The 219,643-nt window shown below is 43.0% G+C and overlaps 11 protein-coding genes across 16 annotated transcripts; 5 read left to right on the forward strand and 6 right to left on the reverse strand.

The window, feature by feature from the left end:
- Positions 1-46,283: 46,283 nt before the first annotated feature.
- On the forward strand, positions 46,284-55,789 carry brd7 (bromodomain containing 7). Of its 2 annotated transcripts, none has more exons than XM_030415443.1 (17): positions 46,284-46,425; positions 46,816-47,009; positions 47,102-47,195; positions 47,289-47,349; positions 47,509-47,653; positions 48,922-49,032; positions 49,526-49,695; positions 50,554-50,668; positions 51,047-51,122; positions 51,436-51,543; positions 51,650-51,785; positions 52,941-53,052; positions 53,163-53,210; positions 53,968-54,055; positions 54,690-54,833; positions 55,313-55,453; positions 55,602-55,789. In XM_030415443.1, exons 1-17 carry the CDS (start codon positions 46,377-46,379, stop codon positions 55,670-55,672), a joined length of 1,863 nt encoding a protein of 620 aa, XP_030271303.1. In that variant the 5' UTR covers positions 46,284-46,376; the 3' UTR covers positions 55,673-55,789. The 2 variants fall into 2 exon arrangements, with proteins under 2 accessions (XP_030271303.1, XP_030271304.1); XM_030415444.1 differs by having other exon boundaries at positions 53,166-53,210; positions 55,602-55,785.
- A 36-nt stretch (positions 55,790-55,825) lies between these two features.
- Positions 55,826-110,965, reverse strand: adcy7 (adenylate cyclase 7). 2 transcript variants are annotated; one of them, XM_030415439.1, is made up of 27 exons: positions 110,840-110,965; positions 84,031-84,770; positions 77,716-77,913; positions 77,341-77,505; positions 76,707-76,856; positions 73,405-73,565; positions 70,334-70,445; positions 69,884-70,011; positions 69,171-69,329; positions 68,924-69,056; positions 68,234-68,422; positions 67,748-67,791; positions 66,319-66,378; positions 65,298-65,375; positions 64,272-64,341; positions 64,043-64,140; positions 63,798-63,882; positions 62,340-62,477; positions 62,080-62,184; positions 61,704-61,900; positions 61,414-61,525; positions 61,013-61,171; positions 59,973-60,119; positions 59,591-59,698; positions 59,340-59,454; positions 57,645-57,769; positions 55,826-57,134 (listed from the first exon to the last, which is right to left on the reverse strand). In XM_030415439.1, the coding sequence occupies exons 2-27, from the start codon at positions 84,193-84,195 to the stop codon at positions 56,988-56,990; spliced, it is 3,348 nt and encodes a 1,115-aa protein (XP_030271299.1). In that variant the 5' UTR covers positions 84,196-84,770; positions 110,840-110,965; the 3' UTR covers positions 55,826-56,987. The 2 variants fall into 2 exon arrangements, with proteins under 2 accessions (XP_030271299.1, XP_030271300.1); XM_030415440.1 differs by lacking the exons at positions 66,319-66,378; positions 110,840-110,965 and having other exon boundaries at positions 84,031-84,195.
- A 187-nt stretch (positions 110,966-111,152) lies between these two features.
- On the reverse strand, positions 111,153-134,414 carry tent4b (terminal nucleotidyltransferase 4B). Its single transcript, XM_030415441.1, has 12 exons — positions 133,465-134,414; positions 120,384-120,507; positions 118,992-119,038; positions 117,782-117,902; positions 116,649-116,756; positions 115,952-116,080; positions 115,121-115,334; positions 114,842-114,968; positions 114,522-114,625; positions 114,205-114,425; positions 113,931-114,077; positions 111,153-113,635 (listed from the first exon to the last, which is right to left on the reverse strand). Exons 1-12 carry the CDS (start codon positions 134,028-134,030, stop codon positions 113,477-113,479), a joined length of 2,067 nt encoding a protein of 688 aa, XP_030271301.1. The 5' UTR covers positions 134,031-134,414; the 3' UTR covers positions 111,153-113,476.
- A 726-nt stretch (positions 134,415-135,140) lies between these two features.
- heatr3 (HEAT repeat containing 3) lies at positions 135,141-148,962 on the reverse strand. Of its 2 annotated transcripts, XR_003983903.1 has the most exons (16): positions 148,671-148,962; positions 148,150-148,322; positions 145,104-145,191; positions 144,734-144,834; positions 144,296-144,405; positions 142,207-142,347; positions 141,721-142,007; positions 139,590-139,680; positions 139,229-139,383; positions 138,821-138,903; positions 138,514-138,650; positions 138,198-138,286; positions 136,929-137,072; positions 136,684-136,860; positions 136,117-136,479; positions 135,141-136,086 (listed from the first exon to the last, which is right to left on the reverse strand). XR_003983903.1 is itself a non-coding variant. In XM_030415294.1 (15 exons), the coding sequence occupies exons 1-15, from the start codon at positions 148,809-148,811 to the stop codon at positions 136,366-136,368; spliced, it is 2,031 nt and encodes a 676-aa protein (XP_030271154.1). In that variant the 5' UTR covers positions 148,812-148,962; the 3' UTR covers positions 135,141-136,365. The 2 variants fall into 2 exon arrangements, 1 of the variants encoding a protein (XP_030271154.1); XM_030415294.1 differs by having other exon boundaries at positions 135,141-136,479.
- Positions 148,963-149,615: 653 nt separating this feature from the next.
- cnep1r1 (CTD nuclear envelope phosphatase 1 regulatory subunit 1) lies at positions 149,616-152,586 on the reverse strand. The gene is made up of 6 exons (XM_030413449.1): positions 152,378-152,586; positions 151,705-151,776; positions 151,252-151,325; positions 151,048-151,157; positions 150,127-150,181; positions 149,616-150,028 (listed from the first exon to the last, which is right to left on the reverse strand). The coding sequence occupies exons 1-6, from the start codon at positions 152,400-152,402 to the stop codon at positions 149,987-149,989; spliced, it is 378 nt and encodes a 125-aa protein (XP_030269309.1). The 5' UTR covers positions 152,403-152,586; the 3' UTR covers positions 149,616-149,986.
- Positions 152,587-154,314: 1,728 nt separating this feature from the next.
- LOC115580798 (arylamine N-acetyltransferase, pineal gland isozyme NAT-10) lies at positions 154,315-157,119 on the reverse strand. The gene is made up of 2 exons (XM_030415454.1): positions 156,973-157,119; positions 154,315-156,138 (listed from the first exon to the last, which is right to left on the reverse strand). Exon 2 carries the CDS (start codon positions 156,131-156,133, stop codon positions 155,261-155,263), a length of 873 nt encoding a protein of 290 aa, XP_030271314.1. The 5' UTR covers positions 156,134-156,138; positions 156,973-157,119; the 3' UTR covers positions 154,315-155,260.
- A 2,974-nt stretch (positions 157,120-160,093) lies between these two features.
- Positions 160,094-170,515, forward strand: LOC115580800 (protein C19orf12 homolog). Of its 3 annotated transcripts, XM_030415456.1 has the most exons (4): positions 160,094-160,151; positions 161,968-162,057; positions 169,758-169,932; positions 170,058-170,515. In XM_030415456.1, exons 3-4 carry the CDS (start codon positions 169,773-169,775, stop codon positions 170,297-170,299), a joined length of 402 nt encoding a protein of 133 aa, XP_030271316.1. In that variant the 5' UTR covers positions 160,094-160,151; positions 161,968-162,057; positions 169,758-169,772; the 3' UTR covers positions 170,300-170,515. The 3 variants fall into 3 exon arrangements, 2 of the variants coding, with proteins under 2 accessions (XP_030271316.1, XP_030271317.1); XR_003983930.1 differs by lacking the exons at positions 169,758-169,932; positions 170,058-170,515 and adding an exon at positions 162,147-162,350; XM_030415457.1 differs by lacking the exons at positions 160,094-160,151; positions 161,968-162,057 and having other exon boundaries at positions 169,373-169,932.
- LOC115580799 (protein C19orf12 homolog) lies at positions 164,138-166,175 on the forward strand. Its single transcript, XM_030415455.1, has 3 exons — positions 164,138-164,258; positions 165,021-165,195; positions 165,317-166,175. Exons 2-3 carry the CDS (start codon positions 165,036-165,038, stop codon positions 165,556-165,558), a joined length of 402 nt encoding a protein of 133 aa, XP_030271315.1. The 5' UTR covers positions 164,138-164,258; positions 165,021-165,035; the 3' UTR covers positions 165,559-166,175.
- A 1,010-nt stretch (positions 170,516-171,525) lies between the features above and the next one.
- sdr42e1 (short chain dehydrogenase/reductase family 42E, member 1) lies at positions 171,526-174,606 on the forward strand. Its single transcript, XM_030415453.1, has 3 exons — positions 171,526-171,726; positions 172,038-172,114; positions 172,845-174,606. The coding sequence occupies exons 2-3, from the start codon at positions 172,053-172,055 to the stop codon at positions 173,941-173,943; spliced, it is 1,161 nt and encodes a 386-aa protein (XP_030271313.1). The 5' UTR covers positions 171,526-171,726; positions 172,038-172,052; the 3' UTR covers positions 173,944-174,606.
- A 428-nt stretch (positions 174,607-175,034) lies between these two features.
- wtip (WT1 interacting protein) lies at positions 175,035-202,147 on the forward strand. Its single transcript, XM_030415655.1, has 8 exons — positions 175,035-177,226; positions 183,493-183,594; positions 192,737-192,804; positions 193,941-194,003; positions 194,215-194,345; positions 194,831-194,882; positions 195,943-196,011; positions 198,387-202,147. The coding sequence occupies exons 1-8, from the start codon at positions 175,726-175,728 to the stop codon at positions 198,537-198,539; spliced, it is 2,139 nt and encodes a 712-aa protein (XP_030271515.1). The 5' UTR covers positions 175,035-175,725; the 3' UTR covers positions 198,540-202,147.
- Positions 202,148-211,253: 9,106 nt separating this feature from the next.
- Positions 211,254-218,554, reverse strand: gpib (glucose-6-phosphate isomerase b). The gene is made up of 18 exons (XM_030415536.1): positions 218,357-218,554; positions 218,111-218,201; positions 217,840-217,908; positions 217,376-217,495; positions 217,194-217,277; positions 216,932-217,078; positions 216,341-216,412; positions 216,194-216,238; positions 216,045-216,098; positions 215,383-215,443; positions 214,848-214,891; positions 214,574-214,726; positions 214,308-214,437; positions 214,133-214,209; positions 213,518-213,646; positions 213,142-213,217; positions 212,406-212,472; positions 211,254-211,663 (listed from the first exon to the last, which is right to left on the reverse strand). Exons 1-18 carry the CDS (start codon positions 218,473-218,475, stop codon positions 211,540-211,542), a joined length of 1,662 nt encoding a protein of 553 aa, XP_030271396.1. The 5' UTR covers positions 218,476-218,554; the 3' UTR covers positions 211,254-211,539.
- Positions 218,555-219,643: the final 1,089 nt, after the last annotated feature.

Genomic DNA, 219,643 nt, shown 5'->3' on the forward strand with positions numbered 1-219,643 from the left:
TTTTCAGTAGAAATCCAGCTAAGCTAGCGGAGGTTAGATGCCCCGGACTATGTGCTGAGACCCTATTTGTACTGTTGCTGAAGTCTGGTGCTGTTCTGAGCATTATTTGTGGCTTTTTGGTGGCGGTTTATATTTGGATCCATTTACTGCAGTGTATTGTTGTCGTGCGGTCGTTTCTGAGGTTGATAAAACTCCGTAAATTAGCGGTCTGCTAACTTGATCTCTCGAGAGGGAGTCTAACACATTTTCGCGGTGTGTTAGACCATGGATTAAACTTACACCGGAATATCCCTTTAAGACAAAAGAAGTCTGATCCGCTGATTAATACTATGTTGAACAGCATTACCAAGCTCATTCATTAAGTAAGTAACAACAATAATAGTCACACATGGCCAAAAAGCATCTTTTGCCACGTCTGACCGAGCTACAGATAAATGTTTATTCTTGAAAAACACTAGAATCGTCACCGAAACATTTGTAAACTTCCAGTGGACGCTGAAACTGTGACAGAGCCGAATGCTGTGTACATTCTGTAATGCTCCACTACTCGCAGCATTTTGTGTTCCGCCTTTTCTCTCAGCAGGCGGTTGGATCTTGGCAGGCTGGATCTGTGCTGACTGTTGTGTTCATTTGTGGTGACACTGCTGCCTCGGTTGAAAGACAAGACAACGTCACGAGGCAGCGGCATTTTCACAAAGTCAGCAAACAGACAGAAAGTGCTTTTAACGAAGGCCGTCAATTTGAATTCAAAGAGGCGATTGCAGCATCAACTTTTTGATTCTTTACCATGTTCAAATGGTTGTTCGGTTTTCAAATGAAAGCAAGGATCCAAAAAGTAAATCTGCAGAACGGAGAGTCTCTGGCAAAGTCATGCGCCGTCTGTGTTCTTTGTAGTTTTCAGATGTGTCGTGTTGGAGCGGGGTCAGGTCTGTCTCCCTTTGCATGTTGGGAAACATCTGGCGAGCGTATGGGTCGCAGCACCAGCTCTCACTGCGAGAACTCTGAATGTCAGCGACCTCCGCAATCACCTGTTAAAACATCGCGCGCGCCTGCTACTTGATACACACTCGCATTGCCTCAGCGACTCTTATCAGCGCTGAGACATCACGCTCTCGTTGGCGCCGGTTTACACGTTTTCAACACTTGGGTGGTTCCACTCGCTCACTAAAAGCAGCGATTCCCTGCAGTGTTCAGCTTGTTTAGCAAGAAGCTTCATGCACGGTGATTTACAGAAACAAAGTGTAGTCAAAGTCACACATTTTTCGAATTCTTTGTGGAAACCTTTCTTCCATATTTGGCTGGAGAGGTAGATGCAGTCCGAGCTGAAGTGAAAAACATCAGCGCCTTTTTTAGAATGCAACAACAATAGTTTCCACTGCAAAACACTGTAATTCTTTACTAAATGGAGATTTAGCTGCAGAAACGTGTTACTGAATATTCACACCACGTAGTCGCCAAGTGTAGCTGTCGTGTAGCTAACGGAACCAGCTGCTAAAGCTAACGTTTAGAGCGATGAGAGTGGTGTGAATTACATTTCACAAACCGACCAAAATATAAAAATATACAGTTTATTATAGCATCACTGAACAGATGTAATACGATCTGACTGCTCCATCCTAATAAACAACTATACCATTAGTTGCTTAGTGAAAAATAAGAGAAAATCCGATGCAACAGAGACTTTCTCTTCTGCAGCACCGACGTTGCTAACTGTGGCAGCGAGTTAGCACATTTAGCGGCGCAGCTAACCGAGGGAGTAAAGGTTCTTTTCGAACTGCAATGAGGATAAAGTTTCGAGAAATGAAAACCAGAACTGGAGTCAGGCGAGCGAGCAACAAACCAATCAGCCTTCCAATGAACACGGCCGATGAACATACATATTTACGGAGGTGTTTTAACCCTACGGTGGCTCCAACAAGGATGTCGACTCCTGGGATGAAGAAGACGGGCTCAGATGGGGAAGGAAGAGGCGTCAAGCACTAGAAGAGCCTTCTGAATCTTTAGCCAGGTAGCCAGAGTAATAACACAATGTAGGTTATTAAATTATAGTCACATTCGAACGCAGTTCTTGTTTATATAAGATATAAAATCAGCTCCGTAAATTATTTGACAGCTCCTTAATGAATTGACTGTGGCAAATATTGTTTTGCAACTACATGAAACAGTTTCAATTCGCCAACAGCGAAGACATTTCTTCATTTGGTGAGTTGTGCAACATGATGTTTAATCAAGGGATCCTCAAGGGAGGACTTACATTAGTGATTAATTTAAAAATACCTACAGCGAACCAGTCCAGGGAATTAGTGTCTGCTTATTTTTCCTAGTATGAAAACGGCTTCATCTCAGTCCAGCTGACCACTACAGACTCCGAGGAGGACTTCCATGGTATCTGTTTTGCTTCTACTCCACTGTATTTGACTTTGATGCATGATGACTGCGAGCGGACCTCTAACCTTAAAATGGTAGTGCAGCTTAATCCAAGATTAGGCATGTTTTCTCAGTACGGAGTACAAATCTCCCTCCATCTATCAAAGCAGAAATGCTTTTGAAAAACTGAGAAATGGCTCGGGATAAATCTGCGAGGATGAAAAGATGTTGACGCTGAACCAAAAACAGCAACAAAATATGGAAAGGCCATCGGCGCCCGTTTTTATTTTTGACCTTACTGGAGTTTATGGCCTCCTATGTATTTGGCACGGGGGGGGGGGGGACGATCCTGAAGTTCAAACAGAAGTCAGTCAGACTGTCCGGTTCATTCTCACACAGATTTACTTGGACTGGGAATCATAATCGCACTCCCATTATCTCTGATGGAGCTACAGAGTCAGGGGGAAAAGTCAGTGGTCACAGATTTGGGGGAGCTTTTAGCAGATTTTGCAATTTTGGATTTAGAGTGTCTGCTTGAATAACAACTCTGTGTCATCTGGTGGCGTTTTCACAGAAGAGCTGCTTCCCCAAAGAAAGTAAAAAAAAGGGACGAGGGATGAAACTACTTCAAATTGTTTACACAAGGCACAAATTTGATTAACATCTCAACGTCTAAATTTGTCAAACATTCTCACAAGAGGATCCTACGTCAGGACATCTTACATTTCCACACCACAGCGCTGCTCTGATTTTATCCTCTAAGCCCCGCTGATGCCTCAAATTGAAGCAGAGCGTCATCAGATGATCGCACGCGCGATCCACACCTCGCCAGACCCAGCCGGTGGCGAGCCTCATCACCCGGTATGTTTTCTCGAGGTCTCAGGTTGTTCCTCTTCGGGTTTCATAACAGCTTGAAGTCTTTTCCGCGGAGGAGTTTGCGAGGCTGTAATTGGGAGCAGATGAGGAGGCCCCTGCGTGCCTCCGTGGTGATGTCAGCCCTGGTTGAGGGAGAGGCATGGCGGGATGGGGTGGGAGGCGGAAGGGAGGGGGTGGTGGTGGTGGTGGTGGTGCGTTGAGTGTCTGAAAGGCGGGTCGACTCCCTGCAGGTCTACAGGTGGGAAGACGTGGCTTGCAACACAGAGCTCACGTGTATCAAATGTGGGGAAATAATTTATTATAAAAAAATCCCCTTTAAAACATCTGAAGGGAAACGTTAATGGGATGGGTATTTATCTCACAAACACACGAAGGTGAACATTATAGCCTCATTATCTGGTCCTGGAGATTGAAGAAAAAGGCGTCTTTGTAATACAAGACATATTAATATGATGCACAGTGTTTTCATTATCTAATCAAAGAGACTTGTGAGGCCATTTTTCGTTTTTAAGCGTTAGTCTGGCTGCTTGTTGTTGCGCTCGGCTCGTTGAGATTCTGTGATCTAAAATGTAAATTCGTTAAGCACTTTGCTCTTATCCCGGTACACACAAACTGCGCCCACCTAGTGCTGCCCTGACCCATTTCGCTGCATGCAGGACATTTGCATGAAAGGAATGAAACTCGATGCCAAAATAAACATCAATTAAAGCTGTCAAACACCACCAAAAACAGCTGCAGCTTTGAACAGCTCGACCAGCAGGCTTCAAAAGCGAGCCGCCTTTAAAGGACCGCCTCACATGTACGAAAGGCCAGGCTGGAATTAGCACGGTCGAGGTTAAAACAGAAATTACCTCCGCTAATGAACTGAGGCGAGATGATTTCAGTAATGTTAGAGCAATTCCCTCTGTCATGTACCATTTATTAAAAAGTATATTTAAAGACTGGTGCGAGGAAACAAATGGAATTGAAAATGCGCGCGCGGGTTTTGGATGATTTCAGACGGCTAAAAGAGATTTGCGCATAATTTTAAAGTGATGAAATCAAGAGATAATGTTTGTTTGTTTGCTTGCTTTTTTAAACTGGTGTACAGCAGCTACAGTAAAGCTTAAGGTGGTATGAACGGAGCAGACAGATCCTCAGGAAGAGCGGAACGCAAACAGGTATTTGTTCCCTCCTGGTGATTTTGCCCGAAAGCGAAGGAAGAGCTGCTGCGATTTGTCAATACAGGTTTTTGTCTTGATTTTAATCTATTATGGCTCCTCTCCTCTTGTCCATTTGCTCATACAGAGCTCCCATTGAGTAACTGCCACGGCTCATTACTGCTTCAAACAATCTTCGCCCGGACTGGCTGGATTAGGTTATTTCTGAGATCTCGTTCGCTTCCACTGAGCTCACACTGGCGGTGAGAGAGGCAAAGGCTGCTGTTGACCTTTATGAAAAGCAAGGTGAGATGGAGAAAATTACAAACCTTTTAAATCAGTTTTAAACCGTAACATCAAAAGCCTTGAAAGAGCAATGAAAGCAACAAGACAAAGTGCCATGTATCTTTAAAAGTTAGAGTATGAGTGGATAGCGGCTAGAGGCTCTGAAGCACAGCACTGTGTTAAATGAGATAAATGCTAACGTCAGCATGCTTACACGCTCACAATGACAATGCAAACATGCTGAGTAGGAAGGGGCAGTGAGTAATGTAGGCTTGAGAAGGATAAGCCTCCCCCTAAATGTACTGCTTTAGTCTATCATTCATATGTAGTGATGTGCAGATCGCAGTTATTTCTAAAGCATAATCCACGGATGAGGTGGCATCATAAAAATAACACAATGATTAATTATGGATGGGATGCAGGGGTGTAAGTAGGAAACACATCATCCACACATACTCAAAAGGGTCTCACACTCAGTCACGATTCATACAGCGATATTGTTTATGTCGAGTAAAGTCGCTGTCTTCCAAATAAATCCCGAGCTCCATCAGAGCTCTCCAAAAAATATCTGTTTCAGAAACTAAAACTTTGATTCTGTTTCTTCGGGAGAGTTTTTCTCTGTCCTGTCAAGTTTATAACAACATCTCTTAGTTTTGCTGCTCAAAGTGTGCCATGATATTTGCTGCTGTGACATTACTGTGCACTGGAAACAATTGAAAATACTAAAAGCATCCTCTCTAGTAAATAAAACGCTGTACGAAAGGGCTTGATTTTTGCCTGATCCTGCCTTTCTTAAAAACAAGAACAGCTTTTTATTTCTTGTGCCTTCCCTGTTGAGTTTGAGTTGTTATTGTGAATGCAAGTATGATCATTGATCGTATATAAGCCTTCCCTATCCTCAGCCTCACCAACATCTATGTTAGCCTGTACAACGTTCACCATTTTTACCGTTTTTAGAACAACAGCATGTTGACTTGCTATTTGTCAAAGTCTTACCCAAAGGGCGGCTGATGGTGCAAAATTTCATGGCAATCCATTCAGAAGTTGTCATAAAAAACAAACGCAAAATGACGACCGTACCGTGGTGCTGGAGGAAAAGTCGGGAGATCATCGAAGTCATTCAATCCTCTTGGCAGCGTGAATATATGAAAAGGTTTATTGGCAATTCATCCAAAACAGAATGACCAAACAACCATCATCGTAAATCGTAAAACCTCGCAGTTAATAGACAAATTAAACAAAGGATAAACATATAAATTGCATTTGTTTTGAAAACTCTGAGTGCATAGACTGGAACACGTCTGTCTTTTGTCCAATCTTTGAAATAATGTCCGTGTACTGTTTGTAATTTCGTCCGACAGTATCTCTTCCAAATGCAAACAGGCTGTCTGCACTCAGCAGTAGTTCCCCCTCAGAAGTGTACAATAAAACACGTCTCACTCTGGAAAGTTTACACCATCTCATACTAGAGGTGATATTTAGCACATTAATATTCCTAAAGACCAAAATAAACGCTGGAGTCTTTGTTGTATTTCATATGAAGAGCAAAGCAGAGGAGGCCCCCAGACATTTCTCCAAACACCAAAAAGGTAAACACGCTTTCGCCTCGCTACGAGCAGAATGAAGCACGAGCCAAATTACCAAATTAACACTGAGTCAGTGGAACGTCGGATGAGAAGAAATAAAAGCTTCGCTCCGCTTTGATCTGACGTCTTTGGGAGGAATCTTCTCGGCAAAATGTTAATCTACCCTCTACATTGCAGATTACCCCCACCCCCCTTCAAAATGTGACTGTTCTCAGATGGTCAAGGTAATTTTGACCCACTTAGGCTGCTTTGATCCGAAACCCCTTTTAACAGATCCTCCGCACAAGAGCTCAAACTGATTTTGTCACTGCCGACCACAGCCTCTCTGCAGAGATTCGGAGTCGAAGCTAAAGCTCTTCCAAGCTGCCAGAGTTGCTGACAGCCAGCGGAGTTGAAAGCACTTTCTAATGCTGACGATCAGTGCGAGTGACTTGCTGCTAATGGGTTGCACTCCCACTCTTTGAGCAGCGGGGGGTGGGCCCTGTCTCATACGTTGGGACAGGAACGGTTCTTTATTTCCTTTCAAGGAAATGATGAAGTTTGCAAATTATCTTATTTGCTCTTGTATTCCTCTGGCGTTCGCAGAGTCTTTATGCGGCTCCCCTTTTCAAGTCTATCTCGCTGTGATTCTGGCTGCTCTTGTTCTGAGGCGGTGAATCGGCTCGGATTCGCGACGGTACCCCCCCTTAGTAGCTGTGAGGTGACAGCAGTAAAGCACTGTCACGGCGGCGTCACAGAGGAACAGAAATGTGATTAAAGAATCAGATAACGAGACAGAAACACAGGAGAGCGTTGAGAGACGTGTTCGCGGACTCCTCAGAAGTGATCTCAAAGCCTCTTTACTTGTTCCCTGTCAGCACTGCTCTCTTCTCCAACTTTTTTCAGCAACGTGTGAGCAGCACTCTATCTGAGTTTGCTTAACTCGGGGAAAGAAAAAAAAACAGCTTTTGCACCACAAGAGCAAAAGCTTTACACTTGAGGTTCTCACTGCAGATGCTGTTTGCTGTCATCCCTCGTTGTAAATGGATTGGTCACTTTTTTCCCACCAAGGTGATATCATTCAAGAAACCTGTTGCAACACAAGAATAATTGCTGGTTTAATTTTCTTTGTGTTGCAACTTTAAGGGTAAATTTTCTATTTTCCTCTCGTGACAACACTGTGCTTATGTTCTAGTTAGGTTTGGGTACCAAAAACACTTGGTTAGGGTTAGGAAAACATCACATTTAGGCTTAAAAATTCCTTTTTCCTGTCGAAAATATCCAGCTTTTGTCACCAGATCTCCTTTTTAACCACTTAATGAACGCCCCCATTTTAAAGTTCTTTTTCCAAAACGACATACCGAAATTAAAAGCATGACAGCTCCCACATAGTTTGAGACTCAGGGATGTGCTTGGTACCATTGGAAAGGTAACACCCTCAAGTTTTTTTCTAGAAGTGTAAGTGTGATTCTATGACATACTGACACAGAGTTACAGAGGTTGGAACACAGGTTTTGGTTTCCGTCCAATTCAAATGTCAATAAACTGACTAAGATATAAGGGCTCAGGTATGTCTATGGACACAGCAGACACAATTAGGCCATAGCCACAGGTCTCAGCTTGCTACACTCAAAATTAGAAAAATTTGTCAAAAGACTAAAAGATTTATTTGTCACAATTCTTTTTCTAAAGGCATGTCTGTGCGTTTTGCTTGGGTCCTTTTTTTCCAAGAGCGCCTACTGAGATTCAAAGGCTTATAACTTGAGAACCCCTTTACCTAGAAACATAATCTTGGTCTCAAATGAAAGCTAAGACCCTGGGGTTTCTTGCTTGTTCGACGCTTGTAGCTAGCCTTGGATAAAATGACATGGATATTCCCATTTTATGGACTCTTGGCGAACTATGAAAAAAAAATTGTGGCATGACGTTGTAGCTGTGGAAAAAGGGAACACTCCAAAGGTATGTAGGCATTTTCCTTTGTGTTTGGGCTTAAAATAATCACGACAGTCTCAGCTTTCCAACAGTGAGTATATACTGTTAAGATCTGATGCTTAAAACTATTAGCAAAAAAAAACTATTCGTTTTTACGAAGGGTGTTTGTTTAGTGAAGGGTGTTCCTATGTTGGAACGGTGTTCCTTAAGGGGTTAAAAGATATCCAGTTGTGTGGCACTTACAAATGCCGAAACGCGGACTTGAAACACACTCACCGGCCTGGTCAAGTAATAAACATGTACAGTAAACATAATAAGACGTGTTTTCTACAAATGCCTATATGGTTGTAGACTATACAAATGACTTCCAACCTTTTATCCTGGGCTGATAATTCATTTGCAACAGCTCTGGCAGTAAAATGCAGCTTTAGCTTCCTCCTGTATAGTCGGTCAGCTCCTAAGAACAGGACTCTGCTCAACCAGTCTAAAATACGTAGGTTACAGTGACGTTGCATCATCGTCTTTGTGTAAATCCTCATGCAAACATATCATATCAAACCCCCCGAAAATGACTTTTGAGGCTCGGCGTGCCGGGCTTGTTCCACCGTATCAATACTTCACAATCAAACTGTCAGTCTGGCAGCAGGTATCACAACAGGCTACAGGGGAAAACATGCTGCGGGTAGAGTTGAAAGGCGGTTTACATGTCAAGATCAGGTGTACGATGGTCAGTGAGAGGCAGGCAGAGAGGATCAGAAACATCTCAGAAAATCGACAGGTACACATCTCCGACATGTAGTCAGAGCAGACGGGGTTTACACAGGCTGAGAGGTTCAGAGTGGTGGAGGAGCACCAGCAAAACAACGTGATAGAGACTCAAGGCTCACTTTCAGATTTCTATTAATTTGTATATCATTTATAGTTTATTTTGTGCTTTGAACTGAATTTCTTTGTTGCTCTAATACAGTACGAGAAACTGTTTGCAGGTAGGCTAACAGCTGGACTGACTATGAGGAAACACAGACTATCTATCTATCACACACCCTTTAAAAACATCTGCTAAGTACCGCGAGGAAAGATGACTATGTTTGCAAGTTTTTGTGAAAGTGCATTCAACTGAAAAGAACTTGACCGGCTTTATTTATGACTCAAATGCTCCCCAATAATTGCACGGAAACATTTCAGCAAGGGAACAGTCGGTCTTTGCCCAGGCGAAAACTAGAGAGTATCAGACTGGAGCGACGCTGGATGAAGGCATCTTACGCTCACATGGAAACAGGCGAGGTGACGTAGTGCACAAGTACGAAAATATGCATCCATACTGTATTTACAGACACAGACACACACAATTTGTCACAAAAGTGTCAGAAACTGGATCGGTTGCATCCAGATCATGATCAGGCAGACCCAAAGTGAACACACCATCAGAAGATAAATACATAGAGCTCAGTTCTCTGAGAGACAGAGAAGCAGCTTCATCACAGATACAAAACTCAAAATACTTAAATATTCTGAAAATTCATGTACATTTTTGAAAGATTCAACTTTTCACCCTGTTGAGCTGCTTTTCCCACTTGTAATGCAAAGTGAAACATACGTATCTGAGTCCACCGTAGTTCCAAATACATGTAGTCGCTTTTTGTCCGGCTTTATCTGTTCCACAGCACGCATGTTAGATGTGAGATGAACTATAACTTTTTGAGATACGACACGATGAAGAGTAAGATGTTTGCAGGGGACGGGACGTTACTGAGCAGGACTTGAAGATATTGAAGATTGTGTAGTTCTTCTGAGGTTTACGATTGCGTGCAGTTCTTTCACAATGCTTTAAACTACAGTATGACTGGACATAACTAAATATAAGAGAAGTTTCAACACTATGAAATCATAACAGAGGTATAAAGTGCACAGATACACAGCACCTTGTTCAATCGATTGTTCTCGTTGTCGCTCACTTCCACTTACCTCGTCTATAAATGAACCGCAGATGAACTTTCAGCTTGTAGCAGTTGTGCGTTGCAGCGTTAGATATCTGCTGCTCTTAACATTCGACTCTCTTACTTCGAGTTTCACTTCAAAGGATTTGGTTTAATGAAGCTGTTTATCATAATATAAATAATCCCACGACACAAAGTAACAGAATTTACACTGCAGATTTATTTGCTCCCAAATACTCTCAGCTCTGACAAACGAGGACCCAGTACGACGACGACAGCTTGAGGTTTTTTTTTCTTTTTTTTCCCCACACAGCGATCCCCCTGAGCGGGACCTTGCACTTTTTCCTTGGGAGTGGAATGTGTCCCAGCTCTCCGTGTGGAGAGCGAAACAAGGCTTTTAACTTCCTCTCAGAAATGCGAGAAAATCTGCAAAGAATTTTGGGTTTCTCCCGTGGGTCACATTTGCACATTTGTGGCTAATGAAAAACCATTTGCTGTGTGTTTCGCCGTGCTCTGGAATAAAGCCCTAATGGTAATTAATTGATTCCTAGTGCACTGTGGCAATTACTACAGTTCTTGGGAGAAATGAAAGAGACTGCCAAACATGTTCTGCATTAATAGCATAACCTTCATTTGGACACAGAGCAGAATGTGTGATGTTGTACCACAGGGACTGCTAATTTGCAAAAACACGAATGTGTTGAGTTGTTATTAAGGGAATTTTTGTTGGCCTCCATATTCCCATCTGCTCCCGTCCGGACAATAGACACAAAGGCCGGGGTCCTTTATGTTTACTGAGGTTGCTCAATGTTGAAACTCCAAAGACAGACGATTGGAGTGTAAATAAGTGTCCATTTAACATCAGTCTTTCATTCAAAAAGAGAAAAAAAAAACTTTGAAAGCTGTTTTATGCTAATGTCAAGCTTAATTGGCATTAGAAAAATTGCTCTGGCATACGGAGGGGCTCCAAGATTAGCCAGAAGAGAAAGAACAAGATAAAGCCTTCAAAAGGCCTATTTCAGAGGAATTATAGCGTCCTTTGAACATCATCCAAGTTTTAAATACATTAAAAGCCTGTTGGCATACATGTAAATTAAGCGGTACCGAAGTGTTCCAAAGAATTCATGGTGAATCAGACCAAGGGTGTGAGGATAAAATGCAGGGGGAAACGTGTCCCAGAGGGAGAAGGCGAGGAATCCTGCCATCTCCCACAAGCCTTTCTGCCCGTCCTTTCTTCTCCATGTCCATTCTGCCTCGGGCCAAGTGGCTTAACTTAGATGAAAAGAACAACAGCTAGGAGCTCCCTTGGCAGCGGAGCCCTCACGCTGTCCAAAGTGCCAGTGATGGAGCATTGTGTGTAGCACATACAAAAGCCTGTTTAGCAGCACTAAGCACAGAGCACCAGGGATTTCTCTTATGCCGTCTGACCGGCTGGCCAAACACTGGCTCGGTTTGGTCAGGATGGGCTCTGGGTGCAGGAATGTCTATTTTTCTCACTGTTCTGTACATCGTGCACGGCGAAAGTGCCCTGTGTTGACCACCACGAGCACAGGTAGGCTGCTCGTACCCGACGTCAGTACCACGCGTCTGCAAAATACGAAGGGAGGCCAGATTCAGCGCCGAGAATAAACAATCCATACATCGAGAGAAGAAGAACATCGTGGTTTACCGGTGTCCAAATGCATGTTGATGTGAGAGCACATCAAATTAAATCAGTTTCATTATCACAACTAAAAAAAAACAGACGGATATGTAGATAGAAACAGGGATGCGATTGACAACATAATAAATGAGTTTCAGCGAGTTGTGTTCAGAGTTTTATGAAAATCAAACACAGGGTCGCCTTGTTGGGTAGCACAGCGGGCGCCGAAAGATTAATAGCTCTATTTTCTGGTTAGTGTAGTTTACTGCATTTGGCTTCTTCTCACAGGAGCCCGTCTGAGTCAGGCAACGTCATCGCGTTTGTCCTTGGCCCCCTTGATTTTGGACCAGCCTATATGGGGATATCTACTTTTTGTTGCAGTCTAGAAATGTTCTTATTGTTTATATAATGCCTTGGTGGATTACTAACCTGTAAAGTAAACTTGGCTTGGCTTTGAGAAGGACATATAAAACACAGAACAGATGAGATATCCAGACGCGAGCTCCTGAAGTGTAAATCCAGTTTTATATGAAAACACGACTGGGAGAAAAGCTCTGCTGACCATCTGTAATGACCTTTTTATGGGTGTCTTGACACGGGGCCGTGTTCAATCTCGCTCCCCCCTTGATCTCCATTGGATACGGCTGCTCGCGAATACATCACGGAACATTTTCAGACTGTTTGCAGCGAGCGCAGAGGCCTCTCTTCAAGTGTTTGCATCCTATCGTACAGACACAGAATCGTCTGTAAAGCACAGGAAGATTCAATTTATTCTAAGCCTTTTTCTTTTCCTTGGTGTTCCCCGAGGCTCCACCACGGGTCCTCGATGATTTACTATGACACTTTTCACCCCTAACAGTCTCTGCAGTCAAATAAACCAATAATAATCCAGCCAGATCATCAAAAAAACATGGTATTTGCTTAAGTTAATGGATCTACACAATCCACCAAAGCACAATAGCTGAAACGGGACAGAAAGAACACCAGGCTATGTTTTCATTTTTGCACAATTTGAGCAATATATCCACGTGTGCAACTTGCAGGTTGTGGTTCAAAAACACACATATCTTGGCGAAGAAAACATGTCATAATCAACCAGATGTTCCTTCGACAGCGTGAAGTTTGAGACCAGAAACCGTCGAAGGGAAGACAAATAGTGTTAAATTCTGTTGCCCATCAGAAATGGAATTGCCCAGATAGATAGATAGATAGATAGATAGATACCACTAGCACGGCGCCATCTTGGTCTTTTTCACCTACGTGACGGAGGTTTAGTGGCGCTCCAGCTTGAACTTGTCTTCTGTATATTTGTTATTTTTCATTACGTTTGTTATAATTAAACCCAAGTAAGTGGATTTATTCAAAAACATGTATAGAAAATTAAAAATGTTTTGATGTTTTTGCCATCTGAGTTCAACCATCCCAAGACTCTCACCACTAATACAGTACAAGACGCCTGGTTTTTAATTTACATTTTAATTGAGCCTATTGAGAGGGAATTAGCTCCCCAGCTTGCACGGCGTAATATGGAGCCGCACCATTAGAAATCTATTACTGAGAAGGCTTCATTGGCAGTGTTTTGAGACCAATCTAGTGTACGCAACTCAAGCGGTATTGAGTATTATGGTCGGCGTAACAGGATTACGGAGAAATTCTCCCAGAATGTACAGTAACTAAAAGATCAAACACATGCCAGATCCGGAAAGGTCTGATCTCCAGCCCAAAAGTGAAGTTGAATTCTCTTTTTGTCGGACAGGTTATTTTTTCGACTGAATGGAACAACGACAGACGGGACTGAATGTCCATACTTAAGTTCCGACCGTACTTGATCAACAGGATCAAGTCATCACGTCGCCGAGAGGATTTACATCTCAAGACAAACAGTGACATGAAAGCTTCTGAATCTTCAAGAGGCTGAAGCACTTCATTTAAAGTTAAGAAGCTTTAGATCAAAAGGTTAGAGAGGGAGAAAAAAAAATACACTCAAAGGACGACCCTCGGAAAAAAAAAAAAAGAAAAAGAAATCGTGGCCTTCACAGTGCTAAGCTGTACAAGTTCACAGCCATGGCAGGACACAGTCCGTTCCTTCACAGCCTCGGAGAGATGAAAGGGAAGATTGTCTGCTCGCTTTGATTCAGACTTGGCCAAAACGAAGTCTAAAGAATGCCTGGCAAAGTTTGTTTTCTGAAACCTCAAAAGTTCTTCAGCACCCTTCCCTCCCTCCCTCGTCCTCCTCTGCCTATTTAAAGCAAGCGAGCGGGGAGAATCTGTACAATGTTGATTGTTAATTACTTTGGCTTGCCGTGTGATGCTTAGGTGTGCGCCGGGATTGCTTTTGTGCGATGCCGAGCCTTTTTTCTTTTCTTTTTTTTTTTTTTTTGAAGGCTTTCGGACTTGGTTTTTCTTGGAACACGCGGTCGGCGAGTTTCTCTGAAAACCAAACACTCGTCTCTCGGAGCAGACAGAGTGTGCTCCGTATCCAAATGTGATGGAGAATAAGAAATAACGAGCTTAAAGCGGCAGAGAGCTCCTGCGTTTGATCTGTTGGTAGAGTTTCTGGATTTTTTGGCAAGCTAGAGCTACATCTTGTTATTAAAGTATGGCATCTGTAAGAATTGTTATATTCTGATTGATTATCTGAATGAAGGACGTCATTTAAACCATGTGGTGACATGTGAGCTGTATGTCAAGATCTTATCTCGATAAAGAAGAAAAAATACAAATGAATTACTTAAATGTACAATATTAGGGCCCTGTGATGGCCTGGAATCTATATTTTAACATGGAATATCGCGGAATTTGACGTAATTTAACTGAAATGCTGTTTTCGTGTGGAAGAGGAACGTAAAAACTGCACAGAGGGAAGCAAATCTGGGTGGCACAACAAGCCCCCTCCACAGACTGAGCTCCCCCGTCAAAACAATGTAATCACGGCGAAGCGGCTGCACGGCTCCGTCTTCATCGGGGAAAAAACTGAGAAACTCGACATTAACCCCTCAGTACAGAGCCGAGCAGAAGCAGACCTGAGAAATCATAATTAAAGGTGTAATGCGCCAGAGTGACTGCTAACTGCTGCTAACAGTAGCTGCTGTTAGCTAGTTAGCCCCGTTAGCCCTCTTAGCTGACTCTGCCTGTGCTGGCAGCTCAGAGGACAGGGGGAGGGGCGGTGTTTTCACTGCTAGCTGGTTAGTATGCTAACTTGACATAACACAAGTATAATTTCGCATTTTGTTGGTCATCTTTGCCAATTTTTTTAATATTTACAACTTACATTTTCAGAACAATTTTGGTCTGCAAACATTTACTGGATCTGCCTGAGAGCTGACCATGTTTTTATTCAATTAAAACCAAATGAAACTCATAAAAACACAAAATATACTACTGTATGAAGACATGATGAAGTCAGAATGTTTTTGATGCACTTTAATGTGCTGTACGGTACAGTATTGAGGAAATGTGTTTGTCACCTCAGTAAATTTAAGGTAATTTCTATTTAGTTTGTGTACATTTTAGTCATTTACATCAAAAACACTCTGGTTTTGGTAGTATAATAAGAGTAAAAGGTTAAAAAAAAAAAATGGGATTCCCAAAAATTAAAATGGAAAAAAATAAAACAATATGCAACTTCTGCCACTAGAGTGCTCTCTATTAAAACAAAGCAAAAGTTGTTTGTGGAGTGTTGTGTGAAGGGCCAGACGACGCGATAGTCATGATTAGAGCCACATCCTCGGGAGAATAAACACCTGGAGTCACTTCGGATTCTGCTCTGTTACAGAAGTGTTTTACGACGGGAGGAGAGCTTGAAGATGAAACTTTTGGGATTAAAAAAGTGGTTTTATCTTCACTCCCGTTTATCAACCTGACTGCAGCAGTGAATCTCGGAGCTCGCCTCCACTTTCAGGTGTTTACGTTATGTAACGTTGACTGCTGACTGGAGCTGGAGGGGAAATGTTCTTTAGAGAGTTGTCCTGAATTTAACCACAGAGACACTCATATCCTATCTTACGCTAGGGTATTGTAACGTAAACAGGCTGTTTGGGGCAGATAAATGCTGTGTGACTAACACAAATAAACACAAATGTTCCTGACATCAAACTCGCCTCACTGTTGATGTAAACACCGCTGCACAACCAACACTGCTGAAAATCTATCTGCTGTGACTCAGATGAGTTATGTTTTAAGTAGTGACAGGTTAACACATGAAAACGCATCGCTGCCTTCAGTAAACATGTGGATTTCTCTCAGTTGCTGGAAATATTTGGGAAAAACTCAACAAAATATATAACACAGGTCGAGTTGTTTCATGTAGAATTCCTGCATATTACTGAATAACTTTAAACATGACAAAAACATCCTCAGTGGTTTCGTTTGCGGTGCAATCAGCTGAAATTTTTAAGAAATAAGCTCAAAGTGAAACTCTCACCAAAATGCAACCTAGGCTTTTTTTGTGAATGTAGATGAGTCAAACCTTCGTGTAAAAGCATAATTACGATGAAAGAGGCACTTTTAAGATTTACTGTATTGTCGTTTTCAGGTGCTACGGGCAAATTAGCGATAGCATCAAAATCTCTATTTTTAAAACACTAAGAAGGCTCTACACAACATGAAACTTTGCTCGTAGTATCACCAGGGTCTCTACACATGAACACGAGCATTGAGAACATTGTTTGTGTACACAGAGTTTACTAAAAAGAGAGTTTTTGAACAACTCACGTTAGCAGATGTTTCCTCCGCTCGCCGCCGTCCTGCCAGTCGAGAGGTATCGATCTCAGAATGTGACGTAACCTGGAGGACAGTTTAGTTCTTAGTTCAAGCTTAGTTCCATATAAATGCACGGATAATTCGCTGGTTTGTCGTTAGTGAAAACAATATTGAGCTTTAAGTTGAAAAAGAAGCCTCATATAAGAAACAATACTAAAATAAAAAGCCAGAAAAGTCACGTGAGATATCGCATCGCGTTGTAGCCGGACGACAGTAGCGTTCCACCTTAACTGTCCTCCAGGTTACATCGCATTCTGAGATCGACACTTCTCGGCTGCCATGACGGCAGCGAGCAGAACAAGCTACTGCTAACGTGAGTTGTTATTTTTTGTTTGACACAAAAATACGGTAAATCTTTAAAGTGCCTCTTTCGTCGTAATTGTGCTTTTACACGAATGTTTGACTCATACATTCACAAAAAAGCCTAGGTTGCATTTTGGAGAGAGTTTTACTTTAACTGTTCTGTTAAGATGAAAAGATAGAGACGACTCTCGTTTGTGTAGCGCCAGGAGGTGATTATCTTAGACAAACATAAAGACTGTGAACAGCTAACCTGCTAGCATGTTGTGTGTTTAATTCATACAGAACGATTCATGTAAATAAAGTTGCGTTTTTAAAGGTAGTGTCACTCGATAACTATTTCTGAGGAGACACTGTCACTTCCTGGAGTCGCTCACAGCGATGTCGAGACTTAAAGTCACTTTACCCGACTCGTTTCACCAAGAAACTCCCTTTATAATCACAAATTGTATTTTTTTTAAGGACAGCAATTTCCCTTCTGCCTCCGGTCTCACTGCTAAACTACCTCCAGGCTTAAATTCCACGATAAATATGCAGATATGAGAGCAGTAAAGATCTTCTCAAGTGTATTTCAGGTTCCTGGAGAGTTTTCAATAATGCTGAACTATTCCTGCAATAAAAAAAACTGCCAAACAAGTCGAGAGATCATTTAATTCCACCTCTACCTGCAAATTTTGATGAAAGCCTCTGCAAAGCAAAGATAAGTAGAGCCCAGCACCTCTTCCCTTGATCTAGTCAGAACCATGTTTGTTGACTCGTCCCACAAGTTCTGCCGGCTTAATTTGCATAGTAACATCAAATCTTGATTTTCGCATTGAAATCCAAACGCCTCAAACTCGGAGGAACCCCAGCAAGTCGTGAGATAGAACATTAATTCAAAAGGTGTACTGTGATGTGAAATAAAATAAAGAAATCAGTCACAGTACAACAACAACAACAACAGTCCTTGATGCACATGTCCACTCTGGAGAGGAGTTCTGAGAAGCCAACATGTGTTTGACTGAACACATGTTGTGGAAAGTTTGAGTTCAGTCTGGTTTGATGATGGCTCTGGAGAGAATCACACATTTCTGAAATTCCAAAGCTTTAGATCAGCTTGACAAGAGTAACTGTTTGAAATAAATCTCTCAAATAACTTTCCGCGAGAAAAAGAGCCGAAAAAAAAAAAAATCCAAAAAGCATTTTGATTTCAGCTTCTCCCTCTGATGTGCGGCTCAAAGCGATTCAATGCGAAAGACTTACGGAATTAACTTCAGAAGGAAAATCTCCAAGTAAACAATAATAGGAAACAATATTTAATCACATGCATTTGCTTGTATTCATGCCTGCACATCAGAGGGGCTGCTCCCTCTGTAGTGGTGGATGATGCAAACTTCAAATGCGGATCACTTTAATTGACACAGTGCTTCATCTTCAAACTACTGTTGACAATCCGCAATTCATGAGCTTAATAATTACATAAATAACACATATGAAAGGCCCGTGTGAGCCCGCAGAGGGTCTGAAACAGCATTATCAGAGCGTACACAGCTCGCTGTGATCACAGTCGCTCCAGACTCACGCCGTTTGATGGCGAAGCGAGGGTGAGATTACAGCACAATGGCCTCGCGCCGCCTGCAGCACTCGAATACACATTCCTGTGAATTTCCGTGTCGCTAATTAACTGGGCGATCACTTTCACGTAAAGCTACCGAGGCTTTGTAAGCAAGGGGTGGCATTACCACTCCGCCACTCCCGAGAGACTTCAGCGCCGCCATCAAACCACCCAGATGAGCCGCAGTGATAGTGTTTGTCTCTTTTCGGTGCTCTGATCCCACATGTGTGTTTTTTTTTTTTTCCTGCAAAAATAAAAATCAAAAAACCTCAAGAAGAACTGAGAGGACCCAGAAGTGGAGTTGTTGGGTGTGTGTGTGTTCCCCACTCATCGCCCAGTTTTCTGCCAAAAAGGACGCGTTAAAAATGTTTTTTGAAAAGGAGCGTAACACTCGGGTGTGTCCTGTGGTATTCATGATAGTAGAAAACAACCAAACTCCAACTTTGGATCGAGCCCACGCCGCTCTCTCTTATATCTCTGTAAGCAGACAGGCGGGAACCAAAAAAGGCAAGCAAGATCAACACGCCGGCTAGGAACGACGATGCTTTAGATTACCTGCCAACTAATACACTTTACTCCCTTAATTCCCTGAAATATGGTCTCAGAACCGATGAGCTCTACTCCGCTGACATGTCGGAGCTGCTAAGCTGTAAACTAAGGTGTCCGTGGATTCATGTTCTGAAGAGGCGGCGGCGGAAAGCAGCAGCCGGGCCTGCGGACTGAAAGAGACGTCGGACCTCGATGAAGTGATGACATGCGGCGTCGCTGGTGAATAAAACAATTTGGATGAACTCTCAAAGTAGTGCAGTGCATCATAGTTACTGGTCAGCCCATCAAACTGAAAGCCTCGTGAGAGATCTGGTATTTTTGGGGGGGATTCTTGAAGATAATAATGTTATAAATGAAGCTCTAATGAATAAATGAAGTTCAGTTCGGCGAGATTATTCTTTGCACGCTCAGGAGGGCCCGGACTTTTATTTCTCATACTCTCCTGTCATTCACTTCTCTCAAACACATGCTCGCTCATTATTTCCTCGTCTCATCCAGACGTCCACCCAACAGCGCAGCGACACGCCTAAATCGTTAGCCTATCGTCCTGCTGCCGTCTTCTGAATTAATTTTCTCTGTGCCTTATGTGAGAGAGAATAATGCCACTGTTATGTGCCTCCCCCTCCCATTCACCGCCCAGTTTGCACAGATTCACCAGCTTCATTATTTAATCAGCCTCCTCATCCGATGAGTCTCGGAAGAGTCATCAGCCGCCGTCACTGCCGCCGCTGCCAGTGTCTGGTCTCCACGGGGGGATTTATCATGCTCAGGGCGGACGCTCCCTCGATCAGCTCCGACGTTTGACAACACTTAAAGGAGACCTGTTGTGCTTTTTCAACGTTCTTATGCTTGTAAAAGATCTTGAAAGTTACAAAGAGTCTGCCCTAACAGAAGCTCCTCTCTCCCAGAGAAAACACTGCTCCTGAACGCCTCATCAGTAGTCCCGACTTTCACACTACGTTACCGTGTCACACATTTGCATACAGTAATTGGTTTAGCACAGCGGCTCTGTTGCTGTTAGCGGTGCTGTTTCAGGCGTGTTCGAGCTGACCAATCAGAGCAGACTGGGTGTTCAGAAAGGGGGGCGGGGCCTTAAAGAGACAGGAGCTGAAACAGAAGAGTGATGAGCGCGCAAACCCACAACCACCAATGCTGCTCGCTCATCAGCCACGCTGCTGTAGTCAGGCTCCGGTCTTTTATTTTGACAGGACTGTCTTGAGTCACTGATGTGTGTTCAAGGCCCAGCAGGTTCACAGCGTTTGTCAGAGATCTGCGCTCTTTTCCCTTCTGCTTCTGCCGTCACGTTCTGCTCTGATGACTCCAAGAGTTTAACTGGTTAAATGTCTTGTTAACGGAGTCGGCTCGTCTGCAGCTTGGCATTTTAATTCTTGCGGAGAGGAGCAGAAAAAGCGAGGCGAGAGAGGAGATTTCCTGAAATGCAGAAGAAGAAAAAAACATATTTGAAAGGCAATATTTTTAGTGACCTACAATTAAATACTCAAACTCGGATAAAAACGGATCCTCCTTTTTTTAGGATATCAGTTCATTTAAAAATCCTTTTATTTGCATCCCTGACACACATTTCCTTAATCTTTTAGGAAATTAAACCCAGTTAAAACACTGTCGACATGGTAAGAGTCATATTTGACTTTCTTCACAGCGTGTTACTGACTTTTTTTTCCACATGGCATGCTGAGTACGTCTCTCTCTATGAGGTCCAGAAAAAACCTGACACACGATGGTGAGAGATCCTATTGTTCTATCTAATAAAGGTCTTTTCATCTTTTCTCTGTGCTGCCTTGGTTTAAGTCTGTAGGAATACCATCAATGTTTCATCCTGTACTCTCACCAAACAGCACCATCCTCGCTTGTTTGATTACCCACCACTGTACTGCTCTCTGTTCTGATGGTGCTGTAAGTTTCACCTTGAGCTCGCCGTCTTAAGTTTCTTAAATCACTAATCATTGTGGCACACGTGCATTTTGCATTTTAGGGCAATTGACAGACATTCAAGGTGCCGACCAGCACATCAGGAGCAGTTTGGGGTTCGGTATCTTGCCCAAGGACACGTCGACATGCCACCGATACCACTTACTTACATACTCGACCAGGGGATTCGAACCAACTACCTTCAGATAACAGCACGCTGGTTCTACCCCTGAGCCACAGCCGCCCCCATACAACTGTAGACGCCAAATAAAACGTAATAAAACAGCAGAAAATATAAAAAATGGGGAACATCGAGGCTCGTCTACCTCGAGAAACTCCTGAGAAACGTGCAGGATTTACACAGCCTGTATTATAACATCTGCCAGATGTGCATAAATGACACAGAAGCTGCATTTTCCTTGAAATGTTTATTGTAAATACTAGAAACAAATCTGTTAAAGGGATATTCCGGTGTAAATTTAATCCATGGTCTAACACACCATGAAACTGTGTTAGACTCCCTCTCGAGAGATCAAGTTAGCAGACCGCTAATTTACGGAGTTTTATCAACCTCAGAAACGACCGCACGACAACAATACACTGCAGTAAATGGATCCAAATATAAACCGCCACCAAAAAGCCACAAATAATGCTCAGAACAGCACCAAACTTCAGCAACAGTACAAATAGGGTCTCAGCACATAGTCCGGGGCATCTAACCTCCGCTAGCTTGGCTGGATTTCTACTGAAAAGCTGACTAAATTTACCACTCTTCTGCAGCAGCTTCCTGTTGACGGTAAGTCCCGACGAGTCGATTACCGAGTGCAGTAGAGTTCCAGCGGCTCATGGATGAAAATGTATGATTATGACTCCATGGAAAAGCAATCAAAGTTCATATGTGTCTTACCTGCCAGTTTATAACAGTTATTATCGAGAGCGGACAGGGAAAAGAACGGAATTGAGCATTTCTAACCGCACTCGGTAATCGTCAATTCGGGACTTCCCTGACCCGGAAGCTGATGGAGGAGAGTTGAAATCTGTTTTTAGCTTCACAATAGAAATCCAGCTAAGCTAGCGGAGGTTAGATGCCCCGGACTATGTGCTGAGACCCTATTTGTACTGTTGCTGAAGTTTGGTGCTGTTCTGAGCATTATTTTTTGGCTTTTTGGTGGCGGTTTATATTTGGATCCATTTACTGCAGTGTATTGTTGTCGTGCGGTCGTTTCTGAGGTTGATAAAACTCCGTAAATTAGCGGTCTGCTAACTTGATCTCTCGAGAGGAAGTCTAACACAGTTTTACAGTGATTTAGACCATGGATTAAACTTACACCGGAATATCCCTTTAAGGGATAGAAAATAAAGTAGAGCAGGTCATCGCTACACAACGCTGGCCGAGGCGCCCCTGGTAGATTCATAGCCACAGAGTCTTATTTCCCATCACTAAAGGAAACTCTTATGTGTTAGTGACGCTGTGATTTCAGTGTTAAACGATAAAATTATCCTTTAATCACATTAAAAACAGTGACATTTGGTACCTGTACTGCTTTGTTCACGTCAAAACATGTCACGATTCAAACATCTTCCCTCTTTTGACGCTCGCTTCAAAATCGGGACACGACGCTTCAACATACATTAATGTGTAATTCATTCTATCTGACGGAGGTTTTTAAGGCAATCACAAAAAAAGAGTCAAAAAGACATCTTGACTCGAGACGCGCTTCCACAAACAGACTCGTAGAAGACGCTCCATGTTGGATATCGCAGTGTTGTATAATGAATCAAACGCCTCCTTGGCGCGTCCCAGTGGGGAGGCATCCGTGGCACATGGCTTCCCCGTTCCCTGGGACACACGTTTCTCGTGCTGCGACTGCTCCCATATTGAACACATCTGTAAAGCGAAGTGACGGCAAAAGTCTGAAGAGTTATTAGCGTCTGCATTCATATCATTGTTTGAAGCCGGTGATAGAGGGAGCGAAAAGGAAAAAGAGGGTTTAAGCTCATCTGATAAAACTAATTAATGACAGAGATGAGTTTATTTTTTGCTCCAAACACAATTTGTCTCCCTCTCTATAGCTGCTGGCACACGTCCCCTCGTTGCCAAAGAGCTGACATGGTAATGACTGTGTGTTTCTGCGGCTGTACAGGTCGCCGAAAGCTTTCTAAACGTTCCTCCTCTGTAGGGGCCACTCTGGTATTCCCGGGCGCTGCCGCATCGCACCCCGCGGCTGTAAGCGATATTCCAGCGAGCGCGACACTAACATGCCACGTTTAGCAGTGGACACAATTAATGGGCTTGCCTCTTTTGCATGGGTAAAGTGATTTAAGCCATGGCAGGTGCCTCAGAGCGCAAAAAAAACCAAAAACGAGTCGCTTGCACAAAGAGCGCTGCTGTCCGGGCTTTGTAGGCAGGATATCCACAGATGTGGAGCCAGACCAGATGGCATGTACATCTGAGACAGAGGGGAGAAGCTGGAGACAGAGGGATAAAGACACACAGAGTCGGAGGGGGGACAAGGACAAGGGCCAGACACAGGCCTGCATTAAGCCGTGCGAGCGTGGCCATGTGCGCCTGACATTTAGCCGGCCCCCCGACTCTCCACTGACTCAGTGTGCGTAGCTCGAAACATGCCTGCGGGCCACGGAGGACAATGACCGCCTTCTCCTTTAACCAGCATCAAAAGGAGAGAGATGAAAACGGCCACACGATGGAGCGCCCGTCAGAAGTGTAAAAAACGCAAATGTAATATATGAATATAGCTCTGTGGCGTGGCCTCGGCCTCAAGACCAGCCTTTAAAAAACAAATTGGCCTTGTTCAGCCTCGCCCACACCACCACCACCACCCCTCCTACCACCACCACTTCATATCTGGAGTGTAATTTGTCTGGAGAGAATGCGAGATATGTGAAGAGAAGTAATGCATAAAAATCAGAAAAAGATTCCTCCCTTTGTAGCCTCTGTGTCTTTTTTAACATCTGAGTCGATGTGGTTGCATAACAATGGGACAAAGAGAATATGAGATGAAAGTATTAGAGCGATTTAAATAACTTTGTCTGCTTGTGAAACAGAGATGCAGACGGAGTGAGAGAGAGAGAGAGAGAGAGAGAGCAACAGGAATGTGTGTCACCCAATTAAAGGTTCAGCGCAGCCTGTGGGAGAGCCAGAGAGAAACTATTACCCCGGCTGCAGTTACAAAGCCGACGCACACACACGGCTCTAATCTTTAAAAAGTGATTAGATGCCCCGCGCCGGCTAATGCTACCATTATTTGTGTGTTTTAAAGGTCAGAGATCAGAATTACAATTTAGATTTCGTGTCACAAACTGATCGCGCTCGAACGACTCAGACGGGGGGATTGTAAAAGTTTGGAGATCTGATTCAGTTTTGTTTCTGTTTCAAGTTGAAGGTTTTGGTAGTTTTGTTGAACATAAAGAAAATACTGATGTGGAAATAAAACAGATGACATCGCACATCGACGTGTAGCACAAAAAGCAGATACAGCTTAATTCAGGCGCTTGTTTAATCGCAAACATGCTAGCACGGGCGAGCCGACAAGCCACTGCTGCAGATGAAAGCCGAGCCTGAGCGTGAAACGGCGGACCCCCTTTTTAATTTTAAATTAAATTAACAGTTGAGTAATACGCTTTATGATATAATACGCTTTCTTGGCAGGAGCTGGAAGAGGAAGGAGATGGATTCCACTTTCATGTCTGCGTGTTGGTGTGAAACCGGAGCCAGGAGGTGTTTATTAGCTCGGGATTAGCGTATAGACTGTTCAAAAAAATACGCCCACCGACGAACACGTGTTGTGTCTCATTTTGTTTCATCTGTACATAGAAAACACTTCATGGTTTCGGGGAGTCATGTGTGTTTTTTAACCACTGAGCTGAAAAAACCACCACCTGGTGATCTGACGGTCACCTGCTGCAGGTAACACACTGACGAGGGACGCTGACCTCGTACGAACCCCCCCACGCAAAAACACACAAACTAACCCTTTAATGTGAGCTGAAAGCACTTAAGTTTGCGTCAACCCTGGTCACACATCTGTTACCATGGTTACAGCTGGCCTGTTTACCCTGATTACAGACACGCACGGCGTGGAAAGTAACAAAACAGCCCTCTGTGTTGCATTCAAGTGTTGTCACGTAAAAATAACAAACCCCCGGGGCCTTAAAGGGACAGTTTGTGTCCTTTTTGATGTGAGGCTGTTTGAGTAAGTCAGCGTGTCGCCTGCAGAAGACGACCGTCAGCTCGCTAACCATGTGGAGAAGCAGGAATATGCACGGTAATGTAGCGGAGGAAATTACTGTTTGACAGCAAAGTAAAGCAGCAAAAATGCTCCAAATATAGCATTCACAACACAGACAGTAGATCCATCACTTGTTATGAGTTCTCACTTAAAGCAACATTATGTAGAAAGTGGCATTTCGTGTGATTTGGCGGCTCCACCACAGTTTTGTAAATATAAATCCTACATCTCTATCAATTTGTCAGACGTACTGTAGCTGCTAACTGCAAACAAAACTCGTTCTGTCATTAAACAATGTTGGAAACTTGTCTCTCGATGTCAACATGTACATAACGCTACTAATTCACCCTATGACATGAGACCGTACTGTAAAAATGATTATGAAACTTATATTTTAAGGTAGAAAGCAACCCGTCCTTCATCCCTGAGCGTCAGTTTTTGATAATTCGGGAAACCCAGAGCACTTTTAGTATCACTTCCCACTAATTTTACTAATTTTCACTAAAATAACTTGACAGCAGTTGACCCGGCCTCACCTGTCGGGTTCACGTTGGGTATCCGCGCTCTAGATCCTGTACCACCTCCCTTGTTCTAGGTCAAGTTAACCCACAGTCCTGTCTTTTACTTTTACTGTCTGCATGTGTGTATTTTAGCTAAGCTTAATTAGCGGGATGTAGAAGTAGCTCGTGGGCACACTTTATAACTTTGGACAGAACCAGAGAGGCCGTTTCCTCCGTTTTTCCAAGTATTTATTCAGAGCACAGGCTGATGTCTTAAATCACGTCCTCAGCGTTAGAAAAAATAGAATCTCCTCATTTAAGTTCATTTAAAAAATCTTTGAATCCTTCTTTCAAATAGCAGTCTTGTGTGTAATGACTCACTACGGCTGCAAACCTTAACGTGTTGCATTCAAATACTTTCTGAAAAATTCTGTAGAACTCAAAATTTTCACACGTGTGGCTATAATTTTGGTTTGAGTCGAGTCCAGCCGTCTCAGATAGGTGGACGCAGATTCATGTGTGCGATTACGAGCATTTAGATTAAAAACCCCCGCAAGTCCGTCTAAGAGACAACGTTGGCTAAATACAGTAAACGACGAGGGATGATACCGCAAAGACGGCAGCAAGCAGACGGCTCAGACAGACATCTGAGGGGGGACGGGAGGAAAAACAAGGCCAGGCACCCACACTGTGTTTAACAGCACCGTTAACTGTGACTGTCCATCTCTCCCTGGACTTTAAACAGAATTATACTGAAAAGGAAGATCCATTAAATATGGAATTTCAGTCCAATTTGTCTTCAAAAGGAGTAAAAGAGCTCATTATGTGGGTGCTGCTCTTTCTTGACTATTAGAAAGAGACGTTAGTCATGCCTGCTTATCTCACAACCTTATGAGCACTGGATTAAAAGATCAAAGGCTGACTTAGGTTTTAATATTATAGAAAATGTAAGCTCCTTTTTTTTCAGATGCACTTTGGACTGCGCCTTTTATCCGCTCTCAATGCTCAGATCAAAAAAAAAAAAAAAAGACGAAGAAGATGTTGGAGACTCATGATCATTTTATTCACTGTCCGATGCGAAATTTATGTCCACACCTCTCACATCCAGGGGTGAGGGGCGGATGTAAAGCGGGCACTGATCTATTTCAAAGTGGACCTTTTAAGACCTTCAAGCCAATCCCCCCGTTGATTACACGGGCTTCAAGACTGACAGAAATAAACACTGAGCTAAGTTTCGAGAAGAACTTTGAAGTACACTAAGCTGAGAGCAGAGACGTTTCTGCTTGCCAGGGCTGGACGAGCCACTTCTGACTTAATGAAAATATTCTGTAACCACTCAATTATACACTTGAAGGTTTTCGGGGGTTAGAGAGTGATGCAAACACAATGGCTCACAAAAGCCAAAGTCGGGGAACTTTCTGTTCCCAGTAGCTGTGGACCGGTCTAACGAGGATGTGCATTTCTGGCACCGACTTCAGAGAGCAAGACCAGCTTTGCTGTCTGATCGCCTCATGCTCATTATTCCCCGAGGAGAATGTACTCGGCAACAAAGGAGGACACTGACACGTAGCAGACAGCGCGCCGCAGAAAGTGGCCCTCGCAAGTCGGCCATTTGCGTCGTTCCAATCCGCGAAACGGACAATGTTCTCGAAACGAGCGAAACATCTGACAACTGTTTCAAAGTGTGCGTGACTACAAAGCACAAAAAAAGAACAAGGACATTACTGCGCTCGCATAAATCATAATAATCTAATTATCTCGCTCTTGTGTCAGAAAAATGTGGTTTCAAATGTGGCGTCTGACTACACACACACACACACACACACACACACACTGGAAGCAGTCCCGCCACCGAGACTAAAATCTAAACTCATGAGCAGCGTCGACGCGATGTGCTGCTAACGCACTCGCTTTCTTTTTGTTTTGTTTTTTAAGCATTTGAACTGGCTCGCACGCCGGCATCCATGTGAAACCTCAGTTGTTTATTCTGGACTGGATTCTGTCTCGTCGGTGAGGGAAAGTGTTTCCTGTCCCTTTTTAAAACCCGAACAGCACCGTAAACAAACGGGCGCAGTGGTTATTTAGGTTGTTGATCCAATTCAGTCTGAAGAGAGAGTGTTGATCTCTCGGCCGTAATCAAGACGGTCATAATCTCCGTGTTCATAAGTTCTCACTTTTACAGTCTGGAGATTATAAATTCATGATGTTCAGTTGAATCCAAAAGCAGCTTGATCTGATTTATATTGTTGCTCTCTACTTTTTATCATCTTCTCCACAGTTTTTCCCACAACTGGTCCAAGACAAACGCTTTGAGGCTCGTGAGACGCCGGAGTACTTCAAGTATTTTACAGATGTGTGATCATCGCACATCTCTGCACAAATTCTCTTTTCGAGCTGTTAATTAACTGTTTTAATTTACTCTCAGCAGCCAGAGCCGGTTGCTTTTATCAGCCTAAAAAAACGTATATTATGCGACTAAACAGACAAATATTTAGCTCAAAAGATGAGTCCTGATGTTTTCACATCTACCTGGGTGAATTAAATGTTTATTTCAACCAGACAAGTGTTGGTGGGACAGTGGAAAGACGGACTCATACAGTTTTGATGAGTTTTATTTTGTTTAAATGATGTGTGTTTCTTTGAATTTGCGAGGATCCTTTTCATAATGTTGTATGAAAGACTTGTAAGTGTGTTGTAAGCTGAGGCGCTGGACTGATTTTTCCATTTTTATATTTGCAACTTCCATTAGAATGACATTAACAGGCTTCCTTTGCTCACTTACAGCAGAGAGCAAACACAGGAAATTGTCTGATATTGTAGGAGATGTATGCTAATATCTTCAACACACTGCCCGCTACTTATTTAAATGTCTACATCTTGTCATGTATTTACATTTTAATGATATTTGTTGCCGACCTGGCTGATAATAAAGACAAAGGTGGGATTTTTCTTTCCACACGTCGGACTGCATCAGCGTATTTCACTGTGTGTTCGTCTCGGCCGGCGCAAAGAGAAAGACCTTTTCTTCCCGGCTCTGTGGGACTGAGACAAAAATCTGACATTTGGTGTCGATGGTTTAGATAACTGAAAAATTATGTGCCATTAAGCCCTTCTGTAGCTGCGCTGAAAATATCTCAGCTTAATGTCATGGGATCGAGACAAAATGAACCCAAAAATGCAGCGTCCCCTGCCAACGACTGCGTTTTTAAAACACTGTAAAACTGTTTTTTCGGGGTGGACCGTGTTGTTTATGGCCAGCGGTCTGAGATCTGTGCAGTCACGAGCTGCCCTCGTAGCTCCCGGGGCCCTTTTGGGGTCGTCGTGTGACGTGGGAGAGCCGCCTCCTCTCGTCTTCTTTGGTCTGAGACAGAAACATTAAGATAAGAAGCAGACCAAAACACGTTTGCAATTATCTCCAGTGTCTCACATCTGGTCTCGCCTTGCAGAGCAGACATGCCAACAACAAGAAAATAAAAACCTGCAGACCAGAAGTGCAGAAAAGAAAAAGGGGGTCACTGAGTTGTTTTTTTTTATATATATATCATACCAAACATTTACCCTCATCCATATCACATTTATCAGCTCGCATTCTTGTAGAGAAACGTGCATCCAGAGGGGTTGTCGCATGTTGATCCTAAACTGAAAGTAGCTGGATAGGAGACGGTGCCGAGCAGCGCCGGTGGGAGTGGGTTCAGTCGGGCTGTCTGTGGACTCGGAGGCCCGTTCTGCACAGGTTGTGGTGTGAGTGAGCGGAGGAAGAGCAGAGAGACAGGCCTGGCTGGAGATCATTAGGGCTTGTTAGTGTCCCCGCTGCCTGGGGCCCGGCGAGGGGCCTCCGTTTGGGGAACCTCTCCCTCTCTGATCCCACTGAGAGAGCGAGGCAGCGTGTAAAAGAGGGGGGGACGAGGGAGGTTAAAGGGGAGGGCGATGGCGGTCTTTGCCACTTACAGTACGACAAAACCCCTGCAGACGTCCCGGCAGATCTGCAGGTCTGACTTTCATCCGCCTCGTCCCCGAGGCCATTAGGCAGTTTAGCTGGGAAACGGCTGCTGAAATATACATCTGTCTGGGTGTCAGCACACACCAGCCTCCCTCTGTCTGCGTGCCGCCGCTAGTCGATTCAATATTTAAATCATCAGCCTCCATAAGCGTTTGATGTCAGCCCCTTAACGAGCTCTGTCTCTTACGCTGACAGGCCCGTGGACGGAGCGGCTGCTTCCTGTCAGGCGATGGAAAACGCTTGCCTTCCATTGTTTCGTCATGTGTCGATAACATCCAATGAGACTACTTTGTTTGAATAAGTGCATAAAGAGCTCCCAGCACTGTGCACCTCAGCAGGTCTAATTCATTCTTTCAGCAATTCTGATGACACTTTTGCCAATACCGGATTTCTGTCAGAATCAAAGAGTCGGCGTCGCGTATGTATCGGTTTGATGCAAATCAGTGGGAAGCTCTCAGATTATATCACAGTGCAAATATTCGGTTTATTCGAGGCGAGAGATCTGGAGGCAGGGAGCGTTTTACTTTGCATATTTTGGATTTCAGATTAATTTAAATGCATGCGTGATGTGTTGCAGGTGTAGGAATTATTGAACAGCTTATTTCTTCTTTTTTTTATGAATTCTTTTTCAGGCCCCGTCTGATCTGAGTTCAGTCAAACGCTCAGCTCCTGCAGAGCTCCTTTACTGAGGAATAAAGTTCGATTTGAGTGCAAATTTAAACAAATTTGATTCTGTAATCTGACTCGAACGCAGTTAAACGTTTGAAAGGAGGAATATAAAATATTCCGCAGCTCAGCTCTCTGCCTCTGATGTCACGCGTCACCTCGCATCGTGTTGCCATCGTGCGAGCGCGGCATTCGTGAGGCCCGAGGCTGCAAGCGTGTGCGTGCAAACTCTAAACTCTGACATTCAACATGCAAACCGCCCCCCCGACCGCTCTGCTGTCTTACACTCTATGACCTCTGACCCGTGTCAACATGAACCTTTAAAATCTGACATTTTCCACAGAAGGCTGTCGGCGCCGCACGGCATTTTCGCCGTGAGCTCCCGCGTAGGTCGCGAAGAGACACGCGAGCAGAGAAGGTGAGCGTCGCTGAACAAACAGTATCATCTGCTATTTGATGATCACTTTTATCTGTCAGTTAACATATCGTATGTCACGTGGTGATCGCTTTAATCTGAACAGCTGTAAACAGCATGACCACATGCATTTTTTATACAACTGGAACGTCTGTCTGATTGTTCCTGTTGTGTTAGCGCAATATAGCCGATACATTTATCTACTTTACAGGGTTTTTAGAGATTAAAACCTTTTTCTGCTCATATTTCAAGGGGTGGCGTTGAACTTGTGAAAGATTGAACAAAGAAATAAGATCACAAAGGCTGAAATTAAGGCCAGGAGGGCTTTAAAAACTGCTCTGATCAATATAATTTGTTTTGCCACTCCAGCAGTGTTATTCAGTTCGTCAGCAGCCACAAATATTTAACGACTGAATGGATTTAAACCTTTTGTACCACGAGGGACAGACGTTCGTGTTTCCACCAGGATGGACTGTAATCCCTTCTTCCGTCTCTCCGTGCGATTGGGACATTATTTTGAATTGTCAGATTCTTTGGATTACAGCTGAATACTTGCAAAACAAATGTAATTCCTGTCGGCAAACAAACAAAAGATGTGATGGAGGATGAAGGATGGAAGAGGCAGAGAAAAAAGAGGCATACATCTAGATTTACTGCTAATAAGCAATATTAGCATGTAGAGATGCTAAGCTAAGAGGGTAAATATGATGAAAATTAAACTTGCTAAGCATAATAATGTTAATATTGTCAATAGTTTATCTCAAAGCAGCGCTGCGTCGTAATTCAGCACATGGACGTCCTACAGGAAGAGGATGCCGGACTCAAAGATGGCGCCTCACCTTAATGCAAATTGTTCGCGCAGCTAAATCCGGAAAGTTTCATCTCGCTTCCGAGTGACAGGCTCCTGTCAGCCCCGTTAACGTTACAACGTGACGGCATCAAACACTTTAAAACTGTAAAGTTCAAAGGCTTCCAGGCTGCGAGATACATCTGAAAACGTCATGGATTAAAACTCACAATACAAAGAGAAACATTTGACCTCGTTTCCCCACCGGGATAAATTAGCAGCGCGGCTGACTAGTGGCACCGTCTCCGGCTCTGTAAATACATAAGTGCCGGCACTGATGTCGACTCTTAGTTTGGTCATAAGAAGAATTTATCAAGCGTATAACGTGAAGAGGAGGCTCGTCGAGACAAGCTTCACTTCGTCAGCTCCACAGAGCATTTCACCGTCTTTCACCAATTCCACTGTTTTGCTTCAGCGATCGTATGCTCGTCAGCGTTGTTTCGAGCTTCATCCGGCAGCTTTTGAGCCCGCCGTGCGCTCTTTGTAACAGACAGACAACAGTATCTGAGTTAGCTGGTGAGCATAATCAAGGATATCAGCTAAAGAGCAAGATGTTTCCCTCTGGTGTTGAAGGAGTAAACTTAAAGTGATATTCCGGTGTAAGTTTAATCCATGGTCTAACACACCGTGAAACTGTGTTAGACTCCCTCTCGAGAGATCAAGTTAGCAGACCGCTAATTTACGGAGTTTTATCAACCTCAGAAACGACCGCACGACAACAATACACTGCAGTAAATGGATCCAAATATAAACCGCCACCAAAAAGCCACAAATAATGCTCAGAACAGCACCAAACTTCAGCAACAGTACAAACAGGGTCTCAGCACATAGTCCGGGGCATCTAACCTCCGCTAGCTTAGCTGGATTTCTATTGGGAAGCTGACTAAATTTACCACTCTTCTGCAGCAGCTTCCTGTTGACGGGAAGTCCCGACGGGTCGATTACCGAGTGCAGTAGAGTTCCGCGGCTCATGGATGAAAATGTGTGATTATGACTCCATGGAAAAGCAATCAAAGTTCATATGTGTCTTACCTGCCAGTTTATAACAGTTATTATCGAGAGCGGACAGGGAAAAGAACGGAATTGAGCATTTCTAACCGCACTCTGTAATCGTCGCGTCGGGACTTCCCCGACCCGGAAGCTGATGGAGGAGAGTTGAAATCTGTTTTTAGCTTCCCAATAGAAATCCAGCTAAGCTAGCGGAGGTTAGATGCCCCGGACTATGTGCTGAGACCCTATTTGTACTGTTGCTGAAGTTTGGTGCTGTTCTGAGCATTATTTGTGGCTTTTTGGTGGCGGTTTATATTTGGATCCATTTACTGCAGTGTATTGTTGTCGTGCGGTCGTTTCTGAGGTTGATAAAACTCTGTAAATTAGCGGTCTGCTAACTTGATCTCTCCAGAGGGAGTCTAACACAGTTCCACGATGATTTAGACCATGGATTAAACTTACACCGGAATATCACTTTAAGTTAACGCGGTTGCCAGACACGACTCCAAATGAAGTCCATTGTTGCTCCTCGTCTGCTGGGTGTGCACATAAATAACACTTTTGCAATCACACACAGCTACACAATGAGGTGGGTATCTTTTTTAATTGAACCTAATTAGTGTAATTGGAGGCAGGACGTGCTGCAGCATGGAGAGGTTGTCATAAACCAGCAGCGGTGTCGGAGAACAGAAGGGGGAGGGCTGGAGAGGAACGTCAGACAAACGCTCCTGAACTACCCTCTGAAAACTCATCCAGTTTTGAGGCAAACTGAGCTGCTGGTTTAAATCGCTGAATAAATGATCATCACGATAATCTGCAGATTCCCTTTGACCCCTTCAGCCCCTAATCGCGAACCCTCGTCCGACCGCTACACCGTCCTGATGCTCCACACGTTGCCTTTCCTTTTCAGAACCGCTTCCCGGAGGAAGGGGGGGGGGAGCATCGTCCCGCCCCCCCGCCCCCCAGCAGGATCTCTCCCCTCTCTGTGGGCCTCCCCTGGGGCAAAAGAGAAGATTAAAACAAACAGGACTTTAATCAGTGGGCCCCGCTTCTCTCTAGTCAGCTGCCGACAGAAGGAGCCCTCTCCAGGAAGGCTGCCTCAAATCAAAGCTTCCTGCTCGCCACTTGCTGCTTCGCCGATCCGTATCACAACAACAAAACCAGCAGAAACAATTATTTATTCCTTTTGATGTGGGTTTTGAAGTTACCCCACCTCTTCCACTATGCTTCCCCCCCACCTCCTCCGCCTCCTCCTCCTCCACCACCACCCCCCTTCCTCCACCCTCCTCCCCTTCCTCGCCCAGCCCCTCCAGCTTTCTGTATCTTTTACTCCCAAGGAAACAAGGTCATGCCAAAAGGAGGCGGCTTTGAAGGAGCTGCAGTTCCACAATCAACGGCTTTTTTTCGTATTTTACACCACGGGAAAGTGTGTGTGTGTGTGTGTCGTCTGAGAAAAGGCTCGATGGGCTTCTTCTTTCAGCTCGGTGCCGACCCCCCCGCCGAGTATGTCAGGTCGAAAATGTCACTTTCACAGAGTGAACGTGCTGAGCATCGCTGGAAACTTCATTGAATTTGTTCAATTCTTTTGACGTAATGTGATTATTCAGAGTTACTGCCTCCCCCCCCTCCCAAAAAAAAAACAACTAAAACTAAAAAAGAGGAAGTTGTGGCTGACTTTGATTGAAATGCTCACATGCAATTATTTTTGTATTTGTCATTTTTGAAGATGCCAAAAAAACTGCAAACTGCTTATAAACACGGAGAAACTGTCGCTGGAATTAGGCAAAAAAAAAAAAAAGGTTACTGTAATCCTGCCGCATGTAATCCCTTCCTCCTCTTCAGTGTGTGTGTGTGTGTGTGTGTGTGTGTGTTGGATGAGTGTGGTCCTCACAGATGCTACGCCAATGTGTTTTTCAGAGACCCTGAGATCGTAACAGCTCCTGTCACCGCCGCACATCCAAGTTAACCTTTTTTTTTTTTCTTTTTTTTTTGGTTTTTCCTGCGATTCAAAGCGCACCGGTTAGAAAACAATCTCTTCGAACGGGGACCCAGAAAATGTCTGAGAGCTGCTTTTCAGCTCAGCGTTACCACAAACATCTGCTAAAGCTGTCGGATGAAAAAAAAAAAAACTCTTTGCAAGCCTCATCAAAAGGCTTGGCAGAGAAAGAGCTCCTCAAACGCGCAGATGGTGATCATGTTTTTATCATTTGCTGAAAGTTGTGATCCTCTAAATTCATTTAATTGGTGGGGAGGGGGGGCGGTCGTACAATTCCACCTTAAATGTCTGCCAAGCTGATTTTTACAGGTCACGTATTATGTGCTCCGAAAAAACACCAGGCGAATTATGAGGTTTTGTTTTTTTTTTTCTTTTTCAATATTGTCATTTTGGACGCTTGTCCCCGTGGCACATGTTTTCATGGTTGGGTGGTTCTGTCTCACATTTTCACCGCTTTTTAATGGGTTGAGAGATTCTTGGTCGAAAAACTGCTCGGAGATTGCCAAGGTCTCCACGCAGGGACTGAATTATACGAAACATATTTCTTCATTTAACCTTCGAATTACAGGGTTCAACACATTCTTTCTGTTCTGCTTCTTCTTCTTTCTTTTTTTATACCCCCACATGTCAGCTACATCTTTTTAGATTACGCTTTAAATCACGGCAGCGATCTGATACTCGTTAGAGACTTTACAATCGTTTCCAAAAGTCGGCATCGTCTTCATTGTGATGTGAGTGATTGTGAAAGTTTTCAGCCAAACACTCGTTACTTATTAAAGAAAACAAACACGTTCTCTTAAAGGAGACACGTTATGCTCATTTGTATGTTCATCATTTTATTCAAGGTTACTACTAGAACAGGTTTACTGCTCAAAAAACACATCAGTACCTGCAGCTGTGTCTGAAATGCTGTTTTAGCTCCTGTCTCTTTAAGACCACCAAGTCTGCTCTGATTGGTCAGCTCACACATGTCTGAGCCAGCAACTCCTCACCATGTCTCCAGCCGGCGCTAGCTTGTTATTAGCTTCTAGTTAGCTTCACCTCTACCAAGAACAAAAGCATAAATAATGCAAAAGTGTGACATGAAGCCGTCTCCGGCTTTTTCTACGAGCGCTTTTGCGGCGCTGATTTGCTTTTCAGTTTTCAGTTTTACCGTGTTGAGACGACACACGTCGGTGATGGACCTGCTCGGGAGACGGGTCAAGCAGAAACCAACTCGCCTCTTAGCGGGTCACAGTGACGACTAAATTCTGCAGTCTTGAAATCAATATTCAACTCGTGTCTGTGCAGGAAACTTGAGACAAAGATGTTTCTAAAAGTCTGTGTGTTCAGCTCTCAGTACTTTTGTAGCTTCTCACTGAATCTCTTTAATTTCTCTGTTGTTGCAGGAGTCATGTTTAGCTACGCTTCCTGTAATGCTGCTTCACAATAAAAGCTTTTAAATGACTGAAGAGCAGGGGGCTTTTATTTTGAAGAAATTATAGTAAATGAAGGCACTTTGTTAGCGGTGATTTGTGGATTGTACTGCAGGGATTGGGACAAGATTGCATTGGTTTAAGACACACCTTCAAGCAGGTAGCTCAGATTTTCAAGAAAAAGAAAAACCAAGCAGGGCACGATGTAATGGGAAATTAGCAGTAGTGATGTCACAAAGTCACAGATTTAAAGGTGCAGGTTTCAGGCTGTTTAGGAGCGGTGCTTCCTGTGGGAGGGAGGAGCTCTTTAACTTCTGCCTTTTTAACTTTCAAGACCTTTTTACATACACAAGAAGCTGCATAACACTCTGAACTGAAGGAAGGGGGGAAACAAAAATAGGTCTCCTTTAAATAAAGGCAAAGGAACATTAACAGCTTCAATAAAATGAATAAACTGATGTTTTACTTTCATTTTTTTTGTCAGAGAAGAGTTTTTTATCTTCTCTTTTCTTTAGAAAGCTTCAACAACACAACAGTAGAGTTGTTGTTCAACGCTAACTGAAGAATGTGCAGGAATAAACAACTCGCAGGCTGTCCGACGACGACAAGCAGCAGAACAGCTTGTGGCTTTTCCCTCGACTCCCTCCGGAGCAATTAGGCCTGGACTCCCGTTTCTTTACACATATTAATTATCGCTGTGTGTTGGAGTTAAGAGCATGAGAACTTCTCTCTGTTCGGACAACCATCACATCAACCACCACGTTCTGTAATTATTATTTCATTTGTACCGTGAAGATCATGAAACATAATTTAAATCCCTTGTGTTGGAATAAATCTCACAATAGAACAGAGACGCGATAAAAAAAAGAGACATATATAAAGTTTAATGTGCGACACCAAGCCTGCAGAGCGCGATGCAGTTAGATTTTGTGACGCTGTAAAAGGTTTTCTGTGTTATTTTTTCGATCATAGAACAACAACGTTATAGTAACAGTAACACTGAACCCACTCAGCTGTAAACACGCTCACTGTAAAGATTCGCTGTGTAAATTAGGGCCTCTGAACGCGGCTTCTTAGCTTGTTAAGCGTTTCATTTTCTGTTTTACAAGTCTCTTTAATTTGCCCCCCTTTTTTTTTGTCTGCCTTCTTTTTTCTTTTATTTCCAAATGGTCCTTTAATTAAACTCCAGCTAATTACACAACTCTTGAATGACTTTTCGTATCGTCGGCTGGGCGTGGGGAGGAGAGGAATTCTGTCGGAGCTAAAAGCGAAACAGCAGCTGACACCCAGACGTTTTTAATGCCGCCCTCAACTCACAACCAGAGCTTTATGGACACATCGCTCATTCTGCAGAGAGCTCCGGCTGCTGCTGGCTGACTGTTAATGCTGGTGATTTTAGTTTGATCGTTTACTTTGTACCATTTTTTATTTTTATCACATCATTTTTAGGTCGAGTTCAGGCAGTGAATTCAAATAATTGTCCTGAAAGTTAAAGTAAAACTCTCACCAAAATGCAACCTAGGCTTTTTTTCGAGTCAAACCTTTCGTGTAAAAGCTTTTTTAAAACACTAAGAAGGCTCGACACAACATGAAACTTTGCTCGTAGTATCACCAACAGTGATGTGCACAAGGGGGGGGCATGGCGTGGCCCAATTGTTGAAAAACGCGCGCTAAAGTGCCCTCTTGGTTGGCAAAACACACTAATCTGCCCCTTTGTCTGGTTAAAACATGATAAAGTGCCCTCTTGGGAGCAAAAACACGCGCTAAAGTGCCCTCTTGGTAGCCAAAACGTGTGCTAAAGTGCCCTCTTGGGAGCCAAAACGCGTGCTAAAGTGCCCTCTTGGGAGCCAAAACGCGCGCTAAAGTGCCCTCTTGGGAGCCAAAATGCGCGCTAAAGTGCCCTTCTTTTCGCCCCTGCCCTTCAAAAAGTCTGTGCACGCCACTGATCACCAATGTTGTAACTTGTAACTCTCGTCCATGTTGAGTCGCATACGGAGATCGATACTTCTCAGCTGCCCTGACAGCAGCTAGCGGAACAAGCTAATGCTAATGTGAGTTGTTCAAAAACTCTCTTGTTAGTAAACTCTGTGTACACAAACAATGTTCTCAATGCTCGTGTTCATGTGTAGAGACCCTGGTGATACTACTAGCAAAGTTTCATGTTGTGTCGAGACTTCTTAGTGTTTTAAAAATAGAGATTTTGATGCTATCGTAAAAATTTCCCATTGAAAATGAGTTTGACCCGAAAACGTAAATACGGTAAATCTTAAAAGTGCCTCTTTCATCGTAATTTTGCTTTTACATGAAGGTTTGACTCGGGTACATTCACAAAAAAAGCCTAGGTGGCATTTTGGCGAGAGTTTTGCTTTACTTAGCAACTCCATGAGGTTGTTGTTAGAAATAATTTGAGCTAAATGCTAAAGTCAGCATGCTAACATGCTCACAATAAAATGCTCAGCAAGTAGCCTATAACATCAAGTCCCAGGTTCACCATCTTTGTTTGACAAGTTAGCATGCTAACGTTTGATATTTTGCACATATTAAAAGATAGAAGCGGTTTGTCACGACGACTGGCGATGATCAGCCATCCTGCGAACAAACAATTAGCGGCCTTTGGCGTGCAGTAATGGCACCACCATCTTTTCCACCTCCCAATGTGAAAGTCAGCTACTAAGCATATAAAATCTGAACATGATATGCCACGTTTGGTACAAATTTCCAAATGTGTTTCTGTGATGAACCTTTTGTTAAAACCTTCTCAATCGTTTCATCAACTTTCCATCGTCACACTCTTTTAGATGTCGAAAGTTTCCGGGTTGCCTTTTGTTGATCAGCATGAAATAAACATTAGCGATTCCTACAGTCGCTCTGAACATCAAGAATAACACTGACTGATGGAAGACTCTCTCCAAAATAGATGACACACAAACATGACGTCTGCTGCCAATCAAATGTAAGAAAAAGTAGCAGCTCTTCACTTTAAGAGGATTCGGCACCGGCGGGTTCGGTTAATCCATATCAGAGTCAGAATCCCATTAATTGCAACGGATATGTCACTGAGAAAAGCACAATCCTGTACGGGTGCAGAGACGGTCAGTGAGACTAGTTATCTATCGGACAGAATAGGAACCATATAGTATTTGACTTGATTTTAATGGCATTGCCAAGTAAAGTGATTTTAGCCGAGCCCTCCTGGTTGTTAACTCTTCCAGACGCCTCTGTGATTTGGTGCTACACGCTGAAGTGGACCGAGAACATACGTCTGTGTGTATTCCCTGAAAACACCAGCCATTACCGGCTTTGACAGGCCGGCACAGTCCAGTGGCCTGTCAGAAAGAAACGGGCAAATGTGCTGAAATGTAGAGCGGCCTGGTTACCCTGAGAGCAGCTAACAAATCCCCCCCGGCTCTGGAGCTCAGCGAGGGGTCTGCGGACTATGACTGATCCGTGCTCGCTCCACTGAACCCGTCCACACCGTGTGCCGCTCCGAGAGAACTTGCGAAGGCCTTCAGGGACCTGCTAGCTAGCTGTCCGGGTTCCCCCATCACACCGCGCCAGGCTGGTGGAGAAAATTGATCCTGTAACCAATACTTGTTAGACGTTTATACAATAAAAACTACAGTGTTTTTCAGCTGAACGCTCCGTACAGTCTAGGGGGGGGGGGTTGTACAGCTCGACGTCACCCCACCGTTTCTTAGAAAGTAAAAGGACATATTGTGCTGCAGATATTGGTGCTGTCAGGCATCAGTGTTACCTAGAAGGAGATGCGAACCCGCTGTGCGCTGAGATGTCACTAAAAAGCACGAATTGATTAGTCCAAATGAAGGGATGCGGCCTCCATCCCGAGCCGTAAATGACTGCGGCAAAGTGTGACAAAGAACTGAGTTCCTCTGATTAACGCTGTGGCTGTCAGCGAGCGCCGGGCCTGACTGGCACATCAAAGCCGCCGCAAAAAAAAAACAAAAAAAAAACACAAGGAGCCGGTGGCATTTCCAACAAAAAAGCACAATCTTCATCCTTCCTCCATCATCACTAACTTTACCCCATACTCAGCGCTGACCATTTAGTCTGGATTGAGTCACACTCGATGGGGGAGGAAGAGCTTTGAAAACAACTCTTTATCTGCGCGTTGCTGTTTTTTTCCGGGGCACACAAAAGGGACCGACGAGACCATTTATCTGTAGATTCTTTAAAAGAGAAAAGAAAGGCGAAAGAAAAAAGGCGAGCCTACCTGATGTTTTCTCTCACTCGCTCTCTCTCTTTTTTCATGAGGCGCTGTCTGTGCCTGCAATCCCTTTATCTGCCTTTCATTAGCGCCTCGCTCGCCCTCTTAGTAGGGCGGGTGTCTGGGAGACAGTCACTTTCTCCCAGCCTGTGATGTTTCTGCAGATTACAGAGGGGCCTTTGAAGCCACTGCACTCCTCATTGCCAGGGCCTCAGACGGGCCCATGCCATCTGTCAGATTGACGGCAAAGTAGCGGAATGGGGGCTGAGACACCCTCTGTTGATCCACACTTTTGTCTTTTATGTGTCACGTTTGGATGTCGTGTGAAAGCCACACCTTTGTAATCTGCTGCTGGCAACCCGTCTGAAGCGCTGGCCTCCGCAGCACACAAACACACAGACGGGAGAGAATAATGGTCCTCCGTAATTACTCTTACCTGTGGGCATCGGTCTCTAAATGAGACAATTACCGTCGTCCCCTCACAGTGATCTGGTGGTTTCCACCCACTTTTCCAAGGCCCTGGAAGTCGCTGTCATGTGGGTCTTTTTTATGCCTAACCAGTGGGAAGGATTTGATTGTTCCGCGAGCGTAGGAGACTGTAAGTTTGTCTGTGGCGGGATAAACTAGACTGCCCGAACAAACCAGCCACCAGCAGCTCCACGTTTACTTTGCAAGAAACTTTTCAAATCATAGAGAAGAAAAACACTGGGCCGGATTTTTCCTCCCACTGTTGATAAACGCTGGGAAACATTTCTATGGTTGGTAACACGGAATCAGTTCATTTGGACGGCATCTGCCAAGGGCTGTAGCATTCACTAATTCATGGAGAGAAGAAAAAGTACACATCAAGGCCATATTTTACTAAATCAAGTGCTTGAAAGACACAAATCGTCACCACCGTTTGGTTAATTCGTGCACACAAGACACACCAACAGCTGTCCCCTGAATAAAAGACTTGTGCCAGCTGTTTTTATATGTTATCAAAAGATATCTTCATCATTAAATGACCTGCAAAACCATTATCTATGTGTTTGCTCTATACATGGAAGTTTTTTAATGCAGTAACCTAAAAAATATGTGATTTTTAAGTGTGCGTTCACAAATTTCCGATATTTGCAGTGCGTTAATTGTACACTCAACTAGTTGTGTTGTGGTTGATTGATTGATTTCAGATCTGATGATGAAAGCAGCTCATTACGATCTATATTGAGCTTTCTTCTAAAAACAGCAACCTCTAGTGGTCGTTGTGAATTACTACAGCAGTAAAGGAGGAAGTCACGTGCTCCGAAAGTTATTTTATCTTAAAAACGTAGAGAAGTTATGTCACGTACATAACATACCTGCAGTTACATAGGTAATAAATGTAAGTTTAAACCCTAACCAAGATGTTTTTCTTAACCTAAGTGCATTAAGAGCCTTGAACCAACCAAGTAGTTCCGTTAACTAAACCTAAAACAGGCGGCTGTTTCTCTGCAATGTCATTTTGTGAGTGACTGGCAATTCCAGTCGTTTAGGTTTGAATATGTGCTGTCCCAGAAATGAATCAAAATGTATGATGTATGATTTGCCGTATCTAGCTAGCGAATTAAGCTAAATAGCTCAAATAGTTGGTTGAAGCCAACGTCTCCACAATGAGTTTTTGATGTTACCGGCTGTTTGAAAACTGGAATCATGGGAGACACTTGATGGCAACTTCGTGCTAAAACACCGAGGCTAAAGCTAACTAGCATTGCATCCATGCCTGGAGAGGTGCACACAAAGAAATGCCATTTATTAGATTATTAGGCTACCGTAGTAAACATCGTGACAGCTAACATTAGAGCAGATAAACACATTGTTTAATCCATTCCTTAAACTTTTGCTCTTGTGTTTTTGGAGAGAAATGCCGTCATCCAAACTCAAATCGGGCCGTCCATGTCTCCAACCATGTCAGAGGAGCTTTTTACCAAACAATTACCCTTTTTCCAGTTGCGTGGCTTTTTCCTCAGTTAGTTTGCTAAAATAACCTGAAAAGAAAAGTTGACAGAAGTTCAAAACCGGCGCTGTGTTGTATTTAAGGGGTGACAGTCTGAGGAGGATGGCGGCTGAGATACCTTGTTTATAGCGGCCGAGCTTTACCCATTTTTTGAGGGAGGGAGGCGTCGCTGATAAGAACCTTCTGAACGAGAGCGAGATTAGAGGCGGCGCGTCTCCACCTCAAACGGTGCCTCTCTCTGTGTTGAGATGATAAATTCTCATTGAGTTTGTCCCAGTGGCTGCCTTTCAGTTTATATGAACTTTTTCAAACGGCTAAGGATCTGACGGGAGGATCGTCACCGAGCTCCGCAGGCTTTTAACACACCTCCCCTGTGTATTTTCTCCCACCCCAGGACCACTGTCTTCAGAGGCTCGGGGAGAATAAAGGCTCGGATCGACAGAAATCGGCGGTCGTCCCCTCCCTTTTTCCTTCCCTTCCCTTCCCTTCCCCCTGCCTCGCTTGTCCCATCACACATGCTCACGCTCGCACACACACACACTTGCAAATTTATGATGCGTGTAAGCATTTTGATGTGTGTGTGTGTGTGCTGCATGAAAACGCACACAGACTACTGCCAACAAGCATCCCCTGTAGAGTCGTACATCAGACCAGCCTCCTTAAAAAAAAAAATAATAAAATCTCCCCCCCCCGTTATAATGGAGTTTTCAAAAACAGAATAATACATTAGGTACCTTAAAGCGGCGGAGGGTGGCGTTACACTACAAAAACGTTAAGCAAGCCCGATGAAATATACATTAGAGTAATTGGATCAGAGAGGACTGTGGCTAACAATTGGGGGGGAGGAAGGCAGATGCTAAAGATGAACGCAGTCGCTGAGGTCCTGGTTCTGGATCCCCATTGGTGGTACTTTCTGGCAAGGCTTGTAAAAGTTTTGGGTCACTGCAGTGCCAGACCTGGGTGGGATGTCGGAGGGACGCTGGTGATCTGAAGGTCGATGATCAAATCGACGCACGAGAGCTGTTGTTTTGGTTGCAGATATAAAAATAGAGTCGCCGTACACATAATTCTTTGACAGGCGTGAGTGACTGATGCTCAAAGATGCTGCCGTGACAGACTGGCAGGCGGGAGAGAGAGAAACACTGAGGCAGAATGATTGGCTTCTCCTCTTTGATGTTTCCGTCTGACTTACTTCGTGATGGCTGGTTACATCTTCAAAAACCCGCTCCGCGTCGACAGTTGTAATGACCCCAAACATTTCATCTGTCATATCTGAACGGCGCTCTGACAACTTCGAGTGAAAAGAGAAAAAAAATAAATAAATACTTCTGTGACCAAACTACACGCCGTATTCTTACATCGGCCCCATAAAGGGAGAGAGGTTATTAATTTGCATTCGTCACGGGCTCCAAGTGTGGCGTAATTACCCAGAGGGGACTTTGAAATCCACGTTTTTCGATCGTCAAAGCTCAAAACCTAAACAAATAATGTCACAGACGTTCATGCGGAAGGACACGACATAGATTTACAACAGTCGGGCAAAAAGTCATCGTGGCATGGAGACAGATTTACAACACAACTGTTATTTCAGAGCAGCTCAGGCCGCATCGTTCCAGCACCTTCAGAATTTGTAAAACGACCGTCGTGCTCCGGCTCAGCGGCACCCAAACAGCACATTTTATCTCCAGCGCCGGTTCAGCCGAACCATGTGCGGGGCAGATAAACCGTTCAAAGCCTGCCTTTGTGTGCCTGTTTGTATTTTTGTTGTGTGTATGCGGAGAGAGACCAAACATCCCAGTTCCATCCAGTCCGCAGAGCGGGAAGCGGTTTCCCATGGTTCTGCTGGGATGCCGCTTTCATGTGGAAACAGTCTCCGGGTCCCTTTAGCCCCTCTGTTGTGACGGAGGATAATGAAATTCACAACATCTGCCATTTGTTAGCCCTGTTTGGTGTAACTGATCTCCTTTTAATCCGTGGACTTCTAACGCGTGTGCAGCTCCGCAGCTGGAATGAAGCAGATGGATCCCACGGCCTCTCTGGGGCTGCAGCGGGCCGGCCCTTGGGCTGGCACGTATCCTGGCCTTCCCCTCCTCAGGCTCGACACACTGAGGCACGCTGCCTTTCGACCACTGCAGTCATTACAAAGTGCTGTCTTGTAATGAAGGCTTTAAGCTTGTTCGACAAGTTATACTCATCCTCGCTCGCTCCCTAGACGAGGATTGCTAAATGCTGGTAATTCGAGTGTTAAACTTGACCTTAAGGGATTTGGTCTGCCACAGAGACAAAAGAAACTCTATTTAAAGGACACATATTGTGCTTTTTATGGCTTTTTCAGTGTTTTATTTAGATGTTCGTGCATGTAAAAGCTCTTGAGAGTTAAAAATCCTGAAGTCCGCACCAACAGAAGCTCCTCTCTCCCACAGAAACTCCTTAAATTTCACTCACATTCTCATCATTTCTGCCTCACAGCTTGTTGTCGTTGTTGTTGTTGTTGTGAGTGGTGCTGGCTCAGGCGTGTGTGAGCTGACCAATCAGAGCAGACTGCGTATTCAAGAGGGCGGGTCTTAAAGAGACAGGAGCTAAAACAGAGCGTTCAGACAGAGCTGCAGCGCCGGATGGTACGAGAACACTGATGTGTTTTTTGAGCATTTAATCATGTAAATCTATTCTAGTATTCACCCAAAATAAAATTATGAATCTGAAAATGACCAGAATACGTCTCCTTCACACTTTCCTGATTAATATATTTCTCTCTCACAATATTGGGTGCTATTTAACTGAACCTTGAGATCCATAGATTTGTTTTGGCGATGTTATCGTAGCTTCCTCGGCTAGCAACCATACCGGAATGTAAAGGGTGTACTTACATGGCTGGTATTTCTCGCCACAGATCAGGAGGTAATTTGTTGGGGATGGGTTTTCTTAGATAGGAGACTCGAACATCAACAGTGTGTCAAAATCACCTCTTCATCTGAAAGGCAGGAATGGCTGAAACGGTGGATTCAGTCAGTCAGTCAGTCAGTCAATCTTCATTCCTTTCAAACCTTCTGCCCCCATCCTTTACCCTCTTCATAAAACCTGGAATGTGCTTCAAAGAATGCACACTATCTTTCCTCCATGAATAAAACATCTGTCATTCATCAGCCGGTACAATATGTGCCGATTTAACAGCATAACAGCTCTTGCAAGGCAGGGAAGCTCCAGACTGTACCTTGTCCTATGGAGCCCCGCCAAAACCGAGTGTCACCTGCCTCCCTTTGGAGCTTAATGTGGTTTATTTAAACAAGATCCAGCTCCTGTATTTCTGAAATTAAACAGCATTTTTATTTCTATTTGCTTTATAAAGCCCAAGCACTCAAAAAAGATCATAAATCAAAAGTGGGAAATGTTCTCGTTTCATGATGACGCCCCCCTAATTTTTGCAATAATTTGAGATCCGATTGGGTGTAAGAGAACTTCAGAATGGTACAACATAAATCTGTGTTTAAAGGGGCACTGCACAAATTTAACACATTTTACACAAGTCCTGTTCACTCGTCAGGAGGATTATATTCAACCTGTGAAAACAGTTGTTTGTCCTTCTTCGCTTTCTAATGTCTGAGACAAAATCACCTTGATGGCGTCGCCGGAATTAATCAGCTTGTCCTTGGAGGGACTTCAAACGACCAAGTAGGTCTTAGAAAAGATGCTACGAGTTGATCTCGTGTTTTGGGTTGATATAAATCAGGATATCTGCTTCGTCAAAATGGACTTTTCTTCTTTTCAAGTGTCACTCAAAAGGCATCCTAACTTTTATTAAAGTGCAATACTAAACAGCTAGACAAGCCCTTTAACTATGCATGCATAACTATGGATGCGTGCATGCTCGTATTCCTGCACTGATGTGGTGGTGTGACTCATGTGACTCTCGGATTTACCTTATCTTTATCCCTATAAATCTGTGTCTAATCCAACATCTTAATAGTGCATGGTGTAAAGTGACAGTTGCACTATGTCTATATCACATCACAGGGTAAAAGTTGTGCAGGGTTCGGTCCAGGGCGGACATTAAATACTGGACTTCTTTCGCCCTCTACCGACGATAAATGTGATTGTAGTTCCCTGCGCTACCACCGCCTCATCGGCAGGTGGCGCTGCAGCCCCGCGGCGCTGTTGGCTGTTTCCCCTGCAGATCAGAGAGAGAGAGAGACCGGCTGGCGGTGCCAGAACAAAATACAAACAATGGGCAAGAAGCACAAAAAGCACAAGTCCGAAAAACACGGATATGAAGGTAATTAATTTGCACATAGTGAGAGAACTAATCTAGTTAAACTTTTGGACTCATTTGTTTTAAAACTATAGATGGTTTCGCGCTTGTTAGCACGACCACAATCGCAACTTAGCCGATTAGCTAGCGTGCTGCTAGGCTAACTACCGGGTTGATTTAGCTGTTTGTCTCCCGCATGTTTCTGTCATGAGCCCGCAGCTTTGTGTGAATATTCAGCGTGAACACACATTCAGATTTAGGATTTAAATACAACTTTAGCTGCACGTTCACAACAACGCCTGTTTGGTAAGCTAGCTACCAAGTAACGGCTATTGCTGCTAGCATCTCTCAGCTGTCAGCTACAGTTAGCTACCGTTAGCTCGATAATGATTTTTGCTGGCTTGGTGTCTGCAGAGTACGGAGAGAGACCTCTGAAGCTGGTGCTGAAAGTGTCTGGGAATGAAGTGACGACGGGAAGCTCGAGTCGGGACACTTTCTACGACGAGCAGCCGGCGGACGTTGAAAAACCGAAGGAGAAGAAGAAGAAAAAGAAGAAGGATAAAGAGAGGAGCCTCGGCTCACCAGAGGATGACAGAGGAAAGAAAAAGGTAATCCTGTCCTCCACTCTGCTAGATGGATAGTGGAGGATGTGAAGTGTTTAACGGGAGGAGCTGGTTTAATATTTTCTTTGTGATGTTAGACTCCAAAGAAGAAGAAAGGACAGGATGCAGATGGAGAAGAGGACCGAGAGCAGAGCAGAACTCCTATCCGCTCAGAGCTCGATAAACTGGAAGGTATTCTTAAATTGTTTTCTGGTTCACAGCTTATGTCCACACTTTTTTTGTTAAGTCACAGGTCTCATCTCGATGTGTTGTTGGTTTTCTCAGCAGAGAAGGAGCAGACTCCACTGCAGGAGGCTTTGAACCAGCTCATCAGGCAGCTCCAAAGGTGCAGCACTGATCCTTTATTGATTGAGATGATGCGTCTGTTTTTTTATTTATGAGCTATTGGACACCAGGAGCATGTCTCTTCATGTTACTATAGTTACTATGTGCCTGGTGCTGCAAATAAATTCTGTACATGTGTGTTTTTCTTTCTTCTCTGTAGGAAAGATCCCAGTGCTTTCTTCTCCTTCCCTGTGACGGACCTCATCGCTCCCGGCTACTCCTCAATCATCAAACGGCCTATGGACTTCAGTGCAATGAAGGACAAAGTAAAGAAAGAGTGCTACCAGTCACTGGATGAACTGAAGGTATCTGTCTGTATCTCATACAGGTGTATTGTTGCATGCCAGCGGATTATCTAATCACTGCACACCAGTTTCAGGAGTCACATTCATATCATATCAAAATTTGAAGCTTATCAACTAGTCAGGTAGCGCGGGGAAAAATAAGGCATGATAGATTTAGTAGGGAACAGCTGTTGTTTCATTGTGCCAGAAACACTATTAATCAACCTGTTGGTAAATGGAAAGTATTGGATCAGATGCATCTGCACATATTAATTGATAAAAGACTGTGACTTGGGTCTGGAATAAAACTTGATCAGGACATGCAGAGAAACAGCTGCAACGTGGAAGACATCTGTAATTAATGTATAAATGGTACAATAAAGAAATTATGCTACATTTCAATCTATAATCACACCTGGGACAAAGGCTAATAAGCTAATAGTGCAGCTGTAAGGAGATTAGTTCTGTCTGTTGCAGAGAATAAACTCTTATCTCATTAAAAAGTTTTGACCTCGGCTGTTTAAGCAGAGGAAATGTACAAGAATCAAACTTGCTTTAAGATTAAAAAAGGGTATTTCTTTTTGTTCATGTACTTTTTGAAAATATGATTTTTCTGTCTCAGTCATAAAAACAAATAAACAATCAAATTAAGTAAGAAAAATGATAGAAGTACGTTGTTATAGCACTTAAAGTTTTACATGTAAGTCATAGGAAATCTAAATGTCTGACCCCTTATTTCATTTACTTTTTCCAGTTCTGTCCATTGTAAAACATAGTTGAATAGTTCTGGACTAATGTACAGGGTTCGTACGAGTGCTTGAAATCCTTGAAAGTGCTTGAATTTCAATGTTGTGTTTTCAAGGTCTGAAAAGTCCTTGGATTTTAGTTTAAGTGCTTGAAAGTGCTTGACATTATAACTCTGTGTCTTTCACAAAATTGGGATCAGACTGGATAATGAATTTCTGAAGTTTTTGCTATTATGAAACATAATTTTAGATGTTTACAGCATAATACAATGTACATAATTGTGATAAGAAAAAATCATGAGTATATATATTCCTGTAGATACGTATTTTACCCCAGCAAAAAGGTGCTGGAAAATCTTGAAAATGACCCTTAAAAGTGCTTGAAAAGTGCTTGAATTTGACCTTGAAAAATGTGTACGAACCCTGAATGTATAACGTTTGCCACGTATACTAGGGTTATCACTCTTTAATGCATTTCGATTCACAAGAGCTGATGTGTGTCGTGTTGTGAACTGTCTGATGTGTTATTTGTTGTTGATGCAGGCGGATTTCAGGATCATGTGTGAAAACGCCATGATTTACAACAAACCCGAGACCATTTACCACAAAGCAGCTCGGAAACTGTTGCACTCCGGGATGAAGATCTTGAGCCAGGTATGAAACTCGAGAGTCTTCGAAGATTGTCCTGTTTGTTCCAGATTGTTGACAATGAATATTATCATGAAAATACATTTACAGTATGAAAAAGCTTTTTAGGGCGTTTTAAAACACAGTGAAAATATGAAGTGTAAAGGTCCAGTGTGTAAAACTAGTCGGTATTCAGTGGTGTAGTTAACACATAGCCTTCACTGGAGTTTATTAAAGTTTAACAGAATAAACCCACATAGGTATTTATCTACATGTGTTAATCGCTCTCTGTGCCACAAGATGTCATCGTCGTCCTTCTGTTTTGCTGTAAACTTCATTTAGAGCACTTGAACAGATGGGGGCAGCAGATATCTGCTAAATGTTCTAGACTGGTTACGTATAACACCATCAGTGCTACCAACAGGTTTATCAGGCAGATTTTCTTCTTTCCAGTTCTTCTTTTGTTTTTCCTGCTTCTTAGTGAAAGAAATGAAATATACTTTTAATTGTCCTTCAACAGGAAAGACTGGACAGCCTGAAGCAGAGCATAGAGTTCATGTCCGGCCTCGACCCTTCTGCAAGACAGTTAGTGAAGTCTGAGGATCAAGGTGGCACCGGTCCGGACCAGAACAAAGACAGACCCACGACCTCGGACACCAGCGAGCGCTCTCAGACACCCAGCACTCCCAGGTCCTTAAACCTGCCGACGTTACATACATGTGTCGCTAAGTCCCAGTCATGTAACACTGCAGCAGAGCTTCTCTTCCCCAGATTTCATTATGAGGAGGTGAAATAATCGTGACTGTGATTTCACTTCATGAATCCCTTGAAGCTTCAATTCTTACATGATCCTAAAGTGATCTGTCCCTGATCTTGAACAAAAGAAAATCCAACCACATTTCCCAGATTTTTAAAAATGTATTTAAATGCTGACATTGTCAGTCACACGTCAACACAGGTGAGGTTGAGATGACGAATCAACCAGAGGTGAAAACTGCAGCATGTTGGTGGAAACAGTTTCCCGCTCTTGTCAACGCAAGGTCAGGTTTTTTTTGTTAGTTTTGTTTCCTCTGACACTAAAGCGAACCCATTTTCCACTGTGTTGCTGGAGGCTGAGAATGTTAGGAATGCCTCACAGCATGTTGGGTCTTGTTTTCTCTCATGGCTGCGCATCTTTTTAAAATCGGTGATGTAACAGAACCGGACGATTCAAGTCACGATCGGTTACGACAGAGGAGCAGCCGAGCAACCTCTACTGTGCAGTTTTTCATTCAACTACTTTTTTTTACCTTCAGTATAAGAACAGTAGACACTGCGCATATAAATCCTCATGGCGTTTACTGACGTCAACAAAACGCTTCCAGGTAGATTATCTAAGAAGCGAAAGTAGCACGTAGGCGTTTTAATGAACAGAAGCCCTCAGTCCTCTTCCTACAGTCTGCATGCTTTGTTATTCTTTCTATAAAGTAAAAAAAAAAAAAAAAAAAACCTTTTCATACGTGGTCGAAGAGTCTCATCTGCCGGCTGTCAATTGTGTTTCATTTGCAGACAGGATAAGGACTCCAAGGACGAAGCGGCAAAGGCAGAGAAAGAGCTTGAGGAAATCCGCAAGGTTATCGAAGACTCGGGAGGAAAGCTGTCCAGCAGAGTGCTGCAGTGTGATGTGAGGAAACAGGGTCACACTCAGGACTCTTTTTTTTTTCTCTAATAGATGACAATGACCACTATTCAACATGTCACGACTATCTGCTCTTTTCAAAATGGTGTCATGAGAAGAAAAGTATCTTATTTCAAAGCCCTTAGTGGGGATGATGTCTATAATTTTCACGGGGGATTTGGTGTTTTAGACATTTGGAACATTTTAGTTGGGGGTCGTGAGATTTTTTTTTTTTGCTCCCACTGGGTGGTTGGTCAGTCAGTAGCGGTTTGGAAGACGGCCTGTTGTTCTCCAGGTCCGCCGCAAATGTTTCAACACAACAAAGTCACTTCTCATATTGAAGCAAAGGTTTTTATGGGCATGTGTCATTTATTTGTTGTGTAGTTGGAGTTTGCGAGGCGGAAGTCTGACGGCTCCACCACTCTGGCCATCCTCAACCCAGCAGAACCATCAGTGGGAGGTGAGTCCAATCTGGAAGCCCGTAGAGTCCTTAAGTTGATCGATGGAAAATGAACAAGCAGCGTCTGTCAACGATTCATTAGTTTCAGTTTTTTGAAATGTGAACATCTGCTGGTTTTCTCAGCCTTCAACGATCGTACACTGAATGTCTTGTAAGTGCCACACAGACAAAAAGAAAAGCAATTTGCAGATGTCACCTTTGACTCCCTTTCAGATAGTGAATAGAGAAAAGAGTCAGCAGACTAATCAGTGAAAATAAATACATCAAGACAGTGAAGGAGAGACAGAACTAAGCTGTCCGTTTCCCGCTGCAGATGCTGGTTACTGCCCTGTGAAACTCGGCATGATGTCCAATCGGCTGCAGAGCGGCGTGAACACCCTGCAGGGCTTCAGGGAGGACAAGAGGAACCGGGTTACTCAAGGTACTCTACCGCCCCAAATGTTCCGGCACGATGCTAATGTGAGAGCTCTCCTTCCCGCTGGTTGAGCTTTTTTATTTTCACGAGCCGATGTTTCTGCTTCCCACAGTGTCCTACATCAACTACGGGCCCTTCACCTCCTACGCTCCCACCTACGACTCCAGCTTTGCCAACATCAGCAAGGAGGAGTCCGACCTCATCTACTCTTCTTACGGCGACGAGTCCAGTCCGCGGGGCTCAGACAGGTATGTGCAGCGACGACGCACTCGCGCTCTGTGGCATTTACACAAAGCGTCACGAGGCATTCCTGGCCGACTGCTTTTCCAGATGCATCCGTCTTTTACTGAGGTCACCCAGTCTGGAGGAGGTCAGCTGTACACCGGGCCTCATTCTGACTGGAACCCGTCAGTCCTTACACTTTGGCCTGTCGTCTATAATTATCTCATGGTATGCTGCTATAGGTCACTCATGACACTCTGGTCTTCCATAAGGCTTTGCACCGTCTGTGTTGGTAACCTCCAGAGTTCTTGTGTTCAGGCTGAACATTAAAGGTGACTGGATGTTCAGAACAAACCGAGTCCGTTACATGAAGACATTAGTATCCAGTTACACAGTTGAAATGGTGCTGTACTTCAGTATGTTGATTATTTATCTTTACCTCCATTATGGTGGTTTGTTGGTTTGTTAGTCATCAGGGTGACGCAAACACTACTGAACAGATTTCCTCTTAACAGCAGAGAATAGACCACATTTGCTTTTGGTGCGTATTCGGATAAAGTGACAAATCTTCTTTCTTCCTAAGTTCTGTAAAAGTGTGATTGGATGTTTTTCAGCATTTTCATAAATTCTTAAGGAACAGAGATCTTGTTGTTTTTCACCAGAGGTTTATTCAGCCGCCTGGTATCAACGAGTGAGTACAATTTGATGGGGATCGAAGTAAAGATCTGGACATAGCGGATTTAAAAAATATTTTATTTGATATTGGATTCGGCTCGATTGAATACAGCTGGACTGTTTGGTCATCTTTCACTAGATTTTTAAAATGGAATGATGACCTAGAAGTGAGGACGGGACAGTAAGGTGTTTACTGTCCCAAACAAACATCGGACTACTTGTAAGTATTCTCATTTGAGGGACATGAACGAGCTGTCTAGCTCTGTAACATCTGGTCCTTTATTCCTGTTGTGTCCTCAAGCCCTGTCCTCTTCATGAAAAAGAAGCACGCTCTGACTGTCTTTGTTTCACCGGGTTCAGTTGTTGCTTCAGAGCGTTCCGGTCAGCAGAGTCAAGAACAACTTCTTATTTTTCTTGGCCAAGAAATTGATTCTGATCTTCACCGCAGCTTCTGCTTAGAAAACAGTAATGGTAAATGTTGTTCTGCGTGTGTGTGTGTTTGGCAGCTTGACAGAGTTCCTGGCCAATTCAGATGAGTACGTGTACAAACTGGCGGACAATCTTCTGGACGCAATAACGAACGGAGAGCATTCGAAAACCCTGAAGCAGAACGAATCGGTGAGCATCGACTGTCACGTCTTAACTGACTTGTGTTACTGCTGAGTGAGACTGCTCAGGATACAACAGGATCAGTTGGCTCAGTTGGTTTTCTTTTTTTGCCTGTCCAGCAGGTGGAGAAGGCAACAAGTACACAAGGGGACAAGAATGAGATGGAGGTGAGTTTGTACAAATCTGTTCAGTGATCAACAGCTTCTGTTCCTCCCGAGTCCCACTACACAGTACGAGCTGAAACAGACATCAAGTTCCTAACGAGAAATATCAGTGTGTGCTACGTAACGTGAAACCGGAGCTGTTCACCCTCGTCAGTGCTGGATGTGATGTTCGGACGAAGCTCCCGCTGTGCCATTGTTCGGTGTACAGCGTGAGTGATTGCATTACACCTCATGTGTGGATTCTTCATTTCATTCTGTCGTTATGGATGGCCTCTGCAGATGGCGACTGCGTCAACCAGCTGTGAAAATAAAGCAAGGGGCCTGCCTTTTAGCTGTGATCCATCCACGCACGGAAAGAACATTTCCCCTCAGAGCGCAGCGGTGCTGCTCGTTTAACGCTCGCCGTTGGAGAATTTGGAGAGGCCCTGTGTTTTCGTTCGGTGCCCGCTGGCTGTGCGGCTGAATCGTTCCTCAGAGCAGCAGAGGAAACCAAAGCACAGGCCCCTCCATCACGCACACAGCAGCCCTCTGTGCTGGCTGTGTTTGCTGTTCTTGGCAGCGCTCCAGTTTACTCTCATCCCCTGCCCGGGTGTTGCAGCTTTTCATTAGGGCTGATTTTATTGGAGCGAAGACGCAGCGTGACTAAAGAAGCTTCAAAAGGCCTGGATGTTCCTGAGACGCATCAGCTGTCTTGTGTGGAATGCATCTTCCTAATCTGACTAACATGTTGTCTCCCCCCCTCCCCCCGTGTCTCTTGTAGGTAGCTGAACCCGATGTATCCTACAGCAACAGGCTGGACTTCCTGTACTCTGTTACAGGCCTGCAGAAGCCTGAAGAGCTCACTGGAGGTGAAACTTCATTTTTGATTGATTCATTAATTCACAATCTATTCTCTAATGTCAGAAATGTTTTGTTTTTTAAACTACCCGTCAAGTTTCCTGAAGCACAAGGTGACAACTTGATTTAATCTTAAAGCCGAAGAAATGTACCACCATATAAAAAGAAAGCTGGAACTAGAGGCTGTTTGGCGCTGAAACAACCGCCTGCTCTCGTGGAGGACCACAGATCTGGTCTGCCCAGCCCAGAGAGCAGGAGGCAGATCTGTGGACGTGGTCAGCCCCGACTGCTTTATGTTGTGAACAAAGAAATTCATAATCACACTCTAAATGCTCTTGTCATTGAGGTAATTTGAAGGGGAAAAAAAGAAAAAGCCTTCATCTAAAGCAGTTAGCTGAGCCATTTAGCCATTCAGCATCCCATTATGCATCCTCTCAGATGTTTCAAACAGCCCATCATAGTTTCCCTCATGCCCCCCTCTGCTCTCTGAAACCTGAGTGTGCCACATCAGGGCTGAGAAAGAAAGGATGTATTGTGCTCAACGTGTGCAGCCAAGGACAGGAGGGGGGTTACCACGAGGTAACTGGAGGACCCCAGAGGAAGCACTAACTGCATGTTTCTCGTCTCTCTTTCTGTCTGTCACAGAGGCTCTGCACTTCCAGCAGAAGTTGGACGAGACTACAAAGCTGCTGCGTGACTTGCAGGAAGCACAGAAGGAGCGCCTGAGCGCCAAGCAGCCACCTAACATGATTTGCTTGATGGCCCCGACTTCGAAGGAGATGGAGCTGGGTAAGAGCCTTTCAGTGCAGAGAAGGACCTCGCACACCTCCCCATCTGCCTCTTTTCTTAGGATGACCATTGCTAATGTGTCTTTTTATGTGTGCTATCGCTGCTAACTCGAACTACCACTATTTATGTTTGCATGGTACATATGAAGCTACAGCTAGCCCTGTTGGCAAGCTTAGCATTAACACTGTAAACACTGAGAAACGTCAAGCTCTGACTGTCTCCTCGAAAGCTCACTCTTTACCATCTCACAAATAATGTTATAATTACATAATTTGGAGAACCTGGTAGGGGTTTGCTTGTTTGTAGTTTTATGCTAAGCTATGCTAACAGGCTGTTACTCCTTAAACACAACACAGATATTCAGGTGAGGAATATTCTGGTTGACAGACTCCTGTCACCTGTGATTGTCTCTTCTTTAAACCCAAATAATTCACTGATGTTATATAATAATGTTCCCTTTTGACACTTCCTGTCTGCAGCTGAGAAGGTGACGGGGAACCTGGCTGAGCTGACCGGTCAAGTGGCTCCATGTGACGTCAGCAGCGTGTACGGCATCAGGAGGGCGATGGGCATCGCTCTACCTGCAGAACCATCCGAGCCCTTCATTGACCTCACCACTGGTAAACACCTCACTGAGCATTGTGTTTGTTTATTTATTTATTTATTTGTCTGCTACCTGGGCTTTAAAGTCCAAGCTCAACATTATAAATTCAGAGTTTCAGTCAGAGCTTGGCACATCTAATTTTATGCCTTTTTAAATGTCTTCAGTGCCGGGGATGGCTGAACCGATGGAGACCTCGTCCAGTTGTCAAGATGCTGTTCCGGTCCCTCCTGTATAATTAAATTCCACCCACTCGTTCTACAGTTGAATAACTTAAGTTTTGTATGAAAGGTGCTTTTTTTGTGAGACATTTGTATGCATTTCAATGAATAAACCTTCTTTTTTTTTTAATATATAAACCTGGTCTCTGTAAAAGTACTGTATGACAAGCTGCAGACTTAGGAAAACATTTATTACATTCTGTAACTGTACAAAATTCAATGTCACATTTGTTCACATGAAGGCCAATACATTATTATTATTATTATCATCATTATTATTATTATGTAACCACGATTACAGACGACATGATGGTCTCAAAAGTTAAGGCCACAAGACAGATCAAGTTTTCAGAGACACTTGAGAGCGATCCGGATCAGTTCTGGTGATCGTCTGAGCTGCAGCCAGGAAAAACATTCACAGCAGGCAGGTTGTTACATCATACAGACTGGAGACACCGAGGGGCAGCGTCACAGGTTCCCCTCGATGCAGCATAAATGCACACAAGCGGCAACACATTGACGTATGACGAAGATGCAGCACGTGGATTCGTCCCTCCTGGAACGTTACGAATACCTTGTCGTATATGTAAAATTAAACAGGCCTAAGTACGTGATCACATAAAGGGTTGTTACACCTGAACCTTCACTAACAGTTCAATCAAAGGTGTTGAAGATGCAGTAACTTTAAGATGTGCAGCATGGCCGGAAAGTGAAAACTCACTACTTTTTCCTCATGTGTTGTCAGATGTTTATCTTTACCTTCTGTTTCAGCCCGTTTCTGTACTGAAACAGCTGGAAGGTGTCGTGCTCATTACACAGTAACAGAGCAGTGTTCCCATCCTTTCTCAAAACAGGTAAAAACCAGACGCCTTCTCAAATTAGGATCCGAACAGAATCCATTGTTTTTGTTTTTAAAGGACCAGGAGGTCTTCAAAAAAATTACACAACTGTATTTGGCATTAGTACGAGTCGCATCTTTTCTATCTGAACAACATCTAAGTTAACGACAAAAACAAAAAAAGTACAAAAGTGACTGATCACTGGACGTAAACATGGTCATGAATAGAAAAAGATGTCGATTGTACGCACTGACCATCTCTCCACCATCCTCGTCCATCGTCTAACAGGGTCCAGAGTAGAAAGTGTTGGTTCATCGTGACATCACGGCGAGGCAGCACTTCCTCTAAAGTCATTTCTATGCAGCAACATGACAGGAACACAGCTGTATTTCACTCAGCTCTGTCTCAACACTTGTGGTGTTCAGGAGCAGATAAACTCTCAACTTGTGTACATGAGTCCGTGTCCGGTTCTTTTGGCCGTGGCGGTCCGGCCTCAGCTCAGCCCCATACCCTGCTGCTTGCTCATGTCGGTGCACACAAAGAAGGTTTTCAGCTCGCCTTTCCCCTTCACGTTGATTAATCCTCTACAGTCGCACGAGTAGCCCAGCTTCGACAGCACCTTGAACGACTCCTCTGTGACCTGAAGCAGACGGAGCAAACAACTGCAGCTGAGAGAAACGACTAGCCAACAGAAGTCATTTTTAAAAACAGCAAAAATATGACTGTTTGTCTCGTTGCTACTAAAATATTCAGATTTAAAACGACATCTGGAGAGGCCAAATTCCATTGTGAGAACTTCCCCGCAGCAGAAGTAACATCTGACTTCTCTAACTGAATAAATGTTTTAATTTCCGACTTCATTATGACAGCATTATTGTGGCTACAGCAGAGCGGTGCCATTAGCAGAGGAAAAGCAATTTCTCAAGTTCAGTCATGAATTGCTTGGAGTCCACAGATTAATGTGATACGCTGCAATAAAGTGCAACTGCAGGGGAAAGCAAATTAAATGTTCATCTCAGGAGATGTTCTTAGGACCGGCGAAGGATGGACATTTATTTTTCTGTTGGAATTATGAGATTTGACTATTTGACCTTCAAGACTACCATATAAAATGTTGCTCGCGGCCTCTGTCAGGCGGTGCCAAACGTACCTGGATCTTTCCGAGCTCCCCGGTGCTCTCCATCCTGCTGGCCACGTTCACGGTGTTGCCCCAGATGTCATACTGAGGCTTCCTCGCCCCGATCACTCCAGCTATCACCGGGCCGTGATTAATGCCTGTGGAGAAACAACAGGTTATAATAAATGAGTGCAGTGTTCACATGCACCATTAACAGAGAAAGTGAAGGAATAAACAGACATGTTGAAATACAAGATCCAAGAAGTGAAATGAGGGTCATCCATTCACAGATCCTCTCATTGTGGTAGTTCAAATATGCACCTGAGTTCAAATGTTCGGCAGAAATGAAATAACTCTTTTATTCGTTAATACAATGCTTTTCCTTTGCTGTAATTTTTCTCAAGGACATATCAGCAAAGCAGATTTTCTGAGTTGCAGACTAACACAGGGTTGAAAAAGCTTTTTACTCTACAATACTGTGGCTGTTCTTTCAAAGAGATTTTAGACACGACGCGAACTCAAAGTCAAACGTCTCCCTCAAATATGCTGAAAATCCACGGCATCGATCGAGAAGTTTAAAAACAGTGAGACGTTTCACATCTTATAAATTAAGATGCTAAACTAACATGAGAGAGATGAGCAGTGATAAATCCCATGACACTATTTAGATGTACAATAAATTAAAACACAATACGAGACTACAAATAAAAGGTTCAAGACGTTAAACATTATTCAATCTAGTTCATTCAGTGGTGTCGCAGCTCCAGCCTTACTTGGTCTGGTATGTTGAGAAGCTGATGGTTACTGATGCTTTAAGATAGATACTGCTGTGTAACTGGTATCACTGAGTCACTGCTCTCACTTCATCGCACCTCTCTACTGCACTGACTATCCTGTAATCATCATCTGTGGCCACAGTGGACGCTGTTCAGCACAGTTCCACAGGCGGGTTTTTAATGCAGGAGAGAACACAGCAGGTGTAGTTCTACCTCAAACTTGAATGCAAACAATGGACCGAAAGATATCAACTGCAGGATATTTAAAAGCATCATGTAACCAGCAGCAGAGGAAATATAAAAGTATGGAATCAGCTGTCAAAGAAACACAGCCATTTTCCTTTTAACTAACATGAATGTCAAAACTGGAAGTGAGTGGATTTTGTTTTAAGAAAGCAAAGTGTTTAGACACAGCTCGGCGATAAGGAAGAAATAAACCGCTCACTGTGAAACTACAGTGTTCGTGTTGGTTTTTTATCTCCAGAGAAATGTAAATATTTTAACTAAAACTTTTATCCGAGATGTCTGCTCGGAATCAACCGTGTGGGAATAACTGTGTCAGGACTGCAGACACAACACGCAGAGGTTAAGGTCTCCCAGACACTCCTCTGGGTTCTGTCCCTTTCTCGTGGCTTCAGTGTGACATTAGCTTTACATTCTACTTGATGTACTTAAGATAACCATGTAAAATAAGCTCAACATTACAGACGACCACAAAGCAGACTCTCCACATGTAGCTTCTAAAGACGCGCTCACTCCGGTAAGGTAGGTTTAACTTCTACTCCTTTCCTGTGAGCAACATGACAAACTAATAATCGAGCCAGAGAAGGCGGTGTACTACATAAATGCCAATCATGTACAGTGTAACCAAGGAAACCTGGATCTGGTGCAGCGCAGCATTCAGTCAATGAAAGGTTTCTGCTGGAGCTGCCAAGCAGCTGAGCACACTCACCCACACGCAGCCTGAAGCTATTGAAGGAATGTCTGTTGATGCCGTCCAACTTGCCAATCAGAGCGATGGCAAACTCCACCATGATCCCTATCTGGGCCTGCTGCCGCTCTTTGTCCTGAAAGAACATATCATTCAGCGAGCTCATTATGACCGCTTCCAGCTTTACGGTTTGTATTTATGACATGTGAACACAGTTGTTGGCTTGCAAACAAAGCCGATGTGACCCAGATCTGACCCAGGAGCTACTCCACCTGATTGTTCTCCTGACCAGGCGTCCCACTAAGCCCCGCGGCCGCCATGTACGTGCTGCCAATTGTTTTGATCTTCTCCACGCCGCTGAACTTTGGCTTGGACAGCAGCTGTTTGGTTAGAGGAACACAAAAAGGCCGAATGTTACGACAGAACAGTTCCTTTCTATTCATTCCTGAATTCTTAAGCATGAGTTCTGATAATGATGCAGCCCCTGTCCCCGCGGTGCACCCGGTTAACATTTGGAAGAAGAACAAGTGCATAAACAGAGCTACCGATAACAGACCGGGGCTTTAAAGACACATCTGTCGTGTATCACAGGGAAGTGCTTGGCAACGAATGGAGGATACGAGGATGAAAGAGACGTTTTTATTTCTTCCTGACCTCGTCAAAGTCAGCGATGATCTCGTTCAGCAGCCTCAGGCATTCCAGGCCCTCTTTGTTGATATCACACTCGGTGTAAAATTCCTTGAAATCCGGCACTGAGGCGAACATCACACACACACAGTCATAGGACTTGTAGTAAAGGTCCTGTCAGGAAGGAAAAAACAAAAACATAAAGTTAGTGGTTTACCCAGAAGGAGATGGAGACTGTAAAACCTGCATTAACTACTACTACAAATTTCATACTTCCCCTTTTACCGGTCGGGGTATTCATCCATCTAGACTGAAAATCCACAGATCTTGTTGTGAGCATTTCCACAAAGGAACTATCTTATTTCCGTATCGCTGTGCAGAAGGAGAGGGTCGTGCTCCTGACAGCGCAGGATGTAAACATTAATGACTTCCTACTCGGCTGAGCTGTAACGTTGGTGGTCTTAGTGAGCCTTTGTACATGAGTAGATGCATGCTTCCTTCTACACGGTGATCCGGAAAGAAAGTAGTTCTGCATCCTGCTCACAGGATGGATTATTTAGAGTAACCGTCGTTATTTCTGGAAAGAGACACTGCTGTTGAGATTCAGATTCTTTTAGAACTATGTGCCCCACATGCCAAGCGCTATATTTGTCCATTATGGTGGAGAGGAGGCAGATATCTCTAAAACGTGGTATGTCATACCAAAACAATCTAGATGGATAAAAAGTACTATAAATAAAAACTTTTGGGGTGAACTGTCCTTTTAAGACAATAATGGTTTAAAAAAAAAGAAAAAACACTCAAAATAAACGCTCCATATCATGTTTAACCTTTACAATAAAGTCACTGCCAGTAAACTTAACGACCAGCTGAGCAAACAGAAAGAAACTCAAAAGAAATTCCTTTCATTTATTTTAAAACTGACCCAAGTTGATCCACATGACCTGAATACATTAATCCTAAACATCAGAGTCCACGCCAGACGTCTATCCTGACAACTGTGAAACCATTTAACGAGGCAAAGATGTAAACCGACTTGTCCCAAACTTTACATCAAATAGTCTCACCTCGTTCTTTTTGTTCTCCCCGACAAACAGCGCTGCCACGTGGGCCGGCAGCACGTTCTCCAGCAGCAGGCGGTTCAGGTTCTCCCTGGTCTCGATCTCGTCCTGCTCTGTGCGGTTTTTATACTTCAGCAGAAAGTCCTGGCGGAAGCAGGACTCGTTCTAGCACACAGAACACAGTGAGGTTAGATCGTGACCTGATGCTATTTTTTATTTTGCAGCTTTATTGATTTATCAATTCTAAGTTGTTGTCATTTTTCATAATTTGCTGGTATCAGGAAAAGATCAATTCATGACAGGCCAACATATGATTTGTCTTTAATGACTTAAACCTGAACATGCACAACTTCATGTGGACATTGCTGTTTTTATTGTGCTCAGCTGTTTGTCATCTGTTTCATTACCTGTTGCGAGATGATGAGCATGGTGACCAGGAACAGGGTGATATATATGCAGCTCATCACCTGGGGGTGTTTCACCAGCCCTAATTTTTTCAGGACGATGTCATTTTCTATGCTGTAGAACAAAGCAGAACATTCAAGGTTGGACTTCCATGTACACATTCCAGGCATGATTATTCTGCTTCAGCTGAAATTAATAACTGTAATATAATTTTCTCTAACTTCGAACCATCACCAATTGGTGATATGGTTGCTCTGATACACTCTGATTGACTGTCTACATTCACTTCTACCTGCTGCAGTTCCAGCTGCTAGAGTTGTTAGCATAGAGGATGTTTCCGTAGGCCACAAAGAGATCATTCTTGGTGCTGAGGATGATGATGTAGTATGCTGCGGAGGCCAGCGTGAGGAAGAGCACTTTGAGCTCAAAGCTCACCCGGAGGAAGACTCCACAAGCGATGAGCGAGAGGATACAGCAGTACACGGAGTACTGAGGGAGAGAAAGGCGAAAAAGATATGTATATCACTAATAGGTATATTTTCAGGTGAACTGTGCCTTTAAACACATGCCAGAACTATTTGCACATAATATTAAATCTAGTCTGATATAAACAGGAATTAAATATTGTCATTTCATTATTGTCTCCGGATAACATATCCATCACTCACAGGCAGGTAGAAGAGATCCCCCTCTAATCCTGGCTCAAAGGAATCATTTGTGGGAGACGGGTCAGCAGCATCGCTGGGACACGGCCCCGGTGTCTGGACGAAGCACTGCAGGGGGGATGAAAAGATTTGACTTACAAGCGCCTACTGAACTGCACGCTTTGAAGTCTGCTATTTCTAGCTGTGCTTCACTTCATAGCTGTCATGCCAGAGTGTTAATAATGACCGCTCTGTTATCACCCAACATGTGAGCGTAGTCTCACCAGGTTAAACACTGCCAAGACGATGATGACCGCAGTCGTGATGGTGGCCAGAGGGAGGCGCACACACGGCCGCTTCACTACCGCCTCCGACACCGCCGGCAGCCACTGACAACTCGAAAGCTTCTCTGGAAACAGGCGCTGCAGAGGAGAACGAGACGTGAGGACAAAGATGGGGGTAAAACAGGTATGACGAGCACAGTCATTCATCTGCAGACATCATGTGTGGGTGACTCATTGCTGGCTATTTCAAGTGAGGGAATCTGTCTGAGAGGAGGAAACACTGCCTGTGTCAAGGACTGCATGTCAGGTGTCATCCACTAAGTCAGTAGGTTAGCTAAAGAAAGCTACAGCACAGTGAGCACAAGGGACAGCATCCATGACATGTTTCCATTCACACACTGCCACCATAAAACACGTATGTCACATCACACACACACATCACTTCGCCCTTGGCTTTATTTAGCCGTGCACCTACTTAATATATCACCCTTGTGTTACGTTGTTTGACCTTTGAATCTCTTAAGAGTTGGCAGCAATGCTAATAACTTCATCATTTTTGTTATAAACTCCTCGATGTTGCACTGCAAGCTCTGTATTATGTACAGAATGTACAGAAAGGTCTTTATGAAACATTAAAACATTGATTTTATGGTTGCATTCAATAACTGTTCAACGTGAAACAACATGTGGATGAATACAAGAATGTTTTCACTGAAGACTATTGTGTCTCTCCTCCAATGTAAAGAAAAATCGAAATGGTTGTACAGCTCAGACACTGCTGGACCCAGAATGTATGTACAGTGTTTATTTTGAGATTTAAAGTCCATCCTTGACCTTATCCCAACAGGGATCATATGAAGAGATGAGCGTAGGGGATTTAAGTTATTAAGTTAGTTAACAGTATATCACAGTGATGCCTCACATTTTTCATTTCAAAACAAAAAAATTCCATGACTTTCGAAAGAGCAGTTGCCATAACAATTTCAACAAAAGCTGAGTAGCAGACATACTCCCTTGTGGTGTCTTAAGGAAGGCTAGTAACAGATGGCAAGTGAAAATACATTTTTCCTGAGAGCTTCTTGTATTATATGGTATTTGTTAGTGTGGCCTTCACACAACAGAAATAATAATCCAGGAAGTTCATGTTTTATGTTCCCTTCTCATACCTTTTAATTACCTGAACAACACTCCAGAGAGAAACATTTCATGCAACGCCGGGTCAGGGCCCGGCCAGAATTATTAAATGTGGAACTTAACACGTGTAGCTGGACAAATAAAAACCCTTTCACTCCATCCGTCCATCCAGTGTGGGTTTGCTGTGACTTGGAGGCTTAATTTTTCCACTTTCTTCAAACCCACATGACAACTGCGATGTACTGCCTGAAAGAGCTGAAACCTGAGCTCTCATCATCTGAGTATTTAAATGTTAAATGCTGACGTAAGATTTAACAGACTGACCTGTAAGTGACCGGCGAAACAGATGGCCAGGGTCAGCAGCAGCACACAGACCAATACTCCAAATGACATCCCCAACATCTGTCGACTGAGGGAGATATAAACCAGAGGATGACAAAAATCAGTCTCCAGCTTCTTCTTTACCTATCAGTGCAAAATATCATCCTCGTGTTGTTTCTTCTTGCCCTGCTGACAACTTTGTGGTAGATTGATAGTAAATAACAAGAGGAAAATACTGTCATACTCACTTCTTTGTGACAAACATCTGAATCAAAAAGATGCAGAGGAAGATGAAAGTGGCACAGCCAACATAGTGTTTGAACATCGGCAAATCCAGGGATCGGTACTTGAAAGAGGAAAAACAGAACAACACCTGAAACCTCTTGTTCAGCCCCAGAATGCTTTAACAGACATGTATAACAATGTGGGATTATTAATGTCTTCATTGATCTCTTTGCAGCTTTGAGTCCAACCGACCTGTTTTTCCAAATCTTTCTTTGGGAACCACAGAGCCAAACTGCTACTTTCTTCAGTCTTAGACCACTGCCTGAGAGAGGAAGGAAAAAAGGAAGGAAGGGAAGGAGGGAGGGAGGGAAGAAGGAAGGAAGGAGGAAAGAAAAATTAAAATTGTATGTGATTGACTTGGAAAGTCTTGAGACATGTAGGCACAGTTGTGCTTTGAGCTAAAACCTAGCATGAATATGCTAACATACTGACGTTAAGCAAGCACAATCTTTACCATGTTAATTTAGTGTAACAGCATGCTTACATTTACTATTAACATAAGCCATTGATTTATATAGAGGAACAAGATAGTGAACGAACAGATGGCACCCTTTCCAGTCCAATGGGAATTGCTCAAACTGCTCAGCTCTCACTTCCTAATTCTGCAGCCTGTTGAATATATGAAGTAGGGTCCACGTTCAGCCCATGGACGCGACATTGTGAAGATGTCACTTTTTTTTTTTTAAGTAAAGTTTTACAAATATGAAACCTGCAAGGATCAAAACTTGATAATAGTCCCGTGTCCCATCATTCTGTTTACAGATGTCTCTTTTATAATGGTCGTCTATGGGAAAATGCTTTTTGGGCTGCAGGGGAAGTTTTAGCTTTAATACCGCAACAGTACAGCTGAGACTGATGGGAATGTGATTAGCTCTGCAGGTATTTCCTCATAAACCAAAGTACTGGAAATTTTTATAATTTAATCTAATGAAAAGTCAGGGGATCACCAAATCATCCACACAGTAATCTTCTCTCAAAACCAAAAATGTGATCCTCATGGCAGCGCCAAATGAAAAGGGGGATAACCAAAATCTGAAGGATTCATGGTTGTCTGCACAAAACAACCTAGAACAACCTTCGAAACAACCAACAAACCAACACTGCATTACTGTAAATAAAGTTACTCACAATATCTCGATATGAGAAGTGTGTCTCACTACATAAAAAATGCACCACATGCACAATGTGTGATTTGTCATGCTGTAAAAATAGACATACTTGCTGCTGAGCTCATCTATGGTTGTAGTCATCTCATTGTGCAGCTCCTCATCAAACTTACTCTTCTGGGATTTGTTCCTGCACCGGAAAGCACAGAGACGATTAGGGAGAGGCAGACGGACAGACACCGAAACACACAAGTGGACTGGAACAGATGCTGGGAAACCAGATCAGGTCATGCAGGTCCAGTTAAGCTGTGCTTGGAGGCAACGTGGTTAATGCCATTCTGAGCATTAGTGAGAAAAGAGGAATATGGTTGGTGCCAGTGAGAGAGTTACGTAGAGGGAGTGCGCCGGATGCAGAATGCTGTGCGTTAGATGATCTCTGTGGGATTCAGTGGGAGTGCTTCTGGTTGGAAACCCCCTCTACTCTATCAGGAAGGAAGCACTCACAAAGATGCACAGGCCCAGATACACACAAGCCCCAGTCAGTGATCAGCGTTAATAGGAACGTGTCAGTCCAGGTTACAGGGTTTCTGAAGGCTTTTGAGATCTTAGTTGCCCTGTTACAAAAAGGTAGCAGTGAGAAACGGTGAGAAAAGAACAGCATTACACTGCTGCTCAGGTTAGTGTCAGGGCAGCAAGGCTCTCCATTAAGGCAATAGTTCTCAGCTTGTCGGTCAGAGGTCATAGACACTTTTTAGGGGTGTGGTACTGACAGAATTATTAACACATTTGGAGCATGGTTAAAATTCTCAATGTGTGTAAAGTGTTATCACTTTTTAAATTACTGTGATAAATGATTCATTTTATCCTTTACTCCCACGAAAAATGAATCAATTCAACAACATTTAAATAATTCCATGAAGCATACTGATTACTGGGCACTAATTTGCAATTTAAAACGATTGTGGGAACTCAAAAGTGTAATTTACAGTTCGAGAAATCTCATTTACACTTAAACAAGTACATGTATGAGCAAGCACTGTTTGTTTTTGTTTATCGAGATCACAAGCCAAAAGGTTGAGAACTACTGCACTGAAAGAATGAGGACCTTGCGGGACTACAAAGGCCCCACTCACTTATAGCTGCTGAACGGATGGGTAGGCAATGTGAACGGTTCTTCTAGAGACTCATCGAAGCTGTCAGGGCCCAACAATAAGACACAAAAATACATTCATCACAGCAGAGCAGTAAGGAGCCACTGATTAAATCAATGTGAGAATTCATTTTAATCGGTTAATAACGGAAATAGTGCTCGTGAACAAGAGTAACACACACAAATGTTAACCACGGAAAAAATATTTTCTGATATGTAATGTCATCAAGCTTGAGTGGGTGAACCTCATTTCACAGTCACTTCAGCCTCAGACGCCGCTGCCTCTGCTACATTACACTGTGCATACATGAATGAAATTTCTGAGATATCACAAACCTCCATTCTCACGGGGTTCAATGCTTGTGCTTTTAGGCACACACTTATCTCCTCTAATCACATTACTCCAGCCCACACTGTTTGTGTAGGTGAGTTCTACCGACTAATCAGCAGCTCCACTTTAAATATTTGTCCTTACACTTACTGCCTGTGCCAGACAGGAAAAGAGAATTAACCATTATGAGCTACAACCATAATCAATTTGTCTGTGCATTATTTGAGGCTAATGGAAGGGCGCGTCATAGAGCTCAGCATCCCGCCGCTCTGCAAGAAATGACTGTCAGTGCAGCACACTAAGCAGACCGTCAGTGACGACATTTTATAAGCGAATGTTTCACTTAGCTTTAGAACTAACTCCTCTAACACTCACAAGTCAGGTGTTAATACATAATGTTGATTTATGCATTGAAATCATGCATTGATACTTTAAATATCATGGACATTAATGTGTGCCAACTAACAAACACTAAGATTTAAACAGTGTTTTTTTTTTATTTCCCTTCTCTGCTACCTGGCACGTACACACAGCAGCTGAGAGACGGTTTATCGCATACACCTCCACATCATCTGCAAGAGAGGAAGACGCAGCAACATCCTGTCTGCTCACTGCAAATCACCGTAGATATGACCCTCGACGAGATTAAACATTTAAAATGTTGATCATGTATCCACAGGGAGAAAAAAAGTACAGCAACGCAAGACAAGAGGAAAATCTTTATGTCTATCAAGACCTTGATTACACACTAGAGACATCATCCATCGATATGTGTAAGCTCCCGTGAAAATAATTAATCTTGTACATTATAATAATCTCTGTGCGTGTAGCTGGAAATTTGCAATAATACACTGACTCCCAAAAAATGTTTTAAAAAATAATTAATGGAATATTACTCATGAAATGTAACAACCAGTTCAAAGTCTATGAATAGATCAGAATGTCCCAGCAGGGAAAGTTGGTGGTAAAAGTCTTCCATGTGGCCGGATGCTACTGAAGTTTAACAAAACTTCAAAATAACAATAGTGACCAAATAGGGATTTAACATATGTATTCATTTTGTAGATATTATTGTTCTCACCTCTCAGGGATCCTGAAGCTGGAGGCTGATCGTAGAGGGATGTCCTGGAAAAGACAGGGACAACATTCACCCAGTAAGAATGCGTGGAAATGGATTGGATGAATGCTGAAGACCAAATGCACTCAATTTATTCAACTTCTTTGTTTGAGACAAACTTAAATCACCCCACAGGCGCCCTTCTTGTATTCAAGGTACCTTTTAAACACTATGCAGTTATTCAGCTGAACATCAGAAAACTCGAAAATCATAACATCAATTAAAAAAAACCTTTAAAGTCTCTCATACTTGCCTGAAGCTTTTAACATCCTGCAGCAAAAACATTTCCAGCAATTTCCACAGTAAAAAAAAAAGACCCATGTTCTCCATCCATAATCATTTCTTATGCTTTGTCTGAATACACAATCAGACCACGTCTGCTTTAACTTGGGCTCCAGCAGAAGAATAGCAGCTGCCTTCCTAACAACTAACAACAACAAACATGCTTACCTTGCTGCGTGGCTTGCCATTGACAATGGCGTCTGTGGTGAAGCCTTCTCGGTTCTGAAGATGGGCAAAAGGTTTGACGGCCCCCCAAGATTCCAGGTAACGGGTCATACGCACGGACGCCCGCATCTTCAGACCGTCATTCACCCGAGGTTTAGGTACGCTACGGCTGTTCAGTGATTGGTCCTTAGACTAACGACACACATTTACACACACACACACACACACACACACACACACACACACACAATTAATATTGCATTTACGGTACACTGTGGGCAGTTAGCCGAAACTCTAATACATGAAAAGAGTTAGACTGAGTACTTTCCTGAATGATAGAAGTAATTAGAGAGCACTCAGGGATAGCATACCTCTACTGAAGCTAATAGTCGCCTAAATGTGTTTACAACTGCACAATGCATTTTTTTTTTTTTTTTTAATAAAAAATCTGATTAGGAGTTGGGAGGATCTGTAGCCAGAATCACTGAAGAAAACATACTGCCTCACAAAAAAATCAGGAGGCAAAAAATCTATTCATGTAGTGATAGCTTTGGGTGATAACGACAAATCTATCCTGAACCTAAAAATTCTGGAGTCCAGGGGAAAGGACATTTGTATCTTTCTGTGTAATCTTTTAAAATGATATCTCATCATTTAAGGGCAAGTGTTTTCACATTGTTTCTGAGAACTCACCCGAGGATCAATGACAAGGTAGGTTTGGACATTGAGCTCTTTTAGGTAGGGGTCCCTGAGGTGGCCTTGGCCGTCTTCCACTTCAAAAGCCTTGTTCAGGTGCTTCCGCGTCGCCTCTGTGATGTGGACTCGTCTAACAGTGAGGGAAAGGCGTTTAAAACATTTATTTTTGTGGATGGTGATGGGAACTGGTAAATCTTACTTTCATAACAGTGCACATAAGAGATACAGAGCTAGTATCACTCACCCTGGAAGGCCTCCTGACTCCATGTGATTGGCCAGCGTGACATCATGCGACCACACGTCAAACTGCCACTTGCGAAGGCCGATCACGCCGCAGAGCACGTTGCCCGAGTGCACGCCCACTCTCATGTTGATATCCACCCCTGTCGCCTCGCGTACCTGCCTGGAGGAGTTTCACAGCAATACTAAAGCTCATTGTTGAAGGAACACAGGCACATCAACAGTCTAATGTCCTTTCAATATGTATCTTTGACCAATTTCAACAAAATACAAATTTTATTGGGTTAGGGCTGCTTTTCTTTTCTAGTAGTACAGTGAAGGAAAGTGGCTTCTGTCCTTGGCAGCCGATCCAAATCCTGTTTCAACACCTGGTAGGAAAACTTCATCCGCTAGAGCAGAGTCAACACTCCCACTCCGACTTTCTTACTACATTCAAAATGACACATCGCTTTCAACATGTGCACGACTCATTAATGTACAATTGAATCAACACAGACTTTACTCCCCTAAACTTAAGACATGACTGAGAATGACTCACCATGTAGTCCAACATTACAAGTAAACAACACAGTTCACTGAGAGTTTCCACGAATAGCTCATTACACAATTACATAAGTCATCTCAAAACCCAGTATGCTGATGACATCTCTTGCAAGATTTACATCAAGAAACACAAGGTTTCCACAGGGTTGAGGGTGAAGGTTGACACAAACTCACTTGATGGCTTCACACATGTCCAGGCCCATTTTAACGCAGTTCTTGGCATGTTTAGGTAGAGAGACCGGCAGCCCCGACACACAGTAGTAGCAATCTCCAAGGATCTTGATTCTCATACATTCGTTTTCCTACAAGGAACGTGAAAGAAGAGAGGAAAAACCAAAACTGAGATACAAGGGATATGAGTGTACACATGCCTTCACATGGGAGCCACTCAGTACAACTGCGGTCTTGTTCTACTGAGGTTAAGTGCTTTGGTCATGGTTTGATAAGAGAAGAGTGTTTCCTTGTACAACTGCCAGGCCAAGATTTTCCATCCAGTTTGAGGTTTAGAAGAAATATATATATAGAACTTCTCAACTAATAATATTATCACCAGAACAATACTTAAGCTTAGCGATCAGTGTTTGTAGTTATCAACATAAAGGAAATTATAAAATGCTGACTCACCTTGGCAATCTGGTCAAACTTGCCAAACAATTCATTGAGCATAATAACCAGCTCTTTGGGAGAACAGTCACTGGCCAGTCGAGTGAAGCCAACAATGTCAGCGTAGAGAATACTGAAAGACAGAAATTACACAATGAGAGTTTAACACACCCAAACAAATAATGCAGCCCAATTAAACCAATATGATTGTTATTTGTACTGGTGGAGTATATTGTTTTTCTTTTTTAATTTCCATGTATTAAAATTAAATACTCAAAATAATCTAGTAAAACCACCGTGACTTTAACATCGACAAAGCGGGACTCCCAGTTCAGCACTTTCACCTCAGAAAGAGACCCCACAGATATCAGAAGGGTGCTTTTGGGATTAAGTTATGGCATTCAACTTTAAAATAATAACTAACTGATGAGCAACTGTAGTATATCCATGTAACCTCTGACTATCTCACCCAAGTTACACCTGGTATTAAAATGGGATCTGTATACAGATATGTATCTTGGCTTTGCATTTATATTTTGAATGCCTTCTCGTTATCCTCTTTGAAATTGGATCTTAGTGAGTTGTTCAGATATGGCAGACGTACAAATTTGTAAAATGTGAAAATAAATATTAATCCTTTCTTTGTAAATTTGACAAATACATTAAGCAATAGAAAATATTGTATCAGTTTGTCCTGGCATGTTGCAGTACCGCCTGTATGCTGCTCTGTGACTAGATAAAATATATCCCAGCAGATCAGCTGCACAGCTCTGACTATGTCCCGATTCACACTGTGCATTAACGTGATTTTCTATATTTTGATAACTTTGTCTGAATACAGATTGCATTTTAATTCCAGCTGTAAATACTATGTCAGCATTGTGATTTACATGCCTGGACTATTCACAAAAAAAAAAGAGAAAGAGATCCTTCCTGGCTTTCTGAGCACCTTAATGCAACCAGTGTTGAGTAGAGTACCAGGGCCCATAAAGCTTAAACCATTTGTGTCCTCCATATTTAGGCCTGATTTTCTCTGAGCAGCCCTGTCAGTGTTATTATGACCCATTATGAGCATTACGGCCCCTGAATTGTCATTGAGGATTTCAGGCAAAAAGCCCCTGACCCACCTCCCATTAACCTATAGTGGACGTGATCAGTGACTGATTAAAAGGCCTGTCTGGTTCAATGCTGAATCATAGCCTTGACTTAATTGATGCTGCTGGTCAGCAGACCGCAGAGGGACACCGATATCTCATCTGACCTCTGAAAGACCCGACACCACAAAAAAAACAGCTAGAAGTTTGGCAAAAGCCCAACCCACACAGAGTGCCTGACCTGACTCCTTGTCTTAGCATAGCTGTCCATAGTGGGAAGTGAAACTCTAACCATTGCAATGTAGGCCTCAGGGAACACCATGCTCATGTCAGTGAGCTACAGGACATGTTGTTATTGTGATGAATGCTGTGCAAGTAAATTACAGCCTGATGGGATGTATTAAATTTGACTTTGAGATGCCAGTTAAAAGGAACTCACCGACATATCGATGTAACTATCAAAGAAATCCCAGTAAAACAAGCGTTCACATCATTTCAAACCATTTAGATAAATGTGAAACACCCACACAGATACCGATTGATATGTGTGTGTAACGTACATTAAAATTGTAATGTACCACATTAAACCTTGGCTGAATACCACCTTTGGCTGGTGAGGAAGTTGCAGCCTGGCCTGAGAACAATTCTGCTGACCAGCAGAGGGACACAAATACTGCACCTGACTGGACACTGTTCAACTGGCTGACTGAAAACGGCCAGGTGCTTCATGAGACACACAACACAGCTAATAACTGGTCTGACTGGGGTAATTATAGGGATAGGTCAGGGGCGCAGCCTATCATTCAACACCTTCTCGCTGTGGCCCTAAATGAACATGGCTGATGCCTCCACAATGAACTCTTCATTAGCAAAGACCAACATTAACGTGTCTCAACATTACGAAAGATGAGATTAATAAACAACAGAGTGGATATTAACAGCCTATCCATTGTCTGTAGTTTTTTTGCTATCTATGCTGCAATTTCAACTGAATTTCAATTCACTCGATCAAAAGTGGAATCCTTTAAAGTCAAGAAAAAAACATTTGCAATTAAAAAAACTGAAGCAGAAGATTAAACAACTAACATTTCACCTTAAGATACACTAAAATGCAATTCCCTTCTTTAGGTACAGCAGACGCTGAAGCTTACGTATATTTATCAGAAAAAAATGAGACTGTGAGCCATCTGCCAAGGTTCAGTTTAAGCTGACCCGATATCTGTCAGCACTTGCTAAATTAATGAAACCCCTCGTAAAACAAAGAGCTGTAACTGGGTCACTGCTCTGAAAACAAACACATACACTAATCTCCATCGTTACGAGAAGCGGTCAGGGAAATCTGCATTGTGTGTGGACTTTTTTTTTTTTTTGCCATTTCACCTCATCCATTTTTTATGAAGCACAGAAAGGGCAGAAATATGAGTTTTGCTGTGGACAGAGGATTTATAAGATTGAGAATGCAGATAAAGAAAACAGATGGCGAAATAAAATCAGTCCGATTAAAGAGACATTTTTAGTTTTAAAGCATAGCAGGCTTACAAAGTACAATAGTTCGAAAAGCCATGCTGATTTTTCGCCTTCCAGATTAGAGATAGAATAGGGACAGCGGTAAAGTCGATACACAATAAAGTCTCAATAAAGCTGCTGATAAAAATGCTGTTTTTCATGAGTCATAACCCTGAACTGAACTGATATCTGTTTTACAAATGTAGTGTTTGATCCTGGTCCCAGAACCTGTCTTCTCTTACCTGTTGTGAGATAGGCAGGTTCAGGCCACAGACGCCTCTAATGGGGGACAGTCAATATATAATTCCAGTGATAGAAGAACACATGAAGGCCCTCAACAGGTCCTGATGGTTGATCAATAATACAGGCTTTTAAACCAGCCCTTTGACCAGAATAATCAGGCTTCCATGATGAGGACAGCCTTTACAACAAAGTCTAGTTAATGAAAATCTATGGCTGTCACGTGTGTCTTAAGGTTGTTTGTGGTTGTACCTGACATTCTCGTGCCTCTTGACATAAAGACTGTGGAAGTTGTTATCTTTGACGAGTCGCTGCTGCTCTTCTTTGTCTTTACAGTCTTGCAAGCGCTCCATGATTGCTAGCTTCATCTTCATGGAAATGTAGACAGGCAGCACCGACTGCAGCAGGTTCTCCTACGAAATCATACACACACACAGTTAGTTACATAACTGCAATTAAGGTGAGCCAGGATATTAGGTTTATTTGACTTGTCATACACAATGTGCACAGTGATGAGTAGTAAAACCCAGAACGGCCACGTGTGCATGCTTTAATATACAGCTTTGAACTTTTGTCACAAGCATCCGTCAGAGCGCTGTGCATCCAGTTTTTCATTTTATCTAATTAAAAATGAAGGAATTTGAGTTTATTTGACCTGTGCCCATCTCTTCTTCTGTCGCTACTGTAGTTAGGCCATGATACGAGCACCAATCTGGACCTGTTATGGCCATATTAGTGATTCAGGACTGTTTCACCACCCACGCACAGGTTTTAAAGTGCCAGATAACAAATGAATTCAAACGCTACATCATAATATAACATGATCATCATTCTGCCATCATATCCAAATGATGATAAACATGACAAAGTGAAAGATTATTCCTGACTCAGCGAGTAATAATCCCCAGAGGCCTGAAGAGTGTTCAAAGTTCAATGGGTTTGATTAAGACGGGAAATGATTAATCCTTGCCCATCAGAGGTTAGATCATCTGAACCAGGCGGCTGAGTCGAGGCTTGTTAAATTCATCTACAAAATGCTCTTGAATGAGGTCATCGCAGAGTGCTTTAAAAAGTACTAGTAGATGTAAATGGAGATTATTTCATGAGAGAGTATTAAGAGAACAAATTTTACGGTATGAGACCAAAGCCAAGTGTGTGCATGTGTGTGTGCACCGATAATGTGTGAATAAGAAAAAGAGGGAGATGTTTGTGTGTGTTTCTGTGTGTATGTATGAATAAATGAGTAATTCAAGATTTATTAGGAAACCTTGCCAAAGTATTCACCTCCTTAAACGTTTTCCCACAGTTTGCATAAATTTGATATTTAAACAGGAATTCAACAACCCTGTGAGCCATTAATCTCCAATTCACCTAATAAAATCTGGATTTTGTTAATTTCTTTTTCCTACTCCTACTTTATAATTCCACATGATGGGTCAGGTGAGATGAGGCGTGTTGGAGTGTGTGTGTGTGTGTGTGTGTGTGTGTGTGTGTGTGTGTCAGCGATTAAGTTCAATTTCAAAGGGATTTGGTTCTGGGCTTCAGCCGGGCCACTTCAGGACATTCACATTCTTGTTTTGAAGCCATTCCAGTTCTCATTTGGCTGGACACTCCGGGTCACTGTCCTGTTGGAACGCAGATTGTTTCCTCAATCTAATAAACTACAAATAACTCCAGAAGAATCTTTGTTCATAGACCTGTCTTTTTTTTTTTTTTTTGCAAGTCAACAGACCTGAAAAACACCACCACACCTTGGGTATGATGTTACCTCTACCACACTTTATGTTAGGCAAGACGTGTTATGTCGCTCCTGACATTTGTGGTCTGACATGGTGCCTTGGATAAAAGCAAAAGGTCAGATTACCTTTAATCAGATTTTGCTTTAACATGTCAGAATTTTCCATGCGGCCTTTGTGTGTGCCGTCATGACCCTTTTATTTCCCTGGAGTGTTTCTGGACATTCTCCAGGCAGTACAATTACTCAAAATAAAGAAATTGCACCTTAAATTAATTTAAAAAGGTTATGCAAACATGTTTTGACTCAAAACATTCCAGCGTTTCCCTTTTTAATAAATTTTTCAAAAAGCTAAAATAAGATAAAAGTAAAAATAATCCAATTTTATGGGTTATGACAACACAAACATGGGAGAGGAAACAGGGTTCAAATGACCCTTTTAATTTCCTCAGAGTCTGAAACATGAAAACTCACAGATCGGAAAGTGGCCTTTTAAACAGATAAAGATGAACAGCAGCAGGATCAGTCACATGGTGTAGTGCTGCTGTAAATGTTATCCTTTATACTTTCATATTTAAATAAATTAATTTTGTATATAACGCCTTTAACTGCAAGCATTTGTTTTCACTAAATGCATGCAGTAACACACATTTCCTTTGATTTATGGGAAAGCAGAAGGTGTGGAAGTGTCAGCAGAGTTCCAGAGAATTTCATTAGTATTGGTTTCAAAAGGGGAGTGTTTACGCCACGCAGTTTAAAAAGACACTTTTGACGTCTTTCGCACCCTGCCAAGAAACATTGACGCGCTGGGCTGCCAAAATTAATGTGGGAACACAATGTGAGTTCCTCATTGGTTCCCAGTTTGGAGCCGTTTTGGAGCTTGCCCGACCATGCTATTATGTCCCTGTGCTCTTTGGCTAACTTCTGTGCACAAGGCTCCCCTTTCTCAGCCCCAATTCAAATACAACAGGAGGTTTAAATGTTAACGATTATATCATTCCTTTCTGTCCTGCTTGGCAACGCGACCGCTTCCCTGTCAGCAAGTTTTATGTCCTTTTACTAAGCAACAGTCATAACAAATGACAAAAGGAAAAATTTGTTTAAAAATGCCTCTGAAGTCAAACCAAGTCAGCACAGATGCATCCAATTTAAAAACCATCACAGGAAAATCTAATTTCAGAAGGATTTGTTAGTCGCTATGAAAACATCAATGAGAGAGAGAGTCAACATGGGGGCAGCCAAAGGCTTAAATAATATTACAGGAGGTTGGCTATAACAATTCCGGACCAGCTATTTTCATCAATAATGTCTGCAATGTTTGTCTCCATTCATTAATGTACTATAAGATGCTGCATTGGCAAAATAATTAAAATGCTCAAAATACTACCTTTTGAATAAATAATAGATCATGTAATGGATCATTACTTGACGTATTGGGGCCCTAATTCAACCAACTAAGCGATGGGTGGCATCCATTAAATTCTGAAGACAGACATACAGACTGTGATTATTTTTCACTACTAACATTTTGTCTGTTATAACTATTTCTCTTCTAAAGGGTAATTCTGTTTCTTAATGCAGGCATTGATCATTGTTACTATAACTTTGTTCTCAATGTGAACAATTCAGACTGTAACAGTCATAGGTGGGTTTTACATAAAGGTATAAAAGACTCAAACATGTATATGTTTAGTTTTTGGATAAATGTAGTGAGCCAACAAAGTAACATACTGTAGGCTTTCATATTTCTTGACTTCAAACAGAGTGTAGCTGTTCTTTGTTATAAACCTGTCTTTGGTGTACGGTGTGTCACACAAACCTGCTGTCTTTTTTCTATCTCCAGCTTCATCCGCATGCTCAGGCACCTCAAGGTGTCTTGAAAGGTCTGCCTCAAGGTTTTCTCCATCAGGACCTTATGAAAGGCTCCCACCACACTGCCGCAAAGAAACACCACTGCATTGGACAGCAGCTACAGAAAGAGACACAGTAGGAGATGTTAGAGCCCAAATGGAAACAGACACACACATACACATGCCTGCAATATATCTGTCCCTGCTTAAATACACATTTGTCTGTTTTTATCTATCTTCACCAAAAAATACCTCGGAGAACCTTGTTCAAAGTCTTCCAATGAAATACAAATCGTTCAAGTAGATAAAGTTTAATAACCATGCTATTTTTGAAATGAACTGACCACTGATACATTAAAATACAGTCAGCATTATCTCCCACAATTTCCGTGTTGGGGACATACAGCAAGTCTTGGTTTGATAGTAAAGTTATAGCGTCTGATCATTGACTAAATTCTGATCATACTTAAGCTGAGGACTGAATGATCAAATACATCTTCATTGAGGAGACAGCATTGGCTTTAAATAACACATTTCGGCTTGAAGTCTGACACATTAGCACTTCTACAACATAATTGTATGGTCTTTATCCGACTGATTTACCTGGTTGGGAAGGTCAACAGGGGGGGGATTCCTGTAAAGGGTGAAGTGCAGTGTGAGAACTATGATGTGGGACAGTGAGGAGATGACGCTCAGCACCACAGCGTACCACAACTGGAATGGCAGCATGGTGTAAACGGTGAAGATGATGAAGAGGAAGAAAGGCACCTGGAAACAGAAAAAGGTATTATTCACCTATTTTGATTAATCTGGCGCTCTAAAAGTGTGGTCAAAGGTGGTCAGTTACAAGGAATTCTTACTGTATAACACACTGATTGGAAACATTTAAGAATTGCAGCTTAGAACCTGAAGGATCATATTATAAATGTCACTTGCAACAAAAATATAACCTTAAACTATGCTCGAGGTTGAGGTTACCTGGTCCCAAGGCAGGATGATGGGGCTGCTGAAGATAAAGGTGTAGCCCATAGTGAGGTGTGTGGCCCATACAATCAGGCCCAGCAGACGCCTCCATCTCTGTGAGAGCATCTCCGCACACACCAGCACAAACACGGCCAGAAACACACACAGGCTGCCGCTCACCACGCTCACAAAGGCACAGTGTTCCTGTGCTCTCTGCTCCAGTAGGAGGGAGAAAGAGGAAAATATAACAAATTTTATTACAGTAACACGTCATTATTTGTTGGAAAGTGTACAAACATTTGCAGTGCACGCAATGGGACTTCAAAAAGTACTATAAATTATGCATAAGTCATTTCACGGTTACTAGTATGACTGAACTTTATTAAAAGCTTTAAGCAACTTGCAGAGTGACATAACGACCATGACCACGTTGCCAAATGTGCGGGTACATCAGTAGCAAAAACTATGTAATGAATCAAGCAGGAAAAGTGTCAAAAATACTCATGAGTAGACCTTCACCATCATTGACTGACAAAGTTTACAGGTCATTTGCTTTATAACACAACAAGCTACACCCTCAAAGACCACAAGATTTAAAGGTGTTATTTGTACATTTTGGCCAGAATTTGAAGGTAGCTTGAAAAACACGCAGCAACATATTGCCAGAGTAACAGACAACTTCCGCTCTTTGCAAGTTATCCATGGGTGTAGTTATTAAGCTCATGGCTCAGTAAGAGAGTTTCTCTGGACAGGGATCCAGATCACAGGGCAGTCACCACAGACACCATGGCCCAGCTCAGCTGGATTTGCTGCCTGTGAGAGTGAACACAGCTAGACACTGAACTGGGACATAACAAAACCTCCACAACCAACTGCGAGGTGAGACATTGGCTCTGACCAAGACGTTCACTTCAGAGACAACAAGAAACACCAGGTGGGGACAGGAGAGCTGTGCAGAGGTAGAAAAGCAACAGCAGCTGGTGAAAAGGGCATGTAGAGCCAAAATATTTTCACATCTCACTCAGTGAATGAGGATTTATTTTGACCAAACGAGAGGTAAAGACAAATCAAGATTGTTGGTGGGTTTTATTAGGTTATGTCGCTTATGGATTAAATATGTTTACGATGAGTTAACGAGGCAATTAAGCTTGTCTTAGTTCGATAAGAAGGTGTCCAATTGTATTTTTCTGTTTAGTAAAGAAAACAGAAGCAAGAGTATTTCATTTCTTGACATAGTTTAGGATGCTGTCAGCTGGCATACATCTGTCAGCTGACATTATGGGGGCATCACCTCTTGCCAGAACCAATAACTTTAAGATAAGACTGGCTGGGGCTAGCTGGTTAGCATGCTAACTTTAGTAAATATCCTGCCACAGAATACATAGTCAACACTGTTGTTTCTTCACGTACTGTTGATAGTGTTAGTTAATTTTCAAATTACTCCTTTTATCAATACATTTACAATTCAAAACAAAACACGACATAGAAATCATGTGCCTCAGCGTATTGGTGTACTACAGGGCTATTGTATTTTTACGTATGGTAGGTGGGTTATTTTGTTCACCGCTCTGTGTATATACTGTCATATTATGCTTCTCCTTTTTAATCAGTAGTTGAATGCTTGTGTTTCTGTAAAGTAAATCTGCGGTCTTGGAGGAATATTAGATGCTCCTGAAAGCCACACTTATCCAGCCAGAGCATTGAGGCTTTTCTTCACATCTGTCTCTGCATCATGTCCTGTTTACTCCAGGCCACCGTCTTCCTGATTGAGTTACAGCACAGTGAGAAGTAAGCACGAGGGACAAAGATTGTGCATTTGTGCACAAGAGCGTGCAAGGAGGCATGTTTGCATGAATATCTGTGTGTGTGTAAATGTAAATGCAAGCAACAACTACGGTTGTCAAAGTGCGCACATGTGTGATATTCTTTGTTTAAGTGGGAGAGAGTTGAAGTCAGGGGAGAGCACGAGAGAAAACACGGGGTTAAAAGAGCGCTCGGGAGTGAGACAGATGCACAAAGTCAATGTTAATAGATCTCTGCTCAGAGAAGGACATCTCTGCATTGTATGTTGAGCTTTCTGGTTACCATGGCAGCATTGGAAAAGGCCAGATCTCAACTGTAGCACTTTCTACTCCCTATGTTGCTGTGAGACTTGACAAAACCTTTTTTGTGGGTGGAAAAAGGAGGAGTTACAATCAAGACACAGAGGTCTAAACACTCGCATGAACTCAGATGTACTCTTTCGATTGTATGTGATGTGTTGTGTAATGTTTGTTTTTCCTTTACATCAAACTGTGTTGATCCTGGAGTAACGTTACAAGGACACATTTCTGATTGCTTTAAACACTGTTTTCATATGAAAAATAAGATGTGGTTTATACTGTCTAACATTAAGCTCAACAGTAAAGAATGCCTCATCTAACAGATCATCATGATTATAAGCAATTATTGACTACAGAGACGGGGGTAGAAGCTGCAGGGGCTAAAAAATGAATAATGAGTGAAATGACTAATCAACTCCACAAACATCCTCTCACAGCTCTTAGAAACATAAAGACCCAGTGTATTCAGATATAATTGTAAGAACCTAAACAACAGGCTGTTTAATATCACTTCTCCATCCAGTTCAGGCCTGACACTGGTGCCACAAGTGGCACTTTGAATACAGGCACAGCCAGTTTTCCTCTCAGCGTTGCTCTTCATCTGCCGTCGATTGCAGAGGAGTTATATAAGTTGACAGTGACTTTCTGACACCGGTAGCTACCCTCTAACAGGCAGCTTGCTCCTCCTTTTCATTTAACAACAGCATTATACAAGCTCCATCCAAGCATTTTCCCTAAACTCTTCCGTACCCCTGGCAACTGTGTGTGTGGTTAGACAGCTCAGTAGAAAGAGTAACAGAAGGAGTGAGTGATGGTATGTTCAAGGATGGATGAGGGGGTGAGTGAGCGAGGGAATTTTGCATATTTTATGTCATAATTCACAATCTAGTAGCTCGTAACTTAAATGAAAACAAAAGGTGCAGTGTGTCAGTGCAAACATGTACACAACACAGGAGGGATGGTGCCATTTCCAAAGGACTGTGTGAGAGTAAAATACCTTTATGTACCAGCGCGAACACAAGAGAAAGGGATTGTGTCAGAAAGTCAGCAGCAACACAATAGAAGGAAGGTTAAGATGGTTTTTCAACGGGGGAAAGTAATATAATCTCCGGTGACAGGGGCTGTCAGTTCACTATATGAAATGCCAGCCTGACTGACTGCTCTGCTACCTACCATCATGCCAAAATCAACAGCATGTAGACGATCAGCCCAAGTCAATGAATACCTGCCTTTTCCTGTCACTGTCGGAAGTGCGATTACACTCTCTACACTATGACAGCTACATTGTTTTAACCACCATTTTCTCCCTCAGTCCTTTCAGTCATTTTCATCTATTCAGTGTTCAAACAAAGCTTATAAAGATGATGTGTATTATTCGTGCAGCAGGGTAGTTTAATTAGCAGGGAGGCTGTAACTCAGTGAATAGACTTGCGTTCAAGTCTTCATGTGAGCAGGCATATCCATTCTGTTTTTTAAGAATTTTTAAGCAAGACTGAAGCACTACCAGCTCCAGGGCTACTGTTCTATAGCTCGACCTGGCCTCTGACCTCTCTGCAGAGAAAGGCAAGACGATTTCCTGACAGATAAGCATCATTAGCTTTATTAAACATGCGCCTGATGGTGTTTGATAGATGCGTTTCTAACCTGACATCTTTTCAAGGAAAGTATTGCATTTTCTATTTTTGTGTCCATTTCAGCGATGTCCTCCTTCACATTCAAACAGTTACACAATCACTCACTCATTCACACTTCTGGGCAGCTGCACTGTTAGTGAAGGGGAGTTAAGTGCTTTATTCAAGTAGTTGTTGAGGGAGAGGAGGGAGTTTTTCATTGGGTACATTTCATAGCCAAGCTAGAGATTCGACCTGACCATCAAGCCACATCCTGCTTCTCTAAACATTAGGCTACTGCTGCGGTCCTAATGTGCCACATTAGTCCCCATACACTATCCAACTCAATGAATCCTCTCTGCACCATCAGAGAAACAGCCAAATGCTAGACAGCAGAGAATCTCTAACGTAATTATCAGTGTCTTGATGCACCTCAATTCTTGATTTTCGTACTTATTTAAATACAGTATGGTAAAAATTTAGTCATGTACTACTTACATTTCACAGTCCAAGTGGTTTCTGTGTTATGTACACTCAGTGGCCACTTTATAAAGCCACTTTTACATATGAACTCCGGACAATATCCAGAGAATAAGACCAGGATATTGTCCACATTTGCTTGTTCATACATGCAGCACACAACAGGACATTGTCCATGTCAGACATGTTTACACATGCTGGAAATACTCTGCATGGTTTGAGCGAGGGGCCACGCCTGGTAAGGAAGCAACACAGTGCTCCGTAATGAAGACTGTTTTTGCGTTGATGTCAATACTAAATGTATTTGCACATATCCGCACTATTGAGGAAAGAGTGGAAAGTAAATAACAGGCAAGCAGAGAAGAGTATGAAGCACCTGGTATCTAAGCAGAAGATCTCACCAGAGAAAGACAACTTCAGCAATTTGGATCTGTGTCCACCAGCAGTGTAAACAGGCCATATGGAACCACGGGAGACTGAGCAGGGAAGTAATGATCCATCCATCCATCCATCCATTATCTGAAACCGCTTATTGTTTTCAGGGTCTAGGGGGGCTGGAGCTGATCCCAACTGACATTGCCCAATGGCGGGGTAGTGGATAAGACGTGGTTCATTCAGCAAAATAATTACCTAATTACCACACATTTTAGCATCCTGTAACACAATTCCTCTTAAGCCTTAGAGATTCATAGGCTACACATCACGTCTCCACAGATTAGGCGAATACATGGGCAAGTCATGGCTAGATCTGACATATCTCTAACCATCCCAGGACAGAGGGAAGTGGCAGACGTTACAACAAGAGAGTCGGAACAATCGCTTTAGAATAGAGCATTGGGTGAGTTTTATGTGTCATTTTGTGATAAAGAGACGTTGCTCTGTAGTTTTTAAAATTGTAGCTATAATTTTCCTATGCTCACAATGTAAACATTGTCTAACTGTGTAAAATCATACATGCTTCACTTTATAAACTAGAATTACCGCCTTGCATTTGTATGCCTCGGTGCACAAGTGAAGTTGCAGTTTACATCCATGTCTGTCCACACTGACTAAATATCAATACTGGTATTTCCCTCAAGAATCCAGTATCAGTCAGTCTGTAATGAACAAACAATCAATAACATAAGCAATGGCTGAAAATGATACTTGAGACAGGCTTCTGTTTCGTATCTCAAGCATCTTAGCTGATAACTATAGAGGAGATTAAATTAAAATTCTTATCTGACATAATTTCACCAATTGGCTGTCAAAGACACACAAAATACCCCGAGAGAGGAAAACAGAGAATCACTGCTTAATGTAAATATGGTCTGCGTTTTTATTTACCGGGACCAATGTGGAAGTGTAACACATAGACTGTCAATGTTATAAGCTTCAGGAGAACATTTTCTGCACTACACCTTACACCTTAGACTATACAGTTTCAGTGCTGATTTTCTAGTTTGACAACTTACGAGTCACTGAAGTGTTCATTAGAGTCAACGTGTGTGTAACTCCACAATATGAAGCACTGCGTTGACATCAAAGGTGCGTCACATGTAAATTTACTTGAACTGGGAATTTGCTGTAACCAGGTAACACTGTAATATTTAAGTGACCATGTGCTAATAACAGTCAAAAACACTGTCAAATGTCAACACCTTGCCTTGTCAACTATCTCCTTGTTGTGTCATTCCTCCAAATTAACTATTTTGTCCAACCAACAGTCTAACAGTCTATCCAGAAACTCTTCTTTTTGCTATCAAATGACAATCAGCATGACTTCAGCAAATGTCTGACATTTTTGCTTGAGAAATGATGTAAGCTATTAAACCAATAATCAAAATAGTTGGTGAAAAATGTTCTTCCGAAGAACGAAGCGTATTCCTTGCGGCTCTAATCTACACTAAAGTTTTATATACACCACCTGTTTAAAACAAGTTGTACAAAATGTATTTGATGTTTAAGGTCCGCAGAAAATAATTAATGTGCTTGAGTTCACAAGCACTACTGATGGATGGCTAATCCTTTCACTGCCTCAATGGCTGCTGATTAGTGGGGTAGTGTTACACACATCAACAGTCTAATGCACAGGTTGAGTTACAGCGTCATATATTTTCTGTACACTGAGGAAAACACAAACAACATAGAAGACTCACCAGGTGTAGGGCAAAGAAGAGGATGAGAAGGATTCCACAAGCGAGCATGGAGAGGCCCAGCAGGAGCACAAGTGGCTGATACTGGCTGATGCAAGAGAATTTGCGGTACAGTGCCTCATTTTTCAGCTCCTGGTCGTTCAACAGGTACTTCCCCTTGGCTGGCATGGCTCACGCTTCTCAAAGAGGCATATCAGGTGTTAACAAGGAGCCCCAGAGAGCAGGAGTGTGTGTCTCCACAACTTTTGTGTGTTTGGGGGGGCCAGAAGTTTCAGAAGATAAAGTCCACAGTTCTAGATCTGTTAGGATCTTATTGCTAACTCATGATGCTCAAGTAAAACTTGTGTTTTTCCTGCGGCGTGGCATCTTGAATGTTGTTGCTTCTCTCACAGCTCTGTCGTAGCTCTCTCCACAAGTCGTCCTCTCTGTCTCTCTCTTTCGCTTGATTCTCTCCCCTTCGCTAGTCCTTTTGTGTCTTCTATCCTCTGTCTGGTGTTGGCAGGCAGACCCGCTTCATCCTTTGCCAGCTACTGTGTTGCTCCCTTCAGTGGGTTTGAGTAATAAGCCCAGGGCTGGGAGACACAGAGGGGGAGGGGAAGGGAGGGGAGTTTAAGAAAGGGGAGGAGAGGGATACGGAGGAAGAGCAGGAGGAAAACAGGAGCTGATGAGGGCAGCAACGAAGGTCATCAGCGATCCCACCAGGTTTCAGGAAGTAACGACCGGTGAAGTCTGCAGCTCCACTCCTTTAGAGGCACATGAAAAAGAGACAAAAAAAAGACAAACACTTTAACAGAGGTCTGGTGGCAGACTTTGCAATTAACAGTATTTTGCCATAATATTTCACATGCATGTGCAACAAGACATTTGGCTGAATGACTCTTAAAGGAACCTGACACTCTAAAAAGGCAGAATGTTATTGGGATCCTCATGTGACTCACTGGGAATATTGTGAAAGTGAGACATAAATATCCGGATTTCTCGATGAGCACATGCTTAATCATACCTAAAATCCACAATTTCCACAATTTAGAAAGCCACGTCTCTTTGTACCCCTGTCTCAGTTTGGCCAGGACTTTTTGCAGAAAGCAGCCTTAATGATGTGCCGCACTACTAATGAGAGCAGTTGATTTGGAGCCATTTATTAAACAATGCAATGTCACAGAACAAACTTCTATAGAGCCACAGACCACTTTATTATATCCAACCAAATTAACAAACAAGAGAGGTCCACTGCCGAGAAGCACAAACCAAAGACAAGTCAGCCTGAAATGAAAATTTCAGCCAATTATTTCAGGCCGCTAAGATGTTGCTTTATGCGCACATGTGAACCGTTCACTTAGTAGTCTTCTTATTTCGCTCGGTGAATGTGTCCATTTTGAATAACATTGCATGTCTGCATCTTCCGGTGGGCCATCAGGATACGAGTAGGCATTATAATATTTTCATTTCACTACAAGAGAAACTTGATGTTCTCTGCAATTAGGTCGAAAAATATGTTTATTTGTGTTGGCCAAGATGAGCTGAAAAACTCTGCAAAAGTCCAATATCGTGCAACCCCACAGTAAACATAAAACCAAACAGGTAATATGAGTTTTTCTCTCTCTCTGTCTAAGACCAATAAAACATCTGCTTGCTGGGTGAGGCACCATGTCTTATTTACTTTACAGAGTCTGAGAGAAGATGCTCTGGAGGAGGGCTCTGTCAAAACACACCATGAACATCTCTTCAAACAATTAGAGCCCCTTCGGCCGAACTGGAAGCAGAACCAACAATTAGAGCATACAGTCCACTGACACCACAGTCTGACAGGAGAGGCAGGGGCAGCACAGCTGAGGTGCATTATGCTGATAAATAGATCCTACTGCAATTCTTATTGAAAAATTAGATGGTAAATTGTATGGGTTAAAGACTAGAAGGGAGAATTTACATTTAACTGTGCTGTTCTGACTATCAAGAGCAGCATTTATTCGTTTGGAACAGAGGATGCACTTCGCACCACTGTCAATAGAAACCTCATTTCCTCCAGTTCCTACTATTGCTGTATGCAGTTTGTGTAAGACACAGCTTCATGTTTGACCCTCACATAGCAACAGCATCAGACGCTACGTGTCATAAAAAAAGGAAATAGAAGAGAAAAAGAACAAGACATACACACAAACACCTGTCGCATTGTGTTCGACTGAACAGTCAGCTGCAATGCTTTCATCGTGGAGTGACAAAATGCTTTGCCACTGTAAGCAGTGTCATGACTGACCCGTTAGCAATTTACAACCACTTTTAACTTTCCCTTTCACTGCTGCTGCTGGACAGAACAGCATCCAGCCGGCTCTCCCCAACCTCACATAATACACCAGCAGTAGTCTAAGGGCAGTAAAAGCAAGGGGGAGAGCAGGGAGGTAAAACAAAGCATGTACGGCTGGTGGGGGGAATGTGTCCTCTTCTTGCATCAATAAGAACCAGCTGACCTGGAAGAAGGGAACCCTGAGTCGATGTTGACTGGATGTCACACTGGGGGAATCAATCTAAACCACATACTAAGGCTGGGCAACATGGCCTTAATATATTTATGCTGTATCACAATGCACATGATACATCTCGATATTTTGAAATCTTCTAAAAAATCACTTAATAAATGCTACGACTGGATGAAAAAATCAATTATCACAATATTTTTGACCAAATACATTGATGTTCATCGATAGTTAGACAGTTAGTTAGATAGACAGTTTAGCTTCGGCAAATTAAGCATTTGAAACCACAAGAGGAAGAGTCCCGACAGTATTATTCTCCTACAGTGCACTATGTTTCTACGAACCACAGGATGCTGCTCCTTTCAATCTGATAATCTTCCTCCTTATTTAGAAGAAACTATATGAGGAAGTAAAATGAAGTAAAAAGGAACCATTGGCTGTTTCTTTCAGTGCGATTGCTATCAGAGGTGTTTTTCCAGTTGCTCATGTTGCAATCAACAGTTGTCTGCATTTTTATTGTTTCTTCGAAACTCTCTAGCACACAAATCAACCAGTGAGTGACAAGACTGAACAGGACCAGGAAACAAGCTGGAGTCAAATCATGGATCAACGTCATGTTTCAAACCTGCCCTGCTCCATTTTTTCCTCCATCACTAATCACAAAACGAAAGGAAGTGAAAAGTTTGACAAAATGTTTCTAAATCGATGAATGAGGTCAGATGACTCAGGGACTTGAGCCCTGAAAGTGTTTGTTTCGTCTTTCGACAGCCATTTGACACTGCAAGAACTCTCATTTACCAGATGTTAAAGCTCCTGGCCCTGATAGTGCTTTTTATGCTCCAACTCTAAAGTTACCATGGCAGAAAAGCCAGCACCGTCAGACCTGTGGTTGTGTTGTAGCGCTGAGCTGGGAGAACAGGGAGACAGGGATGTACGCTTCAATAGAGCCGAGTCTCTCAGCAAGCGCTGATGAATAGCTGAAACTGTGCTGAACTGACTGCCAGGGTCTTTTGCTATGAAAAGCTTGGCAATTGGGGGAATCACATAGCAGCCTTGTAAATCTTGCGTCACTGAATCCTGGAAGAGCAGCCGTACAAAAACCAACTAACGTCACTGCGTGCTTGCTGCTGGGGCACAGGAACATACAGGTGCTTGTGTCAAAGAAAAGAGGAGGCGAAGTGTAAAAGAGGCTGGGAGCTCTGTTTGTGTGTGTGTGTGTGTGTGTGTGTGTGTGTGTGTGTGTGTGTGTGTGTGTGTGTGTGTGTGTTTTGTCTCTCTTTACACTGGGGGAGCAATTTGTTTTTTGTAAATAAAATTGTATCAAATGTGGTAATCTGAGATTCTTTTTATGTTTTCATTTGTTGGCATTTTGTTTAACTAGCTCAACAAGCACTGTTGTACCACATTTGTTTACTGAAGGTAATTTTGTACAATCTCTAAATTGACATGATAATATATATAAAAAAAAATGTGTACTGCACCTTGGGAACTGTTAACCACAATAATTCCAGAGACTAATCATTTGAATATAATTGTTGTTTACTATCTTAATATATGGTAACCCTGGAATGATCACAAGCATGCACAAGCAGTCTGTGGAGCAGCAGAGTGACATGTTTTGCCTCCCTAGAGACAAAGCAGGAGCAGGTATCTGCTGGGCTGTCTAAAAAGCACCAGACAATTCCAGATGCCAAACAGGAAGCAAAGCAATTGAAAGAGATCTTGTAAGCAGCTCATAGAAACGATGAGGATAAAGTGCTGACTTTCAGCCCGAAGGGTCATTACTTATCATGAATTACTCCGAATTTTCATTCCATCTGTGCCTGATTGAAGGCTTACATGAAATTGCAATTTCAAGAAAGGAAGCATGAAAAATTCCTCATTCAATCTGGAAATGCTGTGGTTGAGTGCTGCCAATGGTCGGTCCATTTCCTTTATGCCATCTCATAGGTAATAAACTAATCTTATCTAAAAAAATCTCGACCAGACCTTCACCAAACCCAATTCAAAGCCTTTTCAGGGTGAGCAAACAGGCAAGTCTCTTTCCCTAAGCAATTCACTCTGGTTTTATGGCCGTCTTTGTGTTGGCATTCAATAAGCTTAGACAAAAAAGGGACAAAGAGTGACCTCCGTAAGAGAAAACAGTGGGCCACATTTCTAAGCCCATGCTCGACAGATCCAGGGTTAGAGACGGTGTGGGTAAAGGTCAGTTAGACCATAGGAACCAGACTCACAGGCATCAGCCGAAGAGCTGGCTTGCTAACAATTAAGCATTCAAGAAAACAAACACTGAAATAAGCCTTTTAGTCCCTTGTTTAAATATAGCCGATGGCTGTGTACTGAAAGAGCGTTCAATTCACGTTGAACCCATTCACGAGGTTAATCTCTGGTTGTCCATAACAGAAAAGACAGTGCAGTGTATTTTGATAGACAAACTTTGATGCTAAACAATAGAAATGCACAGACTTTGATGAGACATTAACTAAATATAGCTAATTTCAGTTTCAGTTCTCTATGTATGGTGGTTCCTGCTGACTCAACCACACGCTGGTTCTCGTGTTCTTTATCTTTGGCTATCTAATTCATTTAGTCAGTTCAATTCCAACTTATGTACATTAATATTCCGACGATAGTTAAGACTCGAAATAACCAAGCCAGGAAATGTCCACATAAGCATTCATCCCAGTTTATATCCACAGATTTTATATCTGAGGAAGAAAAGGGTACCTCGACAGCTCTCTTTTTGTATCGGCCCCAATTAATTCATTTAACTCTATAATTTATGATTAATTTGGCATCATTACATGTACAGTCACGCTGAACGTTACATTTTAAAGATGGTCGTTCAATGATTTATCTGAGGAACTGGCGTTTAAATGTCCAGAATGACCAGCTCTGGCTTTTTATATAACAAATATTAATGCTTGCCATGTTATAATTAGTTAATTAACAGGAACTGCCCAGTGTTATTTTCTGTATGTACATGGGACAAATTCTATCCCAGTCAGAATTTGGGTTGAGGGGGGTAGGCTACCAAAATAATCCAGCAGGAGCTTGCTCATAAACAGAGCCTTTCCATAAACAGATGACTGATGCATGCACAGCAATGCACGGGGCAGATTAGATTAGGGGTCCTGTCCTTTCCCCATCTCCCCCCCTCTCCTCCCAGTACTGTCTACTGGTATTGAATTAGCCACATTCACCCAAAGGAGCTGCTGAAAGATAACAATATTAACAGGATGCTATCTCAGTGCTGATTTAAGCTTCAAATGCCATTGCTTATAATAAATAAAGGAAGTAGAAGCAAGAGCACCACATGCTCGGAAGCTGGCCATTACTGCTCAAGTGTTTCACATTTACTTCCACAAATTGGAGCCAAGTCGCACTGCCACAAGTGAAACCATCAATTTTGCTGCTTGACACGAACAGCAGTCCAAAGAGGGGTTTATTGATTTAAAGATACATAGAATTTAGATCTAAACATATCAGCTGTGAGGCAAATCCAATAGTGAAAGAGCATTCATTAAATTAGTCTACATCATTTCCTTCTCATATTCTGTTTGAGTTCGAAAACACCTGCACTCTAACACACGAATAATGCTGTATATCAGTCCACCAACTCATCCTTAGCATAATGTCAGCATAGTCATACAAAATGTGTTATTCAACGAAACCAGTTAAAGGGACACTTTGAACTTTAAACCAGCTCTGTATGTTTACAATGTTGATATTATATGCAAATGCACATGTAAAAATCCTCTCAATTTTGCCTGCACCCAGAGCTCCGCACCTCTTTGCCAGCGAAGGGCTGTTATATCAGCTACAGACTGTAATTTGACAGAGAGAGCCACCCCACCATCTCTTTCTCGCTCTCGAATCGAGTGAGGGGCGTCTAACCATGGTTTCAACAAACTTGCCCATTTATTACCTGAAATGTCTTCACAAACATATTCAAGCATACTATCTAACTGCAAGAGAGAAAGTTCATGAACTGGCAGTAGCCACTATATTGTTCCAGAGGGCTGAGAAAAACTAAGAGAAAAACAAAAGATGTAATACAATATTGTTTGTTACCCACTGGTCCCCATACAGTGTCCTGTTTCAAAACGGACACCATGCCAAAACCAAGCACCACCCAATTCATAGTACGTCACCCATCACCTCGATTGTTTATTGGGTGGATGCAGTGCAGTGCATTCTGGACGTTGTAGGTTTTCTTACTTATATGGAAAAAAAGGTAACACCACAGCGCTTTATCTCTGTTTTCTGTGTTCATGTATCACCAACTTTCAGGAAACATGTTTCCACTGCATAGACAGCCCAGATGTATGCAAGGGCCATCTCTCCAGCCGTGAGATGCTTCATTAAAAAGAAAAAGATGAAAAAAAGATCATCTGTTGGCAAGAGGCAACGCAAAATGATGTAACAACTGCTTCAAGGGGAAGTCTCTCTTCTCCTACACATACAACCCTGACTAAAAAAAGGATTTTACTGCAGTGACTGTTGATGTTGCACCAAAAGAACATATTGTTGATCTCTGATCCTTTAATGTGCTGCTGTGAGAGTGTGTAAATCCTCCTTTTTTAGTATTGAATTAAGAGTACCTTCATGGACCAGAGTCACACATTCTCCATACATTTTGTTGGATGTTATTGTCACTTTCTGGCTCAGTTCCACAATATCGTTGTTGGTGCTATAACCTTTAGCATAAATAAAATATATATAATGCACACGGACAGATGAGCTACATGGAATGTTTTATTTCCGATTGTTTGATGTTTTTTCCTAAAGATACATAATTTGGAAACAAACTTGAGAAGAAAACCAGGGTGGAAAGTATGTGCCTCAGTGAGAGAGACCATTGTTTCCAGCTGGTGTAGCCAGCCACATCCACATTTCGGGTTTCATAACTGGACTCGCTCCATCCTGAAACTGTGAAGGCAGTAGGGCCCCTCTATATGCCTGGCCCCTTCCACCAACAATAAGAAGACCATAATTACCCCTTAGTCCGCCAGTCAGCTTACTACCACCACTGCCATTCAAACAGAAACCTCAACATCTGCAAGCAGCACAGCAAAGCGCTGTTTGCACAGCTAAACAAAACCTAGCGTGGATATCACACAGAGCTGCTGAAACAGAAACGGTGGCAGCTTCAGATCAGCCTGATGATGGTAATTTTCCAGGCTACCATAAAGCCCTGGCTGCTGACAGGGCCATCTGGCGCATGTTTTCTAAAATCTAAATGTCATAACTAGAGTTGTTTAACTGTGTTCATGATTCATACTGTACACGCACCTATATAACTGCAATGTTTAACCTTTACTGATAAACAGCATGGAAGATGAAATTCCGTTAAGCAACACAAGCTAATACATGTAAAATCAATGAGGTTTATGCTGCAGTGTATAAGTACACAGATTTATAAGTCAGCCTCATGCTGATAAGAGAGGGTCTTTGATGCTACAGAAGCAAGGATTAAGTATTCCCCACACGCAATTAGCGGGCATTACTAGGAATCATATTCCATGATGGTCGTCCTTATTACAACACATTCTCTGTTATCTTTGGGAAACACTGACAATGGAGGCCACACCAGGAATCAGCAACAAAGCAAAGGCTTTAGCTATTGGAAAATCCCTGCTCTGCTGTAATAGTTTGACCTGCAAGCCAATTCCTCTGTGTGTGTGTGTGTGTGTGTGTGTGTGTGTGTGTGTGTGTGTCGCTCTTTATCAACACCACACCCTCAACTGTCAGCTGTGATGTCTGATCTGCATCCTGTGGCATGTTCACTGAAAGATGTAACCCTTTAATGGAAACACAAGAAAGAGATGTCTCCGGCATAATGACAAACATGTTTCTCTGTGAAATCCCTTGGGCTCATCTCCAGAATCTTTAACCGAAAAATTTGACTCGTAGCTGATTTACTTATAGTAAACATGCAGAGAAAGTTAAGCATATAGAATAAGCCTTTATTCCAAGTTCAGTTAAACCATTTATGACTTCAAATCCGTCACAACCCCATTGTGTCCACATGTTCCATGTCTTTAAATATATTTCAGATTTGCAATATTAGCTCATGAATGTTTGTACAGCAGGGTGAGGTCTTGTTCCATATCAAAAGCAAATGACATTTAATGGGGCCTTGACAGCAGTGATTACACACCACATTGAAAATGGAATTACATAATATCTATTATACAATATCACGAGAAAAATGGGAGGTTACCAATCGGCTTTCGGATAAAATGTATGTGCATGCGCTGTGTAGCTTGTTTTTACATTAGGCATACTAAAGACTCTGAATAGCAATGTTTTATGTCTAGAAACAAATCACATTTGAGCACATTTTATATATAGATATTTTCAAAACTATTAAAATCCCAGTGATGTCACATTTGTTGTGGTCTGTACAAAACAAAAACATTTTTTTACATCTGGAGAGCGAGATTTGTAAGCCAGAGCATCTCTGTCGCATTACAGTGCTTCATTTTAATGCCGTTTTGTAACAGATTTGAAAAACTGGAGCTTGCAATTCTAATTTGGATATTGCACTTGGCCATGTTGTGACCACATAAATTGACCCTGCCTGCATAGCCAGTATGTTCTCAAAACAATACGTCTATTTAAAGTTAACTCTAATGCTTGAAACATACAACTATAACTTCTATGTGATTTTCTTCAGTTTTTGGTCTGTTGGCTCTGTGAAGAGATCCTTACAATAATCACTGTTTCAACAAAAGTTGTGCCTTTGTTTCACGATGGAAAAATTCCAATAACACTTCTACAGTAATAATGTTGAACATGTTTTACCCCTGCAGCCTCCTCACAGACAACACTGAGGAAAAAATTATCTCTGGTGCAATATTATGCCAAATACTCACTTATTTCTTCTGCCAACACGTCAATAAACAATTCAGACATTATTGCTCAGTTTCCTGCTTTTTTTCTATTTTCATGCATTATTTGTTCCACCGGCCCCATTCAATTCTTCACACTGTCAAGTAAGTCGTTCCAAGTACAGCAAGCTGGCAATCATACATGAATCTGACAAATAACTATAGTACAACCCTACTGAAGATGTAGTCTATTCTAGAGTGGTCCCTCGCATGAGACCGATAAGACCCTCAATTCCCACACAGCTTTTACTGGAACACAAAAACAGCAACTCTCATACCGGTCGATCTGATGCTCAAATACAGCAGTGCATTAGTATGACATTAGACTAAAGCTTTTAGATTGAAGGGATTAAAATTCCCTGGGTGAGTCCATGCGCAGACTGTGACTTCATCTCCAGCAATATTTAATTCTTGTGTTTGGATATATCAAATCATGTAGCTATGATGGCGTTCCAACTCCCTGCTACATGTCATGCTCTCTCCTCTCATCCTACAGTCTTTCAAGGTCTCCAAAAGACGCACTGCAAATAGAGTGACAAAATGTTATGGAAATCAAAGCTGGTTTGCGTTTAAAACAGGATTTAATGTTTGCCTCTCACAAGGCCATATCAGTCCTCTTTGAGCTAAAGCCACACATTCCAGTTAAATCCCCTGAGTATCCAGATGACAAAGATTCATATCTGACATTCTGATTAGATTTCTGATTGAAAATTCACAGCGCTCAAATTACCACATTGCATTAGGTGTACTAAGAAATATGTTGCTTTGCATTTGAACAGCAGATCCAAGGACAGGTCAGAGCCACAGTCATGGTGCATGTAAAGCTGAGGTTCAGTGTTTTGCTGAAGGAAATTTCAAAAGGATATTAAAAAAAAAGAAAACTGACCAAAGAATTATGGGGCATTTTAACAACCCATCAGGAAAAGTTACGAAGGGCACTTAATTTAAAGTCTCGCATTCAGCTATAAAAAATATGAAACGGAAACAAAAGTTCAAAACATGGCATTGATTAACATTAAAAGGATACTGTATACTACAGTACACAGCTGCAGTTATATTGCTTAAAATGAAGCATGAGGAAATGAACATTTCAACGTGCCATTGTGGACACATGAAGGCACTTACTTGTCACTGAAATCCGACCTTTGACAGAAACATCACAGAAGACTACGGATACAAATTCTAGGCTTTTTCCAAAATATAAATCTGGCTTGATTATTATGAAAAATAGTTCATATTTGTGTGAAAATAAGAGTTCAATATCTGCCAAATGTAGTGCATCTACTTTGTTCTGGGTTTTTTGGGATCTTTATGGTGGGGTTCAATTCATTTCTGACTTCAAAAAATTAGAATCTTGGCCAACCACTGCACACTCTTTAGCTAGTGCTATCTTAAACTTATATTCAGGTGCAGTCTATCTAGACTTGAGACTTAAATTCTCAATAAACTCATTCTTGGATTCTGTGGTCACCATCTACTCGCCTGAACTTGCTCCTCGCTTATGTGCAGCAGATTTTTCCAAGTAATTTTCTTGGCAACAGCTTTGCGAACTTTGTGGATGGGAAACTAGGAAGGATGCACTTCACATGTTGTTAGTCAAAGTATCAGTGTGCAGAGGAGGGGGAATCTGTGGGGAGTAGCATGAGGCTCTGTGAATGTAACTAGTCATGTACTTTTCTTGCTCCTTCCTTGCCTGACTATGGTCATTAGTACTGTGTGTACACAGCGCTGATAGCTATGTTACTACTCTGGGCTTTGAGTATGAGTTTTAAGCCCTCATCCATCTTTGTACCTTTAATGACAACATGTTCTGACATTGGGCGTGCATGCAGGGAGGAGTCAGCGTGTCTGCATTGGTTAACAGCTGCCTGGCTCTGGCTCAAACATATGGACCAATGCATGTTGTCAAACACACCCTGTCGACACACCCTCATGCAAACTTACATACACTACACCATCCAGCCAAAGCCAAACAACAAGAGTCAAGCACAGGACTGATCACCACCAACAGTGCTATTACAAGAAGAGTGAGGTGGGGTGAGGTGACAGCGCGTTGGGTGACACCCTCCCATTCCTCAAAAAGCTACTGATAAGTTGCCCTTGGGTATATGCCAGGCACTTATGCCACAAGTGCCCAGCAGATTTGCTCAGGAGCCATCAGTATAAAACTGATAGGTGGTACAGTGGCTCAGCGATTAGCAGTGTTACATCACAGTGTCTGTTTCTTTTCAGGCCAAAAAACCAGCACGTTAGGTATTAGGCATTAAGAATACTCATCTCATTAGCCTTGATCAAAGCAAGAACTGGAGCTGGTCTACGAGGACTGAGAAAGGCCTGCTGGACCACACGGGTAGGTCGATGAGATTGGATACTTTTCCCCTTAGAGATAAGTAAAACATTTTAAACTGTTTGAGTTTTAACATTTAAGAATATCTTATACTTTGCCTTAGCACAAGGTTGATGGAGTAACTCCTTGGTGCACATGTGTAGAATTTCATTAATAGCTGTGCTAAAAAAAAAAAAATAAGTGTAAGAGCGAAAAGAAATGCTGACTGTATGTGCTATAAGCGCTGCATGGCATGGCACATTGTGCTAAGCCTTCAATTACAGCTGTGCAGCAGCAGAGAGGTCAGACAGTTGGAGTGACGCAGAAGGAGCACAGAGGGATCTCATTACCTCAAATGCCTCCGGGGAGCTATGGATGACTGAAGTGGATGGAGCCTGAGGATTTAACTAATAGCATCCTTGTCTCCTTACCATCTTCATTAGCACTCATACCATTTGTGTACTGCCTTTTCATACGACTGACATCCAACTTGTCTGAACAGCTTTAGTTGAACCTCTTTCCTCTTCCCCATGGCTCTGCCTTCTCCAATGGCACACTACTTTTAGTGACTCAATGGGGGCCTTGTCTGTGGCAGCCTTACAGTATGGAGCGCAGCTAGAGTTACACATCTTGTAAAAGCCAACCCTTATGTTTTGCCACTGCTGACCAAGGAATGTGCAGCAAAGCATCACTGTTGAACAGAGTCACAGTTAGGAATGCCTGCATGCAGCAGCACCCTTCCTGGGGTTTCTGTGGCTGAGTGGGAAGAAGAGTTTTTGGCTCAAAGGAACTGGCTTGAGATGACGGGAGTTTCACTGCAGCCCCTCCCAAACGTGAGTCACAGTCTCACTCTGTGCTGCATATAGAAAAGCTCATCCAGGTGTGAAGAGCTCATCCTGTGCGTTTGAGGGTATGATCCCAACCAGAATGAAAAAGGGTGATTCTGTCATTTAACAAGGGCAAAGGGCAGTTAAAACTAACAAATAGCTAGTTTTCAGATGTAACTTTAAGAAAGAAGGATTATACTCCTTTAACTCCTAAGAATAATGCTGATTCCACCTGTAGCCCAACTTCAAATTTCAAGTCCTCTTTTTGTGGATGCATTTACAAAGCAATGGCTTCTTAGACTGGCTTTCTTTGTTTTTCTTTTCATCAGTTATTGACTTTAAGGATAAGTGTAGTCAGTCTCTTTCTTGCTCCCCTAGCCTACCCTTGTCTCTCAGTGAAAAGCCCATTTATTCCTGAATAAATTGAAGACATCTTTGTTAAGAAAAAAGTCACAAGCATGTATCCTCATTAAAAAATATGTATTTCTAATAAATAAATAATCATTTAAAACAGCTGGGCACTGTGACGTTTAGCAAGTGTTACTCAAACAGCAGTAAGTAGTGCATTGGAGGACTAAGCTACATCAGTCTTTGGATACAAATAAAACTTGTTCATAAAATCAATTCACCGTCGATTTTCGTCTTTTTACAGGATTTGCCAGCAAGAAAAATATAGATATCACCAGACTCATCCTTTAATTCCTATACAGGTCATTTTATACTGTATCTGATTAGGTTAATGTTTCTATGCACCTTCTTATAAGTACATATTCTTGTACGACTGAGATAAAAAACATTACTGCTGCACCAAATGACACCACCACCAATAGAAACCATGTTGCTGGAATTAAGCAACAGAGGAATTAAAGAAAAAAGGCACAGAGTGTTTTACAAAGGCGTTACTTGAAACTACTTGAAGGACACGCTTTAAGTATCCGGCACTATCAATCCTAGACTCTGGGATTTCCTAAGTCCCTAAAACCGCAATATCAATGTTCTTAACCCTCCAGATCATCACTGCCTACCTTGCATTGCAACAGAGACACTTTCTTGCATCACAAGGTTTCATTTCAGGCTTTATCTGAAAGAGGAACACAAAAAGCTTTTTTGGTCAATATAAATGTTAGCTGTCAGCAATCATCGACTGACTGACATCCAACTATCAATTAATCTATAGGCTATTACGCCATAGTTCTGAAGCTCAGAAGTTTCAGAATATTGTAAATTAGCCGACAGCACTGAGACAAACACATTTCTTCACAAGTCCTACAATTCCATCCCTCCTACTCTTTTTGCACTCATCACCTTTCTACTTTCCTTTGTGTTTCTCTCCGCATTTCTCCAAATATGACTGTTTCTACAGAGTTCTGACGTCAAGCAAGCGTAAGGTTTGCAGTACTCCGAGAGATCTCGAGTGAAGGCCGACTGTACCCTGTGACATTCAGTCGACCGCACACCATCTCACTTCCTTGGCGACCGTGACTCATTTCCCTAACAACGCTGCAAGGACAGCTTAATAAAAAGGGAACCTGCAGCCACTGCACAATTAGTCACAGATGGATGCTGTTATGAAAGCAACTGCAGGTTTTAAGTTATGTCAGTACAAACACTGATTGAGTTAAGATAGACAAGCACAGGACACATGGTCTCTGCTCCTCTAACAAGCAGTAAGTGTTCCTAAATGGCCTCAGTGCATAACACACATCGTTTTGACTCAGCAAAAACTTTTTTTTTGAGAAAGGATAACAATACAGTATAGGCTGGCCAACTGTCATTCATTGATGGAATAGCATCCTTTTGATTCTGCGACATGTGAGCCTAAAGCTTTGGGACGCTCCACTGGACCACTGCATCTCAAATGGTGACAGCAGTGGCCTGTGAGTGCAGCCTCACAAAGGATTCACTGAGTGTAAGTATATATATATATATATATATATATATATATATATATATATATATATATATATATATATATATATATATATTATATATATATATATATATGTGTGTGTGTGTGTGTGTGTGTGTGTGTGTGTGTGTGTGTGTGTGTGTGTGTGTGTGTGTGTGTGTGTGTAACACTAACAGAAACCAGATCTTATAAGGACAGTGGTTACCATAGCAAGGTCAAAAGGGTAACATTGGCACAATGAGGAGAATCACTTGAATCACTTCATTTCACTTTAATTTTTTGTGAACTATTGTATCTATTACATTATATTTGATTAGATTTTGTATACTGTAGTATCTGGGGTTAATGACATGGCATTGTGAGATCCCCTCCGAAGATTTCAATACAGCATATACAGCACCACTCCCACAAATTATCCCAGAGTGATACTGTCCATAATCCAAGAATATTCCTCCGTGTTGTTGTTGTAGTATAACTGGTGCAACAGGTAGATTTGAGGGTATAATAGTTGCACAGTTGCAGTCTGCAGTAATTACTAGATACATAAACTAGCTAACGAGTCTATCTTCTCAGGCTGAGCCGACAGGTTTTTGTTCGCTGGTTATTTTTGTCAGACATTGTAGGGTTCACAGAAGAGCTTCTTACTTGCTTCAAATGAAATTTAGATGCCTTGCCCATGAAAGATAAACAGCTTTGAAAAGATGAACAATCTAACCTTGTTTTCCTTGTATAATAAGTGCAATTTAGTCTTGAACTCTGCTTCCATGAGTTCAATTCAATACTTATGTCAACCTAAATCTAAATATGTATCTGGCACACTGAAATATCAGCCTTCTCAATTCAGCTGGGTTATTTCTTCAATATGATCCTAGTTAAAACTACAAAGGTGAACATCTTAAATTATTAATATGATATGAATGAAAGTTCAACTGGAAGAATTGGACTCCTGAAATTGACATGATGCGATCAGCTAAAGACATCTCACTCTGATAGCTGATATGAGCAGCCACCAGTGACATTTGTCATTTTAACCAGCAGTAGTCTGCACAGGCTAAAAGTGAGAAGCTGTTAACTGATTGCTTGTAAACTGTTCTTTGCTGTTAAAAGACTATAAATAACAGACCCATTGCCATTTGAGTAGTAAATTAGGCAGGTAAATGAGAAATTACAAAAAACAACTCAAAGACGTGAGACATTAATGTGTAATTAAGTGTATTTTGTCAAAGTCAATCACTGGTGCAACCTTTTAGTGTAGAACCTGGTTGTCATTTTGGAGAGAGGGGCACTCTAACACCAGCAGGTTGAGGTGGACAACACTATCACACAAGTTAAATAAAGAAAGAACTGGATTTCAAAGGGCTTTTGGTTGGAGCTGATACCGCTCCACTGACATATCCGGGATCAGCTGGAATAGTGCTCCATAGGGTCAGCTTGGGACATCCCTAAATACATTTGAAATTGTATCTAATGCAGTGTGAATTGTGAAGCCACACTTCCATCCTCTGTCCAGTTTCATATATCCCTTTTATCTCAGGGTTTTAGCATCTCCACTGTACTTATTGGACTGGCTGTCTATGAGAGAGCCAATCCTGGCCAATCACTCATTTACCAGCTGAACACAATGACTGGCTTGTTGAAGCAGCAAAGTGCCGCAAGCCTTCAATGAAAAAGCAAATAGTACCCACTATATTGTTATAAACCTCATCCTTACTAACATCTTCATGAGAAGCTGACCTTTTAGACTACATTCAGATTTAATGAAAGACCAACTGTTATTAAAAATGTCTTCAAAAATCAACACTCACCAAAACTCACACTCACCCTCGATTACAATGTTCAAATTACAAATATTCTTAATGCCTGAGAGCAGAGTTTACCTTCTGCTCTGCAAATTCCTCTATTGTCTTTAGTGTCCTCAGTTACTAATGTCTTTCACAGGTAAACTGTTTTTCAGCTCTAAAGTGAGTTTGGCAAACTCTGCGTCTCAATGGCACTTCTCCAGATGGGGTGCTCTCGTAAGCATTACATAATGTCCTTGAACCACAGCAAGTACAAAAAAACACTGAAATTGAAATGGGGAAAAAAGAGAGAGAGAGAGCAAGACACCCACACATCTGCACCATCCACACTCAAAACGAGCATTCGCAGGAGGCATGCATCGGCTCATACTGGCTGCAGGGTATTCCAACATTCGACACAGCATTTGATCTGGAAGTGAGCCATGCAAGATTATTTCATACGCATCCATGTGGCTCAAAGCATTTCACGGTCAACATATCTCATCGCATTGCATTATAGGCATACTGTGAGAGATTTAAGAGTCTGAATGTATGATTGATTGTATCTTTTCGGTTATAAATAAATGATTCACTTTTAGTGTGTACTTAACTTGAAAACCATTTTATCACCAAACTGCTGAAAGCAGACTGTTATTAGTGTTTTCACAAAGGAGCTGGGGGCGGGGACGGTGCACAGGAAATTGAACTATACAACAGACAATAGGGTGAAGAGGCATTTCTCTAATGGCACTCCAAAGCATTCCCATTTCAGCGGCAGTGATCCTCTCTAAACAGCAGAAGTAAAAGAGGGCATGGCCTTTTATGGCCCCTGAAGGCCTTTCCAAAGCGACATACATTAGCAGCAAGTGAACAAGTGTGAGTGAAAATTAAAGGTAAGGTGATGTCAATAGTGTACAGGACGTATACATTACACAATATATACAGTAAGGTTGCTATAGCACTACAATGTTTTGTTGCACCGTCTAACAAAGCTGAGAGCTGAAAATGAATCATGTCACATCAGGGACAATTGATTTACATCTTCTCAAAGACAATGTAGTTCCATTTTTCTTTCATCTGTTCAAGCTCACACACTTAGAAAAAGACCACTATATATTCAACTACACAGTTTCTCTGAACTTGCTCACTCTTAAGTGAGTAATATAACCACAGGCACTTGTACTCACAGGGTAGTACATTCAGCCAAAATGTGTTATGGTGCGTCTGAAATGTCACCACAGAAACAAACATTCACAAAGTACAATTATTGGTTTAGCAATGCAGGTAGACAATGCTAGATTTTCCTATTATTTTTTTTATTTTTTTTTGCTGCGTTCAGGGTGTTTCTTGGTGTCAACAATTTGAAGGAAGATAGCTGGTTGTTGAGTCTCATTCCCAGGCTATGAAGTACAGACACTTTAGGTTGGTGAGCCACCAGTTTGGCCAGTTTGGTTTGGAGAGCCACAAACCCAAAGCGTCAGAATTTGATGACCTGAGAATGAGACTCACCAATCAATTACCTTTCTCCATAATCACTTGCATGATTCTAATTTTGATGTTAAGCGAAAGTCTGATTCCCCATGGAATGACTAAATATTTTACTGAGGGTACTGGTTTTGTGAATAAAAAGAGCTGAGGAACCACAGTCACATGTATCACACACACACACACACACACACACAGCAGAAAGCTAATACAGGGGCATTATTGTGGTGGCGGGCACACATGAAGACATTTGGGATCAGAAGGAAGAGTGAGTGAGGAATTGGTAACAAGCATGGCTTTCCTAATCCCCTTTAAAACCAGTGTTCTTTGGGGAGGCCTGGCAGTCCAGGTGTTAAGGTGCCGACCATGAACCGCAAGTCCCCAAATACATTGCCAATAGCAGATTGGCTGAAAATCCTGTGGTCACCATGTTACAGTGAGCAGTGATTCACAATCTTAACTACAATCACAGTAATTACCACATTGTTATACAATAAATAAAAGTAAAAGGAACGATGTGTTCTGGTGTATATCAGGTTACAATTGAACAAACCCTGAGTTTAACGATTATTAAAAGTTATATCCAGTTTTAGGTCGACTTGTGACAGTGATGTCTCCAGTCCAAAACTTGACTGATGCAACAGTGCCCATAAAAACTGTATCAATCCTATTTAACATCCACGTGTAACTCTGGAATTTTTTAATTATTATTGTTTCCAGAAACAGTTCTAAAACAGAGTTGAACAATAATAAATATTATCTTCTACTACATGTTGTTCAATGCAGCTAAAGGTCAAGCTTCAATGCATTTAAAAACATGGACCTATAACCTGTAAAAAAGAAGATACACACAGCTGTGGCCCTAGTAACCTAGTGGTGACATATCGTTGGGCACAAACTCTCCTAAAGGGTTTTACTGACACAATGAGGAAAGAGAAGTTTTAACATGCAAATTCTTCTACTCTTATTAACCTGGTGAACTGTTACAGCTGTGTCTCACTCTACAATTTTACGACTAACCAACCATCCATCCCGTCTCTGCTGATTTGTGTTATATTATCAGGAAGAGACTTCAGATGCTAGGGCTGCCACGAGTGATTATTTTCATCATCAGATAATGTGGAATTATATTTTTATGACATTAAATGTCAGAAATTGGGGCACCCCAGTAGCTCGATTGGCAAAGCATGCGCCCCATGTACAAAGGCTGCGTCATTGTCGCAGCGGGCTCAAATCCAACCTGTAGCCCTTTGCTGCATGTCATCCCCCCTCCTGCTCACCCAATGTCAACAAAGCCTCCATAAGTTTTAAAGCTGGAAGCAGCAAATGTTTGCCTTTTTTTTTTTTTTTTCTTCGAAAAATCAGGATTAATTCATTGTCTTTCAATCAACTTAATTAATCACTGCAGCTGTATCAATTGCAATTTCAGACAGTCCAGACTAGGGGTGAAAAGGTATACCGTATTTCGGTATACCGCGGTGGTGTAAAGCCACGGTGGTGACACCGTGAGATTTCCAAGCTCACGGTGACGGCAATTAATTAATTATTTGAATGTTATGCTGCGCTGCCGGCGCAACTCCACTTACACAAGTAGGGAACTCATAAATAAAACATTTCACTTCACGTCCACATTAAGATCAGTGGTGGTCAGTCGTCACTCAGTCACATTATAAAGGGCATTTAGTTCAGGGCAGGCTACATGGTCAGCGTCTTTTAGTTGGTTCAGTGACAGTCCAATCAAAAAAGGTAGTTTTGGTAAACGCACGCGAGACCCACATGATCCAGGAAGCTAGAAAAAAGCATGGCATGATGATGGCAGACTCTGAACCAGAGGCAGATTTACCAGCGGGCCCGGTTGACCCGATGTCCCCTACTTCACCACCTCTTTATCCTCCAGCCAAGCGACTCCGTTCATTTTGGTTACCCAAAACAACCGGATGGATCCATAAAGGACGACGGAGAGCCGACTTGCAAACTATGCAACAGGAAAGTAGTTGCAAGATCGGCAAATACATCTAACATGATGTCCCATCTCCGCGAGTGGCATGAAAAAGCATATGCACAGCTTAAGTCCAAGCAGGTAACATGAATCATTATAAATCCCACTGTAGCCGGTCTACGATGTTTCATTCAAAGAGCATGGTTATTGTTGTTGTATGTCGCTTTCATTCACCGTGGAACGGCATGGTCTTGTTGTCTACAGAATATGCGGATCTACAAGGCATCACTACGTCGCTTTGCAAGGCTTTGCAAGGCTTTGTTCACTTGTAGATTAATTGTTTGTTTGGCGCATGGCAGTGACGTCATGCCAAAGAAAAAAAAAGACGAAACAAAGAAAGAGAGAGATTGAAGGAAAGAAGGAGAGAGAGAAAGATGGACTATAATAAATAGATGCACGGAGAGATGCATAATAGAGGCTGTGTGTGTGTGTGTGTGTGTGTGTGTGACACACACACACATTTTGCTTAAATAAAGCAATGTTTTTCTTCTAAGAATGATACTTGTCTGTTTTGTTGGTTATTTCATGGCCCCTAGTACCAAAAAAAATTGTTAAAAAAATAAAATACCGTCACGTGAAATACCGCGGTATACTGTACTAACACCGTCACCGTACCGTACTGTAAAATCCTATACCGTTACACCCCTAGTCCAGACTTGTGTTATCTGTTGAGTTTTCTCACCCACAGTCTTTCCTCCATTAGTTACGATTTGTTACCTATTTTAACAGCATGAACTTATGTGGTTGTAAACTAACAAAGAATCTAGTCTTACATGTGTCAAGAAGTTCAAGTAGGAAAAATAAGCATTCAACATTAAGAAAAATAGAAATGTCTGCCCAGATTCCACTGGACAGTTTTAACAGAGAGATCGAGTATCCCGCAGGTTCGATGACGTCAATGACAGAAACCTTTGAACCTTGAGTGACTTTAGAGAACCCTGTCCCAGTGGTGTCCTGCTCATATTCGTTACTTTCCTACAGTGCAGAAGCTTCCTACAATTTCACAGCACCATATGGGGGAAATCCTGGGAGTGAGATGGAGAGAGGCATCAACCAAGTAAAGGTCATCTACACCGTTCACTGTAGCTTCACATGCTCATACCAGTGAGTACTTAGATGAGGTTAGCTTCACTTTAAATAGATCAAACAAGCTCGAGTGAAGTAAAAACAATCCTGACAATTCTGTGGAAATGAATCACTGACCAACGATCTTGTGAACAATGTTTTTGCGCAGTTTTTATACCTATACTTACATCCTTGCTATGTGTTGTCAAAAGTGCAATATTCTGTCAGAAACCATTAAGAGGTGACGCATAAGCTATAAGTAGACCACTTTGTTTTCTAAGCAACTGAACTACGGCATGGAAAAATCAATTTGTACAGGTAACGTCATTTTTTCTCTGCTAAGTTTGATGTCTCTGTTAATTTGCATGAAAATAAGCAGCACAGGAAAGGACAAAGAGAACTAGCATTCACACGGCAAAGGCTGTGCCGAAGAAGGATTAGTGCTGATCTCTGGCTGGAAGCACCAGAGTCGGAGTTAATGAGTCCGATTAGTCCCCAGTGAGTGTTCGGGGATTAGCACACTGTCCACCAAGAGGAACCCTTTTCAATTCAAGCCTGAGGAGGAGAGAGCGAGAGAGTGTGAAAGAGAGAGTGAGAGACAGCGAGAAGAGAGCCTGCTTGAGAGTGGATGAGCGAAAGTGAGGGTGAAAGATTAGAGACAAAGAGAGAGAAGATGGGAGAGAGGGGGGAAATCGGTGAAATCATTAGCTTTATGAGTGGCCACAAGCATTTGCAAAACATCATGGGGTCTAATGACAACAGAAAATGCCTATTATGTGAGCAATCCTGCTTCTGTGTATCTGTGTGTGTGTGTGTGTGTGTGTGTGTGTGTGTGTGGGCTTGTGCTTACAGACGACAAAGCTGCTTGGCATTTCTCTACTGACAGAGATAGGAAGGAAGTCTTTAGCAGCGAGAGAGAGAGGTACAGTAGGTTTATCCCGATAGATCGCACAAAATAATTATTCAAAAACGCTGCTGTTTGGCAAGCGGTGGGTGGTGTTTACTGCAGTGTTTACTGCACAAATCAGATATGTAATCATGCTTTTCTGTGATGGCATAACCATTAAAACAAAAAAAGAGACGATAGTTTGCTGCAGCTGAGCATGAAAAATACTGATAGCATTACAAGAAGAGAGCGTGCATATCTGTCTGACTGATAGATGCTGTCAACCGTAGTTCTGAAGAAAAACTGCAACAAGTCACATTCACATTTCCTGTGGAGGTTCCCCATATTTCCTGTCAAGGTCACCGTCATTGTCAAGCACAGACCGAAACTATGTATGTACTGAATGCATATGTGTTAGCAGAATAGGTGTGTATTTACTGGGTAAACCACACAGATCAGCAGCACTCTCTTTAGCACCAGTGACAACAAATTTGACCACTAATGGGTTTGTTTTGTATAATTGCAACAAAACTCAAGAGGAGTCAAACTAAACAGACCGAACACGACTTCTTCTTTCATTGGTTCAGAAGAGAAAAGCACCTGTTAGTCAGCAACCATGGCAAAAGCTTGGTCAGATAAACCGTCCGCCCATACAGAGTAAATGGATGCTCATTAGTCCACAAAAGCCGAAATGATCTGAATCACTTTGTGCCCAGGGAATCATTGTTTTACTCAGGAAGGGACATTGCAGTGCAGGCAGTTAATATGTAATCTGAAAATTAAATATTCTCTAAAATTAATGCTTGGTTTTTGGACAGCTCTTGAAAGTACTTAAACCTCATTTTGGGAACCACCGCGTTACATGGTCAGCTGAGGCTGCATGACAGAGGAAAAAAGAAACACAAAACAACTCTACCACCGGTCATTAAGAGACTCGTCACAAAACAACGATGAGGATACTAGACTCTGCCGTCACTCTCAGCATAGATCTGAGCTTTTTCATTTGTTTGTGTGTACGTGCGTGCATGTTTTGCTCCGTAACCCCCAACAGACAGTCCCTGTCCATATCCAACAAGCTGTAAAATTATTATAATAACATGCACAATCACAACAAGCTTCCCATCGTGTCAGAATGAAATACCTCACAGCATCACAATGGATAATTGCACACCAATGGCAAATGCCAATGTATGTGTCACAATTCAGATTACAGCTTTTCTGCAAAAGGGCCCAGGCATTGTAGCATCGCAGCAATCCGCTGAACCAGGAATGTAACCCCAGTCTACTGTAGTGCCGCTCTGTCGCCATGTGTACCTATTATACTCAAAATAATGAGCTCCATATCTCAAAATCAATGCACATGTGCCCTCTCGCTTGATTTTTAACCCTGCACATTTCTGTTCAGACACATTTGTGACATACATGTGATGAAACTCTGTCCTCACAGAAAAGCAGCTACTGGTAACCCAATAGACTATGTCCATTTAATAAGACAGGATTGACAAAGGGATTAGTGGTGTAATCATCCAAATGATAAATACCCCCCTACACATGCCATAGCTGTCATCCTTATGCAGATGGTGAGATCAAACATACCAATGTGCACTGTATTATAGTGGCAAGAATGGATTTCTCATCTAATCCCCCAGTTTACACATTTTTCACTCTTCTATTCTTTCCAAGCATAAAAGAGTTTACAGAGCAAACAACCAGAGCTATTAAGCTTGAACAATCACCAGAACTGCATTTTCAAGTGAAGAAACACATGGCGTGTGTGTCAAACCTCATAACTTCCTTTCATCCGGTGTCTAAACTACATGTCAATGTTGGGAAGGGTCCATTTTACAACTCCAGCACAGGAAAGGTTGCAGCCAAGGAGCAGCATAAAACAATTAGAGTCAAGTTTTTTTCTATGCATTTTGGCCTTTCATGTACATATTAAAGGGCTTTTTAGATCAGTGAACAGACCTTCCAGGGTGAAGATATTCAGAAACTCTTGCTTGTTTGGATCGGCAGAAACAGAGATTTTAGGAGACAATAATGCAGAAAACTATGTTCACTAATTTTATCAGTGTGAGTAGAACCATTGGCAAACATGAGTTGGTATTTTTTATAATTCATTAATAGAATGGATTTTATTGCCTATATTTCAAAAGGCACAAATGGACATTTGATAGTAATCTAAATAAGCTTTTTCCAGATTTTGTATAATAAATAATAGGGGTGGTTAATAGGCCCAATTTCCTGATTCGATTCCGATTATTGAAGTCTCGATTCAATTACAAATCGATTTGCGATTACTAATGATCATCGATTCGATTTTCAATTATTAACGATTATTGATCTTCCATTTAACATCAGTCAGCTGCGGAATTATTTTACTTCTCTTTTGAGTAACACCTCACAGCACCTTCCATATTGTATAGTGTAACTGTAATATCAAAATAATTTTTTTTTTAATTTGTTTTAAATGTAGTGTTTCACTGTTAAAAGAAAGCTGCCATGCTCAGCAGCCGGACTCATGTTAGAGGCATTGTTGGTGACGAGAACCAGGGCGTGTTTCTCTATTCCCCACTCGTCTGCCATTGCTTTGAGAAACTCACACATATTTGCGCTTGTGTGGCTATCATCCATAGCTTTCGTCTGAAGTACGTAGGACATTAGCTTCCATTAACTGCTGACATAATGAGCTGTAACGGTCACGTATGAGACTGTAGCTCTGGTAGTTATTGCTACCCTGTGAGCAGAGTTGAGGGACACTTGCACGGAAAGGTTTGTCTCCTTGTAAAGATTTGGAATCGATTTAATTGTGAAAAAGCGACCGGGATGGAATAACATATCTTGGCTCCAGACTGTGGACCATGTAGCGGAAGCCAGTAAGAGGAGGACTCCAGTTTGTATTACTATTTCCCAAAAAAATAAAAGAAATAAAATAAAAATTTAAATTGATTTTTGGAAATTTAATTATCGAATCATAATCGTCAATATTATAATTGCGATTAATCAATAATCGATTTTTTTCACCACCCCTAATAAATTACACATTTTACAATTACAATATCTGTTGGTTGAATTTATACGGTCACACTGGTGAAATCAGCAATCCTACAACACTACATGCATAAAAAATGATGGACATTGCTAGGTTGATCAAAAACATGTGAAGTGTTGTCCGTTTAGAAAAAAAAGTTGGTCTCTTGCATGTATACCAACAAAATAAGCCCATAATAAACTAATTGCACGAATCATCAAAATGTAACTGAAATCATAATATGGCTATGTGCAATATCCAAATCGCAACAATCTCCATTGTTTTTATAAAAGACAAAATGTGTGATAAAACAGCATTATAATGAAATGCTGTAGAGCTGCAGAGATGCCCTGACCTACAAATCTTGTTATCCAGATGTAAGAAAAAAAAAAAAAAAAAAAAAATCACATTTGTTCGGTACGGACCCCATCATGTCGTATCGTGTTTAAGTATTTTTCTCACAGAAAATTAAAATCTGGAAACAAAAAAAACAGTCATCAAATTGTCAATCATGTCAAAATGATCACAATATGTTTTTTTTTAACATCCATCCATCCATCCATCCATTTTCATCCGCTTATCCGGGGCCGGGTCGGGTTTTTTAACATATATCGATAATATATGTATCTTCAAGCTAGCCATACAAATATGGCTACCAACACCCACTTTAAAGTAAAGTGCTGCAATAAACACAGTCTACCAGCCATTTCAGGATGATTTCTGCAATGCAAAGTAATCAAACAAAAATAGTTAACAATGAGGTCTGTGGATTATCCAGAGTAATGTTTCAGCACTGTGGACTCCATTAACAAACATCTATTCAAACCTGTTTATTGGGATTGAGGCAGGAATCTGAGAACTGAACGTTGCAAAATCTGGGCAGATATTTTTTTATTTTTCCAAATCAGGTGAACTGGCAATTTAAGTTTAATGATCCTTTACTTTGGATTCATTAAAAGCCGCTGACTTTGCATTCCCACTTCATCTCATGGCGCAGCACCAAAGTTCAAGTAACAGCTCAGCGGTTATAAATCCAAGTTAAACAAAGTTGACTTTAAAAACCATCTGTGAAGCAAGGACTGAGAAAAATGCCAGGAAAGTACCAGTTTGAGACTCCGACGGTATTTCTATTGTTCAAAATCTCTTGTTTTTTGTGGCAGTTTCAACAAACACACTAAAATCACTGGTGACTCTGAAATGAGAGGGTACAGGCAGAAACGCTTGTCCAGTTAAAACGCATGAGCATGGTGTTCTAAGAAGAGATATGAAGAGATAACTCTGTCAAGTCAGCATCTTAGCAGCAGCAATTTTACATACTCACAGAAAACATTTCCTGTGCTTAAAATATTTTGGGGTCAGTCTTAGTTGGAGGGACACCAAGTCAACAACAAAAGATAAGATGAGCAAGATGCCTGCTATGCTAGATGTCAATGCAAACAAAACCAAAAGACTCAGCATATCCATTTGACTGGGTTCACTAATGCAAACTCATCATCCCTGCATAGGAAACACCAGCATTTTTGCTTCACTTATAGTCTGCTGAATCAGGCATAAGTTATTGGACATTTCAGCAGACACACTTTTGTGATTCATAAGAAACTGACAGAGACTGTGGACAGAAGGGATTCAGTGGGGAGAGGGGTGAACAACTTCACTGATTTCAGCTCAAGACTTCTAAAAGTGAAGCCCTTTATGTAGAAACACTAAGCGAGGATGTGCCCCCCAAAAATGAACAGTGATATCTCATGGTGAAATGGCAGATCAATTGAGGTTTAGCTAACTGTTTGGTTACAGCTAGCTTAAGAATGTAACCCGAAGACGCTCAACACCAGACGTTGGGTGACAATGAGCAGCCCAGGTGAAAACAGCGGCATGAAAAATATCGATAACATAACACCAAAACTCTGGGGGAAAAAAATTAAATGTTAAATTGTTTTAACCTTCGACCTAACTCTCCTGCTCTTGACAAAAGGTGGAGACTTCAGAGCGGAGGAGCACCGTCTTCAAAAAAAAAAAAAAAACGTCTTTTGTCTTAACGGAGCAACAATTAACCTTTTTTTCCTTTAAGCTGCCTGCAAGGGATTCCAGTCTGACAAGTTTAGTCGCTTATCATCTAGAAAAAAAAACTTTCAGTCTTACCTGAGAGGGTTTTTTTGGATAAGATCCACGCAGATGAGCTGTGCGGTGTAGGCTGGGAGCGCGTGTTGTGGTCCCCCCGTGCTGCTCTCACCAACTGTCAGTCCGCGCGCTGCTCCGACAGAAGACGCCCCTCCTCCATCTCTGTCAAACACACGCGCGCGCCAACCAACGTTCTCACGCACGGCTTTTTTTCCCCCCTTAACCACCGCAATGTCACGTAAAAACGTAAATATGCCACGTAAAATGTCAAAACGTGGACTTTAAAGTGTCTAAAACGAGAGGAAAGAGGCAAGAACAAGTCACAACAGGCAGGTTTTAAATTGTACTGTTTTTATTGCATGAATTGTAAATAGCTGCAGAGAAACAACGTTTCAAGATGAGTACAGTTGGGTTTGAAAGCCTTCCTGCAGTGACGAGAAATGGTCAGTGGACATTCAAAGATGGCACGGCTAACTTTAGTTCACCTTTTATCTCCTTCGTCAGTCTACCACAAGACCAGCGCTTATATACTGCATTTAAACCGCAACTTGTAGCTCTGGGGAACGGGAGGTGGTGGTGGGGAGAAAGAAACCGTACTTTAAACTTTGCAACACCCAAGTAATCGCAAGGACTTCTATCAAATGTGCTTCACCGTCTCAACACAGGAGATTCAAGTTGCTCAGCAGCGAGCGTGACATCCTGTAGCTGCAGTACAGTAACGATACATGATGTAAGGTGGCTGTTATTGCTGGCTCCTTGTTTGTTTTACTGTGGGGGTGATTTCTTTTTTGTTTTTTGTCACATTAGGAGAGAGACAATAGAGAGGTTTGTGGTGTGCTTTGGTGTATTACTCCCTCCAGCAAAGCACTCAGCTCAACAGGTTTTCATCTAGGTGCAGCTGCTCATTCAGTGGAAGTATCAGGATATTATCAGTCAAATCAACAAAAAATAACGCAGAGATAAACCAAAATAAAACACAAAAAAAAAAAAAATGCAGTATACAAGCTCAAATTCTGTGGGTTCAGACTTGGAGCGATGACTCCATCTACAGGTAAGTTGTTGTACTGCAATGACAATGGGGGGGAGGATTGACATATTTGAAGTGTGTGGTGCTGTGATAGTTTATCATATAAAATAAAAAATCAGCTCCCTTTTAGAGTAAGTAGACCAGCCACATATTAAAACGAAATTCTCACCGAGAACTTGTAAAACGGTCTCTCAAACCTTCCAAAGTAACTTGGTCACTCAACTGTCACTGAATGAAAGAAATAAGAATAAAAGGAAAATAAATCCCCAATGAAATAATAAAGGTGGTATTTTACTGTACCTGAATATACCTGTTCCCACCCCACCTCCCCGCAACGGATCCTATTTCAAACATAGGACTCAAAGATATGGGCTCTAATGTTAATAATACATATATCCATACTATGTTCATATAATTAATAAAAAATAAATACATTTAACAAATACAAATGATTTCGCAGTGGGTAAATTACCAAAGAAACAGATTATCACCCACAGTTGTATTGTTAACACATCTTTTTTTCTTTTTCTTTTTTCTTCAAGTGTCGGATTTCAGAATAAAACCATTATCACCCCTTATTAATTTAAACCTGTAGTCTTAAAGCCTCTACACTGGTGTGGCTGTGCTATTTGAGCTGGGTGAGAGGACAGGCTCCATCCAGTCGTCTATAGGGCTGTATTGTGAGCAGTGGCTCACTAAAGGCTAAATGTTAACACTGTAGCAAACTCACAGAGAGCAACCAGGAGTAAAAGTAGATGCTGATGATTTATGTTGTTGGCAATGGGACCCGAACCAGCTCTCGGCTTTGGCCAGAAAGCTGCGGGCACAAAATGTGCACGTTTACATGTCTTCAATCGGTATATCTTGTAAAAAGGTAATATGAAACATTTCTTCTTAATTGTATTTTTTTTTTTTTTTTTTTTTTTTTTTTACCTTTTTCTGCTTATGCATTTTTGTACAAATCTTTGTATAACCTGTTTTTAGACATAACAAAACAGATTAAACCAACAGAAAAATCAACCAACAAAAAAAAATTCTCATGCATAAGTTATGTCCCACTCTTACTGATTGCATTTGTAAGTTACCATCTTAAAAATCTGTGCACATTTTTCTTTAAGTTCAACATAACATTTTTCTTTTTGTACATTTTAAGCCATTTGCCTTTTTCTCCTTTTTTTTTTTTTTGATAAAATTTTTCATCCTATTTTCCAGCCAGCAGTTCCAGGTATTGCTCCAGAGTTGATTCCAGACACCCGACCTGTCTATTCCTTGTACAGCAGGAGGCGCAAGAGGCATGTTGTGTAGGTGCTGGCTGTGAGGAGGACAAACCACTCCGTAAAAGAAGCTGTTGGGAAGCAAATGAGCATTTTATCCTTTGTGATTTCAGTTTAGGTCCAAGAAATTAAACCCCATTTCCTATGACAATTCTTTTTTTGTTCTTTTTTTTTTCTCCTGCTAGAAATCGGTGCTCGTCACCCCGAAAAGCTTGACAGATACTGTAGATGTTTTAATACTTCTAACAACCTCCCGAGGCTGGAGTCTGGCAGCAGAAGTGGGACAGGACAGTCAGTCAGTTGCAGACAAGGACGGGGGTTGGGGTCCGAGGGGATGGGGGCAAAGCGAGGTCACCCCTATCTGCAGAGGTCTTCCTGTGTTGAGTCTCGCACATTTTTCCTCTTCTTGCTGTTTCCCTGGTGGTGTGGCTTGTTGCTCGGATGACTTTTGGTGCTGGAGGAGGAGCTCTGCTGCCCGTGGTGGCCGCTCTTCTGGTGAGAACGGGACATCCTGGCCTGGAGAAAGAACACGGAGAAAAAAAAAATCTGTCTGGTATCTGAAAGATTTTCCTTTGGAATTCAATACAGTATGCTACAGGCTGATAATAGTGGAGAAATAGGATTAAATTGGTGTCTTATATAGCTCATTATCAAGCATACGTCATAAGAAAATAACACGAAAAATGTTACAGCTGTGAGAAAGGAATTCCCTTAATCTCTGTCAACATTCCAGTTTTTCTGTGTGTTTCTTTATTAACGTTGTGGTGCGTTATGTATTCTAGGTGTATGTTTGATGTAAAGCTGAGCGAACCTTTCCCCCCTTGTTGCTTCCAGATGGAGTGCTGGTAGTGTGGCTCTGTGTTCTGTGATTATTGACGACGGCAGACTTTTCTCTGTGGGCGCTGGAGCCCCGGCCAGGCTGCTGCTTGGCTGTCTTACACGGCGTGCCGTCGGAGTCCTGTGGAAAACCAACAAAAATAGACGACTAAATAGTCATTCCAAAACAAGAACATTTACTCACATAGCTTCAAATGATACACATAAAACAACAATTTAAGGTCTCTGTGAGTGTGTGTGTGACTGACCGCATCGCTGCAGCTGGAGGTTGAGGACGTGCAAGAAGGCGACAGTGGAGAAGAGGAGGGAGAGGAGCGCAGTGAAGGAGACGGAGACGAGGAGTTGGAGGAGGTTTTGCTGTTTTGGACCGACGGTACAACTACGACAACATCTTCATCGTCGTCGTCGTCAGGAACGTTGTTGTTGCACTCATCGAGTTGCTGGGACTCAAACAGCGTGACGTCATTTCCTACAGAAACAAAGAGATTTAAGTTTCAATAAAACTGTGAAAATTGTATGCACTGAGAAGAAAAAAGTAAATACTAATAAAATGCTTTGAACGTACTGTTGAGTGGCACATCATTCTGAGACGGGCTCCCCCAGTTCTTTCGGATCCATTCCCTGTATTCATCCACTTCTTGCGTTACTCGGATTATTCGGCCAAGTATGCTGTGATGGGATACAGAAGAAGGTATACTTATTACACCGGTGTTTATACAGCAGTCTGAGAGTAAACGTAAGGTGTAATAAAACTGTAACAAGAGCAACTGAAATACTCCAATTTTAGAGTTGAAACTGTAAACAACCCTGACAGCACATGCCTGATTATTCTAACAATAAACTGACAGTGTTCGACCAGCACAATCTCTTTAGTTAGCAACTCACCTCTCCGTCGCGTTATTGGGATAGTACTTGGCGATTGGTGACACGGCGTGGCTGAGCACCACATAGGCGTAGTCGAATGCCTGCTTCACCTGCATGGCACCGTATGAACTCCGACCGACATCGTTGTCTGTTGGACAAAAGACAGATGGACAAATTGTATTAAAGATGACAGCCTGACCAAACATGCCAGTCCAATATCTGGGGAGGGAATTGAAATGTTGACCTTTTGAGGATAAACACACCTTCTAACCCTTTATCTTTTGTGTTTACTGGTCCTACCTGGCTGCAGTGGGTCCTCAATGTAGAGCATGGAGGGCCTGTAGCCATCCATCATGTTCTTCTGGACCTCATCTTTGGCAACGTAGCAACCGCCATCTTTTATTCTGATACCCGTTTTCAGGTAGTTGAAGTGGCGACCGTAGAGCTCGAAGAACTCGATGAGCAGAACGCCGATGTTGATGTTGGGACTGCACACGTCGTCCCTGTAGTGAAGCTGGAAAGTACGCAGCAAAAGGAGATGTCAGGATTGATCCAAATGGTTGAATATCAAGTCACTGATGAGATTTGTAGGCTATGTTCAGACTGCAGGCAAAACATTTGTTTCTGAAATCAGGACTTTTATTTGTAAGTGGTCAGATCAGATTTTTGCACAACACCAACAGATGTGCATGTGTTGCTGTGGTAACAACGCAGGCACCTGTCGCAACGTATGCTGCTGATGCGGCTTGAGAAACGGAAGCCTTGGAAATTTAAAGACACTTTGAAATACAATTTGGGTGGCCAGAGCATCCGGACAGAGACGCATCTGTAGAAATCTGAATCTTGAAATCGCATTTCAAACCAGCTGCAATTTGTAGTTCTTAAATCAATCTGGATATGTAGAAAAACAGATTTGGTCAGTCTGATTATAGCCTATTTTTACGCTGCATATACTGCTGTCTCTAACAGAATAATGGATATTTTATAATACCATTCAGAATTAGAAAAAAAAAAAAATCTGAGCCTTGTGTTCATTATAACTAAGTCAATGAGAACAAAGGATAACACCAAGAAATACAATTAGTTGATATAAACATTCAGAGCTCTTATTAATGACCAAGTCAATCTGACCTGCAGGAAGCTGACAGCCATGAGAAAGAGACTGTAGGAGCCGATTCCACCGGTGAAAACTTCATTGAGGTCCCTCTGCAGTAGGAACTGCTTCAGGACCAGAACCAGGTAAGGCAGCACAGGGTATTTCTACAGGACAGAGGACAGACACCGTGAGGACATAGTGAGGTACAGATCATGATACAGCGCCCTCCAGAGGAGGAGTTTAAAGTCAAGTCCTGGAGTTTTTGCAGCTAATCACATAAATTATTCCTGTTCTTAATTTTCTTGGCAGTGCCAGTTTACAACACATTGAATTTCCATTAAGCAGTGCTTTCAAAATCTTTAGATGCTTCTATGAAACTCTTAAATTCTAAAAAACAACTTATACAAAATTTTGCAGGTACTATACCATTCGGATTTCTACATTCATGGCATCTTTACAACCTGAGAGACATGACAGGAATCTGTAGGAAACCTAAAAGCACTTTTTGAGGTAATGCTGCCATCTGTAGAGGCCACAGGCAGAGCTTGTAAAATGTTTCCACCTCTGTGCTTCAGACTAGGTAGAGTGTAGGTCAGGTAAGCTGCAGATGTACACTTCAAATAGCAACAACAGTGGCAACAGGTGCTAATCAATAAGGTTTCTTAATTCCAAGGATGCAGGAAAAACACAATACAGGAAATACATTTTATAAGCATTTAATAGAAGCCGTACCTCTTTGAACTCCTTGATGAGCCTGGCAGCTTTAACACCGCTCTTCACATTAAAGCTGATGTCCACTTTGACCTCAGTGAAGGAGTCTGTCAGTTTGATGATGGGAACCTGGAAACATACATGATATAGGTGTTCATACTGGACAGGATGCAATCAAACAATCAAATGCTTGGCTCAAGCATCTCCAGACATTGTGATGTAGGACAACTTAAATAAACACATTTATTGTAAGCCAGAAAACATAACAGACAAGCACAGTCATACACAAACCCTCCTATACAGGTCTAATCCGTAACTGAATTCTTAAAGCGCCGATTTAAGGAGCTCATTAGCTCTTTAAAATGCTAAACTAAAGTTAAACTTGGATCGCAAAGAAAAAGCTTTATTCAAATCCTTTAAGTCCTGAAAGAAAATTAATTCAGAGTGAAAGTAAATCTAATCTATGCATAGATTTCAATCAAACTAATCACAAACAGAAGGTTGGCAGTGGTTTAGCTACTCAAATCTTGCCAACATGATTTTTTTTGGCATTAACCTTGATGCGGTGTAATTATCTGTGAACGTGCCTGAATACAAGACATGCAGAGAAACCAGTGTCGTCATCTGTCACAACTGCTTCGACTGATGTGTTTTACAGCTCATAAAACTGACGACTGACATCAAAGACCTGAGTATGACAGTCAGCACAATGATTAATGACAAGATATTTTTAACGGTTATTAATCATTAAATTTGTCACAAGGAAGACAGTTTTTAACGCAAATCCCAGCCAAAGAAAAGACTCTTTAAATGACTACTCCTCTGATTTAGCATTGCACTTACATTGCCAAAAAAAAAAAAAAGTCACAGAACCAAAGTTACTGTCATTTTATGCACCTACGCTCCCACATAACCCACAATGACAAGCTCCTGCCAATATTTTGGTCAGGTGCAATATGCAAGTCGCAGCCACTGTAGCCTCAATTGGGGGCTATGCGGCATTTTAAACCAAGAAAAGACCACATCTAACCATATCCAAAATCTAAGATGATGTAGTCTCATTAACTTGTAAAATCATCTAGAAAACGGCACTACAACCAACAGAAATCTAGTCTTGCAACACTGTGCACACTTGCGAGTGAGTACCATCTCACCGTGGCTTTGTCCAAAACCTTGATGGAGTTCTCATCTGCAACATTCCTCTTCCTCAGAGCTTCTTCCAGCGTCCAGAGCGGAAGAGTCTCCCACTTCCCAAAAACGACCAGGTCGATATCACTGGTTTGGAAAGAGAAATGATGGAAAACACTTGTTGAGACCGGTCATATAAACATACAAGAGCAGCTCACACAACAGCAAACAGGGTACGGAAACATAAACAAATAGAAGCACAAATTACACGCAGTCCTAAATGGTTTAACAAATACACTTTTCTGCTGTAAATACACAAACAATCAGTGTGCAGACCAGTCTGTGAGTAACTGCACACAACTTTGACATTCCTGCGGGTCTGCTAACTTTATGACTCCTCTCAACTTGTGATACAACTGCATTAAGTTCTGACATTTACCTCTGACACAAGACCACCTTAACTGATGCCTGACGACGACATCCTGTCAATTCAGAATGTTTCTTTTGACTGCATTGTCATAGGCAAACAAAGAGATTACACGAATTATGCTATACCTATAATTATATATGCCTCTTGTAGTTTGTTTCTCTTTTTTTAAAATTTAGTTTTCATACACGAGTTCATACCCTAACTTCTTCTTCCTGTTCATCTAAAAACAGTCATTTTTAAATATGCTCCACATGAAAACTTACTGCAGACAGGTGAGTCTGCTTCTATCTCGTGGATGAGTAATTTGCAACTTCAGTCACAGCTTAAAGAAGCCAGCCCGTGTGTACTACGTAAGCAGCGCCATGTTGACTTGAATAATCTGTAGCTTGTTACTTACATACAAGCATATACAACCTTTTTTTTTTTTTTCACATCATCCACAGACATGAATGCATCCCCAAACAGCTTAGTCCCATTAAAGTGCTCAGTGTCGTATCAAAGGTCCACTAATCCAGGTGACTTGTCTGTGTGTCAAGTGAGCAAGTGTGTGTGTGTCTGTGTAGGCGGTTGTGTGTTTTTCAGTGGGTGGCTGTGCCAGTCATAGGCCTCGCTCAGAGTTAATTTTTTTTTTTTAAGGATCAGCTGTGCTAAAAATTACTAAACCACTTGGTCAAAAGCAATTAAAAGATTGTCTGGCTACACAGAGCTAGACATTTTGAAAAGGGCCAGTTCACAGTTGAGCTGAAAGAGACGAAACAGCAAGGCTTTGTAGAATTCAGGCTGCTTAAGAAAACCAAATTACTCACCTTGTTGGCAAATAAAGACCAGTGCTGAAACTCCCAAACACTTGGACCTGCAGAGATGGAACGCAGAGTTACACACCCACCATAAACACTGTTTGTTATCTTTTTATTTATTTTGGTTGAATACAAATTATATTAATTCATGATCATCCTGTGGAACAGCCAAAAGGTGTTCCAAGAAGCCGTCAATATAGTGCTGTGATTTTCCCACGCTCAATTTCACTACAACAACCTGTTCTCAGAGCTGCACAGATGCCATAATTCTGAAGCTTAGTGTCGATTTACGAACAAGCCCAAACAAACTCCACAGGCGTGGTACAAAAACTACCCATCGGGGCCTAAGGGAAAGTGAGTGCAGATTCAATGTTTTGAAACCACTTCAGTTGCAAGGCAAGTGAGCTATAAAAGACCAGGTGGCCTCAGTGCAACAAGCAAATATCCTCTGTTTAATGTAGCATTAATGAGGAAATGGGCTTTTGTGGAAATCAAAACTAGCAGGGTTTACATGCCAAACACTGCTCTTTTAACCTGCACACTAACTAGGCGGCCAAATCATCTTCAAGCTCCGGCCCACAAATTGGCGTTTGAACAGAAATAGAAATAAGCCTTGACCCTATCTTTACTCCTTTAAACCAGCTCCCTACATCCCACTACAACCAGTAGCATCCACACTGCTTTACAGCCCAGTCACATGTCCAGGGCTAAGCTGATTGTAGAGCCATGTTAGTGAACGAGTGCACAACCTGTCTGCGAATGGTGATGTAACAACAGGTGACCACAAAGGTTTTATCTCATCTTGACACGCTTTTACTTGTGGCATGAGTGCAAAGTGTTTCAGACATAGTTCAAATCCCAAACTGACCTTTCATGGAGACCTTTTGGTTAAACTTGCCTAAAGAAGCTTCCATATATACCTGGCTACAGGAAACATTCATGAGTGTCCAGTGACCAAGTGGTCCTTGTTTACACCAAAGAAGTAAAGGAATAAAACTGGGAAGGATTGGGTTTTGTGCTTCTTAATTCAGGAACTGCTAAGCTCTGATGCACACGTTGAAGCACCCTGCTCTATCAGCATGATCTTCAGTATGTCAGTGGGTACAACACTGCCCGAGGTGGCGCCGATACCATGACCCAAACGGAGTACGATGCAGCAGGGAGATAACAGGAAACAAGATACAAGGCTGAAGCTCATAGAAATTAGCTGGCTTGTATACAAACAGCAGAATTGATTGTTGTATCAAACAGAGACTACTGTGACACAGGGGGCATGTTAACAGTGACCAACTTCTTCACTGGTCTACCAATCCATTAGTTTCTGCCAAAATAATATAATCTCCTATCAGGTCTGTAAACTTCCAAAGAGAAGTGAATGAAGGGGGTTGGGGTGATGTGTACCTCAGCACTGGGCCACAGGTCGTGGATGACTCCCTTGATTCTGTCCACCACCTCCAGTCTCATCTTCTCCTCCTCAGGCCGCGGGGAGATGTAATCATAGAAGTCATTGACCTCCTCGTGTAACCTGCATAACACACAAAACACAAGTCATGTTAAAAGGCTGAAAAAAATGCTGTTTTCTATGTTTGTCCCAATTGAGTCAATTAAATATCCAGACTAGTGAATTTTGTTCAATCGACAGAGATGAGCGCAAATACATGAAGAAATATCTTGTTACAATTCACAGATAATTATTCAAATATAAATACAAAATATTAAAGAAAATGTTTGTTTTTTTAATGATGATTAACCAATAATCGTTTTAAGGCAACCGACTGTCAATTAAAGGAACTGTTTATAATTTGCATCCCTGATCCAGACCATCATTATGGTCATTATTTGGAGTACAGCACACACATTTTAGTTAGCTTCACTTAACCCTGCTGCAAATAGATGCTAAGCATATGGGCAAAACATACACACTGCAGGTCCTATCTAATTACACTCTTGCAGCTTGATCGTAATAAGAACAGGTCAAACATTACAGATTAGTGTAACCGATACTTTTCTGTCAATAGAGTATGTAAGTTTCAACAAATTCGAAACTAGTTTTGGCCATATTTAACCACGAGTCAGAGGGAAATGAACACACCCAGGGCTCGTCATTGGCTTGGTACAAATTGTGCTCTCCCTGCTAGCAGAGCAAAAAAGTACATCATGCAATGCCAAGAGTGGCAACAGTCACTGCCACAGATCCAGATGTCAGACAGAGTCGCACTGACAGGACACAGTTAATAGCTGCATTCTCCTCTCTCTTCTCACGTATTAACACACAAGACTCCAGTGACTGCATGTAATCAGAATAAGCTGAGAGGTGTTCACACCTCACATAGCGGTTTCACACTGGCACGGTTCTGGTTCTGGCACTGGTGCGGTTCTGGAGTCTCAGAACCTTGGTGCTGTCTGGCGAACCAAACCGCTTTCACACCAGTTTAAGTGGAACCAAAGTGGGAGGACGTCATTTCGTGTCACACAGGCGGAAGTAAACACAGCAACGGCAAACTGGCAGGTCGTGTGGATTATTTAGGAGCGTTTGTTTTGTTACTGCTCAGTTTTTTAAGTTTATTAATTATTTGGTCTGGCGTTCGGGTGAACCCAGCCTTGGCCATCTCTTCTGAAAGTTCGTTGTATAGTTTACTCTTTCTTGTGGAGGTCTCTAATTTCTCCTGGAATTCAGGTGATGCCCAAATCGCCACCAGACACTTAGTTTCTCCTGCCGACCACTGAACATTTTGCTTCTCCATCGTCTTCTCTGCTTTCTTTCCTTCTCTTCCTGCTCTTTCCTTCTCTTCCTGCTTTCTTTCCTTCTCCTTCCTGCTTTCCTGCTCGACACGCCCACTGATGATGTCACGGTTCCCAAGGAAAAACCAACTATTTTTAGGTTCCGCTGAGAACCGACTTTTCAGGTTCCGAACAATTATTTTTTCAGTCTGAACGCGCCGGCCGGTTCAAAGTTGCGTTCGGGAACCAGAACCGTGCCGGAGCCCTGCCAGTGTGAAACCCCTAACAGTGGCAAAGTTGTGTCAAACTCCTCATCTCTTTGTATGCACAATAATCAAAGCACTGAAGTCACATTAATTGCGTTTGGTAATGGGGGGCGTAAAACCCAAGGTCAGTGATAAAAGTCTTGTGAATGAAAGATGACTGTGATCTCCAGACCCACAGGAAAATTGATGCAGCAAATTATAAATTTTAGCTGTACTTCTCCCCTCTGGGTGAGGAAGAGGTGTCATCGAGCCAGGCAGCTGAACGCAACCCAATAGTTGAAGACTTTATGTAAAAGGGTGACCCAAAGATCATGTAAAGTCAGAAGTCTCTAAAACAGAGCAGAAGTTCATGAATACTTTCATTATCAGCTCTCCTGTGGCGGTACAGGTAGATCCATGCCCAGGAGCCAAATCATTGGTTTTGACTGAATGTTCTGTTCTAATTGTAGAAATGTTTAAGTTGTCTAGCAGGTGTATATCGCAGCACTTAGGCAATCACATGCATCGTATTTCATAAACATCACGAACAGAAGTAATCCTCCACACCTCTTTGCAGGACCTGCAAAACTTAAGACCTTTTACAGCACCAGGAGTTTCATCTTCCCAAGGAAAGGCAACAGCGTTTCAACATTATCCCAGACCAACTTTTTCCTTACTGGTAAAACTGTACGGCTAAGAAAAACAAAAACAGGAACCCCTACTGTGACCCAGTGTTATGTTAGTAGAAAAAAAAACCAACGTGTATGGGCTGGCTGAAAAAGAGTACTGCATTTGTCCTTGGAACAGGTCGCTCTGCCCACATGCGCCGACCTTTTCACTGACCAGTTTTGTCTACATACACAGACGCGGGGGCAATTCTCTGTGGGCGGACAAATAAGAACACAAACACACACACACCGAGCATTTACACATGCACGTGTCTGACAAGGGTGTTGTTCTTATTTAGTTTCAGTTGCAATTAGTATGCCACCATTCGGCTTTCAGTTTTAGTTTGACCCCAATTCCAAGCCAACAGAACGCACCACTCAGGTAAGACAAGGGACGGCGAAGGTGACGCGTTCACCTAGCAGTGGTTGGTTGGCCAGAGAGAGTTGGGTAGTTTGCACGCAACATAAAAGTTTTGTGTGTGCTCTGGTCACTGCTAGCATTGTGAGTAAACAGTTAGGGTTACTGTTAACGGTCATGGCCGAACAAATATAGATAAAGTGAAGTAAAATATGATTTCTTTTCTTAAATAAGACAACAAAACAAAGCCCACAGATACCTCTGAAAGATGGAAAAGAGAAACAGTAGCAGCTACTAACACTGACTGACAGTAGTTTGGATTATGCCCCAAAGAGCACTGTGTGTGTCTGCTGTCTGGGTTTTATGTAACAAGTACCCTTAACCTGACACAGTCACAATTTTGACTGGGTTTCACCTTTTAGTGCTTCTTAGGTCTCAGAGACTCAGTTTAGCAGAGGCCCTGGATACAAACGCTGTGCTGAAAGGTTGCTGACCTGCTAATCATGGAGGGAATTCAGTTGCAGATAAAACTTTCTTCTCCCCAAGCCAAAAGCTATCATGGTGACCTTGGAAAAAAAACCTCTAACCCCCTCCGAGTTGCTGCAGCTGAATACTTTGGTGAGGCTGTGAAGAGAGCAACAACAACTCTGTATTAAAAAACAAGACACAAGGAGGCGTGCACATACTGCCACACATGAACAGGAAGTATGAGGGCAGGGCAGCTAGTGTTGTAATGCAGTTTATACTTCAGTCAAAGTATCAGTCATTTCCACTAGAGCTGGAACAAATTATTAGTTTTCATCGTCGATTCATACGCAATCATCTTACCTAAAGCCACAGGTGACGTCTCACCAAAATTTCAGTGACCGACCGGACAGAAAGTCACAATAAGCTGAGTTTCTGTTTGCTGTATCTGTGTTTATGGCACAAAATGAGCGATTATCCCAGAAATACATGGGACATTCGCCTTGTTGACCCTTTTGTCTATCTGATAAACACAATTACATTACTTTTGGATGATATATGTGGCCGAATATCAAACGTTGCAGTTCACACAATTACTTGGTTATTATTTCTTTTATAAAAGGAAGAGGAGACAAAAAAAAGTTTCTGTTTACATTCACAGCCCCACCTACAACATGGTAACTGAATTTTAATGACTAATCTATTTTCCCTGTGCACATTGCAGAGACTCCATCCTCCATCTCTGAAAGATTAAGTTTCATTTCAGAGTAACAGAAACTCAGCCGCTACAGTCTGCTCGGTGTGCCCGACACCTCAGCTCAAAGCTTAACACCAATTTAAGTTACCATAATGTGTTGTAACTGAACTGAATGATTTTATAGTTTGAGGTAATGAATGATGGCTTTTAAACTTACATAAACATCGAGCTAAAAGAGGACATTTGTCTGTGGAGACCATCTGTCATATTCGGTTTCAGTTTTCTTTCATCATAACAATACAATAAAATAAAAACACTTTTGTTTGCATACTGGCAGCCTCCACAACAGCAACACTAGGTTTCATTTCACAGCAAACAGGCCACTACTGCTCCCTTGTCATCACATGGGCGGGAGCGACCGCAGAAATCCCATCTAATGCCCCACCTTCTTGGATCGAGTTTCATTTCAGTACCGTGCCTGCCCAGGGAGCAAAAGGGTCTTTGGCACTGCTCATCGGATAATCCCACTTGCATATATCATAGTAATGTTATGTAATCTTGTGGAAGAGGTTTCCACAAAGCCGAGTCTCCTAGAGGAGATAGAAAATGTTCCCTCGCCTCCAAAACCATTTCTTCTTTTACTTTTTTTTTTCCTGGCATGATTATTCTCAGGTCACTGATGGTTGCCTATGACGTTGGTTAAGGGCTTGTCTCATTTTTGAGCTCATTACAATTTGCCCTGAATGTGTGACTAACATATGAATGACAGTTCTCTGCTGCTATGGAGAATATGAACACCCTGCTTACACTGAGTCAGAGACATACTGAGTGTCAGTGATCTGCAGACTTAGGGATTTGTGCTTCTTTGTTTAGGTGTTGCCGTATTCACAACTGTTCCAAAATTATTACTTTCGTAATTGATAAACTGTTAGGTCTACATATGAGAAAACAATGCAAAATACACATCACAATTGTATACAGGCCAAAAAAAGTTGCATGAAAAGTTATTTAAACAATTTATCCATTATCCGAGTAGTTGCAAGGCCCCAGGGTGCAACTGTTTTGGGCACACATGCACCCAAATATCTGCGAATTGTGACTAAACTCTTAAACTAAACTATGCACCTGATAATCACCTAGACAATAACAATCTTTTAACAAACACCAGCTACGTTTGGACAGCTGATTTTTAATAAATATTCTCCTACAGACATATTTTCTACAGATTATTTCCTCAGCCTATAACAGGACTTCATGTACTATACATCTTGTACATGTGATCTGCATGTCTGTGGGAGTGTTTGTGAATGTGTGAGACCACACCGAGTACTGCTCCCCTCCCACATTACATAAACAACAAGATAAATTCTCTGAATTTCGAACTGGTCTAATGAGGACATTTTTCCTTAATGTAAGTTTCTGCCGTGCCCAGCCTGGACTCGAAATCATCAGTAGAGGTAACCAGTCCACCTGTACCTAAAGTGCCTAATCCGGTAATATTTTGCCATGCCGGCCTGTGAGAGGACAGAAACAGGAAGTGAGACAGCACCCAGGGGAGAGGAAACCCTTTGCCAGATCATCATAGTTAATAATGGACATTTAGGATTTAGCAATTTCATACACAACCAGTTATAAATTAGGCACACCGGAGCAATCAGTGTGAAAAGTTAATTGCAGATACATTTTCCACCTTTTGACTGGTATGAGTAATCAAAATCAATTCTTATGGCGAGGGAGCTGATTTTTAATTGAGCATAGCCGTTATAGCACTGCCACCAGTGCTACATGAAGGTGTTATGTACCATTAAACACCAGTGCACATTTTTTATGGTAAGCTCATGATTTGGTGCAATTTACAATATTGCCCTCCTGTTTATCTCTCATTTTTATTTTCTTGCAGAAACAGTGCTTTTATTCCACCTCTTTGAGCATAACACACAACCTGGGTTTATGTATTTAAGCCATAATGGATCACATCATGTTTTTGTATTATGATATGTTGTGTCACGATGAGCCACAGTGGGATCCTCAAACATCCCTACAGAGAGCCTCGACATGAAAGGCACCTCAACACCATGTCAGAGAGGCATAACTCGGCCTTGGCACAGCTGAAAAGGGAGAGGAATCAGAAGGTAAGCTGAAGGGAAAATATGACAGCAAAGGTAAAAAAGAGGGGGGAAGGTTTGGGATTTAAGGTGTGAGGAATAAGGTGTAAGAGAAAAATGGGGAGAGTGTGAGAGTGAGAGAGAGAGAGAGAGAGAGAGGATTGGGTGTGGTGCTGAGATGCCTTCATGTGAACAAGAGCCATCTGTTAAGTTGGGTAGGATGAAGGAAAAAAGAGGTTATTGTTGCATCACACTGAGCACTACTCACTGACTGTTCAGATATTTTTATTATTACGGCACAGAGGTGTCTCTGTAGAATAGCTAAAGAATTTCACACTTAAAGACGAGGATTAAGATGTAACATTCTTATGACAAGGAACACCTGCCTGAGACAGGTGATTGATGACCGGGCTAAATGCAATGAAGTGTCCCAGTGTTATGCATCAGATCCGGCTGGTCTCGATCTAACAGCTTTGACCACCACATTGTCCCTGAAAGAGTCCCAACATCATGACCCCATTCTCGCACGGGCTTGAAATTTTGGGCCATCCTTTGCAACAAAAGAGGGCAGTGTGTGTTATGCGACACTGCTCTGTCTAGGATGACGGGCTGGCCAGAAGGCAAACAAGTCAAATCACACACACACAAAACACACAAAACACACAGCTCTTCAGAATGAGGACAACCACAAACAGAGGCGGAGGTGTCGGTGTCTCGCAGATGGCGGATTCATTAATGTTTCATCAATGAACTGATCCGGGGTGCTAAGTGTTGGCCGCTGGGACAAAAGCGGCTCCAGTTACACAAAAGTCCAAACGCTGCCGATTGCTAGTGATGGTCATGCCTGAGTGATGCAGCAGCGAACTGTGGTCAAAACAGGAACAGCTGAGACTAAAAATATGGTCGTGCCAGGATACACACATCGTGTTGGTACTGGCATACTGTGTAGTGGTCCCAGAGTACCACTCCACAGTGCCGACATCTGATAAGTTCTCAATCACAATCATTTTTAATACTTCTATGTTTATTGTCTAAGCTCTCTCAGAGTAACTTCTTATTATTATTACTATTATTATTAACTGATCTGGAACATGTGTAGATAGTAGAGCATTCACTTCTTGTTCTAAAAAGTACAATTTGTACTTTGTTTCTACTCTTACAAAGTACTTTGTGTTGTACCACATAACTTTCTACAAAGTCTGTACTGCTGTAGATTTACTGCCAATTGGACAATGTGGCTTCTGTGTCCAGCACGTTCGAGCCTTTAGCTTGACTTTGTGGTTTTGCTTGATGTATGTTTTGCTGCAAGAGCGAGGTAAAGTTGCGGCTTAGCACAACCTGTCTGAGCCCAAAGTGACATCTCTTTAAAGTTAGTATCAATACGAAATAGGAAGAATAACCTTAAACAAATATCATATAAATGATGGCACTTTTCACTTTCAAAATAAAATATTTTCAGTGTCTCTCCCTTTTACTGAGGTAGCACTCAAAATATAAATCCGTAACATTTTGGTACTAAACCATTAACAGTGAAAAGGTGATTGTATGGCAAAACTTAAATACACATAGGCCACGACAAAAGGAAACCGTCTAAGCCTCGTTGCTTTGTACACGTGCTGAGAAGGTCACAGTCTGAACACACGCTCTAAAAAAAAAAAAGTGTGCTGTGTGTCGCTTGCTGACTGCATCAGTCTGGAGCATGGGAAGGCTTTCCATTGGACAGGAAGAGGGAAAAAAAGAAAAACACATTCCTCACTACACATGGGAAGGCTGAGTTATGGAGGGCCGCCCACACGTGCTGTTCAGAGTGGGCCTGTTATACCTAGCGTCCAAATGACCAGCACGCAGGCTTCTCTCTCTCTCTCTCTCTCTGCTGGCTTACATGCTTTGGCTGCCAGCCAGCGAGCAGAGAAAGAGAGGAGAGCGTGGCATAGATGTCAAAGCTAGTAGACACTGGAAGAACCACAAGTTCTAATAATGGAGCTCTAGTCACAGTGGTGCTATCTTGGTGCTAGTGCTGGGAGTCATAAATCTTCAAAAGACGGTGGCAATAAAGGGCAGTAAAACCATAAGCCAGGGCTGCTCATCAGTGAGCAATTAACCACACATTTCATTAGCCTGCAAGTGATGTTCTGCTTCACCACTCCAAACTAGCTGCCAACACCAGGCTGCTCTAAAATTAATAAAGTGCAGGCTGCTCTGTCATTACTACCATTCTGGGTCAATGACAGTGTCAGAAAAAAAGAACAGAAGCTAATGCCTTAGCATCCACAGGCAGGCTAGCAAAACAATAACCGCAGGACAGTGAAGGAGTAAAGGAATATTTAACACAGGAACTATAGTCGAGGCATCCTCCTCTAGAAAGAGTGTGGATGCTCCAAAATATAAAAGATTATGAATTATCCCTTAAGACAGACGGCCTCAGATTAATGCCGCCCCATCTTCTCAGGGACAGTACAGGGAAAATGTGCTTAGGACAAATCTGTCGGCATTCGGAGAGCTAATTAGCGGCGAACTAGCAACAGGCGAGCAGCAAACTTTGACAGCAAATCCTCCGCCATCATCTCATCAGTCAACTCTTTAATCTCATCACGTTATAACTGAAATGTGCAAATAAAACTATTTACAGACCGTGCAACGCTTTATTTCTTACGATAAATCAACTTTGCTGGCTTCCTCCCTCACTCTGACGCAACATTTTTAGCAACAGGCGACCACACCAAACGCAACATTACTTTGAATAACATTACAGGTTTTTCTGGGCTGGAAACATTTATGATATTGTAAGTACACAATGCAGAAATGCTTCTCATCACAACACCGTCTGAAAGTTAAGATGACTGAACCGAGTGACCTGGCAATCCGGACAAACCAAATACGTACGTGATCCAGGTCTGCTGACAATATACATTTTTCTTCCCATAACATGCCACTGGCCAGTTAAAGAGAAAAACAACAGACCCATGTAGTAAATAAACCTATCACCCTCATTCTCTCACAATGCCTCTCTCTGTCATAAAATGACTGGAACTTTGCAACATTGCATCTTGCCTACACAATAAAAACCCACAACACCCGATCCGAAAACGGTTCAGCTGGCCAGGAATGGTCCACAGCTCTCCCAGGCTACACTGACTTCCTGTGCCCATATAAAGATTCTAAATAACTCCTCTACACCACCAGAAAATTAGGTCTTAACACTCCCTTAGAGCTCGCGATCTGATTGGACGGACTCTGACGGGGCTCGGGTTTCTCTCTCAGAGGGTTGGCTTTGTTTTGTGGAAGTGAGGCCGTGTGGAGCATGTAAACACTGATCCCTCTCCATCATGAGGCGGGCTGCTCACTTGGACTGTCTCCGTTCCAGAAAGACTGGAGGAGCGTAAAACACAAATAAGCACATGCTTCTGACTCTCTGGCCAAACCCCATGACCAAATATAGTGTACAGATTGTCCCATGGAAAAATGCATCTGAACCTACTCCCTACCCGCACCCTTTTTGCTACTTGCACACTTGACATGCAACAGTGACTCCAAGGTTTACCTTTATCCACTTCCCTGTATGACTCAACCTGACTAGATGTTCAAACCTAAACATGCGTTACAATCCGGCATCTTGAAGTGTGCCACTAAAAAAGGGGAAGCAGAAAATCTCAAACAACAGTCCGGTCAATAGATCTGATAGAAGAATCTACTACAACAGTGAGTAAAAGTATCGTGAAATCGATATACATGTTGCAACACTGCAATGTTGCCTTAGTGCTTATCTCATACACTGAGGTAACTAACCAGCATAAAGAAACCCAGCGACCCCAGCCACCGTGTCACGGGGCTGGAAGTAGTACTCGGTGGTAAAAGTGCCAATCAGGCATGACAAGCACGCCGTGTGGCTCCCCGGTGGGGTTTGCAAATACAACACATTGATGCTCATGAAGACAATATTGCGCTACCGCCCATGATGGCAAGGCTTACTGTAGGACCCTCCATTTGCCTGATGGAAGACATTCTATATGTGCCATTACCAGCCATGGAACAGGATGTGATTTCTTTTCTATACATCCCACATCCAGATTCCATCTCCTTCGCAACAAAACATGTATTATGTGTGGCGATTTATCCGTGGAATTAACATAACAACGGCAGCTCTTATATCCACATGCAATATGTTGGTCTGTATAAGTGTATGTTGAAATACATTCCCTGTAATGCCAAAGGGCATGCTGGCATTGAGAATTAACACAGTCTGGTTAGACAGAGAGCCCTCAGTGGAGCTGAGTGTGATCGAGGCTCTGAGGTTAAGGTTCTGGTATTAGCAGAGCTAATCACTAAAGAATGTCCTTATGCAAACACAGAGCTTCCATATTACTATAAATGAGGATCAGCCAAAGACTGAGCTCCACGCTCTGGCGTTCTGCTTGTCTACACATGTCAAACAGAAGAGGGTGGGGAGGGGGGAAATCTGTGCACCTAAAAGGTCTTTAAAACAGAGCCCCACCCGCCAAAATATTTCTCCTCTATCATAATGCCTAAAAAAACACCGGCGATGACAGAAGACCCCCCTGCGCACTTCTAAGTCAATAAATGTCTTGCTTTTAACATGTTTGACATTGCTTATATGGTTGCCCGATGTTTAAGGACTCCTACAAGGAACAGCACATGCTCTCTAATGAAGCACATGTCACACTCACTGAAAGTTTATGACTCACTGAACCACTCACTGAATTAAGTAGTTGTTCATGAACTACAAGTGAAGCATGACAAAAGTTCGCTTCAAATACACCGTATGCCTTCCAGCTGATTTTAAAATGGATTATCTCAGATTTCAGGAGCAATACCTGTTGACCTTATGTAGGCGTTAGTGCACAGCAAAGAGTTTAAAATGTTAAAATAATACTGTATTCATCATCTGAATGACAAACACGCCTCGATGGGTTTTTCCAAAGGTGGCTGCAAATAGCCAGTAGACTTCTCCAAGAACAGCAGCTGTGTGATTTTCACTGATTAAAAAAGTATCAAAACATTCACAAAAACCTTAATAATTACTCATGCAGCATGATTTACATATGCTGCTGCCATCTGTATGCTCAGTATGCTCCAAATTCACTTCCTCTGTGTTTTCCTGTCACACTCAAACATCGGGCATTGAGCTACATTTTGGCAGAACTGTGTGTTTTGTGGGGAATTTGATTTTTTTTCCCTTCCAATAAGCAAACTTGTCACTATACTGATGTGGTCTTCCCAGCAGAATTCAGGCTGATCACAGCTCCTTTTACAGCTACTACAAATACAAATCAGCATGCTAATGGTGAATGATTTAAAATAATCAATTGGCTAGAGGAATTGCTGCCCCGTCAATAATGAATCCCGGTTGGCCAACACTGTTAAAGAACTGCAGACCACTTGTCCACCACGATAACTTCTGTGATGTGGGCATCTGTCTGTAATTATTATTGAGTTCATACAAGTACTGGCCGCACTCTTGTCCGTGTGCAAGTTTCGTCTACCCTCCCTGACTGCAGCAGGCGCTGTGGACAAAAGAAGCGACTGTATTTTGCTGGGAAGGGATTTTAGCTAACTGAAAGCTCCCGGTTATGCCCTGGTTGCATCGTGTTAATCCCTAGGTAACAATGCTCAAAAGCATATCCTGCTCTCTCACCTTTTTTACTCTTAATGGGATCATGACGTACAAAACAACTTAGCACTGCATTCAAGAAGACTTGAAACCAACGGTTGAGGCCATAAGCCTATAAAAGGACAATGTTAACGGTGGTTTAAAACAAGTGTATATAAAGTAAAAAGTACGGTCATTTTCTCATAGGTTTCTTTAAACTGCAACCAGTGTATTTACCAATAATAAAACTGGCTTCCTACCTGCTCCCTCATTCTTATCGTCTTTATGGATACATTTGTTACATTATCATTGATGTGTTTTGAAAGAAGGCAGAAGAGGAAGTGATAAAAGTACTACATCACAATGAGCCAATTATAAACACAATGCCATGTGCAGCCATAGACTGCAAAGTTTTAAATGTCCCAAGCGCACGCAGCAATTGCAAAAATGCACAGGTGCATCTGCAAGTCTGGAGACTAACATGAGAAACATGCAGGACTTGTCATTCCACTTTATTTCTTCGCCTTCATGTCACGACTGTATCCTTGAGTCACTTAAGCTGGGTAATTACAATGCACAAATCCTAGCTTGTACATCGTTAGAAAGACTCCAGATGACTTTCGCTCACAGAACTGTAATCAAAAGCAGTTTGACAACTTTGGCAAAGACATAAACCGTGATTTCCTCTGAAATACTGCCAGCCTAATATCTGTGGGCTTCAGGAGCCTGGAGTAGAATCAATGAAGAGGCACACTTGTTAAAGTGTCATCCTTGTTTTGGGTTTCACCTTACTACCCCCTAGGTGCTCTCTGTTGGCTCACTTTATTTATACAACCTGTCGTTGACAGACCACTTTATTTAAATATTCACCTCACCTTGCAGTAGAAGGCTACACAAGAAGTGCACTGAGTTCCTTCAAATCAAAAACTCTGGTTTGTAACGCACTGACAAACTAAATCTTAGCAGACCAGGAATAAAATTGTCCTTTTTCTTCAGTAAAACCCAAATGAATTATTGGTAACAGCGCAAATGTGCAGTACGTCTATTCCTCCACCTCCTAAATGATTAACCTCCTGGATGTTTAAAGGTTTGCTTTAACTACATTTTGCAAAGTGCCTATAAATATAACCTTGAGTACAAATGTAATAACTAATCCATACTTTCCTTAAATGAACCAGTGTGTTCTCTCGGGCCTATAATACAAATCAGCTGAGTTTTGTGCATATTCTGCTTCTGTAAAATACATTTCATTCGATGTAATAGTCTGAATTAAGATGATCTGCACACTTGCTGTGTTAACAGTCGTGCTGTGAATTATGCCTGGTCATTAGTGAGTAGACTCACTTTGATGGCTCATTTTGGGAGCCACCTATAACTTATCCAATGGTAGTTTCAGTGGGTGGGGATGAAAAGGTGGGTGGGGTGAGGCTGACAACCTCAGTCCTCTCTCTCTCCCCTGCATGTCATTTCAGTGAGCCTGCATTGGAAATGGCATTTAATAAACTTGTAGTTTACAGTCTTGTCCTGCGGGTAAGAAGTGAGTGCCTCTGCCACCAGGAGCTGCTTGTCAAAAAATCTTATGACATCTTATGAACTTTATCAAACTCTCCCTTACCCGATAATTCCTTCTGAGTAGTTCCTGACTTTCCATGGCGTGCCCGTGTAACCGTCGTATCCTCCCGTGTTGGGGCCGCTGCCACTGTTCAAGAGGCTGGAATTGAATCCGAAAGTGCTAGCTTTGTTGTCTCTTTTCCTTTTGTTGGGGTGTCCGTCCGTTAGCCCCCTCCAAAGCACGGCGACCCCGCTGCCCTGCTGCTGCTGTCCCCCTCCGCCGACACCGCCCCTGCCAGCGGCTCGGTTGTTGTGGTTGCTATTGGTTTCCAGTGGTATAAAGTCCCGCTGCTCCGCTATTTCTCCGTTCCCCATTGAGGTCGACATCCCCTGAGTCCTAGCTTCACCGCTACCGGTGTTTGAGTCAAGTGCTCCGTTTCTGCTGGTGAGGACGGCTCCCGGCGCTCCGTTGACGGTCGCTTTCAGGCTCGACGTGCTCTGAGATCCAGTCGTGTAGCTGTTATTTACATGCAAGTACCCGAGCCCCTGTGTCGTCTCCCAAATCTGCATCCACAGGTTGTTAGCTGGTCCACGTTGTTCTGGTTGAAACCAGGCGATTCTCGGATCCATCAAACGACACTGTAGGCAATACGCCCCCCCAACCCCACCACCGAGCAATGCTCAGCTCGTGTGCAGCTAGCCAGGTCGCTAGCTAACGTAGCTAGCCTGCTATATAGCCTCGTTATAGCCGCCGCTAGCTCAGGTTCTCCGCTGCCCGTTACTTCTAGAATCTGGTAAAAACACGTTCCTCAGTGAAGACGATACGCGCCGCTGTCAAACAAAATCATCCACGGGAAGTGCGACAAGAGTGTGAGTCACGCGTTAAAAACGGTATCTCAAGCCAAAGTTGAGGTTGAAGACTGGAGGAAACGTGCAGCTGCTGCTTGTCGAAGTGCCTCTCTGACCCTTTCCTCCTGATCGTGGGTCCCTCAATGGCGGAGTGTACGACGCCTCTGCGCGTGCGCGGAGCGAGTGGAGAGGAGGAAGAAAAAAAAGGGGGCGGAGACATAGTTGTTACGCAACAGACAACTGTTTTTTGTGTTACGTAACAGCGTCTGATTTATTTTTCTTTCATGAGAGTGAAATGGACAAGGTGTTAACTGGACGGAAACGTGAGCCCCTTTTATTCTTTATCTCTAAATGATTCTTCTTTAAACCAGGGAGGGTTTGACTGCGAGAACGACCCGGATTAAAGCTTAAAGCACTTAAATGTACCAGGATATTTAGGAAAACAAAACTCGCATGGTGGAAATGCACAGTACATATTGTACAAGGTGTTATCAAAACCCTCAGGTAACACTAAAAATTCTAACAAGTACTTTCACTGCAAACAAACAATAAATTCACTGTGGGCGTATTCGGAAAATGCCTTTCCAAAAAAATCCCAACAATTTCCCAGGAGGACATTTTTAAGCGGCTTATCTGTGGCAAACAAAACCTCCCCAACTTTCAGACGCTTAAACAAGGAGATTTTAAAAGATGACAGCGAGCAAGTTCAGCAAGCGGAACTTTGTGTTATATTTCTGTCAATCTACTAATATCACAGACAATGCTTTAAAATGTACTTTTAAGGAATTCAAATGTAGAAATGTCAATATTAACCATCTACTTGAGCTACGTTGTCACCTGTGAGGACACCAAACTGTTAAATGACACAAAAGGAAAACACAAACTTCGAAAAATGCTTAAGAAATCAGGATTTATTTCAAAAAAGGGGCTCATTTTACAGCCTGATGACATATTCTCCCTCAAATGAATCTTTGACATTTTCCTTTTTTAATCAATGATATGCAATTTTATTTACATTTCCCCAAGAAGCTGTATAATCCCAGGGAAGCTGTTTCTGAACCATAACGCAGCTCATACTGACATTTGATTAAAATGCCATTCGTGGGTGTAAGTAAACATTCAATCTTTACCATGAACTGCATTAATAAAAGTAAACGCGACGACTTTGTCCGTCACTCAAAGCAAGATGAAACTGTGGATCAGGTGCAAAAATAAAAATGGCACCATCCAGGATTTACATATTCAAAACCTTCACAGTTGTAAAACAGGACTGTTGGCTGAAGAAGCCATTTTTGGCTGCTGATTAAACATCATAAGTGATCGGCGTTAGTGACCCAATCTATTTTCAATCTGAGCATTTACTTTATGTTACTGACCAGAAGGCAGAACAGGAGAGATGGAAGGTGAAGGGAGCACAGAGAGGCAGAGGTAGAGAATGAATATATGTGTCAAAAACTAAAGCGCAGAGTAGATTTTACTGTAGTAGAAACTTTGGCAGTGAATGTACCAAACTTTTTTCAGCTTAGAAAGTTACTGTAATAATAGGAAATGTGTTTCTCTTTAGGCAGAACAGTTAGAGAGCCCATCCTGTCTTAACAAAATCACACAATGTCCGTAACACAAAATCTTCTCTACTTCATTAAGTAGCGACTCTTCTCCTGTGATTTCTAGCAGCTCTGCTTCCTGTTCCTTGCAGCCGAACTGCAAATATCTGTTTTTGTCCCACTGAAACATGGGACACAATAAAAAGGATACACATGTGACCTGGTGTCAGCTGATCTCTTAAAAAAATGTTACTGGGGGACATGAAAATAAACTAATTTGGGGTTGAATGACACTTACCAACTGAGGGAGCAAAAATAAAAACCTTTCTTTACTGCAGCGCGCAGTAACTAATAACTAATTCAAGATATCACCCTTTTTTCTTACAACACAAAAGTAAATCATTATTTTTTGAGAATATTAACAGTGAAACCAAGCAAAAACAAATGGTTTACTACCAATATAATAAATACTTGATGGTTTTTACAACCATATTCTGGTTCATTTTATATTCCTGCTTGCATATCGGTCCAAACCAGGTCCGAGTGTTCATAACGTGAAGCACGGCAAGTCCTCATTTTTTCACCACCTTCTCCAGATAACCGATGAATCTTCGCAGGTTCACTTTGATGTTGTCGAGCACGCAGAGCTGCTGAGGGCTGTACTTGCCTCTTCCCTCTTTGCGAATCTAGAAGAAAAAGACAAGAAATTGTTATGAAGCCGTTTCACATCAGAAAGAATGTCTGTCGGTTTGAAACGATATGCAAGTTAAGGTATCGGAATATGTATTGAAAAGGAAAACAATGGTATCAAACCATCTCTGGTAAGCAGCACCATCTGTAAGACGGAGAAACAAAACTGTGTTCAGTTTGAAGAAACAAGTCTCTGGTACCTTGGCCTTGAAGACAGGTTGAAGTGCCTTCAGCGCAGGTAGTAACTGGATGTTTTTAGCAGCTGTCTCCGCCTCGTCTCCATCTGCGAAAACATCAAACAGGGCGTCGAGGGCCTCCCCGTTCACAACCAGGTCGGCATCCCTCGTGGCAACTTGAAGCAAGGCGTTACCGATCATCTGCGGGAGCAGAGTTTCTTAGAGGAAGAACAAATATTCAGAGGGGGAAGACAAGAGAAACGTTATACCTGTAGGGTTTCAGCAGTGCCCTTCTCTTTGGCTAATGTGCTGCCGGTGATGCCCAGAATGGCGACGGCGTTGACCCTCACGCTGACAACTTCACAGCGGGTGGCTGCTTCGCTCAGGCTCATCAGCTGCTGGGGGGTCATACACTAACGGAAAGAAAAAGCAAAACGCACAGATATAGAGCGGTCCGAAATAAAACACAGTCAACGTCAGTTAATGTGAGCAGGCAGTGCGTTTTTTTAAGACAAAGTCTAGTTCTGTGTTGCCTTTCGTTCAGTCAACAAACATGGAAATGGCTTAAAGGGGCCCTCCACTGATTTGACACCGTTGTCTTGACAAAGGGATGGCTATTCAGCCTGTACAAACAGTTGTACAATGTTTTCTGTGGCTCTATAGGAGCTCTCCCAAGTGTAAAAAGAAAGAAAACCTGATGATGTCATCGCGGACAGAACGCCGGCATCACAAACTGGAGGTGTGATGTATGAAAGGTGTTGACATTTAGCCAGGCAGGACTTTTAGCTGCGTTTCAGACAGCTTGGAACTCGAAACAATTCTCACCTCCCACAAGAAAAGGCACGATAGTATTCCACTCAAAAGTTGGAGTTCCTACTTGTAAACTCGAATCCATCTACCCAGACTCATGAAAAACCGGCTGTCTGACATTACAAAAATGGCAGCACCCGTTGGGAGAGTCGTAGGATGCGTTAGGGAATTTAATAGCATCTGAAACGCTTCAAAAAGTTTGGAGATTCAACTGGGAGGTTCCAAACGCCTGACTGGAACACAGCGGCGTGCTGCATTCACGAGCTCAGAGGTCATTCTTCTGACTTTGGTGTGTTTGTGTGCATCATGTTGGAATGTAGGAGCAACATGGCTGTCAAAAGAAACCCCGATTTGCATTTCATCGCTAAGGGCGTTTAAACAACACGATTTAAGTGACAGGGAAGCTCAAAGGGAATGATGCAACAGCTATATAATACGACCAGTCAGAAAAACATTACTCTGATAATTCCAACATCGCATGAGTTTAGCTGAAGGTGTTCAGTGGCATTGTGGGAAATGTAGGAGCTGGAATCTTCTCAACTCGACTCATACAGCTGCTCATGTTCTGACCAGTCTTTCCCTTCTCTTTTATTCCGTCTCCTCTGTGACCCTTTGCAACTTCATTTAAGTTCAATACTAAAATAGCTGGAGTGACCCTTTAAATTCCCCATAGATGCAAATGTTTAAATTTAGCAAAGGAGAGGCCAAAGTTGGGGTATACTCTGTACCTGGGAGATATTTTTGGAGGCAATCATCTGTAAGAGAGACCGCATGGCGCTGATGACGGCCTCCAGGAACTCCTCGTCTTTCGGTATCTCTGAAAACAATCAAATCGCATTTATTTAACATAAAAGTTTCTATGGATCAGATGTATTACATGCACATTCATCTTTCTCCTATCATTTAACTGTGGTTTTCACATTTCACCACAATTTTCTTTCCAAATCTTGACTTAAACTTGACCAGAGTTAGCAACATGCCCGTGTCCCTGTGTATTATTTGTAGCTTAACAAAGAAATACTACAAGTGACATGAATGCAACACCTGCTGCGCCGAAAACCAGCGTGGACAGATGCTGTGCCGCTCCCTGCAGGGCCGCCGCTCCTCCCAGAGACTCGGCGTCCATGGTGGAGAGGATGCTGTGGAGGCACGTCAGCGCCCGGGACTGCACGCGCTGCATCCTAAAGGAATCGAACAAGAAGGTCGCTTTTGTCACAGAGGTATTTTATCCAAGACTAAATCTGTGTGAAGGAGATAAAACAGCTTCCCTCTTTAAAAAAAAAATATCACATGAAGAAGATATCTTGATCTGAGTTTAGTTAAAGAAAGACCTGGGAAGAGAGAGGATTACTTTTTTATCAGGCTTCTCCAGGAGGGATTCTGATGGCACACGTCCATGGCTTCTTTCCTGGGGAATTCTGTCTTTTTGAGGACCTTTTTGAGGAGAAAAAAAAAAAAGATATTACCAGGACCATCCTCATGTTGTTGCACGAGGGCATAAAGGTGCAGATCTCAGATCTCTATGAAACTGCACAGATAAGCAATTTAGTACTTTTGCTTCAGGTAGAAGCAGGGTGGGGCTCAACACATCAATCAGAAACCAAATCTTGAGTTTTTAATTACAGCAAAGATGAGTAAAATGACAGTTAAAATGACATTCACACGCTTATCTCGACATTCTAGCACTGTGAGAGACTCTTTTTTTTTCGTCGTAAAACTGTCAGGTAAGGTGTTGTCGATGAAGCAGACAGGTATTTGCCTTTTCAGGGATGCTGTAGCTGATCAAAGCCCCGTGAACCTCCGCTGACAAACACAGAGGAGACATAAGATTGGACACTCCGTCACAGAGGCCGTCCGGACCCATGTCGCTTTCGTCGCTGCTGGACTCCTCCTCCCACTCGTCGTCGGAAGGGTCTAAACAGGCACACATGCAGAGAATTGATCGACAGCTGAACAGCAACGGATTTTTCTAGGCGCGTAAGTGAAGTCGGTTACCGCGTTTGTTGTTATAATAGCCTTTTCCGATATGCAAACACATACTGGGTGGCGGTGTCACAGGAGATGATGTTGATGCGAAGTGCCCGGGGGTCAGCACTGCTGTCCGTGCCCGCAACACTCACCGTCAGAGCAGCACATGTTGACGATGATCTCCAAGGACGTTTGCTGGGCTGTCAGCAAGGCCGTTGCCTCCCTCAGCTCCTCCTTGCCCCTCTGGACAAAAGCAAAGCAGCCATGTGAGTCAACAGCCTAACAAAACGATGGATGTTAGCACAGTTATCGCCCAGTCTGAGTTCAGCTGTCCACTGCGTAGGAGAGATCGGTTTCTACAGATGTACTCAAGCACTTTTGAACTGTGCTGCGAGTGAAACCCGCTTCGAGGGTGTCACTTTTTTTTTTGAAGGAATGAGGTTTAAGTAGAGCTTATCTGTTCGGCCAGCTGATTACAGCTGTTCCTGGGTGTGTTTGGGTTTGTTTGGCAGCGTCGTGGCGCAGAAATGCCCTCCATGTTTAGACGGCTAAACTAGAAAAAACAACGCTTGGATTGATATAACCCCCCCGTTATGCAACCGACAATATTACAGGGTATTTTGGAGCGTCACCAACAATCTTGGGGCTCTGAATGCGACTGAGATGAGGGGGACAGCTCTGTCTCGCTGAGGTCAGACTAGGGGACTGTCAGAAGGGTGGTGGAAGCCGGAAGTCAGTCCCCAGTTGAACTCACCCCCTCCCAACCCGACAGTTTGTCTGCTCTGTCAGTCTGGCTTGCACTTCAGGGTGACTCATACGCCACCTTTTCACCTGGCATCAACGCACACTTCTGAAATACAAAACTGGATCACGGAGATACATATCCCACCCTGCATCATTTAGTTGTCATCGCAATTTTTATCCACAAGAGTTTAAGCCTTGGAAAGATCTCATGTACATAACTTGTAAGGAAAGGTTTTCAGAAAAGGTCCCGAAAAAGTCTCGAGTAAAGAAATCGTAGCAAAAAGTAGCAATTAGACACACTTCATATAAAAAGACGTTGAAAGCAACTTCAAATTAAATGTCAGCGCAGACTGCAGTGTTAATAAGGACTATAGTCATGTCCATCCAAAATGCCCTCCCGCCGGCACAGAGTCAGCCAACAGCAGGACTCCAAAGTTGTCACGGCTGCTGTCGTGGCTTTTACAGGATTGTGTTACACAATCCTGTAAAATCCATGTTAATACATCTTTAGTTGCTTCCAGTTTTCCCGAACAGTACACCCTGGAGGTTCGATCTAAAAATAAACCACACCAGGGCAAGTTTATACACTTGTTAAGAATCGGTTTAATCTGTCGTTTATGTATGAACGCGTTGCTATTTATTGTCTTTCAAACCTACCTGAGACAGAGTCTTAACATGGGTATTTGTGATATTTCTGAATGGATCTCATTGTTAGTGAATGAGATTAAAATGACATGATTCTTTGAGCATTTACGCAATCCAGACCAGTTTCGGCTGGTGAAGGCACAAATCACGCTTTGGCGTCGCTGCGGAAAGTTGGCCAAAATCCTCGTTAAACCAGCTCCTTGAATAAAAACTAATCTTTCTCTGTCTTGATATCTGCCTGGTCAAGTCCAAGCTACCACTCTTACTCTCTGCTGCTACAACTTCGGTTGGTGGTGTGTCACTCAGCTAGGTGCTGCTCTCTTATATTGTAGAGGAGCGAACAACGTTCTCAGTCATTATTATTAAAGATTACTCACTAATCTAATCTACACTGCCCATTTAAAATTTTCAAATCTTATTCTGAGAAGGTCTATGTGATTCTTATTCATTACATGATATGTGGGTCAGCATCATACCTCCAATTATTGACCAACCGCCACCGACTGACAACAAAGTGTGACTGCGATCGGCCTTAAAAATGATTAACATCCGAGAACCGTTTCACTGGAAAGATGTGCGACCATGATGTGAAATGAACCGTGTTGTCTGGAGGACAAACTCTGTAAAGTAGACACTGCTCGCCGTTTAACTACCGCATTGTTTTGTTATTCATCAGCTGACATGACACAGATTTTGATACAGATCTGCAATCAGTCATTATCAGCCAGTATAACAGCGATTGCACAGAAACATGCAACCGACAGTGAAACAGGACTCATAATCTCTCCGACGAGGGCATTATACTGCGTTCAAAGGTCACTGAGGCCCACAACCTGCTGTACGCATGAAGAGGAGCACCGACACATGGAGCTCTGCATGACAGATATCACTTACGGGCAAGAGGTCAGAGAAGTCGTTATCGACTTTCGCAGATTTTCCGTTCCTCTTGTGTTTAGGCGCTTCCTCCTCCTCCTCCACCTGACCCATCTCCTCCACAGCCTGCTCCTCTACATCCGGTGCAGCTGGAGCGTTTCTGTGACGAACCTCTTCTGCTTGTCTGAGCTCAGGTATCAATGTACCTGTGTCCAGATCCAAGCACTTTGACAGGCTGGCCACCACAGCGTTGAGGGTCTGGGCCTGACGGGCAGCAGGCAGGCTGCCTTTCATGTTCCACAGTGTGCCTGACGGACGCAGCGGGCACAGTTAGAGATCAGGATATTAATTTAAACTGTATCAGTTGCAGTTCATGTTCTTTGAATGCATAAGCAACATCCACAGAGGACTTTTCTTTTTTTTTTTAAACGTCACTTTCAACTTTTTCAAACTTTTAACAAGTCCCGGTTTTCGGCAACTTCCCTAAAAAGAAGTGACAAAGTGTACCTGCAGCCAACGTCCTGAGGAGGGTGTGTGCCATGGCGGGCTGAGATGACAGCAGCACATTCTCCAGGACTCCGAGCACAGCAGTGTTCAGGCTGCACAGCAGCTCTGGGTTATCCTCAGTCACAGTGTGCAAACAGTGGGCTGGGACCAACACAAAGAGGAGAGACTTTAGAACTGGTTCATCAAAGCTCGGTTCATCAATCACAACCCCAGTTCAGTTCACATGCATGAAGTCATTCCTGTAATCTGCCACATACATTACAGAGCTGGGCGTGCCAGCGTCATTTACACATAGTCATCATACCAAAAGGGTTTCCCACGTCACACATAACTAAAGTTGGACCGATTATCGGACGAGCTGATTATCAGGGCCGATGTTCAGCTTTTTTCCGATTATTCGTTTCGATATTCTTTGTGTCCAATTGCCGATAAATACATTTGAAAAGGCACTTCTCCTTACATGTCACAAATTAAGACAATAATAACTAAAATTATTGAACAAATGCAGTAACGTGCAGGTATAAAGTAGCAGAAAATTGAAGTTTTGAAGTAATGTACCTCAAAGTTGCACTTAATTGGAATACTTGGGCAAACTGTAGTTATCTACATTCCATCAGTGGCTGTTCTAAGTTTGGAAAATAAGATTTTTATCTTAAAAACAAATGATTATTGGTTTCAGATATCAGGTATAGTTCTCTCTAGAACGTTTATTTGTGTAGCATCTTTCCCCGATGCAAAATCACAAAGTACCTTACATGAATGATTTAAAAGCAATCTTGTAATCGTTGTAATCTGTATCAGCCCTGAAAAAGCCAAGTCGGCGGATAACACAACACCTCAACACATAGTGCTGTAAATAGCTATGAATGGTAACAACATACTGCATATAAAAATGAGGCCATTAGTTCAGTATTTGTTACAGTTTGGTCAAAATGAATTCACTGTGTTAAATGTGACGACGTCGGCGGGATCGAGGGTTCATTTCCAACAAACCAGAGGTGGAGACTGTTGGTTCAGTGAGAAGACAAACCGAGAGGGTGTTGAGCGACATTCTGCTTTCTGTCACGTTTGAATGAAGTGTGATCAGATTATTTTTTTAGAGGGAGTGCGGTAGCTTTAGCGTGAGCAACACAGCGGCTCTTCCTGGTTAAACAAAAACAATCTCATTCTTGAAGCATGAAGGTCGACAGTTCAGCAGCAGAAACGAGAACTTTTAGTGGACGTGCATTGAGCTGCCTCGCATTAGTCACTTAAACGTGTTAAAACAGGGCCCAGCTTGAAAAATACCTAAATTACCCTTTGAGGAAGATATCAACTAGAGCTACAAGACTGTTACATCACATGTAAACGGCATCCAGCGGTTTCGACGTACACAGGAAACGTTTCAGAATTCAGACGCCGTTGAAATCAATCGTGACAACCAGTTAACAGTATATTACAGGGTTCGTACACATTTTTCAAGGTCAAATTCAAGCACTTTTCAAGCACTTTTAAGGGTAATTTACAAAAATTTCCAGCACCTTATCGCTGGGGTAAAATACATATCTACAGGAATATATATACTCATGATTATTTTTTTCCACTTTTTATCACAATTATGTACATTGCATTATGCTGTAAACATCTAAAATGATGTTTCATGATAGCAAAAACTTTAGAAATTAAAGGAGAACTCAAAGTTTTATCCAGAAAAAGGGAAGCCACTTGACGTTCTTCAGGTAAACTTGCCCCGGGACAAAAAGAGACCTGAGAGCACCTTGTACTTTTCTTTTTTGACATAAACTTTTATAAGCTTTTCGCTTATTCATCAAATTGCATCAAATTCACCTTCTCGTCAGCCATCCTTCTCTATTGTTACCAGGCTGCACTGTGTGATGATACACACAGACTGATTTTATTTCTCCTTGTAATAAGAAAACTACCCAGTCTGATCCCAATGTTGCCAAGACACAGAGTTATAATTTCAAGCACTTTCAAGCACTTAAACTAAAATCCAAGCACTTTTCAGACCTTGAAAACACAACGTTGAAATTCAAGCACTTTCAAGGATTTCAAGCATCCGTACGAACCCTGTATTAATTCGACCTACCAGCAGATATGGCCAGCTCCACGTTCTGCGGGTGCCGCTCCAGACACTGGATGACCACGTCCAGGAGACCCACTTTGTTGAACAGAGACAGCGCCTGGCTGCTGCTCTCGCTGGAAACACAACGCGACATGAGAAAGAGCGATAAAACACGAGTAACAGATGTGCACGGAAAAGACACAATGCATCCTGTTGGAGGGAATAATCACAGATAATGGCAGGAAGGGTGACAAAGGGTGGGCTTGTGATTATAAGAGGAACAAAGTGTGTCATTTTCTGGACTATGGAGTGAAGAATATAATGAGCCTGCATGAACAAACAGCAGCAGAATGATAGAAGAGAAACTGCATGTAGCTATGGAATGAGCCGCGGTAAACAGCAGTGAAAACATCGCAATAAAAGTTAAAAACACCGACCAGCCTGCGCTACGAGTCGGCTCACCATAGATTCCAGAGTAGGTTCACGGCCTCGTTGGCGACATCCTCCACTGCATTCTTCTGCTCGGCCGTCGACGCAGACGCACTCTCAAAACCAGCACAGCACTGTTAATAAATAAAAAAACAGGTGTGAACTGAGCCATTATGCATCCTGAAATATTCAAAATATTAACTCTATATTATGAAAAAGGCTTTCAGTCTGGAATTAATTCAGGTGAATATCGTTTGTGGTCCTTCGTGCGGGAGTGTGGGTGCACACATTATCACAAGCGGCGATCGTCTTTGCTCTGGATGCCGCGGCCGGCTCTGCAACAGCTGCTGATGAAGAGGAACTGAAGTGATGGGGTGAGCTAAAAGCGGTGGCGGAGTCTCACCTCTCTAAGCAGCGCTGTCAGAGGAGTCATGACGTCGTGCTTCACCATGTCCTCGCACACCTCCTGACCTCCGCATGCACTCAGATTCCTGTCGGGCAGAGAGCAGTCCCAGACACACACTCATCATTTAGATGGAGGAGATTCGCAGTCAAGGATGCTGGTTATGTGTGTGTGTGTGTGTGTGTGAGCAACCGTCTCATTTTGCTATCCAGTACATGAAACCTGATTTAAGAGTTCCTTAAGGAGGACAGTCAGGATCGTACTCTGACACAAAAACCAGTGTTGACTGTTAAGGCGTCGACGGTGACGACGATTATCGTTGTTGTGTAACTGTTGTCAAATGCTGTTTGTTATTGTTTGGGGGTGGTTATTCAGGGTAAGTCATAACACAAAGCATCACATCATGAAAAACAAACAGATCGTTCCTTCTTCTTCTTCCTCTTACAGCCAGAACTTTTATTGCAGCATGGCGCCCCCTGTCGAACTAACGTGACAAATACGTCTGTGCTCAATACCCACAATGCTGTGCAATACAACGCTGATGTGGTTGGTTGAAAAACTGAAAAATTACATATGAAAAAGGTTTTAATTGCTTGAAATAAAGGGTTCTACGTCTCATTTAAAACATTTTTTGTTATATTCATAATTTTATAAGTTTACTTTAACTTTTGTTATTTGTCTTGAGCTGCGACAGGCTGTTTCTAATACCGTGTTTATTTCCCCTTAACCTCTTAATGAACGCCCCTGTTTTAAGGTTCTTTTTCCAAAACGACATACCGAATTTAAAAGCATGACAGCTCCCACACAGTTTGAGACTCAGTGCTTGGTACCATTGGAAAGGTAACACCCTCAAGTTTTTTTCTAGAAGTGTAAGTGTGATTCTATGACATACTGACACAGAGTTACAGAGGTTGGAACACACGTTTTGGTTTTCGTCCAATTCAAATGTCAATAAACTGACTAAGAAATAAGGGTTCAGGTATGTCTATGGACACAGCAGACACAATAAGGCCATAGCCACAGGTCTCAGCTTGCTACACTCAAAATTTAAAGTCATAAGACTAAAAAATTGATTTTTCACAATTTTTTTTCTAAAGGCATGTCTGTACGTTTTGCTTGGGTCCTTTTTTTCCAAGAGTGCCTACTGAGATTCAAAGGCTTATAACTTGAGAACCCCTTTACCTAGAAACATAATCTTGGTCTCAAATGAAAGCTAAGACCCTGCAGGGTTTCTTGCTGGTTCGACACTTGTAGCTAGTTTTGGGTAAAATGACATGGATATTCCCATTCTATGGACTCTTGGCGAACTATGAAAAAAAAAATTGTGGCATGACGTTGTAGCTGTGGAAAAAGGGAACACTCCGAAGGTATGTAGGCATTCTTGCTTCTTGCGGTAGAGGGCTCTTTCTAATGTTGTGTCATGGTGAGTTTAGAAGGCTATTACATGGTCCGGAAATAACTTTTTTGGGCTTAAAATAATCACAACAGTCTCAGCTTTCCAACAGTGAGTATATACCGTTAAGATCTGATGCTTAAAACCATTAGCAAAAAAACTATTCGTTTTTACGAAGGGTGTTCGTTTAGTGAAGGGTGTTCCTATGTTGGAACGGTGTTCCTTAAGTGGTTAAGGTTTTTGGATGCATGTTAGAAACTGGCACCAATAGTGGCCCGTGCTGCTTATCCCAACATCAGTAATAACTTTTGATCTGAATCCACTGCAATCTACCCAGAGATTGACAAAATATAAAAACGAAAAATAGCAGGTACTAAATAATGGGACTAGAAATCAATGGCTTTAACACTCAAATATGTAAATATCTGCATGGTTTGGCATCGAGGCTGCATAATATATGGAACGATAATCTAAATTGCAGTATGACAAAGAGTTATAGCCGAACTGCAAGAAGGTGAAAATGTTTTTTTAGAATGTGTGACAGTAAAATATTTTCATGTTTTGCTGCAGAGATGAAGATTGATGAAGAACAAGAACATTTTAAATGTGAAAAAATGATCCAATCCCCTCATCGTGAATTATATCACAATCACAATATCTCATTATATCTCCAGAAATACTGGGTGTCACTAGATAAAAGTACCGTCCTGCCTTTGCAACAGCGTCAAGCTTTCTCAATATGAAATCAAAGCTGGGCCTGAATGACAGCTTGAATAAACACATTTGTGTAAAAACAGTCATACGCAGTAATATTATTGAGATTCTACTTATTTTAATGAAGTTTATTAGAACTAAAAGCACAAAACCTGTAACTGTACCTCAGTGCAGCAGTCAAATCGTGATGCTGTTTAAAAGGTGTTTTCTTGTAAATACTTTCGTTTTCCTATTCTGTGCCACCACTTCCTTCCTCATAAAACACTACAAGATATCTAAACTGTGCTTTCACATCCATGTTTGCTCACTACTCGTCTCCTTCTTCCCCACTACTTTTGTTGCCATGTTTTCTGGAAGGTAACCGACTGCCACTCGGTGGAAGAGCATGAAAAGTGCAGCAGGAGTTTGTGTCACATCAAACAAAACAGAAAATCTTCTTATATAAAGTGTTCCAGTGTAGCTGTCAGCAGCATTACTTACTTTGACACTTGAAGCAACAAAATGTAACATCCTGGAGAAAGACAATCAATCGTTTGGCGTCCAACCCAACGTGTCAGTATCTGACGATTCGGGGGATGAGACCCAACAACCAACTATCTTTGTCCACCAAGTTACATTTTGGTACTATAAATGAACCGAGCCTTCATTAATGTTATCACTTCCACCTGGATGTTTGTCACAGTGTCTGCTGTGAATAAAGTCTAATCAAGAGCGTCTTGATGACTTTCATGTGTTGAATGTTGTGACCCGAAGACGCACGTTTGTATTTTCCTGTTAACCTTCATCTTGTATCTGTTGAGGGCGACTGCTCTGCCAGCTAAATGTAGTTGCCAGAAACTTGTTGTGGATGCCAAAAGCACATCTTGATGCCGGGATGATTCCAAACCCTCATGATGCTTCTGGTAAACAACCAGACCTCTGTAGGCCGCACCGACTCACCTGAGCGCTCCAGTGGCCGTCTCTCTGACATTCAGGCTCTTGTCCAGCAACATGGGCCCCAGGCGCCTCACAGCGTCCCTCTGGAGGAAACCTGGGATGGTCTGGCTCTGCTGCACCACCCGGGAAATGCTGGCACATGCAAACTCCCGAACATCTGCACTGGGACTCTGCAGCTGGATGGAAACAAACACACAAAACACATCACACCAACTATATAAACTGAGCAGCTTCACACGTCCTCTAGAGCTCTTATGATGTGATACAACTTCTCCAGCACCAGAATGTGGAGCATCTTGCATTATGTAACCATATACAACAACATGACACGTCCAACTAAGAAATCACACATTAAAAAGTTAATACAAATCAACAGACAGATCAACATGGTTAAATCAATAAAGGGTTGTCTTCCTGTTCAATTATTCATTAAAATACTGTGGAAAAAATATATATAAAATAATCAACCAACAGCTTAAAAACAGTAACTTCGGTGAGAAATCCAGTTGAGAGTGTGTTCATACTTTCTCCAGCAGCTCCGCAGCTGGACAGCTTTCATCCCCGAGCTCCTCTTCCTCCAGGTCGGCTTCCTTCACAACGACCGCCGGCAGCCCGACGCTGTTGAACTGCGGCCGTTTGAACTTAGTGGTTTTACTTTTACCCATTTTAATATCTGTTAAAGTGCCAGCTGCGTGTTTTTTTTAAATCTCTCTGTACATTCAAGACCGACCAACCCCCGTCAGAAAACACTCTCCGGTTCCAGCCTGGTCGGAGGCCATGTGGAAGATTGTTCTCTGACGTAAAGCGCTCGTTGTTGACAGAAAGCGGAGGGAACTGTCGCAAAACGACGGACACAGCAAAACAAATGCAAAAAACAGCAAAGAGCTCATAATATGCTTATTTTCACGTTCTTGCTCTTATTTGGGGGTCTTAGTAGAGAAAATGTACATACTTACATACTAAAGAAATTCACATTATTTTTCTCATATGGTGAATTACTTCAGCATCTGTTTTCAGTGTCTTGAACTCTATTTTAGCTAGACGCCTGTTATATTGTGACGTACATAAGTTACAGAAGTAAAGGCTCGAGTCCAGACAAGGCGTCTCAAGCAGTGTTTACTGTGAGAAAGAGTTACGCCCTTTGTTGTGGACTTTGGACCTTTTAGCTGAGCAGACCTTTTACAAGTTGGATTAATCGGTTACTCTAAATTGTCCGTAGGTGTGAATGTGAGCGTGAAATGTTGTTTGTCCCAATAAGTCAGCCCTGTAATGAACTGGTGACTTATCCAGAGACAACCCTTCTGCTCGCCAAATGTCAGCTGGGGTGGAAATAACACAATAAAAAGGAAAAGCAAAACCCTAAAAGCATAATACAACATCTTTAAGATTTGTGTAGTGTACGCCAAAAATCACATAAACCAAAGGCAGAGGCTTCTCTTGAGATAAGACAGAAATAATTAAGAGACATATTTTCACCCCTCAAGTATTTATTAGGTAAATAACTTTAAAAATAGAAACATTTTGATAAAATACATGCTCAACATTAGAAACAGAAATAAACACACATGAACTCACACTGAATGAGTAAAAGATATATCAGACGATGTGAGCAGAACAGCAGCTTCGATGGTGGCATCAGCACAGCGATTCTCTTAAAAGGCCCAATCAGTTCGTTTCTTCTTTCTTCCAAACACATTCCCACCATGATGACAATATCTGCCCATGTGCTGTCACCCCTGGTGCTTTCTTCAGGCCACGCAGAGGGCTGAAGACGCCGAATGATCAGTGGCTATCGGCGAAGACCAGGCATATCGTCTGACCGCCTCAAAGAAGCTCGTGGCTACTGGATGTTCGGTCGCGGCTTGAGAATAAGCTTCCCTGTCTGTAAAATAATGGAAATCAGACAAGTGTTAACAGTTTTACACAAGATGTCTGGGCAAGAGTACAATGAAGCAGGCTACAAGAGAATCATGAACTCACATCGTCACAGGACATGTTGTATTCTGCTAAAACCGTCCGACAGCGGGCAGCAATACTGAAGGATGTCAAGGATGTGAACCAGTAAACAGCAAAACCTGAACAGTGATGAATCAAGTGCGATTAGCCAGACTTTTCCTGTATGCTCTACACGTTTTTGTCAATGTCTGGGATTGGATGTGTGATGTCAGTGCAGATGATGAATTCTAACGTCCTATTCACACGGGACTAATATCACCAGGAGACCTCATGTGATTTAGAAATATACCACCCCACATTTGTCTTTTGCCCTCATTTTAATCCTCATCTCCTAGATACAATGTCATGGCTCTGTGTAACATAAACTTTGCCTCCGATCATCAGCAGCCACACCATTATACAGGTAAGACTTGATTACCCTACTACCTGCATGTGTTACAAGTATAAATACACACTTGCAGCTCATTTAGATCAAGATTATTTGTGGCTGTACTTACATATAACAACCTTTGGTTGCTCCTAACCTTCTCTGTCATCACGTTTAAATGTCAGTATAGCTGATCTCACAGCACAGCTGTTGACAACTGTTACACATATTATGAGCTGTGATCAAATTTCTTTCTGGCGCAGTTGTCTATCAACAGAAGATAGATGTTAAATAAGAAACGCAACCCCAAATCACAAACATTTATAATCTAATCTAAGACTAATATAATCACATGACCTCTGTGTTCGTCAAAAATATGGTAATTAAATATGTGGTGGAATTTCTACTTCACAAATTATGGATGTGGCACATTCACAGGAAGATCACACAGTTCTCTGCCATTATTACAAAAGTACAAGAAATCCCAAGGTAATACTAATCCTGTGCAAATAGGGCTTAAAGTCTGACAAAGCCTTCCAACGTGCTGCTTCACATGAACGGCAAGAGAAAAAGGATACATCGATGGTGCCACAACTCGTTTGTGTATCCCAGCGAAGAAGAGAGCTATAAGAGTGATGCAGCTGATGGTGAAGAAGGGGTGATTCCACAGTGATGAAAAGAAAGAGACCTGCAGAACAAAGAGGAAAAAAGAAACAGTGCTGATTGAGTCTTTAGCAAAACATTCACCTTAACAGATGTTCTTCATGGTAACTTGTACATACCTTCTGTGTGTCGGGGTCTATTAACCAGTTCCAAGCCCCGGTAGCCGTACAAACAGACACCACAATCAGAATCACTGAAACAAGACAGGAGAATGAGACTATTGGCACCATCATGGAGTGTGTTTATCAAAACAACATGCTGGAAGTCTTTTGCTCAATATTAGCGGTAACACACACTTATGTATTTCCTGTGCTTAGTGAGTGGCAGGCTTATGATCCTTTTGTTCGATTGTCATAAAATGTAGTGTCGAAGTCATAAATAACAATACATAGGGTTTCCCCAAATAACAGATTGAGACAATAAAAAAGGTACCAGGCGAGCCAATACAGCCTGTTAGATGTGGTTTTGTCTTGATTATCCAAACATCTGTCCATTAATTTCTTTCTGTCAATGTCTGTAATCAATTATTCCAACAACTGTTACAGCTCTAGTCGCCACTGATGATTACTTACTTCTCCACCTGCCCGTTGCAGGTTGCAAACAGGAGACATACTCTGTTAGTCTTCTCTCAAAAGCCTTCAGGTCTGAAAAATAGATGGGGATGTTAAAACAAATGTGTATGTTGACCTAATATCATGGCTGCATGTCTCGTTAATTCAGTGGAAAGCTCTCTGCAGATCATGTCATGTGATTAACATAGACTCTTTACATAACTAATGTTACCCTCAGCTTTAAAGCTCAGTGTGTGTCATGCTGAATGTAACTGTGAGCATGTGAACTGATGTGAAGCCAGATGCATAACGTGAATAAAGAGAATGTGGCTGTTAATTGTGTATCGTTAAAGTTAGACGTGTTTTATGTCACACTGACTGCCAGCATAGCCTATATGACTACTTTACTTCACTGGCAAGAGAAACTAACAGACTAAACACGAAGAATAAGTGTTAGTTTATGACAAAACGAGCGTGTGAACACCCAAATATCTACTGTCAGTTAGCTAAGAAGCATGCTAGCTGTCCTGAGCAGACTAGCCGGCTAGCTTAACTAACCGCTGCGCACAGCTCTGTAAACGCATTTTAAGACGTTGGTTTTGAATTCCTTTAGTAATTAAGGCTATGCAGCTAAAACACGTGGGCCGCTTTTTGAAGAAAACATATTAATTTCATTTGTTTTCTGTGTTGTTACCTTCGGCCTGTTCCAAGGAGTTCATCTCCGCTGTGGTCCCGGCAGCCTGCTGTTGGCTGTGCCGCTACTTCCGCTCGGCTGAAGGACAGGGTGTACGAACCAATCAGCGTTGACCGTGTGCTCAGCTCTACCGTGATTGGCTGTGAGACAAATAAAGGGCGGTACACATCCTCGAAGCCCCTCCTCCTGTCCTCAGGGACTCTAGATGGTGCTGTGGCTTTGGTTCTAGTCTAGAATTACTCAGACTCTTCTCACCCTCTTATGGTGGTAAATAACATTACAAACAGACAAATAAATATAAATAAAACAACATTTAACATGCAGGAACAATACAGTTAAAAATGTATTAATGCATGTAGTTTTAAAAGCACTTTAAACTGACAGTGGCAGTTAAAGACGTGGATGGTCAATCTGAAGTTCTTCAGCATGATTATTATGTATTTATGAGCTGATCAGGGGCGTCGCACCCGTGGGGGATGTGGGTGTTTTAACACCCACACTTTTCGAGGTGAGACGGTTCAACACCCACACTTTTTCTGCCGTTTATCCGCAGTTTTGCACAAACGCCTCACTACAGTCGCTCAGTTTCTCTGGCCGCTCTAGTCTGTGCTCGCTGCAGCTGCCTCCTCTCCCCAGTGGCGGTTCTAGACCAGTTTTAATAGGGGGGCCAGGTTGGGGCCGGCTTTTTTGTGGGGGGGCAAATACAACCCGGGAAAAAACACAAATCCCTCATTCAGACAAGGGATAAATGGGACTTAAAACAGTATTTACAATTTCAACAATTTTGATTGGGTAGTAAACTGCTGAGACACTATTTCTGCCTTTCCCTTCAGTACAAAATCATTGCAGGAAATCTGTCATTGTATTATTGATGCAGACTCCCTGTCAGGGGGGGCCACAGGGGGGTCCAGACTTAGAGTTACGGGGGCACTGGCCACAATCCGAAATGCCCCGAAGGGTGAAGGAAGCGCGCGTTCACAAAAAACTCGCCCCCGAGCTGTTGTGCTCGTACTACAGAGGCACTGTGGAGGGAGCTATGGTTCAAAACTGACTTTTTTTTAGCGAGTTTTATCTGAGGATCATGTATTGTAGACGTGAAATCCAAATTTCATGATTGTCAAGTTATATTTTCAAACTGGGACGACAGCACATATGTTTGTGTTTTTATGTCTTTATTAACACAACCAACTACTGTTATTTCTATTAATAAAAAATATTATACTTCTGAGAGATTTTTCATTTTGAATATTATAAACTTTTGGAACAAAATGTGCTCCTTCATTTATAGGCAAATATAAATCGCTATTTTATCATATTTGTCTTAAATCCAGTTCCATGATAGCAGGTAAAGCACATCCTGACACCTTGGAATATTACTGTCAGATACTGTTCCCCCTCTGTTCAGTATGAAAGGAGGCTCACACATCTTTCAAATTCACACTCCTGACTTCTTTCCCCACAACAGGTAAGTCCCGTGATTTTCAGGCTGATATCATTAAATTTGACCATTTAAACAGGGGGAACGCATCCTGACAGCTTGGAATATTACTGTCAGATACTGTTCCCCCTCTGTTCAGTATGAAAGGAGGCTCACACATATTTCAAATTCACACTCCTGACTTCTTTCCCCACAACAGGTAAGTCCTGTGATTTTCAGGCTGATATCATTAAATTTGACCATTTAAACAGGGGGAACGCATCCTGACAGCTTGGAATATTACTGTCACATACTGTTCCCCCTCTGTTCAGCATTGTGACCCAGCTGGATCTTCTGCTGTTGACTTGTTTTTTCGCCTCCTGGCCATCATTTGAGGAGGGAGGGAGGTAGATACTTTACTTACCCTGAAGGAATTCTAGACATCCAGAAGCAGCCCACAACTGACAACAACAAACCTAATCTAACAACATTCACCACACAGAAAACACATGGAGACGGATCAGAATATATTAAGTATTTTTAATGAGGCACATCCAGCCGTTGTCAGCATGAAAGGAACGATACAATGTAGTTTACGTAGTTTATGTAGTTGTCTATGCTTAGATTTGCCTTTGTGGGGCCAAGAAAAGGATCTGAGCTTCTGTCAGGCACAGATGCATTCATTCTCTCCCTTAACATTGACCAGAAGGAGTGTATTAAATGCCCGATACACAGATCTTTATTTAAAAGACAGTGATAAACAGCTGCTCAGGACCGGGTGTTAAAAGTGGTCTGAGTAAACAGGGTCCACAAACATTGTTAAATGAAAAGCACTGGAGATGGAGAGGTGCTCAAATATAATGCCGATGTACAGGGACCAGAATTTTGTGCTACGCCCCTGATGATAAACCTGATAATGCTCCAATAAAAAAACGGAAAAAAAGATGCAAACAAAGGTTTTTTTTACATACAGGGCTCCTCCTCTCCCTCTCTTGTCTCCTTCTAACAAAACCACAGGTTCAGCCATGTTTCTGATGTAAGAGATTACAAAGTTTATGAGGATAACATTCAACGCGGTGATGATATATGAGTGAGTACACAGTTAATGACACAGGGCCCAGCACTGAGCACAAACTACTACAGAAATTATTACAGAGGTTAATTCAAAGATCTAAATACTTGACAAGATACAAGACGAACATATTTGGGTTCAGCCCTTGGGTGCTGCGACATCTGTTCGGAGTGTCGAGGATGAATTCTTTCTTCTTTGGATTTTTTTTCGTTAATCTTGTACAAATAAGTGTTGCGACTGTAACCTTGCTCTTCTATTACTAAGGTATCTGACCCAACAGTACATCGTGTTCTGTTAAAAGTGTAATAAAATGGAATGACACCTTCAAAGTGCCGTCAGAAACAGAAACAGGAGTGTTGATGAAGGTTCACAGTCATCCAGGTGGTGGTCATTCTTAGAGTGTGTACCACGCTTTGTTGCTTACTGGCGTCAGTTTATTCTGCAGCTTTAAATTGAACTGCTCCCTCAGAATTTGCTCTATCTCATCATCTGTGACCTCCCTCATGTCCATGACATCAACACCCTCCTCAGGTTTGTAGGTGACCTCGCTGTAGGTCCAACCGATGAGGGCTTTGAATCCGGTCGGCGTTTGCAGAGAGAGGATGGACTTGTTGGTGAACAGCGACGCGGGATCCGTCTGGAGTTTGTCGCTCACTTCCCAGAAGTGATCCACCTCGCGAGGCACCAGCGTGAAGCAGTAGATCATCTTTGTTAGGTTCCTGTTCACCAGACTGATATTGGCACGCTCTGGATTGAGAACATGTGGCTCTCTGCCCGTCTTCTCCAGCACCCACTTGTCCCCCTGATCTATGACACGAAAGACACCCGCTGCCTGAGGTTGGTCCTTTCCAGAGATGAGCTCCAGGGGCTCCCGAATTTGGGAGGACACCCCAAAGCTTACATCTGCTATATAAGCCTTTCCGTCGATGACGATCTTGTTGATCAGATGAGAGTCAAGGGGAATAAACTCATTGAGGACACTGTTGAACACTCTGGAGCTCAGCGTGGTCGTATCGAAGCCCATTTCTCTCAGCACCCAGCCAAAGAGGTAGTTGTTCTCGAGACACCACCCGCCGCGCTTGTTCCTCACTATCTTGTTGAAAATGACCTCGAGGTCCATGACGATCCTCTCACCGCAGTGGATGCCGAGGTTTTCAAATGGCACCGACAGGATGTGCTGCCTGTGGACGGACTTCAGGGTCGCAAAGTCCAGTTTGTCGTAAGAGCCGTGGAAGCCGATTCTCTTGAAGTATTCCTCCAAATTCATCTTGTCTGGAAAACACAAGAGATCCCAGGAAGTTACATCACTTTCTAACCAAAATGGAATGTAACTAAGCACATGTACTCGAGCACTGTATGTACAGATTCAATATTTGTACTCTACTTTGTTTGATAACTTTAGTTACTAGTTACTCTGCATATTGCATCCTGCAGCAGAGTCAAAGTAGCACATTTTTAAATTAATTACATTTATTGCCAATCGGATATTTATTGAAAAAATTGAATATTTAATCCAATAATCAACCAAACCCTAGTAAACAGGTTATAAACAAATGTATGATTAAGTACATTTAATATCAAACTTCAATTCAAGTATCAAACTGTCATAACATATGAACTTAAAGGACACAAAGTTTCACATAATTTTGGAGTCATGTAAAACTAAATGCCTTAAAGCTGAAACTTGTCACAGATAATCAGGCAGCCAGTTATCTGTAGTTATATCAGCTTTTTACACACAACACCATTAAAGAAAACACAACCATGTGCAGACAGTTGTGTGCAGTTACTTAACGTGCAGAACAAGATCTTATCTTTCTTTTTGTGTGAGAGAAAACTGCAGTCTGAAGTTTAAAATGGCTTGCATCTGACATGTTGATGAAAACCATACTCCTATCTTCTTATCAATAGGCTGCTGATCTTTGTCCCTGCGCGAGTTAATATTTTTTGTCTCACATCTGCTGTAAACACTTGAGAAAAGTGAAAGCAGAGCCAGGTGCCTCGCCCCGCAGCGTCTCAAATTCTCCCACTCGACAGTTTTCCGCAGCCTTTAATTCCCTGATCTCCTCTCGGATCACCTGCAGCAGCCTTTAAACAGCCTCTTACCTTTAAACTGGGATGTCTGCTGCAGCTTTCTGTTCTTCTTCTTCTTCTTCTTTGTCGTCTTCCTCTTCTTGTTATAAGCAGCTGGTAGTAAACCGTGACGTTGTTGCAGTCTGTGCTCGGGTTTTGCCACTAGGGGTGCTCTCACCAGCTCCCCACACAGTCTGTGTCACTGTGATAAAATGTACTGCGGTCAAATCAGCAGCACATTGTTTTTGCAGTGCGCGAATATACAAACATTTAAGGTAATCGCAATGAACCTGCTCCGAGGAGCTGCAGGTACTGACTGTGGGTCAGACTGCAGTTTCACAATCAGACCCATGAAACACGCATTTTACACAAGTAGTTCAAGATTCATACACTACTGAACTTAGTACTTCCTAAACTACCTACATATATATTAACATAAAGTACTTTTACTGTGTATTTTTCGAGTAATCCTTTGTCTAAATACTTAACAGAGAACAAGAGTACATATATTTCAACCAAATCTGATGTGGAATAAAAATGTTATTTTCATAAGTAGTCCAAGACTCATATACTACTGAACTTAGTACTTCCTAGACTACTTGCATGAATAATATGAAGTACTTCTACTGTGTACTTTTCGAGTAATACTTTGTCAGAAAGCTTACCAGAGAACAAGATTAAGTAGGCCTATATTTCGCCCAACGTTGAAGTGGAATAAAAAACGTATTTTCCATAAGTAGTCCAAGATTCATATACTGCAGAACTTAGTACTTTCTAACTACTATGAAGTACTTTCACTGTGTAATATGAAGTACTTTTTGAGTAATACTTTATAAAAAATCTTTAACAGAGAACATTAATAAGTCTATTTCGCCCAACTTTGATGTGGAATAAAAAAAAACGTGCTTTACATAAGTAGTAAAAAATTATTATCTTTGTCAGTTTTGCAATGACCAGAAATGACGATGCATTCAGGTGCCCTCTCAGACAATAGGAGATGGGAGATGTCAAACCTGGGGGGACTGTGTCAAGCAGGCGCCACCTACTGGACATTAGGGTCGATGTACTTTTCTTTGTTAGTGCAATTTAGGCCGCTCTCATGTCAGAGGGTCCCAACACAAACATAATGTGATAAAATATTAGAAACATTTTCTTATGTATGACTGATCAGAATATTATGTCACTGACCTCCTTATGCAATTCCCAGGGATCATGATTGACTCAGAAGCAGAATCAGAACTCCTTTATTGGTCCTGCAAACAGGAATATTTGTGCGTCACAGCAGCCTAAGGACATTTCAATTTAACAATAAAGAACAATAATAGTAAAAAATAAACAATATAATAAAAAAGTAAGGAATAGAAATATGTACAAGTGCCCCGCCCCTTTGTATTACATCATCCCCATAAAGTCATCCTTCACATTTAATTTATTAATTTTAATGTAAAAGTACAGAACAGAAATCTACAGAAAGTGTCCTAATTACCTAAATTCACCTGATTACAATATCAAAGTAATGTAACTTGATTAATTTCATTAGTTTGGAATTAATAACAAATAAAGACCAGAGAAATGAAATATCAATAAGAGAATTACATTTTTAATCCAATTAAGAATTGTTTTGTTTGGTTCTTAATTGGTTTTATTACTACCTACTTAATTTTCATTTTGCCTTCAATGACAAGACAGAGTGAGACAATATCCAGAAACAGGATAATACAGAAGGACCTGGACCGGGACTCGAACCCAGGAACCCAGGGTGAAGATAAAAACTCCATACACTGGACACCAGCTCTATCAATTGAGATAAACACCATTCAACAGGGATTTCATCCTCAGGTTAATTCCACGTAAACCACGCAATATCTGTCCCGCCCACAGACTCTCTGACGAATCCAGGTTAATGCGCGCCAAAAGAGGCGGTCTCATCCGTTTCCCGCGTGAAGTAAATGCATTTCCCTCCAAAACTTAAGATGCCAATATAAACTGCTGAGGGATCTTCACTCTTGTCTCTTCTCTGAGGACACGAACACGGTGAGTAAACTGTTCTGTATGATTCTGCTGTATGTGTACAGTTACCTGCCCAGTACAGTTGTATTCATAATCCTGTCTTTATTACATGAATAATGTGCAGTTAATTAAATGTAGGTCACTATTTCAAAACACGTCGGTAGGTTCGGTGAAGTCGGCATGAAGTTTTTGAAAATGTACTTATTATTTTGAACGGTATGAAAGCTGGTTAGCTAATGTTTGCTGGTCAGTTTAAGTGAGCGGTTATGTTATGCTAGCTTACGTTAGCAGACTTCAGAGTTGTTGGAAATGCACTGCACGGTTTGGGAAACATGTTAGCAGCAACTCAGCTGCGTTTATTAACGCGTACTGACACTATAGCGAGCTTATAAAGACGTCTTAATCATTTAATCGTCGTGTTTTTACAGACAGGTTTGCGTGTTAGCTAACGTGTGTGTCTGTTGGAGAGTGTTAGCATGACGCCATTATCGTGCTGTGTAATGTTAGCTTGTTAATACTAGCATCATTACAGCCGAATATCTGAGTACAGCACAGTTAGCCAACAGACTCCATGTGTTGTGTGTAATAATTTCTCCGTATGTTAGTAGTCAGCATCTAGAAGGTCATTTTGAGCAGCTAAAGTAGTTTATACACACAATTAGCAGCCTCATTGTAGCCTGTGCAGAATGTATTCAGTGTGTTTGTCTCAGTTGTGGTTTAATGTGTTATTTTAACACTGCACTGACTGACTACCTGTGTGCCAAAAGATAGACTTTAAAATCATACTACTCGTGTATAAAGCACTAAGTCTTCTCGGGACTTCAGACATTTGGTTTACTTTTGGTTTACCTTTAAAAACCACATTTATGAAATCAGATTATAATACATTTTACAGTGCAGAGTGATGTGAGACTCTTGAGGTGTTCTCATGCCCATGGTTACAGGCTGCTATATCATTCTTTATTATAAAATGATAATCCTGTAAGAAATCCCCTTTTTACTGGATGTGTCTTTAATCTGATCTTCTCTTTTTTTGTTACGATCAGAATACACACACACACATGCAATTAGTCACCATGCTATATTAAAGTACTTCCTCCTCTCTCCAGGTGAACAGTGGGACTTGTCTTCAGCTTCAAGTGGAACAGCTCTGACCTGTATGGTGATCAGACCCGGAGAGGAGAGACACCTGGTCTAACAAGGTCAGTGCAATGGAGGTGCAAAAATTAAAGGCAGAAAGTGTGAGATTTGTCAGTTGCTGTTAATTAATACTCTAGGATCGGTAAATGATTCTAGAGGATAGTCAAGTCTCATTCACAGGTCGCTGAATACCGACAGTTTGGGTTGGCAGAAGCCACGACAGTGTCACTGTTGGGACACCAGTCTCTCTCCCTCTTTTTCTGTTTGTCTTTTAAGACAGCTAATTAAAAGGGAAACAAATTTAAAATTAAAGAAGGAAGTAAAAGTAGTATTTTAAATGGCTTTTACTAAGTGCTATATTGTTGGCAACTGACGTTGTTTCAGTTCAACATGTTAAATGGGTTTGGTTTACCGAGAGGAAATATAAACAGTGTTTAGAACGACTGCATTTATTTGAGTGCATTTATATATAATATAAATCAGATAATTATATTTTATTCAACATATATATCTACACTGTTCAGCCACAAGATTAAAACAACTGACAAGTGAAGTGAGCATTGATCATGTTGTTACAATGAAATGTTCTGCTGGGAAACTTTGAGTTCTGTCATTTCTGTGGAGCCTCTTTGACAAACACCACCCACCCAAACACCGTTGTAGACCAACTGCACCTCCTCATGGCAAAGAACCCAAGGTGTCAAACTGGCCTCCTCATTCTCCAGATCCCAATCCAGTTGAGCATCTATTGGATGCGTCAGAACCAACTACCATCCATGTTGGGGCCCCCGTGGATCGTTCTTGGCTCAGACTGCATCCAGTGGAAGCTCAGTTGGATTGAGATCTGGGGAATCTGGAGGCCATGTTGACACCTTGAGCTCTTTCCCACGTTCCTCGGGTCGTTCCTGAGCAGTTTTTGCAGCGTTGCAGGCGCGTTGTCCTGCTGGGGGGGCACTGCCATCAAGGAGTGCTGCTGCCATGAGGGGGTGTACTCGGTCTGCAGCTGTGTTTGGGTGACTGGTGTTTGTCAAAGAGACATCCACATGAATGCTAGGACTCATGGTTTCACAACCGAACATGGCATTGGAACACAATAATCACTGTTATTTATTTCACCTGTCACCGGTTCTAATGTTGTGGCTCTCAGTGTATACACATCTTAAATGCTTTTTACAGATACACTCAAAACCTCCCAAAAAGGACTAAAAATCTTAACAATGACACACAAAATAACCCTAAATACACATAAAAACTTTCACAAATTAACAAAAAACTTCCATAAATACACACAAACCCCCCACAAATACACACAAAATCCCCACAAAGATTCTCAAAACCTCCAGTGACACAAAAAATAACCATAAATACACACAAAAACTCCACAAAACTTCACAAATTCACAAAACACTTCCATAAATATACACAAAACCTCCACAATGACACAAAAAACCTCCACTAATACACACAAAATTCCCACAAAGAGACTCAAATCCTCCACAATGACACACAAAATAACCATAAATACACACAAAACTTCACTAAAAACTTCCACAAATACACAAAACCTCCACAATGACACACAAAACCTCTACAATGACACACAAAACCTCCACGAAGAGACTCAAAACCTCAACAAATACGCATAAAACCACCACAAATACACACAAAATCTCCACAAAGAGACTCAAAACCCCCACAATGACACACAAAATCTCTACAAACCTCCACAATTTCACTGAAAACTTCCACAAATACACAAACCTCCCCAAATATAGACAAACCTCCACAAATTAAAAAAAAACAAAACTTTCACAAATCCCCACAAAACCTGCACAAAGAGACGTGAAACTACCACTGCTCTTCTTTCTCATCTTGCAGGTGACGGACGGTTGAAAGGGCGAATCACCAAGACAAACAAGATGAGCCAAGCAATGGAGACGAGCCGCCACAGGAGCCTGAAGGGAAAGTGTGAGCATCTGTCACCTGGACTTTACGAGGGGGATCAAACATGGCTGATATATCTGCAGAGTGCTGATGGTCACTGTTCGTTTCTCCAGAACGAGAGCAGCCAGGAGCTGAAAGTGTGGGCAGAGGAACCGGTTGCTGAGGACGAGTTGGACGACAATTTCTTGAATCGAATCCTGATTTCCTGTAATCAAGTTTTGTGGACTGACATGTTGCCTGATTGGTGCTCAGCCCAGGACAGGAAGGCTCTGCAGCCGGTGATCCATCCATCCACAGAGCATCAGTGACAGAGGAGAGGTGAGGTGTCTGCTCAGAGCTCAAAGAATACTGAAAGAGACTAAAGGAAATAGAAGTAACCGCTGACGTAGACTCCCAAACATCCTCAACAAAATAGACTGCTTTGGTTTCTGTCCGTCTGTGATGAAGCATTAAATGAGTCAAACTTATTTTACAAGCCTGGTGTTGTCAAATGTTTCCTATCAGATCAGTAGGAAATGTTGTGCTGCTCGCAAACAGACTCACACTCTCGGCTGCATAGACTTCAAACAGCAAGAGCGCCACCCGAGGGTCAGTCTAATATCCATGGCTGTTGGACATTTTGTCCCCCTCTCTCTCTCACAGACAGACCACAAGTGTCACAGAAAATAGTAATAAATGATTTTACTATTTGTACAATAAATATTCGAATTAATAAATTATTTATCAGTCGAAAATAAAGTAAATCACAAAGTTTTCAATATCTTTATTTAAGGATTTTGACAAATTATTACTCAAAGTACACAGTAAAAGAACTTCATATTATTCATGCAAGTAATCTAGCAGGTACTTAGTTCAGCAGAAAATGAATCTTGGACTACTTATGGAAACAATGTTTTTTTGTTTGTTTTTTTTCTCACGTCGTCCTTTCCTTCGAAATCCGGAAGGATACCTACATGATACCTTTAGTTTATTACCAGGAATAATTACTGTAAAAGTCTCGTATGTTTCATGGGTCTGATTGTGAGACTGCAGTCTGACCCACAGTCTCTACCAGCAGCTACTCAAAGCAGTTTCATTACTATTACCGTAAATGTTAGTGCATTTGCGCACTGAAAAAAAGGTGTGGCTGATTTGACCAAGCAAACGAGAACCATGGCTGGCTTGATCGCAGTATAAAATGTCCCGTTTCTTTTTTTTTTTTTAACACCCTGTTACAACAGATTAAACGACAGTATGACAGCAGGGGTGATTCACATGTTGCCTGAGTGGTCAGTGAGCTTTACAGAGTCTAATCAGACACTCTGACTGGGTATTATAGGCTTTGCAGTTCCTATTTTTTTTTTTTTGTAGTATGTGTCTTTGTTCAATGGGTACTGTACGGTGGCCCCGAAGGTCCAAGCAACAACATTCTAGAAAACACAGCAGCTTACTTTGAGCAGATTGTTTCCACAGCAGTGACACTGCATCTGACTTATATACAGTAAACAGAAACATTTTACATAAATAAATAATAAAATCAAAATTCTAACTTTTTTCTGAAATAAAAAACAAAATAACAAAATAAAATCAGCATTCAACGTTTTTTTAATCTAATAAATGCATAAATGAATTAAAAAGTCAGAATTCTAACTTTTTTCTCAAATAAAAAGAACTTAAAAATGAATAAAAAAAGTTAAGTCAGAATTCTAACTTTCCCCCCATTGAATAAATAAATGAATAAAGTCTGAATTTTGAACTAACTTTTTTCTTTAATGTATGCATAAAATAAAGTCGAAATTCTAATTTTTTTTTTTAATTATTAACTAAATACATAAATAAATAAAGTCATCTTAAATAAATAAAAATCTTTTTCTCAAATTAAAAACTAACAAACTAAAGTAAACATTTTTTCTCTAATGAATGAATAAATAAATTGCTGAGGCATGTTGAAATTGGCCCACTTGTTTATTTCTGTTGTGAATTTCAGCTCACACTGTAACGTTTAAGGCTCGCCCTTCATATTACAGGTGTCCGTATGTGAATGAACATAGACTGACATGCTGCATGAATGTGTGTGTTTGTTTGGCTGTGATAAATCCGTCAGTGGCTTCATGCAGCTCAACACATGTTACATTTCGGTGCTCCACCCACCTGATAAAGATAGAAGTGAACAAGTGTGACGACTGATATCAGACGAAAACAAAAAATAAAAAAATACACACAGTACATTCAGGAGAAGACTGAAGGTAAGACAAAATGATAATTCAAAAAAATATATATGTATGAAATAATGATAGTAATTGTAACATTAAGCTGTCTTCTACAAATTCTCTCATGTTAAATAGAGACAACAAAAAAACTCTAGGTGCTTTGTATCATGTATTGAAAGAGAAAAGAAACTTAGATTTGTGTTGAATTTTAATCAAACCATCATTAATGGTTGTTTATTAATCATTGCCTGAATTAACTCTCTGGACCATAAACTACTTATTATGCCTATTTATTTATTTATTTATTTTGTTGGCAATGCATGTTGAACTAGAAAGTGAAAGTAAAATTCATGACAGACTGCACTGCCCCAAGGGGCCCCCGAAACTCCAAGCTCACTGCATCTCAATGTGTTTTGCTAAATGTTTAAATTTCAGTTCGTTACATGAAGTCTGACGATCACTCTGTTTTCTTAGCTGCACACCAAATACATGACTTAGAAATAAATGTGCTTATATTAAGTGTGGACTGAATTGACACTCAGTTGTTGAGGCACTCTGGGAAACGTTAGTCATTTAAAATAAAAACAACTCCATTTGGAAATGCGGGTTGTAAAATGACACAAGGTACAAAACAAGTTTCAGTGAGTGTTAAACTGAAAGGGGTGTTTGAATGGTTTTCTGGGGTTAATCTAATGAGCTCTTCTTCTGGTCTGAACCAAAGTTTTTTAGTGAGTTATTCCGATTGTTAGGTAAGACACCTCAGTAGAGTTAACTGTCCTCTCTTTCCTATCATGCCAGTGTCCCAAAGCAGCGATGGCTCAACGAGTGAATGATGTCATTCATCTCTGCTGTGAAATAGCAGATCAGCCCGAGTTCAAGAACACCTGGAAAAACATAGCAAAAGGAATGACGATAACAGCTGCAGCAGCAGGAGCAGGCGGACTTCTCTTAGGACCTCCAGGGTTTTTTGTTTGTAAGAACTGCTGATTCTGCCCCCTGTGTTCCTGAAGAAAACATTACAGCAAATAGTTGGTTTGATAATTGATCAATGTGCTGAACCTGTAACTCTTTATCTTTACTCCTCTCTGCACCAGGTGGAGCAGCGGGCGGTCTCCTATCCTGGTATATGACCAGTGGGCAGTTCAAGCCTCTGCCTCAGATCCTGATGGAGTTGCCACAGGCTGAGAAACAGAAGCTCTATGACGACGTTGTGGTCGTCTTAGACAACCTGGCCTGGACGGACGCAGCCCAGCTCATCGCTGTTGTGATGAGCAACGCCGGCATTCAGGAGAAGGTCACTGATGTGTTGCAAAACTACATCAAAAAGAATATCTGAGAGGAGCTCCGGTATCAGGACGGACTTTCCAGGACAGTCCAGGCCAGCCATTAATTTTTCAGCACTCGTATCATTAATCATAATGGACACCATATCTGTAGCTGCGGGGAGTATGAGCTCCTCCATTATTGTTTGTGGCTTCTTACATTTTGCAATTCTTTATGTCCCCTGTATGATGCGAGTTGTGCTTTGCTGCTCACCGATGCTGTTGTTTCTACTCCAAATATCTTTTCAGTTCATTGAGCCTCATACTGTCAGCTGCCAGAGTTTTCATGCACAAAACACAAACAGGTCTGTCCTCTCCTGCCACATTCACTGTGAATCCAAGGGAAAGATATGCGTCGTCATACTTTCTGAATTTGGGCTTTGGCGGTTGGTCATCATCACCGTTGCCCAACTAGTCAGCTGATTTTCTTTTCACTGTTGAAAAGTATCTGTCCCTTGTGCCTCTCTTCTTCTGTCTCTCTCTCTCTTTCTCTCTCTCAATTTCAATTCAACAAGCTTTGTTGGCATGACTGTGTTTTACAATACTGCCAAAGTGTTAGGACTACAGAACAATACATAGCTAATTAATAATTAATAAAATTTTAAAAAATAAAAATAAAAAAGGAAAGTGTGTGTGTGTGCGTGCACATGTGTGTGTGCATGTGTGTGTTAGTATCATATGAAGGTAATAATTACAGAACAATAGTCAGCTAATTAACGATATACCAATGTGCAGGTAAGAACCCAATCAGGAGCAGCTGACACATGTGGAGGAGATCATGTCAGGTGGTGTTGTGCAGCTTTTCTCTTCTCCTGTGGCAGGCACTCACATATTTTGCTGCATTTTGCTGAACAAGTAGTAGAAGTGGTGAAGTTTATTGGAAAGAGAGGACTGAGCTACAGAGGACAGCAGTCTAAGGCAACATACACTCTAGATGACCACAACATTGACCACGGCAACTTTCTAGAGCTCATCATTCTTCTTGGGAAATATGATGCATGTCTGAAGGACATGCGGTGGGTTGCGGTGCTGCCGTAACATTTGTGTCCAAATCCACTGTGAACACTGTCATTTCTACAGTGCAGTGGCTAGTTCAGGAGACCATTGCAAAAGAGGTTGCTGAAGTGGGATGTTTTCTGTACAAATAGACACAACCCAGGACATCCCATCCCATGAGCAGTGCTCTGTAATTCTGAGATATATTACAGATGCAATTCAGAAAAGGCTACTTGCTGTGGTCAAGTGTGAGGCATCCACTGGCCAATATTTTGTCCAGATCCTGACAGATGTGATGGACTTCAGTCAAGTGGACTAGAATTCTTAACTGCACACAGGATGGTAATGTCAACTCAAGATGTAATGAAGAACATGGCAAGAGATTTTAAGTTAGTTAAGCAAGCTGCTGATACCTTCATCCAGTGGGCAAATACACAACTTGAGTTGGTGGCAGCACTTCCACAGAAAAGAAAGAGGAAAAGGAAGATGATGGCTGATGAAATGACAAGTGATGAGAGTCTCACAGATGCAAACAGTGCCTATGAAGTTGAGGTCCATAACCAGATTATGGATGCAATCACAGAGAGCATCCACAGGCGTTTTCAGACCCATGGTACACTCTATGCCGACTTGGCTCTTCTTGATCCGAGAAACTTTGCTTAAGTGTTATCAGATGCTCTGCCTGATTCTGCATTTCAAGAACTTAGCAAATACTTGCTCAGGTTTGACAGCAGAGCAACAGCTGTCAGTTTGCAGTCTGAGTTAAAGTGTCTGGCAGCTCAGTGGCCACGGCTTAAAATGTCTGCACTTGAAGAGTACATAGTCAGGATGGTAGGGGATGGACAAAGTTTCTCTGTTCTCAAACACATCAAAAGTCGAATAAGGAGCACACAGTCACAAGAACACCTGGAAGCATTCATGCTCATGAGCACAGAGAAAGACATCCTCATGTCCCTTGACAATGACTTGGTCATAGACAGAGTTGCAGGAAACAGCGACCTGTTGAAGAAACTCCTTATCCCCCAACAGTAACATGCCACATGTAATTGCTGGTTTGGTTTTTTAAGGTTAGTATTCAACCTTCATGTCTTTGAGCATTCAAATGAATCTGTATATTTACAGCCTCTTTACATTGTGATTCATCATAACTCATACTATGTGTGGTGTGTTTCAGATACCTGTTTTGTATTGATTCCGCCAGAGGGACAGCAGTGAAATGAGACCTTCATTTCTACTTTCTTTTTCAGGTTAGGCTGGAATACTATGCTCTATAGTGTCATGAGTCATAATTAAAGTGTTGTGACACCTGTGCCAGGCGTTGATGACTTTCCACATACCAATTGTTGTCGGCCAGCCTGTTTTGTAGTCCCAGTCCGTAGCCACAGCGAATAAAAGCATCAACGCCATGATGTTACTTCGTCTTCCCGGAATCATGTCAAAGCGGTGAGGTCTGTCGCTCTTCTTCGCTCATTATTTTGTATGAAATGTTCATATTACACTGACAGTAGATTAATTATTTGTCAAATCTGTTGCTGTGATATTTCAGTGAATCTCTCACTCAGTTTTTGAAAAACAATGATATGACGTTAGTATGGTGAGGTTGTCAGTGGCTATTTGACTGGTTAGTGTGCTTGCCTATGGTCTGGCCAAGTTGGGTTTTATTCCTAGCTATCAGTCAGAAATATTTTGAAAGCAGTTTTACTTTATAGATCAGTAATATATGGGACATATGCAGTTACTATTCAAGTTCGGGAAGTTCTGTTATCAATGTTACATGTAATTAAAAAGTTGTTTTTACATTAAGAAATGGTTTTATAAGTGTCAACTCTGACTCTATGTCAACTCTGTTTGTTTAGGGTTTTGCTTTTAAAATGATCATAAGATCTGTATTTATTGTTAAAAAAATCTGAAGCTGTGTCATGTCTAACATTCCTATCACAGGACATTTCAAAGCATTTAATACATTTTAAATGCTATGTTAAGTTAAAATGCCCACTGTCTTGGCAACTTTTCAGTTGAACGTGTTGATTGTTTTACTCCAAAACAAAAAGTCTCAGTCTTATTAGACTAAAAGTTGAATTAATGGATGTAGAGAAAAAAGTAATCATAAGGAAAACAGGGGTTTAAATTGTAGTAGATATCTTGATTAGATATATTTGCCCCAATTTGTCTCTAACAGTGTTGACAGATGTTTCAGTTTCTACAGTGTTTTTCAAATTAAATAGTTAAGATCTTACATGCTTAAGATCAGCAAACACTGAACCTGTTAACTTTAAAGTGTGTTCTATGAGATCAAAAAAAGTTTCATAAAAAAAATCAATCCTATTTTTAGTTTTCTTCCATACTTGAAAATGTATATGTAATTCTGGAATTGCCAATTTGAGGGGGGATGCCGTCCCCCTTTCAGATTGTAGATTGTTCCTTTTTGTTGTTATTTTTAAGTGTGTCTGTTAGATTTCCTGACACCAGCTGTTTTATCCCCTGTTTGAGCGCACTCTGCTGGACACACTATGTCATTACACCAATTTCAAATTACCCCAAGCATGTTTTTCTGCATTTACACTTTTTAAATACAAGGTTTTCATGTTGAACTTGAAAAGTGAAAGTAACATTCATGACAGACTGTGAGGTCCCCAAGGGCCCCCCGAAACTCCAGGCTCTATGCATCTCAATGTGTATAGCAAAAAGTCTGCTGAACACTGTTTTCTTAGTTGCACACCAAATGCTTGACTTAGAAATAAATGTGCTTATATCCAGCGTGGACTGAATTGACACTTGGTTGTTGAGGCACTCTGGGACACATTGGTGTTTTAAAATAGAAACAGTTCCATTTGGAAATGCGGGTTGTAAAATGACACAAGGTACAAAACAAGTTTCAGTGAGCGTTGAACTGAAAGGGTGTTTGAATGGTTTTCTAGAGTCAATCTAATGAGCTAACATGTCACTTCTACCTCATACTGTTTCATATTTATCACGGTCAATTAAGTGCTTCCGTCATTATATGAGGACATGTGTAAGTCTTTATCGTCACTGTCACCGCTGTGTCCTCAGCCTCATCTGTGAGAATGCTCAGCACAGAAAATAACTCCTGTGATGCAACAGTCAGGCAAAGTTTAGTCTTCTTCTGGTCTGAACCAAAGTTTTTAAATGAGCCGTTGTGATTGTTAGGTAAGACACTACAGTGGAGTTGACTGTCCTCTCTTTCCTATCATGCCAGTGTCTCAAAGCAGCGATGGATCAACGAGTGAATGATGTCATTCATCTCTGCCGTGAAATAGCAAATCAGCCCGAGTTCAAGAACACCTGGAAAGAAGTAGTAACAGGTTCGTCGATAACAGCAGCAGGAGCTGCAGCCGGCGGTCTTCTCTTAGGACCTCTAGGGTTTCCTGTTGGTAAGAATTACTGATTCTGCCCTCTGTGTTCCTGAAGATGACATTACAGCAAATAGTTAATTTGATAATTGATCAATGTGCTGAACCTGTAACTGATTCTTTATCTTTACTCCTCTCTGCACCAGGTGGAGCAGCGGGCGGTCTCCTATCCTGGTTGATGACCAGGGGGAAGTTCAAGTCTCTGCCTCAGATCCTGATGGAGTTGCCACAGGCTGAGAAACAGAAGCTCTATGACAACGTTGTGGCTGTCTTAGACAACCTGACCTGGAAGAACGCAGCCCAGCTTGACGAAGTTGTGATGGGCAACGCCGACCTTAGGGAGAGGGTCACTGATGTGTTGCAAAACTACATCAAAAAGAATGTCTGAGAGGAGCTCCAGTATCAGGACGGTCTTTCCAAAACACATTTTATTTTTGTACTTCATAAGAAAGTCGTCACAGAAACCTACCTATGTAACGTAAAAGTGTTTCAATAAATGTTTTGTTTGACAATCTGATATCGGATTTGTTCAGATTTTGTGCCTGTAAAGTCATTTATCCCTCTGCTGATGAATTACAAGTAAAATAAACATTAGGAGATGTTGTTCTTGTGACTAATTATTCACTTATTAAGTTGTTAGGGTTGTTACAATGCTCATTTTGATAAATGCAAACATATCTGTAAGCAAAGAATCGCTGCTACAAGGTAAGTCCTCACAATTTCTGTATGAATTGACCAAGAAGTGATGCCTTGATTTGGTTTTAAAGAGTTTTAAACAGTTGCTGTGTATTTTGTATATATTGTATATATTGTAGTCGTATTTCTCATAAGGAGTTTACGTTCAATGAAGACAACCAGCCACTAGAGGGCGTCACTCAACCAGGACTGAGTGTTCTGGAGCAGTGAGGCCTGTGTTAAACATTTTAAAAATACACTGCAGGATTTGAAAGTTGAGTTGTATTTAAAAACGTGGAATAAATTTACTGTATACTGCACCAGAAATATACAGCCACAGAAATATACATTAGTAGATTTAAGCCATTTTTGTGTTTTTTTCTATAATATTGTTATCATTTCTGCAATATTGCTTTTCATATATTGTGTTCTCTATAATGTTGTGTTTATATAATTTTGTTGTGTTAATATTGCTTTTTATGTTGTGTTCTGTAATGTTCTGTTTTCTATAATGTTCTTGTATTTCTGTAATGCTGTTGTGTTTTGACCCCCAGGGCCACCATACAACAGTGACCAAATACAAAATGTTACCACTTGAATTTTTATTTTTTATTTTTTTTAATCTCTTACTGCATGAATTGCACGTCGGACAACTTGCAGACAACACAACAAGCGAAAAACGTACCTAAAAGTTAAATCCGGTAACAACTTTCAAAATAAAATACTTATTGGCGAAAACGAGAAATTAGAACGCATGCAATGACAAATGCGTCATGATAAAACTGAAATCACGTGCTCAATTAACTGTTTGAAAGCTGTAAATGTCAAAGTATGATTTTTATAGCCAACATCAAAATGCTTCACTGTGTCATACTTTTATTGTGAAAGGAAGATCACCCCACTTCCTCTGTTTTTCCGCCTCTTTGAAAGCCCCGCCCACTCGACGCAGCCGCCTCAGCTCGAACGTTCCGAGGCTCGTCCAATTGCAGAGCGATATACGGCATTTTTTTGCGTAGCTTACGTAACGAAAAGCACGTACAGCACCGAGCAAGGAAGTGGACACCGGTGCTGACTCGCTTTAGTTCTGAATGAGTGATATTCGACAGATATTCTCGTTTTTCTCGCCGACCGTTTGTTGAGGTTGGTACCGACAGTGCAGCCGTGTTAAGCTAGCTCAGAACCGGATGTGGTTGTAGCTACTGTTAGCATTGGACCTGGAGGCATTGTTTGACGCATGGCATTGAATTACTGAGTGTTTGAGTGTGTAATTAAACCTGTGATGCATTATGTCACCTTGTCAACGTTTAAATGATATTAATGCATGTATATAAACTGTCAAGTGCTCAAGTACAAGGCTGCAGGTCAGGTAATATTAACTTGACTGTGTGATTTTGACATAATGATTGTGTGTGAACTTTTCTAAACATTGTTTGTGTTTCTTTTCTTTTTAGATTCGCCCTCCTGCAATGGAAAAAGCACGCACAGACACGTTTTTGATAACTGGGGGATGTGGCTATTTTGGTTATCGGTAGGAACCAATTATTAATTATTACACAATAACCTACACAATGACACAATAACCACACACACCTGGAATATAAAAAACAAACAAACAAAACAGCTGACCAGTTTTCAGATCATGGAAAAAGCAAAAATGTCCTGGAGGGTTATTTAACCCCCCCCCCAAAACTACACAATACACTGTGGTTTAAGTAGCATACTGTATTGTATTGTAAAAATTTAGATTTCTCTTTAAAGGAAAGCAGTTAGTTGTTGTTTTAAGAGTCTCATCTTTCTTTTGTATATTTATTTTACTTTAAATCTTTATGAAAGCAACACTTCCAGCGACCGTCGCTTACTGGTGTTCAGACATGTGTGTAGTTCCCAAGAGGAAACGGGCATTAGTGTCTGTTGTAGCAGCTAGATCATCACCCATAAATGTCCTGGAAAATTATCTCTAGAAACGAGTGGGAACCCTGAATAATACATAAAATGTACATTTCTACAGTCAGTAAAATCCCACAGTAATGATTTTAGTCTTGTGGTGTCACACTGCTCTGCCACAACCAGGTGGCGTCATCACACCAGATATTTCTGTCCAATTTGATGTTTGGCTGCCACACGACTGGTGGATTTGAATGTAGAAATGCATGCAGTTATTGTAGATTTTTGTCATAGATTTGGTATTTCAAATTGTTGAAATTGAAGGCTTTTAAATGGTTTCCTGCAGACTAATTCATATTTAATTTCCCCTGCAGCCTGGCGTGCTCCCTGCGTGAAAAAGGAGCCAAAATCATCCTGTTCGACACGATCCCTCCAAACCAAGAAGTGCCAGAGGACGTTGTGTTTGTTCAAGGAGATGTACGTGAATATGCGCACGTTGAGAGGGCCGTCGCTGGCGTGGACTGTGTATTCCACATCGCCTCCTATGGCATGTCTGGAAGGGAGCAGCTGAACCGGCACCTAATCGAGGCGGTGAACGTTCAAGGCACCCAGAACGTCCTGAAGGCCTGCGTCGAACATGGAGTGTCCAGGCTGGTTTACACCAGCACCTTCAACGTGGTGTTCGGAGGCCAAGAGATAGTGAACGGTGATGAAAGCCTCCCTTATCTTCCTCTCCACCTTCACCCTGACCACTACTCCAGAACAAAGTCCATGGCTGAGATGGCAGTGCTGAAAGCTAACGGCACTGCGCTGCACGATGGCTCCGGGGTGCTGAGAAGCTGCGCACTGCGTCCTGCAGGAATCTACGGGCCTGGTGAGCAGAGGCACCTGCCCAGGATCGTCGGCTACATAGAGAAGGGGATCTTCAGGTTTGTGTACGGTGACGCCAGCAGCCTGGTGGAGTTTGTCCATGTGGACAACCTGGTGTCAGCACACGTGCTCGCTGCAGAGGCCCTGACCGCAGAGCAGCAGCACCGCTCTGCCGGCCAGCCTTACTTCATCTCAGATGGCAGGCCTGTTAACAATTTTGAATTCTTCAGACCTCTGGTAGAGGGTTTGGGCTATCCTTTCCCCAAGGTACGCCTTCCTGTGTCTCTCATTTACTTTTTTGCCTTCCTGACAGAAATGATTCACCACCTCATCGGGCCCTTTTATAACTTCCAGCCATTGCTGACGCGTACAGAAGTGTATAAAACTGGTGTGACGCATTACTTCAGCATGGCAAAAGCTAAGACGGAGCTCGGGTACGAGCCCCAGGAGTTCAACCTGGATGAGGTTGTACAGTGGTTCAGGAGCCGAGGCCACGGGAAGAAATCTCACAGATCCTACCTCAGTCGATTGATACTAGACATCCTGTGTGTTGCTGCCTTTGTTGCCGTGGCTCTCTCTTTTCTTCCCCTTGTTGGCGGTTGATTGGGAGCGAAAGCGGAAAAAAAATCATTCTGATATTTTCCAAGTGCCAGACATGAGATTGTATCAAGACTGGTTCAGAATTAAGAAATACCTTGTTAATCCCTCAGGGGGAGGAAATCAATGTTTTCCCTGTTTTATACAGTTTACACTTACATAGAAATACTGACAGATGCTGGGGACGACATATAGCGGTGCTCCTCAAACAATTAGGGGTTTGGTGCCTTGCTCAGGGGGCATAGGAGTGCGTAGGAGGTAGACACAACCCTCCACAACACTCTCCATACTGTGGTTTTGAAGTGGCCACCCTCCTGTTCCCAAACCAGGTCCCCAAAGACCACCATTGTTTACAAGCACATGAACAGGTTCTTCAGATATTAATAAGCTCTCAAGCAGCTGTCTGCAGACTGACTGTGACACCCCATCACATGTGATCATAATCATACAACCTCTGTACCGTAACGTCTTAATTTTACATCCTATTAGTTTCTGTCACTTTCAGAGATTATATGTCAAACACTACCTCTTTTTTTTTTTCTCCACATTTCTTAAAACTCAAAGATTGCAAATAACCTTAAAAAGTGTCTTTTTCTTTTAAAAAAAAAAATGCTGTTGTTGATGTGAAATGTTCTGAAAATGACAAATAAAAACCCTTTGAGAGGAAAATGTGGTTTGTTTTGACTCCTGACCTGGAATAAATGTTGACTTTGAAGGTTTTTATCGGGGTGGATCAATAAACTGTCCGTAGCCTGGTTTGTTACAGCAGTAACGCCACTTTAAAGTTAACCTTGGCCTCCATTTGTGTCCATACAATCATTTCACAATCACCATCACACTTCCACATTTAAACAACTGCACAGAACATTTATCTACGCAGCCTAATATAAGTTTAAAAGAGTCTAATCATGCATGTGATGCTCCTACAGATACACTTTAGTGAGAGCGACCTGAGGACATCTTTTATTTGATATAATCAGAGAAAAAAGGTGCATAAACTTGAGTTTGAGCAGCTTCATCCTCCATATTTTTTCCCCCCCTAATTCACTGCAGTTTTATTCCTGGTGTTAAATAAAGAAGGAGTCGGACCAGGTGAGGCGTGCTTTTTGTGTGGTATTTTCAGTCTGCCTTTGGATGAATGCAGACGTCCCCTTCTCTCCAAACTATTCTCTTTTCAGAGCCGGCAGCCCCTTGCTGAGTTGGTCGCAATCATTGTTTCTCTGCAGCATTAACCACATTCCAGAGAGGCGCAGCGCATCCCCGTCTTCATCCCCGCATTCCTTTTACGCAAACGAGTCCCCCGCGCAAAACGGCGTTTTACTCGGGATTTCGTGCGTCTGGCGAGCTCGGACTCTCGCACGAAGGTTATTCGGGGCGTGCGGGAATATCCAGGCGACTTTTCCCTCTTCCACGACGGCCGTGGGCGAAAACTAGAGGAAAAACCAACAAGGGGAAATTCCTCCGCGCAGCGCGCCATTGACTGTAAAGACCTTTCAACTTAACAAAAACTGAAGTTGACAAACGTATCCCCTGTCGGCTGAAACTGTGAGAAAGAGTTTTGTTTTTTTTTTCCTCGGGAGAAGGGCGCAAAAAAAAGAGAAAAGCAGGAGGGAGAGACGATGCGGCACACGGCGGAGCTTCATGCGTGTGTCGGAGGTTTTGTGTGAACGAGGCTCAGCCGCCGCGTTTTGTTTTGATTTCCATGTGAAACGCAATTAAGCGCTCCGCGGTGCTCGCTTAGTTCGGCGGAGCACACTCTGAACTTGTTTCTCGCCTCGGGAGCCCAACATGGAGCACTATCAGGAGGATCTGGGACTCCGGGCCAGTAAACTGATGGAGGACCTTTCCCTGTACGACGCCTACAAGGACGGGATGTACAACGCGCGGAGAGACTTGGTGATTAACCCCGATTTGGACTTTTCGGCTCCGGCGGTGGCGGAGCATAAAAGTAAGCCGATGAATGGCACCTCTGTGCTCCACCAGCAGCACCACACTGTGGAGAATTTCACGTCGGGGAATAAAGTGTACACGGCGGCTCCGGTGCGCCCCGTCAACTGCACCCGGACCGTCCCCGTGGATTTCTGTGCCCCGCAGAGGGACGCGGTTTATAACGAGGAGGGCTGCTGCACCAAATCCGAGGTGGCTCTGCCGTGCTACACGGGCGCCTCCGAGAGGCACAGGAGGTACTCTCTGGAGGTGCAGGGCCACAGGTACAGCACCGGCTCCACCTTCGACGGCGTGCCCCTCAACAAGCCGGTGGCTCTGCCCGGCAACAGGTGCAACAGTGTCTGCATCACCAGCAGCCACGACGGGCGGTACAACGCCACCAGCCCCCGGTCCAGCCTCGCGTCCTCCCTGTCCTCCCAGGAGCAGAGCAAGCATGCCAGCCCGAGGTCGAGCATCAGCAGCCCGCGCACCAGCCTAGTGGTGCCGGGCCAGGACAGGTACACCAGCCCCAGGTCTAGTTTAGTTCACTGTGAGGGCAACAGCGTCCTCAGCCCCAGATCCAGCTATGCAAGCACCGCCAGCGACACGAGCAAGCACTCCAGTCCCCGGGCCAGCCTCAACAGCTGCGACTGCTGCAGCAAGCCCAGCAGCAACCGCACCAGCGGCATCAGCATGGGCTACGACCAGAGGCACACCAGCCCCAGGTCGAGCACGGCGAGCCAGTACTCCTTCACCACCAGCCCCAGGTCCAGCTACTCCGACTCGCGGTACGGGCCCGTGGTCAACCACGATCTGGAGGGGGCGATCCTGCACGCAGCGCCGCTGGCGAGCCCTCGGTCCAGCATCTGCAGCCAGGACGGGAGCGCAAGACCGGGGGCCGCCGCGAACTGCGTGGTCAGCCCGCGCTCCAGCATCTCCAGCCACAGCTCCAGGAGTTCCCGCAGCTCCAGGGGGTCTATGAGCACCTACCCGGAGCTGCAGCTGCCCTCGCCCAGGTCCTCCATGCTGGGCAGCAGCTTGCACGAGGACACGCTGCTGCAGGAGTACGGAGACTCCAACGGGATCCAGAACCGCCTCCACCTGCAGGGACTGTCGGCGGTGCCAGAGCCCCAGCAGCAGGCGGCCCAGAGCGGGGGCACTGCGGAGATGACCGCGGGGTCGCCCTCGTCGTTCAGCTATGGGATATCCACTAAAGCGGCGTCCTCGGGCCAGAGGTTCAAGCTGCCCTACCAGGTGACCCCCAGCCGGGAGAGCGGGCCGAGCCAGGCGGAGAGGCGGCTGGAGGCGCTCACCCTGGAGCTGGAGAAGGAGTTAGAGATGCACATGAAGAAGGAATACTTTGGTAGGTAGTGTGCACAACAGGTTTGATTCATAATGAACATTTGGGTTGCACGTAGACACGGTCAGGAAGAAAAATCAGCCCAAGGAAGCTCATTTTGCCCCCTTATCAATACTGTATTTTCTATAGGATGAGGTCTGGTCCTGGGGCCAATGAGAGCCCCTGGGACAACATGAACATTCCCACAATGCTCCTGTCTTCCTGGTTGATATGAAACACTTTATGTGGTGGCAGCGGCTCAGCAAACCAGCGTGTTGTCATGTAACATACACCTTCTCCTCAGGTGCTTTGTGCTCGGCCCTCACAGGTATCTGTTTAGATGTCTGAATTGTTGCTTCCAGGAAATGCACGTGGTCCAAAATTACGTCTTTGACCATATCCTGCTAAAAACAATGAATTCTCCATGGCAGCGCTTGAACAAACAGGCAGCAGTGCGACACTGAAATGTCACGAGTAACTGGGATTCAAAGACAATCGCCTCTGCTGCTGTTTTCTCCGTGCAGGGAGGGGTTATTTATAGCTTTGTCATCTCTTCAAGGTCTATTTGTCACCCGCTTATGCCACATTACCACTAACAGGTCCTCCTGTGGCAGATAAGAGTGGCTTTGCAGGGCAATACTAATTTCTGTCTTGGCAGAGCTAACGTTTGCACAGCGCTGCACCTCGCTGAATGGGCCCTTCTGTTCTGCCACAGCAGACAGCCTTCGGTCATTCAGGACAGCGCGGTCTGGATTTGTTGCAAAAAAAAAAACAAAAAAAAAAACGCTGGTTATGGTTCTGGAGGAAGGAGTGCTCATTGTGGTCTGTGTTGTTTTTTTTTGTGTGTGTTTTTTTTTTGCCTGATTTGGAGTGCGAGGCCGAATGCGTCGGGTTCTCCGGCGGCAGCAACGCGGCCACGGAAAGCTGCTGAGGAAGTTGCTGTCTGCCTCTTGAATTAGCAGCCAGACAAATGGCTGCAGCCGGAGAACAGTGGCTTGTTTTATAGCCAGCGCACTTGCTCAGAGTGAGGCCGAGACAGCTGTTGATTTGTTCCAGAGGAGCAGGTGAGAGGAGGAGGAGGAGGAGGAGGAGGAGGAGGAATGAGGAAGGACGGCGAGGCTGGGAGACAGAGATAATAGAGAGAGAGAGAGGAGGGTGGAATCAGATGGAGATGGAGGGAGAGAGAAAACGCAGTCAGACACTCAATAGAGACAGCTCTGTTTCCGTAGCGACAGTGTAGAAATTGATCGCCAGGTTTTTTTTTTTTAGGGGGGTTTGGGAGGCCCGGCGCTGCCTGCCAGTGTCCCACACCGCCCGGCCCGGCCCGGCCTGGCCCGGCCCGGCTCTGCTCTGCCTTGTGTGGCCTCTGTTTGTTGTGGTGGCGGAGGAGCTGTGAATCAACAGCTGGCCCGATACAAGCCTGCAATTGAAGCAGCAGCAGCGGCAGAGGGGAGGCCCACCCCACCCTTTACCCCTCCTCTCCTCTCCTCTCCCCTACACCACCACCACCACCACCCCGCCCTGACTCCCCCGCGAAGCCCTTCATTAACCGGCCAGTGGGGAGTCGGGCAACACCAGACACTTGGCACACGATCTTGGCTGGCGGGCCAGACATAGTTGGTGGGGGTCAAGTCTGATCACCTGCCCAGAATTATAATGGCAGTAGTCACGACACACACACACACACACACACACACACACACGCTGACTTATGGAGAACAGCCCCACTGACACATTTGCGCTTCGTGCACACTTGTACATGCACAAATTGCAGCCGACGTGAGATGGGATGTGTAATTATTCTTAAGCCTCACTTTAACTTTTAAGCCCTCTGATGTGTCAAACACTCTCAGATGTCTCATGATTGAAGACCTCCATCCTGCAAAGCGACGCCGTGTTTCCAGCCCGCGATGCGGTGAAGGCGATCCTCTGCGCTCTCCGAGGGGCCGTGATTAGTTTTTATTGGAAAGATAAATGAACCTGCTCCGTGCGCGGCAACTGAATCGCTCCCGTAAGACGTGCACGGGTTCGCAAGCGCCCGGCAGCAGCTAGAATTATGCAGACCGCCGCTCTACCCATTTTACATTTCATTTGTTTGATCGATGCTCCTCGTGTAGCCGGCTTATATCTGGAGACTGGCTTTTTTTTTTTTTTGATATCGTGCCGTGAGAAGTCAAAGTCGCACACTGAGCGGCTGGTTAAAGTTTCATGGCTCCGGCTGTGGAGAACCTTCTTACGACTCGCGGCACGTCCTGTGTTGGAGGATGAGAAGTCGAGTGAGTTTCTGAGAACGAATCGTGATTAACGATGGATTCTAGACACGTGACGGATCAATATTACATCTGAAATCCAGATTTCTTGACCTGCCACATTCACAAGTATATCTCTCTCATCCTCCGTTTTTTATTCCATCGTCAGACTCATCAGCTCGAGTCTCAGAAGCATCAGTGAGCCGGCGCTGAGCGGTGCGATTGGAAAAAAAAAACCCCCCCAAACCTTACGTGTGTGCATCGAGCGGTGCCGTCTTTATTTTTAACCCCAGCGAATGCACAACATCCTGTCCTTGCCACATGGACATGTTATGAAATGGGCGCATGAGGGAATCGGCATCCTGTTTTTTTTCTGTTTTTTTTTTTAAACGAGCAGCTTCAGTTATTTCCCCCTGCTGTCCTGTAAAATACCCACATCCTCACTTTATAACACACTTCCCATGCTGACAAATGAAATCTCGACAGTGTTGCCAGCTCATTCTTCATAGTTTCTTTTTTTTTTTTTAAGAAACCGCAGTATAGCTGCAACCAGAAGGATTGAAGTAATGAAGGTAAATCGATGTGGCTTTATAAATAAATAATCCCTTTTTTTTTCTTTTTTTTTTCTTCTGCTACCCCAGTTTAGCCGGCGGGGTAGTGAGTCAAAGCTCAGAGAGCCGTGTCAGTAATTGCGCGGCTGTGGAGTCATTCTGTGGGAAAGAAATGGAAAAAATAAGACAGTAAGGAGGGAGGATTTCTTTTTTAGATATGGCTGCCTGAATCTCCTCGTTATGAAGCTAAATGATCGCGCATAAGCACAGACGGCACACACACACACACTTATCTCACACCTGACATCAGACGGACGCGCAGGTGGGGTCGATTGTGCTCGATTGGTTCACGTGAGTTCAGGAGCGACAGGAGTCAGGACGACGAGTCATGAAAACATAGAGTTTGTTTGCTATTTTAGGGCAAATGATGAAAGGTGCGACTCCACCCAGTAACATTCACAATCTGTGGAGTGCAACTGCGGCGAGAGAAGCTTGTCCGTTGTTGTCATCGCCAAAAAAAGGAAGTGTGTTGTTCTCGTTCACATGCAGAAAGTTTGAGATGAGGTAAAAGGGGAAAATTAGGTCGTGACGGTGTCGGAAAGTGATCCGGCAAAGTAAAAGACGGATGCAGTCGAACTAGATTAAAACGAGATCTGTCAGAGAAACAAATCCAGGATCCAAATTCACTATTTTATGTGGTCGTGGGCGCCTGTGTCACGTGATGTACAGATAAGTTTAACGTATAAAGGTAAGCTGTTTATTCTGCTAAAGTGGAGAGGAAAACTCAAAAGAAAAACCTTGAAGAAAGAAGGTTTAATTAACATTTAGTAAATGCTATCCGACCCAAATGAAGCATGTATAATTAACTAGGAGTAAATGTTCAGCGTGCGCACGGTTTCTTCATTTAAAAAAAAGCAGCAAAAGGGCGTTTTAGTCTACAGTCGTGGTCTCTAAGTTGGTAAAAAACGATGGAGGAACGTTTCATGCATGGCGTATGTGTGAATGAGAGCAGGGATTGATATTTCGTTTAACCCGTAGCGTCGATTTCCAGCCGCAGGCCTCGAACGTGTTGAGGGAAAACTCTGGTACGGCTGTGATGTGAACACAAAGCACGTACAGACGAAAGGCTTCTCTCTCCGACACTTTCTTCTCCTTTAATGTTCCATTTAAGGTATAAAACGATGTAGATAATATAAAAATGTTTCCTCGCTTGCAAATTTAATTGGATATTGAAAACAATACGAGACGTCCTCCGCCACGTGCACATACATCCAGCCGTGCACCATCTTCTTCTTCTTCTGTCGAGTATCATGTTGGTTGAAATCCATCTGTGTTACATCTGTCGGACTGCTTTTTTAGGTTATTATTAGTTCATCATCAGGAGTTAGTGAGTGTGAAAGAGGCTTAAACATCTATTTTAAAACGAGAAGCTGCCAGGAGTGGGTTCAGAGCATCTCGGGCCCTGCAGTGATGATGAATGATTCATGCGAGTTTATCAGGATGACATTTACACTTTTATTTTAGAATAAAATAGTCTGAGATCATTTTCAAGTTTGCTCGTTTGTGTTCTTATCGTCCCATTTTCGCTCTCTTATCGTCTGCTGAGTGCCTGAGTGAAGTCACGAGTGCAGGTTCGCGGCAGGAAACGCCAATATTTGACTTTGATGAATTAATTTGTGCAAACAGCTCAGGTTTTAAAGGGGAAGACGTGTAACCGCTCGTACCCTTGTCCTTTATCTGTTCCTTACAATGTCACTGCTGCGCCGGAGCGGTTAGGAAGGGGATATTATTGCTTTAGATCGCCCCGGGAATTCCACGATTACGTCACAGAGAGCGCGTCCCTGCTCTGAGTCCATCCTGAAATTGTGTTTCAAAGATATGGAATAATTTATCTGTGGGGGGAGGAGGAGGAGGAGGAGGAGGAGGAGGAGGAGGAGGGGGTGGTGTTTTAGTGGTGGTGGTGGTGAGCAGCTCACTGTCGGGATCTTGTGTCCTGTCGGCACTGTGACCCTGGACTCACCCCACCCAGGCTTTGACCCTGCGCTCCCTGAGGAATGTGACCCCGGTGGAGGTCGTCCTGTGCGTGAGAGTTAAGAGATCGTTAGTCTGCCGCCGCTGCCGCCGCCGCTGCATCCAGATCAGTTTCCCCTCCGTCTCACTGCTTCGTCCTCGTCTCTGGAGCAGGTGGATTTCGGCTGAAGGGAGTAGCGCCTGTGTACCCGTGGCTCGCTGGGTTATTCGGACCTCGGCTGGTCAGTGCATCGCTCACGTCACCCTGATGGCGCTGCGTGTCGCCGGGCCGCATTTTCTCAATTAATCGATCGGTCGTTTGGTCTGTAAAATGTCAGAACATGGTGAAAAATACCTTTAACTGTTTCCCAAAGCCTGAGATGACTGTTAGGAGTAAAAAAAATGTGCAGAAAATATTCTCATTGAAGCGGCAAAACCGATCGATCAGTCGTCAGAATAGCTGGAGTTTTAATTTAACAGTTAAAAACCAATCCATCAATAGTTGCAGCTCCATCTAAGTAATGTAAATCTGTGAGTTTTCCACGATATTTAAAAACAAGGAGAAACATGTAGACGCGCTCTCTCACTCCTGTCCTGTGTGGTTCACTGTAGGCGACCTGTTGAACGCGGCGACGCTTGCGGACACCATGCTGCTCGTTTGAATCCACAAAATCGATGCTGTCACGGCGACAGCTGCCATTAAGAGCAACCAGGTCGTGCCATCGGTGTTGTTGCAGAGAAAATAGCTGTTTGTTCACGTTATATTCACATTCAGGTACCGCACCGTCCTCGTGTTTTATACCATAGTTGGACAAAGATAAACTCCCAGCAATGAGTTAATTCAGCGGCGATGAAGTCCTTCGTGCCCTGCGTCTGCTTTTTCCTGGCAACAAGGAAAAAGCACAGAGTTGTTGGTGGTGCACACATTGTGTCTGGCCTTCCTGACAATCCCCTCATCACTCCACTGCCTTTCCTGCCAGAGTGTTTTTATATAACCCTCAAGTAGTAGTAGTAGCAGTGCCTTCAGACAGTATGATGTAACGCCTGGTTTTGTGAGGAAATCATTTTTTACGAGGTATTGCTTTGATTTCGCAAACTTAAACTGCAGCGCTCCCCGCACGTCTTTCGCCTTCACAACAGAAGCGTGCGTGAGTTAATTGCTGGTTAATGTTCGACACAGTTGGATTTTTCGGAGCTTGACGTGTTTTGACATCTCTCGAGTTTCATTTTGACGTTTGTCTTCAAAAGCGGCAGAGGAAAGCAAAACTTTTTCTTTCTTTTTTTTTTTGTTGATAAGCGTCAGAATAGTCAGAAAAGTTGTTTGATTCTAATGCTGCATCCAAGGCACCTTCAGCGAGTCGGTATCAAACCCGTTAGCACAGCATCGGTCTTTAGGATGACGTGTGGTGCGTTTTCATAAATGATTCCAAGGATGCTGTTCTTCCACGTCCGCTAACTGTCACTAAATGTCTCTTAACAGGTATCTGTGTCAAATGCGGGAAAGGTGTGTACGGAGCCAGCCAAGCCTGCCAGGCCATGGGGAACCTGTATCACACCAACTGCTTCACCTGCTGCTCCTGTGGTAAGTCAAACATGTCGATGTGGTGAAACGGCTGTGACGCGGCCGATCTGGTGCCAACCTGAAGCGAAGTCCGCCGGTCAGAGCGACATCTTGTCTGAGGACTTTTTGTCCAGCATTTCTTTTCGGTTCTGACCTTTTAAACAAACAGGAAGTAATGACCGTCCTGCGTGTGTGTGATTGTTCTGACTTTTCTGTCGAGACGCCGGCAGCAGGTTTGAAATGTTGATTTGGTACATTCAGCTTCCCCCTGTCGTCTGCTTTCTATATCTGGAGGCCAGACTGGTGGACCGGGGATGCTGTATAAATGTACCTGTTCAGATTACAGTCGTAGCTTCAGTCATCTATTTACAGCCAAATTAAATCAAATGTGCCGTTCCTCCTCTTCTCTCCTTTGTCGTGTTCGCGCTCCCCAGTCTCTGTTCTGGAAACGTTCGTGTTTCGTTGCAGTAAATCGGCGGCGAGACGCGCCGGCATCATCGTTCAAAGCGGATTCACCGACGGTTATTAGCAGTGGAAGCCGGAGATAAGTGAATCGCAAGTTGCAGATCTGTGCATCGTGTCCGTGCCTGTCTGTGAGGCGCGCGAATATCGCCGCCAGTTGTAGTCATCGGGCGCTAATGGCTTTAAACACGTTAATTGTCTCTGTGAGTGGAGCGCCACGACAGCTGCTGCAGCTGCAGCCTCCGATAAGCCGGCAGAAGCATCGGGACAAACTACAGTAACCGGCTTCACACATTATCCTCGCCTCACATCTCTGCCTCCGTGCAACATCCTGCAACACTCCCTCACATTTTGAAAAACCTCGGGTCTGCAGGGAAGCTGTGCCGGCTGTCGCTATGAGCAGGTCGTGTTTTTTTTTTCACAAAAGGGCGAGGACATAGTTTGATTTAAGAATAACCTGTGAGTCGACACAGCTGTGTCCATCTCATCAAGGCTTCTTTGAGGCCATTTGTCCAAGAAAATGATGCCGCCGTTCTTTATCTCTCCTACAAAGCTCTGATTGGTTGATTGTTTCTCCAGCTGGTGAAAATAGCCGTCAGTGAGCGGCACCACCACACATACGTATGTTGCTGATAGGAGGTCTGGAGGAGGCTTTAAGTTTGTTTGCCGCTCTTCAGGTGATTTAAAATCCACGACGCCTCAGGTGTGTTCACGCCTTTGATGCATCCCACGGCGCAGATGCTGATGCAGCAGCAGTCGACGTCAGAAAACAGTGTGAAAATGTGAGCTAATGCTTCGGTTCGTGTCCAGCTGCCTCCCACCTTCACCATCTGAACATCAGTGTGTTTTTTCCACCTTGTTCTAAGCTTCAGCCCCGCCGCTGTCTCTGCTGAAAAATTATCATTAGTGTCACCGGCTTGCTGTCAAGAGGTGGCGTAACGGTCGAGGATCAAAACATCGGCTGCTTAAAAAAGATCCTCCGGGGCCTGATGTCTCTTCGGTCGAAAGGGAGGCTCAGCTCTCTCCCCGGCAACAAAGAAATGAAATGCCGACATTATTTGGCCTTTAAGACTGTAATTAAATCTGTTCCTGCGCTCACAGTATAGATAGTGTGTGCGCGCTGAGCGTCCCTGTCACTCGACTCCGGCCCTCCTCTCCTGTTTCCCGGGGAAACAAGAGGAAGATGTCGGGAGAGAAAAGCTTTTTAGGCAGGTCGCTCCCATTCATATGTGTGGCATACATGGACACTGATCCTCCACCCGGACCCCACCCCCCCTCCGGCTCTGGAAGAAACTGCCTATAATTTACATGTAACCAAAGCCAAATTCTTTCCGATTTATTGTGTGCGTGAAGAAAAGAGGGGCCAGATGCTGAGGTTGTCGGGTAGCCTCTGACCCGGTTCAGGTCTGAGTGCCGTTTTTAGGGTTTGTTTACGCTCCAAAAACAAAGATTATTTGTGATACAATTTGATTATTTCCTCGAGGATGAGGGTGATTGCTTCTTAAAATTAACTATGTGGGACTTTATTGCTGTTGGATGAAAACACACGGGCAGCTCCTGAGAGAATGATTGTGTCCCTGTTTTTTTTTTTTTTTTTATCGGAGGAATCGCGTCCAGGATTAGCTAACAAGCCGCTTTCTGTGCTCGGCGCGGGTCGCCGTTGATGGCTTCACAGGCCACCTCGCCTCTCGAGATGGTTTATTGGTAACATAAACTCCGCGATGTATCATTTGACCTCGTGTGAATGGGAATGTTTTCTTTTGGCCGGTGTTTTGAAGGCCTCTGAGAAGTTTAGTTTCAAAGTGGCTGCGCTTGTCATAACACAAATCCGGTGATTTATCAGGAGCCGCGTTCCGATGTTCCTGTTTGTTTTTTTCGGTTTCTTTCCCTTTTTTTTTTTTTTTTTTTTTTTTTTTTTTTTCTTGCTTGAGTCGGGTCCTCCTGAAGTCTGGAGCTCCAGAGTGAGGCCGGGGTTTGCTGAGACATTGCTCGCTGGTAGCCTTGGGCTTTGTTTAACCATGCATAATTGAGCCCTCCTCTTGGCTTACTCCCATGGTTGCACCCTTTTTTCATGAAATGGCCAAGAATGCAAACTACCCCCCTCCACTTCAGCCGGCCTTCCCTGGAGGACCTCAATCAGACAGTCACAAAGTGTACCAGACCTGCTTATCAGAGGGGGCAGGACTGGCATGGGCTCGCATTAAAGCGGCGCATGCACGAAGAAGCGCGCGCGTACGTGTGCAGACACATGCACACGAGTGGAAATGGTTTCAGGTTTCCGAGGTCAAAGCTGTTTGGATTTCCTCTTTTTAAGAGTTGCATTAAATGTCACTTTTTCTCTTTTCGTAAGTCTGCTGAGGCGCGCTTTTCATGCTCCGTCCTCTCACAGCTACTATTAACCAAAGTACTTGTGTCCCTCGGCTGCTTTTAACAGCCCTCGGGTCCGTTTTCCCACAGAAATGCACTTTCGACTGGAGTGAATTCACATTTCCGCGCGACTATATAAGTCAGAGCGTCGCTGGAAAAATGAGCACGCCCTCGCTGGATGAAATAATGAAAAAGCAAAATAAACATGCTGCTTCAGGCTGGATGAACAGACTGTCAACCGCAAGGCTGATGACTCATTTCTGTGTTACAGTAATCCAAACGGCCTCTGACAGCGCTGGCAGCGGTAAGAGAGCTCAGGGGCTCGAATTCCTCAAATCCTTCACTGCCACCAGTTGCATGTGCCAGGCGGCGGAGATCGGAAAGATAAGAAACCCGTAGCTCTTTTGTGTTTCGTTCCCGGAGGTGCCGAGCGCGCGGTCCGCATGCACGCCAAGTATAGCAGCGTTACGTGAGATCAGAGCAACGTAATCCTCCTATAAACCACATGAAGTTTCATCTGTAACATCCAAACATCTGTGCAGAAACATACCGTTCTATATATAGCTGTGAAATCCAGGAGCTTGTTAAGTGCTAACAAGTGTTCTCATTAGCAGGGGGTCACTGGGCTGAAATGCTAACAAGCCTGTAGCATTATTGTACATTTGCCACCCTTGGTTTAACCCTTCCTGGTGTGTTTGGACTGGCAGCCGTACAGCCGAGTCCCTCCTCTCCTTTAAAATAATAACAGGCTGCCGAGAGTCGACGACGCAGCGAGAAAAACGTGTCACAATATTTCCCCTCCATCAGCCGCAGCTCGGCATTATTGTCGCCGTTGATTCATTTATTTAGCTTTTCTTCGTTGGCGTGAAAAGTTTCCCGCGTGCGAGTCGAGTCTCCCAGCGGCTCATCAGCTCGTCATTATGCCTCAATATTAGTTTGTTCTTTAGCGACCGCCGCTCTGTTTTTATCTGCCGCTCGAGCAAAAGTCTCCTAAACGTGACGCGGACGGGTTTAATGGTGTTTTGGAGAGCTTTCGCGAGTAGTTTTGTCCAATTTTGATGCACGTAAAAAGTACTCTGGCAGAGATTTCACATGAAATCTCCAAAGCACTCAGGCCACAAGATGAGAAAATAACAGTGCATTACAGGCTGGAGGATATCATTAACATTGTTTTTTCCAGTTGAGCTCCAGAGAGAGAGCCGTCTCTCGTCCCTCTCCTCGACAATTCGCCTTTTTTTCTGCACAGTCGAGGACGCGTTTAACTCCGCAGTTGTCGCCACATTTCCACCAGCCTTTCCCTCTACAGCTGCACTTCAAATCCAGAGGCTGAGCAAACTATGCGGTTGCAAATTGCAAAACAGTCCTGTGCAGATCCATCGCTCCTCTGTCCGCTATGAGCTCACTTCAGGACCACTTGGTGAAATCAGACAGGTTTGAAAATATCACGATGTCCTGCAGTCGCGTCTGAAATATGTTCATACGGGAATCTTACCAGAGCGTGACATGACACCGTGCAGGAATATGCGTGTTTTGGTTTCAGCGTTGGCTCGAGAGGCGCGGCAGGAAAAACAGTTTCAGAAAACGTTGATGTGTCACCGATTGCTGCATCGTTCACAGTGGGTGATACGCTCACTGCTGCCTGCCTGTCTCCCAAAAAAAATACTTGAGGCTGCAGGCCTGCACAGGTTCGTCAAGGCATCGTGTACAAAAAGAAGAAGAAAGAAAAGCTCCTTTTGTGAGCAAATCACCAAATTTATCTGCCCTCCTTAGTTTGGCCAGCGCTCTGGTTTCTCTGCCAGAGACGGCGAACAGAAAAGACTGAGCGATGCATCCCACCAGCGAGAGCAGGAGCTGTACCTCCTAGTCGACTGGTTTATTGTCAGTGACAGCATGACAAAGCTGCGGTATAAATACTCTGGTGATAAAGTATAAATAACAGAAGACGTTCCTGTTGTGTTTGCCTGTTAGTGTGGACACCACAAGTTTACAAAAAAACATGCTGAAACACGGTCCTCCGCTCCGCTCTCGGTCCTGAGAGGCGATGAAACGGGATGTCGACGTGCGATTAGCTCTTTCATCGTGAACGCCGGCAGGTCTGGGTCTGTTACTGTCCGCTCAGAAGTCATTACTCATTCTGATTAATCAACCTGATTGCCAGAATTTGCAGCCAGCGCCCACTGTAAACCGCTCGTTTGGTCTATCGGGCTGAAACCAAAGAGGCGATACGCGAGGATGTGTGTTCAAGAGCTCTGCGATAAAAAGTCATTATTTTGTGTTATCTAGTTTATTATTCTCGTAACTTCATGTGTCCTTTATCTCCTAGTGTGGCCGTCTCTGTAGATCATGTCGGCGGTTGAAACAGATCAAAACATATTTCATATATTACCGTTTCAGTTAGGAAGAGGACCAGATATTTTTAAGTCGGCATGAGCAATCTTGAGAATGATTAAAATGAGAAGGAGCGAAGAGGAACACTTCTCACATGTCGGCTCGCACCGACGGGCATCTGACCAAGAGGAAGTCGACGAACACTTCCACGAGGAATGTGACCTGATATGACTCACTTTCTTTAAGCTGATCTCGGCAGATAAGTGTTTAAAATGTCTGATAGGATTTTTTTTTTCCCCCGCAGCATACGGGTCCTGCTTTCATAATGGCACCCTTGTTCGTCTCTATATTTAGGCGCGACACACCCCCGCGGGTGAACCTTATCTAAAGGTTGTCATTCCAACAGGTCATTACAGTTTGTTACGTTTTCAAACATTAGGGCTGGTTAACGTGTGTCTTAGCTTGCCACGGAGAGGAGGTTTGCTTTCTTTGGCTGCGGCGCTCTCTGTTTTTCAAGCTTTGACTTTATTTGCCTGGAGTTGAACCTCACAGATGGATCTTTATCTCTGACGGCACACAGAGAAATCCTGTCATCTCGACTGGCAGCACAGTTCTTACTCTGTTCCCGGGTAAAAAAAACAAACAGTTTGTCTTCGTCTTCGTCTTAGACTGCGTCAAACCCAGGATGCAGCGATGGTGATCCTGCTGAAATGACGAGGGTTACTTGTTCTGCGCATGAGAAGACGGGCCCTGCGAATAAAATGGTTAAAAACACATGAAGGGAAAAGGTAACAGCTACGAGCTAGCTTCAGTTTGTAGTGTCAGAGTCACATGACAGCTTCAGCGTGTAACGATACATCAATCCAGATCCAGTTAAGATTAGGGCTGGGTATCACCAGGTACCTCGCGATACGATACTATCACGATATTTTGCCCACGATAGCGATAATATCGCGATACAGCGATTCTGCGATAATCGATATATTGCAAGACATTTCATCCGCGATGCATCACGATATCTGTGTCACTGAAGAAATTCAGAATTTACTGACTGCGCTGAATCAGTCAGTCAATTTCACATGAATGACAGCCAAGTAACACAAAGTGTATACTGCACAGTGGCTCTTCTTAACACACTGAGATAACTTAAATATCATATTTGGCGCCAGTGTATCGATAACGTACCTCAAGAGTTAAAGTCTTTATTTTGAAATTCTCGCGGCACGTCTGTGTCACCGTTTCTGTCCATGTGCAACTAGTATTTCCACTGAAGAGTTCAGTAATACGATTGTCAAATCATATATTATTTGCTTTTTGTGAGTTGATATAAATGTAACTGAGTGTGTTAAATGGACAGATGATATAATCTAATATTGATCGATCGCAGGCCCCTGTGTAGAATCAAAATCGTATCCTGGCCGACTTTGTGATAGCGGCAAATATTGTAACGTTGTCCAAAGAATTGACAAGATAAAAACGTGGAAAAACTTCAATTTACACGTCTGATAGCTGACGGGATTCTGAATACAGTAAAAAGGGGAGTGCACCCTGAAATTCACATCCAACTTCAACTTGCATCGGGTACAGAAGATCATCGTCAACAGATAAATCAAGAAAGTCTGATCTGTGCTTTAAAAAGAGGAAACTCGAGAGGTGGAACATCCGTCTTCCACACCAATAAAGAATTCACTCCAGGGTGTCAGCTGCTGGTGTTAAAAAAGGGTTATTGCTCGAGCTGAAGAGCTACCTGTAACTTCATCTCAGTATGAGATCCGAGGCTCTCAGCCCCCTTACAGCCCCCTTACAGTCATTTCATCGAGGCCACTGCATTGACGATTTCTTGATCGGATCACCTGTAAAACCCTTCCAGTCCCTGATTGTGTGAACAGACTCGACACAACTGCCTCACAGGATGGAAATTTAGCCGATTACAATAAAAACCCCTCGCCTTGATGACACGTGGGTCCTCTTTCACCAGGCCAGCGCTCATTTCCATGGCAACACCATCATTCAAAAACGAGTGCATTAGCAGAAGGAGCTCTATTAGCTTTTTTTTTTTTTAAAACGACGCGCAACCAGCCTGACAGAGCGCACGGAGATCAGGGCCTCGGAGAACGAGCATCGGTCGTCATCGGTTTGTGGTTAAGTTACCATTCGAAGGTCTGGTTGAATATTTCGATGTGTTGTTCGGTGGGAAATAATGCGTCCTTCCAGCTCGTGAAGGCCCAGTCTGTCAGTTTTGTAATGTTTTTCAAACCACGTCTGATTAAAGAAATGTTGGGTTGAGGCTCCGCATCGCGTTCGTTCGGTTTATATTTGGGTCTCACACTGCACGGCTAAGATAGCAGAACTCTGGCTTTTTTCTTTTTTAAACCTACAGACGAGATAGCAGCTTGTAAACAGAGCCGCCGGTTCTATCAGTCGCGGCGCTGCGAGGAGGTTCAGGCTCTCTGTCTGGTGACAAAAGGGCCAGAGGAGAGAGGGAGAGAGAGGGAGGCATGGAGCCCTCCCCCTCCCTTTCTCGGTGAGGGGAGCGGGCAGAGAGCGGGTGTTGGAGAGGTGTGGGGGGTTGAATGGGACCAGCTAGTGACCTCAGGCAGAAAGAATGTCCCCGTTTGCTCAGTCGGCCCGCTCCCCTAGCAGCGCTCCACACAGTCATCAGCGCTGAGGCCTTTGTGTTCACCTTCCAGACCCCAAACTCCAGAGCAGAGGCCACAGACGAGCACACAGCAACACCTCGCAGCCCCTGCTGCTGCACTGTTCACTATAATCTCACTGTTCCTGCGAGTCCGGCCTCTGCAAAGTCTCCGTTTTTTTTTTTTTGAAAAGACAGTGTCTCTGAAGAGTCGCTTCACACGGCGTTCATCCCTCGATTCCTGCCTTTCTCTCTTTGCGCCACGCCACCAAAATGCTAATTGCTCCTCAGTCTCAAAGTCTTAAAAGTCTCACCTATTGTGTGGACGGCATTCCTCGGCCGCTCCAGCCATTTATGTGGGTGTTAATGTATTGCCATCTCCCGGCATTGTGACACCGTGTTTGTGTGTTGAAATACAGCGATTGCATAAATTTCAGTGTTTTAAAAAGAGAGAGAGGGAGCCGTAAATAAAATCAATGGTGGCTCGGGACGACAATTAAATCTGACTAATCCAGCAGATTTATGAGATCCGTGTGCTTCGTCTGCCAGGCCGGGGTGAAGTCATCGTGCTGCCAGAGAGACACCGCTGCTGTTAAATGAATTTGAATGGGGCGAGCTGTGAGGGGTGCATGGCAGGGGGCTGCAGAAGCCAGCCCGCAGCAGAATTTTCTTTTTAGATTGGATTCAGACTTGGATTCCGATGAATGAAGACTCGCCCAGAGGAATTCAACACTCGGAGCTGGAAGCTCAGCATGCTGAACCCGGTGGATGTGTTTGAAGGTGTAGATCTGTCCGCAGCTTTTCACTGATTTCTTGTAGTCTTTAAAAATGTCGAGAATGACGACGAAAGACCGCAAAACTTGGGATCGTGCAGCCGAGAAAATCAAAAGAGTTGTTATCCGTTAATGGTGATTAGCTGCAATGTTTGGATCGAATTCTCCAGTTTTAATCAATTGATTTGTTTTAGCGTCGGTGTGTCACAGTTTGGGACATCCTCCCCTCCGGGCTGCTATTGTTGGCGTGTCTGTGAAGGGTGCACAATGGCAGCGAGGGGAAGAGGAGAGGTTTTTTTTTGGGGGGGGGGGGGGGAAGGTTTGGATAACAGCCTGCTTGCTGTATTGATTTTGTATGAGTTGTGAATGGCTTCCTATCGGGATCAATGGTGGAAGCAATTAAAAACGGAGGCGCAGGCAGGATGTCACCTCGGTTCAACCAGCCATCTGCTCCGACACTGACCTGCTGTTGTGCTCACAGCGTGATGTGTTTGAAGGAATACTGCCCAAAATGTGGAAAACAACCTCAAAACAAACATACATGAAATGGGTGTCCATTTACTTTTGGCCTGACGGATTGTTTTGTCTTTCTTGGCAGGGCGGCGGCTGCGAGGGAAAGCGTTCTACAACGTCAACGGGAAGGTCTACTGCGAGGAGGACTTCCTGGTAAGCCACCTGATTGATTTTTTCGGCGGCGCCGCATCATCGGACTCACGGCGGGGGGTGGAGCAGAGGGGGCGAGCGATTAGGATCTCGGGCTCACATTCTGCAACCCTCCAGAGGAAACAGACATCGCGGCTACAATTAGGAGTTTAGCGCCGCCCCTCCAATTCACACTAATTTCCCCCCAAATTTCCCCAAGGAGCTCAATTACCCTCCTGAGCTGCTCTCCGGCACTTACAATTAAAGAGAGGGAAGAGGACAGCTGTAGCTCTCAGGCTCCCGCTCCATCTGCTTCAGGTTAGCAGGACCTGCTCTGCTGATGCCTTCATGTCCTGAGTTTAACTCGACATGATTTCAAAACACGAAGGAAGAAGTTTAGGAAAGGTTCCCCTAATGTAACGTATCTGCTGACAGCACTTCCTGTTTATCCTCCGCTTCCCCTTTAGAGTTAATCTGTTAGGAAATACTGAAATTCCTGTTCCTCTCTTTACAATCGCGGCCTCGCGGCGATGAGCTGATTCTGGAGGTCAGACGACGGGATGAGACTAATCGTCTTCCGTCGCCATCGTACGACTAAGACCCGACTAGTCTGTCCCCGTCACCCCGGGGATGTCTTGGGGGTGACGGAGGGGGGGGGTGGTGGTGGCAGATGGTAGGTCTAGAGGGGAGATGTCAGGGCAAAGAAGGGGGGGGGTCAGCCTGCCAATCACCACCTCCCACCTCCACCTGGTAGCTGTGTCTCCTCTACCAGCCCCCTCGAGTCATCGGGTCACGACCCCGAGTGGGCTGAGAGCTGCAGATGGTCACCTTCATTATCTGGCCCGTGCTCGGGGTTGAAGGGAAACAGGAGCCATCGATGAAGGCGCCTCACGCCCACAAGCTCCGAGATGTTGACTAGACAGCAAACACATGGCAGCAGCCTTCTCAAAGACAATAAAGATTAACGGTCGGACGCCACAGATGAACGTGTCAGCTGAGAGACAAAGCCTCCTGAAACAAACTCTCCTCACGTTGATTTAAAGAGCGCAGCAGCACCACCTATAGATGAGCACGTTCGTGCATCAGGCGTGAAGCGGCTAAACCTCCAGGATTCCACCGCCGAGGATGAATAAAAACTCTGTGTCTCGTCTCACCCGCAGTACTCTGGTTTCCAGCAGACGGCCGAGAAGTGCTTCGTGTGCGGTCACCTCATCATGGAGATGGTAAGAGCGCCTTGAGGACGATGTGCACACGGGTTGCATCGATATTAATCATTTTCTCGTAATCTAGGGCTTCTTTTTTTTTAATTTGCACTTACAGAAACATCCCCACCTTGTTATAGCACATGAACTCAGTGGCCTCGCTCTGAAGACTTGCTGTTATCATATATATGCGTGTGTGTTTATGTGTCTGCGTGTGTGTGTGGGCGTCCAGATCCTGCAGGCGCTCGGCAAGTCCTACCACCCTGGCTGTTTCCGCTGCGTGGTGTGTAAAGAGGGTCTAGATGGAGTGCCTTTCACCGTGGATGTCGAGAACAACATCTACTGTGTCAAAGACTACCACACGTAAGGATGACATCGATCTTTCTTGAGACTTGTTTCGGTGGGTTTGGAACATGGGAACAGAGCAGTTTAGAGCTTTTTTCACACTGCGTATTCTTAGCCGTTATGCCGAGAGTCGACCCTGAGATCACGGCTTTATGATTCATACCGCACTTCTGCTACTACCTCTGCAGGAACATATGAGTAATGTTTCACACTTGCAGCCTTTAAGCCTTGTGTTAAGTGGAAGTTAAGTGAGATTGTTCTTCGCCGCGGGCTAAGTGCCGTGTAAAAAGCCCTTCTTTTGTCGCAAAATGTCCTCGCTCTACTCCTGCTGCTGCTGCTTCTGTTGTCGTCATTTTCTTTTTACCCGTCTTGACCTGGCGTGATCTGGAAAAATGTGCACGATGTGTGTGGAGGCCAACTGATTTCCACTTCAAAGAGACGAGGAAGAGGAGAGGACTTTTTTCCAGTCTGTAATTTTTTGTTGTTGTCGCTTTTCTCGACAGGGTTTTCGCTCCCAAGTGTGCCTCCTGCAACCAGCCCATCCTCCCGGCCCAGGTGAGGATCACACCTAACAACAGTGAAAGACTCGTGCTGGCTAACAACTGGCAGAAAATAGCAGGAAACTGGAGACGTGTGTGGATGGCGGAGATTCAAAGCCTCACATCTGATTTTTGCTTTACTTTTCTTTCAAAGCGAATATTAAGCTTTTTAAGATTCAGCCTTTCATGTGAGATAAATGAGCCTCGGGCAATGATCATCTCGGTTTCTATTAATATGCCATCAAGCAGAGAAGGTGCTGATGTCTTTCCACTTTCACCCACCAACATACGGCTGTTTTTCCCTAACGTGAATGTGTATAATCTGTTTTGACTCCCGCGTCAGATGACTCTGCGGTAGACACGGGTGTTTATCGGCTGTGATGAAATCACAACACCCGAGTCGCGCTGATTTTTCACCCCCCCTGTCAGGCGCGATGCTCCTCCTGGCAGCGTCGAACATCATTCAGTCAGAGCTGGGTGTGAAAGACAGACTGAAGGAGGTGATATTATAAAGAGGGACCGCATTGTAACGGTGGCGTCCGTGTTAGAGCCGGAGCCTTTTCTTGCACCTCTCAGCAGAGATTAAAAAGAAGCGAGATGTAACACTTCATCGCCGCTTTCATCATCTGCTCAGCAAAAAAAAACGAATTCAGAATTGTATTAATACTTTTTAAAAACAGGTCGAACGTCTTCCCGATGTAGTCTGAAGAAGTGCTGCTTTCTACTGATGAACGTGACGCGCGAGAAAGAAAACAGAAAGAGAAACTTTTCTCCTGCAAATGGAAAGGAATTGATTTCTTATTTTAGAAGGTTTACCCACATTTAAAAAAAACTGTGTATACACGCTAATTCTAGTGGAATCAAAAGATAAACTGGAAATAAGACTGAGTTAAAATTATCTTTTCTACTTCTCTCCCTTTTATAAATCCCATCTTGAAGACTTGATATCTAAACTACTGCTGCTGCCAGTACGTCTTAAACTTAAAAACAGACCCGGGATCTGCAGGGATCAAACCTGCGACCGTCACTATAATCAGACACTTCGGGAACGTCTCACTGTGTGTTTGTCCCACCAGGGCTCTGAGGAAACCATCCGGGTCGTGTCCATGGACAAGGACTACCACGTGGAGTGTTACCACTGTGAGGTGAGTCCTGCGCACTGTCCACACACACACACACACACACACACACACACAGCGAGTCAGAACAGTCTGCGACGCACGCGACTTGACTCGAATCAGTTCAGCGTCGCTCCGTGTGATTCAGCTTTTCACGCCGTAGTGAAAACGGACACTTAACACACACATCGGATCGCGCGCCGACGCATCCACGCCGGCATCCACTCAGAGCCGCAGACACAATGAACCTGCAGAATCGTGGGACGAGACCAGACTGTTTTGTAGTGGCGAGAGTGAATCACCGCTGCAGTCTGTTGTGGAATGAATGAGACACACACACACACACAGAGAGAGAAAACACACAGAAAACACACACAGACGGATACCAACCCAAGGTTACCGCTCAACATTGTGACTCATTCACGAAGCGCATTCCAGCGCTGAGCTCTGAACTCAGCTGGGGACGTGTTTTGCACGATCCGGCCTTGTGAAATCGCAGTCATCCCGCCACTCCGCTCCGTCAGATGTTTGCAGTTTCGACATTAACATTCTTCATGCCACCCTGAAATTATTATTTTTCTTGCTCCGAGCCGAGAGACAGATGTGCTCGCGAGCAGGAAAAGCGCAGATTGATAGGCCGCTTCGGAGAAATGTATCAGCTCGTTACGTAAGCAGCGGGTAATCATTCATCCGAGTTGAGGGAGGGAGGGGGGGGGGCGGGTGTTTGTGGACAGAGGAAGGGTAAAGTCCAGAAGCTGAATCACCCCAGAGATGGTAAATTCATGACACATTGGAAAAAACTGTCACGTTTTTCAGATTTCTCTGACACACGCCAATGCCCGAGGTTGTTTTTCTTTCCCGACGTAACGAGACGACAATACTGAGCAGAAGACACACTGAGTGCAGACTCATTCATAATACATGGATTTCTTTCCAGCTGCTTATTCAGGTCTGAATCAGGACAGCAGTCAGTTTATGTAATCCCTCCAGCATGTTCAGGGTCTTGCCTCGGGGGGGGGTTCACAGAATTCCTCCGCAGCTTCAAGGTTCAGTGTGTTCATTCGTAAGTAAGAGGAATTTTGCCGCGTCAACCAACACGAACGTTTATAAGAGAAACTGCGCGCAACGAATGCACGAGACAGGACATCGGGATCGTCTGACCCCATCTGAACATGAACACGACTGACAGGAGCATTTATCATTCAGGCTGAGCAGACGTCATCACGAGGGTCAAAGTGTAGCATCTCATGACTGAGGTCACGGCGTTGTTGCGTCAGTCCGTCCTGCCCCTCAGCGAGCCCTCGGGCCTGCACAGTCACCCTCAAACTCACTGTAACTGACTACAATGTGTGTGGGAACTTAGCAGACTCAAACTTGAAGAGATCGTTAAATGTTTTGGCATTCACAAAGATTGAAAACAGCAAGCCTGATCTGATCTAACTAGTGTCCACACTCGTCTTTTTTGCAGATATAACAAGCAACACTTAGCGTGTTTATTTTCAGCCACGGTTACAGCGGTTTTTCTGTTTCAAGGTATTCCATGGCGTAAAAATTGATGGTTATCATGCAATAAGTTGTTGCATATAAGCATTATCAAAAAAGTTAAGAACATAATATTTTGTGAAAGAATAATAAGGGTTTGTTAAACCAAACAAACCGCCTGTACCTGAAAATAATGCTAGTCGGTTTATACATTTTTTGGGAACCAGGCTAACCGTTTCCTCCTGTTTTCAGTCTTTATGCTAAGCTAAGCTAACCAGCCATGAGACAGACAGTACGTTTACGTGCACATCTTAGTCGGATTACAGCCATAGTTCGACCATGCTACTCAACCAGACAACTGCAATTATCCGAGTAACCTCTTTACGTCACCAGCTGCCTCGGCATTCAAGAAAGATGGCGTACGAAGAGCGAGACGAAGCTACATCTTTGTACATTTCGTATATGGTGTACATGATAATTACGCAAACTAGATGCACAATGGCGCTCTTTCTTGCGGTGATTTTGGAGGAAAGACGCCGCCGCCGCGGTCCGTCTACTTCCGGCTCACGGCCCCGGGGAAAAAATCTTGCGCCTGCGCAGAACGCAAAATCCGATCTGATCTGATGGAACGTATACATGCAGGAGTAATGCGACTATCAATCGAATAATCTGGGTGCTTTAATTCGACTATGAGAAATCCGATCCGGTCCGATTTTAGTCAGACTAAGGTGTATACATGCATCTTAAAGATCCCATCATAGTCGGACTAACCCAGTAATTCGGTTTTCTTGAGTGTCATGTAAACACACTGAGAGAGTCGTACCAGTCTTCTCATTTAACTCTCTGCAGATATAACCATTTTCCTATTCCTTTGAGTAGATTTTGGGTTCACTGCTTGGTTGTTTTCGTCACTCTCTCAGGACTGTGGTCTGCAGCTGAACGACGAGGAGGGCCACCGCTGTTACCCACTGGAAGGCCACCTTCTCTGCCACGGCTGCCACATCCACCGGCTCCAGTCGCAGGTCCCTGCCCACATGCCCCCCAGCTACCCCCTCCATGTCACAGAGCTGTGAGGGGGAGGAGGGCGGGCAGCAACTGAGCGCTGCCTCCCAGGTGATCCAAGACACCAGCAGTGGGACCAAACAAAGGCCTGCGCCCCCTCCAGCAGATCCAGGGAAGCCTCTGAGCTGCCGCCCCTGTCCTCAACTGGACGGCCGGGCCGTGGACTAACACACACTGTGCAGCTCCCACCACAAGCCCTGTGGTCACATGACAGGGCTGGGGAAAAAAAAAAAGGGTCCCCCTCCTCCTCCATCTGTGGTCCTTTCCTCCCCCCCTCTTCCCCTGGGGTGCCGAAACCCTGAAAGCCAACACGCCGGCTCACCCAGAGGCCCCCGATGACGTCACACCTCCTGACCCCTGCACATTCATCAAAGAGAGGGTTTTTTTGGATCGTAGGAAGAGAACGCGAAACCGTCTCTCTCCACGCTTCCCTCTCTTCCTTTCCACGTTTTTTTTTCTTTTCATTCCCGTGCTCTGACTGAAGCGGTTTACCGCGGTGGACGTCTGGAGAGCGCTGCTGATGTCAGGGAAGGCCAGGGAACGAGCCCCCGCTACGCGCTAGTGCTGGCTGGACCGGACAGACCCCCAGGGTGGGCATGCTGTGCCTTCAGAGCAGGCTCTCTCTCCGTGCAGCTTCTAACACTGGAATGGAGCCCTGCTAAAGGCTATGCAAAGGACACCCAGCATCACGACACAGGGCTGGGAGTAGAAACCATTAACTCATCGCTCCTTCACCCCGGCACCGCCCCGAAATAACAGATGCACCCGTAGCACCACGAGCCCAGAGGACCGACTGACATTCCACTTAGAAGTCTTTAGACGAGACCTCGAGAGATTCACAAGCAGTGTCTTAATTAATGATTATATTATGACAGGAAAAAGAAAATTTTAGATGCACATAGATTGTCTTTTTATATATGAATATATATTTTGCAGATGTTTTCCACATAAGATCATAGATGTAGATTCTGTCTCTGTTTTTTTTTTTTTTCTTTCTTTCTTTTTTTTGTTTTTTTGTTGTTGTTGCTGCGCTCGCGATAGATTCAGAAGTGGAAAAAGGCTTCTGAAGATTTTGGGTCTGTTGTATCATTTCTCCTCCAGGACACAGAACCTCTCTCATGTCTGTCGGCGGGTCACAGATCCACGCGGGCTTTGTGGGAGCGGACCTGGTTCGAACAGCATATGCATTCGATTGTTCAGTTCCACTTTGAGTACCGGATCTTTTGAGCAACAAATGTGTTCCTCTTACTAGACAGCGACATTTATTACATTCCTCTTTCTTTGGTTAAACCTCAAGCTGGGTATTAAAACAGATTCTCTAACGCACGACCTTCATGTTCTGCATCTATAGACTGTTCTGACCTTCTGGAAAGGGTGCTACTATTTTGCCAAGTGATCACACTGAGCTGGAAGATTACGATTTTAAACTTAATCTTCAAATCCGAGAGCTTATCTAGGAGATGGTCTTTAATACTCAGATTAAGGCTCTTTGCTGGAACACTGATAGACACTCAGCAGTCAGCATAGAAAATGCAAACTGTCGGCAAAGTTGTCCCCCAGAGATGCAGTCGCAGAATAGATATCTGTGGTTTAAAAACTTCCATGTAGTTTACTTTTAGAAACAGAAGAGCTCTTGAAGATTTGGCTGAGCATCAGTATGTGAAACATGAGCCGGTAGTTGTGCGACAAACAGACAGCGTGTTGTGTGGGCCAGACGTCTGACTAAAAACACCATTAATGGATCATTTCCTTATTTATATTTATGTGATTATTTATAACTTTCCATGCTAAAAACAGAAAACCCTCAAACATTAGCTGATGAAACGTAGTTTTTCTGTCTGTGTGGCATCTGGCCCGTCCGGTACTCAAAGAGGAATCACACAGTTGGATATATATGTTTTTGCACCAGGTCTGTTCAGGAAACTGTTTCCTGGTTTGTTTTCCAGACACTGTTTTTTTTTTTTTTTTTTTTTTGTCATGTGAGCACTGAGAACACAGTGCGTTAACTACGAGGAACCTCCACTTTGTCCGCATGCCTTAAGACAGAACAGGTGTGTGTGTGTGTGTGTGTGTGTGTGTGTGTGTGTGTGTGTGTGTGTGTGTCGCAGTCTGCTGCTGCTGTGTTTGGGGAGGACAGTCCCTGAGGAAACCCGGAGCTGCTGGTCCCACCCGGGTTTTTTTTTTTTTTTTTTTTTTTCCCCCAGGGGCGTTCCTTTCACGTTTCCCTCGCTGGTTGTGTGAGTCTGTGTGGGGCAGACGCTTGCATGTGTGCGTCGTGTGAATGTGTATGTTTGCGAAAAGAAAAAAAAAAACACGACATCTGAGCTACGGTGGCGCAGGAGAAGTAGCCTCAGTAGATCCTCCTCCTGTCAGATATTTAAGGGAACAACTGTTTTTGAGGAAAACTGCACATGTATGCAGATCAACCCCAACTACATGTGCTTATTTCAGATATAAGCAAATTGTGTAAATGTGTGAGAGTGTGTGAGTGTGTGTGTGTGTGTGAGTGTGTGCGTCGGTGGCAGGGCCACGGCACATGCACCTCACTGTGTTTGCAGGGCAGCGCAGCACAATGACCTCTGCCCTCTCCGATGATTTTATGACGGCCGCGTTCGTTCATCGCATCCCTTCTTCCAGATGTTTGTGTCTCAGTTCCTGGTGTCGGCTGTCTGGTACCACATCGGTGGGGCGAACACTTAATGTTCCAGTAGCTGATATATATATATATTTATATATAATCGTCTGACTGTAGCAAACTCCACCCGTCTGGTATTCAAACAAGAACAAAACAACCACCAGTTGCTGCACACAAACACTGGCCCAGCTCTTATTCATTACTGTATTACTGTTCGCGCAGGTCTGAATAAATACTACTGAATGTGTCAAAGACAGACTGAAGGCAGTGCTTCTCTAATGTAACCTGATGTGATGAGATTTCATTTCGAATGTAATAATGATAAGTGTTTGTTCTCCTCCCCCCTGGTTGGATATTTTGTAAAAAAAAAAAAAGGACTGCATATGTGAGACATTCCCCTTGTTGTTTGATTAACCTCAGCTTTTTGTACAGGGGTTCAGGTCCAGTCATGTGTGCCATACTTGAAGAATGAGGCATTTTATTTTTTATTTTTTGGAAACTTTGTCTGCACAATATCAAACCCCCCCCCAAGAAAACAACTTAACAAGATCAGAGTGTATCCCTTTGTTTTTTTTTTTAAAAAAAGATGTCTTAATTCACCTGTTTTTAAAAAGTACTACTTCAGTTTCTATTGCATAGCACACAGATAGTTACCCTGTACATAAAGAGGCTAGTTTTTTATTTTATTTTTCTGTCAAAAATCACTTGGAAAGGACGAGAGAAGACTTCCTTCTTCTCCTGTTACTGGTAGTTCCAGCAAAGCACATCTCGACACCTGTCACACATCTTTTTTGTATCGCTAAGTGTTTTGATTACCTAGATGGTTCATACGAAAAAAAACAACAAAAAAAAGGAAACTAGATCTATTTATCTAAACATGAAAAAAAAAGTCTAAAGTTATTTAATGTATTAAAAAAATCGGGACGTATCATTTAACTGTAGATGACATAATCTGCTTTTTCAATAAAGTGGTTTTGTAGCTAACTGCAACAAAAATGTCTTTTTATTCTTCTTTTTATTTCACTGGTGGCAAAATCGCATCAGTGCCGACATGAAACTGCCTCACATACATACTGATAGACAAACTTATCATATTTTAGTTTGTCAGAAAATATGAAACAGGATTTTTATTCCAGAAAGTGATTTGCAAGACATTTGCAACTGGCAGGCTGCGATTGTTAAAATTATAAATGTCCTCGGTATTACAGATGATGTTTTTACGATCGTAGTGATAAATTGAACTGACTTTTAACAGTCTTTGAGGACAGAATGCAGTAAAATACTGCTGTTTAATTCATAACGGCATAAACAAATGTCACAGCTTTGCAATAGTTCAAACAAAACGGCAACATGTGCAGTTTTGCAGCAGAAGTGCTCTGGACATTTGTTCTCTGAGGCTGCTGGACGCTCTCGTGCAGCGTCTTCGCTTTTGTCTCGGCTCGGTTTCCTTTCAACTTCGTGTCCACGAGCTCAATGTGAAGCTGAAAGCAAGCAGCCAGTTAGCTTAGATGAACCTATTATATGATGTTTTAACACTGTTCTCTTTGTAACAGGGCAAAACAGACAAGATGCAGCGTGTTAACTCGTGAGTCACCGAGGTGCCGAGGCTGACTTTGCACTTTTGACTTTCCCTCCTCTGCTGTACGTGCAGCGCTAAACTTATACTGTTCCTTTCACGATTGTTGCTTTACAGTATCGTTAGCAAATAATGCTGTTAAACATTAGTTTGGCTAGTTCTCAACAAAAGGGATTGTTAGCAGTGGTCGTTTACTCTGAACTGTAACAAAAAAAAGCAATGAGAAAGAAGCGTGCAATTTATGTTTGAGGAGTAAGACCAACATTTAACTAGTTTTATCTTATTGACTCAATATAATACTCACAGTTTGACTTTACACTCCAGTAAATCATATTCACAGTCATCTACATTTATACTGTGATGTTCAGAGCATTTATTAAACCATAAATCACACCACTGAACATATTAGGACATTTAAACAAATTAGAAAGATAATTGCATTCTGTAGGATTGTTTCTCTCCACTTCTTCTACTCAGTTGGAATGAAACTTGTGCCGCTTTCAGAGTGATGTAGTGAAAGTTGACGTAAAGTCAAAGTTTCCAGACACGGACATGTGGAGACGATTCAAGAGATTCACGAGGTCGTGTTTTCGTTTATTTATTTCCTCGATCTCTAACTTCCTGTTAAAGAAGCACTTTGTGGTTTTAGAGAAGAAATTCAAACTTGCGCAATACCGATAACTCAGAAATACTTATTAGATATTAATTTTTCATTTCTGAATAAAAGAGGACAGTAAGGTCTCCAGAACACTGTTCGAAGCGAGAAAGGTGGCAGGGTCCGCCACACATAAACAAAGCACGGCAGTTTGATGTCGTGTCATGAAAACAAATTTTATTTCCGAAACTACGTGATGCACCTTTAACAGTGAAAGAAACAACAACTTTATAAGCAGTGAAGTTCCCTCACTCTCTCTAATCGCACTGAAGCTTTTAATGTCTCCTGCTGACACGTCTCCTCGATACGATCGTCCTGAGATCGATGGATTACAGTCGGATTGCTCGTTGTGCTCCTTTTACGACCGCTCGGCTGTAACGTGGCCGCTTCACAAACTGCACTTCACTATTGTCAAAGTTTATTTATATTGCAGTTAATGACAGCCAGCGTCCTCAAACGGCCCTCTGAGCGGCCACATGATGAACAGGATGAATAACTGTTAATTAAAAACTACAACACAAACTTTCCCAAATCATAATTAGCGACATTAAGTGTGTGCTCATCGTCATTCAGTACAGTGAAATACTGATGTTTGATTACATCCAAGCACGCAATGTTGAATCATGTAACGGGATGGACTCTCCCCTCCTGGGATGAAGCTCTGGGGTCTCTGATGGTCAGATAACATGAAGCCTGGAGGAGATATGCAGCATCAGAAACAGTTTATCCAAAAAAAATCCAGTAAACTGTGACGGAAAAAAGACAAACTAACGACGACAAACATGATGGTATGAGGAGATAAAGAACACAGCCCCCTGAGTCAGCTCCCTTGGTACCGACGCTTTTGGTAAACTGCTCCAACACATAAACATTCCTGGAAATACCACACAGGCCCGATGAGCAGATAGCGAGGGGAGGTCCGTGGAGGGAGGCAGAGCACTTCAAGATAAGTGCGACTGTAACTTAACTCACATTTTTTTAAAGTTGTCTCCTGTTCCCTGCTTTATTTTTATGACAGGCTTTTAAACTGCTCACAGGTTTTACAACTTGTGCAAAACTGTTGGATCAGCGTTGAGATAAATGAGGAGACCGCACCCCCGTGGCGCTGTATTGTGTCATATTTGGGCTAATTGGAGCATAAAGTGGGCTGATGACAGGAGGTTTGGACCTAATGTCAAACATGAAAGTGTGAATCTTCTTCCACAGACTTTTTTTTTTTTACTGAATCCACATCCATAAAAGATGTCATCACAGATGGTTTGGAGTTCACAGAGAAGCTCGAACAATATTTATTTCACTTTATTGATTTGGCCATACTATAAATCACTGAGACCAATTATTTTTTTTTCATCTCCTTTGATTATATTTGGTCATTACGCAACCAGGCAAGTTAATTAATATCACATTATACATCGTGCTCACTGAGGAGGCAGACAGGGAAGCACAGGGCAGCGTGTGAAAATGCATCACAAAGCACTTTTGACCTGAAATTAATAAATAAGCATGGAAGCAAACAACTCTCATTAATATTCTGAGCTTGTGGAGCGATGTTTACAGATAATATACGCCGGCTTTTATGTGGCTGCGAGAAGAAATTGCGTGCACGTATCTGAATGTTTAAATCTATGAGTTTGTGAAGGCGTTTGTGAAGGCGTCATATTAATGACCCTTATTTGTTTCCATAGTTAAATTAAAGTATGTCTTTGTTTCAGGTGGTGGTAATGAACTGCACCGGCTTCAAACTCTCGTATCAGCAGGTCAAAGTAACACAAACATGAAAAAAAAAACGTATTAGTTTCCCCACCCAGGTGCATCATGGTCCTACACCTATCCTTCTGCCTATAATGTGATAGCTTGTGTGTTTTTTTAAAAAAAACATCTAGCCATCATGGAGAAACCTTGTCATTCATTTGGAGTCTTGTTTCTGTTCACAAACCTCACTCAAAAATAAAGTTTCTTATTAGCTCCCTTTTTTAATCTCGCTACCTCCTCAAAAAAAACGATCTGACTCTTAATACTCTGCTGCGCTAACCGCTAACTCCCTCTTATGTTTGCATCTGGACAGCTTGCATGCAGCTTTTATCTGAGCTTTTAGCTTGAAACAGCTGTTTCCTGCAGCTGACATCAACACTTCAGAGAGAGATGAAAGTAAAAAAACAGTAAAGTTGTGCGCCATTAAACCAAAACAATGGACCGAAAGGCACTAAAATGCTCCGAGGGGAACTGCAGCGTTGGATGATAATTCTCTGTGGGCTCATCATTACAGCTATCCTCTTTTACATTAGTTATTTAAACCACTGTTATTGATTATAGCAGCTTTGATTGTTAATGTTGAAGAACAATGATTGTGCGAGGATGACTGTCCAGATGGAAAATACAGGAACATGTTCCAGGCGGCGCTGCTGTCATCTTCTCTGCAGATCCTGCAGGTGAGTGGGTGGGTTTCAGCACAGGAAGAAGAAGTCACATTTTTTAAGGCTACGACTTGTTTGCCAAATTTCTGCTGCCTGGCTCAATTCCCAAAAGGGAGGCGGCGGGCGGGGGGGGGGAGGATCAAGTCATCCTCTCTCTCATGGATATGACTGTGTGACTTTCATAAAGGAAGGAAAAAGGGAACATGAGGTAAGGACACTTTCATAGCTCCTGCACCTGCAGTGAGAAAGAAAACTCAAAACACGCACACCCCTCTTCACCCTCTCAGTCTCGCATTTCAATTACAGTAGGTGCAGCTCATTTATAAGCCACTGATACGCAGATAGTCAGAGATGGAGCTGCATTTTGTGTGTGGGTGTACATGAAAGCGCTGTCTGCCCACTTACTGAGCCCTCCTGTTGGCTGAACAGTGGTGTTCAGTGTGAGGAGCCTCTCTGGTGTTGGTTGTCAGCTCCATGAGTTGGGGCACAAAGCGCCCTTTATGTGTGTGAGGGTTCCACCCTGTGACTCAGGGAGCCGTGTGTGTGTGTGTGTGTGTGTGTGTGTGTGTGTGTGTGTGTGTGTGTGTGTGTGTTGTGCAGAGGTATCGGAGCCTCGGGGGGGGATCGGCTGTGAGGTGAGCTCTGTTACACGGCACAAAGGAACACCTTCCCTCTGGAGCACCCAGGTCCCCTCCACTGCCAGGAAATGAGTGAAAATATGCTGGCCACAGGATTACCTCATACACTCTGAATCTTTGGTTACTGACACTTTGTCCTCCTTCCTGTTACTAAAAAAATGTTCTGCCTCCTGTTCGCTACCCCTGTTTGTCTGACTCTTCGCTCATCGTACAGCGGAGTTTTATTTTTAGCAATCCAGAGTACAGGACTTAATTACAGGGATTCGACTCAGTCGATGAAACACATCATTTCAGCTCTTTGGGAGAAAAAACACAGGGATGCGTTTTATGTGTCGAGCTGCAGAGCGAGAATATTGAGAGCAAATCGAACTTGATTCACATAAAAATATCGTAGTGTCGAGTCACTTCACAAAACGTGTGTTTCGAATCACATTCTGCAGCTTGTAGAGTCAAAATCAAATTTGACTTGTTGATTTGTTGCTCAAAGTGCCTAAAAATAACATCTAAATAACTCAAAAGCAATGTGGTTTACTCTGGAAAATACATAGAATTTATGATTTATGTTTCCACTCAGACTTTCCTCGTTGGAGGGCAGTAATCTTGGGTCCCTAAAGTTAATTTCTTAGAGCTTCTTGTACCATTTTCAGACATACTTGTATATATTTTAGAGGCTTGTATGCCTGCATTAGAGAGATTACAGGAGACAAAGGGAGAGAGAAACTGGGGATGATGTGCAACAAAGGTCCACAGACAGTGAAGCATTGCTCACTTATAACATTGTTAGACGACGGACAGCAGAACTTTTTCATCTAATGCATTCATCTTTCTCATAACAACCTGGTGCCGACATTACCCACAATGCAACTTGACCTTGACCAGCTCTTGTGGAGATGGAGGACCGCCGGCCTCAGAGGTCTGGTAAGATCATTTTGTTTTCACTCCACACACCCAGATTTGTAAAAATGTTCAAACTTGAAGCTTTCAGCCGACTCAAGTGACCGCCCTTGAGACAGTTTATCAGATTATGCACCAAAGGTTATAACTGTATTTTTCACATATGTAAATATATATACATAGAAGAACTTAGGAGCCCCCTTACCCATAATGTTAATTAGCTGTAGGTGTGCAGGGCCCTTCATTGTGTCGTGATGGCAGAGGTCTCAGAGGCAGTTATCACAAAAGCTTGCAAAATAAAGCTGAATCTGAAACTGGATGCAACAAGGGAAAAGTGGGAGAATGTATTTGGGTGAACTGACCTATTAAAGTTTTTGCCTGTAGTATCATATCAGTTATTTTCAGTGTTTACTGTGTTCTGTCCAAGTATGTGGACAAATTTTACATTTGTGCTTTGATAATAATGTTTTTGAAACTTTTGAAGGTTAAAACCTTTTGAAATCAAACTGAATTGACAGAAAACGACAGTAAACCACTCACCATCGCCCGGATTCATCATTAGCGAATCATGAAATCAAGTTATCAACAACACATTTCCATTTTTACTGCAGGTCTGTGTGTGGTTTGCACCCTGGCGGAGGTTGACGGACACATCACGGAAGTGACTCGATCTGCTCAGACTGTGGAAACAGCTGTGTGACGTCTTCTGTGTCTCCGGAGGGAGCTCAGAAAGTAACAGTGATGACGTGACGTGAGACTTTGAATCGTTGCATTAAACAGCTGAAGGTCTAATGCCAATTGCATCATGGGAAGTGTAGGATCCATCGTCCCTGCCTTTGCATTCCCCAAGTAATTCTGCTTCGTGATTGAAGTGACTCGGATGCTTCTGCAGGATCAAGTTGCCAAATTGAAACTCTGTCTTTGACCCGTGACAAACCATTCAGATGCCTGTAGAGACCATATCACTATCGAGTGTCTTGTTTTTGTGCGTCACAGTGCAGAGGTGGGTGATTCACTCATTTAGAAGACTGAATAAACTATAATATTACACTGCGAGAGAGAAAAAAAACGTGTTTTCATTAATACCGAGATGAGTCACATCCATCAAACAGCCTTAAACAGCTGTGAAGGTCAAAATAATTCATCCTACATCCACTGATGTTGACAAAAAAAACCCCACAGTCGCTCGGTGGCGCCTGCTTGGCACCGAATATGTCATCGCACACAGAAACAGCCTTGATGGAAATGGTGAGATAGCAACTGTCACTGTAACTGTGAACATTATGATGTACTGTAGTCGCCAGTACACCAACAGAGGCTGGAATCAGCGTGGGAGTTTGTTTTTTTTCAATCTCTCACATTGCTATGCTGAATAAGAGCCAGATGTCGGTCAGTGTATCTGTGTTTCTGTGGACTCAGGAGAGGCAGCGGAGGCAAAAAAATAAAAATCCTACGTTGGGTGCACAGCGTTCAAAAGTCTGCACAGATAAGTGACCTAGAGGAGTCCCAGGAGGACAAACAAGCCCAGCTGTCTTGCAGTTTGGCAGAGATGAACCGCCGAAGAAAACCCAACACTGCTCTGTCGGGTCAGAGACGTCTCGGAGAAATCGTTCAGTTATGCAGCGTGCGAATAAAACGTTATAAAAAAGATTAGTTTGAAGGTTGTTGCTCGGGGAGATGAGATGCTGCGCTGCTACACTTTCTCCCTTCACCAGATGGTCCCATATATGTGCCGTGACATGGGAACGTATCGTGTTCGATCACGCCGTCCTTCGTGTGTGTTGGTGTTTTCTGTGTGGTCCCATTCAGCGGTGCATTAAGAGACAGATCTGACTAATGGGGATCTGAATAAATGCGAGCCTGAGCAGCACGGGGTCAGCTGGAGCCCCCTGCAGCCTCATGAGACCGCCGCTGGCTCCCTATGCTGCAGCACGACAAGCTCTGCCCACGTTCTAAAGTTAATCTTTATATAACTCCAGTAGTCGTGGGAAAAATGAAGTTGGGCCCGACACGATGGCTTTTTTCTTTTTTTTTTTTCTTCTTACAGGATTTCTGTGTCACTGCTGGCAGCCTCAGAGTGCAGACTGGGAACTTACTGTAAGAGGGACTGTCCACTGGGTTTGATAATGGGAAATGTGGTGTGAGTGTGTTGTGTGTTATGTGTCCGTGTGTGTGTGTGTGTGTGTGTTTGCATGACTAATGTTTAGCCCGAGAGAATATGTTCCCTGAAGGCTCCTTGGGAGGGGGAGGACGGTTGAATTCACATTAAAAGCATTCCAGTCAAGTTCAAGCGAGAATCTGAAAAAGAAGTGGCTGCAGACCTGCAGGCCTCTCTCCTCCTCTGAGGCCGAGTTGCCGAGCTTGTTTACATGCAAGGATGCTGACCCCCTAAACTGCTTCCAGCAACCGTGGCTCGGGATGAATACAAATGATACGGACTGCGTGGAGAAACCTGCCCTCTACGCAGACTGTAGCGTCAGAGGAATCCCAAAAAACCTTTTGGCTCCGACCCTTTCCGTCTGACACCGCCGTGAACTTGGGGACTGCACAGCCCAAAGTGGCAGGGGGGTGACGTCGCCATGGCAACCACCACACTGCGGGGGCCAGGTTGTGACCCCGATCGAGCCGGGTGGGGTGGGGGGGCAGCTCCTTAACAGGCCGGAGAGGAGGAGAAGAAGAAGAAGAAGAAGAAGAAGAAAAAAATTGACTGACAGGCCCAGACCAATAAAGCATGAAGTGGAATGTGAGGGTTTGCAGCCGCCATTGTTCGACAAACATCTCAGGAACGCACACACAACCTCTTCCATCCCTTTTTTTTTTTTAATGCTGCTTGTTTGATTCTGCTCTGAGGTGAACTGAACCTAAACACTCGTTTCCTCGTGTTTCCTTTGCAGCTCGTTCACTTCAGGGTCATAAACTCATCAGCTGGGCTCCAGGTAGTGAGTCAGTGTGTGTGTGTGTTCATCAATCAGCTGACAGAAATGTGACACCTTTTACAAGAAGTCAACATGTTGCCTGGATACAAATTGCGTCTTTTTTTCGGACGATGGTGACGAAAGAGCATCTTTGCCACATTCTGAGAAATGACAACCAGGAGGGTTTTTTTTTTTTTTTTTTTTCATATCCGCAGCCAAACTCACTTTTTCTTCTGTATCCTGTTTCAGAGCTGGAGATAAAAAAGCACAAGTTAGATTTGAAGTAAAGTATTGTTGCCTGGCAACAGCATTGAAAACCCAGCAGTGTCTGGGGGTCTAGGATTTTTCTTCTTCTTCTTCCTTTTTTTTTTTTTTTTTTTGAAACTTTTCTGTTCGTCCTCACACACACTCTGTAATGGCACCCAGCGGTGAGAGCGAAGGGGAACGAAACACGGCGGAATACATTTGATCTCGTTTTTGGTGCGTCGTGGTTAAAAGCACCGCGTGATGTGTCGTGTGATGCTGCAGCCTCTCTTACCATCATGATGCACGATTTCGTGTTTGCACCAGAGATTCTGGGGCACATTCGGGCACACGGCGCTGAAACATTAAGCACAATTATGTTTCATGATGTTTAAATATAGTGCCAGCGAGGGCCGGCCTGCGGTCCAGATGTTGTTTAGTCCAGCTGTTTGTTTTTCCTCTCTAAATGGATGCGGTGGCGTCTGGGGATTTGCGGGGGGGAACAGAGCAGATGCACTGACCTTTGACCCTTTGTTCCACTGAATAAATGGTCCATTACTGGGCGGCTGATTTGCTCCCAGTGACTAAATCTAGCTCGCTGATGCCATCTAGTGGCGTGCTGCTGACAGGAGGATCTGCATCATGAGAGTGACAGCCTTTGTGCATCAGAGCACAAAGAACAGCTGCTGTGTTTTTGCTTGTTTATCTATTTGTACATCAGACCGTGTATTAAAGACGCCGACGCCGACACCGACGTTGTGTAAAGATATTTATTCTAGAAAGACAGCGAGAGCACACTTCACCCTGCCTTCCACAACACTCTCGTACAAAAAGCTTTCTCCCCTTCGCCAACAAAACATAGAAAAGACAGCGCTGGAGACAGTCACGATATTCATAATGAGAACACAAACATACAGAGTGTCTCAGCTCGGCTGCGTGGGAGCGACCAGCTGCCTCTGCGAGTCGTCCTGTCCATGCAGCTCATGAGCTGATTAGATGGATAATGATGTGGAGTAAAGTGGAAGTTGTTTTCAGGGCGGCTCAGGCAAAGTTCTTCTTGAGGAAGTTGATGAGTCCGTTGGTGGAGGAGTCGTGGGAGTGGACCTCCGCGGCGTCCTTCAGCTCAGGCTCGATCTTCTTCGCGAGCTGCTTGCCCAGCTCGACTCTGATGAGGCAGAAAGCAAACAAAGAGAGAGACAGTGGGTCCATTACTGTGGACGCTTGAAGGTCACATGAAGGGGTTTTGATGACTTTCGGCCACACTAACACTTTGAGTTACTGTATCACTCTGTAATCACATGTTCCAGGTGTTTCCTTAATGCTTATTTTACAGTCACACTCTGCCTGTGAACATCCAGTGTCCACTTTTATATATTCAGCCTGATATACAGCAGGGTCACAAAGTCACAGAGTTGTTTTTTCCATACAAATGATACTTTCAGTGGGAGTAAAAAGTTGAATCTTTGAAAAATGAACACACAAACTTGTGGAGTCCACGTCAGCTCAAGTATTCTGACTAGTGACCCCACTGCATGGTCTCCCAAATAATATATGTGTCTGTCTTTTCCAACTCTTGATTGAAGCCGCGCTGAGTAAAATATTCAAACCCAAGACTCGGTGTTTTATGGCTCGACCAGGCCTGAAATATTCTGGATGGCACGCGGATCATTATACTCACATTTCTTTCCCCCAAACTCAGCCTGACATATTTAGTATTTTTGGAAACTCCACTAGAATATATAATAGAGGTCTGGAGGCTTTAATAATAAATCTTGGCTGAACAGCGTGAGTTTGTTGTGATGGCAGGCTGCCGCTTGTCGAAGAGGTTAGGAAATGAAAAAACTGCTCAAAACAAACAGTAGTGTTTTTTATAAACTGTATGATTATGGTGTGAAAATCATTCTTACCCCCACTGATCAAAACTGTTGATCTCCCACATCACTCCCTGGATGAAGATCTTGTGCTCATACATGGCTGTGAAGCAAGAAGGAATTATCGTTAACGCAACAAAAACACAAAGAGGGTTGTTTGTGTTTTTATTTAATGGGTTTTCAGTGGTGACACAAAGGAGCTGTACCTAATATAACCTCTTAGTCTGATGTCCCAAGAACAAACACACTGTTACTATGCAACCGTGTGCAGCATCATGACCAAACCTCATCCGTAGCGCTCCGGCTGGTTTAGGAATTTTACCAATGTTGCGACGATCTTTGTACAAAAAAATGTATCTCGGGCTGTTTGATAGTCACGTCAGTTGTTGCTGTATATTGTGGATCAAAGGCACTCAGAAAGAAGCGGAGAGGTTGCGGATTGTAGCGAGAATAGGTAGAAAAATCGTCCAATAATGTGTCTCTAGCATGAATAAATTAATTGTTTAGTTGGTTAACTGTGTCGTGCCTACATACTTTGTGTTACTAGTGTTATCCGTACGTGTGTTTTTGTTAACATATAATATATGGATGTGTTAGTGTGTATGAAATGCCTATGATTATGTGTAAATGCATCTAAAATCGTGTTTTTATTGAGCTAAAATAGATCCAGATAAACTAAATCAAACTACCTCTACAGCCACAAACAGTAATAGTTTTATTGATTTTTTTATATCAGTGGCTGTAAGTGAAGAGAAACACTGTGACCTCTCACCTATAAGAGCTCCCAGTGTGTATGGGCTCAGCTTCTTGAAGATGATGGAGTTGGTTGGCCTGTTTCCCTGGAATACCTGAAATAAATAAGGCGGGGAGGGATTTCATCATGCAGACCATTTAGTGCACGACACCTTCATTAAAGCTCTTACTGAGGTTTGGATACAGCAGTCATGTGTGTTCATGGTCACTGGGGGGCACTACTTTCTCACTCCAGTCAGTCGATAGTATGTCCTCGAGTCAGGCTTGATTTATTTGTAACGTGAGATGACTGAGTCTCGCCACTGACGTTGGAGTTTGTTGTAATTGTCATGCGAGCTGCTGAGCACGGAGCGTTAATTCTCTGTAGTCGGTCGTTGCCTCATGATTCGACTTACTTTGTGTGGGAGGATTTTCTCCAGCTCCTCTCCACTCAGGCCGCTGGCCTCCAGCTCCTTCCTGGCCTCCTCAGTGGTCTTACCCTTCATCAGAGCTTCGGTCTGGGCCAGGAAGTTGGCCAGCAGGATCTACAGCCACGTCAAACACACACACACACACACACACACACGTTCAGATACGGTGTGTTTTTACAGTGAGTGATGTACTGAAGATGTCAGCATGGTGTCAGTGTGTTGGACACCAACATGCTGACATATTAATAGATGCCTTTCAGATTCAGACGCCATTTTTAACATCTTTTCTCCATGTTTTTGTCTAAGAAGGTTTTGTGTCTTTTACCTCAGCTGGCTCTTGTGGTGGACGAATATGTGACATTTAAGGAAGATAACTCAAAAATCTGTTTTCCGATCTAAGATTACATGCTAGCTGCACACTACTGCAACAGTATCTTAGGTCACTGATTCACAATTCTGGTCTCAAAAGGTCTCAAACACTTTACCAAAACAACTTCCCTCAAACAAAGAAGCAAAAATCATAATTTTAGCAGGGATACTATTAAAAACTTCATCATATCTGCCTTCTTTAAACCAACAGTTCTTCTGCTACAGTGATACCTTGTGGTGCAGGTTGTTTCTGATGGGATGCTGCGTCTGAGCTGGGATCAGGAAGTCAGAAGGCACCATGCGAGTTCCTGAGTGGCACACAGTTGAGTGCATTAGTGACACGAGTGATCAATGAATTCACAGCACCCGGGGGGGGGGCGAATGACGATCGTTCGGTGACGTTTACCTTGATGGATGAGCTGGTAGAAGGCGTGCTGCCCATTGGTTCCTGGCTCTCCCCACACGATAGGCCCAGTGTGGTAGTTTACACGTTTCCCGTGATTAGTGATGTATTTCCCATTTGACTCCATGTCACCCTGGGTAACAAACGCTTGTCAGAACTGTGTGTTAATATCACCATATCATTCTCTCTTGTGTCACTATCAGAGGAACCTTAACTAGCTAACTTAAAATCATCTTTTAAATACTCATGCTTGATCTCCTGAGGCTGACCTGTTGGAAGTAGGCGGTGAAGCGGTGCATGTACTGGTCGTAGGGCAGCATGGCGTGGGTTTCGGCGTGGAAGAAGTTGATGTACCAGATGCCCAGCAGTGCCAGCAGGACGGGAGCGTTCTTATCCAGTGGAGCGGTGCGGAAGTGGTTGTCCTGCAGCAGATGGTGGGATGCCAATTTACATTCATGCATTCTGTGTCTTCTTTCAAGGAAGACTCGTGTGAATGGAGGTTGTACACTAGAGAGGAAAGAGAACGGAAGGAGGAGCGCCTACCATCCAGTGAGCGCCTGAAAGAAGCTTTTCAAAGTTCTCGAAGCCTGATGAGGAGAGAGACGGAGAAGTTAACTGTCTGAGTGAGCTATTGATTAAAGACTTTCACTGATTGTTTGATATTGATCGTGTATTTGCAGTGTGTGTCCACGCCGACATCAGCAAGATTGTGTTGTACAGACGTTCTGGGTCCCAGAGGAAGAACCATAATGACTCTGGTGATGACTTTTCCACCAGGTGCTCCATCGTGAGCTTTGCAGACATTATACCGGCTAAACATCAGCATTTAAATGTTTTTGAGAGTGCAGATGAGCGCATTTAGCTCAGAGCACTGCGGTGCACTCACAGAGCTGCTAGCATGACCGTAAACCATTTAGCATCATTGAAACTGGAGGGATTACACATGCACCAGTGTCTGCTACGGGGTCTTTTTTGATACTCCTGCTTGGACGGGCCAAAGTCAGATTTTGTCAGATTTAAAACATAGCAGCTTTAAATTATTTTGATTTAACTACATGTGTGTTTTCAGGGTACATACCAATATGCAGGGCAATGGACATGCCAATTGCGGACCACAAGGAGAAACGACCACCGACCCACTAAAAGAGAAATAAAAAAAGAGGGAAAATATATTCGTGACTTGTGCCAAACTCCTTCCAAAAGTGGATTTTTACTGACAACAACAGAAGGTGCTGATAACAGCGAGAGGATCATAATGAAATTAATCATAAACCACCAATGTTTTGTGATGGAGGACAAAAATGTTTACACCTTCAATAAGCTCTCTTTTGACCTTTTGCATTAGTCCAATCTTTCAAGTTTTTTGAGACAGTAATACTGTAAACTCTGTACATGTAAAGAGTTCAAAACACTGGCAGCATGTCCTCTGTGACATAAAGGCCCTAATTATAGCCATTACCCTTTAAATACCAACAATGTAACTAAACTCAGCCTCCTGACCTTTGATACAACCCAGCCTTTACAGTAACCTCTGCAAGAGAGAAGGTCGCTACCAATAATAACTGAGTCTGAAGAGAGAGGCTTCTGATTACCCAGCAGCTGCTGGCCAGAGCGTCCGTCCCACCTACTTCACAGGTCAAAAAGCCTAGCTTATTTATAGCCGCTGCCTACGGCCCCCTATCGCAGCCTGTGGATGGAGACTGGACCTGCTGCATGCACTCTGCTTTAAAGAGCACTCACATCCCAGAACTCAAACATGTTCTCCGTGTCGATGCCGAAGTCCTTCACTTTGGGCTGAGGGGGAGGCGAGAGAAAAAGCAGCCCGGTTAGGATCAGATGTCTCCACCGAGTGAGAAGGTCTCACCTGTAAATAGAGTTTTGTGACTTACCCCATTTGTGGAAAGGGCTACAAAGTGCTTGGCAACAGCAGCTTTCTGCAGAGACATAAAGAGGATTTCAGTGAGTGTTATCAGTCAGCCAGCTTGAAAAAAAAAAAAAAAAAATGCTGCTGCTGTCTGAGGCGGCTGCACGCTCACATCTTTGGCATGTTCAAGGAACCATTCTTTGGCCGACTCAGCGTTGGTTATGGTCTCTTGGGTGGTGAATGTCTTGATAGACAAAACACATAGATAACAGAGTGTTAACATGTAATGCTGCTGCACTCGTGGGAGAGTTCTGCCTGCAAAGGAGGAACTGGAGAGTTATAGAACAGGATGACACATCAGGAGAAACCAGACATATAGAGAAGCTCACTGTCTGTGCGTGTGATTTAAAATATGTACCACTGAATATGAGGAAACTGCAGTTCTCCTGAATGGATGCACGTCGCTTTGGAATAACTGTTAATCTTTTAGCTGTTGCTGTGCTCTCCATATCACTCAAGCCAAGGCTGGATGGCTGATGTGAAAGACACTCAGACATGAATGTCAGCTGACATAACATCGGCTCAGCTGCCTCAAAAGAGCACCTCATGGTGCGTGGCATGACCAGAATCATCTGCCTGAAATGGAGGCTTATTTCACTGGTGTGTCCATGAAAGGTTTTGTAACTGAAATATGAATCAGAAGGATCTTTTTTCTCTGATATGAGATGTAAGTCTGGAGCAAATCCCAAAAAATCTGCTCTACCTTGGATGCGACGATGAAGAGGGTCGTCTCAGCGTTCAGCCGGGCCAAAGTTTTGGCGATGTGCGTTCCATCAATATTTGACACGAACCACACACGCGGTCCGCCCTTTGAGTAAGGCTTCAGGGCCTCGGTCACCATCAGGGGGCCCTGCAATTCAAGACAGTTCAGGTTCAGGTTCAGATAAGCCTGTGACTGCAGCTGGTGAATGCTTGTGACTGTACACGTAAGTCAGAAATACATCTTTCCCATAAATTGCACTCACGAGGTCAGATCCTCCGATGCCGACGTTGACGACGTCTGTGATGGCCTTTCCTGTGTAGCCCTTCCACTCGCCGCTGCGAACTCTCTGCATTAGATAAACGCGATCGTCGTCAGCTGCATCAAACCTTCACGAGCAGCGTAACTAAACTCTGGCGCATCTTCCTGTTGGTGCATTTCACTCACGTGACAGAAGCCCTTCATCTTCTCAAGAACTTTGTTGACCTCTGGCATCACATCCTTGCCTCCGACCATGATGGGCTTGTTGGAGCGGTTCCTCAGAGCCACGTGGAGCACAGCACGGCCCTTCATAGTCACAGCACCAGGAAAACAAAACACAGGCGCACTCAGCATTGTGGGATTGATCTGTTACCGTTGGCTGCTTAAGGTGTTGGTGATCATTGGTTTAAAGGTGCAATTTGTTAGATAGGAGTAGAGTTATTTGATGGCCTGAGAATGAGACATATCCAGCTGTTACTGTATTTGACGTTCATGTTTTAACAAATCAAAAGCAAGCTAAGTGCAAGACTCATTATGTCACATGGCGTAAATGCTACGTCAGTAGTTGTATCACCACACCGGGATAAAAGTCAAGAGATAAACACTGCCATGGATCAGGTTACAGCTGACACACGGTCAACAGTGAGCACCTCAGTGAAGTTGATCTTCTCTCCAGTGAACATCTTCTCCCTGGCGGCTTCAATGCCCCTTGACTTGGCCTAAAGAGGAAGATAAATGTTGGTTCATTAAAAAAAAATTTGCAAAACTTGCAGCTTGCAGCAAGGACTTGTGGGATTTCCACCTCACAGCTGCACACATCAGCTGTTAATCAGACAGCATGATCGGGAAGCTAATAAGAAAATCTACTCAAGCGTTTTAAGAAGCTACAGTTAATCAAGATGAAAATGAAAATGAGTTTACCAGATCCACCAACATCTTCATGACTTCATCGGTGATGAGATTCTTGGAGAAATCCAGAAGAATGTCTCCGTCCTCAGTTTTCAGGTTCAGGCTGTCAGAACACAGAAAGACATCAGCAAAGAAGTAAAGCATTATATAATGAAGCTGCTCAGAGCTTTTCCATGTGATCATACACACATAAACCTGCATCCTGTTCACAATTTCCTTCCATACTGCATTTATTCCCAGTAAAAGTAAGATGCATACCTGAGTTTGCTGAATCTCTCCTTGTCAGCCTCAAACATATGCCTCATGTTGAGGTTCAGAGCGTGGGCTGTGTACCAGTCCTGCAGCTTCTGGAAGTTGGGGTCCTGTGTGAGTCCCATGATGTCCTGATGGGGGGGGCTTGCTGTAACTCCGCTGTGCTCAACTAGCCTGGCTGAGTGGGACCGAGCAGGTCTGAGGGAGCGCTTTTTGAAGGGCGCCCAGTCCAGATACACGACTCGCCCCTCCTCCAAGAGACACACCATATCAAATGCCACACCTCTTCAGGGTTACAGTGCGTGCTGGCAGGGCAGCAACACAGCGGTGTGCTCAGATCATCAGACAGTACAGAGAGTACTGTAATACCTCTGAATTACATGCATAAGCTGTCTAGATCAGAAACAGCAGTTGCACAATACATTTCCACACATGTAAAAAATCACTACATTAGATTAGATCCTGATAAACAAGCTGCAAAAGTTAACAACAAGTTACAAATTATAACTTATTACATAGACATAAACTCTTCAAAATAAGTTTTTTTTTCCCCAAAAAGTTGGGACACTGTGTAAAACAGATAAAACAGAATGTGAGGTGACACTTTATTTATTCATATAAATTGACATTTATGAAGTTGCAACTTATATTTATAACATGATATAATATGTTTAGTAGTTGGATGGCTGTACGAAGTTGCAGCTGATGTTTATAAACATGTACATTTGCTTAATAAATGGTTTTTAGAGCATGCAATTATTTGTTAACAGTGAAATAATTGTGACTAAACCTTAATTAACTCACTGCTAATCTGGTGTGCATACAATATACTCAACTGAAAACACTACAAAGACAGTATATTTAGTGTTTTATCTCATCAACTTCATTGATTTTTGGTAAATATATGCTGATTCAAACAGGTTTGGACGGAGCAAAACATTAATGGGAAGGTTGGTGAATGCCCCAAAAACAGCTGTTTGGAGGATTCCACAGGTAAACAGGTGATCATGATAAGAAATGGAAGGCGCCTCCTTGAAAAGCTTGGTCGTTTACAGGAGAGGACGGGTGGAGGCTGACCACTTGATTGCATAAAGGATATTACTAAAGCTTTGTTCAGAGTGTGGTCAGTAAAGACAGTTTGTTTGCATGTGAATGCGTTCTGTTTTCATTTACATTTTACACCGTGTCACACCTTTTTTTTTTAAATTTGGGTGGTTTAATTGTATATAATCGATACGACATATTAATGATGGGGTGATGAAACAAACTCAGAGATATTATTTTTTTTTCCAT

Source organism: Sparus aurata, chromosome 4 (assembly GCF_900880675.1).
Source record: "Sparus aurata chromosome 4, fSpaAur1.1, whole genome shotgun sequence".
NCBI classification, from domain to species: Eukaryota; Metazoa; Chordata; class Actinopteri; order Spariformes; family Sparidae; genus Sparus; species Sparus aurata.

What these genes read in the sequence shown, in the direction of transcription:
- LOC115580798 (XM_030415454.1), bottom strand. Translation starts at nt 156,133, where the DNA reads ATGAATTTGGAGGAATACTTCAAGAGAATCGGCTTCCACGGCTCTTAC.
- LOC115580799 (XM_030415455.1), top strand. Translation starts at nt 165,036, where the DNA reads ATGGCTCAACGAGTGAATGATGTCATTCATCTCTGCTGTGAAATAGCA. An exon ending in ACCTCCAGGGTTTTTTGTTT is followed by an intron (nt 165,196 to 165,316) that starts GTAAGAACTGCT and finishes TCTCTGCACCAG; the next exon opens with GTGGAGCAGCGGGCGGTCTC.
- LOC115580800 (XM_030415456.1), top strand. Translation starts at nt 169,773, where the DNA reads ATGGATCAACGAGTGAATGATGTCATTCATCTCTGCCGTGAAATAGCA. An exon ending in ACCTCTAGGGTTTCCTGTTG is followed by an intron (nt 169,933 to 170,057) that starts GTAAGAATTACT and finishes TCTCTGCACCAG; the next exon opens with GTGGAGCAGCGGGCGGTCTC.
- tent4b (XM_030415441.1), bottom strand. Translation starts at nt 134,030, where the DNA reads ATGGATCCGAGAATCGCCTGGTTTCAACCAGAACAACGTGGACCAGCT. An exon ending in AGGTTTTGGACAAAGCCACG is followed by an intron (nt 116,757 to 117,781) that starts GTGAGATGGTAC and finishes GTATGTTTCCAG; the next exon opens with GTTCCCATCATCAAACTGAC. An exon ending in GAATGATGTGCCACTCAACA is followed by an intron (nt 114,426 to 114,521) that starts GTACGTTCAAAG and finishes TTGTTTCTGTAG; the next exon opens with GAAATGACGTCACGCTGTTT.
- adcy7 (XM_030415439.1), bottom strand. Translation starts at nt 84,195, where the DNA reads ATGCCAGCCAAGGGGAAGTACCTGTTGAACGACCAGGAGCTGAAAAAT. An exon ending in AGTTTGACCAGATTGCCAAG is followed by an intron (nt 70,012 to 70,333) that starts GTGAGTCAGCAT and finishes CGTTCCTTGTAG; the next exon opens with GAAAACGAATGTATGAGAAT. An exon ending in GGGAGCTCGGAAAGATCCAG is followed by an intron (nt 57,135 to 57,644) that starts GTACGTTTGGCA and finishes CGTCTGCTTCAG; the next exon opens with GTCACAGAGGAGTCGTTCAA.
- gpib (XM_030415536.1), bottom strand. Translation starts at nt 218,475, where the DNA reads ATGGGACTCACACAGGACCCCAACTTCCAGAAGCTGCAGGACTGGTAC. An exon ending in ACATGTTTGAGTTCTGGGAT is followed by an intron (nt 215,444 to 216,044) that starts GTGAGTGCTCTT and finishes TTTCTCTTTTAG; the next exon opens with TGGGTCGGTGGTCGTTTCTC. An exon ending in GAAACAACCTGCACCACAAG is followed by an intron (nt 213,647 to 214,132) that starts GTATCACTGTAG and finishes ACGTGGCTGTAG; the next exon opens with ATCCTGCTGGCCAACTTCCT.
- wtip (XM_030415655.1), top strand. Translation starts at nt 175,726, where the DNA reads ATGGAGCACTATCAGGAGGATCTGGGACTCCGGGCCAGTAAACTGATG. An exon ending in TGTGTCAAAGACTACCACAC is followed by an intron (nt 194,346 to 194,830) that starts GTAAGGATGACA and finishes TTTTCTCGACAG; the next exon opens with GGTTTTCGCTCCCAAGTGTG. An exon ending in AGCCCATCCTCCCGGCCCAG is followed by an intron (nt 194,883 to 195,942) that starts GTGAGGATCACA and finishes TTGTCCCACCAG; the next exon opens with GGCTCTGAGGAAACCATCCG.
- cnep1r1 (XM_030413449.1), bottom strand. Translation starts at nt 152,402, where the DNA reads ATGAACTCCTTGGAACAGGCCGAAG. An exon ending in TAGACCCCGACACACAGAAG is followed by an intron (nt 151,158 to 151,251) that starts GTATGTACAAGT and finishes TTTGTTCTGCAG; the next exon opens with GTCTCTTTCTTTTCATCACT. An exon ending in ACAACATGTCCTGTGACGAT is followed by an intron (nt 150,029 to 150,126) that starts GTGAGTTCATGA and finishes ATTATTTTACAG; the next exon opens with ACAGGGAAGCTTATTCTCAA.
- sdr42e1 (XM_030415453.1), top strand. Translation starts at nt 172,053, where the DNA reads ATGGAAAAAGCACGCACAGACACGTTTTTGATAACTGGGGGATGTGGC. An exon ending in TGTGGCTATTTTGGTTATCG is followed by an intron (nt 172,115 to 172,844) that starts GTAGGAACCAAT and finishes TTTCCCCTGCAG; the next exon opens with CCTGGCGTGCTCCCTGCGTG.
- brd7 (XM_030415443.1), top strand. Translation starts at nt 46,377, where the DNA reads ATGGGCAAGAAGCACAAAAAGCACAAGTCCGAAAAACACGGATATGAA. An exon ending in CTCATCAGGCAGCTCCAAAG is followed by an intron (nt 47,350 to 47,508) that starts GTGCAGCACTGA and finishes TCTTCTCTGTAG; the next exon opens with GAAAGATCCCAGTGCTTTCT. An exon ending in AGCAGAACCATCAGTGGGAG is followed by an intron (nt 51,123 to 51,435) that starts GTGAGTCCAATC and finishes TTCCCGCTGCAG; the next exon opens with ATGCTGGTTACTGCCCTGTG.
- heatr3 (XM_030415294.1), bottom strand. Translation starts at nt 148,811, where the DNA reads ATGGGTAAAAGTAAAACCACTAAGTTCAAACGGCCGCAGTTCAACAGC. An exon ending in ACGGCCACTGGAGCGCTCAG is followed by an intron (nt 145,192 to 148,149) that starts GTGAGTCGGTGC and finishes TCTGCCCGACAG; the next exon opens with GAATCTGAGTGCATGCGGAG. An exon ending in AACCTACTCTGGAATCTATG is followed by an intron (nt 144,406 to 144,733) that starts GTGAGCCGACTC and finishes TTGTGTTTCCAG; the next exon opens with CGAGAGCAGCAGCCAGGCGC.